The 208,715-nt window shown below is 41.8% G+C and overlaps 3 protein-coding genes and 1 long non-coding RNA gene across 10 annotated transcripts; 2 read left to right on the plus strand and 2 right to left on the minus strand.

Annotated features, from left to right (window-relative positions):
- Positions 1-697: 697 nt before the first annotated feature.
- On the plus strand, positions 698-87,580 carry TEC (tec protein tyrosine kinase). Its single transcript, XM_038400499.2, is given in 19 exon segments — positions 698-837; positions 11,343-11,525; positions 50,708-50,812; positions 51,958-52,039; positions 56,802-56,933; positions 58,881-58,921; positions 60,431-60,615; positions 61,528-61,593; positions 63,691-63,737; positions 63,937-64,007; positions 64,009-64,031; positions 64,839-64,972; positions 70,187-70,261; positions 73,490-73,661; positions 73,819-74,035; positions 77,036-77,100; positions 81,940-82,058; positions 82,454-82,611; positions 85,822-87,580. Coding segments are annotated over 18 exon segments (1,908 nt in total). The 5' UTR covers positions 698-837; positions 11,343-11,387; the 3' UTR covers positions 85,900-87,580.
- Positions 87,581-91,111: 3,531 nt separating this feature from the next.
- On the plus strand, positions 91,112-157,612 carry TXK (TXK tyrosine kinase). Of its 7 annotated transcripts, XR_006281095.1 has the most exons (17): positions 91,140-91,271; positions 104,753-104,810; positions 105,042-105,147; positions 106,630-106,841; positions 110,426-110,491; positions 111,810-111,864; positions 114,682-114,761; positions 120,759-120,886; positions 121,589-121,663; positions 122,600-122,771; positions 123,408-123,624; positions 127,659-127,723; positions 129,699-129,817; positions 131,005-131,162; positions 132,862-132,988; positions 151,196-151,799; positions 153,343-157,612. XR_006281095.1 is itself a non-coding variant. In XM_043513892.1 (15 exons), exons 1-15 carry the CDS (start codon positions 91,256-91,258, stop codon positions 132,925-132,927), a joined length of 1,593 nt encoding a protein of 530 aa, XP_043369827.1. In that variant the 5' UTR covers positions 91,140-91,255; the 3' UTR covers positions 132,928-136,029. The 7 variants fall into 7 exon arrangements, 4 of the variants coding, with proteins under 4 accessions (XP_043369827.1, XP_043369828.1, XP_043369829.1 ...); XR_006281096.1 differs by lacking the exon at positions 131,005-131,162; XR_006281097.1 differs by lacking the exons at positions 129,699-129,817; positions 131,005-131,162 and having other exon boundaries at positions 91,112-91,271.
- On the minus strand, positions 138,834-149,735 carry LOC122460047. Its single transcript, XR_006281098.1, has 4 exons — positions 149,679-149,735; positions 144,883-144,954; positions 141,188-141,304; positions 138,834-140,138 (listed from the first exon to the last, which is right to left on the minus strand). It is a non-coding gene; the product is annotated as an uncharacterized LOC122460047 (long non-coding RNA).
- A 4,102-nt stretch (positions 157,613-161,714) lies between the features above and the next one.
- NIPAL1 (NIPA like domain containing 1) lies at positions 161,715-202,914 on the minus strand. The gene is made up of 6 exons (XM_038399489.2): positions 202,703-202,914; positions 184,698-184,964; positions 183,209-183,265; positions 181,740-181,830; positions 178,028-178,188; positions 161,715-165,012 (listed from the first exon to the last, which is right to left on the minus strand). Exons 1-6 carry the CDS (start codon positions 202,731-202,733, stop codon positions 164,381-164,383), a joined length of 1,239 nt encoding a protein of 412 aa, XP_038255417.1. The 5' UTR covers positions 202,734-202,914; the 3' UTR covers positions 161,715-164,380.
- Between the last annotated feature and the right edge of the window lie 5,801 nt (positions 202,915-208,715).

Here is a 208,715-nt window from a genome sequence, read left to right on the forward strand (position 1 = left end):
TAAGCTTTCGTGAGCTACAGCTCACTTAGTGAGCTGCAGCTCACGAAAGCTTATGCTCTAATAAATTTGTTAGTAAAAGGAGGACTTGTGGCACCTTAGAGACTAACACATTTATTAGAGCATAAGCTTTCGTGAGCTGTAGCTGTAGCTCACGAAAGCTTATGCTCTAATAAATGTGTTAGTCTCTAAGGTGCCACAAGTCCTCCTTTTCTTTTTGCGAATACAGACTAACACGGCGGCTACTCTGAACCCTAGTATCAAAAAGATTCACACGAGTCCATAGAGGATAAATCCGTCCAAGGCTTTAGCTAAAATCGTCAGGGACACAATCCCATGCTCTGGGTGTCTTGAAACCTCCGACTGCCAGAAGCTGGGACTGGATGCCGAGGCATGGATCACTTGATAATTGCCCTGTTCATTCCCTCTGAAGCATGGTGGCACCAGCCACTGTCAGAAGACAGGATACTGGGCTAGATGGATCATTGGTCTGTCCCACCATAGCCACTCACCGGTGGTTCGTGAGTCAATCCAAAGGGCAGAGCGGAAAACTTGGCCGAGGCGGCCGCACTGCGCGCAGGATATAGGAAAAACTTGCAGCTTCCTTTTCCTCAGCGTAGCCGCCTTGTAAAATGAAAGTACATAAGCCCCACTAGGGGGCTGGGCTGCCGGGTTCCGCTCTCCGGCGGGGCAGTGGGAGGAGGAAGAGAGGGGGGGCGGCCATCTAAGTGGGGCCCTTCCCCCGGGAGGGCTCGGCTTCAAGACAATCTCGCTCCGCAACGGCGGTTCCAGGGCTCCGCTTCTTCCAGCAGCAGCGCTCGGCTCAAGCCGCGATCGCAGGTACGGTCGCGATCGCTGCTGGGTTGGGCGGCTCCTCTTTTCCCACCTGCTGGTACAGGGGGTGGCAGCGAGGTGGGGGGCTTAGGTGGGGGAAGCGTCCCCTGGGGGAGCTGCTCTAACAAGGAAGAAATAGTTCTGCCGAGGCAACTCCCAGCGTGCGTGCTTCTCTTACCTAGTGGTTTCAGAGTAGCAGCCGTGTTAGTCTGTATCCGCAAAAAGAAAAGGAGGACTTGTGGCACCTTAGAGACTAACACATTTATTTGAGCATAAGCTTTCGTGAGCTACAGCTCAAATGCATCCGATGAAGTGAGCTGTAGCTCACGAAAGCTTATGCTCAAATAAATGTGTTAGTCTCTAAGGTGCCGCAAGTGCTCCTTTTCTTACCTAGAGGTTTCTCTCTTTCCGGCTTGGGGCACCTGTGACACCAAGGCTGATTGATGGCTGAGCCATATCCAGGAGGGCTAAGGTAGGGGTAATTGGTCCCAATTCATACCGTGTAGAATGCGCCTAGATACTGCGGTGATAGATTCATCTGAAATAACAGTTCATTTTAGCTGTTAATGTGCTCTCTCCCTCCTCCCCCAGGGGGACAAGGGAATAAACAAATAAGTAAAATAAGTTATATATTCCACCAGTCAGTGGAAAAAGGCAGACAGGTAAATTATCTGCCTGGCCTGATAGACTTTCATGATCATTTCATAAGCGAGCAATATCAACAGAGTTTGCTGTTTCTGATAAGGGTAACACTCCTTTCACAAATTGGGATAATGTAGATGAAAGGTTTTATCTATGCATTTTAAATTTGTCTCACTGCAACACCCTCCGCAATCACAGTGTTGTGCATTGTCTGTTATATTACCTAATATACACCCAACAAATACAGTGTATTTTTAATTTTTTAAGAAATCAGACTTGGATGGTTGTTTGCAATGGCTAAAAATGGAAATAAGATAGAACTGATTAACAGTCTTGCCCTGCAACAACATTGTAGTCAGTGGGTGAGATGTCATGATATTATTTTATCTTGTGATTTTTATCAAGTAACTAAGAACGAACCAACATCATTGTAGAATCTTTTGGAAACACGATTTTTTTAAAAATCTACATAAAAAGTGATTAAAATGACTAAAGTGTGTAGTTTTAGGATTCGTCAATGTAAATTGTTTATAAAATTAACCATGTAAACACAATAAGCTGTAAAATGCTTTACTTTTTATGCAGATATTTGTATCTTCAAATCTAAAGAAAATGTCTTGTGTAAGACAATGCAACTTTGTACTTCATACTGTCCAGACAGTGATTGTGAAAAGATGCCTAACTTCTATTAGCCAGTGAGGTCTTACTTGTTTTGCTGTTTTCATTTTCCTTTATTTTCTCTGGTCACCCCTCTTTTCTCACTGCTGAAATTTAAGCCTTAGTTTAAAAATGCTATAGCATGCATTTGTTTGTACAAAAGTTTCAACGTTAGCATGTAAACACACAAAAAAATTAGCTGTGCTGCAGAAATGAGAACCAGATAACATGGAAGAAATATCAAGACAATAATATATTAAGGGCTGTTGTGATGAAAAAGGCCTGATTTTCCTGTCTGGACGTTTTGAGGAATGCACATGACTTTACTAAGAGCTGCTGTATGGTTTGCATCTGTGGCATATATATTTTCATTACTATGTAGAAGGGCACAAACAATAACTGTTGATTCAAGTAGTCCCAAAATATGGGGTGTTTATATCCTAGGGTTTAGTTCTAGTATATACTTTTCTTAAAAACCTATGGACAAAGTGGTCCAATAGAGTCACATTGTATAAGCTGTCAACAACCATGGCATGCTGCTACATGTAGTATTTTATGTAATACAAGAGACCAGATCCTTATCCCACTGAATTAAGTGACAGAGCTGCCACTGACAACAAAGGGACCAAAATTTGGCCCTCTTCTCTTCATCCCAATGGGCCCTGTATACATTTGGGGCCAAATTAATTGGTTGTGTAATTGGACAACCCTCTGGAAGTCAATAGAATTGCACCTGCTTTATCAATGCTGAATTTGGCCTCAAAACTTCATATAAAACCTATTGTTCAATAAATACACATTTCCACCTCAGGGTATCCTTCTCATAGCCTGTTCTCCCCCCCCCCCACTCGGTTTTTATACACATTTTAGACTAGAAATATAAAAAAGTGAAAAATTATATTTGGCAGAGTGGGAAAGCAGAGAGTCAGCTGGAATGTGTATGTCATTTCTGTCTTTTTTGATAAAACAGGAACCAAATAGCAGTGATTGGTATTTATTTGATTATCGCCCTTTCATGCTGGGAATTAAAAGTCACCCTCTGCCTCAGACTAAGCCCGTCAGACAATTATTTACAGTAAGGATAATAAAAGCAGAAAAAAATACCATGCCATATAAAGCTTTACCCAAAACTAAAACCATGACAAATAATAAGGGTTGGTTTTACAACAGGACTAGACGAAAAGAGGAGGTTCTACACACAAGGGCTGACAGTAGTGAGAATAAAACATGCATTTGGAAAAGAAAACAATTTCAGGGGTTTCTTGAAAGTAGGGTGGGATGGACTGAGATGGGTATCAAGGAAGATTATAGTTCCTCACTGTAGAGACCAATACAGCGAAGAGCATGATGGCAGAATCCCTAAAAAGTGAGAGGTCTATTGAAATGAGGCCTAGAGAGGAATTCCTGAATGTAGATAGGGTCTACATCCTTATTGAGGTTGCTCATGGTAATCATATTGTACCACCCAACTATCTAGGTACTTGAGGAGAAAAGACGGCTCTTTGATGGGGGTCATCTATGCCAGCCAGAGTGCCCTTTTTCCCCCTCCAGAGATCCTTTTAGGGCCAATGTCAATAAACTATCTAGTTCTTGAACACCAGATTGAGGCAATGCCAGTTTTATCTAATAAAATATTTTCTGGTTAAGGGGGAGAGAAATAATTATCTTAAAAATGACAGAGAGAAATTTAATGTCCTTTTGCATTTCTTGCTTCTTACGCATTTATACTAAGTTGTGTGAATAGAGGAAGTTCCTGGCATTATCTTGTTTTTCATCCATGCATCTGGATGATATTTCATTAGTAAATCGTTGAAACAACTAAAAATTGGATAGATTGTTTAGACTCTGAATAACTGTAGATTATAATTTTGTGTGGGAGATCCAGCTATTTTAAATCATTTATTCATTTTAAGGCTAGAAGGAACCATTTTGATTATCTGACATGACTTCCTGCATAACACAGGCCATAGGACTGGCTTGAATCAATTCCTTTTTGAACTAGAGAATTATCTTCTGGAAGAAAATCCAATCTAGATTTTAAAAAAATTGCCAGTGATGGGGGGGGGGAAATCTACTACAACCTTTGGTAGTTTATTCCAATTGTTATTTATCCTTGTTAAAAATTTGCACCTTATTTTTTGTCTGAATTAATTTAGCTTCAACTTCCAGCTGTTGGATCTAATCAGTCCTTTGTCTGCTAGACTGAGGAACCCTTTATTATGGAATTTTTGTCCCCCATTCAGGTACTTATAAACTATGACCAAGTTACCCCATAATATTCTTTATTAAGTTAAATAGATGGGGACTTCTCAATAAAGAGTCCCCTATCACATAGAACTGCCTTTTCCTGGTGAAGGTGCTATTCTCCAGTCTCTCCCCTGTTCCCTCTGGCTGCAAGTTCTTGCCATTCCTATTTTCCCTTATAATCCTCTTCAACCCATCCTGTATCCTCCTGGGGCTCATATTTGGTGTAGTCTCCCTTGACTCTTCCGCTTTTCCTATAGTACTAGTCTCTCTTCTCTTCTTCCTTACCCTTCCACCTTCAACAAGTACCTGCTGAGCCCCTTCTTCATTTTCCAACTCTGCAAACCTATTCCTAAACTCTATTTCTCCTTCACTAGCCCGTCTTTTCCTCTGCCTGGGTCTTTTAGTCACATGCTTCCACTGACCACTTTCCTCACCCAGTCTCCCCTCAAAATTCCCCAGCCCTGCTTCTATCTGTGAGTCTGAGCTTTTCCCTTCAGATACCTCATATCTTTGCTCCATCATCTGCTCAAACCCCTTCCTAAACTCAACCAGACTTTCCACCTGCATCTCCAAACCTCGGATCTTTTCCTCCAACAGCTCTATCAGACGACATTTCATGCAGAAAAAACTCTTACCGGTTCCCCCCTCCAGGATCATGTACATACCACAGCTTCCACATCCAGTCATCCTCAATGTGTCTTCCACTACAGGACTCACTCCCACAGCTGCCTCTGTATCTGTCATCGCCTTCCCACCTAAATCCTGTTAATCTGGGAAACACAAGACACACCAAAAAGACCACCCCCCCAGCAAAAGCAAACCCCAAACAAGCACCACAATACAAACTCCCACTCAAACTCCCCTGTTTACAGCTCTGTTTGCTAGCTCCTGTGCCGCTGCAGCTGTCTGTGAAATTGAAGAAGGGAAGTTTACATAATAGGCTAAATACGTGTATAATGTTAACAGCAGTCCCAGACTGATGGTACTTTCAAGCAATTCATTTATCTGACTGGCAAAACAAAGCTTGGAGAAGAACAGTTTTGCAGGATAGGAGGAGAAGAGATTTAAAAAACAGTTTCTGGATGGGAGCTCATCAGTTAAGCATAGTGGCTTTGCTCCACAGAACATGAATTACCAGATTAAATAATGAGCAGTACTTGTGGCACCTTAGAGACTAACAAATTTAGTCTCTAAATCCCCACCATCAACTGCAGCCAGTTGGCTGGACGCAGGACCAGTCCATACAAGAGATCCACTTCCTGGACACTACAGTGCAAATAAGTGATGGTCACATAAGCACCATCCTATACCAGAAACCTATTGACTGCTATACTTACCTACTTGTCTCCAGCTTTCATCCAGACCACATCACACGATCCATTGTCTACAGCCAGGCTCCAAGATACAAACACATTTGCTCCAACCCCTCAGACAGGGACAAACACCTACAGGATCTCTATCAAGCGTTCTTAAAAACTACAATACCCACCTGGTGAAGTGAAGAAACAGATTGGCAGCCAGAAGGGTACCCAGAAGTCACCTACTAAAGGACAGGTCCAACAAAGAAAGTAACAGAACACCACTAGTCATCACCTACAGCCCCCAACTAAAACCTCTCCAGCACATCATTACGGATCTACAACCTATTCTAAAGGACGATCCATCACTCTCACAGACCTTGGGAGACAGACCAGTCCTCACTTACAGTCAGCCCCCCAACCTGAAGCAAATACTCACCAGCAACTACACACCACACAACAACAAAAAAACCAAAACACTAATCCAGGAACCTATCCCTGCAACAAACCGCGTTGCCAGCTCTGTCCGCATATCTAGTCAAGGGACATCAAAGGACCTAGCCTCATCAGTCACACCATCAGGGGTTTGTTCACCTGCACATCTACTAATGTGATATATGCCATCATGTGCCAGCAATGCCCCTCTGCCATGTACATTGGCCAAACTGGATAGTCTCTACGTAAAAGTGTAAATGGACACAAATCAGACATCAAGTATTCAAACATTCAAAAACCAGTCGGAGAACACTTCAATCTCCCTGGAGACTCAGATTTAAAAGTGACAATTTCTCAACCAAAAAAACCCCCAAAAACCTTCAAAACCAGACTTCAGTGAGAAACTGCAGAACTGGAATTAATTTGAAAATTTGCAATTTGATGGACACCATCAAATTAGGCCTGAATAAAGACTGGGAGTGGATGGGTCACTACAAAAACTAATTTCCCCATGCTAATTTCCTCCTACTGTTATTCACACCTTCTTGTCAACTGTTTGAAATGGGCCACCCTGATTACATTGGCCTCATTACCTCTACAAAAGTGATTTTTTCCTCCTGTTGAGAGTAGCCCACTTCCACTTTAATTGAATTGTCTCATTAGCACTGACCACACCCCCACTTGGTAAGGCAACTCCCATCTTTTCATGTACTGTGTGTATCTATCTGCTTACTGTATTTTCTACTCCATGCATCTGAGGAAGTGGGTTTTAGCCCATAAAAGCTTATGCCCAAATACATGTTAGTCTCTAAGGTGCCACAAGTACTCCTCATTGTTTTTGCTGATACAGACTAACATGAAACCTATCTGATAGATGTTATCATACCTAAGGTGGAGTCAAAACTTGGAAAAAATAGAGAGTTTAGTTGGGTTTTATTTTTTGTTTTGCTATTCTGGCTAATGACATTCAGATTTGTGTCAAACATATTTCCGGTAACATTTGAGATTGTTGGTGGAAGGTTTATTTCCACTGTTTTTCTGAACCATTCTGTCAGATTTCATCTTGCACAAACATCTGTATGGTTCATCAAGAAGTGAAAATCCAGTAGGACATTATTTAGATGTAAAAAGGTGCAGGCCAGACTTGGCTGCCTTATCCCCTTGCTATTTATTGGAACATCCACTCTGAAATGCTTATCATCCCTATGAAGCTTAACATTAAAGCTGGAAAATATTTCTTCAAATATTTTGAAGGTATAAAGGCTTGAAATTTCATCACCAAACTTACAGTGAGTAATTGTTTCAATGAGAGACTACAATTCAGTGGTTGGGAATGGGAGTAGGAGATCTGGGTTCCAGGACCAGCTCTACTTCTGACTCATAACATGGCACTAGTCAGATTACTCACTCTCTCCATGTCTTTTCCCCATCTGGAAAAGGGGAATGCTGATATGCATCTTTGTAAAGAGCTTTGATCTCTACAGATGACAAGTGCTGTATAATAGTATTTAACATGTATATAGACAGATTTAGGAGCAAGGTTCTCACCTATTGGTATTTGTTATGAGGAACCAAATAAGCATGTTGTGATGCCATGCCAGTACACTTGCATGTCTGCCTCATGTAAAATTGACTCATTGCATATTGACACAAAGTTTTGACACCTAAAATAAAGCTGGCAGGTATAAATGGCTTGATTTTTCAGAGGTGCTGAGCACTGCAACTCCCACTGACTTCTATGGTAGTTATGGGTACTCACCAATTCTGCAAATTAGATTATAATTGCTACCATGTGAGATAGGCCTGCAAGAACTGGGATAGATCCTTGACAACAGGTATTGTGAAAATCTGGAAGGGTAGCAACCTGAAACTCACAACTGGCTGGAACAAGATGAGTGATGTGTCAATGGAGGGCAGTTTCAGTTTCTAAATAATGATTTAATAAGTAGTAGAATGTTTGGACGAAGTTGCAGAAGGAAGAATCAAAACCTGCAGTGATGAAGCACAGATATTGATATTTTGGTTCCTTACAGGTAAGTTAGATTGTATTGGATTCTTCTAAGAGCTATTACTATTCTGAAAAGGAAAGTTTTAAAAACAATGTGTGAGGGTTTAGTTATGTTGACTCATTTTTAGGAGTGGAAGTTGTGGATAAAAAGCCCCCGCTGCCTGAAAAATGTACAGTTATGTAATCAGCTATAGATTCTACAATAGATCCTGCTAAGCTCCTCAAATAGTAATATGTTGTTAGAATTATGTGAAATGGGGAGTTGGTTCCTAATTATAGGGGTGTGCATTAAACAATGTTTCAGTGTAAATAATCACCAGTAGCAAACGGGTATTGTGTTTTCACAGTGTTTATAGTGACTGATTTTTTTTTAAAATGCATTGTCTTTTTGTTTAAAGTATTTTTTGTGGTTTAGGACAGTTTTGATTTAGTGATGGCTGGCAATGAAATGAGATTTTTCTAGAAATCACCAGTTTTGAAATCCCAGTTAATTTTGCTTTTGTTTTACATGCCTCTGTAGGTTTTAAATGCTTAAAGCAGAATAGAAATATGGGATTACAAATTGAGGCAAATATTGATTGATATCACTTTCACCTGCCATCTGGAACAGCAATTAGTTTAACAGAACACAATGGGGGTGAGAGAGAGACACACACACTGAAATTGGGAAAAGGAGGAAGAAATTGTAGACAGGAATATTTTAAGATGGACTGCAGTCAGCACTGAATATTTTTTAAGTCATTGAAGAATTTGTATTTTCTTACCTATCCTTCTCCTATCAACTCCGTATGATCTTTTTTTTTAAAAAAGGAGTGTCAAACTGATCCCCAAATTTGTTGCCTGAGTAAGTGATGTGAGCAGATAAGATGAGTACTAGCTATAACAAATCTTTCTTCACCACAGGAAAGCAGTTTTATCAAATGATCAGCAAAATGAAGTGTGGGTGTATATGTATGTATACACACACACACACACACACACACACACACTTATTTTTCATATATATGCCTGTGCATGCATGAGTGAGAGAAGGAGAAAGTTCTTGTTACTCTTTAGTCAGCTATATATTTATAAGAAGTACCACTTCAACTTTTATCACCTTTTAGATGTAAATTCTAATCTTTTCATAGTTTAAATTTACATGTAAACGCTGGACTAATTTTATAGTAGATGTACAAATATACAGTACTTGAGAGGATGGAATAGCTGCTGTGAATGAATCTATATTTGTGCAGGTAAATGTATGGGGAAGGAGGTAAGAGAGCTGGTAACACAAACAAGAAGGGGCACTCAGTGACAGGACCAGACTAGTAGAAGAGGTGAAGGTTATAATTTCACATGCTGTCACCATAAATGTAACATTAATAAATTTTAAAAATTGTTTAACTATTTGGGTCTAGATGGAGACTAAAGCAAAAGGTGGACTGGGCAGTGACACAGAAGGCACCCAAATTTGTTTAAAATTCATTATTATAATGTAATGAGAGGGTTTGTAGCTTTTTGAATATTTTTAGCACAGTATTGAGAGATTGGTCATTTTATCCATTCTATATCTGTATAGTCCACCAAGAATTTATAAGGACAAACATACATACATTTCCTGAATGAATTTTGAAACATTCAATTGTACAATGATGTGCTAATGGACTTGGACACTGAACTCCCTTTCTCATTAATGGGAAGGCCTTTGCCTCCAGGCACATGATAAACAACAGCATAAATTAGAACCTTTAGAAAGCTGAAGACACCCGTTTATAGGTGGAAGGGAAAAATTCTCACTTGTTGATTTGGGGAACTTTCAGTATTTGCCTAGAGCTTGTTTTTTTTCCCAAACTTTGACATTTCCAGTCACTAGTGCCTCATTTTCAATCTTAGTCTTCACAAGACATTTTGGCCCAAATTTTCAAACATGTCCACTAATATTGGGTGCTTTAATTTTGGGGTGCTCAACTTGAGACATTGAAGACCCAACTTCCAGAGATATTGAACACCCACAACTCCATCTGATTGGTACCAATTTACAGTGGGAAGACTATTAAACAGGTCTGATATCTACATAAAGGCTGTGCGAGTTCACTGACAAGGATTTTCAAAAGCTGACTAGCACTTCTGAGTGCCCCAATTGTTAGGTGCCCAATTTGACACACTTTTTAAAGGGGCCCGATTATGAGAACCAGGTACTTGGCACTTTCTGAAATTGGACACCCAAAAATTGATGTACCCCAAATCACTTATCATTTCTGAAAATCTTGTCCAATATCATTTGAGGTGAATTTTCAAAACATGATCTCAATTGATGCATATTCACTTTTTGTATATTACCATTTATGCATACAAGTGATGTGCAAAATTACATGTGCACAAATGGAGGCCATTTTGAAAATGTGGCCCAGTGTATCTAAAATAAATGTTGGAACGAATTGGTACCGATTGTGCCACTTTTCTTTTGCTTTGTATCCCCATCATGAATTCCTGCCTCTGAACAATAGTTTCCTGTTGAATTCATGATGTCTATTAAAAAATATGAACCATGAGAGAGTTATAAAAATAAAGTTATGAGCATGAAAGATTTTTTTTCCAACTGCTGAAACTGTCATGACCAGCCTTACAGTAGGAAGGAACTGTTATTCATATAGACTTCTTATTGTGCAACAGTTTTAAATGGTTATTTATCTGAAGTATTTCTCAAGGTTTATGGGGAGTTTAGAGATAACATATCAGTAAGGTCTCTAGCACACACCAATCCTCTGCATATGATCTCTTACACCAGCCTGGGCTGATTAACAGTCTCTGATGTACAGTCCAAATTTTAAATAAAACTCAGGGCTAGCCTCAGAGTGAATATAGAATTGTGGCTCATGGAGACTGTAGATCTAAGCATGTGATACTCTATTTTGATCCATATGGTATCCATACACAAGATATGGGGTGCTGCAATGAACTTAATTTTTTAATCAGTCAGGTACAGCCCTCAGGCTCCTGGCAATGTGCCAATGTAGCCCTCAGTTGAACAGCGTTTGAACATTCCTGTCTAATAGTTAACTTTTGTTAATTTCCAGGATGTTGGATCCGAGTTATATTTTCCAAAAAGTTTTCAGGTAGCTTCACTTGAGAGCACCATCCCTTTTCAATGCAACAATACAAACACCTATATTAATCTATAGGCCTCTTTTTCCCCCAAAAATCTAATATAGTATAGTAAAGCTCTCTTCCCCCCCCTACAGGATTTGATATTCAATGGCTGGAAACCGAGATATCAAGTGGCCGAAATGAATGTGAACCCTATCTTAGAGGAGGTTCTGATTAAAAGATCACAACAGAAGAAGAGGACTTCTCCCTTAAATTACAAAGAAAGGCTTTTCGTGCTTACAGAATCAATGTTGACATACTATGAAGGTCGAGCAGAGGTAGGAGATAAGGTTTTATATTCCATTGTCTTTGTTCTTCTTTGAGAAAAGACTTGCTTTTTTGTATTAATGGTTTTCTTCCTGTAATATATTGCACCTTTTCTGTTCTGGGAGATGTGATGGCTGTGGGTGCTACTGCATGGGCATAATACATCACTTCCCTAATGGATAGCACAGATTTATGGAGACTTAAATGATCAATCCATTCAAAAACAAGTGTAAACAAGGATCTAATCAAAGTCTCTGTCAACTATTAATCCATAAAATGATTTTAATATCACTTTCTGAGAAATACTTAAACCAGGATGATAATCTCAGGCTCCTGAGTACTGTGTTAGAAAGGCTTAAGTTACAGCAGGAAGTTTAAAGGTACCCCATTTCCTACAGGACACTACAACCTCTGTTGAGTGCTACAACCCCTGTTGAGCCTCAAACTCCCACATGTCTTCTTTGCAGAGTTAGTATAGGCACTCATGCAAATACTCCCTCCAACCCCCCATGCACACATAAAAACCTCTCACCTGAATTAGGTGGTGTTTTCAACCTGGGCTAGCAGACGCTGTTCAGGATAAGGGTTAGAGCCTGGCTTCTGCCTTTGATCAGGCTGGTAACCTGCCCACTTTTCACTGAGCATGCTAGCTAAATCACTCAAGGGCTGATATTCCTCCAGTGCCTTCCCACAATTCCCACTTTGTGCCCAGAAGGACTGACAAGTTCTCGGAGTTCTCTGTGAAAGAACTATAGAATTCAGCACAAAGAACCATGGGTTATACCCCCAGAATCTTAGCGACATACATTGTCGAGCACAGAACTTGTGAGGACACAGTAACTTGGGTATGACTTTACAGTATGACTGCTCACACCCAGGCTAACACTGCAGCAAAGACACACCCAAAAAGACAGGAACCAGTAGCATACACTGAGACAGAGAATACAGTCAGACTACATTACAGCAGTAACATTGTGTTTGCTTCATACATTATTATATACACAAAAGACTACATTAAAATAACATTGCAAAAACCAAGCATTTTGCAAAAAAGTTAGGAAAGGCCTGGATTAAAATTACTTGTGGCCTTATCTACTGTACAACCCCATGTAGACTTTTCCCCCTTGTCTGCAGACTTTACTTCCTTTGAATTTAGCTCATGTAAATGTAAGGAATGTGGTAAAACGGCCAATATTGGGTTCCAAGCTTTTCTTGATGTGTGTGGGGAAAGGGGGGGTTAAGGACACTGCCCCTTGCTGCAGCTCTTGGGGTACTAAGGGCTCTGTTAGTGGTAGAGGAGGAAAGGGGTCTGGTTTGCCCCTCATTCTGAGCCTCAATCCCTGCAGGTTTCTTATCCTCTTCGGTAGAGTTACTCTTAGTCTCCCTTCCTCTGGTTCTCTAGTCTCTCACATCTCAGCAACACAGCTCTAAACTCCACTCCTCTCTCCTTCCTCACAATCCCTGACTGCTTTAATTGGTTACAGGTGCTCCAATTAACCTGTAAAAAGAAAAGGAGTACTTGTGGCACCTTAGAGACTAACAAATTTATTAGAGTATAAGCTTTCGTGAGCTACAGCTCACTTCATCGGATGCATTTTGAGCTGTAGCTCACGAAAGCTTATGCTCTAATAAATTTGTTAGTCTCTAAGGTGCCACAAGTACTCCTTTTCTTTTTGTGAATACAGACTAACACGGCTGCTACTCTGAAACCTGTAATTAACCTGTAGTAACCTTTCCTAGTGTACAGGGAACCACACCTTAATTATCCTAGGGTTTATATGTCTCCTCTCTCCCAGGCCCTGCTGTATCACAGGAAAAGCGGTATTTGATGTGAATAACTCAAGATGAGCCAAATTTTTCTCTCCTTTACATTGGTCTACTCATTTAATCATGGTTACTGAAATGAAGCAGAACACAAGCTTGTTCTTCGCTACACTGGTAGCTGAATCATTGTGAACACCAATTTAGCTACAGTCAGTAATAAGTAATTTTTGCAGAATAGACAAATTCTCTCAGCCTCAAGTGAGCTCTAGAATAATTTTTATCAGACAACCTACATCTGATATGGACAAAAATGTCCTCAAAATCAAAGGCTGGATTCTCTGCTCCACTAAGACCACTTCGTGCAGTTTAAGCAGCAGAAACTAGCCTTAAATGGCTGGCGATAGCCAGTGGAACATTCCTTCTGTGCTTCCACCTGCAGAAAGTTGGTGGAGGTGGCTCTCTTGCCTCCTATGTCAGATGCCCCATCCAGGGTGTAAGGGGAAGGAGAGGCACAACAGGGCATGGTGGAGCAGAGTGCCACTGTGCCTGATTCTCTACTGGATAATAGTGTATTACAAAGTTTATACCAGTTGCAGAATTTAGAGTAGGCCCTTTGCTGCTCTAACTTCCGCTGGGGCATGCAGCCAAAGATCAGAGAGATGCAAGCAGATCCCAGCAGCCACCACTCTCCACTAGAGAGCAGAGCTTAGACATAGTGGAGGATCAAGGCCCAGATGTATATTTGTATTACTATATTGACTACAGAGTTCATAGGTGTACTTGTCTTGGGATGTGGATTAATCTCTCAATTTTCTGTGCACATGGCTTTGGTTTCAAAAGGAACAGTTACCTAACCATGCATGTCTTGTCTCAGTTAACTTCTGGCTCAAAATAAAGGTGAAATTAGCTAACACCTTTTCACTGCCACCCTGAGGAATCTCTCTTTTTTGACTGAAATTCTTTTGGATACTAATTGGGCTTCCATTGATTTGACTCAGAGTATTATCTGAAGCAATTTTGCATTCTCTCTCTCTAGGTACTAAGTGTGGTGAGACAGGGTACATATTTTTCAATAACTTCATTTTAACAGTATTTCTGCTGTATAGTAAATAGAAAGGATTGACACATGAAGGCCTCTCTGAAACACTGATGTTAATGATCCTTTGTGTCACTGAATAAGGGAAGTGGAAGAGAGTCTGTTTTTTAGATTTCTGGCAGAGGTTGTAGATCTTTATCTGCAGTAAGTTAGTTGATGGTATATCTATGAACTAGATCATGTAGACAAACCTGATGATTCAATACTAAAGTAGTCCCAGTGCCTCTGGTTCTTATATCTTTACTGTATTATAGTAGAATAGTTGAAGAGTTTCTGCTCAATCAGTTATGTGGCTGAAGTACAGTGGTTGAGTTTTTGGGCATTGTTAATAAAGGATAGATATGGATATGGCATAGAGCTAAACTGCAGGTTAGGGCTGATGTTTACAGTTAGGTTGATGAATAAGACTGGAAAATTATCAAGAGGATACCAGAGTATCTCCTTATCTGCTCAGTTGCAGTGGTACCAGTCTCCGTCAAATGTGACATATTTAAGAACTTTGGGCCATCTTCTGCAGTTGGATGCACATGCACAACTCCCGATGTAGCCAATGAAGCTGAGGCCTGAAATCCTGACGCAGTCTTTTCCTGAGGAATAACTGAGTAAAAAATGAATGAGGAGCCTGGGACTTGACCTTAGTTTAATAACTGGGCCAATCCATTAAAGTGGACTCAATTAGTTAATATGCACAAGAGAAATGGTGGGTGGTTCATGACTGTATGTAAAGAAACAAAATTAGATACAGAGTATGTCTGGTAACAGAAATGGATTATTATATATATTTATAACAACAAAAAGGAGCCAACCATAGAGAAATGTTATTCTTGTAATGCTAGTGGGTATTCTAATGAACTGTACTGTATGCAATCATCATTGGAGTAGGATCGATCCTTTTCACCATAAGCTGTGCAGAACCACAGATTCTGTTCTTGGTTTGACATGTCCTACCTATGATAATGTGTCACAATGCTATTTAAATAATAAAAGCTGTCTAATAGCTGTGATTGAACAATACATTAAAACACTTTTTTTATTTAATCATTTGTTCTTAACCTGCTAATTGTCTCTTTATATCCATCCTTAAGCAACTTAGTCACAACAGACATATCAGGAAGTGGTACAACATATTCATGGTGAATCTGGATTCTGCTGTCCTCTAACAATGTAAAAGTAGTAATGAAGTAGCTTACATTGTGAAATACTGTTGAAACAGATGATATGCAGTGCTTAAAATGTGTGTGGGGGGGGTGGTCCACAGACCTGCCACAAATAAATAAATAAATAAATAAAATATTGAGATGGTCGCTGAAGAGCATACTCAAAGCACTGTCTTACCAAAGTTGCTCCTGCTCCCAGAGAGCCCTCCCCCACTTAACTCATACACATAAAATGAGTGCTTTATCAGTAAAACAAATCTGCATCACCAGAAAAGAGGGAGTGTTTTGCAGATTAGTTTCAGCAGCCAGTTTTTTAAAAAGGGAAACCACATACAGTATACTGTGCAAAACTTTGGGGAGGGAAAATTTGGGCCAAGTACACTGGGGCAAAGCCCTAGACTTAGGAATAGTACCCAGGGAATTTTAGTGTTCCTGGTAAACAGATAGGATCTTTAAAGATTTAATTTCTTCAAGATATCCTGCTTTTACAGAAACCAAGGAGAACAAAGAGCTTTATAAAAGATAACAAGGGAGAAAGGAAAGCAAAATCTCAACAGTGGAGGTAGACACCAAGGATATATTTAGCTCAATATGTTGTAGTGAGAAATTTAAGAACTAGTTAGAAAGGAAGGAGGTTATGGTTAACGATGACTTCCATTTTTGGCTGTATTGCTCAGATACTGTGAAATTGTTGTGTGGGTGCTGGAAAGATCACATGACTGCTTTACAGGATTGTACTAACAGGAAGATGCACAAATAAATCAGTGATAGATTAAAATCCCCAAAACCTCATTAAGTAGTTGTGGAAAGAATCCTTGCAGTCAATTTTTACATTGCAAAAGTGGCCAATCAGAGCTGAAGATGATTGATCTAATCTGTAAAGATAAAAAAACTTTCCAGAGATCTGCTCATCAAACAGGCGCAGGAGATGGAGGTAGGGAAATGGCTGTTGCCCTCATTTTAAAAACCTGAGTATGTTCAAAGCCACGGATGCCAGTTAGGTAGTGCAGAAGGGGTGGCAGCTGCTCCCCTGAGGAGCAGCCCTGGGTTGCAAATGAACTGTCTACTGGCTCACCTGAGCATAAAGGCAGCCTGCTGGTGCTCTAAGTGGACCCCAGGGTTGCTTCAGAGCCCTGTTCTCACAGAAGAGCTGTGATTGACCCACAGCGCTGTCAGGCACTGCCGCTCTGGGTGGGACAAGGCATAAGTAAATCAGTGCACCCTGTGCACTTGCAGCTGGTGAGTCGGAGTGCTTGGAAGAGGGGGTGGAATGAGGACCCCCCTTCATCCCTTGCTCTTTCTATGGATGTGTGATTGAGGGGTGAGGGAGCTACCTGATGGGGGCACTGCCTGGTGATTGAGGTAAAGTATAGCGGTGGGAGGTATTGCTAGGTGATCTGGGGGTGAGTACAGGGACGTTGGTTGGTGGGGGGCACTGCCAGGTGATTTGAGGTGAGTATGGGGTGAGGGCACTTTGGGGTGGGGGGCACTTGCAGGTGATTTGTATGGCGGTGGGAGGCACAGCTGAGTGATGCAGGAAATAATCACAACAAATGCTCCTGAAACAGACACATTTTTACATCTTAACCTTCAAAAAATCTTTTTTCAGCAGGGGCCCCTGCTGAAAGTTGCCCTCTCCTATTCAAATGTGAAATGGCAGACCTTTTCATGGCTGGGAGGGAGAGCAACACAGCCCAGCTGGCACTCAGGGCCTGCTCTGCAGTATGCCAGCCAGGACCTGCATTGTGCCACATACTGGGCCCTCACCTGCCAGCTGAGGAAACCATGGTGGTGGTTCCTCTTGGCACAGGAGACCAGCCTGATCTAGGAAGCAGACCTGTCACCCAATGGTGAGGGGCTCTCCAGCAGGAAAGGAATGGTTGTGGGAGCGGGGGAGAACCGGAGCTCTGTGAGGGGTTGGACTGATGGTGGGGACTTCCTTGAGAGCTGTGGAAAGGTCTGGGGTGTGTTGGGGGCGTGAATTTTTGAGATATTTTGGTTGCTTCCTCCTCTTCCGTGCTTCCCCCCCCCCCCCCCACACACACACTTTTGCTGTCCTTCTGGAACCCATGGCTGATCATGACTTTGCAGATACAAGAATGAAGGAAAAAGTGCTGCCTTTGCCTCCACCATAGGCATTGCATAAAATCTGAAAAGCTGTTTGGCCAGGATTCACAATGGGATTTAAACATTGCAGTGCTGACTTTTGCAATGCTTAACTTCCAGACACCTCAGAAATTATAGTAACAATGCTAGGATCCACAAATCTAGGATCCCAATACAATGCTTGGGGAGAGTTATCAGAGTAGCAGCCGTGTTAGTCTGTATCTACAAAAAGAAAAAGGATTATTTGTGGCACCTTAGAGACTAACAAATTTATTTGAGCATAAGCTTTCGTGAGAGTGAGCAGTAGCTCACGAAAGCTTATGCTCAAATAAATTTGTTAGTCTCTAAGGTGCCACAAGTACTCCTGTTCTTTTTGGGGAGAGTTGGACACATAAAAATGCAATCCACAAAAGCCAGCATGCAGGTAGGGAGCCACCAAAGCTAGCTAATGAGAGATGCACAGGAAAGGGGTGTGTCCTAAGCTGTGCTCCTCTTACAGAAACAGGCACCTAATTCTAGGATTTGCTATTTCTGCTTGTCCTCCACAACTCCCCACTCTGAGCCAGGTAGCTTAGGGGCCTAAATTGTTTGCTGTGAGAATAAGGGAGACACCCCTTTCTCTGTGCAAAACTAGTAGGTGATAGTAGTGCAGAGACAGCACTGCCTACTTTATAACTTTTTAGCCCAGTTCAATTTCCAGTTTCAATTCCCCCCCTCTGCCTGGGAGGAGAGAGGATATTAATAGGCATCTCCCACCACAGGAGAGTGCTTGAATCTGTGGGCTATGAGGAATATAGTCTGGTGTGGGGCTCTCTGTCTCTTCCATTGAAGCTATTCATTCTGTATAAATAATTAGTCATTGGAGCAGGGGGACTGGACATTGGGTCTCCCACCTCCCAGGTGGGTTCCACCAGGCTATAGTCATTTAGGGTGTGGGGTTGTCAAGGGTAGTAGATGAGAGCCATAAAGTGACATGGAGCAGGAGAGCTAATGAGTCAAGTAGGTAGCATTGAAGAGCAGAAGTAGTTTGTGAGAACCTGTATGGTTTCATAACTTGTCTTTGTGGAGTTAAATTAAGTTATGGTGAATGTGTTTAAGTGCAACATTTGAAAAGTGGTGTAGGTCTTTGATGTGATGAGAATGAGCGTGGGTGTGTGTGGTGACTGTGGTTATTTAGCTATATGGAGCCAAAACACACGAGGCAAGGAATATGTTTCAAATAGGGGTCATTTAAAAATGTTTCCTTTTCATAAGTTATTAACTATTTTACCAAACAAATTACATGGGGAATACAATTGTCTGTTAAAGTGTTCTTCTGTTAAATTTGGAGAATAAATTTAGTCATTAAGATGTGAAACAGAGGAATTTTAATTCTGGTGTAAGTGCAAATCTCAATCAGTCCTAAGATTGGCATTACTAAAGAAGACTCCATAATGTTTGACTATGCTGGGAGACCATAAGGGTGGAAAACCTGAAATAAATTTGGAAAACGTTGAAAGGAAATGCTGGTAGGATAGTTAGCCAATACTGAATCAGCAATCCTGTGAACAACAGAAAGAAATGTTTCCATGTACATAAATAAAATAGCATTCACTGTTTGGGAGTTGTGATGCTACCTGATCAGTTTTCTGCAATGATAAGGAGGTGGGCACTGGTGAGCCTTTAACTACTTGGTGCTCATCTACACAGAAGCAACTCCCTTCCCCCTACCCTTATAACAGAGAGGAGGAATAGATCTCCTAGGCGTATCAATGTGATACAGTAAAATACAGTGAAGAATTCAGGAAAAATTTCTGTAGGGAGAGGTCCTTTCTACTTAAATGTTTGCTGTTACTTTATTTAAATAATACGTTAGTAATAGCAAATCAGGAAATTCTCAAACAAGTTTTTATTTAAGTGCAAAATAATTTGCTTGTGGTAGCTGGACACTCCCTTCCTTTGAATCAGGGCTCCTGACTGTAATAGAACAACAGGGTAAAAGCAAGTCTTGTTCTTGAGCATCTTATTAATGTGGAGGCTCAGCTGACATTGAATTAAATACTCTTGGGTAAATTTCAGCCCTGGCATAAATGAAGGAACTTTGCTTCAATGGAGCTGGACTTACTGATGTCAAGGCCAAATTCGGCATTTTTCAGTTTTAATACCTCATTTCACTGGAAGGTACACTTTTCTGCATGAGCTGAAGTTTTAATCTAGGTCAGGGGTTCTCAAAGCAAATTTTTTGGTGGCCTCAGGGTGCAGCCACCAACTGTTGATGCTCACCGCTTTTACAATTTTTCCTAAAATACTCAATTATCTTTAGGAAAAACAAACAAATATGCACCTGTACATGACCAGATCATTGTAATTTATTTATGTAGAGGTTTTTTTGAAGACTCAATAATAAAAATAATGTACAGTTGTCTACTCTTTACTGGACCTACACAGACTAGAAACACAAATAAGGTGCTTTGCACATTCTTGAGTTTTTATTTGTTCTTGTTTCTTTTGCTTTTTGGTTGCTTTTTAAAAAAAAAAAGACTTGCTAGCTAGTAAGTCTGCTGCTGCAAAAAGTAATATTTGTATGTTTGTTAATATCACTTTTCACAAGACTTACTAGTTAGCTGCGAGGCTGTGAAAAGTGCTATTAACAAACATACAAATATCAGTTTTCACAGCAGACTTAGTCAACCATTGCATGCCAGGGGAGAAACTAAGCCCTGAACGGGAAGGTGGGTAGGAAGACAATGGGGGCCAAGGGCGATGGGGGGCCACTGAGGCGGGGGTGGGGTGAGGAGGGTTAGCTGAGGGCTGCCACCCGCTGTGGCACAGCTGGGATCCAGAGCCGGAAGTCCCATGAGCAGAGCCTGTGACCCCTCGGCTAAAGCCCGAGCCTTACCACCTCTGCGGAGGTGTGGAACTCACTGGTGGCCTGCTCCTCCAGAGTTTGTGGCTCCAGAGGGGAGCAGGGCCCAACCACTCTGGGGGAAGGTCCACTGATTTACCACCCCCCACTTCCTAGTAATTGCCCAGGAGGATGTGGCCACAAGAAAAGCTCCTGGTAGCTGCATGTGGTCATGGTGGCAGCATTTGAGAAACACTGGTCTAGATAGTTACTATATTATGTTTTATAGACTGCAGCTGGATTCACTGATTGCTATATATCGTCTTCAGATGACCTGAAAATACAGTATAGCATTTGTACTATAACATGGTTCAAAAAAGAACTAGATAAGTTCATGGAGGATAGGTCCACCAATGGTTATTAGCCAGGATGGACAGGGATGGTGTCCCTAGTCTCTGTTTGCCAGAAGATGGGAATGGGCAACAGGGGATGGATCACTGGATGATTACCGGTTCTATTCATTTCCTGGGGGCACCTGGCGTTGGCCACTGTCAGAAGACAGGATACTGAGCTAGATGGATCTTTGGTCTGACTCAGTATGGCCGTTCTTATGCGTTTTGGTGAGAAAACAAACGAGCAACTAAGATGCTTCTATGATGAAAATAGTTAAATAGTCCCATATATATTCAGAATCCACAGAGGACTGAAACTCAAAATACTTAATAAAATATTTCATGTATGGTCTTGTTTATTAAGGTAAGCCAATTTTTTTAAATCAATCAAAGATTAATATTATGAGTTAATTAGCTGAGTTAGGCTCTTCTGAAATAATCCTGCTGCTCCCAGATAATCAAAGGTGGCAACAATTAAAATATTTAATAAAACACAAACATTACTAATGGTTTTTATTGCTGACAACTATTTAATTAAATGTTGTTTTAATAAGTTCTTTCCCAAACAATATAGTTAATTCTGAGGAGAGTGGATGGTTGATGTCCCAAGACAAAGCTATGGAAATAGCTTCACATGGGTGTAGCCCCAGAATTTTTAAAGAGTGGCCATTGATTGTGGGGGTCTCCAATTTTGCACATGCATCTTGAGATATTCTGGATGTGATTTTTAGAGGTGCTATGTCATTTGAAGTCAGTAATTCTACAAATCAGGCCCTAAGATGTCTCGGGTTCAACTCCCAGAAACGAACATCCCCAACTCAGAAGCCACTTTTGAAAATTTTGATCCAACAGTTTAATTTTAGAGGAATAATTACTGTAAAGGATCAAATTCACCAGTACAGTGCAGCTGCTTTGCATCACTCTGGTGACGCAAAGCAGCTATTAACCCTTCTTTGTAGGATATGGCTGCACTTGCATAACTCCTCTCAAGATAGTTAAAGCAACTACACTGGAATAACACTCATGCTGCTGTGTCCACACTGTTTCTGCATTGCCCCATGTGTGACAGAGTCCTGGGGGCCCATCCTATGACTCTCTTGTGCTGCAGTAAGATCAGCGGCACTATGAATTCTTTCCCAGTGAATTGTAGCCAATCCTATAATAAACTAACTAAGGATTTAAGTCATGTCTACACTACAAAACTATGTTGACCTAACTTATGTCAGCCTACAGCCACCACAGAAATTACAGGTCTCTTGCATGTCTACACGTAGTTCCTTTGGTCAGCGGTGCCCGTCCTCATCAGCAGCACTTGTATTGATTGTACTGTCAGTGTGGCACTGTGGGATGGCTCCCAAAAGCCAGTAACAGTCAACATATGCAACGCAGTGTCTGCACTGACACTGTGTTGACCTAACTACATCAACCTTGACTCTACGCTGCTCATGGAGGTGGAGTTATTAAGTTGGCATAGGAGGGCAGTTACATTGCTGGAAGCGAAATTTTAATTGTAGACACTTCCATAGTTAGGTTAAGCTGCCTTGTGTCAACCTAACTCTGTAGTATAGACCAGACCTTATTAATTAAGAAAAAGATATAGTTATTTACAAGGTCAAAACAGGTAAGCATAACACACACAAAATCAGTTATAGTCAGGTTTCAAAAGGTAACAAATTTCTATAGTAAGCAAAGTCTGTATATGCTTTAGGGGCTAACTCAGGCAAAACAGTTGGGGACTCCTGACATATGCTTAGAAATCCTTGCCCCTCAGAGTTCAAACAACAAAAGGATAATAAATTCTCGTTAACAGGCACTTTTATTCCCTTACCCCAGCATTCAAGCTGTGATGGGAGGAGGGCTTGGACACTTACCCTCTTCTGAGCTATAAGGGAAGTAATAGTTCCACAAAGCCTTCATTCCACAATGATCCATTTGTATTCAATAGTCCTGCCTGATGGGCAGGAGATAACACTTTCTGTAGGAATCCAGCATTTTGCAGTTGGTGAAGAGTTTTTCATTCGATTAATTACATAGTTTCAGAACAGACATTTTACAGTTAGAGAGCAAACACTTAAGCACTACTTTATAGCATGGGATACAGAATTTATAAGTGAGATTATTTCCTGTAGCAATTTACAAGCTTTCTATAAAGTCTAAACAAATTCTTATAACACTAATTTCTATTTTAACTATACTAACCCACAGGTAAGTCAGACTGGTTTCCAGCTATGCATCTGTCAGTAAAGCCTGAGGCCTTGACGTGAGCTGGCATCTGGTCTGCCAGTGTCACACTATCTACCCAAAACATAGGATATATCCAAGGCTGCTTTCTGAGCTGTGTGGACAGAGGGGTTTGACTGGGGGCTAAAAGTAAAAGCAGGAGGCGCGGTATTATTTGATGGAGCTGTGTGGATGTGAGAGAAAAGTAGCACAAACACAACAGAAGCAGAGAAAGAAGGCAATAAGAAAGCCCCAGAGACAGCCACAGAAGCATTTGTAGCAAGATGCGTTGGAAAAGCTAAGACAAAGAGAGAGAGCTTTTGGGCTGAGTGCTGGTGAGAAAGAGGCTTGGAATTGTGAGCAAAGCAATTCTCCTATTGTTTGATTCCTACTATTTCAGGGAAACAAAACATTGTGTATATTTGTGTAAATAAACAGCACTGCATCAAAGAAATGCCTGACTCCATTGTCAGTTTCTCCTTTTAACAGGAATAACCTGCAAAACCCTAAATATTGGCTATCCACTCAGGTCAAAAGGGCATCAAGCAGTAGGCATTAAGGAAGAGGAGAGTTTTATGGAGAGATTTGAAGGAGGGAAACAAGGCTTGACATTTGTTTATAGGGAGCTCCTTCCATGAATGAGAGACAGCATAGGAGAAAGCACAAAGGTGCTTATTTAAATACTTAACAAATGGGTGATGAAGGTTGGCAGTGGCAAGGCTGTGAGGGTAGGAATTTACATCTAAACAGCATATAAGAAATGATAGGCAGGATAGGAATTATTTGAAGAGCCTTAAAAGCAAAGACAATTAGTTTCTGTCATTTCGTTGATTTCCCCTGTGCTCCCCATTCAGCACCCTGTCAAATCTCTCTATTCACACAGCTCAGAGACCAGTCCAGGATATATACTGTAACACATTCAAAACTGCCTTTACCAAAGGAGGACTCTCCACCAGAGAAGTAGATCGCATCATAGACTTTAAGGTCAGACGGGACCACCATGATCATCTAGTCCAGCAGTTCTCAAACTGTGGGTTGGGACCACAAAGTGTGTCATGACCCCGTTTTAATGGGGTCACTGGGTCTGGCTTAGACTTGCTGGGGCAGTGGGGCTTCAGCCCGTGGCAATGGGGCTCAGGTTACAGGCCCCCTGCCTGGGGCTTCAGCCCTTGGTTTTTGGCTTTGCCCTCCCATGCCTGCCTTGAGTGGTGGGTCTTGGGCTTTGCCCGCCCACCCACCCACCCGGGTAAGCAGGGCTTGGGTGAGCTCAGTCCCCATCCTGAGGTCATGTAGTAATTTTTGTTGTCAGAAGGGGGTCGCGGTGCAATGAAGTTTGAGAAACCCTGATCTAGTTTGATGTCCTGCACATTGCAGGCCATAGAACCTTACCTGCCCACTCCTGTCATAACCTAACCTCTGGGTAAATTATTGAAGTTCTCAAATCATGATATAAAGACTTCAAGTTACAGGGAATCAACCATTTACAGTAGTTTAAACCTGCAAGTGATGTGTGCCCTGTGCTGCAGAGGAAGGCAACCCCCCCATCCCACCCCGCCAGGGTCTCTGCCAGTCTGACCCAGGGGAAAATTCCTTCCCAATCACAAATATGGTGATCAGTTAGACTCTGAGCAGGTGGGCAAGACCCATCACCTAAATACCCCAAGAGAAACTGCTTCAGTACAGAAATAAACCCCCCTCTGACTGCACTTCCCTCATTGTCACCTACCATCATCCCATGCTGGAACCCATATGGTGTATCAAACAATTACAACCCATACGCAATGAAGACTCTATTCTGGAATAAATCTTTCCTGAAACCCCCCCCCCCCACTTTCTGGCCTTCAAACAACCCCCCACCTCTCCAAGTTTATCATCAGAAGCGAGCTCCCCACACCTCAGGACACATCAACTCAAAGCAGCAGCAGACCCTGGAGAACAACAGATGCAAAATCTGTAGAAATATTTCCACTGCTACAATGTTCAACACCCCTTTCAGTATCCCTGGATCTTACACATCCATGTCACAACATGTGGTGTACTGATCCAGTGTGCTAAATGCCCCAATAACAACTATGTGGGTGAAACCAGACAGACAATCACTGTGACCATGAATGAATTCACACAAGAAAATGATAAAAGACAAAAACACCTATCACTTGTGGGTAAACACTGTTTACAAAGTGATCATTCTATGTCTGACCTCAGTCCTCATCCTCAAAGAAAACCTGCTTAACACTCGCAAAAGATGAGCCTGGGAGCTTAAATTTATAACTGGTAGACACTAAAAATCATGGACTGAAGAGAGACACTGGATTTATGGCTTATTATAACAATCTATAACCCACTAACAACCCCCCATCCCATCTGCCTTTTTCCCCCCTATCACTGGAGGGGTATTAACAGGCCACTTCACCTTGAATAGTTCCTTGAAATACGAGTTAACTACCTTGCTAAACAATCTGTTCCATTTTGTATTTAGCTGTGAGATTCTGAGTACATTTCCCAGATCTGAAGAAGGGCTCCGTGTAGCTCAAATGCTTGTTTCTCTCACCAACAGAAGTTTGTCCAATTAAAGAGATTACCTCACCCACCTTGTCTCTCTAATATGCCTTTTGTCTTGTAAGGGGCCTCCAGCCATTTGTACTATCACGCCATGTTCACAGGAGATCTCAGACAGCTTTGTTCTCTACTGTGCCCCTCTGGGAGAAATCATCTGCCCACCCCACCAGGGTTGCCCCATCTGAGCTGGGCTTCTCCCTCTTAAAGCTCTTCCATCAAGTGTGGATGCCTTATGGGTGGGGTCAGGATGACTGAACTCATAGCCCCTTCCTGTCAAGTTTGGGGTTTGTATGTCCTATCTCAGTAACCATCAATTAAAGAATGTGCTGAAGCTAATCCTTCTAAAAAGTTTTCTTAACTAAGGCCATGTGTACACTACCACTTTTGTCGATATAACGTATGTCACTCGGGGTATGAAAAAGACACCCGAGAAACATAAGTTACACCGTCAGAAGCGCTGGTGTGGACTGCGCTATGTTGGTGGGAGAGCTTCTCCCGCCAACATAGCTACCGCTGCTCACAGAGGTGGTTTTATTATGTCGATGGGAGAGATCTCTGCTGTCAGCATAGAGCGGCTACAGAACAATCTTACAGTGGTGCAGCTGCATCAGTACAGCTGTGCTGCTGTAAGCTTGCTAGTGTAGACATCGCCTAAAAATCTTTATACACATTGTGACAAAATTCCTCTGCCTTGGTGGGTCCTGCACTTATTGGTGGATTTGCTCGCCTCAGAGATTCATGGCAGCCCTCAGTTTGGCCACTTTTGCTAGTGGCTCAAACCTGTCATTCACTCAGCTAACCTTATCACTGGCCAGCATGGGGAAAAAGAAGGAGAACAAACCCCGCAGTCTCTGTTGGTCCACTCAGTGGGTCGGGGAACAGGCCAGGGACCTTCCCCTCTGGTGGGACCCACAGTCCAGGTCAACTCCTCCTGGATAGGGATTGGGATTGGGGGGATGGGGGAACCCGGGCCTGCCCTCTACTCCAGGTTCCAGCCCAGGGCCCTGTGGATCACAGCTGTCCACAGTGTTTCGTGTAACACGTGTGATAGCTACAACTCCCTGGGCTACTTCTCCATGGCCTCCTCCCAACAACTTCTGGATCCTCCCCACAGGTTTTTCCTCCTGATGCCAGATAGCGTTTGTACTCCTCAGTCCTCCAGAAGCACACCCTCTCACTCTCAGCTCCTTGTGTGCCCCTCACTGACTGAAGTGAGGTCCTTTTTAAACCAGGTGCCCTGATTAGCCTGCCTATCTTAATTGATTCTAGCAAGTTCTTGATTATTCTGGAACCGCCCCTGTTACCTTATCCAGGGAAAAGGGACCTGCTTAATCTGGGGCTAATATATCTGTCTTCTATCACTCTCCTGTAGCCATCTGGCCCAACCCTGTCACAACATTTATAACACCTTGGCATAGTTGCTTTAATAAAAAATAGTGAACCTAAAAAGCTAACTCAACTTGCAAGAGCCAGTGCCCAAATGGGGAGAAGAAATATAAAGAATAACTGAACTAGAATCTATCTGCTACCCAAGATCCATAAACTTGGAAATCCTGGACGCCCCATCATCTCAGGCATTGACACCCTGACAACAGGATTGTCTGGCTATGTAGACTCCCTCCTCAGGCCCTATGCTACCAGTATTCCCAGCTATCTTCGAGACACCACTGACTTCCTGAGGAAACTACAATCCATCGGTGATCTTCCTAAAAACACCATCCTAGCCACTATGGATGTAGAAGCCCTCTACACCAACATTCTACACAAAGATGGACTACAAGCCATCAGGAACAGTATCCCCAACAATGTCATGGCTAACCTGGTGGCTGAACTTTGTGACTTTGTCCTCACCCATAATTATTTCACATTTGGGGACAATGTATACCTTCAAATCAGCGGCACTGCGATGGGTACCCGCATGGCCCCACAGTATGCCAACATTTTTATGGCTGACTTAGAACAACACTTCTTCAGCTCTCGTCCCCTAATGCCCCTACTCTACTTGCGCCACATTGATGACATCTTCATCATCTGGACCCATGGAAAAGAAGCCCTTGAGGAATTCCACTAGGATTTCAACAATTTCCATCCCACCATCAACCTCAGTCTGGACCAGTCCACACAAGAGATCCACTTCCTGGACACTACGGTGCTAATAAGCGATGGTCACATAAACGCCACCCTATATCGGAAACCTACTGACCGCTATTCCTACCTACATGCCTCTAGCTTTCATCCAGATCACACCACACGATCCATTGTCTACAGCCAAGCTCTACAATATAACCGCATTTGCTCCAACCCCTCAGACAGAGAAAAACACCTACAAGATCTCTAGCATGCATTCTTACAACTACAATACCCACCTGCTGAAGTGAAGAAACAGATTGACAGAGCCAGAAGAGTACCCAGAAGTCACCTACTACAGGACAGGCCGAACAAAGAAAATAACAAAACACCACTAGCCATCACCTTCAGCCCCCAACTAAAACCTCTCCAATGCATCATCAAGGATCTACAACCTATCCTGAAGGACGACCCATCACTCTCACAGATCTTGGGAGACAGGCCATTCCTTGCTTACAGACAGCCCCCCAACCTGAAGCAAATACTCACCAGCAACCACACACCACACAACAGCACCACTAACCCAGGAACCTATCCTTGCAACAAAGCCCGTTGCCAACTCTGCCCACATATCTATTCAGGGGACACCATCATAGGGCCTAATCACATCAGCCACACTATCAGAGGCTCGTTCACCTGCGCATCTACAATGTGATATATGGCATCATGTGCCAGCAATGCCCCTCTGCCATGTACATTGGTCAGACTGGACGGTCTCTACGTAAAAGAGTAAATGGACACAAATCAGACGTCAAGAATTATAACATTCAAAAACCAGTCAGAGAACACTTCAATCTCTCCGGTCACACGATTACAGACCTGAGAGTGGCTATCCTTCAACAAAAAAACTGCAGAAACAGACTCCAACGAGAGACTGCTGAATTGGAATTAATTTGCAAACTGGATACAATTAACTTAGGCTTGAATAGAGACTGGGAGTGGATGGGTCATTACATAAAGTAAAACTATTTCTCTATGCTATTTCTCCCCCCATCCCACCCCCTACTGTTCCTCAGACATTCTTGTTAACTGCTGGAAATGGCCCACCTTGATTATCACCACAAAAGGTTATCCTCCTTTCCCCCCCTCCTTCCTGCTGGTAATAGCTCATCTTAAGTGATCACTCTCCTTACAGTGTGTATGATAAAACCCATTGTTTCATGTTCTCTGTGTGTGTGTATATAAATCTCCCCACTGTATTTTCCACCGAATGCATCCGATGAAGTGAGCTGTAGCTCACGAAAGCTTATGCTCAAATAAATTTGTTAGTCTCTAAGGTGCCACAAGTACTCCTTTTCTTTTTTGCAAATACAGACTAACATGGCTGCTACTCTGAAACCTGAACTAGAATGTTAGCCAAAATGGAGTTTATGTAATTATTCCTTCTTTTTTCTCTTTTCTTCTTTTATACAATAGTGCCTAGACACACCCATTGTGCTATGTGCAGAACAAACACATAGCAAGAGAGTCTATGCCTCAAAATGCTGTATTCTTAAAAGGTCAAAGGATGTGAGGGAGGAAGTAAGTATTTTACAGATGGGGAATGAGGCACATTTTATCCCTGTGCAAATGGCCTGCACAAGGGACTACTTAAGAACTCAAAATGGCTTAAGTGGAACATAGAGTGGTACATTTTGCCTTGACATGCACGTCTTCACAGGAATGAGTTTCACCCTAAGTGAGGAAAAATATATTCTGCAGAAAAACCTCCCACTGTTGGCTGTGCATGGTTTGGAAAAAGAGTCAAAAAGAAAACTAGGGAAATCCTCCTAAAAATTCATATTGTAATTTTATATATTTAAAACATTCTTGGGGTTTTCCTTGTTGCTGTTTATTTCATGCAGCTGCATCCATTTCAAATTGTTGCAGAATTTAGCACAAATGTGCTGGAGAAATCAAGAGGTAAAGGTGCACCTAAAAGTTAGGTCATGCATGACACAGAATAAACAGAGCCCTACTTAAATGCCTTATATGATTGCAACAATGTATGCAGAGTATGACTGTTTACATTTGACTGACTGCCTCGCAGTAACAGGAAGAATAAATTACAGATATGCTGTAGCAATGGTTAGGAAATTGCGTCAGCATTGCTGCTGAGAAAATAGGGTGGATATGCTGAAGATATTCCTTTTTTTCCTTTCTCTTACCTTGGCAGTTGGCCTCCTTCATTTTCATTCAACTGTGCTCTGTCTGTGGCAATGAATGCTCACTTTTATGTTGGACAGGATGAAACCTAAACACTTCCTTTCACTCAATTTTTTTCTTCCTATTTACCCCATAGAGTTCTACTAGCAAATCTTATCACTTTTTGTTAGTCATCTTTTATCTTAAACTCTCATTTTTATCAGCCATTTCAGACTGAAGGGGAAAATTGAGATTAGTTGGCCTTTGCCAATAATAATACATAATACAATCTATAATAATACATAAAAAATTTTACTTGGAAGCATTTAGGGTTTCTAGACATTCAGCATAACTAACACAAACTGACAAGCAAAGAAATGAAAATGAGGCCACATAACAGGCTGGCTACACCTGGATGATTGTTATAGAGATTGCACAGTTTAAGCATTCATATGGTTAGGGATTTAGTACCAAAACCTCAAAGATATTTAAAATGGGTAGTTAGGAGCCTAAATGCCTTTGAGTATCTGGGCTTCACAGCCTTTTGCAATGCCTAGTCTGAAATCCAATGAAAAGACTCTTGCTGATTTTAATGGGTTTGGATCACACCCTAATAAAGAAGCTGGCTCCAGGGGATACTGGGATTAGCCAAACTTGTCTGAGGTTCCTGAATGTTGCAGACCAGCTGTATAAAAGGAAGGTTAGTTTGATCTAGGTTCATGATTAGTTTTCGGAACACAAAAGTGTAAAGTACAGGGCACAGGCAGGAGAGAACAGACAGTACTAAAAGCAAAGGGATAGAGACCAAGGATGAAGGAGAATGGAGCTACTTCCTGGCAACAGGGACTCACGTAGGTTTAACTGAGGTTTTTGCAACTGGAATGGCTTGTGTGCAGTTTTTTTGATACTTTTGAAGATAAGCAGAACTTTTGTACATTTTGTAAGTTAATAAATAACACAAGAAAATTTGCTGAATCACGAGTTTCTGTTCCAACAGGGAAATGACCCAGTGAAAAGTTCCAAATCTGCTACTATTCACCCACGAGACAATTTCATGTTTATAAAACTGCATTTGTTTGATTGTATCCCTCTTCCTCAACCCTGTGTACATTTCTTGTCATCTTAGATTTTCAGGGTAGGAATTGTGTCTTTATATGAATTTGTATAGCCCCAATCCTGATTGTAGCCTCTAAATGTTACTCACATTCAGTGTATGGAAATTGAATTAGTCACCTAAATTGGATATCTTCTCTATTCCCCAGTAGTGCAGGGAGCAAGATAGTAAACCAAACTCATGGTGTATGGGGAAATATGAACTATGTCGGACATTTTGCATTCTGGGGTGCTTTTTATAGTAGTTCTACATGGCAAGTTCACTCCTGTGTTAACTGGACATAATCTGCTTTTAAAATTTAGTTCTATCATTCTTGAGGAAGACCTCATCATGATGTTCCTATTACGCCTCTGGCGTTTAGGGCAGTGACAAAGCTCCTCCACTCCTGTCTGTTTCTGGCAAGTCTTTCAGTGGTTCCCCAGCTGTGCCCCAGGTTTTTCAGCTTGGCTTCCAGAGTTCTTCACCATGTTGTTTTTGGGCGGCCTCATTTTTTGCTTGCCTTCAGGTGTCTATCTTATTGCTACTCTGGTGATGGAATCAGTTTCTATCCTAAGCACAAAGAAAAGGAGTACTTGTGGCACCTTAGAGACTAACAAATTTATTAGAGCATAAGCTTTCGTGAGCTACAGCTCACTTCAATGCATCCGATGAAGTGAGCTGTAGCTCACGAAAGCTTATGCTCTAATAAATGTGTTAGTCTCTAAGGTGCCACAAGTACTCCTTTTCTTTTTGCGAATACAGACTAACACGGCTGCTACTCTGAAACCTATCCTAAGCACATGACCGATACATCTCCAACGCCTCCTGGCAATGTTGGTGCTCAGATCCTCTTGGCTGCACTGTGTCAATAGATCTAGGTTTGAGATTGTTCTAGGGCAAAAGATACAGAGGATTTTTCTGCGGCAGGTTGTATTGAATGAAGACAGTTTGGACATGTCATACTGTTTCAGTCCGCACCATTCCACACTATAAATAGTATTGAAAGTACACAGCTCTAATAAATCTTGAGTTTGGTTTTGATGTTGTATTTTGATGACTTCCAGACTGTATTTAAGCTCCTGAAGGTGTTCCTGGCTTTATTGATTTTGTTCCGGATGTCCTGCTTGTTCCACTGTCCTGACTGATGGTGCTGCCCATGTATGTGAATGTTTTTACATTGGTGAGAACATACTCTTCTATCCATACTGGTGATGGTGAGACAATATTAAATGTCATGATATCTGTCTTATTGTGGTTGATTTTCAGTCCAATTTGCTGGCTGAATGCATTGAGTTGAGTTATTTTTTTCTTATATATGGTGTTGGGTATGTGATAGGAGAGTGACATCATCTGCGAAGTCCAGGTCTTCAAGAGAAGAGAAGAGTGTCCATTTAATGTCTCTTGGCATGTCTTCTGTTGTATGCCGCATATCCAGTCGATGGCAATATTGATGAGGATTGCAGACGTGACACACCCTTGATGTACTCCTGTTTTGACTTCAAAACTGAGCTCGCTGAGATCAACACTATATGAAAAGTTGAAATAGAAGCTTTTGATGACTTTGATTATATGGAAAGGAATTCCATATGCCCGCAGAATGCACCATAGGCTGTCCTGTGAATGCTATCAAAAGCCTTCTCAAAGTCTATGAAATTTATGTAGAGTTGCCGTTGCCATTCTAAACACTGTTCTATTATGTTTCATAGAGTGACGATTTGGTCTGTGCATCCATACCCTTTCCGAAAACCAGCTTACTCTTTTCTGAGAACGCTATCAACTGTCTCTGATATATGCTGGACTATGATTTTACAGAATACTTTTTTGGCACAGATAAAAAGTGTGACACCATGCCAGTTATTACAATCATTGAGAGGTCCTTTCTTTGGTATCTTCACTATAACCTCATTGGTCCACTCATCTGGCACATTTTCCCTTTCCCAGACTGATGTAAATAGAGGGGCCAGGATAGATGCTGCTAATTTAGGATTTACCTTGAACAATTCTGCATTTAAGTTATTCTTGCCAGGAGCTTTCACATTTTTTAAAGAATTTGATGGCTTGAATGATCTCTTCCTTTGTTGGGGTGTCTGTGTTGATATCAAGATCTTCTTCTGCCTCCTGGATGTTTGCTTCCTCTTTAGGTGGCTCCCTGTTCAGCAATTTTTTGAAATGCTCTGTCCAGTGCATTTGTTGTTCTTTTTGGGTTGTCAGTAGGTGGTCCTTGTTTGTTCCTGATGAGAGTGTTTGCTGGTGTCTGCTGTTTACCACTGATAAGCCGCATCATTTTGTAGACAGTTCCTTGTTCACCACGAGCAGCTGATTCCTCTGCTTGTGTTGCCAGACTATCAATATAATGCCATTTGTCCGCTCTCACAAGCCGTTTGACCTCCTGGTGTGCCTTGCTATACTGCTAATGGTATTTGTCCTTTAGCTTCTGGGATTTTGTTTCTAAAACTTTTTTCTTCAGGGCTCGTCTGGTTTCTATGGCATTCCATGTGCTGGGTGTAATCCACTCTTTCCTTCTCTTCTGCCTGTAGCCTAGACAGGCTTCACTGCTCTGTTTATAAATTGCTGTTACTTTGTCCCACTTCTTGTTGATCTCCTCATCTGCATTCCCCTCCTCTTCATCATGGTCTGCAAGTGCTTGAAACCTGTTCTTTAACTGCAGAACAAAGGCTTTCTGTATTTCAAGCGACTTTAGCTTGTCAATATCATAGCGTCTATGTCCCTTGTTTGGTGGACTCACACTTCTCAGTTTTAGCTTGATGGAGACTGTCTTGCTGCCAACATCTGCACTCCTTCTCACTTTCACATCTGTCAGTGAGCGTTGCCATTTGCCATTGATTACGATATGGTCAATCTGGTTCTTATCTCTGCCATTTGGAGAACATCATGTCAGCTTGTGAATTTCATGATGTTCAAATAGGGTTCTGCCGATGACTAGGTCATTCATATTACAGAAATCAAGAAACCTTTCTCTGTTTTCATTCATAGTGCCACACCCATGTCTTCCCATTGCTCTGTCATTGTTTGTTTTCTCCTTACCGACCTTGAGATTCAGGTCTCCCATGACGAGAGTTAGGTTGTGGCGTGGTACTCTCTCTAACTCCACCTGTAGTGCAAGGTAGAGTTTGTCCTTTACTTCTTCATCACTGTCATTTGTTGGAGCATAACACTGAATCAGGGTGATATTATTATGTTTCCCTTTCAGTCTGGCTCTCATAAGTCTGCCGCTGATGGATTTTCATTCAAGCAGGGAATGCTCCACTCCCTTCTTCAAAAGGATGGCAACACTCTCATGGTGTTGTCCATCATTCTGTCCAGATAACAGCAAAGTTTCTCCTGAGGCTGAATTTGCCTGATCCTGTCCATCTGTTCTCGCTGACACCCAGGATGTGTAAGCTGTAGCATCTCATCTCTGCTGTGACCTGAGCTAGCTTCCCTGCTTCATACATTGTCCGTACGTTCCAAGAACCAAGTCTGTTTTTTGTCTTGGTGTTGAGCACTTCAGTCTTCATGCCAGTGGCTTCCTTTTGGCTTTCACCACTGGCAGTCATACAGGTCATTAACTCCTAAAGGCCATCACACACAGTAATGGTCGATTTCTCCGTTGCTGTTTCCGTAACATATTTTGTTTTTTACGGGACAGGGTTGTTAGCCCTGTGCCTAACCCCCAACCTGGAGGACCAGAGTGTCTGTTTTGTCAGTCCCCTCCCCGACAGACTAATCCGGCATGGTTGAACCTACCAGGAGTAGAAAGCCCCCGCCGACACAGACTCTGGAGATTGTTAGAGTATGCAAGCTGTCCTGCCACGACAAGGCACCAGAGGACAGAGGAAGACATTGGGATATTGTAAAAAATGGTTACTCACTTTCTTGTAACTTGTTCTTCGAGATATGTTGTTCACATCCATTCCAATCAGTGTGCACGTGTCGTGTGCATGGTCATCGGAAACTTTTCCCCTTAGCGGCTCATGTAGGGTCGACTAGGGAGCTCCCTGGAGTGATGCCTTCATGGCACTCAATATATGACCCTGCTGACCCAATCCCGCTTCAGTTCCTTCTTGTTGGCTACTCCAACGAAGGGGAAGTAGGGTGGGTATTGGAATGGATGTGAACAACACATCTCGAAGAACAGCAGTTACAAAAAGGTGAGTAACCGTTTTTTCTTCTTCAAGTGCTTGTTCACCCTGATGTCAATCAGGTGACTCCCAAGCTCTCCCCTGGAGGTGGGGTCGGAGTTAAGGAATCATGTATTGAAACTGCTAAATCTTGACCCGTGGAACTATTGTGGATAGTTGACAATCTAACAAATCGTGAGTGTTCTTAGCCAGCTGCAGACCTTTGGACCTCCTCATACTAGGAGGAACTCTCATCCTACTTCATAAAGGAAGTTAGGTGAAACTGTAGTAGTATCTTTGGCCCTAAAGGAACCAAGTCAAATAGTAATCATTCCACCATATGTGATGGAAGTTGGCCCAGTGATGGAGGTAGAGGTCTTGAAAACAGTGAGAGATATTTGTTTCACTACTGTCACCTATGTTGGCAGATAATATTTTACTCCATAATTATCTTAGCTCATTATATCTTATTGGAGAGAGATACTGTATATGTACAGTAGTACAACAGTCTTATAATGACGTAATATATAGAGCAAATGTTAGACCAGGAAGAGCATCATTAGACTGGCACCAAACTTGGTTAGATAACCTTGGAATAATGTCCAGCCTAAAGCTTGGCAATAAAAAGCCCCCTCTCTCACATAATCAGTTCAGTGTGTCCTGATCACATGTCCCAGAAAGCATCTGTCCCTTATGCCTGTTTGACTTTTTAAGTCCAAGTTACAAAACACATTAGCTATTCGAAACTATTATTTGAAAATCTATGTTTTTAATGTGTATGAGTAATATTTATTTGTATTTTCTTTTTATTTAGAACCATAAAAAGTGTCCATACCCAATCTGAGTGCTCTGCTAATTATTACAAATCTAATATAAATTCCAGTCAGCTCATTACTTGTATCAAACTCTAAAATGAATATAAAGTGGTCCCTGCGATTATCTATTTACAAATGGGTCCTCAAAAATACAAAGTTCACACTATCACACTAATGGTAGTTACTTTGAGTCCACCTTATGTCTTTAATTAATATTCCTAATGATTCTCTCATACCTCTGAGACAAACTTTGTGACTAGCTTAATGCATGGTTTGTCCCAGCTGAGTTCCTCAGACTAACAGTAACCAGCAGTGCTCACTTCCCTCACCCCAACATAATACAGATAAAATATAAAATGGAAATTATTGCGTATAGAAGATGAGAGAATTAAAACTAGATGAATTGGACCTACTTGTGTCCATGATTAGGTTGCCAGTATTGAGAAAAATAAACTCATTCTTAGGTCTATGAACAAGCATTTGGCGGCAGTGACTTTTCACTCACTTCCATGATAGTCTGGATTTGACTTGACAATCTAAAATTATTACTTTGAATTTCTGATTTTATTAGAAAGTAGATGTTTTGGTTATTTTAAAATTAAGTTTTTAATTAAATTAAATTAAATGTTTTTTTCAAGAATTGAAAGTAAGCAGGAAAACAACGAAATCATGAATGCTTTGAGTTCTCTCTACTAGCGAGCGGCAGGTCAGAAGATCTGATTGAATTCTGGTGGAGGATATTTTTGTGGTGAAGGTTGCCAAGTTTTGTGGTGAGAGAAAATTAGCAATGTGACCTAGAATTCTTGTTCTCTTGTTTTATGCCGTGGTCAAAGCAGTTAGTTTCTTTAGCCTCATAAAAGCTTTCAAAGTTTAGTCAAGATTTAAACATTTTGGCTGGAAGCATGATAGTATACTGCAGAAGAAAATGGGAGATCAAAGGTGCTGTGAGGTAATGCTCCCAGTTTAACTTATTGGGGGGCTAAATTTTGGCCTCATTGAAGTCAACAGGAGTTTTGCCATTTCAGGGGGATCAAGATTTCATCCAACGTGGTTATAGCAGGCTATAGTGTGAGAGTCTCAGGAAATGGATAAGAACATGTCCTGAGGCCTTATCAAGGTATTAATTTTTAATCAAAACTCCCACCTGAAGCTAATGGGAACTTCTGCATAAAAACTAATGGAACAATAGGTCTCTTTTTCAGAAATTCCATCATCTTATCAGGAGGGAAGAAAAAGATGTCTAATATTGTCTTTAACTCTGCAGTGTTTTAAGAGTAAGTTTCCCATTTAGATCTAGATGGGCAATGATTTATAAGGGACTTATTCTGTGGGGCTACTTCATGCTGTCTCTGACTTCAATGAGAGTTTTGCCATTGGCTATAACTGGAGACAGATTGCACTCTCTACATTTAGCAACCACCATATGCAGCTTTAATTTTTTAAGTAAAGCTACTGTTTTAATATTGAAGTTCAATGGACACAGGATTAATTGTGCCAGTCTCTAAAGGAATTTTATTCAAATAGTGCAACTCTCTAATTAGAAAACTAATTAAAAGACCAATTTCATTTCTTTTGTAATAGAGGGTCACGTATGAAAAAGAATGTTCATGAGTGAGTTATCATGGCTAGGAGCCAAGGAGACTTTGTCTGAAGTATAGCATTATAAAGGAGAGCTTCATAAGTGGGGACAGGTATAAAATGTAGTAGCCAATTGCTGCATTTGTATTAAGTCACTCTCTTCTACTTCACCGCAAAGAGGTTTAGTGGTCTGCGAAGCTGAGGGGAAATAGAGTATCAAACTTGCACTTTGGAAGTTGGTGGCCATTAATTAATAAGTTTTGTTGTTGAAGGAATATTTTGAGACAGAGAGGAGGGAATTCAGATTTAATTCCCCACATTTAATTTTTTTCCAGTGTTTTTATCATTTCCAAAACATTAAATTATGGTCAAGTGATAAAGCAGTGCAAATTACTTGGATTGGTTTGGCACACAGTGCATGTGCAAACTGAGTAACCTAGATGCTGAAATGGTAAAATGTGGTAAATCAGGAAATGCAATCATTTATTATAGGTGGCACAGGTAGTGGACGTAAGGTGTTTATCTGCAGAGGCAGTTTTCTCTTACCCCATGAGGTTAAATACTTATCCTGCTGCAGTTGCACTGACATATCATTTAGGGTATGTCTACACTACGAAATTAGGTCGAATTTATAGAAGTCGGTTTTGTAGAAAGCGTTTTTATACAGTCGAGTGTGTCCCCCCCACACACAAATGCTCTAAGTGCATGTAGTCGGCAGACTGTGTCCACAGTACCGAGGCAACAGTCGACTTCCGGAGCTTTGCACTGTGGGTAGCTATCCCACAGTTCCCGCAGTCTCCACTGCCCATTTGAATTCTGGGTAGAAATCCCAGTGCCTGATGGGGCTAAAACATTGTCGCGGGTGGTTCTGGGTACATATCGTCAGGCCCCCGTTCCCTCCCTCCCTCCGTAAAAGCAATGGCAAGCAATCGTTTTGCACCTTTTTTCTTGAGTTACCTGTGCAGACGCCATACCACGGCAAGCATGGAGCCCGCTCAGCTAACCGTCACCATATGTCTCCTGGGTGCTGGCGGACATGGTACTGCATTGCTACACAGCAGCAGTTTATTGCCTTTTGGCAGCAGACAGTGCAGTATGACTGGTAGCCGTCGTCGACATAGTCCTGGGTGCTCTTTTAACCGGGCGCCTGGGCAAACGTGGGAGTGACTCAGCCAAGTAATTTCCCTTGTTTCATCTCATGGCGATTGAGTCCTACCGGCAGTGCACTGTCTTTTAATTTGCAGCCAGCAGAAGACGATGACCAGTAGTCATACTGCACCGTCTTCTGCCAAGCATCCAGGAGGTGACGATGGCTAGCAGTCGTACTGCACAGTCTGCTGCCAGCATGATGTATAAAGATAGATGAAGTGGCTCAAAACAAGAAATAGACCAGATTTGTTTTGTATTCATTTTCTCCTCCCTCCCTCTGTGAAATCAACGGCCTGCTAAACCCAGTTTTGAGTTCTATCCTTGAGGTTTTGAGTTCTATCCTTGAGGCGGCCATTCAGTTTCTCGCAAAGCCACCCCCTTTGTTGATTTTAATTCCCTGTAAGCCAACCCTATAAGCCATGTTGTCAGTCACCTCTCCCTCTGTCAGGGCAACAGCAGACAATCGTTCTGCACCTTTTTTCTTTGCAGACCCCATACCACGGCAAGCATGGAGCCCGCTCAGAATCACTTTGGCAATTAGGAGCACATTAAACACCAAACGCATTATCCAGCAGTATATGCAGAACCAGAACCTGGCAAAGCGAAACCGGGCGAGTAGGCGACATCAGCACGGTGACGAGAGTGATGAGGACATGGACATAGACTTCTCTCAAAGCAAGGGCCCTGCCAATGTGGGCATCATGATGCTAATGAGGCAGGTTCATGCGGTGGAACGCCGATTCTGGGCTCGGGAAACAAGCACAGACTGGTGGGACCGCATAGTGTTGCAGGTCTGGGACATTCCCAGTGGCTACAAAACTTTCGCATGCATAAGGGCACTTTCATGGAACTTTGTGACTTGCTTTCCCCTGCCCTGAAGTGCAAGAATACCAAGATGAGAGCAGACCTCACAGTTCACAAGTGAGTGGCAATAGCCCTGTGGAAGCTTGCAACGCCAGACAGCTACCGGTCATTCGGGAATCAATTTGGAGTGGGCAAATCTACTGTGGGGGCTGCTGTGATGCAAGTAGCCAACACAATCAAAGATCTGCTGATATCAAGGGTAGTGACCCTGGGAAATGTGCAGGTCATAGTGGATGGCTTTGCTGCAATGGGATTCCCTAACTGTGGTGGGGCCATAGACGGAACCCATATCCCTATCTTGGCACCAGAGCACCAAGCCAGCGAGTACATAAACCGCAAGGGGTACTTTTCAATGGTGCTGCAAGCACTGGTGGATCACAAGGGACGTTTTACCAACATCAACGTGGGATGGGCAGGAAAGGTACATGACGCTCGCATCTTCAGGAATTTTGGTCTGTTTCCAAAGCTGCAGGAAGGGACTTTCTTCCCAGACCAGAAAATAACTGTTGGGGATGTTGAAATGCCTATAGTTATCCTTGGGGACCCAGCCTACCCCTTAATGCCATGGCTCATGAAGCCATACATAGGCAGCCTGGAGAGTAGTCAGGAGCTGTTCAACTTCAGGCTGAGCAAGTGGAGAATGGTGGTAGAATGTGCATTTGAACATTTAAAAGCGCGCTGGCGCAGTTTACTGACTCAGTTAGACCTCAGCAAAACCAATATTCCCACTGTTATTACTGCTTGCTGTGCGCTCCACAATATCTGTGAGACTAAGGGGGAGACATTTATGGCGGGGTGGGAGGTTGAGGCAAATCGCCTGGCTGCTGGTTTCACACAGCCAGATACCAGGGCAGTTAGAAGAGCACAGGAGGGTGCGGTGCGCACCAGAGAAGCTTTGAAAACCAGTTTCATGACTGGCCAGGCTACGGTGTGAAAGTTCTGTTTGTTTCTCCTTGATAAAATCCCCCACCCCTTGGTTCACTCTACTTCCCTGTAAGCTAACCACCCTCCCCACCTCCCTTCGATCACCACTTGCAGGGGCAATAAAGTCATTGTTGCTTCACATTCATGCATTCTTTAGTAATTCATCACACAAACAGGGGGATAATTACCAAGGTAGCCCAGGAGGGGTGGTGGAGGAGGGAAGGACAAGGCCACACAGCACTTTAAAAGTTTAAAAGTTATTGAATGCCAGCCTTCTGTTACTTGGACAATCCTCTGGGGTGGAGTGGCTGGAGGCCCCACAACGTGTTCTTGAGCATCTGGGTGAGGAGGCTATGGAACTTGGGGAGGAGGGAGGTTGGTTACACCGGGGCTGTAGCGGCGGTCTGTGCTCCTGCTGCCTTTCCTGCAGCTCAACCATACACTGGAGCATATTAGTTTGATCCTCCAGCAGCCTCAGCATTGAATCCTGCCTCCTCTCATCACGCTGCCACCACCTTTCAGCTTCAGCCCTCTCTTCAGGCCCCCACTTACTCTCTTCAGCCCGCCACCTCTCCTCCCGGTCATTTTGTGCTTTCCTGCACTCTGACATTGTCTGCCTCCATGCATTCGTCTGTGCTCTGTCAGTGTGGGAGGACAGCATGAGCTCAGAGAACATTTCATCGCGAGTGCGTTTTTTTCGCCTTCTAATCTTCGATAGCCTCTGGGAAGGAGAAGATCCTGTGATCCTTGAAACACATGCAGCTGGTGGAGAAAAAAAAAGGGACAGTGGTATTTGAAAAGACACATTTTATCGAACAATGGGTACACTCTTTCACGGTAAACCTTGCTGTTAACATTACATACATAGCACATGTGCTTTCGTTACAAGATCGCATTTTGCCTCCCCCCACCGTGTGGCTAACAGCGGGGAACATTTCTGTTCAGCCATAGGCAAACAGCCAAGCAGGAACGGGCACCTCTGAATGTCGCCTTAAGAAAAGCACCCTATTTCAACCAGGTGACCATGAATGATATCACACTCCTGAGGATAACACAGAGAGATAAAGAACGGATGTTGTTTGAACGCCAGCAAACACACACTGCAATGCTTTGTTCTACAATGATTCCGAGTACGTGCTACTGGCCTGGAGTGGTAAAGTGTCCTACCATGGTGGATGGAATAAGGCTGCCCTCCCCAGAAACCTTTTGCAAAGGCTTTGGGAGTATATCCAGGAGAGCCACGAATGCCAGGGCAAATTAATCATTAAACATGCTGGCTTTTAAACCTTTTATAGTTTAAGAGAGGTCCCTTCTCCGCCTGGTGGGTCCGGGAGACAGCCTTGGGTGGGTTCGGAGGGTACTGGCTCCAGGTCCAGGGTGAGAAACAGTTCCTGGCTGTTGAGAAAACCGGTTTCTCCACTTGTTTGCTGTGAGCTATCTACAACCTCCTCCTCCTCCTCGTCTTCCTCGTCCCCAAAACCTGCTTCCATGTTGCCTCCATCTCCCTTGAAGGAGTCAAACAACACGGCTGGTGTAGTGGTGGCTGAACCCCCTAAAATGGCATGCAGCTCATCATAGAAGCGGCATTTTAGGGGCTCTGACCTGGAGCAGCCATTCGCCTCTGTGGTTTTCTGGTAGGCTTGCCTCAGCTTCTTAAGTTTCACGTGGCACTGCTTTGGGTCCCTGTTATGGCCTCTGTCCTTCATGCCCTGGGAGATTTTCACAAATGTTTTGGCATTTTGAAAACTGGAATGTAGTACTGATAGCACGGATTCCTCTCCCCATACAGCGATCAGATCCCGTACCTCCCGTTCGGTCCATGCTGGAGCTCTTTTGCGATTTTAGGACTCCATCATGGTCACCTCTGCTGATGAGCTCTGCATGGTCACCTCTGCTGATGAGCTCTGCGTGGTCATGCAGCTTGCCACACTGGCCAAACAAGAAATTGAAATTCAAAAGTTCACGGGCCTTTTCCTGTCTGCCTGGTCAGTGCATCTGAGTTGAGAGTGCTGTCCAGAGCGGTCACAATGGAGCACTCTGGGATAGCTCCCGGAGGCCAATACTATCTAATTGCATCCACAGTACCCCAAATTCGACCCAGCAAAACCAATTTCAGCACTAATCCCCTTGTCGGGGGTGGAGTAAGGAAATCGATTTTAAGAGCCCTTTAAGTCAAAAAAAAGGGCTTCGTCATGTGGACGGGTGCAGGGTTACATTGATTTAACGCTGCTAAATTCGACCTCAACGCCTAGTGTAGACCAGGGCTCACACTCCTTTTGCACATCCATTGAGCGCCAGATTGGTGTGAAGGAGTTCACAGAAGGGAGGGAGAGTTCTCTCGGAAAAGATAATATAGTCTCAGGCTGTATCATCTTCTTCAAGGAATTTCCATGAGGCCAAAGAAGAAAAACAGTATATGTCCTTCTAGCCCAGGGGTGGGCAAACTTTTTGGCCTGCCACATCGGGATTGCAAAACTATATGGAGGGCCAGGTAGGGAAGGCTGTGCCTCCCCAAACAGCCTGGCCCCCATCCCATCTGTTCCCTCCCATTTCCTGCCCCCTGACTGCGCCCCTCAGAATCCCTGACCCATCTAACCCCCCAACTCCTTGTCCCCTGACCACCCCCTCCTGGGACCCCCACCCCTAACTGCCCCCCAGGACCCCATCCTCTATCCAACCAGACTGCCCCAACCCCTATCCACACCCCCGACCCCTAACAGGCCCCTTGGGACTCTCACACCTATCCAACCCCCCCGTACCCTGTCCCCTGACCACCACCCCCAAACCTCCACTCCTTCCAACTGCCCCCTGCTCCCTGTCCCTTGACTGCCTCTGCCCCAGAACCCCCGCCCCATCCAACCCCCCGTTTTCTGTCCCCTGACTGCCCCCCCCCCCGGGACTCCCTCCTCCCTGCCCTCTTACCATGCCGGAGCCAGCCATGCTGCCCAGCAAGAGCGGTGATCCAGATCACTGGCAGCGCGGTGCACTGAGGCTGCGGGGGAGAGGAAACAGCGGGGGAGGGGCCGGGAGCTAGCCTCCCCGGCCGGAAGCTCAGGGGCCAGGAAGGACAGTACTATGGGCCGGATGTGGCCCGCGGGCCGTAGTTTGCCCACCTCTGTTCTAGCCTCTCACCCAGATCACCCAAACACCCCTAGCAAGAACCCAAACAGGGCAGAGAGGCCTCTGCAGGGTACAGAAGAATAGGTGTATAGTACCGGGGCCATGGGTAAGCTTCTCTTTCAAAGCGAAGAGATGTGTATGCAAAGAGTCCTTGTTATGTACACACAGATCTAGAGGGGCAACCTAGCCCATTTATTTCACCAGAATTGCATAATATTTTGATCACTATGAGTTATAGTGTTTGCAGTTTCAGGCCCTAACATTCTAATTTGACTGGTCTGTCAGTTGTCAAGCTAAAATACTGGTAGTACAGTTAAAACCTGTAAAAAGGACCATTACAAAGTATCTATCAGAGATTGTTTCTGTACCAGATGTTACATGATTCAACAAATTATTTTTTGTCATTCACACTAATAAACGTGTTCATATGGAGAGTACAGTTCAGTGAGAGAGGGCAGATATAAATAATAAATAATTGTTAAAAACACCTTCCTGGTTAAAAAAAACAAAAAAAAAACAGGTTTTGCTAAGTGCAAAGTATTTCTCGATACTGTAAAGGACACTGGAGTCCAGCAGCTTTGTAGTAAAAAATGTAATAGTGTCACTATCTGCCTTTCTGTACTGAAAGTTGAGATTACTAATGTGCCTAATTCTGTTTTTTTAATGTTGAGAAAAAAACTTGTTTGTCTTTGTTGTAGAATATTTATAGATTTATCTGGACTTAAACATCCTGTCATTCTTCCTGATGCCTGACCACTGAAGCATAAGCTTTTGAGACACAATTTCTCTGCCTGCTTTCTTTGTAACTGCTAGCTGACTAAAAGTAACAGGGTATTAAAAGGGTGTCTTAGGCCTTCAGGTTTTCCATGAGTACATAACTGTTACAGTTATCATTTATTGTATGTGGTACAGGTAGTGACGCCTCTAGTTAAGGTTTCCTTACACTTCCCATTAAGAGACTGTTTTCAGTTGCTTATAATTTTGCCAAACTTTAACCATTCAGGATCAAATTTTCCATGCCAGGTGTCTGCCTCAGGCTGCATTTGTTGTGAAAGTTTTAGCAAAAGTGTTCCAGCAATTTCGGATAATGAAATTAGGGACAATATGTTGTTTTGCCCATGTTAACAAATGAACTGAATTATTTTTTTAGATACTGTAGCCCCTCCATGCTATGGAACAGGGACTTGAAATTTAGCTGTAGGTGTGGACTCTCTGCTAGGGATGTGCTTTTTTCTGTTCCCATGAAAAAACATCCAAATTTGGCCAAGATATGGACCCCTGAAAAAATTCAGTTCGCACATACTCAGCAGAGACTTAGGGTTTTGCTGCTAAATTCTGAGAAGATTCTGTGTGCACTGAGCATGCTCCAGCCCCTCACAGCTCGTATTTGCAGACCATCCCCATAGAGCAACTTAGCATGCTTCAATGATCAGCCTAAGGCTGCAGGGGCTAAGCAGGACTTTTCCTGCAATGGTTCTCTGGATCAGTGTGGTGCTAGGCACCAGAACTGAGAGCAGGGAAATTGTCTCTCCTGTCCTTTCAGTGCCCCCATTGTTGTCATCCAAGCATTGAGGAAGAATCAGCCTGATTTAAAATGCAGAGGGGTGAAGAATGGGTGGATGTGGACATGAGGAAAGGGGCTTCCAGAAGTTAGAGAATGGGAAGAAGCAGAGGGGAGGGGTGGCAGAAACCGTTAGCAAGGAGGAGCAGTAGGAGACAAGAGAAAGTTGGGGACAGGAGCTGGTGGGGTTGGACAGGAGCAAAAGGGGAGGGTGGGGAGGAGTCTGGGGTGTATACAGACAATGAGTGTGGGGAAGACGTCAGGAACAGAAGGGAAAGGAACAAGAATCGGGGGCATTAGGGGTGGATAGAAAGACAGAGGTGTCTGTAACTACCAGATCACATCCCTCTCCAGAACCTGGAATTGAACCCAGGAATCCCTACCTTCCTTTGCTGTTAACAAATAGCTGTGAAACCCTCTAGCAACAAATAGCTGTGATACCCTCTAGTATCTCATCCCTACTATTGCCTGATCCACCTAGAGCAGTGGTCCCCAAACTGTGGATGGGGGTGAAGAGGAACATTTGGGGAGGCATGGGCCAGCCCCAACGGGGGGGCAGGGAGGGAGCGCCACCCAGCCCCGCTCTTCCCCTAGCTCTGCTCTGGCCCCAGCCTTGACCCCAATCAAGGCCTCAGCTTTGGCTCCCAACTGTGGCTTGGACCCAGCCTCGGCCCTCAGCCATGGCCCCTGCTCCAGGCCCTGGCTCCATTCTCAGCCACGGCTCCCACCCTGCTCCTGACTCCTGCCCCTGGCCACAAGCCCTGCTCCCGCCCCTGACTCCTCTCCTTGCTGCAGCCTCAGCCCTGGCCACGGCTCCATGGCCCTGGCTGCAGCTCTGGCCGCGGCCCCAGCCCCCGCGATGGCTCCATGACCCCGGCTGCAGCTCTGGCCCCGGTCCCAGCCCCGGCCTTGACCCTGCTCCTGGCTGCGGCCTCAGCCCTGCTCCCGGGGTGTGTGTGCAGACAGATTACATTACAGGTCAGAGATGCACCACATCAAAAGTTTGGGGACCACAGACCCATAGGATAACTGCCTACTACTACTACCAGTTGCTCTGTTAGCTCAAGTGGTAGAGATCTGTGCAGTGAACTTAAAGATCCAAACCTTTGATACTAATTACAAAGATTAAACCTGCTGATGACCCAGGAGGGGGATCAGAATTGTTCCATATGACAGAATTTCAGTTTTAAATTAGGAAATTACATGCAATAAACTACATTAAGATTGGTAGTCAACCACACAAAGGTTAGGAAATTCATACCTAAGGTTGCATGGGCAACCTTAATTTGGTCCCCTTGTGCATACGCATAACATAATATTTAATTATATGATAAAATATTATTTTTTTCCTGGACACCTGACTGTCAGTGCACAGGATGAATCATACTCTGGGAATGAATCAGGGTTGTACAGCAAATGAGACTTGGTATGAGCCCTGCATCATTTCTTGTAGAAGTTGGAAGGTGTGTAGTGAATGAGGCAGGGAACAGCAGGAAGAGATGGATAGTTTGATGGTTAAGGAAATTTATTTAGACCATGGAGAATTCTGTCCCTGCCTCTGCCACAAAGTTTCTATGCTGGACAAGCCACTTAAATCAGAACGTTTACAGTTGGCCACTAATTGTGTGTTCCTCATTTTCTGGGTGCCAAATGTGAGACATTTGGGGCCAGATTTGCAGATGTGCTGAGCACTCATAACTGCACCTGGAGTCTGTAGGCACTGTCCTTTGAATATATGTGTTATAAAAATGTTAAGCACTATGGAAAATTAATGTCTAGTTGTTTCATGTTGGACAACCAAAATTAGTGGACACTTGAGAATCCAGAAATGCCAGCCTTGCTCTGAGACTTTTAGGGATGTTTATGAAAAAAATTAGGGAAGTTTCTTGGACCAGTGCAAGTGCCAAAGGTGCGAAGCCAAATACAGATAGGAGTCTGGGGTAGGTGCTTGAAAGGTTGCAGTGCATTTCTGTGCATATTGCAGTAATAACAAAAGTGATACAAGCTGAAGTAACTTTTTACTTAGTAACATCAATAGCCATGACCAGTTCCAACCATGATATTGGCAACTCCTTTGCAAGCACCATACAGGTTGCTTGCTTGGCCTTTCACAGGATTATCTTGTCTGGATTTCTCAAGTGGCAGGGTTGACCGAGTATGTCCGCTTTGGTGATCATCAGTGATTCCAAACCTTTATCACCAAGATTTGGTCTGAACTCAGTTTGTTCTTGCACACAAGGAAAAATACTCTTTTCGAGTCAGAGTTCTTGTTTGGTATTGGAAGGGTTACTTTCATTATCCAGGCCAGAACATCATAGTGGCCATTATCTGCAATATGATATGCTGCTGTTTATCACAACTGATGCATGTCAGAACAGATGATGGCATGTTATCAACCTGGTACCGAGCTCCTGCTTTGCGTCTTGCTGAAATTGATCCCTCAGCAGAGATGGAAGGTGCTGCACGAAGAATGCAGTATCATTGTATGTAGCCGTTATTCTGAATGCAATGTTAGCTACTTCTGCATGTTGTACTATAGGATCAAGCAGAAGCAGTTTCTACGCTATGTATGTGTCCACCTCTCGGTGGTACCAATTAACTGAATAGAAGAATGGCTCCAAGTCTATGTCTATCAGCCTCATGATGTTCTCTGAAAGAGAAGTAGGACTTGATGACTGCTGAGAGTCTGAGTTGTCTCTGATAAAATAATGTGTCATAATATCCTTGCCATCCTTCTGATTAGAAGTGAGGTTGTACTCTACTTCACTTTGCTTCTACAATCACTAATGGCTTGGTAACCTGACAAGAAGTTCGTTTAGAAGACTGAACAGCTGTTGTCTTGGTATCTGAATCAGAGATTCCTCTTTTTGCATTTGATGTGTTTAATTTGTCAAAGATCGGGATCATGTAGTCAAAAATAGGCAATACTGATTTTTTCACAAACAAACTTTAAGTGTCTTATATTACCGCAAAAACTTTCAATGCCAGTTTGTTTCGCAGTTTGTTTCGGCACAGTGATGGCGTCTGAAGTCAGTTTAGTTAATTTGTCATGTTTGGCATCAGCAACTTGCTCTGTAGGCTTGCTGTCGTGATGATCTTTTTGGATGATCCTTGTTTTGCAGTGATGATTTTGACATTGATGACTGGCGGTTGATGGTGGCTACACCTGATTGGTTTTTGCTGGTGTTGCTGATCTCTGCTCTGTATGATTTTCAATAGGTTGTCACTTATAGACTGGTTTTGTTGGCTTGTCACCTTAGCACACGACTTATTGGCACCTGTGTCAGTTTTATGTTGCTGCAAAGGAGTACGGTGCAGATTGACAGGCATAGATTTGCACTTGGTGCTGCATGAATGCATTCCTTTGGACTTAGCTGCTTCAGCCAGAGAACGTGGTCAATAGTTCCCACTGCTGGATGAGCCGAGTCAGACATAGGCCAGGTGACAGCCAGTGTGTGCTTATGTGCTTCAGTATCTTATGGACCTCTACTTAGGACAGCTTCTGACAAAATGAGCTCCCAGTGATGCTTGGTGTTCTTGTCAATATAACAGTAGATATCAATCAGGAGTTCATCTGTGGTGGCAGGTGAGGACTTCACACTTCTCTCAGCCATGATGTGCACCATGTGACATGGGCAACCCACAAGAAAAGCAGATAATGTTGCTCTCAAATAAATGCTGCAATACCCTTGTGCAAGACCATCATGACAAAAGCATTGTCACTTCCAAAAGTCAAACTGTTTAACAAAGGGATTTTCCTGGCCTCCATATTTTAATTCAAAAGCTTTAATTCCCAACCTGTACAGCAACAAGATGATCACTTTATCTTTGCTGTCATCAAAATGTTGAATAATGGAGTGGGAGCAGTTTGCTGATGCCTGCATCATTGCTGCCATCAGTAGCTAGAATAAATGAGGAATGATGCATGCTTTCTGCTAGGCAGTTCATACTGTCATTTGCCATCTCTTTGATAATTGCTGTCATCTTTGTGCACACCTAGGCATATTTCCTGGTGAGTTCTGAGTCAGGAAAAGAAGTTTTCTGCATCTTTTTATAATATTCTATTTGGTTCAGGGTTTGAATGGTGTGTGGTAAATAATGTCTGGAGCCACACACTGAATGAGGAGGATAAAAATATTTTGAATAACTACTTAGTCATTGAACGAGGCAAGGGTTTTGTAGAGAAAATACTATGTGGGGTGAATTAAGACTGCACAGGCACCCTTAATTTTGGCATTTCATAACTTTTGAATGTTTGACTTTGCAACCTTAAAATTCTTTTAACAAAGTTACATCACAAAAACTATGTATTATTTTGATGACTATAACACCCAGAGACTCCAAATAGATCAGGTACCTCCACTTTGGTGGGTACTGCACAGATACATAATAAAATAGTTCCTGGTTTAAAGCATTTTAATTAGTGAGCTGGATAACCAAGCCTGCTCAGATACACGGTAATGAATGACACATGCACACCATGATGTAGTGGGAAGTGCTGAAAGCTCTTCAGCTGCTAGATCCTATAGGCTATAGTACTCTATGAGCTAAATACAGAACTAAGTTTCTGCCTCTCCCAGAATGACATGTGGTCCAATCCTTTCCCTTCAGTTCATACTAGGGTTGAAGATACAGCAGGTTTATATGTGTATACTCTAAGGTCTATAAGAGATATTTCTTAAACTACTTGTGCTGAGGCTAGATGCTACTCTTACACAAGTGTAAAACTGATGTAAAAGTAACTCTTAACTACCCACAATTTACTATAGTAGCAGAATTAAACCCGGAGACTCTTTTCGTCTAGAATGACCCTCCTGGTATATAGTTCTTCTGTAACAAGACAACTTCAAAAAAGCATAAATATTTATTCTTGCTTTGGAGAGTTGAAATCTTGGAAAGTAGTGTCTTTGAGTTTATTGAACAAATGTCTTATAGAATGCTATAAAGTAAAACTTTGAAGTATTTTTTCACTATGGGCTTGTCTACACCAACACTTAGTTCATGGCAAAATGGGATGTAAATCTATTCTGCACTAACCTGCCACACACAAAGTATCCCTGTGACCCCTGCTGCCACACACTAAAAGTTCCCTAGTGTACTTCATCTGTTCACGTTTCAAAGCAGGGTAGATTTATATTTCAATTTGCTGTGAACAATATGTACATGTAGACAAGCCCTTAGATTACAGTATCATAAAACTACAGGTGTTTAACCTACAGAATTTTGCATCAGTTCTGTTAATTGATTGTAAAAATATTCAGAGGGACACTGCCTGGACTGTAATTGCTCTGTGAATTTTTGCTTTCTTTGTAGTAGTTTGAATCAAATTATTTAAAGTGAAGAACCTTAAATTTTATATTCTTCAACACAGCTGGCTATGGAAAAGGTCATGTGACCCAAAGATTACATGATTACAGACTCATAGACTTTAAGGCCACCAGGGATCACCATGGTCATCTAGTCTGACCTCCTGTGCATCACAAGCCACAGAACCTGTCACTCCTGCAACAGGTGCATAATCTCTGGTGGTGCAACCCTACAGCACATTTCTTTTTTGCTCCACAATGGATCACATATGGCTTGTTTTTTTTTTAAACAGAAAAAATACAGAAAGGGATCTGTTGATATTGCTAAAATCAAGTGTGTTGAAATTGTGAAGAATGATGGTGCCATTATTCCCTGTCAAAATAAATATCCATTTCAGGTAAGTTCATTTGGTTTATTTAAAATGTTATACTCTGTTTTTCAACATATCTCAGTTATTTTATATTTGTTATTTACCTTGTAGTTTGCTTCTGATGATTTTAATGAACTGTCTTCAGATACTGGGCTTGATTTCTCTCTCACTTACACCTGTTTTAAATAATTTCAGTGTAGCTAACCCAATTGACATTAGTGTCAGGGAGAATCAAGTCCATTTAGGTTTTTAAATTCAATATATGTTTTGGAATAATTCAAAAAAATTGTTTACTTCATTTAATTTCACAATGGAAGGAAAGGGCTCAGAAGGGAAAAGTTTAAACAAATTATTTTGGGTCAGATTCTCTCTCATTTGCAACAGTGTAAATCCTAGTGAAGTATCAGAGGGGTAGCCGCGTTAGTCTGTATCCACAAAAACAAGGAGTCCAGTGGCACTTTAAAAACTAACAGATTTATTTGGGCATAAGTTTTTGTGGGTAAAAAACCCACTTCTTCAGATCAGATCTGAAGAAGTGGGTTTTTTGACCACAAATCTTATGCCCAAATAAAACTTAGTCTTTAAGGTGCCACCAGACTCCTCGTTGTTTTAATCCTAGCCAGATTACTCTGGATTTTAACTAGTATAACTGAGAATCTGGCCTCTTCTGCCTAACAATAATGCCTACTTTTTACCAATGAAAGAAAGAAAAATTAAAATGCCAATGCAAATGAAGAAGACAGTGCAAGAAGTTATCTAGGGCAATATGGAATCATAAGAAGTTGTAAAATGACATGTACAGAGGGACGTCTAATTACAAAATGACACTAGTTAATTTTTTTTTTAAAGAAACCCAGGGTGAAGAATAAACAAAAGAAATTGCCAAGCAAATGGTTAAAGGAACACTGTGATTATAACATATAATTTAAAATTCCTTATTTGTCCTATCAACAGCAATTTAGATTATTAAAAGTGAAAGAATTTTTAAGTCTAATTTTTCACCATTTATGCTTTTTGCATTTCACTCATTTTGGCTGATGAATACAGATTTGTTAGTTTTTCTGAGCCTGTTAGCCAAGAAATATGTTTACACTAGATGGTATTTACTAAGAATCAAGTTCAAAATTATTGCCATATAAACATTATTTATATTTCATTTGATTTATTTTCAGATTGTATATGATGCTAATACACTTTACATTTTTGCGCCCAACGCACACAGCAGGGATCAGTGGGTGAGGAATCTTAAGGAAGGTAAAGACAACTTCTTAAGGTTAATATGTGAAGCCTTAAGAGGCAAGGCAATTGCTTGAACTAGAAAATATGAAGTACAAACTTGTATGCTGTTCGTTTAATGGCTTATATATGTATTGGGACAGATTTTGCATTGGTTTATATCATACACTACAACATTCTGCTTCAATCATGCCTCTGTAAATATGAAGTAACCTCAATGATGTCACTGAAATTATTCTTGATTCGCATTGTCATAATTGTAAGCAGAATTTGACCCCTATGGTGTTGCACAATCTATAAGTCATCTTATCCATGTAGTTAATGTCACTGATCATGTACAGAAAATATAAATATTTATAAATGTAAATATTATGAGCCTTATTCTCCTCTCACTTATGCTGATTTTACACCAGTGTAACTCCATTGACTTTAATAGTTACTCCTGATTTAAGTAAGAATCATAAGAATGTCCATACTGGGTCAGATCAGTGGTTCATCTGGACCAGTATCCTGTCTTTCAACAGTGGCTGGTGCAAGGTGCTTCAGAGGGAATGAACAAACAGGGCACTAACTTACACTTGTGTGAGGAGAAAATGATCAGTTCCTGTATATTCAACAGATTTGTCAACCTTCTTCTGAGAGCTGATTTCCATAGGAATTTCTTTCACCTTCAGATGTAACCAGTTATTGTCATTTTTCTAAGAAAACTTCTGTTTCATGCCTTTGGTGAAAGCTATAATCTTGTGCTGTTCAGGAAAGTTGGACTCAATAGCCACATTTCAGACATTTGCCTTTTTAAAAATTCTTTAAATTATCCTTATGTTATTAATAATATTAAGGTCAACTGACTAAAACAGTGGTTCTCAACGTTTTTGGGCTCAGGATCCATTTATAAATCTTGATGGCCTGTCGCAACCCAGTAATGGCTTTAGTGTAAAAAAAATCTGATTTATTAAATATTTCTTTAACATAATACTAGTACTAACATAATTTAATACCAAACAAGCATACCATGGTAAAACCTGTGACTCATGTTCTGTGGGGCTGGCTGGGCTTGGCTCCCTGCTCTGGGTGTTGTGGCAGGTTTGGCCCAGCCCCAAACGGGGGTCCGTCCAGGTCAAATGTGAGTGGCAGTGCAACTTGGTGCATGGGGTCACAACACCACTCACTGAAATTTGGCCCAGATGATCTCCCGTCATCATGATAAGGGGCGGTTAGGATAAACCTGAGAGGACCTGCAACCCTATGCACCAGGTCCCAAAGCCTGGAGTGGGGAGCTGAACCCAGCCAGCCTTGCAGGATTGGATCCACAGGAACTGCCACTAAACGGTGAGTGTTGTGCGGGTTTCTGCAATCACCTTCCCAACATGCCTCCAGGACCTTCCAACCTCCTTGGCAGGATCCCTCTCACCCCTGGCTTCCCATATGACCCTTTGACACATTCTGGCAACCTAAATTTGGATCATGAGAAACCCTGGACTAAGATTTTCAGATGTACCCCTTAGTAATATTACAGTCTATTATCTGTAGGACCTTACCAAATTCACGGTCCATTTTGGTCAATTTAATGGTCATAAGATTGTAAAATAATCAGTTTCATTATTTTAGATGTTTACATCTGAAATTTCTCAGTGTTATAAGTGTGTGGGTCCCAACCCAAAAGGGGATCGTGGGTGTATGTAGTGCAAGGCTATTGTAGGGGGGGTCGTGGGAATGCCACCCTTACTTCTGTACTGCTGCTGCTGGCAGGAGCGCTGCCATCAGAGCTGGGCAACTGGACAGCAGCAGCTGCTGGCCAGGTGCCAAGCTCTAATGTCAGTGCCACTGCCAGCAGCAGTGCAAAAGTAAGGGTAACTCACGGGTATGGGGGGAAGGGTTACCATATGCCCAGGTTTTCTCAGCAGCATCTCCACCTGGGTCAGGGGCTGACAGATGGAGTCACAGCCTCCCACCCAGGTTGGGGGCTGGACAACCGCCCTCACTTCTGTGCTGCCTTCAAAGCTGGACTCCCATCTAGCAGCCATGGCTTCCTGCAGCCGGGGGAGGTTCCCAGAGATGGGTCTGACCTGGCTCCAGGAGCGGCCCCTGTAGGAGAACAGGAAGTCCAGTCCCTCCCCAGCCCGGCTGGCACTAGCAGCTGTAGCTCATCCCATGGTAGAAGCCTCCGATTGGGGCACACTCAGACTTGCTCCTCCCTACAGTAGCCAGATTGCACGAAGGAGATCAGGTTTCCTGATCGTTACACATTTTTCATGGCCGTGAATTTGGTAGGGCCATAATTATTTGTATTGAGGTAGCACCGGGAGCCCAGGACAGATCAGGACCTTGTGTGCTACATTCTGTACAAACACAGAACAAAAAGATAGCTTGTAAAGTCCCTGGGGGCAGAAATTAAGAATACCTTATGCTACAATACTGTCATTATCACAAGATAAGAAGGGTCAGACATGGAAATCTTCTAATAACCGCCACTGTAGGAAGTGCTATTTGTGATTCAATGTATAGCATGCTTATCTCTGAATCACCCTGAACCAATTCTTCAATAAGATATCAGGAAGCACTGTGCTGCGGTAGGTGCTATTTTTTGGATGATGTGTAAACTGAAGTTTTGACCACTTGTGATCATTAAGATCTCAAAGCTACTTTTTGCAAGAAAAGGATTTGGTAATGTTGGTAGGTTGGTCCACATTCTATCTTTGGCAGTTAAGTCTTGCCTATCTAAATTTCTCCTTGCAGTGTCATTGATATTATGCGTAATTTCCTGTTCTAAATTTTGTTTAGCTTTTCTGTGCACAGTATAACAGTTGCTGCTTTCATCCAGTAGCAGACAATTTTGGTGATAGGTGATATGATCCATACGAGTAGTTTGGATATCAATTTAAACCGCTAATGCATTTTGAGACCGTTTATGAGCAAATCACTTTGTAAATTAATTACTGCAGTGCTACTGCTTTCTTGACTTTGCTACTTCAAGTTCAAACCGTTTTTCTCTACAAATCTACTGCTGGAAATATTTTAGTAGAGCAGTAAAGTACTAAAAAGCAGATATATCCCTGTAAGCTGACACGCTGGGCCTGATTTAGTGTGCAGCTTAAACTATGCACTGCAGCAGTACGTGCATGTGTTGGAGGAACGGTGGGGGCTGTAAACAAGATGATTCTTTGCCCCAGCTTCCAAGCATTTAAGCTATACCAGCTGTGTCTCATGCTTGTGAATTCTCTCACTCTCTGGCCCAAATGACATGAGAGAGAGAGAGAGAGAGGAAAAACAAACCAACCCATGAGCACAGAGATGAGAATGACTCCACAGTCTGGTGGTTAGCGCACTCAACAGGAGGTGTGAAACCTGGGATCCAGTCTTCCTGCTCTAGACATTCTAATTATTATCCAGAGTGCAACAGCTTCAACTGGAGAGATTAATGAAGCCTCTCATCAGAATATCCTGTAGCCAAATGGTTAAAGTACTCCCCTGAGAGTTGGCAAATCTTTTCTTCCCACCCACCCCTCTCAGGTGGAGCATGGACCTGAACCAGTGGTCTCCCTAACCACTGGGTTAGAACCCTAACCACTGGGCTAAAAGATATCAAGGAGGCCTTCCCCTCCCACAGCTGTTTTGTGTGAACTCACCTGAGGGGCCCAATCCAGCAGGTGGCTTCTCAAAACATATACCGGATTGGACCCCATATGTGACTTGGTGGCCAACGAAAGCCTATCTTCCCCTTTTTTGTAAATCACTCTTGGACACAGGCAGGGAGATAGGTGCCTGAATACCTAGTGGGAGGCAGCAATGTGTATGCCCAGAGGCAGAAACATAGGTGCCTAGGGAACTTTTACTGCATAAACTTAGGCAGAAGTGAGTTCGGGTGCCTACAGGGTTTGGCAGGTGGTTTTGTGCATCACACTGGTGCCAAAACCAGGTCTAAGGCACTTAAAATAGTGAATTAGGTACCTAACTCCTTTTGTACTTTCAGGTCTATGTCATTCCATGTACTATAATCACAATTACTGCAGGTGCAGTAAAACATATGGCTATCTAAGGGTTTGTGTAAAAGGCCCTGATGAAAAAATCAGCGTCTGCAGAATGTTGTCAGAGAGGCCACCACTTGCCCTGTATCCCTGTCAATGCAGGACAATGAGTTGGAATATTACATTTGTAATATTATGTATTGCTATTTCTTTTAAGGTAAACAGAGCTATTGATGGTACAGGTTAACTAGGTTCAGACTTAGGTCAATAAAAGTAGGTTCCTGTGAGAGCAGCTCACATTACATCATGTTTGGCCTTTCTTCTGGGCTATTTACTAGCTGTACATTTCTGAAACTGAACCCCTCAGATTCAGAGCTTCAGAAAAACTGTAGGCAGCAATACTTTGCTGATTAGATAATGCACTCAGCGGCATTATCACTGTGTCACATATCAGGAAATCTTGAGATAGGCAATGCTGTTACCTGATGCTCTTCATAATAAAGCTACCCTAAAATGCTGGACTGTTTCATCTAGCTCCATTAAAGTGAATTCTTAAACAATAGTCTGGGCTCCCAAAAGTATTCTTGTGGAGAAGTCATCCTGTAGCTTGATGAAATTATCACCTACATTATGACTGTATGACATCCACATTAATTTGTAATGAATCTTTCAAGAGTAGTAACATTGCAATAAGTACCAGAAGTAGTATTGATTATGCCCTTATGTTAAGTGTTATAGTATTTATGAATTAACATGAAATTATTCTTATTAGAGTTTTTTTGTGCCTTAATCTATTTACCATTTACCTTTTATAGAAATAAAGAAAAATAGTAATATAATGGTAAAGTATCATCCTAAATTCTGGACAGAAGGAATTTATCAATGTTGCAGACAAACAGAAAAGTTAGCACCTGGCTGTGAAAAATACAATCTTTTGAAAACAGTAAGTACATACGTTTTTCCTATATTATCATTTTAGCTTGATTTTCATCTATCATACTTATATGATCCTTATTATGATCCTATATGATCCTTATTATCATAGTATCTGAATTACACTGTTCACTCATGATTTATTAGATTTGTTTAACACTTGCAAAAAAAGCAATCGTTCTGGGTGTATTAGCAGAAGTGTTGTAAGAAAGACACGAGACTTCTGACTGATTAGGCCTCAACTGGAGTATTGTGCCCAGTTCTGATGGCCACATTTCAGGAAAGATGTGACAAAGTCCACTTTAATTGGAGAAAGTCCAGAGAAGAGCAACAAAAATTAAGTCTAGAAACGTGACCCGTGACGGAAGATTGAAAAAATTGGGTTTAATCTGGAGGAAGAGAAGACTGAAGGTAAAACATAACAGTTTTCAAGTACATAAAAGGTTGTAACAAGGAAGAGGGAGAAAAATTGTTCTCCTTATCTTCTGAGGATACGACAAGAAGCAATGGGCTTTAAATTGCAGCAATGGTGGTTTAGGTTGGACATTAGGAAAAAACTTCCTAGCTGTCAGGGTGGTTAAGCACTGGAATCTCCATCAGAGATATTTAAGAGCAGTTTAGACAACACCTGCCAGGGATGGTCTAGATAATACTTAGTCCTGCTATGAATGCAGGGAACTGGACTAGATGATCTCTTGAGGTCCCTTTGAGTCCTATGATTCTATGAACCTGATATTTTTATCACTTATACCAGTGGAAATTAAGAATAACTGTTGGAGTCAGTATAATTACACCAGTGTAAAAATGATAGAAGAAGAGAATCAGGATCAATACATGTAGGGAAATAGGACAAAATTTTCATAAATGTGTACACCAGACTTTGTGTGCCCAAACCTAGCTGAACTCTGATTTCCATATACATGTTGCTGTTTGCACATGTAGTTTATGGGTTGTGAATGCACAACAGTATAGATGCAATCTGGCGTGCAAACTGGCCCCAACTATAGTAAATACTACATCTGTATGTATAGAATTAATTTAGACCCCGATTCAGGAAAGCATCCATATTAAGGAAAGCACTTAAGCACATGCTTAAGTCCAACTGAAGTCAGTGGACTTATTAGGGCCTTAAATGGCAACAGTGTAGTCTAGCATATTTAGAAATGTGTAAGGCCTGATTAATAAATTATTATTATTATTTATTATTTGTACTGTAGCACCAAAAGGCCTCAGTCAGGATCATGGTCGGCCTGATTCTGCTAGGCCCTATACAAACGGAAGATAATCCCTGCCCTGACATGTGTACAGTGGAGTCCTCCAGGCTAAATAGGACTGAGTTTTAATGTAAAAAACAAAAGAAAGAAAAAAATGCCTCTTTTTGAGTGAAGGAGCAGCGCGGCGGCGAACAGACATAAATCTTTTCAAGCCTTCTCTATATATCATAAAGACACAAAAAAGGGCTCAAGCAACGAGTTTTTCCCAGGCCTCTGAGTATCTCCTGAGGTCATCAGGAGGGAGATCATCTCCTATTCACCACCTAAACTGTGCAGGCAGGAAGTTTCTTTTAAATTTAATTTTGAATAGTCTTTGGTGGGTTTGAGGCTTTTAAAAAGAATTCCTTTTAGTTTTTAATCTTCAAATTACTGCTATATACTCACAATTTTAATGTCAACTTAATGATTTTTTTCCTGAGATGGACTTTACATTTTTTCTGTGGATAGATGAAGACTTCAGTCTTTAGGTCTGCCAGGCATGCACTTTTCCACTAAATTCAATTTACATTTTGTCGTACTAAGTGTGGGTTTACAGAGCTGTTTTTGTTTTCTAGGAGTTAAAGTTTGTACTATTTGGAGGGCTGGTTAAGATGTTAAAATCTTGTCGGAATTTTAAAATCTTTTATATTATTGTTTATCAATATATTTATAAATGTAACATAGTTACTTCTATTGCATTGCTTTTAGGCATAAGGAAATCACCCTCTCTAATACCAGATACAAATAAGGTAGGTGGAATCTTCAGAACACTGAGTAGTTCACTGCAATTGACTGAGAAGGGTTTTGTATGTAGTACTTAGGCTCACTATAATATGTTTCTTCAAGGATTAGGGTCCCAATCTTGCAAGCACTGCCAGGCATAGAGCCTGATCCAGCTCAAACTGACATCAATGGACTTTCTATTAATTACAGTGGGATTTGGATTGACCATAGTGATTATTACTTTGAATAGCCCTGTTGATTCGAATTAGAGTACTCACCATAGTAGCCATTATGGTTGGGGACAAATGTTTATAAGATTGGGCCCTTTTATAGTTAATTATTTAAAAAAATAAGCCAGTATGTAAAATGCTTAACAAATTTGCCTAAACTGTTCAATACCATACATGTAAAGAGAACCCTCTTTATAACAGGACACCTAAATATTCAGCTGTCTGTTAATAAATAGGGAGTTGTGCACTTTGTTGTTTCTTTAGGCCGAATTTATTGCACATACCAGGGCTCCTTGCATCACTCTATTCTCCCCAGAAGCTCCCAGTGCGCCAACCCACTCATCCCCCTCTATTTCAGGGGCTTGCTGCAAGCTCCACCCCTTCTTTCATGCCAGGGACTCTGCATTACACCTGCATTCCCTCCTTTCTCCCATGCCACAGCTTCTAGTGTGCCATCCATTCCCTTTTCCCCCATGCCAGGAGTTGTGTGTGTGTATTCCCCCTATAACCAAGGTCCTCCATTCTCCTCCCCACCCCATGCCAGGGGCTTGATGTGCATCCTTTCTCTGCCTGCCAGAGTCCTTCAATCTTCCCCTGCCAAGGGCTCAGTATCCCCCCATTCCTCCTCTCCCTTATACCGGGTCCCCTATTTCCCCCTTCTACCCTTGCCCCATCTTTCTTTCCTCTCATGCCAGGAGCTATGTATGCTCCCTCTTTCCTCATGCCCCTGCATTCCCATCATGGTAGTGGTTGGGTGCCCCCCTTTCCCCCTCACCCAATGCCAGGATCTCCCCTAATTCTTCTTTCCCCACCATTATTTTTTCTCTTTCTTTCTGTGTGGAAGATAATCCTAGGGGACCTGGGGCGGCAACAGGTTAAACTCTAATGGGAGGATAAGCAGAACTGAGATTGAGGTATTGTTATGCTTAGAGATGTTTAATGGGTGATATCAACCGTTTTTTGCTCTCTAGAGAGTTGCAGAGGTGCTTGAAGCTTTGGCTGTACTGAACAGATGGCAGGGGCTACGTTTCCCATTTTCCCCCTTCAAATTTTCCAATTTTCCCCAAATCAGCAGGGCTCTGCTTATTGACGCCTACACATTCCCTCACATTTTGGAATTGATCACCGCTGGCATTCAAAAGTTATGATGTTACGCCCAAATGCCTCAAGTTGAGTATAGGGCCTTGGAGCTCAACTAACTAGTTTTTTGAAAAGCTCAGAATTGACCTGGCCTTTGTCTTCAATGTCTTAATGAGTGTTTTGCTTTGCTTGAATGGAATACTAGTAATTTTATCTCATTTTCAGCGAAGGCCTCCACCACCTGTTCCCCCAGCTGAGGAAGATGATGAAGATGAAGATGAGGAAATAGTAGTAGCAATGTATGATTTTCAACCCGCAGAGTCTCATGATTTGAGACTAGAGAGAGGTGAAGAATATACAATAATTGAAAAAAATGACATTCATTGGTGGAAAGCAAGAGATAAATATGGGTGAGATGCATTTCCATCCTTTCTGCACCCCACTGCACTATTGAGTAAGACTATTCCCTTGTTGCAGTAATTTATACTGATTATTCCTATTAAACAACAAGAATAATGTACCTAAAAACTAGATGTGTTTAGCTGCCCGTATCTGATTTTGAGTCACAATCCTACAGTCTGATCCATGTCATCCGACCTTTATGCCCACACGGAATCCCTTGAAACCCAGTGGGTTCTGCACAAACCAGTTTGAAGAGCTGGGGCTTTTATAAGTAAATTCCTGTGATATATCAGAATTTTTAACTAAAATGTACTCAATTTTAATGTTATAGAAAAACAAACACTCCCCCATACCTTTTCCCATTTATTTTTAAAGGTGTTTTAGGACACCTCACATTGTCTTAATGATACTTTTCATGGTCCAACATTCACTGCTTCAATATTGAAATTGTTCAGGGTAATTTTGAGTTAGTGAAAGACAGCAGGGTTGTTGTGGTGTATATTTTGGGGAATAGCAGGCATCTCAATTCTCCCGACAATCTCAGTTGGGGTATATCCCCAGGGATGGAGCTAGGACCACCAAAGCACAAAGCTGGCATGGAAGCATAGGGCTTCTCATTTTGTCCCCTACTGATTCTTCCTGTAGAAAAAGTGTGGCTTGGCTCAGTATTTTAACTTTGACCCTTCTGCATTCAGTGTAGCCGCAGTAGATGCAGGGAAGATGAGTCAGAATAAAAAAAAAACCCACAACCCTCTATATAATGAGAATCGGAACTGATCAATGATAAGGGTAAAGAGTGCTGGTGACCTTTGCTAATTAGCAGTGTGAAGAACTGTGTTTTAAGCATGCATTCTGTATTTTGTTACCCAGATTGTATCATGATTAAAGTTTATGAGTAATGTTTCTCTTATTCTTTCTAGAAGTACAGGATACATTCCAAGCAACTATGTAACAGGAAAGAAGTCCAACAACCTTGATCAGTATGAGTAAGTGAATATAGCATGAAAGGGGGAATAGGATAAAATAAACTTAAGCTTTAGCAATTGCAAGAATATATTTAAAAATAATCTGTATAAATGTATAGATTATGTAACTAAGATCAGAGATTGAACTTTTTAAAAGATTCAAATACATTTTTTTTCTGATTTCTTCTTTCTCTGCACTGTTTCACGGTGGTGAATATCCTGATTTACAATGATAGAAGTGAGAGGAGATTCAGGCATGTACTTTTGAGTCCAAATTTGAGCAACAGCAAAGAAGTATTGCTAGATCAAGGGAAACATTTAAGGAACTTCATCTGTTATAAGTCTCTGTTGAAATTTTAATGTGAAGTGGTATGGTCATCTGAAAGGAATCTGACTGTAAAAGAATAAAGTAGAGTCCTTTATTCTCCACTGTACCCAAGCAATGAACATAAGCAGCACAGTGATTGTAGATGACCAGATAGAATCTGGACCAATAAGTCCAATTTGAACAAGAGATATCCATGGCAGTTAAACATAAGTGCATTAAATTCAGCTCATCAGCTATAAACAACTGGAAATACAACAAGCATTTTACTAACAATATGGGTAATCATGAACTACTTATGAGAGACTTGAGAGGATGGAAGTTATGAAGCTCTTCTGTAAGTCTGTTTCTTCAAATTAAAGTTTTGTTTTAAAATATCAGGTTATGAACAAGAGCAGGCATTAAACTACTGTGCTGATCTATTAAAAACTTACTAAAGTTTCATATGAAATCATACTAAATAAAATCAAACTGCAAGAAAAGATATGTAAACAGTTTATAAAACCACATTATTAATTCCAAAATTTTGGTCCAAATTATTTATGACTCACATTTCTATTTTTAGCTAAAGATAGATATTCTTTAGGGATTCTTTTTCTCATCTTTATTAGATGTTACTCATTCTTTTCTAATGTTACTCCCTGATCTTTGAGGCTTTTACTGAGAGTCTTGACTTGCTCTGTGCTATGAAATTAATAAGGAGAGATAGGAAGAAATCATGCTGAATTCTCTGGTGCAATGACTTGGCACCTTGTCACCTGCATGCTGTAGTCTGGTTCTAACCAGTTAAGGGAGCATTACTCTGGTGCAAAAGATGAGCACTATTAGAGATTTGGCCTTGTAGTGTTACTTTCTAGTTTTGCAGAGCTGATGTAGGGGCCAGGCTTATTTGCTACTTCTTCCCCAACCTATTCCCAGTGTAGCAGGAGGAAAGGGGGCATAGTCAGGACATTCCATACCATGCCAATCCCCACGCTGTGTTTTGACTGCTGTGGCTATCAGTTACTGGCATAAAATTTGAAGCAGCCCCTTGGCTGTTCTAACTTAGCACATAGAGATGGCTGTGCACTGAGCTACACCAAGATCGGAGTGTGCAAAGGTAAACTTTGATTCACTCCTGACTTGCGCTCTGAATAGATCCAGTCATCCTCCCAATCTAACTGACCGACTCATATAGTGTTGCTGAATTAAAAAACAACTTACTAATAAGCCCAATAGTAACTAGATGATTGGTGTGTAAACCGCCTGTTCAAGATTTATTTAAGATTTTTAGTGCTTACGGTCTTTTATGAAATGACAGCTGTTAATACACATAATTGACAGGTATTCTGGTTGCAAAGTGAGTTATATTACTAGAATGTTATTCGCAAAAAGAAAAGGAGTACTTGTGGCACCTTAGAGACTAACAAATTTATTAGAGCATAAGCTTTCGTGAGCTACAGCTCACTTCATCGGATGCCAATGGCATTAGTCTCTAAGGTGCCACAAGTACTCCTTTTCTTTTTGCAAATACAGACTAACACGGCTGCTATTCTGAAACCTGTTAGAATGTTATTGCGTTCCATGCTTTTGTGAGAACCTATTGGGTTTATTTCAGAAGTGTTCTGTCTATAAACTACACAATGTAATGATGACTGAACCTTCTTGTAAATTCACTATAGTTCAATAGATTCAGTTCTTGTTCTCAAGAACAAGAGCTGTTTGACTTCCTGTCTTAGTAACTGCACAACACTTTGGTTTTATGTAAGTTTTTTAATTGCTAATATCTTTAAGAGTTTAGAATTTTTTTTCAGATGGTATTGCAGAAATCTGAACAGAAGTAAGGCAGAACAACCTTCTCAGAGATGACGGTAGTATTTTGTATTATGTATCAATCCAGGCACAAAGTTGTTAAGATGTGAATTTCTCTTAAGGTAGCTCCTCCTTATTAAAAATCGAAATGATCAGTTAATTACTGACTCATGAAATAATATCAGGGAGCACAAGTAAAAGAAAGGTGCAGCCATAACATTGCTGGAGCCTAAATTGTCATTGTGCTTGATTTCAGGATAAAGGAGGTGGTTTTGTGGTGAGGAGGATTCTAGTCAGCTAGGGTCTGTATACAGTATCCACTTTATACAAAATATGGAGGTAAGTTACTGTTCCCACTAATTACAGTTTCTGTTTGAATTTGATTTGCATAGATACACAAGCTCATAGGTTACAAAAAGGAGATTTATTTGTTCAACAAAGAATAAGACCAATATTTTAAAAGGTGGAATGCCTAAAATTAGCCCCCTGAATCCAGTTAGGCATCTAAATGCGGTAACCTGATTTTCAGAGGTTCTGAGCACCACACAACTGTTTCCAGTGCAAGATGAAGGTGCTCAGCACCTCTTAAAATTGGACCATTTACTGAGGTAATTAACTTTAGGTATCCAACTTGGAAGTTTTGGCCTAAATTTTACAGCCTTGATAGTGCCTTTAAGACAAAGCCCCACTTTGGGAGTGGTGCAAATTCCTACTGCGCCAAAAGGGTCTGAGACACATTGTGCTTAAAAGCACTGCAGTGCCTCCAGGAGCTTCAGGAAGGGCAAGGAGAGCACAGCTAGTGTACCTTTGAAGTGGGGTACACGCGCTTTAATCCCAAGGGACCAGTGATACTGAGCAATACGTAGAGTGAGGCCCACTCATCACCGTTTCTTTCTGGACACAGTACTGCCACAGTGAGTGCAAACCTTACACAGTCTTTGAGCTCCATGACCACAGTGATTGTTTCCAGCTGCTGTATGGGGGGACAAAGCAGGTGGCCATTTGTTCTCTCTTATCCATCTGGCAGGGATAGATACAGTTTTTTTATATATATATATATATATAGGTGATTTCATTTCCTATTTACCATGTACCTCTCTTCAGGATTCATTCCTAAAAATGCCATCATATTTTCATTCTTGTTTTTTAGAGAAGGTTCATCAGGAATAAGACACTACCATATAAAAGAAACAATGACATCACCAAAGCAGTACTATCTAGCAGAAAAACATCTTTTTAACACCATTCCAGAGATAATTGAGTATCATAAACATAATGCAGCAGGTAAATGCATCTGATTTTTCTGTCAATTAAATAGAAGCACAATTGAATAGGAAGATGATGCCATCTTAACAGTCTCTCTTCAGACCATAAATGCCCTTTAAAGGGACTATGAGACACTGCCTTTACAAAATTTTCTGTTTATAATGTCACTCTAAAATGTTTGTTAAAAAAAATTATTCTTTCCGGTTCATGAATAACCTCTACATTTTACACATTGAACAAACACCTCATAATTAGGGAGTGTTCAGAACTATATAGTTTTTTCTTTTTACTGTACTCTTTTCATAAAATTTTGAATCCATCCAATATCCTTTCATTAACTTACTACACAGTGGACTAGATCCCTGGGCTAAGGTTTAGGAACAGATCGATAAGGACAATGGGAGGGGCTCCAAATGTGTTGTAAAGCTCACCTTTGCATTCCCCTGATCCTGATGCGTTCTGTGCAATATTAGTACCCCAGAGTAACCTGAGGGCTTTAGCCAACACCAGGTACTAACAGATTCAAGGGTCTGAATCGGCAGCTTAGGAATGGTATATACATATCCTAGCAACACTGTCTGTGCCAGCACTCAGGAAGGGGTGGTTTAGGAACCTGTACACCAGCCATATGGCACCAGACAATCCTGGCTTGGCACTGGGGATGATCCTGTAGCTGGTTATGCTAGCAGGCAGAATCCACTGGCCATTTTAGCACACACTCCAGGATCTTGACCAGTGCACAGAAATTAAAACAACAATACAGTGATTTTCCCTCAAGCCAGACAGTGGGTTGATCCCATCTCAAAGGATATATTTGCAAGATGCCTTACATCAAATTGAAGTGACCTGGGATCCACTGAGAATTATCTCAGGAAAGTTTAGTTACATTATTTGAATATAAATAATTATAAAATAATAAATCTGGAAGCAAGGTAAGTGCAAATTCCTCTCCTCCAAAACATAAAAATGATTTTATCATCATAATTTAGTTCATTTTAAAAAATTATTGACTTGGTTATTGTTCCCTCTATTTTATCCTTTATGCATTTAATGTTCATTATCTTTTCCTAACCAGGTATTAGTAGAATATTTAGTCAAAACGGAGTTTGAATAAAAGGGATTTTAAGTGAGTGACTCCTGTTATTATAAATGGGAGCTGCATGGCACTACTCACCAAACATACTGATGAGGACTATACCTTTCCAACTGAGCTACAGTAGGTGCAGTCCCTCCTCAAACAGCCAGTGGTGTTATGCTGGATGCTAAATGTAATTATTTTAGCAATAGCAGAGAACTTGTAGGCCACATTTAAGAGTTCTTAGTTTCAGAGGGGCCTGAATGCTGACAGATTCAATTTTTAAGAACGGCCATAATAGGTCAGACCAAAGGTCCTAGCCCATTATCCTGTCTTCTGACAGTGGCCAACGCCAGGTGCCCTCAGAGGGAATGAAACCAGAACAGGTAATCATCAAGTGATCAAGACAAGCAAAGATGTATACAATACATCACGAATAAGTTCAGTTCTTTTTTTTCCTAGAAGTAAGAACTGTCACTATATTCTGACCTTTTATTTATTTATATATTCTGTCCCCCCACTTGCATTGACCTGTGACACAAAGTACCTTTCCTAGACTTGAAGAGCTCTGTGTATAATCAAAAGCTTGTTTCTTTCACCAACACAAGTTGGATTAATAAAATATTATTTCACCCACCTTGTCTCACTAATCCTGGGACCAACATGACTACAACTACTATATTCTCATGAAGAAAAGGAGTACTTGTGGCACCTTAGAGACTAACAAATTTATTAGAGCATAAGCTTTCGTGAGCTACAGTTCACTTCATCGGATGCATTTGGTGGAAAAAAACAGAGGAGAGATTTATACCACACACACCCACACACACACACACACACAACACACACAGAGAGAACATGAAACAATGGGTTATCATACACACTGTAAGGAGAGTGATCACTTAAGATAGCCATCACCAGCAGCGGGGGGGGGGGGGGGGGGGGGAGGAGGAAAATCTTTCATGGTGACAAGCAAGGGTAGGCTAATTCCAGCAGCTAACAAGAATATCAGGGAACAGTGGGGGGTGGGGTGCGAGGGAGAAATACCATGGGGAAATAGTTTTACTTTGTGTCATGACTCATCCATTCCAGTCTCTATTCAAGCCTAAGTTAATGTATCCAGTTTTGCAAATTAATTCCAATTCAGCAGTCTCTCGTTGGAGTCTGTTTTTGAAGCTTTTTTGTTGAAGTATAGCCACTCTTAGGTCTGTGATCCAGTGACCAGAGGAGATTGAAGTGTTCTCCAACTGGTTTTTGAATGCGGAACCACCTGATCAACATCCTCTCCAGCAAACAGGGAAAGATTAAGAATGAGCTCTCAAAACTGGATACTCTCATAAAGAACCAACCTTCCACACAAACTTCCTCGTGGCTGGACTTTACAAAAACTAGACAAGCCATTTACAAAAACACACTTTGCTTCTCTACAAAAGAAAAAGGACTCTAAGCTATCTAAAACTACTATATGCCACAAGGGGCCACAACAATGGTTCCCGTAACCCACCCAGCAATATTGTTAACTATCCAACTATACTCTTAGCCCAGCAGAAGACTCTGTCCTATCTCGGGGCCTCTCCTTTTTGCCCCTCCACCCCCCACGATACAGTTCTGTGGTGACCTAGAATCCTATTTCGACGTCTCAGACTCAAGGAATATTTCCAACACACCTCTGACCAACATATTACCCACAGAGACCTTCCTGCCAAACACTACAAAAGAAGGATTCTGGGTGGACTCCTCCTGAAGGTCGAAACAGCAGCCTGGATTTCTACATAGACTGCTTCCGCCGACGTGCACGAGCTGAAATTGTGGAAAAGCAGCATCGCTTACCCCATAACCTCAGCCATGCAGAACACAGTGCCATCCACAGCCTCAGAAACAACTCTGACATCATAATCAAAAAGGCTGACAAAGGAGGTGCCTTCGTCATCATGAATAGGTCGGAGTATGAACAAGAGGCTACTAGGCAGCTCTCCAACACCACTTTCTACAAGCCATTACCCTCTGATCCCACTGAGAGTTACCAAAGAAACTACAGCATTTGCTCAAGAAAACTCCCTGAAAAAGCACAAGAACAAATCCGCACAGACACACCCCTGGAGCCCCGACCTGGGGTATTCTATCTGCTACCCAAGATCCATAAACCTGGAAATCCTGGACGCCCCATCATCTCAGGCATTGGCACCCTGACAGCAGGATGTCTGGCTATGTAGACTCCCTCCTCAGGCCCTTCGTTACCAGCACTCCCAGCTATCTTCGAGACACCACTGACTTCCTGAGGAAACTACAGTCCATTGGTGATCTTCCTAAAAACACCATCCTAGCCACTATGGATGTAGAAGCCCTCTACACCAACATTCCACACAAAGATGGACTACAAGCCGTCAGGAACAGTATCCCCGATACTGTCACGGCTAACCTGGTGGCTGAACTTTGTGACTTTGTCCTCACCCATAACTATTTCACATTTGGGGACAATGTATACCTTCAAATCAGCGACACTGCGGATGGGTACCCACATGGCCCCACAGTATGCCAACATTTTATGGCTGACTTAGAACAACGCTTCCTCAGCTCTCGTCCCCTAATGCCCCTACTCTACTTGCGCTACATTGATGACATCTTCATCATCTGGACCCATGGAAAAGAAGGTCTTGAGGAATTCCACCATGATTTCAACAATTTCCATCCCACCATCAACCTCAGCCTGGACCAGTCCACACAAGAGATCCACTTCCTGGACACTACGGTGCTAATAAGCGATGGTCACATAAACACCACCCTATATCGGAAACCTACTGACCGCTATTCCTACCTACATGCCTCTAGCTTTCATCCAGATCATACCACTCGATCCATTGTCTACAGCCAAGCGCTACGATATAACCGCATTTGCTCCAACCCCTCAGACAGAGACAAACACCTACAAGATCTCTATCATGCATTCCTACAACTACAATACCCACCTGCTGAAGTGAAGAAACAGATTGACAGAGCCAGAAGAGTACCCAGAAGTCACCTACTACAGGACAGGCCCAACAAAGAAATAACAGAACGCCACTAGCCATCACCTTCAGCCCCCAACTAAAACCTCTCCAACGCATCATCAAGGATCTACAACCTATCCTGAAGGACGACCCATCACTCTCACAGATCTTGGGAGACAGGCCAGTCCTTGCTTACAGACAGCCCCCCAATCTGAAGCAAATACTCACCAGCAACCACACACCACACAACAGAACCACTAACCCAGGAACCTATCCTTGCAACCAAGCCTGTTGCCAACTCTGTCCACATATCTATTCAGGGGATACCATCATAGGGCCTAATCACATCAACCACACTATCAGAGGCTCGTTCACCTGCGCATCTACCAATGTGATATATGCCATCATGTGCCAGCAATGCCCCTCTGCCATGTACATTGGCCAACTGGACAGTCTCTACGTACAAAGAATGAATGGACACAAATCAGACGTCAAGAATTATAACATTCAAAAACAAGTTGGAGAACACTTCAATCTCTCTGGTCACTCGATCACAGACCTGAGGGTGGCTATCCTTCAGCAAAAAAGCTTCAAAAACAGACTCCAACGAGAGACTGCTGAATTGGAATTAATTAACTTAGGCTTGAATAGAGACTGGGAATGGATGAGTCATTACACAAAGTAAACTATTTCCCCATGGTATTTCTGCCTCGCACCCCACCCCCCACTGTTCCTCTGATATTCTTGTTAACTGCTGGAATTAGCCTACCTTGCTTGTCACCATGAAAGGTTTTCCTCCTTTCCCCCCCCGCTGCTGGTGATGGCTTATCTTAAGTGATCACTCTCCTTACAGTGTGTCTGATAAACCCATTGTTCATGTCTCTGTGGTGTGTGTATATAAAATCTCTCCTCTGATTTTTCCACCAAATGCATCCGATGAAGTGAGTTGTAGCTCACGAAAGCTTATGCTCTAATAAATTTGTTAGTCTCTAAGGTGCCACAAGTACTCCTTTCTTTTTGCGAATACAGACTAACACGGCTGCTACTCTGAAACCTATATTCTCATGGTTATCCAGTATTATAATGCACAATAAAATATGAGTGACTTGCTGCCTAACACTATTTTGGGGTAGGACTATGTTCCATTATATATATTTTCTCCAAATTTAGGTCTTGTTACACGGTTGCGATACCCAGTGACTCCAAAGAAGCAGCCTGCACCAACTACTGCAGGGTTCAGCTATGGTAATGACACACCTTCATAAATATACACTAATTTCCTAGAAAGTGACATTGTGTAAATCTAAATTAACAAAATATATACTAAAAATGATGGAAATCTCTAATTTGTATTGTGACTGTCTGCATTAATTCTTTAAAGCCTCACAGGAAGAGTAGATTTGGAATCCAGGTGTGTCAGTAAATGCAAGGACTACATTGCTCCTGAAGAAAGTTGTAGGAGGGTCTGTTCCTCCCCAAGAATTCATTGCCCTGCTCTATTGCCCCTAGGAATGCCTGGAGACCTGCATGGTTAGAGGGTCATGCCCTTTCCTCCTTTGCAGGCATCCAACTCTTTCTACTACTTAAATTTGGCCATCCCATATTTTGTTTTGGCTTTCCATGGGGTGGGATGGAATGGAATGATCTGGCTCACACCTAGCACATCAGACATTGTGCATCTCTAGTTTATGATGCTTAGATGAATAGAGAAAATTGTAGTTTAGGGCAGTTTGCTGATTCAAGTCTAATACAAATGATAATACAATGTCAATCTATATAATAGGATTGGCACTCTGTATCACTCTGAATTTTATGTCTTAGAGTCAGTCTGAAACAATGGAAGCAGCTACAAGCATGGTTGAGGGTTCTTTTTGTTCAGAATACAATCAGGTTCAATCATCACTGGATTGTGTAGTCTGCTACCATCCAATTTTTAAGTTCTCAATCACTTTGACTTTATGGATTACACCAGTACATATATGCAGAGCTATCCCGTCCATAGGATGGACTGGGACAACTGGCTTGAATCCCATGCTTTGGGATGCAGGGTTCAGGGTGGCCAAGGTGGTTAGTGAGGGGGCATGGCGCCAGCAGCAGTGAGCAACCTAGCCCCAGCCTCCTCCACCCTGCCTGCTCTTGGCATCGCTTGTGGGAGGGGGTGGAAGCCAGAAAGAGGCGGGCCGGAGGCTTGGGGAAAGGGGTGCAGTGGGGGTGGGGTTTGGGCCAGAGAGTGGCGGGGTTGTCCCAGGCCCTGCACCCCCCTAGGGATAGCCCTGCATCTATCCCCTGGCAACCGTCTTTGTCCATTGTGATATCAGAGGTAACTCAACAGACCACCATCCTTACTCTACAACTAATTTGCATGCCTCAGTTTCATTGGTTGTATGAGGGAGATTGCACAAATGGTGGATTAAGGCAATAGAATTTAAGGCCAGAAGGGTCCACCAGATCACCTACTCTGACCTCATATACATCACAGGTCACCACACCACCCAGTACCCACACAATAATCCTAACAACAACAAGATATTACATCCCTCAAGAGACTAAACTATGTGGATTACTTGGTCCAACTGCCACCTGCACAAATCAACACATCACCCAGCACCACCCAAGAAATCAAAACAAGCATCCACAATAAACCCAAACACATACAGCCCCCCCCTTCAGCACATACCCCTCATTTGCCACAAATCCACACAACTCTCCCAGTGTAACACAACCCACACACAAATCAATGCAGCCACCCACACAGTAACACAACCACTACACACAATAACCTCAAACACCACTCTGAAGCCTAGAATGTCTGAGTCAGTGTGAAGTGATGGAAACAGCTACAAGCTTGGTTGAGAGCTCTTTTTGTTTAGAACAGATTTATGGAAAATCAATCCTGTCAAGCTAATGTGATGTTTTTTGGTGAGATTACAAGTTTGGTTGTACAAGGTAATAGTGTTGACATTATATACTTAGACTTCTGTAAGGTGTTTGACTTGGTACCACATGACATTTTGATTAATAAACTAGAACACTACACAATTAACATGGCACACATTAAATGGATTAAAAACTGTCTGATAGGTCTGAAAATGTAACTCTAAATAGGGAATCATCATCAAGCTGCTTGGTTCTCAGTGGGGTCCAACTTGGATCAATTCTTGGCTAATTAACATCTTTATAACCTGGAAGAAAACACAAAATCATCACTGAAAGTTTTCAGATGACACAAAAATTGAGCAAGTGGTAAATAATGAAGAGGACACTGATTCAAAGTGAGCTACATTGCTTGCTAAACTGGATGCAAGCAAACAATATGCATTTTAAAAAGGGCTAAACGTAAATGTATACCTCTAGGAACAAAGAATGTAGGCCAGGTTTACAGGATAAAGGACTCTATCCTGGGAAGCAGTGACTGAAAAAAATGTGCAAGTTGTGGTAGATAATCAGGTGAATATACGCTCCCAGTATGATGATATGGCCAAAAGAGCTAGTGCAATCATTGGATGCATAAAAAGGGGAATCTTGAATAGAAGTAGAGAGGTTATTTTACCTCTGTGTTTGGCACTGATGCTGGAACACTGTGTCCAGGTCTGGTGCCCACAATTCAAGAAGGATGTTGATAAACTGTAGAGGGTTCAGAGAAGTGCCATAGGAATGGTTAGAGGATTAGAAAAATGTACCTTATAGTGACAAGGAGTTCAATCTATTTAGTCCTACAAAGTTAAGATTAAGGAGTGACTTGCTTATAGTCTATATGTATCTCCATAGGGATATGTATCTATATAGAGATAAGTATCTACAATATTTAATAATGGGCTCTTTGATCTAGTAGAAAAAGACATAACATGATCCAATGGCTGGAAGTTGAAGCTAGACAAATTGAGACTGGAAATAAGGTGTACATTTTTAATGGTGAGAGTAATTAACCACTGGAACACTTTATCAAGGGTCCCAATGGATTCTCTATCACTGACCATTTTAAAGTCAAGATTGGATGTTTTTTCTAAAAGATACTCTTCAGGGATTATTTTGAGGATGTTCTATGGCTTGTGCTATACAGGAGGTCAGGCTAAATGATCTCCGTGGTCCATTCTGGCCTTAAAAATCTATGAAAGAATATGACCAGGTTTAATCATCACTGGGATTCACAGTCTGTTACCATCCATTTTATAAGTTTTCGGCTTTTTTAAGCACACAACTTTATGAATGACACCTATGCAAGAGCATGGGCTTTCAGTGACTAGTATTTAATTAATGGTTTAAAAAACGGAGTCTGATTTTGACCTCTGTCTTGGTTAAAAGTTTGCTGTAGGCTGTGCCCGTTTCACAATTTATGATACACAAAGATTTTTAAAGTGGTTCTAAAGTACACCTAACTCTCAAAATTTAATAGTATTTTCACACACTCCGTCACGTTAGATCTAATATGTTCCCTATTATATTTTAACAGTCATTGTTTTTTCTTTCTTATAGAGAAATGGGAAATTAATCCATCAGAATTGACTTTCATGAGAGAATTGGGGAGTGGTCTCTTTGGAGTGGTGCGTCTTGGCAAATGGAGGGCGCAATATAAAGTGGCCATCAAAGCAATCCGAGAAGGTGCAATGTATGAGGAGGACTTCATAGAAGAAGCTAAAGTAATGATGTGAGTTGCTATATAGTACCTAGCACTTATACCACAGGACCCAGGTTTCTGGTACATATGCATTTCTTTATAAATAAAAAATTCTAGCCAGGTGAGATTTGTATAACTTCTTGGAGGGATGAAAGCTACAATAACGATATATTTTAAATCTTTTCAGGAAGCTAACCCATCCTAAATTAGTTCAGCTCTATGGAGTCTGTACACAACAGAAGCCTATTTACATAGTGACAGAGTTCATGGAACATGGGTGCCTACTGAATTACCTTCGACAAAAACGTGGACACTTTAATAAAGATACCCTGCTGACAATGTGCCAGGATGTATGTGAAGGGATGGAGTACTTGGAGAGAAACAGCTTTATCCACAGAGATCTGGTAATATCATATCAGCCTCTTTACTACATTTCTCATTTATGCATTAATAGTTAAGGATAAGAACTGTTTCTATTCTAAACATCTCTCTTTTTCAGTTACTCATAACTTTCTCAAAAATATATGCTATCGTTTAACTGGTTGTGTTAATATTAAGCAAAATCCACAAAATTGACCCATCTGGGGCAGGGATGAATGATTGAATCTGCATGGGCAGTGGATTAAAAAACCTCCTAAAAACTCCTAAATATTTTAATAAAATTATTATTGTCAGTTCTGCACAGAAAATTATGCTTTGTAGTATATTAATTTCATTATTCAGAATTCCTACTAACCACAAAGTAATTTCTCCTGCTCATTTATAATATGTCTGTCTCAGTAAGCAAATATATTTGCACTTAAAGAATTTATTTACATCATCTGTTTCATCATTGACCTCGTGACTGATCTTAAACATTTACCTTGGTGAGCAATGGGATGAGGTCTGGAAAGCTCTCTATCTTAGTGTATCTTACACAATGGTTCTAATATGACACAGATTTAGATAACATGTAGGAATCTAAGATAAGTAATATACTACTGTTCCTCTAAAACAGTGGCTCTCAATCTTTCCAGACTACTGTACCCCTTTCAGGAGTCTGATTTGTCTTGCATATCCCCAAGTTACACCTCACTTAAAACTACTTGCTTACAAAATCAGACTTAAAAATACAAAAAAAAAAAGTGTCACCACATTATTACTGAAAAATTGCTTACTTTCTCATTTTTACCATATCATCATAAATTAATCAATTGGAATATAAATATTGTACTTGCATTGCAGTGTATAGTATACAGAACTGTATATACAAGTTGTCTGTATGAAACTTTAGTTTGTACTGACTTTCCTAGTGCTTTTTATGTAGCCTGTTGTAAAACTAGGCAAATATCTAGATGAGTTGATGTGCCCACTGGAAAACCCCTGCATATCCCCAGGGTTACATGTGTAACCCTTCTGCCCATCAGAGTTGGCAGCAACAAGGGCCGGGTTCAGTATCTAGGGATCCGTTCCAATAACACAATGCAAAACCGGCTCAAGCCCCCACCCAGTGACCTGGGACAAATATATACCATCCAACCGGGCACCTCTAAGAGGCAATACTTCCCCTATCACAAGCACAGAGTCTGAGTGTAGCAAAAGCCTTTTACTAACAGAGAGAAACAATGTGGCATTATGTGGGGGAACCACCACCAACAGGACTCATAACACAAACCATGAGCAAAAACCCACACCAAGCAAATTATGCCATGTCCTTTCCCTTTGGTTCTTGAGTCCAGCAACCCAAAAGTCTATGCCCCTGGTCAATGCAGCCCCAGAGTTCGAAAGTTTATCTGCAGAGTTTTACCTCCCAGCCTGGGGGGAAATGGGGCGGGGGTTTAAAGAGCACCTTACGTGGTCCAAAGCCGACTGCCCCGCCTCTCCCTGGGGCTCCACTCTGCCAGCCATCCCACAAGTCGCTCTGCTCCATCAGCCATCCCGTGAGCCACTCCAGCTATCCTGCAATACATCTTCAGGTCCCTCCCACTGCTTAACACAGCACTCATTGACTTCAGCTCTTAGTAATTTTAGCTCTTTAGTGATTTCAGCTTGTAGTAGGGGAGCCTCAGTGCTGGTGCACTATTCGCCCAAAGTGAATTCAGCTCAGCATCCTGTAACAAGACTCCTAATAGAAATCAAAATTAGCTCGGATATTCCACAATGGAGAGAGGAGAAGGTACAATTGGTGTTTCAGGGATCCATACCACCAGGTACTAATGCCTATCCCTAGCCTCTCTCTATTCACTGGGTTTTTGAACCCATGACCCTTGCCTAGCAAGTGCTGCTTAGTTGATGGTGAGTCCCTCCATCATAACAAAAGACCAAAGTATAGTTCCACTGTCCTTGATTCACATAATCAGGATAATAACAGTTTATTCTTTCTGCCTCTATAACAGAGAAACTGGGACTCCTACAGCAGCCAAAGTGACCATCTAGGCAGGGTGGATGTGCCTATGCAAATGAGATCAGCCCCTGAAGTCCTTTTGCATAACTTGCCACCAGATGTCAGGGTAGAGCTCACCCTGACTCTGCTTACACATGTACCCCGGTTGAGAACCACTGCTCTAAAAAAACCTGTTGCATTTGAAACACTGCTTGCTTTGATAAAATGGAGAATCAGATCATTAGAGTTGGTCTTCCTTTGTTGTACACTGTCTGAATATAAGTGACAGCTATACTAATGGTAATTTTCACAGGAGGCAACAAAATTGTTTCTCAGAATGATGAACTTTGCTATATCATTAAGATATTAGGGTCTGATTCTCTTCTCATTTATACCCATAAATCATGTGCACCACCACTGAAATGAGTTAGAACATGTGGGAAAAGAGACTAGGGCCTGAGAAGGTTCTGATGCACTAGAAAAGAACAAAATGCTAAACAGCAGGGGTCCTGACTGTGATCATCATATTGAGTTTATACCTATGTAATTCCATTGCTTCAGAGGAACTATTCCTGCTTTACACTGGTGTAAGGGAGAATAGACTCAGCCCCCATAGTTTTAGTTAAATGACATAATAAAATAATAAAGAATATAAGCAGATAAATCATGTCACCCAGTAGGTGTCTAATTTCTGAGCCAAATTCTGATTTTTTATACTGGTGTAACTCCACTGACTTCAACTTATTTTGATTTATGCTAGCATAAGTGAAAAAAGGATCAGATACTACATATAGAAAATGAACATGCAAATAATGCAAGCATTGTGTTTATTCTCTCACTATAAATTATGATTGGGCTTCACAAGAACAGACGCCATTGTACAGTTATTATTCATGCAGAATTCCTATCAAATTCAATGCGAGTTTTCTCTAAATAGTGATTGCAGAATTTATCCCAATATATAATAAATAGAATTTCATCTAATCATGTTCTTATTTTGATCTTTTCTCATCATTAATATACATAATTATTCCCTTTCCAGGCTGCCAGAAACTGTTTAGTGAATGAGTCAGGAGTGGTGAAAGTGTCTGATTTTGGAATGACAAGGTATAGCCAAGTTGACATACTTATTTGCAATGGTTTTTGAATAGATTTGGCATAACATGTGTTCTTGCACTTGAGACATTACATCACTTTAAAATTCCAGACAAAAGTGACATTTCTTTCTCCAGGTAACTAACTTCTCTTATTTCCAGTGGTTTGTAAATTTCTCCCTCTCAAACTTACTTATTTTGTGGCCGCAGTGTGATATTTTCTTCCTATTTTTAAAAAAGTAACAGCAATATGATGCAACTTGTTTTATGGTGCATTATTGTGACATGCACTTTAGCACATCTTACATATAGATGGAGTAAGGAGGTGTAGCTTCGACCCTGCTCTGAACAGAATATACAGACTAGGCTCAACCCTTTGCTGTGCATCACTTATGGAGACTGGGCCTCTTAATGATGGGTATAATGGGCCATAATTGGTTGTAAAGTGTTTTGAAATTCTTGAAGTATTGTTATTATGAGTAAGGAGTACTTGTGGCACCTTAGAGACTAACAAATTTATTAGAGCATAAGCTTTCGTGAGCTACAGCTCACTTCATCGGATGCATTTTGAGCTGTAGCTCACGAAAGCTTATGCTCTAATAAATTTGTTAGTCTCTAAGGTGCCACAAGTACTCCTTACTCCTTTTCTTTTTGCGAATACAGACTAACACGGCTGCTACTCTGAAACCTGTTATTATGAGAACTCAGACACATTTGGACAATTGGGCTCTCTCTTCTTGTACTATCTCAAGGAATAAAGTTGGACAAAATTTGTTCATGAAAAAAAAAAAAAAAAAAAGAAAACTTCACATTTCCAGCTCCTGCCATTTTCCAATCTTCTTATGATAGATGATTCTCTAAACAGAATCTGAAAATTATGTTGATGATGCACAAAGCACAATAGAATCTAGTCTTCAGTAGATGTAGTCAGACTGCAGGGTTAGCAGTTGTAACACCTTATTTTTGTAAATAAAGAAAACAGGACACACTGGCCCCAAATAGCCTGGATCTGAGTAAACGGTGATGCAGGAACACTAGGAGGCACAGTGCCACAGGGTGGTACAATTTCTCTTGGAGTTTCTCTACACTTCTTGCCAGCTCCATTGATGGGTCCCTGTGGGGACACTATGAGGAAGCAATCTGAGAACAGGGACTTTGACAGCACCAGTTGTTGTCAAAGTGCACGGTGTCTGGCTCCTTTCACCCTTCCCATCTACTCAACCTGTGCACCCACATGATATCTGAACACAAAACTGTCCCATGAGCACCAGATCTCTGTTGAGTAAGAAACTGGCACTTTTGTAGTGGTGACCCCTTTCACACAGCAAGCCTCTGAGTCCAAGCCCCCTTACAAATTAAAAAACACTTAAAATATTTAAACACTATTATAAATGCTGGAGGTGAAGTGGGATTTAGGGTGGAGGCTGACAGCTTGCGACCCCCAGGTCATAACCTCACAACCCCCTCAGGGGTCCCAACCCCCAGTTTGAGAACCCCGACCTACAATATGAAACTAATAACTACAAGGGAAGACTGTGCAACAATGAGAAAAGTTAACAGAGGCATAAATAAAACCTTAACGCTATTACTGAAGTTATTTTCAAATACACTTTGTGATAATAACAAACATGAACCACTAGGTGGCAATGTGAGCTCCTTGAAATAAATAGTTTCAGAGTGGTAGCCATGTTAGTCTGTATGAGAAAAAAAAACCAAACCCAAAACCAAGGAGTACTCGTGGCACCTTAGAGACTAAAATTTATTTGGGCATAAGCTTTCGTGGGCTAAAACCCACTTCATCAGATGCATGCAGTGGGAAATACAGTAGGAAGATATATACACACACACACACAAAATGGGTGTTGCCATACCAACTGTAACGAGACCAACTGTTAGGATATAGATATTCAGGACTGTCTGTAAAGGCCAAACTAAGAATTTAGGTGTATTCTTATCACTTGGCTAGTTAGCGGTATAAAAGAAAGAATCAAAAAGGTCCTTCTCTTACTGTGACAGTCTGAGGCCCTGTTCTTAGGCTAAGGCCTTTGGCTAAGCAACAGAGGCAGCCATAAGCTGGGAAGCGACCGGTCACCTCCTCACATTCCAAACTAGTCACATTGAAATATGGTGCTATTGGGCTGTTAGTAATACAGTCCTGTCCTGATAGTGCCTATCACCTCCAGAGAAAGGGAAATGGCTAGAAGATGTAAAAGGAAACTTAGTTTGTTTGATAGCATCCTATCTGGCAAGAACTCACTTATCAATAGCTGGGATGTGAAATCCTCACTTCTGTATTTTGTCATTATAGTTCCCACTTTGCTATTGTTTGTCTGTATAATCTCTGTCTGGTTCTGTGATTGTTCCTGTCTGCTGTATAATTAAATTTTGCTGGGTGTAAGCTAATTAAGGTGTTGGAATATAATTGGTTACATAATCATGTTACAATATTTTAGGATTGGTTAGTTAAATTTCAGGAAAATGATCGGTTATGGTATAGCAAAGCAGAACTCAAGTTTTACTATATAGTCTGCTGTCAATCAGGAAGGGTGGGGAAATTGGAATCATGTTTGGCTAAGGGCAGGAAGGGGAACAGGTACACAGGTATAAGGCTCTGTGGTGTCAGAACTGGGAAAGGGTACACTAAGGAAGGAAACTGGAATCATGCTTACTGGAAGTTCACCCCAATAAAAATATTGAATTGTTTGCATATTTGGACTTCAGGTATTGTTGCTTTCTGTTCATGCAAGAAGGATCAGGGAAGTAGGTAGGTGAAGGAACAAGCCCCCTAACACCAATTAAGGTGGGCTATTATCAGCAGGAGAAAAAAAAAATTTGTAGTGATAATCAGGATGGCCCATTTCAAACAGTTGACAAGAAGGTGTGAGTAAACAGTAGGGGGGAAAATTAGCAGGGGAAATGGTTTATTTTGTGTAAGGACCTATCCACTCCCAACCTTTATTCAAGCCTAATTTAAATGGTGTCCAGTTTGCAAATTAATTCCAATTCTGCAGTTTCTCATTGGAGTCTGTTTTTGAAGTTTTTTTTGTTGGAGAATTGTGACTTAGGTCTGAAATTGAGTGACCAGGGAGGTTGAAGTGTTCTCCGACTGGTTTTTGAATATTATAATTCACGTCCATTTATTCTTTTGTGTAGAGATTGTCCGGTTTGGCCAATGTACATGGCAGAGGGCATTGTTATGTGGACAGAGTTGGCAATGGGCTTTGTTGCAAGGATAGGTTCCTGGGTTAGTGGTTCTTGTGTGTGGTTGTTGGAGAGTATTTGCTTCAGGTTGGGGGGCTGTCTGTAAGTGAGGACTGGCCTTTCTCCCAAGATCTGTGAGAGTTAGGGATCGTCCTTCAGGATAGGTTGTAGATCCTTGATGATGCGCTGGAGAGGTTTAAGTTGGGGACTGAAGGTGATGACTAGTTGTGTTCTGTTACTTTCTTTGTTGGGCCTGTCCGGGAGTAGGTAACTTCTGGGTACTCTTCTGGCTCTGCCAATGTGTTTCTTTTCTTCAGCAGGTGAGTATTGTAGTTGTAAGAATGCTCGATAGAGATCTTGTAGGTGTTTGTCTCTGTCTGAGGGATTGGAGCAAATGCGGTTGTATCTTAGAGCTTGGCTGTAGACAACGGATCATGTGAGGTGGTCTGGATGAAAGCTGGAGGCATGTAGGTAAGTATAGCGGTCAGTAGGTTTCCGGTATAGGATGGTGTTTATGTGGCCATCACTTATTAGCACTGTAGAGTCCAGGAGCTAGATCTCTTGTGTGGACTGGTCCAGGCTGAGGTTGATGGTGGGATGAAAATAGTTGAAATCCTGGTGGAATTCCTCAAGGGCTTCTTTTCCATGGGTCCAGATGATGAAGATGTCATCAATGTAGTGCAAGTAGAGTAGGGGCATTAGGGGACGAGAGCTGAGGAAGCATTGTTCTAAGTCAACCAAAAAATGTTGGCATACTGTGGGGCCATGTGGGTACCCATAGCAGTGCTGCTGACTTGAAGGTATATATAGCGGCACTGCTATGGGTACATCAGACACACCTAAGAGGCTCGTTCACCTGCACGTCTACCAATGTGATATGCCATCATGTGCCAGCAATGCCCCTCTGCCATGTACATTGGCAAAACCGGACAATCTCTACGCAAAAGAATAAATGGACGTAAATCAGACATCAAGAATTATAAGATTCAAAAATCAGTCGGAGAACACTTCAACCTCCCTGGTCATGCCATTTCAGACCTAAAAGTCGCAATTCTCCAAAAAAGACTAAAGAGAAACTGCAGAATTGGAATTAATTTGCAAACTGGACACCATTAAATTGGGCTTGAATAAAGGTTGGGAGTGGATGGGTCATTACACAAAATAAAAACCATTTCCCCATGCTAATTTTCCCCCCTACTGTTACTCACACCTTCTTGTCAACTGTTTGAAATGGGCCATCCTGATCACTAAAAAAGGGTTTTTTTTCTCCTGCTGATATAGCCCACCTTAATTAATTGGTCTCGTTACAGTTGGTATGGCAACACCAATTTTTTCATGTTCTTGGTGTATATAAATTATCTTCCTACTGTAGGTTTCAGAGTAGCAGCTGTGTTAGTCTGTATTCGCAAAAAGAAAAGGAGAACTTGTGGCACCTTAGAGACTAACACATTTATTAGAGCATAAGCTTTCGTGAGCTACTGTATTTTCCACTTCATGCATCCAGTGAAGTGGGTGTTAGCCCACGAAAGCTTATACCCAAATAAATTTGTTAATCTCTTAGGTGCCACAAGTACTGCTCATTTTTTATTACATAAATGGTGATTTCATATACAGAATCAGACTGGAAATATCACATGCTTTTGTTTTTTAGGTATGTCCTCGATGACCAGTACACAAGCTCTTCAGGTGCTAAATTTCCTGTAAAGTGGTGTCCCCCAGAGGTTTTTAATTATAGCCGATTCAGCAGCAAATCAGATGTCTGGTCATTTGGTAAGACACTCTTTAGCAATTAAATAAGAATTTTTTTTTCCCCCAATTCACCAATAAGCAATTAGTGTCCAATTGTTCAAGGAGAATCTAAACCTCCCAGGAGATGCTCAGTGAAGTCATTGGTTCTGATCCTTCTCTCATTTGCCCCAGTTTTCCACTGATATAATTCCATTGAAGTCAGTGGATTACTTCTCATTTACACAGATGTTAGGTGAATTAGGCCCCTTGGGTAGTTAGGGGACTGAGCTTTTTCAGGATAGGGCCCTTACTGACCACACTTACCATTCAAAAACAAACAAACAAAAAAAACAAATCCACAGTTAGTGGCATACATGTATTTCAGAGAAGGATTTGTTAATTTACTTGACAATCTATTCATGCCTTCCATTTTCCAGGTGTTCTAATGTGGGAAGTATTTACTGAAGGTAAAATGCCCTTTGAGAAAAATACAAATTATGAAGTGGTAACTATGGTTAGCCAAGGAGAGCGTCTTTATCGGCCAAAATTAGCAACCAAGAATGGGTATGAAGTGATGGTGATGTGCTGGCATGAGGTACGTTTCTTTTTCTGTCTTTTCTTTACCACCCAAAAGCTGAGTTTTGTTACCACACCTAATTACCAGTGTAAAATTCTGATTGCATTTTATTCAAAAGCACCCTGCTTAACCATGAATTAACCTTGAGGATCCATTCTTGTATTCTTTCCTCCAGAGGAACTCAAAGTGGAGAGAGTATGTCTTGGTGAATCAGAATAGGCAGGGTATTCCGTACATACAGGCACTATGGAAAGAAACGCGGAGAAAGGCGTGCGTGTGGGTGGGGGGGAAATGAATAAGGCAGTTAAGCTGCTATTGTTGATGGATCAGCAGGGGCAGAACATAATAAGAGATGAGATCAGAAATCTAGGCCAGGTTAGAACTTTGTATATTCTTGAAGGTGAGTCTTAAAATTTGAAGAGAGTTAAAGGAGGAGCCAATGGAAGAAGACAAAGAGACAGAGAGAGATCAAATAGGGAATAAGAATAAGATGGTTTTAGTGGCCTTGATTTACATGGAGGATGGAGAGATGGGTATTGGAGTGACCACATAGGAGCACTTTGAAATAAACAAAGTGGTTAGATGCCCAGAGGTTATTACACAGATAGGGAAAGAAAAAGAAAAAAAAAAGTGATGGGAAAAACATTAACATACAGTTATTAACAGACAGCAGGATAACTAAAAGTGAAAACAGGTTAATAATGGTACCAATGAGAATAGAGAGAAAAGTAGGAAGAAATGACAAACAGCAGCAAAATTAAATGTTGTAGTTCAAAAGATATGGTGTTCCACAAAGAGCGGTTGAAGGCACTAAAGGCATATGTTGGGATTTTCTGCATCAACTGATCACACACATTCCTGAAATCGCCCCGCGCATGCAAACTGAAAACTTTCTTTCATTGACTATGGGCCCCATTCTGCTCCCACTGAAATCCAAATGAATTTTGCCATTGACTTCACTGAAACCAGGACTGGGCCCTGTGACTTGGTAACTTTTAGTATTATTCCAATGACTTTCTGACACCATTTGTCTCACTCAACTTTTCATGTTTATTTCTTAGGGGAAAAGATTTCTTTTGCTTTATAATTGATCGAGAGCAGGGACAGGAAAAGACCAAAGGGGAATCATCTCTGAAATCAGCAGAGTGTCAGTGTCAGGAATTAAATAAAAACAGGCAGCTGGTAAAAATTACGAAATCCATACACAACTGCAAAAAGCATAAAAGCAAAAATAGTTGAACTAGAATGCCTCAGAGAAGAAGAGGACCTTGATGTATCAGGCATTACAGAAACATGGTCAAATGACAAAAATCAATGGGATACTGTAATACCTGGCTATAAATAAGGCTGCAAGTCTGTCAAGGAGGTCACGGAAGTCATGGATTCTGTGACTTTTCAGGCAGCCCCTGTGCCAGCAGCAGCAGTTTGGGTGTGTGGGAGGGGGCTCAGGGCTAGGGCAGGGGGTTGGAGAGTGCACGGGGGGGCGCTTAACTGAGGTGGGGGAATCCCCGGCTCCCACTGGCATAGCCCCCTGCAGCTCCTAGGCAGCGGAAGGGTGGAGGGGTCTCCGCACCGTGCACTGCCCACACCTGCAGGCCCTGCCCCCACCTGCAGGCCCTGCCCCCCTGCTCCCATTGGCTGCAGTTCTCGGCCAATGGGATCTGCGGCAGCTGGCGCTTGTGGCAGGAGCAGTGGAGCCCCTGTCCTGGCCCCTGCCTCCACCAGCTAGGAGCTGCAGGGATGCGGAACTGGGAAGGAAGCCCCAGCCAGCCCCCCACAATCTCCAACAGCAGCAGGAGGGGTCCTGGACTGTGTGCCACGACCCGGCTTCCCCCTCCCCCAGTACTAGCAGGCATCCCAGGCCACCTCCCCCAGAACCCGTGGTGCCCCTGGACTGTCCCTGCCAGAGCACCCGCTGCCCCCTGCCCAAGTTTTAGTCAGGGCAGGTATTTTTAGTAAAAGTCATGGACAGGTCACAGGCCCATGAATTTTTGTTTATGGCCCATGGCCTGTCCATGACTTTTACTAAAAATGCCCATGACTAAAACATAGCCTTAGCTATAAACTATATAGAAAGACAAACAAGGTTGAAGTGCTGAGGATGTAGTGCTGAATCCAAAATATTCTATAGAATCCAATGAGAGGACCATGCAGTTGAATCTATGGATACAAATCCCAAGCTGTAAGAATATATTAGTATGCCTATACTAACAATCTCCAGATCAAGAAAAGGATATTGAGTGCATAACATTGAAAGAGATCAGAGGCAGCAACATCGAACAAAATGCTTTTGAATAACAATTAGCCAAAAGGTATTTTAAAAAATGACAAGACATTCTTCAAGCATATCAGAGTCAGGAAGCCTGATAGAGAATCAATCGATTTGCTGGGTATAAAATAATTCATGGTATTAAAAAAAAAAAAAAAAAGTAGGTCAAGATCTTCTGTTTTTGCTGTCTAACACTAGAATTTACCACCTTTATTTTCATTGAGGGTCCCCTTGTTCAAAACCGATATAAGGAAATACTTTTTCACACAATATATAAATTAGAGTGTGGAACTCATTGACACATGACATTGTTGAGGCCAAGAATTTTTCCATTCAAGAATGGATTGGATATTTATAGTAATAACAAGAATTACAATAGCTAAGGCTAACAAATTTTAGAAAGGATGTTAAATTTCACGCTGCAGAGTTTAGACCAATCTCTAAAGGATTTACAAGGAGGGGGCAAATCTCACTTTTGCCTAATGAGAGCCTTCTGGCACCTTCCTCTGAAGCATCTAGTGCTGGCCACTGTCAGATACAGGCCACTGGCCTAGATGGCTCTTGGGTCTGATTCAGTATGGCAATTCTTATGTTCCTTTATCAACACAATAACCTTCTTCCACCTAGAAATCTATAAAGAAAAATAATGCTGTATAAGATTTTCAGCATTGTGTGAGGTTCTAAATTAATTTTAGATTAATAAGAAATAGAATAGTATACATCATTTTATGGCTTCACTGGGTCTGAGATGTCCTAGCAATACTTTAGGTTAATAGAAATTTACCTGTCACGTTTCTCTTTACTGCCTCTCATCTGCTTAAATTTAATGGCATTTTTATCTTTTGCACATAAATTTTTCCTGCTCTTTTATTTTGTAAACATTATAGCTTCAGCAAAATAAAATCTTTCTGATGTGATTTTAGTAACTGATAGTACAACAAAGCATTTTAAATTCCTAGAAACCTGAGGGACGCCCTACATTTGAAGATTTGCTGCGTATAATTGATGAGATAGCGGAAAGTGAAGATGCTTTCTGAAGAAAAGGAACAGAGGCACAAGAATACTATAGTACAGCAAAGAATCAACATTCAAGAGACATGGCATTATTCTTTAAGAGCATGATCCTGCAAACTTCTGAGTGTTGCTGAATGAAGTGTGGAGAGCCTAAGCATTAACACTTACCATTTTCTCAGCAGTGTGGGGAAAGTTCCACGTAATATAAAGAAACATGCACAATATATTCACCAACATGAGTGGTGAGTGCACCCCCCATTCAGAGAGGCTAGCCCCCCTTCCCCCATCTGCGCTTTCTGCTCAAGGTGCTGCCCCCACCCAATGCCTTGCTCTCACCAACCAGTCTTCCGGCGCAGCCCTGAAACCTGGCTGGTGCCTGGAACAACCCCGTGCCTGGGCTGGCCCACTGGCACCTGGAGCAGTCTGGAGGAGCCCTGAACCCTGACTGGCTGGTCGGGGCTGAGCCCTGAGCCCGGGCCTCCCAGAGGAGCTCTGAGCCCCACCACAGCCCAGGGCTGTGGCAGGGACTATTAGCAGAGAATTGGGGCAGCTTAGCCTCCATGTCACACTGCCCATGCCTGTGCCCTCTCTGAAGGGTTACCATGGGGTTAGTAAAAAATTGGGATTAATGCATGGAGCAAATTATAGAACACAGCAAAAGTGCAGACACTTAAGTGAAATCCAGTAAATGCAAATGATGTATGTAGTGTTCATGTTTATGAGTTTCATTTATTCTTGCTTCCAGACAGTAGTAGGAGCTGCTTGTGTACGTAAGAGTTTTGCTTAAAAACTAAAAGCAAAGTCATTTGGTGGGGGCCACCTACTCCCATAGGAATGCTTCCAAAGATTCTCCTGAAATATTATTTGTCACAGCCTGTTGATTGATGCTTTATGCCAGTGATGAGCAACCCGCAGGCATGTGCTGGCCACCGCTTCCCGCAGCTCCCATTGGCTGGGAATGGCGAACTGCGGCCACTGGGAGCTGCAGGCAGCTGTGCAACTGTAAAACTGTCTGGCAGTCCGCCAGTGGATTATCCTGATGGGCCGCGTGCAGCCCATAGGCTGCAGGTTGCCCACCACTGCTTTAGGCCATATACTGGGGCCAGTATTCTTGCTATGCCATTAATCTGTTTTACCCACTCCCCTCAGCTTACTTCTCTCATCTGTGTGTAACAAAGCACCATGGTCAACAGCCTAAACCAGTGGCTCAAGTGCAGCACTCCAAGCCCTCACTGTAGGATTGACCCCAAATTTATTTTATGCCAGGAAGTGTTTCTTGGGAATTTTTTCCCACCCACAGAGTATCTGGGGCCAGTCCTGAGGCCAATCATCGCAATAAACAGCATGTGCAATACATCACGGCTGATTTTCAGTAGACTATAGCGCATTGAATTTAATTAACTGTTAAGTAATTTATATACTATATGTACTATAATTGTATACTGTACACATTTGTATGAAATGTAAGTGTTTTGTTCCTGAAAATGTTAAAGAACAAGTTGTTCTATAGTATGTGTTACATATACAATGTGACATATGGCATCTGTGGATGAAAGAAAACATACTATGAATTTTGTTAAAATGGCAGATTTTCTATCATTCTGTCCTTGGTCATTTGTGAAATAAGCTTTATAGACTTAATAGCAAATGTCATACTACAGTATGTGTATAATAAACCAAATGTTAATTGTTTGGAAACTTGAACAACAGTTTGTCATTGATTTGTTGTCAGATAATGATTTTTGGCCAAACATATTGCTGGTATAACTGTTGACATCCATGAAGTTACATCAGGGATGTATAGGACTGAACATATTTAGATATGTATGTTAATTTACTTACAGCAGGATTCAGTATCAGAGGATATATATAGATAGTACATACAGCCCAGAGCCACATTATGAAATATTACATATTTAGACATTTTATTTGAATAAAAGAAGGATTACAGCAGATGTACAGCTGACATGGTTGTGGGATGTGGTTTACAAAAGCGTGATGGGTCTGATCATGCAAAATGCTGAGAGTTGCTATATAGGGTTGAGCTCCTTTAACCCTCACCAAAGGTCCCCATATGCAAATTGGGTGTAATATGCATACAAAGGTGATAAATTGGTGGGGATTATTAATTAGGACATAATGCAGCAGTCCTTTCTATTGAAGACACAGAGTTTTCATGTAGAACAACAGTATGGTCAATTACATTTCAAACCAAGTAGTTACAGGGGGAAGTTGGTAGTGAACCCTGTACTTAGGTTGCCTCACACTTACCTTATAAAAAGATTCTTGCAACAGGTTTTTTTTTTTTTTTTTTTTTTTTTTTTTTTAAAGTCTAGCCCCCCTATTGTTCACTGAGAGCCTTTAAATTTGGTAGGGAGAAAGTCTTTGGACTAAAGAGGAGGCTTTTCTTTATCCCATGAAATTCCATTTAGGTTTAACAGAATTGTGGACTGTTGAAAAACACCACTTTGCTTCTCTTGCTAGCATTGCTCAGAAAAATTATGGCCACATGAAAAAATAAGCAGCAAAACACAAATATGCTAAAGACCCAGCCCCAAACAGCCACCAAATAGGAGCAACAGCACATGCTATACTGTGAAAGCCTGGGAGCTGCCAGAGCATCTGTAGCAGCTGGGCTTACCCTGCCCTGCAACCACCCCCAGCACATGGCCCCCATATCCCACCCCTTCCATCCCATGTGATGGAGACATCACATGGGAAAGGAGTGCCCCCAACTCTGAGGGCAGAAGAGAGAGACAGCGCTTTCAGTAGGCCCTTGTAAATGTCCCAGACCCAGTACATAATGTCAGTTGCCATCTCCTCCCTGGGATAACATCCTTTGGGTACTGCTTGCTAACAGTCAAGTGATAGTAGTCTGTGTTGAAGGTTTGGAGCTTGTAACTTGGCTAACTGTATCTCATGCGCTCCCTTGTGGCTAACAGTCATGCTACAGGCAACCTGTCTCAGTTTCCCCCCTTGGACTGTTCAAATAAACTTAAATACAAGCTTTTTCTTGGTCAAAAATAGCCCTCCTTGGGGACTGGGTTTATTAATATAAAACAAACTAAGTAAAACTTGTAACTCCCATAAAAAAAGTCAATTTATAAATCCACACAATCCAATGTTTCTCTTCCTTCTCCCAAGCAGAGCATTCCTGCTTTTGTAGTTCCCTCCCGCTTGATCTGGGGTTCTCCCAGGCCTCCCTGTTTGGGAAGCTCTGCAGTCCCCTTCCCTACACAGACAGCTTTTAGACTCTGTCACAGCTTTCTAAACTGCCCACCCCCCATTCTTCATTGCAATCACCTGATTCCTCTCAGGCAGCTCATCCTGTAAACCTCCAGCCCATGAAGGCAAATCACTCTGTTACAGGGCTCAGACCCTTCTGATGATGCATGATAGGGCAGTTTTCCTTTTTTAAAAAAGTTAAAAACCCAGGAAATTACATACAAAATACCAAGTTTTTTGGGTGCAAAGTCAAACATATGAAAGTTAGGAAATGCTATATTTAGTTAGTGCAGAATTAGAGTTGTTGGGGAATTTCCAGCAAAATAGGGATTTGTCAGACAATGTCAAATTATTGAACCTGAAATGTTTTGTGAAAACATATTGGGTTCAATTCACTTTCGATGAACCTCAGGGCCTCTAGGAGCCACAGCTCTGAGGTAGTCCTGCCATATGGACAGTCTCAAGGCAAGGGAGCTCCAGGAATTCCAGGGTCTGCAACTTCTGGGCTATCCCACCAGAATCATGACAATTTCATTTAGCACCTGCCATGATCCTGGGAGAATATTTCATATCATTCTGGGGTATATTAACAGGAGTGTCATATGTAAGAAATGAGAGGTAGTTGTCCTGCTCTACTTGGCACTGGTGAGGCCTCAACTGGAGTAATGTGTCCGGTTCTGGATGCCACAATTAAAGAAACAATTGGTCAAATTGAAGAGAATTCAGAGGAGAGCCAAATTGTGGACAAACTGACGAGGGGCCACGGGAGAGCAACAAAAATGATAAAAGTTTTAGAAAATCTGACCTATAAGAAAAGGTTACAAAAACTAGGCATGTTTAGTTTAGAGAAAAGAAGGATGAGGGGAAAACCTGATAACAGTCTTCAAATATGTTAAAGGAACAGTGATCAACTGCTCTCCACTGAAGATAAGTCAAGAAGTATTTGACTTAATTTGCAGCAAGGCAGATTTAGGTTGGCTATTAGGAAAAACTTTAACTGTAAGGATAGTTAAGGACTGGACTAGGTTACCAAGGGAGGTTGTGGAATCTCCATCTTTGGGGATGTTTAAGAAAAGGGTGGATAAACACCTGCCAGGGATGCTCTATGTATATTTGGTCCCACCTCATTGCAAGGGGCTGGACAAGATGACCTCTTGAAGTCCCTTCCAGCCCTATATTTCTGTGATTCAATTCAGAAACACCATGTGTCAGTTTTCTAAATGAAAGTTGTATGGAATTTCCATTTTGCAGGAAATTTTTAAATGTTGAAATTTCCCACAAACCAGAAATTCTGTATTTTGATTAGCTTTTGTTTTGATAGTCTTTAATTACATGATCCCATACTATTTTCCCCACAGGATCCCTGCCAAATTCAGGGCAAAGGATGGACACAGAGGAATAGAATTAAGGTTTCATAGGAAACTGTAAATCTGGCATTTCCTAACTTTTGATTTGTAACTTTGCAATCAAAGTTATGTTATTTTAACATACTTCTAAATATGTATTTTTACTGAAGTTTATCTAAAAAGTAAAGATTGAATTCCCAGTGCTGTCCTCCATCAAAACACTTGATTTAAATATAGTCTAGGCTCCAAATTGTTATTTTGGAGTGGGTCAGCTTGTCATTATAGTCTGTTGCTTTGTTCAACTTTTTAATACTCTGAAGGGAAATCTGTAAATGCTGTCTTGTAATTTTCCCTGGACAAGTTCAATCATCCTTCAGAAACTCCTCTCTTTCTTATTCTTTTTATTGTTATAACTTAGTTTCATATAACAATAGGCACAGAAAATCTTCCGGAATTGCACCAAATGCTCAGGTACATGTCTGCTCTTCTTCCTAATTTCAGACTTTTTTTTTTTTTAAGTAGACTAGATATCTAGATTTAAGTTGAGTTTTCTGCTGTAGAGCAAATGTGATACAAGAACAAGGCGTCAGTGGAAATACTTCTGGTGTGAGGTTAGTATCAAGCCTCTGATTTTTTTTTTTTTTTTTTTTTTTTAAAAAACAGGAAAGTAGGTGGGGTTAAATTTTGCCTGTGCTAAACCATACCTCTTCTCTGAGGTAGGATTTCAGTTAGAGAGATTTTACTGTTACCGACACAACTGAAGAAGAAAGGATCAAATTTTTATTTGAATACAAGCAGACAATCAACTATGATTCTTTCTACCTGTAAGTAATGTGGGCCATGTATTTTACGCTTTATGTTCTGTTTTGTAAACTAGCTAGCAATAAGCTGCATAAATATCACCATATTTTCCAATTATCCTGCTCTTAAATTGTCATATTAATACACGTTAAAATTGTTGGTGTTAACTTTCCAAATTACTTCACAAAATTGCTGTGATGGCTTTAGCAAAGCTACTGTTGTTACCAACAGACAGACAGACTAGTGAACACAACAAACGGGGAACACAAGAGAATCAGGAACCAAAGGACTGTCCTTAGAGTGTGTCGTGCATAGACATGACAGGGAAATTTAACAAAACTATGAAGAGTTCAGCTCAATGAAGAGCTAAGTGATAAAACTTCAGGAATTTCAATTTTTTTATTAGTGGAAAAACTCAACATTTAGTTTGGAAAAAAGTAGGTAGTTTTAGAAGCAAACTATACTGTTGATTTCCAACAGGACATGGATTTTATAATTTTTTTCAGTCTGGATGAAAGGCAAGCAATATCTAATCAATTGTCAGGCATTCTATATGTCACAAATGAGATGTTTTTGATGAGCAAAGATAGGTTAGGTGGGTGGACTACCCCTCAATGTGCCAATGTACACAAGTAACTCAATCTGCTTGTAAAACAAAAGTGTTGTTCAGAATTTGGTACAAGAACACAATTGCTTAGAATCAGACTAATTATCAACATATAGCATCAATCTATAGAAATGGCAAAACAAAATAAAAAAATCCAAGTATTAGATTATAAAAGACAAGTGACAAGAAAAACAAATTTCTGACTGGGCTGTTTTTGTCTAGCTAACAGATTCCATTCTAATTAGAGCAATTTATATTAGGAGATGGGAAGGAAATGGCACACATTCTTATGTGTATATCAGCCACATATGTGGGCAGCTATATCAATTTAAAAATCACCCATGGGTCCTAAAATTTTGTGCAGCACCTATAATTTTAATCTTGTAGTTCCAGTGTAGAATTTAGCGGCAATGGGAACATCTCAAAGAGTTCCTGCACTTTCATTATGCCATCTTTAATTTTCACAGAACTGTCTCTGTAGCATCTCCTCAAACAACCTGCCTCTACTTCTCCCCACAGAGACATCTTTTTCTTCCCCCTCCCTTCCTCTGGCACCCAACACACCACTCTTCTGCTGTGCATAGCTAGAACCAGTTGCAGGTCCTTTCTTAGATTAGCAGCCGTGTTAGTCTGTATTCGCAAAAAGAAAAGGAGTACTTGTGGCACCTTAGAGACCAACAAATTTGAGCATAAACTTTTGTGAGCTACATCCGATGAAGTGAGCTTTAGCTCACGAAAGCTTATGCTCAAATAAATTTGTTAGTCTCTAAGGTGCCACAAGTACTCCTTTTCTTTCTTAGATTGTTTACTATGATGGCAGCTGCTCAGCATGTCAACTAACTATGCCTCAGGGTATGCTTGGTTACTCATTTCCCATTAGTAGGTCTCCTGCACCTCTCTCTCTTCAGGTATTTTCATATAATATATAGAACATATAACTAGTCAATGTTTTAAGGACAGGTGTTTTCCTTTCAGGCACTTTTGGGGAGGAGAGGGCAAGCTATAAAACTGGTTGACTTTCCCCTTGTGATTATTTTTAATCTGGGAGCAACATGGAGCTTTGTTTCAGACTACCAAACTACATCATGGCTGGAGAAATGAGATTCTTAATATTAACCACCAAAGACAAAATGCATGACAAGCTCTAAAGCCAAAGGGCCTGATCCTCAGCTGGCATAAATTTTAAATCATTGACTATGTTTTGGTAGCTTAAGTGAAAGCCCAGCATTCAGAGAAGTAAGGATTGAAAAGTGTGCCGTCACCATAGCTGCTTTATGCAGACATATTCCCAAACAACTACTTACTGAAAACAAGTCACACACAAAATGCATCTTCGTATTAACAGCAAAAGGAGTAAAGGGCATTTTCTTTCCAATGCCCTGTCCCATTTTGTGTGTGGGTTACAATATTTCAAATCTCAACAGCTACTACACACGTTCCCTTTGGAAAATGCATTTAGGACCAACTCTTAGATTCCTTACTGAGGCAAGACTCCCATTGAAATCAACAAAAATTAGCGATAAAAAACTGAAATCTTGGAACCACATAACTAGGGTAGAGGCAGGCAGCCAGCATGTATGTGTGTGTGAGATGAGTATTGCTCAGCAACCTCCTCTGGTGTATGCAAAGGGTTTTTCCAAAGGGCAAGCTACTCCATTACTCCTGATCCAAAATCTTTGCATTGACTTCAGTGGGTTTGGCTCATGCCCTAGCACAACATGAATTCAGGGAGAAAGTGTGTAAAAGCAATGTTTAAACTATGAAAGAGTCAATGGGCAAAAGTCAATTTCAGAGATCCACAGATTCCCAAGCCAGAAGGAACTGTTCTGATCATCTAGTCTTACCTCCTGTATAACACAGGCCATAGAACTCCCCCAAAATAATTCCTAAAGAATCTCTTTTAGAAAAACATCCAATCCTGATTTTAAAAGTGTCACTGATGGAGAAGAAATCTGCCATGACACTTGGTAAGTTGTTCCAGTGGTTAATTACTCTGTTAAAAATGTACACCTTATTTCCAAATTTGTCTAGCTTCAACTTCCAGCCTTTGGATCATGTTATACCTTTCTCTGCTAGACTGAAGAGAGCATTATTAAATATTTGTTCCCCCTATAGGTACTTATTGACTGTAATCAAGTCACCACTTAACCTTCTCTTTGGTAAGCTAAATAGAGTGAGCTCCTTCAATCTATCATGATAAGGGATGTTTTCTAATCCTTTAATCATTCTTATGCATCTTCTCGGAACCCTACAATTTTATCAACATCCTTGACTTGTTGACACCAGAATTGGACACGGTATTCCAGCAGTAGTCACACCAGGGCCAAATACAGAGGTAAAATAACCCCTTTACTCCTATTTGAGATTGTATCCAAAGATTGTATTAGGCCTTTTGGCCACAATGTCATACTGGGAGCTCATGTTCAGTTGATTATCCACCATGGCCCTCAAATCTTTTTTAAGAGTCACTGCTTCCCAGGATAGTGTCCCCCCCCCCAATCATGTAATTATGGCTAAGACTATGATTATGTCACAGAAGTCACAGAAACTGTGACTTCCATTGACCTCCATTACTTTTTCTGCCCCAGAGCTTCAGCTCCAAGCCAGCCCTGCCCCTGCCTCTCCCATCCTCTGGGTTGGTGGGGGAGGGACTTCGCAGTTGCTCAGCTGCCACAGGCAGATGGTGGACCCTCACAGCAGCCCAGCCCTGTTGGTAGGGGGGCCCCCAGAGTTCCCAGGCACCACAGCAGTGGGGGACCTGGGAGCCCCTGCAGCAGTGAGTGTTGAACCAGCCTACCCCTTTTGTCAGGGATATTTTTAGTAAAAGTCATGGACAGGTCACAGGCTTCCGTGAATTTGTTTCTGCCTGTGATCTGTCCATGACTTTTACTAAAAATATCCATGACAAAAACTTATCCTTAATTATGGCCTACAATCTTTGCTACCAGATACATACATTTATCTTTAACCATACTAAAATGCATGTTTGTTTGTACACAGTATACAAGCGATCCAGTTTGCTCTGTATCAGTGACAATCGTCTTCATTATTTACCACGGCCCAAATTTGTGTGTCAGATGCAAACTTTATCAGTAATGAATGTTTTCTTCCAGATCATTAATAAAAATGTTAAATAGTGTAGGGCCAAGAACCAATCCCTGCAGGACCCCACTAGAAATACACCAGTTCGATGAGGATTCCTCCTTTAGAACTGCATTCTAAGACCTGTTAGTTAGCCAGTTTTTAATCCATTTAATGTGTGCCATGTTAATTTTATTTCATTCTAGTTTTTTAATGAAAATGTCATGTGGTACCAAGTCAAATGCCTTACAGAAGTCTAAGTATATTACATCAGCACTATTACCTTGTACAACCAAACCTGTAATCTCATCAAAAAAATATATGAAGTTAGTTTGACAGGATCTATTTTTCATAAAACTATGTTGAGATTGACATTAATTATATTACCCTCCTTTCATGCTTATTAATCAAGTCCTGTATTATCTTGCCTGGGATCCATGGCAGAAGGACAGGCCTATAATTACCTGGGTCACCCTGTTTACCCTTTTAAAAATATTGGCACAGCTTTCTCCCAGTCTTTTGAATCTTCTCCAGTGTTCCAAAACTTATTGAAAATCAACTTTAATATTCCAATGATCTCCTCATTAGCTCGTTTAAAAAAAAAAAAAACACTCTTGGATGCAAGTTATCTGGACCCACTAATTTAAAAATGTCTAACTTCGGTAGCTGCTGTGTAACATCCTCCTGAGATACTAATGGAATGGAAAGAGTGTTATCATATGATATGACTACATCATCTGTTTTTCCCCCCCAAATACAGAACAGAAATATTTATTGAACACTTCCTTTTCTGCATTATTATTATTAATAATTCTACCAAATCTATCTAGTAATGGACCAAGACCATTGTTAGGATTCTTTTTGTTCCACATATACTTGAAAAAATTCCTTCATATTATCCTTAACTCTGTTGACCATAGATTTCTCCCTATGTCTCCTTGCTTCCCTTGTCAATTTTCTACAATTCTTACATTCTGATTTATATTCATTACTATGAACTTTCCCTTTCTTCCATTTGTAATATATTACCTTTACTTCCCTTCTAAACCATGTCTGTTTATAATCAATAGGGCTTTCTTCTTCAATTGCAGGATTATGGCTTTTTGGACATCTAGGAAAATGTTCCTAAACAATTCCCAATTATCATTCATATTTTTATGATTAAATTCTTCCTCCCAGATGATTTGGCTTATAATTGTTTTCAGCCTTGTGAAAGTGGCCAAGGATATATATCACAGGTGTGGACTTGATTCTGTTTGCACATTATAAATATGATCAAGTCATGATCACCTGTACCTAAGTTACTGTCAAGATGTCTGTAGTTGCTCAGGAGAGTGAGTACCATCCCCAGTGCACACTATTGAGAAACAGGGCACACACAGCAAATTGGTTTCAGAGTAGCAGCCGTGTTAGTCTGTATTCGCAAAAAGAAAAGGAGTACCGGTGGCACCTTAGAGACTAACAAATTTATTAGAGCATAAGCTTCCGTGAGCTACAGCTCACTTCATCGGATGCATTTGGTGGAAAAAACAGAGGAGAGATTTATATACACACACACACAGAGAACATGAAACAATGGGTTTATCATACACACTGTAAGGAGAGTGATCACTTAAGATAAGCCATCACCAGCAGCGGGGGGGGGGGGGTCGTCCTTCAGGATAGGTTGTAGATCCTTGATGATGCGTTGGAGAGGTTTTAGTTGGGGGCTGAAGGTGATGGCTAGTGGCGTTCTGTTGTTTTCTTTGTTGGGCCTGTCCTGTAGTAGGTGACTTCTGGGTACTCTTCTGGCTCTGTCAATCTGTTTCTTCACTTCAGCAGGTGGGTATTGTAGTTGTAGGAATGCATGATAGAGATCTTGTAGGTGCTTGTCTCTGTCTGAGGGGTTGGAGCAAATGCGGTTATATCGTAGCGCTTGGCTGTAGACAATGGATCGAGTGGTATGATCTGGATGAAAGCTAGAGGCATGTAGGTAGGAATAGCGGTCAGTAGGTTTCCGATATAGGGTCATCAAGGATCTACAACCTATCCTGAAGGACGAGCCATCACTCTCACAGATCTTGGGAGACAGACCAGTCCTTGCTTACAGACAGCCCCCCAATCTGAAGCAAATACTCACCAGCAACCACACACCACACAACAGAACCACTAACCCAGGAACCTATCCTTGCAACAAAGCCCGTTGCCAACTCTGTCCACATATCTATTCAGGGGATACCATCATAGGGCCTAATCACATCAGCCACACTATCAGAGGCTCGTTCACCTGCACATCTACCAATGTGATATATGCCATCATGTGCCAGCAATGCCCCTCTGCTATGTACATTGGCCAAACTGGACAGTCTCTACGTAAAAGAATGAATGGACACAAATCAGACGTCAAGAATTATAACATTCAAAAACCAGTTGGAGAACACTTCAATCTCTCTGGTCACTCGATCACAGACCTAAGAGTGGCTATACTTCAACAAAAAAGCTTCAAAAACAGACTCCAACGAGAGACTGCTGAATTGGAATTAATTTGCAAACTGGATACAATTAACTTAGGCTTGAATAGAGACTGGGAATGGATGAGTCATTACACAAAGTAAAACTATTTCCCCATGGTATTTCTCCCTCCCACCCCACCCCCCACTGTTCCTCTGATATTCTTGTTAACTGCTGGAATTAGCCTACCTTGCTTGTCACCATGAAAGGTTTTCCTCCTTCCTCCCCCCCCCCCCCCGCTGCTGGTGATGGCTTATCTTAAGTGATCACTCTCCTTACAGTGTGTATGATAAACCCATTGTTTCATGTTCTCTGTGTGTGTGTATATAAATCTCTCCTCTGTTTTTTCCACCAAATGCATCCGATGAAGTGAGCTGTAGCTCACGAAAGCTTATGCTCTAATAAATTTGTTAGTCTCTAAGGTGCCACAAGTACTCCTTTTCTTTTAGCAAATTGGTTGCGAGTTCTATACTTAAATTTCACCAACCAAGTTTCAAGTGTGAACTCCTCAGGCACTGTAGCTGCCTTAACATGGTGTCACAGACAGTCCTCTTGGGTACTCCAACCTATCTTGCCACCCAGGTAAAGCTTGCCTTTCTGATAGATGGTCCCTTACATCAAAAATCACAACAATGTTCAGGATATTCCCAGTTCCAAAGGGCCAGTCACTTACACTTTAGATCCCACACCAAAAACAACGCTTCTAGCCAATTCTGTAATAAATTAACCAATTATTTATTATCCAAGAAAAAGAAATATGAGTTATTTACAAGGTTAAAGCAGATAAACATACACACACAAATGAGTTACAGTCTTTGGTTCCAAAAGGGAATAGAAGCTGCTATAATATGCAAGCTCCATAAGTACTCCTAAGGTTCACCCAGGGCAGACATTGGAGATCCCTTGTTTATGCTTAGAAATCTTGCTCTCTCCAAGTACAAGCAACATAGACATACAGTCTTCCCCCAGAGTTCAAACTGATGGGATGAGTCCACCTGCATATCTCCTCTTCATGAGTATGTGCGGCGGGGGGGGGAGCAAACAAAGTCTTTGTTCTTTGATGTTTCACAACGGTTCATTTGGTTCCAATGACCCTTCTTAGTGGGGAAGATGTAACACCCTCTGTGGAAAACTAGTATTTCACACTTGGACATGCTTCTCTCCTGACTGGTGGTTTCAGAACAAAAACAAACACACACTTTTGCAGTCACAGAGCAAACACTTAAATATTACCTTATAAATGGGATACAGATATTATAAGTAAGCCTATGATTTAGTCATGGGCATTTTTAGAAAAAGAGTCAGGGACAAGTCATGGGCAATAAACAAAAATTCACAGCCCGACTGTCCATGACTTCTACTATAAATCACTTTTGTCACCTTTGTCTGGCTTGTCCTTGTCCATCCCTTCACAAATGCAAGTCGATGCCACACCATTCTATTTTATTCCAAGCATGTTCTTTCCATTTCTGGCCGAACAGTTTTGTCATGGGATCGGCCCAGCGCATTTTTGGTCTGCCCAGTGGTTGCTTGTGGTCTCTGGAGATCCAGTCACTGGTGCAAGTTGTCCACTTATTGTCTTGCCTGCACACTAAAATGACCTGCCCATCTTTGCTTTGCGTCGTACATTGCCTGCACTACATCGGTAACCTCTGTACACCTTCTGATCTCCTCATTCAGTATGTGAACATGGAGCGATATCTTGCACATTCGCCTTTCCATTGCTCTCTGGATGACAGCAAATTTTTCTTCCTCTGTGTCCATCATTGACCAGCTTTCTGCTCCATATATCATTGCTAGCAGAACAGTGGAGTTAAACAGTTCTTTCCTTTCCTTCCCTTCACGGGCAGTTCATCATCCATTTGAGACGTCTTTATCTTGTTGAAATTTGCCCACCCCACCTTTCTGCAGCTGAGCAGAGACAACCCTACTATAAATACCCCTGATTAAATCTTTGCTGTTCTGACAGCCTTGGGGTCAGCTACACTGGCCACTGCAGAAGTCACGAAGGTCATGGAAAGTAGTGGAATCCATGACTTCCATAACCTCCGTGACAGACTAACAGCCTTAATAAGTGAGATTAATGTATGTAACAACCTACTAGCATTTCATAAATTCAAAACACATTTTTATGAATCTAATATATTTTAGCACTACTAACACTCATGCGAGCCAGACTGAATTCCAGCTATGCATGTGTCAGTTGAGGCCAAGAGGCATGGGCAGCAGGTATAATAGGCCAGGGAAGGCTTTGCCTTCCCTGATGCTACCACCAGACACCTGGCCCCAGCCCTTCCCTGAGACCCCTACTGCCTCCTCCACTCCACACGCCCCCCCTCAGGTCTCTGCTGCTCGCCGTGTCCCCCCTCCTCCTCAGAACAGGAGAGTGAGGAGGGATACAGAGAGCTAGCAGACTGGTGAGGCTCCGCTGAGCACTGGGGCCAGTGGCTCGACAGGGGGGCAGGGCCTTCAGGGGCAGGAGGAACTGGTTCTAGGGGGATGGTGGCTAAGCCTGGCCTGACTCTGGCAAGGGTATGACGGCTTGGCTTGCCAGGCACTTGGGGGCTGGAGCGGGGGGTAGGCCAGTAGCTCTGCCCAGCGCTGCAGCTGGCCTGGCACTCAGGGAGACTGGTGGCTCAGCCCGTGCCTGGGGCCGGCAGTGGGGGCGGGGGGAAGGAAGGTGGCTCAGTCTGGCACTTGGGGGGGGGGGAAGTGCGGTGGGTCAGGGGGGCCGGTGGCAGCGGCTCAGCCCAACGTGTGGCTTGGGCAGGTGGGCCAGGGCTCCTCTGGTTGCAGGAGCCCCTCAGAGAGTCAGGGCTTCTCCTTTTACACAGTAGAAGGGGGATTTCAGGGGTCTGGCGTGAGAGGGCAGGGGCCTTGGGTGGAAGGGGTGGGGCCATCAGGCTAGCCTCCCCAAAGCAGGGGTTCACCCACCACCCATGCCAAGAGGCCTTTGCATCGGCTGGCACCTGGTCTGCGAGCATCACAGTTACCATTAAATGTTTAGAATTTGGCTCTCTCTCTCTTTTGAATGGAGGGATTTAAAAAAAAAAATAAGTAATAAAGAGTGTGGCGATGTCTATGTGAGGCAATATGCTGCATGTGCTTCTGTCAGGAAGTGCAGGCTTCCTGTACCACTTTATTAATCGTTGCTACAATACTTGGAGTCGGCTCTGTGTGTATATAACTTCCTGTCTTGCTAGTACAAGATTATGATGTGAGCAAGTCTAATCGAGTTATTCACATGGAGAGCCAACCAATTTGACATTTGTGGTGGGTACTTTAGATATACAGGTATGGGTCATCTTCTCTTCCTGATAGAGGCTGCAGAGTCACTATGAGTTATTCTGTCACTTTAGTGGTCTGTGAACGGCAAATTCTCTAATCAAGGACGTCAGAATGAGAAAGTGTCACATGTACTGTGTAAATAGCAGGCTCACCAGTAACTTCGCAAGATGTGTCATCCTACAGACCACCTGAATAGGCCTTCAGCTGGGATATCCCAACAGCATTCCAATGTTTTAAATCAAAGTTTCCAAATTTAACTAGTCCCATGGAATCAAGTCCTAAAACCTGCAATTCTCAGTAGTCTCTGAAGAGCTCTCACAGTACTTCTTATTTCATGATGCTGTCCCCAGCTGATTTGTTAGATTTCCACACAGAAATATGGTGTTTCAATAATACATTTCACAGCTTTGACTCCCATTCAGTCTCTCTACAGCTGCTACTGAGCAGCCAAAGTGGGAATCAATGTAAGGACAAAACAACTCCTTCAGAGGCTGCGCTGCAAGGGAGAGAGAGACAGCCAAATCAGGAACTATGCATGCAAACAAATTTGCCTCTACAAAGCTGGGGATGTCCCTTTCCTAGGACCTCACACCCTGTGAACTCCACAGAACCAGAGGAGAACATGGTAGGGTAGGAAGAAGAAAGAAGGGCAGCAAACCACACAGAGCCACCCTGCCTCTCAGGGTCTCTCACACTCTTTTCTGCAAGAGATGGTAATCTTCTAGGTCACAGTTACTGGATTATGGGTCATGTTCTGCACTCTTTTTCAGTCAAAACACTGAACTCAGTGAAAGTTTTGCTCAAGTAAAGAGTGCAGAACAGGGACCTACACTGCATACCATGAAACACCCTAATTACTGATTCAGCTCAAAGTTTGTTATGATTCCTTAGGCACTATAAGAAACTAGCTGGTAAATATGGTTAGGATATATGTAAAATGTATTACAGACTTTTCATTTACTGCTGGTTTCTTTTAACCTAGCAAAGTAGATTCAAGTGTGGAAAGTGCCTATACTTTACAGAAAGAGTTTGAAATTCAGTGAAGGCAGAAAATTCCTGGGTTGACATTCCACCTTTATTCAAACCAGCCTGAACTCTGAATTCCTTTGCATTGGTGGTTATAGTCAGATTTTCAGTGTACTTAAGAATGTTGTTTTAATAATACTTGAAGTTCTACAGCACCTGATCTAAATATCTCCAGCAAGTACATAAATATTCATTGAGCCTCACAGCACTAAGGCAAGATATACAGGGATTACGTGACCATCACTTTTTTTTTTCCACCAAATGCATCCGATGAAGTGAGCTGTAGCTCACGAAAGCTTATGCTCTAATAAATTTGTTAGTCTCTAAGGTGCCACAAGTACTCCTTTTCTTTTTGCAAATACAGACTAACACGGCTGCTACTCTGAAACGTGACCATCACTGAAATGTAGACACCTTTGTGGTGGAATGCAGAAGCTCTTTAACAGTGCATGGTTGCAATACATTATCTAAGTCGGGGCAAACACTGCCCCCAGCTGAAACACCTTGGATAGCTTTGGTAAGTAGTATGTAGTTACCTGAGTTGGAATTTAGACCTCCTTCCTCTAATGAAAAATACCATGAGATTGCTAATGGCCAAATGTCAGATCACCTCATTCAAAAGTCAGCACCTGCAATTCCACACTGCCATCTAATGCCATTCCAGTAATTAATTCAGTACTATTTCAGACTTTACCTCTGAATTTCTCCTTTTGCAGGTAAACATAGACCAGTGATATTAAGATACTGAAAGTTGCAAACACTTTTCTTTTTTCTTGTTTATAGCTCTGTGTCTGGAAAATACAGTAAGTGAACTAGAAATTACAGCAAACACCAGTAGGAGAAAGCACCTTCTGGAAAAGCTAAACAGTAACAGTTTTATATGGCAAGGTGATAGCTTCATGTACAATGGAAAGTAATGCAGCAAACTGATCACACTGCACATACCTTTTTTAGTCTGGTATCTTTAAAAAAAGATTGTTAACGTCAGCTGGCTTGGGCATTTCCAATCCTCATATTTTCCATAGCCGTCACTGGAAACATTTATCAAGCGGTTCATGATATCTTGTGATTAAAATGGGCTTGTCAAAGTTTCACACTGTAGGCTCTTCACAGGATGTCATGGTCAATGGCAAAGTGCCCCCACAAGCTTCACTAGTAACTTTTCAAAGCAAGCATAAGCCACAGGTTTCTTCCTCTTCTGACTAAGAACTAATTTTGATCTTATCTCCCTGAACTTTGCCATTCTCTTTCCCTTTTTATAGGGTGAGATTTGTTAAATACTGTATCTTTCTTTATTGGTCAAATAATTCAAGTTTCACCAGGTATAATAAGGCCACTTAACCTTTTGAATGCTACGCTACACAGATTTTTAATAAATGACTCCAACTCAAGCAGCTCCTCCAGTTCTAAAACAGCTGCCTAACCCACCCACAACCTAGTGGTTATGGGAACATCTCAGCTGCCTAACTTTCCCCTCTCTTTCAGCTGCTTAAAGGTCATGCAACCTCCAACCAAGAAACCTGGCTAAAGCCCCTTTCCCACCCCAGGTGTCATCCATCCAGAAATTAGGTCAGAGTAAAGGTCAATTGTCTTGCTGCACCTGACCCCATTAGGTGTCTTCTCTCCACTTGTTCATTTGCAAGCAGCATAAGAGGAATTACATAAAGACAGTAGCTGTGATACAAGATAGATAGGAATGCATGACTAACTCTCTTGAGATCAGATTTGAGCTCTTGTTTTGTAAGGCTTCTACACCTGAAAGACTAATAATAATGATTTGCACTGAGATTATATAGCAAAAGATGCCAAAGCTCTTTCACAAACATTACTTAATTCTTAAATGTCCTATTTCCATTTTACAGATGGAAAAAAGGAAGCAGAGAGAGGTTAACTTATAAGTAACTTGCTATGCTCACACAGTGAGAACGTGGTAGAGCTAGGACTAACACTCAAGAGCTCTAACTCAGAGGCCTATGTGCTAACCATTATACTATACTTCCTCTCTTACCTAGACTTAGACTACATAGAGAATGGATTTTCTTATTACTTAAACTGAAATATTTCATCCAAATCCCTCACATGTAAATTAAATGAAATTGGGTCATCATCCCAGATAGGGGATATAAACAAACCAAAAATGGTGAAGAGGGAATAAAAAAACTGAACACATTAGTGTGACTTTGAAAAGAACATGCATGAAAGATAAACTTGGAAAAATACTCAGTCCTGAGGGAAGGACACTACCTAATATGTATCTTTAGAGCATCTTCTAATGACAAGAATGTGGTGTCCACTGTGGAAGAGAAGAGACAGGACTCAATTGTGAAGGATATAAAGGTTATTGCATACAGAAGGAACCTGTAGCACTCCTTGGATATCTAGCTTCCACACTGATTAAAACAATCTAGTATCACCACACAGGGTTTCTCTTAAATCCTAGCCAAGAACAGTGACTACACTACAAGCAAGAGTGTATTACAGGCAAAACATGAATAGAGAGCTCAACATAAAAAATGTGTCGGGATGCCAGGTTGGTTCTTCAGATTTTTCACACCTCACAAGAGGACATTTGTAACATCAGAGGCTCTTCTGGTATTCATTAAGAAAAAATATCCTAATCAGTATTTTATTATTGTACTGCTCACTGTGGTTAATAATTTATCCATCTGTAAATAGGAATAATACTTAGCACCCGTATAGTGTTTTTCATCTGTGGATCTCAAAGTGCTTTACAGAAATGGGAAAGCATTGATAACTTCAACTTTAACAGATGAGGAAACTGAGGCAGAGACAGGTTAGGGGTTCGACTGTGGAGTCCTTCCTTACGCTGGCGAGCATTCACTTAAGTAGTTCCACTGGTTTCAGTTGGACTATTCCCATGAGTACCAACAATCTGGTCCAAAGTGACTAGCCCAGAGTCTCACAGCAAGTCCATGGCAGAGAACCTATTACACACTTCAGTGCAGTAAACCAAAAACAGTACTAAAAATACAGAAATGTTCTTCTTTTCAGATCACACCATCCAGTCTGCTTTTTGCTGCTGCTGCTGCTGCTGTTCAGTGCAGAAAAGGTAACTCAAATTTTAGCTTCAATATGCCAGTAATTAAGCTAATCAAATAAGTCATTTGCTTTCAAACTAGTCACATATAAAAGCTTCTAAAACCCCTCAGTTTTCAGTAAATCTGCTGAAATTTGTAAACATTTACAGACCTTTTCCCTCTCCCACAGCTAATCTGTTTGGTGTGTATATGTATATATTGTATATATTCTCACAAGCACTGTTTTTATTCTCCAAAATTAGAGCAGTGGGAACAAAATTGAGCCTGGACAATGATGGAGACTTGATGATGGAGGCTGGATACTCAATGTCACAACAGCTCTCCTATGTGTCTACCCAAAAGCACAGAGTAAGTAAAATCATACAGATTCAGGAAACTGAAGTACAAAGAGGTTAAGTGACATATCCAAGCCCAGACACTGAATATATGCCAGAGCAGGCACTAGTGCAGAGGTTCTCAAACTGTGATCCGTGGACCACCAATGGTCCATGAACTGCATTCAGGTGGTCCGTGGATTGTTCCTTCTAAGGTGCATGCCTGGGTGGCCGCACACAAGAAAATGAAGGGCCACCCACCAAATTAGTAGGTGCCTGGACCCTGGAGAAGACACACATGTAAGGTGAGGTGGTGGCCTTGGAGGAAATAGGGAGTAGGGGAGAGGGGACAGTGGGGTGAATAGAAGGGGTGGGGGGAATTTGGGACGTGCAGGGCTGCATCGGCCAGAGAAAGAGGCGACTTTCCTCAGCTCCAGGGTTCCAGCTGCTGGGAAGAGACGGCCCTCCTTCCCAGCCTCAGCTGTGTGGCTGATGTGGTGGGGGAGAGACCCCCCCTCCTTCCCAGCCCCAGCTCAGGGGCTGCCATGGCGGGGGAGAGAGGGCACATCCATTGCAATAGAAAGGTAAGACTACTGATATTAAAATATGAGTTGTGTGCTTTTATTTGTAGAACAAAAAAAGTTTATTATTATTTTGGTTTTTTTTATATAGCGCTTTTATCCAAAGTGCTTTACAATAGTTAGCTAACGGTACAAATAACATTTGGAAAGATCATTAAGTGGTCCACTGAGACCCTCCACTGAGATCACCTTCAAGAGGTCCGTGAAAAAAAAGTTTGAGAACCACTGCACTAGTGTAACTAACTCCCTGCCAAATCTTTAAAGTTGCAGCAATACATACTTCATATAAATATTGTAAAGAGTATTTTAATAAGAGTGCAAAGATTTAGAAGATTCACATCGTTATGTATTTTTACGAAAGACCTGAGTATGGTCTTACTTTCATTTGGCCTAACTCTACTGACTTCGATGAGTTCCTCCCAACTTTACAACAACTAACTGAGCGCAACACCAGGCCCTATGTTCATGCAAAACAAAATGTTTATATTCCTGCTGATATGTTAAGCACGTATGCAGTGTTCTCCAAACCTAGCTGATGTAACTCAATTGACTTCAATGGAGCTATTCTGATTTACATCAGCTGAGGAGCTGTCCCAGAATTCATCCTGCATTAATGTAACTGCAAGCACTTTGGTGGGGGAAATGCTCTACTTTGGCTACAATCATATTACATGCATGTTATTTATTTATTTGTCAGCGTAACTTTGGCTTGAGTAACAGTTAACCAAGCGCAATCAACAGTACTCTGTTGCATTCCTGCAAGTGCAACTGACCGGATGATAAGGCCAAGGGAGGGAAGGAATTGTGATCAGTTTCTTTCAGGAACAGAGACAACATAAAAATAAAATAAAATAAAATACTACTACTAATAATAATACTAATAATAAGCAGGGAACGAAATGTAAACCAATTATGATACTTTTTTCTCTCAACAGCATGACAGGCAATTTGTTCAGCAATCAAAAAGGAAGCCACCACCAGCGTTACCCCCACAGATCCCTAGAGAGTGTGAAGAGAAAATCAGAGTCATTGCACTCTATGATTTTTTTGCCAAAGGACCCTGTGACTTAACACTCAGGAAATCAGAAGAATACATTATCCTTGATAAATATGACCCCCACTGGTGGAAGGCAAGAGACCAGTACGGGTAAGAGAGAAGGCATGTTTGGACCCATTTGTTTCTATTTATCTTCCTAAAAAAAAAACCCCAAAAAACAAAAAAACAAAAATTAGAGGCATAAATATATTTTAGGGCCAGATTTTAAAGTGTTCAGCTCCCAGTTAGGCATCTATATGAAGCAGCCAGATTTGAAAAACATTCAGCACCCAGCATCTCCCATTGAGAATAATGGGAATCTAGAATCTAGATAGACACACACCAGGCTAAACAAGAGCAGTATTTGGGAATTTGAGAAGAGAGTGAGTTGCTGGGAGCTGAGTAGTTCTGGAAACCTGGCCACTTCATTTAGGACCTGTTGGGTGCTGAGCTGTTTTGAAAATCTGGTGCTTCATACTTAATTTGTAAAGTATTTTACAATACAGTGAATCAGAAGAAAGGTTATGTGAGTGTCATGAAATGGCATTCAGATAAAATAGCAACTACAATCATATAAGTAGCTAGATCGGGGCGGGCAAACTTTTTGGCCTGAGGGCCGCATCAGGTTTCTGAAATTGTATGGAGGGTTGGTTAGGGGAAGCTGTGCCTCCCCAAACAGCCAGGCATGACCGGCCCCTGCTCCCTATCCGACCCCCCTGCTTCTTGCCACCTGACAGCCCCCCAGGACTCCTGCCCCATCCAACCCCCTGTTCCCTGACCGCCCCCAGGGACCCCTGCCCCATCCACCCCCCCTGCTCTCGGTCTCCTGATAGCCCCAGGACCCCCTGCCACCCATCCAACCCCCCCCTTCCTGACTGCCCCCCTGGGACTCCTGCTCCATCCAACCATCCCTTCTTCCTGACCGCTCCTGAACCCCTCGCCCCTAACTGCCCCCTGCCTCTAACTGCCCCCCACCATCCCATTCAACCTCCCTCTCCTTCCTGACTGCCACCCCCCTGGAACGCCTGTCCCATCCACCCCCCCTGCTCCCTGTCCCCTGACTGCCCCCCGCTGCTCCATCCAATCCCTCCTCTCCTTCCTGACTGTGCCCCCAGAACCCCTGCCCCCCATTTAACCCCCATTCCCCACCCTCTGACCACACTGACCCCTATCCATGCCTCTGACACCCCCCGAACTCTCCTGCCCTCTGTCCAACCCCACCCCTACTCCCTGCCCCCTTACTGCACTGCCTGGAGCACCGGTGGCTGGCAGCGTGGCTGCATGAGGATAGGCAGCCGCGCCACGCAGCACAGACCATTGCACCGCACAACGGCGTAGCTATGGTGGAGGGGGGACAGCCTCCCGGGCCAGGCGTTCAGGGGCCAGGCAGGACAGTCCCGTGGGCCATAGTTTACCCACCTCTGAGCTAGATAGATGTACTGCAATTAAGCCAATTTCTGCTCTCAGTCACACTTTTGCCTATCTTCCCATCTAGTTTCATACAGTGATATCTTATATTGAAGTTACTAGGGTTGCATCATTGTGGCTGAGAGCAGAATTGTAGAAAAGGTATGTAATTCAGTAAAATATTGTTTTTGGAGTTAGGTCTGCCTGAACCAAAATCCTAGATCTAAATACCCCTGAACTTTAAAAAAAGTTTGGATCTGAACTTCACTTATGGTCCTCTTCCCACAGTAATGCTTTCATTGTGTCCCCCTTCTCTCAGCTTAATGTCTTCATCCACACCTCCTTCCCTTATGTTTGGAATAGCTGCTTTTTTTTAATGTGTCAAATAACCATCCCCTCCTAATTCAAATCCCACCTTTAAACACATTTGTTAGGATATAATTATTCAGGCCTGTCTGTAAAGGCCTATACTCAAAGAATTTAGGTGTATTCTAATCACTAGGCTAGTTATAGAGGTATAAAAGAAAGAATCAAAATCACTGTCTGCCAGTGTAAGGTCCTTCTCTTACTGTGACAGTCTGAAGCCCTGTTCTTAGGCTAAGGCCTTTGGCTAAGCAATAGAGGCAGCCATAAGCTGGGAAGCGACCGGTCACCTCCTCACATTCCAAACTAGCCACATTGAAATAAGGTGCTATTGGGCTGTTAGGAATACAATCCTGTCCTATAATGCCTATCACCTCCAGAGAAAGGGAAGGTTTCAGAGTAGCAGCCGTGTTAGTCTGTATTCGCAAAAAGAAAAGGAGTACTTGTGGCACCTTAGAGACTAACAAACTTGTTAGACTCTAAGGTGCCACAAGTACTCCTTTTTTTTTTTAGAGAAAGGGAAGTGGCTAGAGGATGTAAAAGGAAGCTTAGTTTGATAGCATCCTGATTGGCAAGAACTCACTTATCAACAGCTGGGATGTGAAATCCTCACTTCTGTATTGTTTTGTCATTATAGTTCCCACTTTGCTATTGTATGTCTGTATAATCTCTGTCTGGTTCTGTGATTGTTCCTGTCTGCTGTATAATTAATTTTGCTGGGTGTAAACTAATTAAGGTGGTGGGATATAATTGGTTACATAATCATGTTACAATATGTTAGGATTGGTTAGTTAAATTTCAGTAAAATGATTAGTTAAGGTATAGCAAAGTAGAACTCAAGTTTTACTATATAGTCTGCAGTCAATCAGGAAATGTGGGTGGGGGAAATGGGAACAGGGAGTGGGGAAATTGAAATCATGTTTTGCTAAAGGGGGAAATGGGAACAGGGAATGGGGGTGGGGAAATTGGAATCATGTTTGGCTAAGGGCAGGAATGGGAACAGGGACACAGGTGTAAGGCTATGTGGTGTCAGAATTGGGAAGGGGGACACTAAGGAAGGAAAGTGGAATCATGCTTGCTGGAGGTTCACCCCAATAAACATTGAATTGTTTGTACCTTTGGACTTCGGGTATTGTTGCTCTCTGTTCATACGAGAAGGACCAGGGAAGTAAGTGGGTGAAGGAATAAGCCCCCTAACAACACTTCTTCCACCCAGTGATACTCCACCAGATACATATAAAAGAATTTGCCTTGTTCAGAGATTAGACAGTTATCTGGTGTACTGTGCATCTGAACCATAATGTATGTCCAAATTAGTTTGTAAACCCACTGGAGCAGGGACCATGTCTTCCTCCATGAACTGTACAGTGACAAGCTCGCTGACATACATAATAACCTTGAACGCACTGGTTCTTTTTGAAGGTGGGATTTAAAATAATTGGCAATTATGTAAAATGTAGGTTTTATATATATAGATATAGATATAGATATAGATATATAGATATATAGATATATACACATTCAACTCAATCTAGGATTTGAGCCAGATTCTACTTTCTAATGTGTGCACTGGCCATGCATATGCGTTCAAAGGTAGAATCTAGGCTTCAGTGCCACCTGGTGGGTCTTATGCAGAGCTGGCAACACAAATTCACCCATTTCCTGGTTTTCCAGAGAATAGTCCCATACTGAACAATTCAGACAGACAGTATTTGCCCATCATCTGCCCTTTGAAAAATCACCAGATTGATAAGAAGAATCTTGGGGTCTTCCTTCAATGACTGTCTGAATTCACAGAAACATAACTCATACTCGATACTTGGCCAAAGCGTTAGTTGTTCTCTTCTTAAATTAAAGGAATATTCACATTTTAATCCCAGTAATACTTTACATTGTGTTATATCTTCCATTTGTATTTATTTTAGCAATGAAGGCCTAATTCCCAGCAATTATGTAACTGAGAACGAGCGAAATACTTTAGAAGCATATGAGTAAGTACACTTGAAAATGATTATTGTGCCTCCTCCCTGAGAATTGGTTAGGATTGTACATTTTTAGGTCCTGATCTTTCAGTCCTTACTAGAAGTCAACAGGAGTTTGCCTGAATAACGACTGCAGGACTAAGACCCTTATTTTTTCTTATAAATCATCATCCTAAAAATGAATTCACCATTTGTCTTCCAGTTTTCATGATTCTTCTCCATTCAAATCAATGGCTGTTTGCTATGAGACTAGAATGTCATAAACACTGGTAGCTCATAAACAATAAATAGTATAACTGCATCTGTTTGCATAAGTCAAGATGTCACAATCTGGATGTTTCCTATTTGCGAGCATTCACAGCCAGATACTATTATACTCTGATCTTTTCTTGTTTTGTACATTTCAATGAATATCCAGTACTCACTTCAATATATTTAAGGTTCATTGACTGATGAGGAAGAGTAAAATTCTCAAATATTCTAGCCAGAGATGGGCCTGAGACACCAAGTGTAAATGCAAAATTTCCCAAACTTGTGGGTGTTTATATCCAGGATTTTACTTAGTCTCAACTTTAAATACAACAAATGGGAAAAAATATTGAAAATCATCAGGCTAGACTTGACATCAGTAAAGTTGCCCTCTTTCCCCAACCACAATCCCATCACATATTCAATTATGAGACACTATATGAGCAAAAATTCTACACATTGGAATGTAAACCCACCAATTTATCAAAGGTAGAAGACTAGACCCTCTAACAACTCTTATGGCATGGGCAAGAAACCATCACACTTCACATTGTTACTGTGTAGGAATTTTTAAAATAATTAGAGAGTGAAACCCAGAATGCTGGATGGGCACATTTTAAAAATATAACTATGAAACAGGAAACACTTATTTTATGAGGAAGCTAATGGGGTTCTTTCACTAGTTAGGGTGAGCTAAGTGATAGTAAGGGGCAGAGTTAAAACTGGTAGTGGAACTTTAAGTATTTCCAGACTTTCTGACATTTTGATTTTTTAAACTATGACTTTAACATTTTCACTTTTCAACATTGTTTTTTAACCTTAGCTCTGAATTTTCTCATTCACAAATATCTTGTTTTTGTTTGTGTTATTATTATAACTGAAATGGTCTTATAAAGTGGTTTAAAATTAATAGCTGTTTGTTTACAACCATAGCTTTATATTAACTACTTTTTTGGTTTGGGAATATTATAATGGTTAAGAAGTGTTGCTCTTTACAATAGAGTCAATAAGTATTTTTATTAAAACAGCTTGAAATCAGAACATAATTTAGCTGTCTTTTCTTGGTCATTTATTGTAGGTGGTACTGTAAAAACATAACCAGAAATCAGGCAGAACTTCTACTAAGGCAGGAGGTAATTCAGTTGGTTTATAAATAAACTTTCATTGTTTGTAAAGTTACCCACAATCTAAATTATTCTGTCAGTATTACAAGACGCATCATGAAGAGTTCAGCAATCAAATCCAGAGCTAACTGTACAATAAGATAAGAGTACTTTAAAATGAAGGGATGTCTTGATGGTCTAAACATCAGGTGTGGAATACTTAGACTCCGTAGAACTTGTTGTTTAGGTTTCTAACTTCCATATTAGATAAACTGAGTTCTATGCAGTTTACTGTGCGTGTCTTTTGAGTGAGACTTTAAAAACTGAAATCTGTCTGCTCTGTATGAACATTAAAAATCTCACACGGTCTTAGTTAACATAGAGGTTTGCCCCAGTGTCCTTAACAAAAATTTCTACTCCTCTTATTGTCATGCAGCATGTTATGTCCCACTAAGTCCTGCCCATAGGCAATTGTGTTTTATTGGTGCTATTTTATATATTTTGTGTGAAGCAATGTGGAACCCTTGGGAAGAAAAGTGCATGTCAATATAAAATACAACTGTATCTATGACTTCAAATTATTACTATTTTAGAGACAATAACAGAGTTTTGCTCCGGGGCCAACACAGGGATTGGATAAAATACAGCTCAGCCAGAGGGAGTGCACAGAAATATATAGAATTATAGGTGTTAAAGAGGAAAAAAGAACAGCTCTTATATAATCCAGTCTACCACCCTGCTTTACAGTATATTTTCTAGTGATTTGTATGGTCTAGTTTTCAGTGCTCCAAACATGGAGCTTCCAGCACTTCCCATGGGAGAGTATTCAAATATATTTAACTCTGAGAACTTTTCTGATATTCAGTCTAATTTTTCCATTTCCATTTCTCAATTTCATTCCATTACTATTAGTTATAATCCCAAGAATCACTCTAAATGATTCCTAGTCACCATGGCATTATCACCCTTCAAATATTTATAGATTTGTATGTCCTATCTTTAGTTTTGTGTTAACCAAGTCAAATATTTAACTCTGCTCCTCCAGCCAATGGCATGGCTATGACTACAGCACTTAAGCTACACTGTACAGCTAAAGCTTACTGCAACCTGCTATACAGGGTTGTGACTACAGGATTTACATAGGTCACAATTCAGCTAGCCAGAGTTCTACCATGGAGATGTCCCACTCACAATTCCGCTTCCATGTTAATATGAAGAGAGCTGCCAGAGTTTATGGCCTTTCTCCTCCTGGTCCCCTGAACAGAAGCACGAAGCACCACAGCGGTTCCACTATATTTTGAGCCTTCCACAGATGCCAAATAGCCATAAAGTTTTAGCTCTTTATTCTTTAATTGTTTCAAGGGTCTGTATCGCATTACAGCATAGTGAAGTATAAACATTCACAGAAACAGTGGACTGGGTTAAATGTAAATGTTTGATATATTTAAGATGTTAAATATGAGTTATCTTCAACTTACCACTGATAGTCACCTGTATTTTAATGAATAACAGTGAATTATATCCATGGCGTTGTGCCATTCATCTGGTGTACTGAGTGTATAAGAAAATGTACAGTACAGCACAAGTAGTCTCCAGACACTGTTACAAACATAACATACAATATCACTAGGCTTGTATACTTAGTTCAAAGATATAAAACAATGAAATAGTTCCATATAGGAAGAAGACCCCAATAACTAGAAATAGGAAATAGCTCTATGGCTGTAGAAATTAGGTTAGGTAGAGATCATTAGAGTATTATGTTACTATATAAGTCTTGTGTTCTAATATCATAAACGATGCTAGTAAAGTTTGAACAGTTTGAACATCAGTATCCAACAGTCAAGAGGCACCAATGCTTCTCTTGGGTTAAGTAATATCCTTGGAATCACCTAACAGTGATAGGTTTCAGAGTAGCAGCCGTGTTAGTCTGTATTCGCAAAAAGAAAAGGAGTACGTGTGGCACCTTAGAGACTAACAAATTTATTTGAGCATAAGCTTTCGTGAGCTACAGCTCACTTCATCGGATGCATTTGGTGGAAAAAACAGAGGAGAGATTTATATACACACACAGAGAACATGAAACAATGGGTTTATCATACACACTGTAAGGAGAGTGATCACTTAAGATAAGCCATCACCAGCAGCAGGGGGGGGAAAGGAGGAAAACCTTACATGGTGACAAGCAAGGTAGGCTAATTCCAGCAGTTAACAAGAATATCAGAGGAACAGTGGGGGGTGGGGGGGTGGGAGGGAGAAATACCATGGGGAAATAGGTTTCAGAGTAGCAGCCGTGTTAGTCTGTATTCGCAAAAAGAAAAGGAGGACTTGTGGCACCTTAGAGACTAACAAATTTATTTGAACATATGCTTTCGTGAGCTACAGCTCACTTCATCGGATGGATTCAGTGGAAAATACAGTGGGGAGATTTATATACATACAGAACATGAAACAATGGGTGTTACCATACACACTGTAACCAGAGTTAAGATGAGCTATTACCAGCAGGAGAGCGGGGAGGGGGGCATTTATATATTCATATTTACTCTAATGTGTTCTTAGAAAAGTACTTAGCTTCCTGCTGATACAGAGATATCACCTGCATTGTACAATACACTACAACTGTTAAGTACATTACCTTATTTTAGAAGTTACTGTTCTTTTAGTCATACAGTTACAGGTCACAAAGAACCACCACATCATCTACTCTGACCTCCTGACCTTTAGCTTTCTTTGGTTCCTTTATAAAACATTGAACAGTATTTTGTAATCAGCTGAATGTCTTATCACGTGAATTTTCTGTCAAACACAAAAGAAAGGATAAACTAAATCTGAATTGCTTTTCAGTCCAAAGAAGGGGCATTTATGGTCAGAGATTCAAGTCAAAAGGGAGCCCTCACAATGTCTGTGTATTCACAATACAGCGGGTAAGTGATTGCTGCTCTGAATGGTTAAGAATTTAAATAAACAGATGAAAACATATCTTAATGACAATTCTCTGTGAAAAGTGGCTTGCTTGCTGCACAATATACATGTACAGTACAATATTGTACAGCATTGTCCATACTGTGTATATGGAATACTGAAAACCTTGTTGCAAATTACTATCCTTACAGTTAATTAAAAGGTACATACCAGTACTAATGCTCAATGGAGTAATTTTGCCCCAAAAGTTGGGGGGTGGGGACAGCAGACTCAAACGTTCCCATGCAGCACGACAAGATCACCTGCATTTTCCTGAAACCCAAAAGGTTCTAGCATAAGTCCCTTTCATCCATCCAATTAAAACAATAAGCAAACAAGACTTACTGTAGCATCCTCTTGCCTCTCTTCCTACCATGCAGTCCTTGACTGGGTGGCTCCCATGCAATGCTGTAGCAGTCTTCAGCCAGCGTACTGACCTCCTGCTAAATCTCCAAACACTCCTCCTTCCCCTTCATGGGAACCCCCCCAGCCTCTCCTGCTACCCACAAACACCTCCATAGCCTCCTCCCTCTCCCACAAGCCTCTCCTCTCCAAGAACCTCCCAATCGCTCCTTTCCCCAGACTTGCCTCATTCCCTCCCTCACCCCAAATCTCTCCTTCACCCCCTACCCATGCTGCCTCTCTTACCCATCCCCTCAACCATGCCATCTTGTCTCTTTAGACAGATTCCCCTCATAGCTGCTCCCTAGTGCCTGTTTCCTCCATAATCCTGCCCCTCCCTTTGTGTCTGTCCCATCTATAGCTGTGCCTGTTCCCCACAGAGGTGTCCCCTCACTTGTCCCTGCCACCCTGTGGGGAGGAAGGGAAGACAGAAGCTGCTGCTCCAGTCCTGCTGCTCCCTCAAGTCGCCGCCAGCTGGGCAAACCCTCAGAGCCAGCAAGCGCAGGGCCCAGGCAAGGAAGGAGAGAAAGTGGCTATGCACAGTAGCCATAGCAATAGCAGTAGGGAGGACATAGGGGTCCCCTGCTGCCAGGAGGATGTAATTGCCATTCTCTGAGGTTCAAAACAACGGGACATTCAGCTGCCCCCCATACCTCATCACATATAATCCTGGGCACTGTCTTCCTATCCCACCATGGGAGAGGGCACCAGCCCCTGTGGAGCTCCTGTTCCTGGGGGCAACAATCTCGCGAAAGAGGCTGTATCTACCCTGCTCTTGCCCTATGGCAAACCCCACAGCAGTTACTTGCATGGTGGTGACATAGCACTGCCATCCCCAAACTCCCCCGTCCCACTTGATGATTCCGAGCCACTGATTCCTGGAGCTCCCAGACACTCTGGAGTGATAGCTCCTTCTACACAGGCATCGCTGTCCCCCAGCTCTCCCCCCTACAGCCCCTAGGGACTGGGGAACCAGAGGGTGTGTGACTGATAAAAACCAGGACTTTTAATGTCCTGGGAAGGCTTACAGATTTCCTGGGACAGCTACCTAAAAAAGGGATGATTCCAGGAAAACCGAGACAGGTGGCAACCCTATAGACCAGGGGTTCTCAAACAGTGGATAGGGACCTCAAAGTGGGTCACAACCTCATTTTAATGGGGTCAACACTCTTTTTAATGGGGTTGCCAGGGCTGGCGCTAGACTTGCTGGGACCTGGGGCCAAAACCCAAGCCCCACCACCCAGGGGCAAAGCCAAAGCCTGAGGGCTTCAGCCCTGGGCAGTGGGGCTCAGGCTTCGGCTTCAGCCCTGGGTGGCGGGGCTCAGGTAACAAGCCCCCTTCTTCGGGCTGAAGCCTTTGGGCTTCAGCTTTGGCCCTTCCCCACCCCGCCCCCCCCAGGTGGTGGGGCTCGAGTTTTGGCTCCACCCCTTCTCCTGGAATAGCAGGGCTCAGGCTTAGGTGCCCCCTCCTGGGGTCATGTAGTAATTTTTGTTGTCAGAAGGGGGTCGCGATGGAATGAAGTTTGAGAACTGCTGCTTTAGACAGCCCGGGAGGAGTGAGGAGGGCTGCTGACAAAGCAGCCTCAAACTTTCTTCTCTACTTCCTCAGCTGCCACCCCGCTTTCCTCTTCACAGCCAACCAGAATTTGTTGTTGTTATTGGTAGGGTTGCCAACTTTCTATTTGCACAAAACGGAACACCCTTACCCTACCCCACCCCACTCCTTCTCCAAGACCCCACCTCCCGCTCACTCCATCCCCCCCCCCCATCGCTTGCTCTCCCCACCCTCACTCTCTCACTCATTTTCACTGGGCTAGCTCAGGGGGTTGGGATGCAGGAGGGGGTGAGGGCTCCAGCTGGGGGTGCGGGCTCTGGTGTGGGGATGGGGATGAGGGATTTGGGGTGCAGGAGGGGGCTCAGGGCTTGGGCTGAGGGGTTTGGAATGCAGGGGGGAGGTCTGGAGTGGGGCAGGGGGTTGGGGCATAGGGGCGGGTGAGGGCTCCGGCTGGGAGTGCGAGCTCTGGGGTAGGGCTAGGGATGAGGGGTTTGGGGTGCTGGAGGGTGCTCCTGGCTGGGACCAAGGGGCTTGGGGGCCAGAAGAGGGATCAGGACTGGGGCAGGGGTTGGGGCCCCTGCGGGGAAGGTGAGGGATCCATGCGGGCTCTGGGGTGGGGCTGGGGATGAGAGGTTTGGGGGGCAGGAGGAGATCCTCCAGGCTCAGACCGAGGGGTTCAGAGGGTAGGAGGGGATCAGGGCTAGGGCGTGGGAGGGTGAGGGCTCTGGCTGGGGGTGTGGGCTGGGAAAGAGAGGTTTGGGGTACAGGAGAGTACTCAGGACTGAGGGGTTCAGAGGGTGGGAGGGGAATCAGGGCTGGGACAGGGGGTTGAGGCATGGGAGGGGATCAGGGGTGCAGGTTCTGGGCAGCGCTTATCTCAAGCAGCTCCCGGAAGCAGTGGCATGTCCCTGCTTCGGCTCCTATGTGGAGGCGCAGCCAGGGATCTCTACTCTCTGCCCCATTCGTAGGCGCCACCCCCACAGATCCCATTGGCTGTGGTTCCCAGCCAATGGGAGCTGCAGAGCTGGCGCTTGGGTTGGGGGCAGCATGTGGAGTCCCCTGGTTGCCCCATGCGTAGGAGCTGGAGGGGGGACATGCCGCTGCTTCTGGGAGTCTCACAGAGTCATGGCAGGCAGGGAGCTTTTAATGGCCCAGTCAGCAGTGCTGACCGGAGTCACCAGGCTCCCTTTTCAACCAGGTGTTGCAGTTAAAAACTGGACACCTGGCAACCCTAGTTATTAGCCACCCCATTCTATCTGAAAGTTGGGGTTGGGGAGATGCCTCCTCTCCCTCCCTATAACTAGACCTATCCTAACACTTGGAGTGTATTGCTAAAGTTCAGAATCCTTATTAGCTTCACCATTTCTAAAACAATGTATAAACCTCATTTGTCCAACTTGGTTCTCTCAGAACCACAACTAAAATCAGTAGAGATGAGTCCTACTGGAGCAATACTATCCTGGTGGCAAATACTAATTAGTGGCAAATCAGTGTGGACAGATTGGATGGACAGTGGAATTATGACTGTATTGAATCTAATTGATGATAAATTTAAACACTTTGTAGCTCTCAGCAACAATTTGGCTCACCCTGGTACATAGCATGGAAATATCTCCAGCTAAAGCATTGACTTGTAAATTTATTTGGACTGGATGCATTGGGAGTTACAGAACCTCCAGAACTTTTATTATTTTGGAGGAAACATTCTGGATATATTTGGCCAGCGGTATCCTGTTACAATTTTCTGGCCCCCAAAACTGTGCTAAAGAATGATAATTTGAGAGCTGTTTGGAATAGATATATGACGATATACAATGATCTCTGACCCAATGGAATACAATTGTATCTAATATTTAAAAAGCAACTATAGACATGATACTACAGCTTATTCACCAAAAGACACTTTTTCAAATATACTGGTCCCCACATAGGCTAATGGTAATAGACCTCATAAATGTTGACTGCTGTTGGCAGTCCTTTGGTGCTACATTAGCTCATATGTTTTGGGAGTGCCCCTGTATTAAGAATTTCTGGTATGAGGTGGTCAAAGGACCAATTTGATTTTGGATGCTAAAATGGATTTCAGTCTCGGATATATTCCTGATACCAGGAGATTACCTGGTAACAAGGCAGCATGGTTCCAATGTGCAGCTTTGGTCCCTAAAAAATTAATTCTTGAAAAATGCAAAAGTTGATCCCCACCAAATATTGATGTCTGTCTCTGTAATATGGATGATACAGCTAATAAATGACCGGCATTCCACAGAAATGGAATGCCCAAAAAATTCAAAGCTATTTGGACTGCCTTTTTAGGGGTCTATGATTAAAGTAAACCCTGAAGCTAGATATGATACTTCCCATCCCCCACTTTTGTCCTAAACCCCTTTAATTCCTTTGTGTATTATGATGGATCTGAAATTTTGGTATAGTGGTTGTATTTGGAAAATTTAATAATTTAAAAAACAAAAACAGTACAGACGAGAGGAGGTGGAACAGGAGCAAAAAGCAGTGAAGAAAAAAGAGGGATGGGTAGAAGAAATAAAAGAAAGAATAAAAACTGAAATGAAAAAAGTCTCTTGACTGCCTTTGGGGAAATAGAGAGGAAATTTGGGACTTGGACCATTTTTTATGGATTAGTTTTTTAACTCTTTGGGAGGTGCTCATATACCTGGTGATAGGTATAATTAGAAAAGCCTAGATAGATGCAAGGAAACTAGAGCATTACATAGTTAACCTAGTGTATCATTCAGGTAATTTCTATAGATAGTGATAAGAAGTGGTATACTAGATACAGGTTTTATGGGAAGTGCTTAGGCCACAGAGAAACTGGAAGGATTATGCAAGGACACCAGTGACAGTGAATGGGGCTGATACCATCACATGTTCTCCTGGAGTGACAGAGTAGTATGAGTGGCCATGGCATTTGGACCCCCTGAAATTTGGGGTTTAGGAAAAACACAGAAGAAGAAATTATAGGAGTTGAGGTACAAGGGCGGGAGCAGGAGTTGTTCAGAAAGGAATTTATTAAAGAATGAATAAAGATTTCAGCAAACATAGGGCATTTGTATCTATTTCCACTCTCGCCTAGGTATGGGCAGTGGCACTTGAATTTATGGAAGTGTTCCCTATATCTATTACTCCTATAATGCAAGAAGAGGTACAATCTCAGAGGTATATATTGATTGAGAAACTAAAATAAGATAGAATAGTAGCTGATTTTTCATATAGATTCCAAATTCTAATCCTGTTGGATTCAATAGTAAAAATCACTCTGGTCTACAAGTTACCACGATTTGGCCATAGGAAACATCTAGGATGTCAAAATGTTTTAGTCAGTGGTGGGCAACCTGTGGCCCATTGGGGTAATCTGCTGGCTGGCTGCCAGATAGCTTGTTTACATTTGCATGGCCGCTCACAGCTCCCAATGACCATGGTTCGCCATTCCTGGCCAATGGGAACTGCGGGACGTGGCAGCCAGCAGGTCCTCGCAGCTCCCATTGGCCAGGAACAGCGAACCGCAGCCACTGGGAGCTACAAGCGGCTGTGCAAATGTAAACAAACTGTCTGGTGGCCCACGAGTGGATTACCCTGATGGGCCGTGTGTGGCCCATGGGCCGCAGGTTGCCCACCACTGGTTTTAGTAAATGACTGCAGAATGGTTACAAAAGGGACATCTGCTGTAGGGAGGAAAGGGAGCAGAGGAGTTTTTGGCTAGCATCCCTAGCTATTTCTATTTCTTTATTTTATAGATTTTTTTAATTCTGAGCCCATAGATCTCATTGCCAGAGGTCAGAGAAGTATTCAGATAAGCTCTGTTTTTCCCCCCTGAAACATTATCCCAATCATAATTCTACCAAGCAATTTTAAACAAGAATATTGTATTTCCTCCCCATAGATCTTATTGTGTAATAGTAATTCTTGTCCAAAATATTATTTAAATCAGACAGCTTTATATTATCAACATATGGTTTATTTTCAAGTAACTGATGTTTTGTTGATTTCAGAAGCCACAGTGGAAATATTCGACATTATCAAATTAAGCAAAACCATTCAGAACAATATTATGTAGCAGAAAAGCACCTCTTTCCATCCATTCCTGAACTCATCCAGTATCACCAGCATAATGCAGCAGGTAACAGCAGCTAAACAAATATGGATTTAATCCTGATGATGATTGGAAGCTCACTGCAGATATGACTTTGAGAGCTCAGGAATAACCCTTCCTGGAATCAAGTTCTGTCTTTTTCAAAAGAGACAGGTTTGCAAAATGTTGAAGAGAAAAGTTCAATTTCTTAGCCATCCCTTGTGCCAAATCAGTAGTTTTGTACTGTGCAAAAACTGGGGTTGAGTCTATATCCATGTATTGCCTCTTGTCTTTTATTTAGAGTGCAAGTTCCTGGGAACAGGGATGATCTTTTTGTTCTGCGTTTGAAGAACTCTTAGCACAATGTGGTCCTGATTCATCACTAGAGCTCTAAAGTGCTACAGTAATACAAATAATAAATAATTACTAATAATAATAATAAACAAGCTAAATCCTATGGGCCTTTGGAAACTGTGTAATGTATTTGTCCTCCTACCTATTAACTTATCTGGTAGGCTGCAAAATGCCAGTGTTCTCACCCTATCCATCCAAGGACTGAGTATGCTTTTCCCTCAGTTACTCCTTTTCACCAGGGCTACATCTGAACAAGTCGTAAATAACATAGAAAAAAGTAACTTCAGTGAGTAAGAATGAGGAAAACAAAATAGGTTTTGTTTTAGGAAGCTAAGATGGATGCATAGGATAACAGGATAATTGTTCTAAAGAATATTATCACTTTGTCACCCATAGGTCTCATCACCCGCCTCCGACATCCAATTGGATCAATGGGAAGTTGTTTACCAGCAACGGCAGGATTTAGTTATGGTACAGTTTGAGGTATTGTTTTGGTAGAGTTTTAGACATCTTCTTAGGTTTTTATACCATGCTCATCATCTTGGTATCTGAGGTATGTTAAGAAGTTATCCCTATAATAATTAATATATAAAAACACATGTCCATCAATAGGAATTATTCATTTCTTATTCAGGATCCAAAACTCAGTGAAATACATGACTGGGCATGTATCATTTTAGAAGAATGGTCTCATTCACATTACTAGCATTGCTTCTAAATTTTCTCACATTTTGTAAACAAAGATCTAAGACTCCATAGCCTTTTAAGGGCCATTGGAGCCTATTTGAATGTATAGACAATTGATGTTAACATTAATTGTGATTAAGACTGTTCTTGCCAACCATGCAACTATTAGAAACAAGAGTGGCATTTCACAGTGCATAAAAGAGCAATACAAATAATTCTGGTTTATGTATGATAGTAAATGAAGCTCACTTGGCTGGTGAATACACATCCAGAATGAGTCCCTCCAAAAGTGTATGCTGGGAATTAATACATTTAATATATTTCCTAGAACTACTACTTGTGAAAGGCAAAAATCATTGTGGATGTCACAATAGAGCCAGCTAATCAATAATATCACATCACTGTCTGGAGGTGGATGAGAGTGATGGACAACGCATATTGAAGTGCTCCCATGATGTTCTCAGATGTAGTGGATAATTAAATATCTGTCCTACCTTCAAGCCCCAAACATTCCTGTGTTAGATGATTAACCCATATCTCAAATAATAGGGGTGGTGAAAATTTTCATAGCAAATAACAGGTGATGGATGAAATTAACAAACGATTATCTGTTCTTTGTATATACTACAGAGGACGGGGCATTTTTCCTGCACCATAAATAGGGGTTAGAGCAGTTGGCATGTACCATGCTAGTATAACATGTTGAACTCACTTTCACAGAGAAGTGGAAGATAAACCCATCTGAGCTGACTTTCATGAAAGAAGTTGGGCGTGGCCAGTTTGGAATAGTTCATCTGGGTAAATGGAGAGCACTTGTCAAAGTTGCCATTAAGGCAATCAATGAAGGTGCAATGTCTGAAGATGATTTCATTGAGGAAGCCAAAGTCATGATGTAAGTACAATGGCTGTTTCGTGCCTGGTGGAAAGGGTTAAACTGAGATGTAATAAGAAACAAATATAGTCAAAGATGTTTTCGTAAGGTTTATTTGATGGGTATTATGATTGTGCTTGACACTGTACAATGCACAGAAGACAACACAGACCATGCTCCATGAGTTTACAATTAAAATTGTACTAACTTCATAGTACACACACATTGTACACTGGGCACAACACTGTATCTTTAGGTCACTTCCATTTTGAATTGAAGGCTGAGTAGGGAAAGTACACTGTTAGCTGCTCCTTTCTATCTATTCAACTGCACAAAGCCAGGCATAATCTAGTTTTGGAAGACAAGGAATTGAAAGGTCCAATCTTGATACAGTGCCTATTATATTTAATTTCTCAGTGGACTATCACTAAAAGAATTCATACAGACAAGTGATTTAAGGAAGGATTTGAATTAAGAAATGGTAGTAGATGACATAACAGGTCCTATGTCCATTGCAGTTGAATACAGCGTATCATACACTTAAATATCATATTAACATTTCACAAAATACTTTCTAAAATCATCCTAATAATCAAAACTGCTTTAACTGTTTGTCAGTGGCAAATGTCTAGTTACTGACATGCACCTTGTTAACAGGAAATTATCCCACCCAAAGCTGGTACAGCTTTATGGAGTCTGCATACAGAACAAGCCTCTCTACATAGTGACTGAGTTCATGGAAAATGGCTGCCTGCTAAATTACCTTCGGCAAAGACAAGGGAAGCTTAACAAAGAAATGCTACTAAGCATGTGCCAGGATGTCTGCGAAGGGATGGAGTATCTAGAAAGAAATAGATTTATTCACCGTGATTTAGTAAGTACAGCAGATCCTCTGTAATTTGTAGTGACAGTAACAAAATACATGTCATTATACCTTATGGGCACTAATGTATTTTGTAAGTGTGGTTTAACTACTGCAGGATCCAATGGACCAACAGTGCGTTATTTTGATAAAGGTTGTATTCTAACAGGGAAACATTTCTGATGCTCGCTCATTTTTATTGTGGTTTGTGGATTTTGTAACATTCTATTTAAGGTATTAACCCTTAAAATGTGCATATGTGTGTGGTGTGCTGCGTAAATTAATGTATTTAAATTGACAGGTTTCAGAGTAGCAGCCGTGTTAGTCTGTATTCGCAAAAAGAAAAGGAGTACCCGTGGCACCTTAGAGACTAACAAATTTATTAGAGCATAAGCTTTCGTGAGCTACAGCTCACTTCATCGGATGCATTTGGTGGAAAAAGCAGAGGAGAGATTTATATACACACACACAGAGAACATGAAACAATGGGTTTATCATACACACTGTAAGGAGAGTGATCACTTAAGATAAGCCATCACCAGCAGCAGGGGAGGGAAAGGAGGAAAACCTTTCATGGTGACAAGCAAGGTAGGCTAATTCCAGCAGTTAACAAGAATATCAGAGGAACAGTGGGGGGTGGGGGGTGGGAGGGAGAAATACCATGGGGAAATAGTTTTACTTTGTGTAATGACTCATCCATTCCCAGTCTCTATTCAAGCCTAAGTTAATTGTATCCAGTTTGCAAATTAATTCCAATTCAGCAGTCTCTCGTTGGAGTCTGTTTTTGAAGCTTTTTTGTTGAAGTATAGCCACTCTTAGATCTGTGATCGAGTGACCAGAGAGATTGAAGTGTTCTCCAACTGGTTTTTGAATGTTATAATTCTTGACGTCTGATTTGTCTCCATTCATTCTTTTACGTAGAGACTGTCCAGTTTGGCCAATGTACATGGCAGAGGGGCATTGCTGGCACATGATGGCATATATCACATTGGTAGATGTGCAGGTGAACGAGCCTCTGATAGTGTGGCTGATGTGATTAGGCCCTATGATGGTATCCCCTGAATAGATATGTGGACAGAGTTGGCAACAGGCTTTGTTGCAAGGATAGGTTCCTGGGTTAGTGGTTCTGTTGTGTAGTGTGTGGTTGCTGGTGAGTATTTGCTTCAGATTGGGGGGCTGTCTGTAAGCAAGGACTGGTCTGTCTCCCAAGATCTGTGAGAGTGATGGGTCGTCCTTCAGGATAGGTTGTAGATCCTTGAGGATGCGTTGGAGAGGTTTTAGTTGGGGGCTGAAGGTGATGGCTAGTGGCGTTCTGTTGTTTTCTTTGTTGGGCCTGTCCTGTAGTAGGTGACTTCGGGGTACTCTTCTGGCTCTGTCAATCTGTTTCTTCACTTCAGCAGGTGGGTATTGTAGTTGTAGGAATGCATGATAGAGATCTTGTAGGTGTTTGTCTCTGTCTGAGGGGTTGGAGCAAATGCGGTTATATCGTAGCGCTTGGCTGTAGACAATGGATCGAGTGGTATGATCTGGATGAAAGCTAGAGGCATGTAGGTAGGAATAGCGGTCAGTAGGTTTCTGATATAGGGTGGTGTTTATGTGACCATCGCTTATTAGCACAGTAGTGTCCAGGAAGTGGATCTCTTGTGTGGACTGGTCCAGGCTGAGGTTGATGGTGGGATGGAAATTGTTGAAATCATGGTGGAATTCCTCAAGAGCTTCTTTTCCATGGGTCCAGATGATGAAGATGTCATCAATGTAGCGCAAATAGAGTAGGGGCATTAGGGGACGAGAGCTGAGGAAGCGTTGTTCTAAGTCAGCCATAAAAATGTTGGCATACTGTGGGGCCATGCGGGTACCCATCGCAGTGCCGCTGATTTGAAGGTATACATTGTCACCAAATGTGAAATAGTTATGTGTCAGGACAAATCTACATATCTATTCAGGGGATACCATCATAGGGCCTAATCACATCAGCCACACTATCAGAGGCTCGTTCACCTGCGCATCTACCAATGTGATATATGCCATCATGTGCCAGCAATGCCCCTCTGCCATGTACATTGGCCAAACTGGACAGTCTCTACGTAAAAGAATGAATGGAGACAAATCAGACGTCAAGAATTATAACATTCAAAAACCAGTTGGAGAACACTTCAATCTCTCTGGTCACTCGATCACAGACCTAAGAGTGGCTATACTTCAACAAAAAAGCTTCAAAAACAGACTCCAACGAGAGACTGCTGAATTGGAATTAATTTGCAAACTGGATACAATTAACTTAGGCTTGAATAGAGACTGGGAATGGATGAGTCATTACACAAAGTAAAACTATTTCCCCATGAAAAGAAAAGGAGTATTTCTCCCTCCCACCCCCCACCCCCCCACTGTTCCTCTGATATTCTTAGGTTTCAGAGTAGCAGCCGTGTTAGTCTGGATTCGCAAAAAGAAAAGGAGTACTTGAAAAATGCATCCGATGAAGTGAGCTGTAGCTCACGAAAGCTTATGCTCTAATAAATTTGTTAGTCTCTAAGGTGCCACAAGTACTCCTTTTCTTTTTTCTGATATTCTTGTTAACTGCTGGAATTAGCCTACCTTGCTTGTCACCATGAAAGGTTTTCCTCCTTTCCCCCCCCCCCGCTGCTGGTGATGGCTTATCTTGCTGTAGCTCACGAAAGCTTATGCTCTACTAAATTTGTTAGTCTCTAAGGTGCCACCGGTACTCCTTTTCTTTCTCCTTACAGTGTGTATGATAAACCCATTGTTTCATGTTCTCTGTGTGTGTGTATATAAATCTCTCCTCTGCTTTTTCCACCAAATGCATCCGATGAAGTGAGCTGTAGCTCACGAAAGCTTATGCTCTAATAAATTTGTTAGTCTCTAAGGTGCCACGGGTACTCCTTTTCTTTTTGTATTTAAATTGTTTACTATAAACGTTCTTAAATTCTGTAGGCAATTGCTGCTGTTGAAAATTCACACACTATTTACTGTATTACAACTCCCTTTAAACAAAAGATATTCACGCATGAAGAGTTAGAGAACACTTAGTGACTGAATGGAGTCAGAGAAAGTAACCGTGTTATCTGACAGTGATGTCCAAATATTGTGTTGTCTTAACACCTCCTTATCATCAACTGATCTTGTGCTACAACACAGACATCTTAGTGCAACATCAGAACATCCTGCCAAAACTATTTTGGCTCAGTTTTAGCTTTGCTTTAGTTTGGCTATGTTTGATGTGAGACATCTAGAAGAACATTTAAGCAGATAAACACTGTATGAATAAGAACGATAAGGAGGCGATGTAATATTTTTAATTGGACCAACTTCTGTTGGTGAAAAGAGACAAGATTTTGAGTATACAGAGCTCTTCTTCAGGTCTTGGAAAGGTACTCAAAGTATCACAGCTAAATACAAGATAGAAGATTATTTAGCAAAAATGGTTAACATGTATTGTAAGAGACCATTCATAGTGAAGTGGTCCCTTAACACCTTAACAATCATAGGACAAAAATGTGGGATTAGTGGGTTACAGGTTGTTGTAATAAGCCATAAATCCAGTGTCTGTATTAAGACCATGATTTTTAGTATCTAGCAAAGTTATGAATTTATGCTCCTGGACTCATCTTTTGAAGGTGTTGTGCAGGTTTCCTTTGAGGACATGGACTAAAGAGGTCAAATACAGAGTGATCATTTTGTGAAAAGTGTTCACCCACAGGTGATATGAAGTTTTTGTCTGTGATCATTTTTCTGTGTGAGTTTGTTTGAGAACGTAGTGATTGTCTGGTTTCACCCACATAGTTGTTATTGGGGCATTTAGTGCACTGAATAAGAGATACCACATGTTGTGATAGGCATGGTGGGACCCATGGATATTGAAAGGCATGTTGTGGGGGTATTCAACACAAAATTTAGTCTCTCTGATATCCTGGGACCAACATGGCTACAATAATAAGGCAAACTGTATGAGTAAAGTACTAGAGAACTGTTGCATTTTTATCAGGATGCTTTAGTTAGATTTCAGATATGTTTTTCTCATTTTCCTGCAGGCTGCAAGGAACTGTTTAGTCAATGCCAAGAATATAGTTAAAATATCTGACTTTGGAATGACAAGGTATGCAGCAATTGTGTATAACAACAGTGTTGAATCTTAACTACATTGGAAATATTTTCAATTAGCAACAATGAGGCCTTGAATTAACCTCCTAGCTTACAAAACTGCCAATACCAGTTATTTTGCATGTAGATACTGCCAGTGGAATTACCTCTCATCTCTTTGATTCTCTTGTACTTTGGTGCACACACTAAGGAGCACATTTTCTAAAAGTTACCTCTATTTGTGCATACACAGATCTGTGCATGTGCATTCTTCAAGCGTTAATATTTTGCTCACAGGTATTATAATCTTTCAGCTGTTCATGCAGTTTAGTGTTGGAAATTGCATGCAATGGTGTTTGCACACAAATTTGTGCACACACAAAGGCTGGGTTGAGGGTCCTTTTAAAATTTGGTTTTATCATAAGTGTCAGGTACTAAAAGCTTCTAGCTAAGACAATCTTAGCACAGCTCCTATGGGCTTGTCTAGAGGAAATCACCCTTCCAGCACACCTGGCAGGGCTGTTGCATGCACACCATAAAGTTTCCCATTCAAGCCTCATCTGCAGGGCTGTCTGTGCGGGTAGAGAGGAGCAAAAGGGGCAATTTGCTCTGGTCCCCATATTTGAGGGGGTCCCAAAACCAGTGACATTGCAACCTGGCCACACCTTTGTCGTGATGGAGGGGTGGCCAGTCCAAAGCTAAGCAGAGCTGTGATGTCCTGTGCCAGGTTCCAATGACCAGAGTGGGGATCTGGGCCCAGCCCCATGGGACAGAAGCCATTACTGCAGGGTGAATGTGGGGCAGGCTCGCTTTCCAACCCCACCGCCCTGGGGCCTCCCCTCAATGTTTTTGCATACTTGGTTTAATGATTTTTGAGTATTCTTCTTAAACTCTTTCATCTCCAAGGTCATTTTCTGGAAGGGTGGCAGGCCTGAGTTTCAGATTTTGCTCTGGGCCCCTCCAAACCCCATCTGCAATAATATACAGGACTCACATACCCTACAGCTAGCCATGAAACTAGGTAGAGGATTTCACTAACAAGTTGTTTATGTCATGGGTGGCAGGAGACCATTGTTAGGTACAACAAAGTCTATTTAAAAAGAGACAGAATAATTAATTTATTATTGACTTGCTTGCCAAGAGTACAGGGACTACTTCTAGTATTGCATAATTAGGGGGATTGAATTACACTTCTCCTGATGAATCTCATAGGCTGTATTGGCACTTATTGGGACATGTGTCCATGTGCAATTCAATTCACACATTTAATATAAAGCTTTTTACTCACATGATTTTTGTGTATATCATGTATGATATGATTTGGTATACATTATTTTCTAAGGGATTTTCACCATTTTATTTCTAGTCAATGACCAAAGAAGTGCTACTGTAGTTCTAACTACTCTATCTGGGAATTTACATTGTACTTATCTCTGTGGTATCTGTAAGCTTAATTAGCTGTGGCGGTAAACATGCACAATTCTGCTGACAGAAAAATTAAGCACAGATGGCTAACAGTGAATCTTGTTTGAATTAATCCAAAATTCTGACACCAGGAAATCACAGATTACAGATTATGAACCTGATTCTTCATTAATTTACACAAGTATAAATCACATGTAACTCCATTAAAGACAATGGAGTTATTATTATAAAACAATTATAATATTTTTTATATATTGTAATAACAATTACAATATATAAAGTGTAAGGAGAATCATACTATGTGTCTCACTGGTATGGCAGCTGGTATCAATGAGATCCGGGAAGTGCAACATATAAAAAAAATTTCCAGAACATCTTTGTGATTACTGGTCGTGCATAATCTGTGTCTTTAATCCACTCTGGAATTCTTGGAAGTAACAGGTATTTCCATATGGACACAATATTTCTGGAAGTGTTTTTTACATAATCATAAATCTAAGGATATGTCACCTAAAATATTTACCCAATTCTTTATATTAAATATATTTGTTACCTGGTTTCTTTAGATATGTTCTAGATGATGAATATATCAGCTCTTCAGGTGCCAAATTTCCAGTCAAATGGTCATCTCCTGAAGTTTTTCATTTCAACAAGTACAGCAGCAAGTCTGATGTCTGGTCATTTGGTGAGTGGGTCAGTTTAAACTAAATTTGCCACACATCACTTTGTTCATAAAAACTGCAACACATAACTTTTATAGTAAAATATTTGTTGCACAGTTACAACTATCATGAGTTTTAATGAGTCTGTTTCATACTATCAATCTTGTCTAAATTGCAAGAGTCTGTCCATTTTGAATAAAGCAGTGCTTCTTGGTTGGGATAGGGCGGCAGGAGGCCCTGATCCAAAAATTGAGAGGATGGAATAACTAGTCTTTTCCACGAGTTGGAAACTGAAGACTCCCAATGGAAGGATTCCCAAGAAATTCCATGAGCTGAAATTTGCTATTTCCACTCCTTTATACAGGATCCATGGTTCTACAGTTCCGTTGTTAAGAGAAAACATTGTCTACCAGACCACAATGCTTTACCTTAACCTCTTGTTACTTGAATTTAGATTATGACTGCAATGTGCATTCTTTACAGTCAGAAGTCTCCACTTATCAAAATCCACATTCATCTCATAAATTCATAGATTCCCAGGCCAGAAGGGCCATTATGATCATCTAGTCTGAACTCCTGTGTAACACAGGCCATAGATCTTTCCCAAAATAATTCATAGAGCATATTTTTTAGAAAAACATCCAATCTTGATTTAAAAATTGTCATAGATAATCCAACATAACCCTTGGTAAATTGTTCCAATGATTAATTACTTTCACTTTTTAAAATGTATGCTTTATTTCCCGTCTTTGTCTAGCTTCAATGTCCAGCCATTAGATCATGTTATACCTTTCTCTGCTAGATTAAGAGCCCATTATTAAATATTTGTTACCCAGGTAGATCTTATAGACTGTAATCAAGTCTCCTCTTAACCTTCTCTTTGTTTAAAGTAAATAGATTGAGCTTTTTGCATCTATCACTATAAGTCATGCTTTCTAATCCTTTAGTCATTCTTATGCTGAACCCTCTCCAATTTATCAACATGTCATTGGGACAGTGCCACAGCTGCTATAAATTGGTGCAGCTACATTGAAATCAATGTACCTATTCTTATTTACGTCATCTGAGGATTGACCTGGTCCTCTCTCTCAATACAGTTCAGATATACAGTTGTCTCCTGTATTATCCAGGACACAAAATCTCTAGTGTTCATGCTTCTTAATATTATGGAATAATTTTGTGAACATTTAATTTTCTGGATTATTCCTAGGAGTTTTAATGTGGGAAGTTTTTACAGAGGGCAAAATGCCTTTTGAAAATAAGTCAAATTCTGAAGTTGTCCATGAGATTTCCGAAGGTTACAGACTGTATCAACCATATCTGGCATCGCTCACTGTGTACAAAGTCATGTACAGCTGCTGGCATGAGGTGTGTTTCTCTTATTTTCCTGTTCTGTATATTGATATTCCATCGCCAGGATCCTCATTCTAAATGTGGAGTTAAAGACAATCATTGAAAGCAGGGAAATTAAATACCTACTTTACATTTGTGATAGCCTCAGAGTCTTTAATGTGTTTTTCATATATCCTGGCTAAGATTAGAAGCTTCTGTTTCTTTTAACCATTAAAACCAATAAATATAAATAATGACTTACATCATATCATTCACCAGTCAATCTGATCACCTGACCCTCTGTCTGAATCCCTCCCTGATCTTTCCCTTCTCTATCCCCTTCTCCCTATTCCATAGCATCAAGGCTTTATATAACTATTTCCCTGCTTATATGTTGAACCTGGGGCATGGTTCTCTGTTGTCCAGTGCCTTGTGCAGCCATTTATGTGAGTACAAAACACGTGCAAAGCGTGCACAGACAACTACCATTCTGATTTAGTTGTGTCTTACATCCACTTTGCACAGTTGTTAATGACCATACAAGGTATAGGGAAGCAAAGAACCTGGCTCTACTCTCTTATTCCATCCGTTCCACACCTCTCTATTCTGCTAATGTTTCCTGATTTGATGCCATGTTTATCTGCTTCTCCCATAATTGTCTGTGCCTTTTTCTAGACTTGCTTCTTTATGTGGAATTCACTCCTAATATGGTCCACTAAGCCACTAACCTCTCGTAATTTGAATCCCTCTGTAAGACCCACTTCCCCCATGGTGCCCACAGAAGTCTATCATTTTAAATATATAAAATCTTTTTCAGATGTACTTTTAACTATTCCATCTAATAGGCACATGCCTAAAATGAGTAACAGTGTGATCTTATTGCTATAACTCTGTCTTTCCTTCCCACATCTCCTCTCTAATGTGTATCTAACAGCTTATAAAATATCTGCTCTAGATGTTTGATAGCTACAGTACTTCTAAGTTAAAGCTACTATATTTTAAGGGATTTAAACAGAAAATGCATAGTTTGCTCTCTTCTAGGATGCCTCCTGGGATGCTAGCCACATGCCATCCTTACCTTCCCTATATCAGCCAATGGAGCTTGCTGGCTGACTGTGTTGGGAAACATATGCTGCATCCCTTGCAATGTTGTAGCTCTGATTGTGGGAGCACAGTATTCCAGAGAGCCCTGGTAGACACTGTGATTCCGAGGCACACTGCTTCTCAGAGCCCTATTGGAATGGTGTGGCTATAGAAAACCCCCAATGCAGGGCTGAAATGAATATAACCTAAACAGACATTAGGGCTGGTCTACTCTAGTGCTTAAGTCAAGTCGCTCAGGAGTGTGAAAAATACACACCCCCCCCGAGTGACGTAAGTTACATTGACCTAAGCACTGTCCACACTGATGCTATGTCGGTGGGAGACATTCTCCCGCAAACATAGCTTCCACCTCTCACGGTGTAGTAGCGCTGATGTAGCACTTGAGTGTAGACTTGCCCTTAGATCTACATTTAAAGGTGTTTATGCTCATGATGCTGTTGTTCAGAAAGCACCCCCATCAGCTAACATACTTACATGACAAAGCCAGGATTTTCCTTAAAATGACAAACATGCAACTTTTCTTTCCGCAAATATACATGTGTAACAGTGTTCTGGGTAGTCTGCTTCTAAAAGTCTATTCTTATGTCAGATCAGCCTGTACTACAGAGTTACCCTCTGCTTTGTTTTTCAGAAACCTGCAGGTCGCCCTGCTTTTGCTGAGTTACTCCAGACCCTCACAGATATAGCCGAGACTTGATAATCAGACTTTCCATATATAGGTATTCTCATTGCAGAGATAGCACAAAGTCCCTCATGTGGTAATTCTCAGTCTTTTACAGTCTTAGCTAGTTACATCAATCAACAGTACAGTAAATATTGAGGAATCTGTGCGGTTTAGTCTGTTTTCATTTTCAAGGTTCATCACATTTTTAGTGTTTTGGGGGAAATGGATAGTTCAGGGGATCGGTGATGGGCTCTTAAGCTTTTTGCCTCAAGGTTGCTAGTTCAAATTAAGACCAGGTTCATGATGATCAAGTCTATCCTGGAGAGGAATAAGCAAAGTTCCTTCTAGTACATGGCACATAGGTCTAAACTGCACAACAAACCCTTCTGCTTTAGTTGGGGATTAGTCCTGCTTTGAGCAGGGGGTTGGACTAGATGACCACCTGAGGTCCCTTCCAACCCCGATATTCTATGATTCTATGTGGCAGATTTAAATTCTGCAACAATGCCCTCGATTAAGAAATCATTTGATAATTGGTCTGGTTCATAGATTGGGGAATGGGGAACAGGTGGAAGCAAAAGAGACTTAAGCACCCATAATGGACTTCTATATGAGTATTAGAAAGACAAGGTGAGTGAGGTAATATCTTTTATTGGACCAACTTCTGCTGGTGAAAGAGACAAGGTTTTGAGCTCTTCCTCAGGTCACTGTATAGGTCGTCAGACACGTCTGAACAGAGGACCTTAGGCACTGCAACAGAGACTTCTGTCATTTGAGCTAAAAGAGCAACTTAAGACCGTAAAAATAGTAAGCTTTTGTCATCTAGCAGACCAGCCATTAAAGGGAGACACAACTTACTTTGCCTGTGTGCTATACATTCTCTTAGAGGAGGGGTGGAAGGCATGCAGGAAGAGGCAGGTATCCTAGAGACTCTTAAATCCCATCTGAATGGAGTGACACTCTATAATAATTTAGGAGCTGCATAGCTGGTGAAGGTGCCTGCCTGTGTTCCTTAGAAGCACGAGAAAACAACCACCATCTCCTGCAAGCCTGTGCCTGCTTTCTCCAAGGCAGTGTTTCCCATGCTGCCCTTCTGCCTCTTGCTGACGCATACTTAACTAATGCCCTCCTTCAGTCAGCTCTACTGAACCCCCTCCTGTGGTGTGCCAGTAGACAAGCTGAAGAGATAGAAAATGGCAGGAAAATGGCTCCTTTTTGTATATGTGTGACATAAGTAGTTTTTTGCAAAATCATGGCAAAAATAAGTTATATATCCAATTTGTGTAACTAATACCTGTTATAATTGGAACCCTGCTGTGAACAACAATTGCATAGGTAATTTTTCTTTTCCTTGTTCATCGTATATTTGTGGTGACCAATGTTAGTGTGAGAAAAGGTTACTGTTTGTAGCTGTACCATCTGTTAAATTTATAATATGGAAGAGAAATAGCAGAGCACTAAAGAAAAGAAAAACTAAATAACTCACATACTGCACACATAATCATATGTATTATTTATACATAGATGCATGTATATATTTGTATTTTACAGCAACTTGTAGGGAGACAAAATATTTAAAACCTATTGATTGAGGAAGATTCTGCATGACTCCTACAGTTTTACCTTTTTATTCTAAATAAAAATAAACATTGTCACAATTTTTGGAATTATGCCCAATGATAGAATCCTGGACTAAATTCAGTCCTGACGTAAGCCTGGTTAACTCCCACTGATGATAATTGTGTGTGATATTTTTAAGCAACGTAATTACCTGCAGTTATTTGAAGAATGTAAACATCAATGAGGAAGAGGAAATGTTTAATTACTTCGTGTATGCCTGTGGAAAGTTGCCAGTTCTTTTGGCTGCATTGTGAAAGCATCTCAGTTTCAAGAGAAACTAGATTTCCTTGTTCCTTTACATAACCTTTTAAAAGAATTTTAGTTTATAATTCAAGTTATACCACCGTTTGCTCTTAGAATTGACTCATAGTACACATTTCATTCCATATCAAATGTATGTCTAAATACAGATTGGTACAATACACTACAGTCAGGAGAAAAGAGTAGTGTGCCTATAAGAGCACACTGGGTGCGAGTTTTCCATTTAATTATTGCAATTCTTCTGCCCACTCCAGTGATGTGCTACTCTTTTCAGCAGGCGTCGATGTATAAACACAACAAATAAATTATATCCATAGTGCAAAGTATACAAGTATGTTGAAAATTGCTTGAGAAGTTCTATAAGAGATCGTATTGAAGTGGTTTTGCTACGTGTTTGTTTGTTACTGCATGCCAATATGTAGCTAGGAGACATCACTCAACTATGAAAGCAAAGAAGATAAGCAGTGGGAGGGCTGTGAGCTGAAAGCTAAGCCTGCTCCACAGTAAATACATACAAATTGCTCAAATGTTTCCAAGCATTTTTTCTCTGTTATGCTGAGCTATAGTTTGCTTAGTGGTCCTTAGACCCTTTTAGTATTGGAAAGTAATGTAAAAGGTGACTACTGTTGTAGAAAGAGAGAGCCTGAGCCATGGGGCCTGGTATAAAAGGCCTAAGGCCGAAACAGAGCCAAGCCCTGCTAATACAAAGCACAGTTAGAAAGAGTCAGGCCAACTCAGGCCCTGCCCAGTTACAAAGCAGATGCTTGCTAGCAGATTCACTATCCAATACATGAACTTGGCAAGAACAGGGCTGGTTTTGCAAAAACACAAGAACTCCTACGCACTAAGTATTCGTGTAAATACATTCCAGAAGGGTAGTGCCAGAACACCCCGATACAGGTTTATGGGGTAAACACACTCTCCAAAGATGAGACAAGGACACACTGACCCCTCTTAAAGAAAAGGTCAGGATGACAGGGTAATGGATAGAGATGTTTTGATTGAACCAACTGGTACAAGGTAAAGGGTGGTAATTAACCATGGTGGAGGGGCAATATGTAACATGTTTGTATCAGTGTATAAAAGAGGGGTCTTTGTCTGGCCGAGGGGGGAATGGAAAGTCCTGCCATTCACTGAGCTGAGTCCATTGTCATGGGCATACATGTGCAAGTGTAATAATGTTAGACATTGATCCAAGGAGCTAGTACTGTGCTTCGTCGGCAATAAACCTGGCTGAGTGCTTTCACTACAGAACTGAGACTGATCTTTTGGGGTAGTTCAATTGAGGTCAGCTAAGTTTGCTATCTGGACAGAGCCAGCACAGCAAACAGGAAGAACACACATACGCAGCTGACAACTGACTACAACTATCAGTCCCTCTATTTATTTTGTTTTACTTAATTTTACATTTATGTTTAGCTCATGAAAATGGGTGAAGTGAGTTTTGAAAATGCTAGCAATATAACTTTAAGGATGTATTGGAAAGCCATGTGAAGTTTGGAAATCCCCTTTGGAAATCTTAGACATGGTCTGCGGACCCCCAGGAGTCCGTGGACCACAGGTTGAAAACTACTGATCTACATCTTCTAAATGACCACAAAGGAAGAGTCAAAGGCCCCACTTATTGTCATTTGCAGCACAGCTGGTCACTATCTGAAGCAACTGAGCTTTGCCCATAGATGGTGTGGAAGGTCAAAACCAGGTGACTGGACTGCAAGGGGCTAGAAGCAGTTAAATTGGAGAACAAATCCAATCTAACTTTAATATGAGAGGCTCCCATATTCACAACTCAATGAACTTACAATCATTTTCTGAGTGAGAGCTGATCAAGGCACACTCATCCTGAAACTTTGGAGGGGAGAAAGTAGTTGTTTAGATAAATAACACCAAATTACAGTGTGTGTGATTTTAGCAACTACTCATCTTCACTTGTCAGCCCCTTCCCCCATCATCTATCATATGCTATTAGGTTTCAGAGTAGCAGCCGTGTTAGTCTGTATTCGCAAAAAAGAAAAGGAGTACTTGTGGCACCTTAGAGACTAACAAATTTATTTGAGCATAAGCTTTCGTGAGCTACAGCTCACTTCATCCGATGAAGTGAGCTGTAGCTCACGAAAGCTTATGCTCAAATAAATTTGTTAGTCTCTAAGGTGCCACAAGTACTCCTTTTCTCATATGCTATTAATATGTCAGTTCCTGCCTCCCTTTGGCAAATACCAACGGATACCAGCTTTCATTGTCCTCTTGTTAAAATTTTCAAATAGGCACTTTCCTGGTTTCTCCCATGTTTCCCCTCTTGCATGGGAAGAGTTCCCTGTAAATATCCACAGAACTTATTGTCCTACTTAAAACTCCCCTTTGCTGTGATGCCTACCAACCTCCTGCCCCCAAAAAAACTCAATGGGTAGACAGCTGATATAGCAAGACCATTGCCGATCATGCTGACCAGTATTGTCTTGTGCTACCCAGTTTGCCTGTACCGATCTGTTGTCTCATATCTTCTTAGATTTTAAGATCGTTGGGACAGGGACAGTCCGTGTTATGAGTTTGTACAGCGCCTACCACAATGGGGCCTTGGTCCATGACAGGGTCTCCTAAAAGCTACTGAAATACACATAAATCTCTTACCCTAGTTTATCACAGTTAAGTGATAGTACAAGTACTAGAGTTTTTGCTGTCAGTATCTTCTTCTGACCATTAACTTGTCTCTCAGATATCTCAATATACAAACAACTTTAATTTGGAAGCACCTAAGGTTGCCACACTCATTCTACTTGACAGAAACCCACAAAAACAAGTAAATGCAAAGTAAAACCACCTAACTGTACACACTTTCATCTCATTTCCTCCACACTATCAATTCTGCAACTGCTGTTCACCATGCTCCAAGTACCACATCCTCCAAGCTCCCACCTTAACCTGCTCTTCTGTACACACTCCTTTACCAGATTTCCTGCCCTTGCAAAAAAAACTAGTAGTTGGAGATGTTTGGTGCAGCAGCTGGTTGTGGAATGAGAGGCAGTTAAAGGTGGTGATGGAAGAATGGCATTCCTTTGAGGGACCAGAGTTAAGGATGCAATGAGTGCCTGTGGTGCATGGTAGTTGTAGTAAATGTGTGCTTGTAATTGAAGGGGTAGGAATTATTACTGTCAAGGTAGCATAACTTTTCATGTCCTTGCTTTTGTTTCAGATACATTATGTGTATAGGAACTCTAACTTCACAACCAACCAATTTTTGTGTGTGTATTATTTGCTTGTTTAAAAAAAATTGAGGGCGGGAGAGAAGCTGAGCAAGAGATAGATTATCAGGGCCAGGGCATGGGTAGCCTGGCCTAAGGGTTAGCATCAGGTGTGGGTTGAAGGGTAAGGGGCCAAGAGTTAATTACCAGGAATCAGACCAGGCTGGAATGCTAGAAGGTGAGAATCAAACCTGAAGGGCAGGGATCAAGGGTCAGTTACCATGAATCAGGCCAATTGAGGATATTAGGAGGTCAGGTTAGGGTGACAGAACCAGAGGGCAGGAACCTGGAGGCAGTTACTAAGAGTCAGAATACCAGGAGGTCAGGATCTGAGGGCACGAACCAGTAAACACCAGCCCAGCGGTCCACAGCAGGATGAAGTCCAGTTGTATGCACAACTTAGTGTTTTGGCATAAATAGGACTGTGACCCAATCAGGAGCCTTGGAGCTCCCCCAGTCAGAGACCAGAGGTGAGGTTTGTACCTCAGTTGGGCTTCATGGACCTGGCTCCCAGCTGCTGTCTCTGAGCTGCTGGGTGGAAGATTGGAGTATGGCAACTCTCAGGAACCCACAAACCCAGGGTTTGAGATCAGCAGGGCCTGATATGGATGGATCTATGAGGAGGGAGAAATACAGCTACTAACAGGGAAGATTTTATCCATCAGCAGTTCCACATGAATGCTTAGGTAATTCTGCTGTAGGAAAAAGTCTAGCTCCTGACGGAGAAGGAGCTATGTGCACATGGCCCAAAACAATCAGGTTTAGGTGCACAGCATATATTATATACACACACACACACACACACACACACAGAGCTATAAATAATAATTGCTGAAAGTCACTTTAAATCCCAGTGAAAGAAACTTCACCAGTTGTCCCAGATGTGCTCAGGATTCACTTCTCTACCAGGTTTTGTGTAGATAATGTTTTTTTTTTTTTAAAACAAGTCAGTCAACAATGAGAAGTAGAAATGCCACAGACAACTTTCATCCAGAGCCCAATTTTCAAGAGTTATTACTATAAAGTTCTAAATACTATAAAGAAAAACCAAACAAAAGCTACTCAGAAAATTCAAAGGGCATAAAAACTGACCCTGGGCGAAATTCCACATAATGTTTTTCTCTAAAAGTAGATAACCTAATTTATATCCCATTTTAGAATGAAATTCTAACTATGGAGTCATATCCATCACCTCCATAAAATACTTGGGTATGTATAAGTGCCAATCTGCATGTCTATTTATGGGATTTTGAGGGGAGAATGGGTGCATCCATATTTTTGCAGCTATACCCATTGTGTCCTCCTTTGAAAAATATGCCTTTACAGGCTGGTCTATTGTTGAGGGGTATTTTCAGGTCCCTGAAAATACTAAAAGGATATTGGCTAAAGTAAAGTTTCAAAATCATGGAGTATAAATGTTTATAGTTATCCAGAATCATTTAGGGGCAGGACTTCTAATTTATGAGCATCCTGTCTGTGGGAGAGCAGAGCCATTGTTCCACCCAGTGGTGGAATTCTCTCTGGTTTAATCTCTGGAAACATATCAGTTACAATTAATGTAGGAAATTCATTGATTTGGGTTGTTTCAATGTCAACTCCATTCCAGGAATGGGCATATTCTGCATGACCACTAATATGTTCTGAAGTCCCAGGACCATTTGAGGTGTTCTTACACTTCTTGCACCACATTCTAAGGCATCCATAGAGCAGTACCATGGCTAGTATGATAAAAAGGACACTGCTGATGAGCCAAATAACCATAGCCAGGTCAATCATCTTGCTGGCTGGAAACACAGCATCTCTGGCCATTGTATGAAAATTGGTACACTGACCTCTAGAAGGCTCTATCCCCTGGCAACGGAACACACAGGATATAGTTTGTAGATGGTGTTCGCCTCTGCAAGGTTAAGAAGTCATGGCTCAAAAGGTATAAGTTCCTCCTGGTGAAAATTCTGTTGCAAAACACCAGACAAGATGCTGTTCCAACTGGGCCAATATATGACCCTGTAAAAAACTTGTTAGGACAGGTATAATGTTCATGTGACCATATTACCAAAGCTGAAGTACGGGTGACATTCTTAATGTTAATTTTATCATCATAATTCTTTTACATATATATTAGACCTGGAAAGAAGAAACACACATTTGGTATTTTAAAATGTTATACAATACACATTTATTTCTGTACAGATGCAGCTAAAGTAATTTATCTAATATACATTTTAAATACAGACCTAAATGTATTTCAACACTGGGAACAGAAATACCATAAACTATTTGTAACACTTAGCTGGCTAATGAAAAGTTCTGCCCAGTTATACAAAAGACACAAATTAATGCCCATGTTGGGTTTAGATTTAGTATTACTTTGATACCAATGTCATCTTATGGCTACCTATTATATAAGAAAACATATGTTTTGTGGAAGAAGCAGCTAGCTAATCCATCTATGGCTGTCTCTTTTGTGTAAGCAGTTCTATGTCATAGCATCTTTTCACATTAAAATATACATTTAACACCTTTAAAGGTGATCTATTTTTGCCAGTTACTTCTTTTATACATTAGTGGTTTCACTTATGAAACAGAAAAAAACAGCTGTGGCATTAATGCAGGAAAGTCCCCAACGGTCACATTCATACTTTAAAGCAAGCACTACTACAGTGTTTTATTGTGAGCTACAGTAAGACTGTTTAAGGTTTGTTTTTATTAGGAACTAACAGGTGCTATTGTTCTTGCTTTCCTGTTGTCTTAGAAACTCCCCTCTGCCCTAACATAGTCTGTATCAGTAAAAAGCTAAACTCTGGAATGGATTGTGCCAGAAGCTGGGAATGGGCAGCAGGGGATGGATCACTTGTTGATTACCTGTTCTGTTCATTCCCTCTGGAGCACCTGGCATTGGCCACTGTTGGAAGACAGGATGCTGGGCAAGATGGACCTTTGGTCTGACCCAGTATGGTCATTCTTATGTTTTTATAAAAAAGAAAAGGAGTACTTGTGGCACCTTAAAGACTAACAAATTTATTTGACCATAAGTTTTCGTGTTAGTCTCTAAGGTGCCAAAAGTACGCCTTTTCTTTTTTGCGAATACAGACTAACACAGCTGCTACTCTGAAACCTGTTCTTATGTTCTTATGTGCAGTGAGCTGGACTGGAGGCATTTGCATCACACTTACCTTGACACACATGCACCACACAAAAAGGTTATTTATCTCCATACAGCAGAAAGAAAGTGAGTGTCAGAGAATAATTCAGAAGAGCAGGTTCCTTTTTTCTGGGTAGAATTCATGTCCCTGAAAGGAAAAAACAAAAAACAAACTAGGTTATTGAACATTTGTGGCTCAGTTCTGCCTCCCAAAAGGATGACATCCCTCACTCTACAGATTGTAAAACCAGCTGCCATATGCAGATGTTGGCACTATAGCTGACTTCACAAGCTGCAGGACAATGGACACTTACATGCTAGAGAAAACTGCTGTGTTAGGACCCCCTGTTTAAGTACTCCCTTTTTTCTTTTTTAAGTCTTGGTCTAAGTCCATATTTAGAGACCTAAATAAGTGACTTTATTTTCAAAAATACTGAGCATCCAGCAGCACCCTCTCAGAGGTCATATGTGACCACTGTGATACAGCATGGCCAGAAGGCAGCAGGAGAGTGATACAGGAGAGATATGCAAGTCTCAGGATGAGGAGAAGCCTTATTCCCTGTAGAGGGAAGAAAGGTTTCTATAGATTAATTAAAAGCACCTGAAGTCTGTCACCTGATAAAAACCCCCTGCTTCAATCAGCTAGGGGAAGGAGTTGGAGCAGGGGAGAGTTTGGAGAAGTGCTGTGGCTGGCTAGAAAACCAAGACCCTAGGTAAAGAGACACCCAGCTTGGGCAGAAAGAGAGAGAGAGAGAGAGAGAGAGAGAGAGAGAGAGAGAGAGAGCAGGAAGCCCCACAAGCTGAAGAGCAGGAGAGGGAAGTAGCCCAGGGAAAGGAAGCACTAGTTCAAGTGGTTTACCACTATCCCTAGGGCCCCTGGGCAGGGACCCAGAGTAGAGGGCGGGCCTGGGTCCCTTCGTCTCCACTACCCTTCTCTGGGTTAGTGGTGGGACAGTAGATACCCTAGTTCAGGGGCAGGCAACTGCACCCTGAACCCCCTGCCCCCAAAGAAGAGGAAGCGCGGGACCCATTATAATCATACTGGCAATTTGCCACATCTCTGAACTCAATGAGAGTTGGATCAGGGACCAAACAACAACTGAGAGAGTGAGAACCCAACCACATGACTGAAACTTACTTCCAGGGAAAAGTTAAACCTGTGCATGAATGACAGAATGCAAAAGGTTACAAAAGGCAATATCACACCAAGAGATATGATCTTGAATACATATGCCTTACATAGATTAGAGTCATTATTCAATGGGAGCTGGTGACATATGAAAGTGCATAGGCAAAATAGAAATAATAGGTACACTCAAAGCCAGATCACAGCATTTGATAAAGATCTATTTGTCTCAGAGTCCAAACTATGTAAGGAATGGCTATTGATTGCTATAACTTTTATTATTTTTATTTATATTCAGACTAATGGTTCCTGGATATGTCATCACTTCTTTTGACTCTTTACTATTGTATCTGTTTCTGCAGTATCTGTTTTATGAAGCTTTAAGTATAGTATATTTAATTTAAAAAAAGAAAAGGAGTACTTGTGGCACCTTAGAGACAAACAAATTTATTTGAGCATAAGCTTTCGTGAGCTACGGCTCATTTCATCGGATGCATGAAGTGAGCCATAGCTCACGAAAGCTTATGCTCAAATAAATTTGTTCGTCTCTAAGGTGCCACAAGTACTCCTTTTCTAACAAATTTATTTGAGCATAAGCTTTTGTGAGCTACGGCTCACTTCATGCATCCAATGAAATGAGCCGTAGTTCACGAAAGCTTATGCTCAAATAAATGTGTTCGTCTCTAAGGTGCCACAAGTACTCCTTTTCTTTTTGCGAATACAGACTAACACAGCTTCTACTCTGAAACCTATATTTAATTTGTCCCTTTTAATTTAAATTGCCCCTTTTCTCAGGGAGGGGGATTCATTATAAAAGAAATGTTCTCGAAAAACATCTTGTTACAGGAGGGTTGGAATTGCCAAATAATGTGAGTCCAGAGTACATAATATAAAGCTACAAATGCAATTGGTTAATGGCAGTGAAATAGATATGGATGAGTGGACAATCAGGGTCCAGACCCCCAGGAGAAAAAACAGGCAGTTGAATCAACTGATTACAATACAATAATATTGTACTACAAATGTGTATTGAGTAAGGTCTTTTATGAAAACTGATGAAATGCTGGTCATGAATATCATTGCCTGGGGTATGTACAGGTAGTGTATATATGGTTATGTATGGTTGCTGCAAATATGTTTCTAAAATATATTGTGGAGTTGATAAACAAGTCTGCCTTAGACAAAGGAATATGGATGTACTTGTTGGGGTCAAACTTTGTAAGCCAGAGGACAATGAAAATACATTCACATATAAGGTAACAAAGCACTAGTGGCAGCTTGATGATCATATCAGGGGACAAACTGAAGTCTGAATCTCCAGGAGAAGGTTTTCCTGGCTCTTGAGGTAAAGGCAATGGACTTTGGGAAATATAAGGGGAACAAAAAGACATTCTGATTATCCATCGCTTAGGGAACAAAGAGGACAGCACCCTCTGAGTTTGTGAAACTTTGGATCTTTTGGCCTGGAGGTCTAGAGATGCTGATATCCTGATGTAAGTGAAAAAACTGCATAGGCAAAGATTGTAACTTGCTAAGATTAAATTTTAGTCACTAGAAAGCATATTATGTGTTTTGTTTATAACCATACTCCTCTTTTTCTAGTGGTTAGTATCACTTTAATCTCTTTTGTTCATTAATAAGCTTGTTCTTAATTTTACTATGTACCATGTCAATGCTGCTATAATGAAGAATAGAGTGAATCTCAGCTAAATTGGCAGACTGGTGCATTCTCTCTTACTCTGGAGGTAGTAAACAATTTCTGAGAGTGTTTAGTGAGAGGAACTGGACGCTGCAGTCAGACATCTCTGGGGAACTCTCTGACTAGAACTTGGGTTCACTGACTGTTACCTGCAAGGCAAGGTTTAGACTGGGAGAGTCTCGAGCAGTTTGTTGGCAATGAAGACAGACTGGTGTGTCAGGGAAATGACACAGTCAAGCCCCAGCAAAGCTCTCCCTTGCTGAGGCAGAGGGATAATACAGTGGCTTACAGTTCTTGGTGTCCTGAGAAGAGTGTCACAATGAGTTAAAGATTATAAGCAGGAATACCACTTTAATACAAAGAAGGGCCATCAGAAATTTCTCATAGGCTGTTCGCAACAGTGGAAGTCAGTGATTCACTTTTGCATTTTATGGCTTTTATTGCCCTAAGAAAATTATTCATATTTCACCACTTAAGGTGAAATCAGACAAGCATAGATGGTAGAAATTAACATGGGAAAATATATTCTGACAGGTTTCAGAGTAGCAGCCGTATTCTCAAAAAGAAAAGGAGTACTTGTGGCACCTTAGAGACTAACAAATTTATTTGAGCATAAGCATATATTTGATGCATCCAATGAAGTGAGCTGTAGCTCATGAAAGCTTATGCTCATATAAATTTGTTAGTCTCTAAGGTGCCATAAGTACTCCTTTTCTTTATACTCTGACAGAATATCTTCTCTATATGCTTCATTAAGGTAAATTATTTAGCCGTTTAATTTCTCTTATGGTTAATGGTTTCAGAGCAACCTGGGAAGCGAAATCACTGATCAGCCAGTAAGGTTCAAGAAAAAGCAGGATGGAAAAAAGTTAAAATGAAAAACGTATATATTCTCTCATACCTTTGAAATTTCCTTGTTGTAAATGTCCGCCTTTTCCTCCTGGGCTGACGATTTCCAGTTATACTGAGATGTCTTAAAGGAAAGAAAATTCAGTCTGTTCTACATTTATCAGAAAGGTTTTTTCCCCTTTTTCTTTGAAAATAAGATCTCCTACCATGGCTGAAAGGCTGAATGGAACTCTAGTTACTGTGAGAGATGCAGATGTTTAAACATCCAAGACCTGCCTTGGTGATATCACACAACAGCAAATTAATTCGATAGTAAAAGCTCTATTGCGGGAGGTGGAAAATGACTTATTCATCCAGGTTGTCATTTACACAGAACATGAAGTAAATACAGACTTGAAATAAATACATGGATGATTATTGCTTCAGAGGGGAATGAATCATTTTGATTTGCATAGAAATGGCACAATTTCTTGAACATTCTTTTAGATTCCAATATGAAACCAAGTTTTCAGTGAATTCTTCTGAATTCTGATTCTAAATAAAACAATATACAGAAAAAACATAAAAAGAAAAGCAGTACTTGTGGCACCTTAGAGACTAACAAATTTATTAGAGCATAAGCTTTCGTGAGCTACAGCTCACTTCATCGGATGCATTTGGTGGAAAAAACAGAGGAGAGATTTATATACACACACACAGAGAACATGAAACAATGGGTTTATCATACACACTGTAAGGAGAGTGATCACTTAAGATAAGCCATCACCAGCAGCGGGGGGGGGGGGGGGGGGGGGGGGAAGGAGGAAAACCTTTCAAGCAAGGTAGGCTAATTCCAGCAGTTAACAAGAATATCAGAGGAACAGTGGGGGGTGGGGTGAGGGGGAGAAATAACATGGGGAAATAGTTTTACTTTGTGTAATGACTCATCCATTCCCAGTCTCTATTCAAGCCTAAGTTAATTGTATCCAGTTTGCAAATTAATTCCAATTCAGCAGTCTCTCGTTGAAGTCTGTTTTTGAAGCTTTTTTGTTGAAGGATAGCCACTCTTTGGTCTGTAATCGAGTGACCAGAGAGATTGAAGTGTTCTCCAACTGGTTTTTGAATGTTATAATTCTTGACGTCTGATTTGTGTCCATTCATTCTTTTACGTAGAGACTGTCCAGTTTGGCCAATGTACATGGCAGAGGGGCATTACTGGCACATGATGGCATATATCACATTGGTAGATGCGCAGGTGAACGAGCCTCTGATAGTGTGGCTGATGTGATTAGGCCCTATGATGTTATCCCCTGAATAGATATGTGGACAGAGTTGGCAATGGGCTTTGTTGCAAGGATAGGTTCCTGGGTTAGTGGTTCTGTTGTGTGGTGTGTGGTTGCTGGTGAGTATTTGCTTCAGATTGGGGGGCTGTCTGTAAGCAAGGACTGGCCTGTCTCCCAAGATCTGTGAGAGTGATGGGTCGTCCTTCAGGATAGGTTGTAGATCCTTGAGGATGCGTTGGAGAGGTTTTAGTTGGGGGCTGAAGGTGATGGCTAGTGGCGTTCTGTTATTTTCTTTGTTGGGCCTGTCCTGTAGTAGGTGACTTCTGGGTACTCTTCTGGCTCTGTCAATCTGTTTCTTCACTTCAGCAGGTGGATATTGTAGTTGTAGGAATGCATGATAGAGATCTTGTAGGTGTTTGTCTCTGTCTGAGGGGTTGGAGCAAATGCGGTTATATCGTAGAGCTTGGCTGTAGACAATGGATCGAGTGGTATGATCTGGATGAAAGCTAGAGGCATGTAGGTAGGAATAGCGGTCAGTAGGTTTCCGATATAGGGTGGTGTTTATGTGACCATCGCTTATTAGCACCGTAGTGTCCAGGAAGTGGATCTCTTGTGTGGACTGGTCCAGGCTGAGGTTGATGGTGGGATGGAAATTGTTGAAATCTTCAAATTGTTGAAGACTGCTGAATTGGAATTAATTTGCAACTGGATACAATTAACTTAGGCTTGAATAGAGACTGGGAATGGATGAGTCATTACACAAAGTAAAACTATTTCCCCATGTTATTTCTGCCCCCCACCCCACCCCTCACTGTTCCTCTGATATTCTTGTTAACTGCTGGAATTAGCCTACCTTGCTTGTCACCATGAAAGGTTTTCCTCCTTTCCCCCCCCTGCTGCTGGTGATGGCTTATCTTAAGTGATCACTCTCCTTACAGTGTGTATGATAAACCCATTGTTTCACGTTCTCTTTGTGTGTATATAAATCTCTCCTCTGTTTTTTCCACCAAATGCATCCGATGAAGTGAGCTGTAGCTCACGAAAGCTTATGCTCTAATAAATTTGTTAGTCTCTAAGGTGCCACAAGTATTGCTTTTCTTTTTGCGAATACAGACTAACACGGCTGCTACTCTGAAACCTGTCATTATGCAAGAAAAAACATAGTATGCCTATGCATCCTCCCCACTCTCTACTCACTGTAGATTTGGAAGAGAGGTTGATTTTAAATTGGGATTAGCCAACCCTGACCTAACCACAACCTGATCAACACATACCCTTAAAATACGTAGTGTGTCCTTACTTCTGCTGTCAATGCCTTCACTTAACAATGATTTCAGATTTTAATAGGGCAGCAGTTGAAGAAAAGACAAGACATGGAGGGTGGGGGAGAATAGAAATGTCTAGACAGGAGCAGCAGAAGCTCTCTAAAAGTGAGGGGGCCATGGGCACCCAAACCATGGCCTCGTCCCCTGCACCACCCCTTTCTCCCAAGGCCCCGCCCTCTCACCACCCCTTTCCCCTGAGGCTCTGCCCTCATGCTGCCCCTTCCCCCAGGCCTCTGCTCCCACGCTGCCTCTTCCCCCAAAGCCCTGCTCCCATGCTAGCTCTTCTCCCCAAGACCCCATCCCCTGCTTACTCCTCTCCACCCTTTTCCCCGTCACTCACTCTTACGTCAAATAAAAAGGGGGGGGGGACATGGCCCCCTAGCCCTCCTTGTTCTGACACCCTGTGTCCAGACACAAAAATTACTCAAGGAATGGAGACATACAGGAAGACTCATGGGACAAGCTGATAACCCATGGCTTATTCATGGGTGCACTACAAGCTAATAAATCATAATTCTACGTTTGCCCTTATGCTGAACTTTACCAATCTATTAGTTACAGCTAATCTCTCCCAATGATATACTACTGTTATCTTGGGTTTCTTGTGGTAAGGTCCTCTTGGCCATAAGGAGTATGTACATTAAGGTGAGATGATAATAAAGAAGATTATAATGGAGCTCAAGGGAGTTTTGCCTCCCCTATCTACAAAACAACAATTTTCTTAAACTCAGTTACAGTTCAACATAAGTTATATAAAAAAATGTGCTTTGGACCAAGTATTATTATTATTATTTGTATTACCATACCGCCTAGGAGCCTTAGTCATGGATCAGGAACCAACTGTGCTAGGCGCTGTACAAACACAGAACAAAACAACCTTCCCTGTCCCAAGGGATTTACAATCTAAGAATAAGACGAGAGACAAGTTGGATATAGACAGACGGGGGAGTACAAGGAAACAATGAGACAATACTAGTCAGAATGATAAGCCGTGGTCTTAGCATATCAGCAATCTAACTGTTGTCAAGTTTTATTTTTATGTGTCACACCAAAGGAGAGTTTTGAGGAGGGATTTGAAGGTTGATAATGAGGTAGTTTTTTGGATGTTTACAAGAGTGTGGGGCAGCCAGGGATAAAGCACTGAGGTGCTTGTTTGAAAATTTAACAAGGGGGCAGTAGAGACTGGCATTATGGCCCAATCAGAAGCAACATTGGCAGCCTGATAGCAAATGAGAGAGGATAGGTAGCGTGGGAATTGACTGTGAAGGAACTTGAAACTAAATACAAGCAGCTTACATATGATGCACTAGAGAAGGGGGAGCCAGTGGAGGGATTCAAAGAGAGGAGTGATAGGGTCATAGTAACAGGCTAGGAAAAAACCTGTTAGTAACCTGTTCCATAACTGTTGTTCTTAAAGAAGTGTTGTGCATAGACTCATAGACTTTAAGGCCACAAGGGACTACCATGATCATTTAGTCTGATATCCTGCACATTGCAGGCCACAGAATCTACTCAACCACTCCTGCAGTAGGCCCATAACCTCTAGCTAAGTTACTCAAGCCCTCAAATCTTAATTTAAAGACTTCAAGTTACAGTGCAAACCAGCAAGTGACCTGGGTTCCATTTTGCAGAAGAAGGTGAAAAAGTTCCAGTGTCTCTGCCAATCTGAAATCCTTCCCACCTCTAAGCATGGTGATCAGTTAGACTCTGAGCACGTGGGCGAGACCGCCCAGCCAGACACCTAGAAGATAATTCTCTGTACTAACTCGGAGCCTTATCCATCTAGTGTCCCATCTCTGGCCACTGGAGATATTTGCTAATAACTGTCATGGATGGGCTACATGCCATTGTAGGCAGTCTCATCACACCATCCCCTCTATAAAATTATCAAGCTCAGTCTTAAAACATATTAGGGTTTTTGCCCCCACAACTCCCCTTCAACAGCTGTTCTAGAGCTTCATTCCTCTGATTGTTAAAAATGACCATTTAATTTCAAGCCTAAATTTACTGGTGTCCAGTTTATATCCATTTGTTCTTGTCCATTCCACTCTTGGTGTCTGTGTTCTGTGACAAGATAGCCGATGTTAGTATGGTGGGTCCTGTGCTTTTCTTGGCAGGGGCTAAGATGCCACCCCTTGCCCCTGCTCTTTGGGGCACCAAGGGCCCCCCACTAGTGGCCCAGGAAGGTGGTAGAGGAGGGAAGCAGGGGAGGAATCTGGGTTTGCTCCTCACTCTGAGCCCCAGCCCCTGTGAGTTCTTACCCTCTTCCCCCTTGGGTGGGGTACCTTCAGTCCTTAGACACTGGGGCAGGGTCTCTCTGGTTTTTCTGGTTCTCTGATTTTTTCAAAACATACCTCCAAGTTCCAGTCCTTTTTTTTTTTTTTCCTCTCTCCTTTCTTCTTCTTCTTCTTCTTCTTCTCCTCCTCCTCCTCCTCCTCCCTGACTGCCTGAAGCAGTGGGTTTTATTAGGTTCCTGACAGGTCCTTAACTGACTACAGGTGCTTCAATTAACCCGTAGCCACCCTCCCTAGTCTACAGGGAACCACGTCTTAATTAGCCTAGGGCTTATATATTTCCCTTCTACCACAGCTCCCGGGCCCTCCTGTATCACAGTTCCCAGCACACAGTTGTTGGAAACCTTTTCCCCTAAGTGGTACCCATTGGATGCCTCGAGTGCCCTCTGCGGCCACATGCCACTGTGTGCAGGTAAAAAGGATAAAGCTGCCCCCAGCCCCCTTCAGTTCCTTCTTGCCAGAACTCCATTGCAGAGGACAGCAGGGTGAGTCATGAAATAGACATGCGCAACACATCTCAAAAAATAGCAATTATGGAACAGTTCAGTAACTGTCTATCTTCTTTGAGTGGTTCACATGTGCAGTCCACTCCTCGTGACCCACAAGCCATGAATCAGGAGGTGGGATCAGAGTCTATCCAAATAAAGACAGGAGCTCAATTCATTCAACTCCAGCATTGTCTCTTGAGTCCTGAGTGACAGCTTAATGAGAAGCAAACATGTGGACAGAGGACCAAGCTACCATTCTACAAATGGCCAGAATTGGAACATTTGCCAGAAAAGGCACAGAGGCTGACTGAGATCTCATCAAATGAATTGCGACTCTGCTCGACGGTGTGACATTAGCCAGGTCATAGGACATGCATATACATGAAACTATCCAAGAAGAAATTATCTGAGTAGAGACTGATTGTCCTTTCATTCTATCTGCAACTGCACAAAGAGTTGAGAGGACTTATGGAATTGCTTCTGTCAAGGTAGAACACCAGTGCTCTTATGACATCCAGAGTGTGCAAATGTTCCTCTTCCCAGATCGAGTGTGGTTTTGGGAAGAATACAGGTGAGTAAATTGGCTGGTTGATACGGAAAGAGGACACTGCCTTTGGGATAAGCCTCAGCTGAGGGTGCAGGTAAACTTTTTCCTTAAAGAAGATAGTATAGGGAGGTCTAGACATTAACATGTGCAGCTTTGCCATTACCTCTATCAGAAAGCTGGGAACCAAAAATGCCACCTTCATTGATAGATGTAGCAGACAGCAAGTAGTCAAAGGCTCAAACAGGGGGACCCATAAGTTTCACAACACTAAGTTTAGGTCTCATGGGAGAACAGGGTCATGTACCTAATGATACAATTTGACTAAGCCTTTCAAAAAACCGTACTGGCATGTTGTTAGAAAAAACAGAGTGATTATCCTTCTGAAGGATAACTGAAATAGCTGATAGCTGTATCTTGATAGAATTAACAGTCAATCCTTGATGTTTTGGATACTATAAGTAATTTAGTATGGGCTGAATTGAAGAACAGGACAGTGAGATTCCAGAATGGCCATGACCAGATGGAAAAACATCTCAACTTAAAGAGATAAGTAACCCTACTAGCTTTCTACTATTTAACAGAACTTCTTGAATCTCTTTTGAGCAAGACTGCTCCCTAATGTCTAGCCATGGAGCATCCATACATTAAATGAAGATGTGCAGGCTTGGGTGGAATAGACAACCATGATTTTGGGACATGAGGTCCGAGCCCAGTAAAAGTGAAATTGGAGGTTTCACAGACCATGCCAGGAGAGTGACAAACCAGTGTTGACTATGAGTATGACTTTGGCCTGGTCTCCTCTTATCTTCAGTAATACCTTGTGAATGAGTGGAATTGGTGGGAAAGCATAGAGGAGCCTGCCTGACCATGGTAATAAGAATGCATCTGTCAGGGAACCCGGGCTGTGACCACATAGGGAATAGAACTGCTGACACTTTCTGTTGATCCTGGTTGCAAGTAGTCTACCTGGGGAGACTCCCACCATTCGAAGGTGAATCTAGCCACATCCAAGCAAAAAAACCACTTGTGGTGACTCATAAATGATCTGCTCAGGTAGTCTGCAAGATTGTTTTGGAACACCAATATGTAAGAAGCTTCTAGATCTATTGAGCTGGCAATGCAGAACTCCCAAAGCAGAGATGCCTCTTGACAGAGCAAAGCAGGGTGCGCTCCTCCCTGCTTGTTGAAGTACAACATTGCCACTCTGTTGTCTGTGAGGACTAACAGGCTGCTTCCCTTGATCTGCGGCAGAAATACCTGGCATGCCAACCTCACAGCATTCAGCTCCCTGATGTAGATTTGTTAAACTAAGTCCTCTGCAGACCATAGTCCTGAGTCTGTAGAGAACTCAGATGGGCCCCCAGCCCACGGCAGAAGTGTCAGTCACTAAAGTAAGCATTGGTTGTGGGCGGGCAAAGGAAACATCGATGCATACTTTGATGGTCACTTGCTCAGCAATCTAGGGAGGCAGAACATGAGAGAGCACCCTCACCACTGAACTAGATGGTGATGGTTTGGTGAGTAAACTGAGGCTAGCCAATCCTGTAGCATTCTGAGGTGCAGACTGGCATATTGAAGCATATGTGTGCACAAGACCATATGCCTCAGGACCCTCAAACAGTTTCATGGTGTCATGACTGGATGAGTTTTGAGAGCTATAGCAATTGACTGAATTGCCTGAAACCTTGAGTCTGGAAGAAAAGTTCTGACTTTAATCAAGTTCGTTACAGCCCCCTATAAACTCTATTCTTTGCTCATGGGGGAGGAGAGGTTTCTCTGCATTGATTAGCAGTCCCAGAACAATGAATATTGATTGGATCAGAGATATAGTGAACAACACTTGCACCCTGAATTGGTCCCTAACAAGTCATCCAAGTAGAGCTAAGCTTGCTCTCCTGATCTTCTGAGGAAGGCAGCTACCACTAATTTTCATAAAACTTCTGAGAGCTGCTGACAAGCCAAATAGTAGCATGGTGAACTGATAATGATTTTAATTTACCAGAAATCTGAGGTACTTCCTGTGAGCATCTTTGAAGTCAATGGCAGTTACTAGTCTCCAGAAAAGGGATAATAGAAGCTAGGGTGACCACGCAAACCTCTCTCTTTCAAGAATTTGTTGAGTTGACTCAGGTCTAAAATTGGTCTCAGACCCCCTTTTGCTTTCAAGATTAGGAAATAGCAGGAATAAAACCCTGTCCCTCTATGATACTGTGGAACCTCCTCTATGGCACCTGCCTGAAGGAAAGATTGTACCTCCTGGAGAAGGAGCTCCTCATGAGACTGGTCTCTGGAGGGGCAGGGAGGAAGGGTAGGAGTGAGGAGTAGAAACAAACTGGAGGATATATCCCACCTCCACCATGCTCAAAACCCATGGGTCTGAAGTAATTTGGGAACATACACTGTGGAAGTGGGAAAACTGTTTGCAAATATGGGGGAAATAGGGTTTGGAAACATGGAGACTGGCATGGTGTCCTTGACCAACCCATCAAAATGATTGCTTAGCACTTCCTGTGTGTCTAGAAGGCCCAGGAGCTGGAGCCAATACAGAAGGATGGGTGAGCCTGCACCTAAAACCCCTGCTCTTCTTTTTTGACAGGCCTTGATGAGCAGGGCAAAGTGGGATCACAATGTATCTGCTGAGGCTGATAGTACTTTCTGACCCCAGGATTTCAAGGTCACTCATGAGTCCTTAAGGCCAAGGAAAATGCTGTCTGTCCGCTCTGAGAACAGAGAAGGATCCTCAAAAGGCAAGTCCTGCATAGTAATCTGGTCTGCATAGGGTAGACCAGAAGACTGCAACTAGGAGGATCTGTGGATGGAGACTGCAGAAGCCAGGGTCCTGGCAGCCGAGTTGGCAGCATCCAGCCCAGCCTTCAACGAAGTCCCCATCACTAATCTGCCCTGGTTCAACTGTGAACAGACCTGCTGTCTTACATTCGCAGGGAGCAGATCTTTTAATTTCTCCAGGGATCCCCACAAATTAAAATCATAATGCCCCAGTAGAGCCTGGTGGTTGGCAATTCTAAGCTGCAATCCCCCAGTCAAATAAACTTTTCTACCAAATAAATCCAGTTCTTTTGCCTCTTTTGATTTGGGGGTCACAGCATTATGCCTCCGGCGTGCCCTCTCGTTTGCTACTGTGACCACTAGTGACCCTGGAGGACCTCAGGTGATGAGAGGACTCCCTGACCTCCTTGACCCGAATGCAAAAGTCCAAAAAGTCACTCTCTTTAACAATTCCTGATAAATCTTTTAGTTGTCAGGAGGGGGTAATGTTGTCTCCGAGGAAACTACCTCATCCAGAGAGGACAAAGATGAAGATAAAACTGGTTGTGGTTGAACCTCTTCTGCAGAAGATTTCTTCCTGATGCTCGGCTCTGGGACCAGTACCGGACATTGGAGTCAGGGCAGCTTGGTGCAAGGACTCACCCCATCTGGACTAGGGCACTTTGTAGGAATGATAAGGGGAGGATCCAGAAGCTGGGGGAAACTCTTTGTGGTTCCAAAAGAGCCACTGAAAGGGACCAGACCCCAGTGACCTCCTGGCCACATTCCCCTAGGAGCTCCAATTGTGCAGTTGCGAGGGTACCTGGAGAGGAAGGATCTAGGTGTGGAGTGGCAGGTTCTATTCAGAGATTGAGACACATATGATCCCATCTCAGAATCCGATGAAGACAACTCCCTTTCTGTCAACCACAGGGACTAGTTCTGAAAGCCTGATGATGGCTGGAGACACACCATCATTGTTGTTTTTCTCTTAGATGGTACCAATGGACAGACTGTCCAGGAAGTAGGCAGCTGGTGTGGTATAAGTGCTGCACTGCAAATGTTGGTGTTGGGTGGTCTAATAATACCAAGGGAGCCGATTCCTGTACAATTAGCGATACTGGCACTGACAGAATAAATTCCTTGCCACTGTAAATACCTCTGGCATAGTTGGCACCAAAATTGTATCTGATCGATGCAGAGCCACTGATGCTGACAGTTCCGTTTCTGGAACCAGACTCAATGATGCCTGTTTTGGCACTGGATTCAATGGTGCCATCTTAGGCACTAATTTGGAGGAGTGCCTCGATCTCGGTTGCACTCTACTTGACTCCCCTTTACTGCCCTTTCCTGACTTGTGGGGTGGAGATCTTCCTCTTGATGGTGCCTTTGTGGAAGGCTTATGCTACTTCCTCAGCACAGGCGAGAGTAACCAGTGCCAGGACTCCCAACAGTCTTGAAGGCACTCTTCTGACTGAAACTGCAGCACTCGGCCCCAACTCAGACCAGGACAACTTCCACGGTGCTCTCAGCACTGCCTCAATTAGCAGGAACTTCAGCCTAGCCTCCCTATCTTTTATCATCCTGGCCTTGAAGTCCCAACAAATCTGGCACTAGTCCTTCATGTGTGCTGTGCCTAGGCACTTAAAATAACTGCCATGTGGGTGGCTCACAGGCATAGGGTTCGAGTAGGAAGCACATGGTTTGAAGTCCAGTGATTGAGCCATACCTCAGAATGACAGCAGAACCCCAAAATAGGAAAAAAACAAACATTTTGCTTTTACCTACTAAAACTAACCTACAACTAGACTGTGTACACAAAGGCTGAGCGAAAACTGCTCTAGCAATTGACAGAGGTTCCAGTGACTGTCCTAGGCAGTAAGAAGGAACAGAGAGGGAGGGGCCAGCTATGCGCTTTATACCTTCATGCAGTGGTGCAGGGGGCTCTTAAACCACCCAACGAGTACTGCTGAAGGAAAAACTTTCCATCAGTTTTGTGCTGGGAGCACAGACACCAAGAATGGAATGCACATGTGCAGTCACTCAAAGATGAGAATGATCTTCGCAGCAGCATTAAGTGGGCACAACTGCATTTATGAAGGTCACAGAGAAGGATGTTGCAGTAATTCAGACTATTATTATTTTTACTCTCCTACCCCAATGACTATCACATTCTGGCAGAGTCCAATTCTTTCAGCACTTCTTGTTGCTCTGGCCTTTAATCCTTCACCTTTACTGTCCCATCCAGAAAAAGCTTTTGAAATATTTAGTACCTCCTGGGGAAACTCGTATATAGAATCTGATCGTGCAACCCATATTAATGTTTAGTAGCACTTTAGTGACTCATCCCATTTTCTTCAATGAGACGTCTCACAGCATAAGATATTACTCAACATGCATACAATTTGAAGAATCTGACCCTTCAGAGGGATTTTTTCAGTTTCATATAGAGCCCAAACTAACCAATACAATTATTCTTTTTGTTGTTATTAGAGAGATTAATTTCACAACCATTAGCAAATCACAGAATTGAAATTCTGATCTGGATATAATGAATGATGCACAGACTCAATCTGCATAGATAATGCATCTTTGACTGCCTCACTTGGACTCTACCTACTAATCAGGTTCTCACATCACATGTTCTAAGATTTCAAATTATTGAGCATCTTCAAATATCCACCAGCAACCACTCAGAGAAAGTAGTGTTATTTTTGTCATGAAAGAGAACAGATACACACCCAAAGCATTTTCCCAGATGGAATCTCTTTTTGTCATTGCCTGCCTATGTTTCTAAACTTTTCCCAGGATATTAGGTATTATTCTGGTCTTCACTGGACATCTGTTTCTCTCTCTCTCTCTGTTCAGACCATGCCATTCCTTTCTAGGAGTCCCTTTCCTGACTTCTTCTGTATTAAATTCAAGCTCCTTATTGTCAAGGCTTCACACAGCTCCACTTCGGCCTACACATCAAATCTTGGATCCTTCTATCCTCATTCGTGTTGTATGCTTCATCTGCTCTTACCAGTCTGCTTCATTAATATCCTCCCTATGCTCATGACTTCTTGCCTTTTTCATATTGCACTCTATGCTTGGAATAGACTAAACTCCTCCTTTACATCAAGTGCCGTCCTCCCTCTCCCTTCCAACTAATTTCTTTCAGCTTCTGATCATTACTTATGTTACAACATTCCACTTCTTCTCTTACCCATGAGTATATCAAAGAGGGGGGAAAATTGCAAAGCAACCATGGTATCCCTAGCCTCTCTTTGCTAGAAGCTGGGAGTGGGCAACAGGGGATGGATCACTTGATGATTATCTGTTCTGTTCATTCCCTCTGGGGCACCTGGCATTGGCCACTGTCAGAAGACAGGATACTGGGCTAGATGGACTTCTGGTGACCCAGTATGGCCATTCTTATGTTACGTTCATCCACAATTTATCTGTAAGAAGAAAAGCTTGAAAACTCAGCTCTGCATTAAACAATGTTACCAACAAAAGCAGGTTTTCCTTCTCTCTTGGTTTTCTGTTGTCCCTCTCCTCCTTATTGTCTGTCAATTATCCATTTGATTTAGATTGTAAGATCTTTGGGTCAGCGACCTCACCTTGTTACTTGTCTGTAATCATCCCACATACATTGCTTACCACATAGTTTTCAGGACAAATTTTTTTTTAAAAAAGCGGGTGGGGGGGGGCAGGGAGGATGACGACGAATGGACGTGGTCTGTGTACATAATGTTTGCAGTAACTTCCATTTAATATAATTTGCAAGTTTGATTAGCATGTGTCTCTCCTTTCCCTCTAACTGAATACTGATCACTGCAGCCCCCCACTAGATGCATCCCACAAACATAATACAATGCCATTTACCTTTTGTTTGTGATTATTTAACCAGTGTTCTTTCTGTGTGTCAGTGGAACCATACTTATCCTGTCCTTACATGGTCCACATCACCATGCCATCTGTGTGTCCTTGTGCTGGTGAATGTTATTGTAACAATATAAAAGACAGTAGCCAGCCTGGCACAATGGAATGAAAACTTAGTGAAGCAAGTTTTACAGTATGTACTAATAAAAAGTAATTTGTTGACTCATTCTGAATCATAATACTTCATTGAATATTTAGTGAAGCAGGCTAATGAATCTGATTCATCGTTCTCAATATTCTGTACTGAGTAAACTTAAGCAGAAGAAATGCTCTTTCCTAGTCCTTGTACTACAAAGTGTAATTAAAGTGCCCGTGGATAATATACAAAAGAAATAGCCAACTGTTTTATCAGCAAGCTTTATGGTAAGATTTATAAAAAACTGTAGAACATATACTTAGTGAACTTTAAATTTAAAAATAATAGGCAGGTGAAGGAGAGATCAAGTTTTTTATCCTCTCTTTTTAGAGTGAATATATATTGCCCTGATCCTGGAAGGTGTTGAGTGACCTCAACTCCTATTGACCATCTTTGAAGGCGTTGCATGTCTGAGTTAATGACTCGAGATTGTCAAAATAACAGGCTCAAATGAAATTTAATCTAAGATTATTAATCAGAGATTAGTACAGCACTATACAGAACACAGAAATAGATACATTACCACCCTTTGTTGTCAGACTAAGAACTGGATGTGTGTCTGACCTGCATCTGAAAGGGACGTGCAGTTTTCATTCCCCCAAACCTAAGTTTTGATATCACTATCTTTATATAGGGTTTCAGATAAAGGAAACCTAGTTGCCAAGAATATTCTGCCCGAAACATGTGTTGTGATGTCATTTCTATACAGTCTCAGTTTACCTGACTCATACAAGAAGGCATGATTATTTACAGTTCAGAGGATTAACAATTCTTCAGGTTAATATCTCTGAATCTTTCTTACCCCACAATCATTCTTCCATGTTGACTTCCCCAATAGAAAACATCTGCTATAACAATAATCTCTTATTAGTTTCCCTAGTCTATATGCTATTGTTAGCATTTTATATATATGTTAAGGAGATGGGTTCCAAGAATATCTAGAGTTTTACAGACATGAAGATGCCCTAGAGTTATTAAATACAGCATAATGAATAAATTCCTGAAAAGCTTATGCTCAAATAAATTTGTTAGTCTCTAAGGTGCCACAAGTACTCCTTTTCTTTTTCCTGAAAAGGGTTACACATTGATCAAGATCCGTGTTTTGGGCCTTAGACTTCAGACATATTCTTTGTGAAAGATAAAGATTCTAAAGAATAATTAATACATATAAACGAATCAAATATACAGAAAGAAAGAATTAAAGATATTATTATTTACTAACAGGTACTAAAAGAAAGATCAGCTCTACGGTGCTCTTGGAAAACAGAAGACTAAAGTCTGTATTGCTAGCCCTGTTGTGTGGGTGAATAAAGATCTCATTTTTTCTATGTACAGAATGCCTAATTACAAAATAAGAACACTCAACCATTTCGCATTACTCACAGTATGAGTAAAGGGCTGGTAGGAGGATATAGGAGGCATACTAATATTTTGGATGCAAGTTTTATATTGGCTTTGCTGGGAAAAAAAGCACATTTAAAGTTACTATTGAAAAATATCTCAGCTGTAAATATCTAATATTTATATGTACAGGATTTTCATAGTTGCCTGGTAACAAGTGAAAAGTATTTTAGAGAGTAAATTGAAACTACGTGACAAAAATCAGAATCATTAGACATTTTCTGACAAGGCAGATGCAGCTTACTATTAGACTGAATGCCTCAGATGATTAAATTACTTATTGTTAACTTTAGAATATGGGACATAGGGAGTGCCTAATATTACCAAGAATTTATGTTGAAATTTGATTTTCCCTATTTTGTTATATTTTATCATTTTGATTTACATGGATCTAATCAATTTCTACTTACTCACGGCTGTCTGACATATCTGAGATCCCTCAAAAAGTCTATAATCAACTAGACGGATATATTTTCCTTGTAGCTTTAGATCCTTTAAACATCAATTACTGCCAATCCCAATACAATGCACTAAACCATAATGTATAAAATTTTCAAAAGTGCCTAAATGACCTAGAAGCCAAACTTAGGACCCTATGCCAGTTAGGTGTTTTTGAAAATTTTACCGGATATGTTTATCATGAAATATGTTGTACTTAGCTAACAAGTTTTATGTCAATAATAACAAAGTCTGCACTATCATTCACTAGCTGGATATATAATTTACTAGTTAATTGGCATTTGGCACCTTGACACTGTATTACACTATGAATACCTTGTATATAGATTAGCTAACAGCCAGGTGATATCTGGCTTCTTTCAAATTCTGACAAAGATATCACCTTTTGAACTCTTTAACCATCCCCCACTCCTCAAAAACACTTCATGTTACTTTCTAAAAAGCATTCTTGTGTTTATTGTATTAGGTATTTGAGGAAAAACAACTTAAAACTCAGGAAAGAAGAATCTCAGAATCCAGAGGTGGGAACAACTTATTAGATCCTCTCACTAGTCCATATCCTGCTAATGTTGGGTTGTTCCCATGGTGCATTTCCAGTGTTTTGCTCAGCTAAGTTTTCAGAAGTTTTCCATGCAAATGATAAAATAACTTCAACAAAGTTACCCTGACCTAACAGGGATCATTTGAGATTTGCTGTTTAGTTAAAGGCATTGTACCTCCTCAGGTCATTAGCCAACATGCTTTTTAGACATGGTTTGTTTTTCTCTTTCCCACTCATGCCACCCCCATCCCCCCGTAATTATCCCTACAGCATTATAGAATTTTATAGCATTATCTTGCTAAATATAAGTATCAGTTAGTCTAACAGCTGGCTTGCTTTCCTTTCAGAGCATATTTGGCCTTCTTTACCATCACAACAATATAGTCAAGTTACTAAAAAGAAATATTTGAGGCCATCTTCTGTGAATACAGTCCTTTTTGTATTATTATTTGCCTATCTTGTAGTACCAAGAGCAGAGATTCCATTCCCTTGCTGTCATTGCAGCAAGAAAGTTGCAGAGTTAGGAAATGGATGGTAATTGCTATCACCTCATGAATTTCCATTTTATTTCTACTGCAGACCAAGAGAGGACTCCACAGAATGGAGTGTATGTACAGACTGAATACGGTGCCAAGGAAGCAACTGACACCCCACCTTCACACAGAGGAGGAGGTAACCCTCTATGTGTGGATGTCTGGGGGTGTGATCTGGCCCTGTTTCTATCCTGTTTTGGTCCATCATCTTCTGTATCATTCACTCTCTTTCAACTGTTGATCTTCTGCTGTGCAAAGTCCACAGTAAATCCCTACCTTATCCACAGCATTTCTCAGACCTGATCTCATTTTCTAACTCTCAGTCTGCTCTGGTGCTGAAAGCAGCTTCAATACCTTCTTTGGCATTTTCTCTCCACCCCTTATACCATGCTGCTCTCTTAAAACTTGGAACTGTTCTCATCCCTACACCTATATACCAACCTCCCTTACCACATACAAATGGTTCCCCCCCAAAAATCTTACTTTTGCCCTCTTGTCTATGAGAAACAAGAAGAAAGTTCCCTTTTAAAAAAACAAAAAAAACAAAGCCTACCAAACTATACACGTGCCTTGCTGCAAAAAACTATATGAACTTGTTACTGTCACCCTCTTTTTCCTCTCCTTGTGCCATTTTTGTCTGGAGGGGCCTGTATTTAATCTGTCTTGGAAAGTCCTTGCACATCTTTGGGTATTCAAAAATAGAATTATAGTAATGAATGAGTTATAATAGGGTAATTGTACTGATTAAAGCTTATGGGCTAGATTCTGATTTCAGCTGTACTGGTGCAAACTGACTCCCTTCAAGTCAATGCAGTTAACACTGCGCAAAATTGATACAGGTGAGAGTTCATGATCAGGCCATTATCTACACTGAACTCAGCCTAACAATCTCCTTCATTTAGATGGGCATGTATATAAATGATATACATGATGGATATCATAGAGATAATACAGTTCTGTTCAGATTAAACAGATGTTTGTAATTTTACTATAGCATTTAACCTAGTTACTGCATTTCTCTTAAAGAAAACATGATCTAGCACATAATTAATATATACTTTTTATTACAAAACAGTGGAATATCTTTATACTCAAATTAAAACTTTAAAACCCTTCAAGGGAAGCAATCACTAAATATAAACCTTTCCAACAAAATATAAAATCTCTTTAAGTAATTCATTCAAAAATATTTTAAGAATCAAATCTCATAATAAAAACAATTATTTCCTTTATTGACATTCAAGAGTGTTCTTGGACATAATGAAAATAAGCATTAGCTATGGGGTTTTGATATTTTAGGAAAAACAAATTTTACATCCATTTTTCTTTATGGAAGTTAACTTTGTATGAATATAAACTAAGCAGGTTCATCAGGAAAGACTTATTTCATTTATTATAACCAAGCAGATTGTCAGAGCCAGGTTTAAAAATAGGTAGCCCATGTGCATATGCAAAAAAAGTACAAGTATGAGTTGATTTAAAAAATAGTAATACATATACAGACATGTCTAACTGGGCATTTGTTCATGCAAATAACCATTTGTGCAAACAACTATAATAGTTATACATGAAAACATAGGCAAGCCATATGCCAATAGACTTCCTTTTAAAAAAAATACAACTTTGTCCAAATTTTACACTGTAACCAGCATAATTAATTTCCACTAAGAAGCAATGCAAGTTTTTATTAAAAGGCCAAACTCTCTAAAGTTAATGGTGTAAATTTACAGTAACATATTACCCACTTTTTGTGCTGAACAGTTTGATCTTACACACCTAACTAATAAAACCCCAAATAGTCTCTGTACATCTGTACAATCCCTGTATGGCTCATTATTTGGAATGTCTGAAGAACATCTAAAGCTATATGAACGCTCGTATTTAAAAAGTGAGAAGAATTTTTGTAAGTCTCTTCCCATTGCATGCAACATTGCTGCAACTATTCCAGCCTTATTCCATATGCTTCTCAAAAGAAGTCATAACTGGCTATGCTCCTGAACTCTTAGTCAAGAAAGGATCTTATGATAGCAATATTTCCTGTAATACTGTATTTACCTTACTGAGGAGTACAGCTAGACAAGCCACTTCAGTCAAACTAGTATTTCACAGGAAGATGGTTTAAAGGCAATCTGCAAATGATTGCTATAACTGATAGAGTCTGTGTCAATGTGTTCCAACTACCCTCATAACCAAGCTAAAAAGGTATATTTAGTTTAAAACTTGGGATTAAAATGGTTTAAAACTAGTGTTCTGAACCCTATTAGTCTGGGTTTTGGTGGTTTCCAAATAATAAGGGGAAACAATCATCATTAGCAAATAAGACACATTAAGAATACCTCCCAAAAATAAATAAAATACACAACCTTATAAGTTATGCAGATATACAAATACTTGTGAAACATTGCAGTCCATTTTCCTCTTGTCAGGAACTCTTCAAAAGTTAAAGAAACTTTCTTATGCATCTAAACTAAAGTGAATTTCAAAGCACAGGCTTACTTTATAAAAGTAGGAAGAACAACATTTCATTCTCTAAATTGCAAAAGATGTTTGTGTTTCTTTGTTACACACAGTCAATCCCATATCATGTTTTACACATCTCTTTTGAGCAAGGAATGTGAATTGATTAAATCCTAAAATCACCTCTTGCTGAAGAGGCTCGGAATTCAGTAAGGGAGCCACGCTGTGTGGTGATGCTGTGCTGAGGAGACGCTATAGAACTTGACCATCCTAGTCTATTGGACCTACACATTTGACAGCTGAAGTCACTTTCCGGCTCACAATATGGCAGGGAAAGAGGTGTCAAATAAATTAAATAGAAATTATGCAATAAAATATCATCGTGCATAGATCAGCTGTCTTATAGGTTTCATGGCCAACACTGTGACCTAGAGGTTCTCGCAACACAGGTGATAGGCCATCATGACATCTAGTTTTAAAGAAGTTAACACATTTGTGAGGCAAATACTAAGTAGTTGTGGAAAATAAGGGCTAGACAAATCACTTAATGCAATGATGTTCCTTGATCACTCAATACAGTAAAGGTAAATGATGGTATTCTCTTTGCTTAATATACAGTCAACACTATAGTTTATTAGAAATAGTTAAAAGCTCCATGTATAGCTTTTATATAGAAAAAAATCCAGACTCAGAAGAACTGGACTTTATCAAGAAACAGGAACTAACAAAGGAAAAAAGAAAAAACTTGGAGACCAGATACCAGAAAACTGCTACGAAAGTAGGCTTTTTATGTTTCAAAATATCTGAACTGGGCTCAATGCTCACAAATGAAGTTCTCATTTAAACAAATTAAGTTTTAGTATAGAACTGTTATGGGGGAAGGCTGTGTTTTCTTCAGGACATCTGCGAATTGATAGGCTTCGAAGTTGAATGTTATATATGCAGTAACCGTGATAATATATTAAGCATTTCAATCTTTGAAATGGTCATCATATTCTTCTAGGAATGCCTTTATTAAGATACCTATAAAGTGCCTGTTACCTTAATCAAAAGTGTTTACTACCCCATATCATGAAGGAAAATTGCACTTTATCAATATATATTGCACATATTGCAATTCTTCAGCTGAAAAAGAAAGTCTTCCAATTGACAAAACCGCAATAAGGAGACTGAGGAAATCATATACTGTCAGAGATCTGGGCAATGAAAAAGTCTCAATGGCAGGTTTCTATTTGCGTCATTGAATGGAAAACTGTTGTATCTAAACAATAACTAACATCATAGTGACTTATCTATTTCTCACACACTGTCGTTGCCAACATTTATCTCACTTCATAAAAGTTTTTTTTTCCCCAGGAAAAAAGCAGAGACAGTTCTTATTGATATAGGTGGATCTGGTTTGCATGTCAAAATTTTAATGGCGAATAGCTCCCTGTGCATTTCCTCGACTGAACAAAGGATTGTCCTCCTCATATGCCAAGGTTGGGCTCTCCATGTTCTCCAATAAAGTATGATGAGCATCATATCCATGCAGAAGCAATGAGGGTTCTTTTACAGCTGTAGATGTCAATTGCTTGAGGGTGATATTAGTATTTTTAAAAGCATGCAAAAGGAAAATGCCTATGATTATGGTGAAGAATCCACTGAGGCTGCCAATGATATCACCCAGGTCCATGCTATTCCATTCTTTAAACAGGATGATGGAACATGTCACAACTGTAGTAGTGAAACACACATAATAAATAGGTGTCACTAGAGATGTATTAAACATGTCCAATGCTTTGTTAAGATAGTTGATCTGAGTGCTGACCGAGAGCACTAAAGTCCCCACCAAAATATAAACCAGCGGATGTTGGTAAACTGGCTTCTGCTCCAGTATTTCTTTAATAGCAATGCCAAGGCCCTTGACAGATGAGACAGAGAAGGCACCAATCACTGAACAAATTGATATGTAGACCAGTATATTCGTCTGACCTTTCCTTGGAGCCACAACAAAAATCAGCACCAGGGAGACCACAGTTATAACCACAGCAAATGCAATAAACACTGTTTGGGAAGGAGAAAAAGAAGTTACACACAATGAATGAGGTACAGTTTCAAATCAGTTTGTCAGGTACAAAAAGTTATATAGCTCTTCTAACTGCAATATAAATACTGGCACAAATTCACGAGGCACAATTCCACTGCAATCGATAGAGTTACACCCACTTACTCAAACAGGGAAATTAGCGCAGTAATTAGGTACAAGAATCTAACCTGCTTTCTGCTTACAATATTCTGATACATTAAGACATTATTATATTCGTAAATGAAGTTATGCATTTTACTTGGCCATTTAAAAGACAACTAATGAACTATATCACACACACACACACACACACACACACACACACACACCCCTATAAAATACTGGTGCTCTTTCTCAGCCCCATGAGTGGTTCCATTGCATTAGCCTAACCAAGGGATGCTCACTTCACCAAAGCAAATTCATAGTCTTTGGTTGGCCTTGATAGACCCAGTTTTTCAAACTCTCACTCTGGGCAATCCTCCTTTCCACACTATAATCTGTCAAGCCCTCCTACCCTCTTTTTCACAGTGGTGCTTGAATATAACACAATTCTAATAGCTACTTCTGTGCTTATTATATAGTATTTATTATTCCAAAACACCTCCACTCAGTCTAGATGTTAGTCCTAAAACTAGTCCTGAACCCAAAAATCCTTTGTGGCTTCAGACTGTATGACAAATTTTGGAGAGTTCACAACACACATGCTGATTAATTATTATTAACATAAAGAATGAACATATTATTCATTGAAGGTTCCAGATTAACAACCAAGAAGAATGAAGAGCTCTAATTTGACGCAAGAACAGGTACAATGCTGATAGCAGCAGTGCAAGTTTCCCCCATGCATACAACAATTTTTGGGTTGTCTGCTAAGTCAGACAGCGATGGGTCAGTTTGAGACGTGGCCACGTTTGCTTGAAATTAGAATGAAACCAATTCATTTCACATAGGCCAAGAATCAGTCACAAGAGGGCAACAATTTTTGGTCATTGCCATCCAGATGGCTTGGAAGTGAAAGCTTTATTAGTCAGATTTCTTCCTCCCAGGGAAAAACCTACACGAGTTGGCCGAAAGAGCAGAAGAAAAAAATAATAGATTTACATAGTTTCTTAAAGATCAGTCTGGACCTCTGCCCAAGACAGGGCAGAGGATTCTATCTTCAAAATTGGCATCTCCTGGAGAATATGCCAGAGGCACAGTGCCATGTATGTGAAAGCTTTGGGTTCCTACATTAACTGCCGGGGATTCCTGGACCATTCAGCCAGGGCTTCCCCCATGACTCAGATCTTCCTACTATATTAAGCTTAGACTTGCATGTTTTGTTTTATTTTGCTTGGTAACTTACTTTGTTTTGTCTGTTATTACTTGGAACCACTTAAATCCTACTTTTTATACTTAATAAAATCACTTTTGCTTATTAATTAACCCTGAGTAAGTGATTAATACTGGGGGAAGAAAACAGCTGTGCATATCACTCTATCAGTGTTCTAGAGGGTGGACAATTTATGAGTTTACCCTGCATAAGCTTTATACAGAGTAAAACAGATTTATTCAGGGTTTAGGGTCCCAGAAAGATTGAATACCGGGTGCTGGGAAAGTCCCTGATAACTGAGAAGCCCCTGGGCTAAGTGAATCTTTGTTTCTGTGTACTGCGGGGTAAGGGGGCGGTGGCCCAACCTCTTGGTCTGTGCTGGAGCTGACTGGTGTGTCTAGCTCAGCAAGACAGGAATGGAGGGAAGTCTTTTCTGTCGGGGGGTTTGTTCTCAGTGGTATCTCAGCACATCTAGTGACAGTCTTGATGGAGTTTCTGTGACCCATCCCATCACTACTATAAAGATAGGGCTTGGGTCCTGTCTAGAAAGGATGAGAATTATATATAGGAGGCTGTGAGAAAGAACAGAAGACAGAATAGATAGACAGATAGAAGGAAGAACAAAAGGGAGGGAACCTGACATTCACACCAACATCAGGAAGAGGCAAGTCTATGAGACTGGGGACTCCTTACAAAGTGGAATCAACATACTTGTCACCAGAGCTGTCTGCCAGGATATATGGACCCTGAGGCTGAAAAGTATCCTGATGGCAGTTGGAGGGGTGAGGGGGAAAGATTCCTAATGGACTATGCCAGGCTGGGGAAGATGTTCAAAGAAGTGAAGGCTCAGTTAATCTTCAGTGTAAATCTTCTAGTAGCTAGAGAAGAAAGGTGGGGGAATAACAAGACAAAGAAGATCAACAGATGGTTCAAGGATTGGCATTATGAGGAAGGTTTGGGGAAGTTTATTCATTGGGAGTCATTCATGGACAGAGGATTCTTCTCAATGGATGGATTCTACCAGAGTACTTGAAGTACTAACTTTCTGGGATCAAGGCTGGCACAACTGATGAGAAGAGCTTAAAATTAGGAAATGGGAGGAGAAGGTTGGGAGAGACTTGTGTAATCATCATGCCTGGTTTTAATACATAGGAAAAGGAAAATCAGGCAAATGAGGATATAGTAAAGGAACATCAGAAATAGGCAGAAGTAGGGGTAGCTAATGGACTATACCTAATCCAGCTAGGAAATTGTGTGAGGTCAGACAGAAACAACTGAGTATTTGTACACTAATGTGAGGAGCATGGGCAACAAAATGGAGGAACTAGAACTACTGATACAGGATGTGAAACTAGGTATTATAGGGATAACAAACATGGAGGAACAGTAATCATGACTGGAATACAGGTATTGAAGGGTATGCACTATTCAGGAGTGATAGACATAAAAGGCAAAGATGGTGGGGTAGCATCATATATCAATCCAGCTTTTTCCTCTCTGATTTTGTTCACTATTCAGAGAATTCAGGCATCAGGGGAAACACAAACAGATTCTTCAGGGATCCCACAAGGAATGGCAACCTGACCCTCCCCCACCTCAGACAGATGCAATGGCATTTTGTGTGTGTAGCTGTGGCAAAGAGGACCATTTCTGGAAATCCCCAAGTCTGAAATATGCCAGCAAGAATCTGGGAGTCCAATTTCCATTTGTAATCTGGGAAAAAAAATACAGCTGACACACTGTCATTTTACCTGCCCAGAAGACACATTGCCAAAATTCTTATGCAATGTTTTATACACCAGTTCCATAACCTTATTGCACTGGTACAGAGGAAGGGGATTTTGCTCCTCCCTGCCAATATATATATAAAACCGGCAGGCCACATTGTCTGATAGACCAGTGTCTGATGAGAGGCAGAAAATGAAGGCAGGCACTTCTGACAGCTCTGAGCTCCAACAGGTTGATGTGGAGTGTGGTTTCTTGGGATAACCATCTGCCCTTTACCATTAGAGTGTCAAGATGTGGTCCCCATCCGAACAGAGATGTATCTGTAGTTAGTTACAGTTATAGCTGGCATCAGTTGGAAGAAGAGAACTCCCATCCCTACCTTGTGATGAAGCTTCCACCAGTCTAGAGAGTGTTTCACTTGTTGAGATACTGACACTCTTTGTCGAGGCTGTGACAGTTTGGCAAATAAACTGATCTGAGCCATCCCTGGAAACAGTGAAGATGTCACCTAGCATGTTCTAAGTCATATGGCAACTTGCACATTTGTAACAGAAGTTGAAGACAGTTTCTGATTCAACTCTGGGGGCCATCTTGAATAGTTCTGATAAGGTTGATAGTGTCATGAATCTGTCCATAGGAAGAAAGGCTCTGGATGCCAAGAAATCCAGGGATGCCCCTATAAATTGTACGTTCTGTATAGGAATTAGTGTGGATTTTCCCAGTCAACTGAAGACCCAAGTCTCAGAACAGAGAAAGTGCTTTCTGTCTGGTGGTCAACACCTCCTGCTATGACCAACTCTTAACCAGCCAATCATTGAGGTACAGAAATATTACAATTGCCTGATGACTAGGGCCCTACATTTTGATCAATTTTACGGTCATAGGATTTAAAAAAAAAAAATCACACATTTCATTATTTCAGATATTTAAATCTGAAAGTTACCAGTATTGTTTTAATTGTAGGGGTCCTGACCCAAAAGGGGGTAGTGGAGGTTCCCAAGGTTATTGATGGGGGGGTTATGGTATTGCCACCCTTACTTCTGCACTGCTGCTGGTGATTGGGCTGCCTTCAGAGCTGGGCAGCTGGAGAGCGGCAGCTGCTGGCCGAGACCCCAGCTTGGAGGGCAGCACCACTGCCAGCAGCCACGCAGACGTAAGGATTGCATGGTATGGTATTGCTATCCTTATGTCTGTGCTGCTGCCTGCAGAGCTGGACCCTTGGCCAGCAACCACCCTCTCTGGCCACCCAGTTCTGAAGGCAGTGCAGAAGTAAGGGTGGCAATACCATGACCCCCCCCACAATAACCCTGCAACTCCCCCATAGCCCCTTTTGGGTTAGGACCCCCAGTTTGAGAAATGCAGGTCTCCTCTGTGAAATCTGTATAGTATAGGGTAAAAGTACACAAGAGATCAAATTTCATAGGGGAGATAAAATTTCACAGTCCGTGACATGTTTTTCATGGCTGCGAATTTCATAGGGCCCTACTGATGACACAGGTAGGCAGCAACTACCGATAGAACCTTTGAAAACTCTTGGAGCTGAGGAGAGACCAAATAGGAGTATCCGGTACCAAAAATGATTCTGGGCTATGGTAATGCAGGAACCTTCTGTGGGATGTGTGTATCGCTATGTGGAAGTATGTGTCTTGAAGGTCAAGAGCTGAAAACTAATCCCCTGAATTTAGAGAAGGAATTATAGCTTAGAATCACCATCCTGAACTTTTGAGACCTCACAAATTTGTTCAGGAGTCTTAAATCTAAGATTAGTCTCCACCATCATTTTTTTTTTTTGGCAAAAGGAAGTACCTCAAGTAGAAGCCCCTTCCCTGGTGCTGAGTGGGGACCAGCTCTATTGCTTCTATATGAAAAAAGTGTATTTCCTATCTTAGTAAGAACTCATGAGAGGGGTCCCTGAAGACTGATTGAGAGAGAGAGATTAGAAGGAGGGAGGGAAGTAAAATGAATGGTGTAGCATAATATTATTTTCAGCATCCATCTGTCTGAGGTGGCATGTTCCTATGCTTGTCAGAAATGGGAAACTTTGTCTCCAGCTGTGGAGAAGCGTGCAAATCATTGCAGCCGATAGGCTAAAGAGAGCAGAGGGTCTGAATCCTCAACTATCCGGTCAAAACTGGTGCTTCAAAGATGAAGTCTGCTGCGAACTTGTGTCTGATGGGTTTGGAGAATCTCTTTCTCTGGAACCTATGTCTCTTTCTTGAAGGTTCAATTGGTGTCTGAAAACCAGAGAATTACATTGACTCAAAGATCCCACCCATTTGCGATCCACTGAATTTTCTTTTGTTTCCAGGGGTATAGAGGGCTAATGAATGTAACATGGACCTAGAGTCTTTAAGGTTATGCAATGACTCATCAGTATTCTCTGTGAACATCATCAGTCCATCAAACCGGGAGATCCTCTACCATATTCTGGACTTCTCTGGAGAAACTAGGCAACTGGAGGCTGGCTGCCCTTTGCAGAACAGGCTGTGGTGCCCGAACCTCCTAAAGCGATGTTCTGGCTGTAACTGCCCCTCAGCAATATAAGCCTGATATTGCTCCCTTTGGTCTGGAGGAAGGTGTTGAATAAGAGAACCACATCTTGCATAATTTGTAAAGTTATATTTGGCCATCAGCACCTGATAATTCACAATGTGAAACTGTAGGTTTGCTGATGAGTAAGATTCCAGGTGCTTCTGGTCACTGTTGTACAGGGTGGATTTATATCTATGTTGTTTGCCCCATTCAGACACATTTGGGTGGAGGATGAGAAAATAGGAACTCCGAGTCCTTGGACTTTTTATTAATGATTACATATAGGTGTTATTGTGCCTGAGGTTTGCCAAATGGTTTTTGCAGGTTCCATAAGAGCCTCGTTGTCAGGAAGGGCTACTCTAGATGATATCTCAGAGTGAAGAATATCCAAGTTTGTGTTGAGATTCTTTGACTTTGTCAAGAGGTATCTGTAAGAAGTTGGCCACCTGTCTAATGAAGACTTGAACCTGCTGAAAATCAGCTATAGATGGAAAAGGCATTACTGCCTCATTTGGTGATAAGGAGGAGATAGTAGTCCGAGGAGTAGCTTCTCTGTCTGCCCTAACCTCCTTATCATCAAATGTTTCCTCCTGTAGCTGGAAAGGAGAAGCTTGAGTCTCCTTATCCCAATGGGAGGGGGTTGGGAACCTGGAGAACTGTTGGCGATAAGCTGCCCAGGGATCCCAGTATGGCCATTGAGGGCCATAGGGGGAGAAGGTGGCATCCCACCAAGAGTGATAAGTTCCCTGGACATCCTCCCTGTCTTTGAGAAGTGGAGTTCCTATATGTGTATGTGGGAGAACCCTGGACAGAGACTGAAGATACTGAAGGTAGGTTTCCATCATCATCATCATCATCATCGTCCTCTTCTTTCTCTAAGAGGGGAGCTCCAACCAAAAAGGGAAGTAAATTAGATGATACCAGGGATGCATAAGAGTTTGGAGACTGAGTGGTTCTCAGTATTGAGACACACTCGGTATTTGCAAGCAATGGTCCATCTGGTTCAGCAGTCACCAATAAGTTTTTCAGGTACCTAAGGTCTTGTGATACCAAGCAGAGTTGCGGCACCGAGTGAGGTTGAGATATTGACAGACCAGTATGCGTGTCCCTGCAAGATGGTTTTGAGTGCTTCACAGATGCTGCTGATATAGCTGGAAGCTTAGTCCTACATGACCAAACAGCCCAACAGGGATACAAGAGGGGTTAAACCTGACAGTACCAGCCTTCTGTGTTTGCTCTGACCATCTGAATGTACTGGAGCCTTCTCACAGCCATGATTTCTCTTAGAAGATCTGTGGGATTTTCCCACTTTGCCAGTACCAGAGGAGCCCTTCACCTTTATGGTATCAAGCCTCGAGGTCAAAGTCTCTGAGGCTGTTGACAAGCTTGGAGAGCGAGGTCTTTTTGAAATGGATTCCTTAAGAGGCAAATTAGAGCTCCTCTTCTTGGGATCTTGAGAAAAGGTCTGAGGCTTTTCTCTTTTAAGGAGAGTGCTGTGCTGAAGTTGAAGGGGCACTAGAGACTCCCAGAGATTGGTGTACAGATGGGTTCTCCTGACCCAGCTTCAAACCAGGGTGAAGGGCGTGCTCCATCATTAACTGCCGCAGCTTGATTTCCCAGGTTCTTTTGTGCCCTGGATTTGAGGGCTAAACAGAACGTGCACTTCTGTGCGACATGTGACTCCCCCAGGCAGTGAATGCATAGAACGTCCCATCACTGACCAGGATGAACTCTCTGCAAGTGAGGCACAGTTTAAAACCCTGCCGAACTGGGCATGTGCCTCAAAGGGAGGATTTCCCCAAAGGAAATAAAACAAACAAGCTATCTAAACTAAAATAAGTTAGGCCAAAGTCAGCAAGCAGCCAGGGCATGCATAATGCGGACACACGAAGATCTGTTTCAAGCCAAGGCAGTTGAGAAGAAACGGAGGGTGATTCACCTGTTCAGCCTGATATAGCCTTGGTGTGGGCACAAAGATAGCAGCAGCATATGCACAGGCCAGACAGACACTGCTAATGAAATCCTCCCAATTAAAGATAGTGGGGTACATGTGCACCTGAAGTGGAACATATATAGGGATGCTACTTAAAACAAAGGTTCTGCGATAAGCTAACATGACCCAAAGAAACTCCTCAATGCCAACTAGCAAAAGGTTTACTGTTGTGTAACCGAAATTCCTAACATGCCTGACAAACTCACAACACCTAGCACACAGCTTTAATGGTATTATCCATGAATAAGGTCATGGGAGGTCTCTTAAAAAACCCAAATAACTTATATCATGCTGAGTCTTATGATTGTCATATGATGTATGTATGGGTGATATTTAGGGAGCCGTGCATACTTACTGCAAATATGTTTTAAAGTTTGTCACCAATCAAAGAAAAAAACAGGTTTCTTGCAGATGGGGCAAGATGTGTATCTCTGTTGAAATGTAAATTAAGTATTGTAAGCCAACACAACACAACCCATACATGCAAGTCAACAGGGAAACAAGACACCAGAGCTTGAACCAAAGGGGGTTGACTGTCCTGTGGGGCAGACAATTAACTCTGGGGAACATAAGGGGAAGGCAAAAAGACACCTTTTAGCCTGCACCTAAGGAAATTAAACAGACATTGTGTACATTCATGAAAATGGGATCCCAACCCAGGCTTGGCTGAAATACTGCAAAAGACATTGGGGTGAGAACATTCCTTAAATAGAATGGAAGTTTAATCTAGAAAGTGAGTCACGATTTTGTTTTTACATGTAGCCTTTCACTTTTCATTATCTATACTCTCTTAAAGCTCTATCTTCTTGATGATAAACTTATGATTGTTTTCACTATAATATAACTCAGTGCTGTGGTGTTATGCGAGAAAGCTTGATCCTAAACTAAATCATCCAAGCTGTTGATGAATACTCTCCTTTTGGGGACAGCCAACCTGGAAATTCTGTGAGTGTTCAGTGGATTGAGGGGCTAAATACTACAAGGAATGCTTCAAAAGGGCTTGGGTACTGGGCTTTCTGCAAGGTAAAGCAAGGGCTGACATTGCCTGAGAAGACTGTTTGTGTGGCTAATAAGCTGGCAGGATCAAGGAGATGACACCCAGTTAAGCACTAGTAAGTCTCTCGCTCACTGGAGGCGGGGGGTGGGGGTGGGCTAACAAGGTGACCTAGTCCTGGGCATCCCCAGAACTGTAACAATTAAAGGCTAATCAACTGGAAATGACAGAAGAGGACAGAGACATGGGTGTACCTACTCAATCACAGGATGCCTATTAGCTATCAAGGTGATATGGTCTGTGAAAAAGGCAAATGGGATCTAAGATGGTGTCAGTCAAGGTATTTCCAATAGAGACAGGGAATTTTAATGACGTACAAAGCACTGATAAGATTTCATCTCAAATACTGTGTACAATTATGATCATCCATGTTTGGAAAGATGAATTCAAAACTAGAATAGGTGCCAAGAAGGGTTACTACAATGATCAAGAGAATTGGAAAGCAGTCTTATGGGAAGAGGAAGAAGACTAAGTGATCTTAGCTTCCAGCAAAATTAAGGCTAAAGGATGATATAATTGATGTATTTAGAGAGATCATAGGGGTAAATACTAGGGAGGAAATTAGAAGACGGTTTCTAGCCATCAGAAGAGCGACACTCTGGAGCAGCCTTTCATTAGGACTAGTGGTGTGCAAAACCACTTAACCAGTTTTAAAAATGGGCCTTAGTGTTACAGAAGGTGGGATACTGATGCAGGAGGTGGTGGGGACCTCTCGCCAGCTTTCCTGGCAGACAGTTCCCTTTCACAGGGGGGTACCAGCTACCTCTGGCTGCTCTGTGCATAAAGAAGCTGCTTATGAGAACTTTAAGGTTTTTTTTTGTAATAATAAATAGATAAATTAAAAGTTTGCTCCTGAAATATTACTAATGTGGAGTTACAAACAGACAGAGAAACACAGACCACTTAATGTGCATGTCGTTCTGTAAAGTGACTCTGGAATATTGGAGTTTGTGGGGTTCCAGGATTATTGCCTCTCAATAGGTTTTCATACCATTTTTATTTTCAATTTACTAGTAAAAAAAAAAATTTCCTTATCTCAGCCTCATTTTCAGATGTGCTTAGCACCCAACTACTCCACTAAATCAATGGAAACTGCTGGGCAGTTCGTTCTTTTGAAAATCAAGCCAGGTGCCTAGCTTTTGGCATCCCTTTTTTAAAATCTGGGCCTAAATATTTGTTTCTATTACTCAAGTGAGCAGATAGGAGTGAATTTTACTTAATTCATTTTCAGAGTAGATCTGCATACGTCAATCATGGCCAAAGTTGTGTTTATGTTAAAAAAATAATAATAATTTGAGGAGGTATAGGATGAGTGGGATATGGGGCTACCAGGAGCATCCAGCCCTCTGCATAGGAATAAGACCCACCCTTGCTCTAACATCTGTGAGGCAGTCCCCCTAGGGACTTCTCAGTGGAACAACACAGTAGGGAATGCAAAGGAGGCACTTAGCTGTTAAATAAAGAAGCTGCTCAGCAGTTATGGGGCATGCTGGTAATGGTAGGAGTGGGGACACAGGAACAAACAGCACCACTCTAAAATCCTGCAGCTCAGTCAATAGCAGCAGCCGTTTGGGACTAATTTAAGCACATTGTCAATAAATATTGTTTCTCCTTCACAAAAGCTAATGTACTCAATGCTTTTTTTTGCCTCTGTCTTCACAAACAAGGTCAGCTCACAGACTACTGCACTGGGCAGCAGAGCATGGGGAGGAGGTGACCAGCCCTCTGTGGAGAAAGAAGTGGTTCGGGACTATTTAGAAAAGCTGGATGAGCACAAGTCCATGGGATCGGATGCAGTGCATCCGAGAGTGCTAAAGGACGTTGGCGGATGTCATTGCCGAGCCATTGGCCATTATCTTGAAAACTCATGGCGATCGGGGGAGGTCCCGGATGACTGGAAAAAGGCTAATGTAGTGCCCATCTTTAAAAAAAGGGAAGAAGGAGGAGCCGGGTAACTACAGGCCCAGTCAGCCTCACCTCAGTCCCTGGAAAAATCATGGAGCAGATCCTCAAGGATTCAATTCTGAAGCACTTAGAGGAAAGGAAAGTGATCAGGAACAGTTAGCATGGATTCACCAAGGGCAAGTCCATGCCTGACTAATCTAATTGCCTTCTATGATGAGATAACTGGCTCTGTGGATGGGGGGAAAGCAGTGGACATGTTATTCCTTGACTTTAGCAAAGCTTTTTGATATGGGTCTCCCATAGTATTCTTGCCAGCAAGTTAAAGAAGTATGGGCTGGATGAATGAACTATAAGGTGGATAGAAAGCTAGCTAGATCGTTGGGCTCAACAGGTAGTGATTAATGGCTCCATGTCTAGTTAGCAGCTGGTATCAAGTAGAGTGCCCAAGGGTCAGTCCTGGGGCCTGTTTTGTTCAATATCTTCATTAATGATCTGGAGGATGGAGTGGGCTGCACCCTCAGCAAGTTCGCAGATGACACTAAACTGGGAGGAGCGGTAGAAATGCTGGAGGGTAGGCATAGGATACAGAGGGACCTAGACAAATTAGAGGATTGGGCCAAAAGAAATCTGATGAGGTTCAACAAGGACAAGTGCAGAGTCCTGCACTTAGGATGGAAGAATCCCATGCACCACTACAGACTGGGGACCGAATGGCTAGGCAGCAGTTCTGCAGAAAAGGACCTTGGGGTTACAGTGGACGAGAAGCTGGATATGAGTCAACAGTGTGCCCTTGTTGCCAAGAAGGCCAATGGCATTTTGCGATGTATAAGTAGCGGCATTGCCAGCAGATCAAGGGGTCGTGATCGTTCCCCTCTATTGGACATTGGTGAGGCCTCATCTGGAGTACTGTGTCCAGTTTTGGGCCCCACACCTACAAGAAGGATGTAGAAAAATTGAAAGCAGCTATCAAATCCCCGCTCATTCTCTCTTCTGCAGACTAAACAATCCCAGTTCCCTCAGCCTCTCCTCATAAGTCATGTGTTCCAGTCTCCTGATCATGGTTGTTGCCCTCCACTGGACGCTTTGCAACTACCTGAAGGGGGTTCCAAAGAGGATGGATCTAGACTGTTCTCAGTGGTAGCAGATGACAGAACAAGGAGTAATCGTCTCAAGTTGCAGCGGGGGAGGTTTAGGTTGGATATTAGGAAAACTTTTTCACTAGGAGGGTGGTGAAGTGCTAGAATGCGTTACCTAGGGAGGGTGGTGGAATCTCCTTCCTTTGAGGTTTTTAAGGTCAGGCTTGACAAAGCCCTGGCTGGGATGATTTAGTTGGGGATTGGTCCTACTTTGAGCAGGGGGTTGGACTAGATGACCTCCTGAGGTCCCTTCCAACCCTGATATTCTATGATTTTTATGATTACTGGTTGACAGGACAGATGCCAATACAACACTCCCTTCCCTAGAGTCTCTCTCTCTCTCTCTCATGGTCTCTCCCCAGAGAAGGGTAGACAGAAAAAGGAAAGACAGTATTCCTCCCCATCCCCACCTCCCAAAAATGACTCCACTGCCTGGGACTAGGTGCAAGCGGGCTAGTGAAGGGGACAGAGAGAGTGAAGAGCCTCTGGAGGACTGACCACTAGACCCTTAAAAAGTCTTTCCCACTCTCCCAATCTTTTTAAGAAAGCATGTATAAATATTAGCTATTCTGTTTAAATAGGTAATGCATAGATAGTAATAACTCCCCTGCTGCCAGCATAGCACTAACAGAAGAGAACTCTGGCTGCTGTCATAACTGGCTCACACAAAGTCTCATCACAAATGGCCCTGTGCCTTCATCATATTCTCCAAGATCTGCAGATTGGAAACCAGGAGCACCAAGCAAGAATAAGAAATTAACTACAGCATACAAACTACAGGCAGTCCTCGGACTTGCAACACAATCAGTTCCTGAAAATTATGTCACAAGTTGAATTGTCATCACTCGGAACCGCAATCCACTCTATTCCGGGACCGAGCATCATAAAGTCAAATTAGGGTGTCAATTCAGAAATGTTGTAAGTGCTGTTCGTAAGTCGAACCTCGTAAAGTCGAGGACTGCCTGTATTATCGTGGTCTTCATGTGATGAGACACAGCATTTAGACTTAGCCATGCTTTCTTGTAAATGCTGATTTTTCTTTGTTTATTTTTTAAATACTAGTGTAAAGATGCTTCAAGTAAGTCTTGCTTGCTTACATTCACAGCCTGATTTTTGCTTTCAAGGTATGCTACAGTAAAGCACAAAAGTGATATCAAATTCCATTTCATCTTCAGGTGAAAGTGAATGGGGTGATGGTGGTGATAACATATAACCCAGGAAAACCCTCCAATTATTCACTTATGGACAGGTCTAGTACTAGCTGACAGATCTATAAAAATAAGAGACATTGAGAGGCATTTTTTCATTAATACGGATGATTTAAGTTACAGACCTGGATCTTTCAGTTTTATTTCCATTTCATCTAAAGAAGTGACCTCCTCTTCTTCAGGGGCATGAATAACCATCACCGTTGACCCCAAAATGCTCAATATGCAGCCTAATTTCCCATGAACATTGAGCTTTTCGTTTAAAAAATAGGAAGACAATATTGCACTGTGGATTTAAAAAAAGGTAATTGATTTGTGCAGCTGAACCTCTTTATAATGTATTCATACTGCTTTTATGTATAGTGATACTAATTCAAAAAAGTTTGGATTTGGGGATAAGGAAACCAGCTGAGAGTAAATAAAAACCAGCCAAATCAACCTTTTTCCAAAGCTTTTTTAAATTCTATAAAGGTCAGATAGATCTTGCCCCATTTTCTATGGGGCTTTCCAACAGGCCTTGACTCTTCTTCCCCCCCCCCAATCCTTCCCCATAACTTTACAAGGTCAGACAGAGCTCCAGTTTTTCCAGTCATTTTTCCTTTTGGATACCTATGAATGAATACAGAGACAAACCCTACTGACACACAAGCCACAGAACAAAAGACTTAAAGAATCAATGGCCCCCAGGTTTAGAAAGCTGGAGACGGGCTTTTCTGGAGCTAGTGTGGAAAGGAAAACATAGGACTGTAGAGTAGAAGTCAGGATGTAGTCCTGTTGGTCTGCAACCATTTGGGATTAGAACTAGGTCATTTTCACATGGGATCCGAGCAAGACTGGTGCCCCAGTCATTTGCCAGCTTTTTAAAATTTGCCTTTGTTTCAGCATAATATCATTATACTACTTTAGCATCTAACACATCACACATACAAAATACCAGGGCTTACAAACAGATAAGCATCTCAACTCTCTCATGAGATCAGGGATTTATATGCACTCAGATAACACTGTGATGGAGTGCAATATTCAAACATAGATACATCTAGAAATCATTTTATCTACTTCTGAAACTGTGCATGCACAGTAACATTTACAATAAATTTGGACAGAAAAGTGGTATGATCCAGTTGAAATGGCAACGGGATATTTTAGGTAAATGGAATGTAATTAACTGAATTGGAATCTGGCCAGGTCAAAAAGGCAAGCATCTCTACTCTTACATAAAGTGCCATGAGATCATTTAACATTCATGTGATTACAAGTGACCAGGATCCATACCACAGTGTCTTCCGACACAATGCTGAGGAACTAGTACAGTACTGATTTGGAAGGAAAATCATCACCTACTTAATCACTTAAATATTCCCTGGAGTCTCCCATCCAAGTACTGACAGCCTGATGCTTCTAAGCTTGTCAGATCCAACAGGATCATGGGCCAAAATGGTATGGTTAGTATTAATGTATTAATTAGTTATACTGTACAACTTTGAAACATCATGACTAGATGAAGTGATACAATATTAGACAATTGCAAAACATATATTAGGTGAACACAACAGCTTGTTTTAAGTACACACTAATGCAAACAAGCAAATTGAGAAGCGTATGGCTATATAGAAACTGGAAGCTAAGAAAATGGATATAATAATTGCTAGATTTTAAGGCCACAGGGAACAATTTGATCATCTAGTCTGATCTCTGATAATATCACAGGCCATTAAATTTCACCCATTTATTCTTACCCTGATTAAAGTAACTTGGCTTTGAATAAAGCATACCTTCCAGAAAAGCATCCAGTCAGGATATGAAATCATCAAGACATGCTCCACTACAAGACATCATCTCCACTACTACCCTTGGTAGCTACTGTCTTCCAATGATTAATCACCCTCACTGATAATAATTTTTGATTTATATTTAATCTGAATTTGTTTGGCTTTAACTTTGAGCCACTGGTTTTTGTTATGCCTTTCTTTGCTTGATTAAAAAGCCTTTAGTACCCAATATTTTCTCCCTGTAACAAAATCTCAGACTTTGAGACCAAAAGGGACTATCATAATAATCTAGTCTGACGTCTTGCACATTGCAGGCCACAGAAGTTCACCTATCCACTCCTGTAATAAGCCCATAACCTCTGGCTGAGTTATTGAAGTCCTCAAATCTTGATTTAGGACTTAAATTACAGAGAATCCACCATTTATTCTAGTTCAAACAAGCAAATGACCTGTGCCCCACAGTGCAGAGGAAGGCAAAAAAGCCCTATGATCTCTGTCAATCTGACTTGTGGGAAAAATTCCTTCCTAAACACAAATATGGTGATCCTGAGCATATGGTGAGACCCATTAGCCAGACACACGGGAAAGAATTCTCTGTAGTAACTCAGAGCCCTCCTCATCTAGTATCCCATCTCTGGCTATTGGAGATGGGCCTCATGACATTGTAGGCAACCTCATCATACCACCTCCTTCATAAACGTATCAAGCTCAGTCTGGAAACATGTCAGTTTTTTTTCCCCCACTACTGCTGTTTCAGAATTTCATTCCTCTCATGGTAACCTTTGTCTAATATCAAGCTTAAACTTGATGATGGCCAGCTTATATCCATTTCTTCTTGTGCCAACATTGGCCATTAACTGAAATAGCTCCTCTCCCTCCCTGGTGTTTATCCCTCTGATATATTTATAAAGAGCAACCATATCTCCCCTCAGCTTTTATTTTGTTAGGCTAAACAAGCCACGCTCATTAAGTCTCCTTTTGTAAGGGAGATGCTCGTAAGAATGGCCATACTGGGTTAGACCAAAGATTCATCTAGCCCAGGATCCTGTCTTCCAACAGTGGCCAATGCCAATCCAGTGGGAATGAACAGAACAGGTAATCAAGTGAGCCATCCCCTCTCGCCCATTCTCAGCTTCTTTTTCTAAAATATATGCTCTAGGAATTATATGGGAGAAGTTCTATGGCCCTTGTTATTGAGGAAGTCGGACTAGATCAGAGGTTCTCAAACTGTGGTCCATGAGCTCTATTCAGGTGGTCCGTGGATAGTTCCCTCTAAGGTGCGCACCTGGGCAGCCGCACACAAGAGAATGAAGGGTCACCCACCTAATTAGTGGAGCCACGCCTGCGCAGCCCCACTAATTAGGTGCCTGGACCCTGGAAAAGATGCACACATAAGGTGATATGGTCTTGGCAGGAAGAGGGGGGTAGGTGGGAAGGGGCAGTGGGGTGAGAAGAGGGGGTGGGGGGGAATTTCAGACACGTGGTGGCCAAAGAAAGAGGCAACTTTCCCCAGCTCCAGGGCTGCAACTGCCGGGGAGAGACAGCCTTCCTTCCCAGCCTCAGCTCTGTGGCTGCTGTGGCAGGGGAGAGAGGGAGAGATCTCCCTCCTTCCCAGCCGCAGCTCTGGAGCTTCCATGGCAGGGAAGAGAGAGCACATCCATCGCATTAGAAAGGTAAGACTACCGATATTAAAATAGGAGTTGTGTGCTTTTATTTGTAGCATAAAAAACGATTATTAAGGTTTTTTTTTTAATATATCACTTTTATCCAAAGCACTTTACAATAGTTAGCTAACGGTAAAACAACATTTGGAAAGATTATTAAGTGGTCTGCCAAGACCCTCAGCAATTTTCAAGTGGTCTACAAAAAAAAAAAAAAGTTTGAGAACCACTGGACTAGATGATCCCAATGGTCCCTTCTGGCCTTGTAATTTATGAGCCAAATTTTTATCTGGATTTGCCATACAGAGTTTTCTATTAAAATCCTCCCTGTGCAATAAAAATACAGTATTTTCTTATATAGTAAAAGGCTCAATTCTCAGTGGCTGCTTTTGACTCATACTAACCTTATAAGAACACTCAGTGCACCCAATGGGGTAACCAAGGTTGCAGGTGCAAAGGCATAGGCAGCAAAGTTGGCAGCCTCCCCTACTCCCACTAGAAGAGAAACAATATTAGTACAGAAAAAAAACTGCTAGAAGTGTTAAGATGATGGGCACTAGAAAGATGATAAGATGTTTGACAAGAAAGGTAGGTAGTAAAATAATATTTCTTATTATCTACACTAATGTCCAACAATATTCAAAATTATACATATCTACCAATAACTGTTGGATGTAACCAAAATAAAGATATTACAGAGTTAATGCACACACAGGAACAGTTTTCAAAGTACTGTATTGGTATATTAAAATGTAACAGAAATGGTAGTGGTGAGGACAGCTTTTCATGTACTACTATTTTCCTCTTTCCACTCAACTCCAGTTTGTATTCCTAGGTTTGTTGAACAGGATTGGGGCAGGAGGGAAGAGAACAAAAAAACAAACAAGTCTTTTTTCCCTTGAAGTCTTTTTATTAAAAATTTTAACACCCTGTAACGGGGTCAGCACCCGCCTCTCATGGGCACCCCTTTTCTCTGGCCAATATACTTGTAATCACTGCCCTTTTTATGGAGGGCATCCACCTCTTGTGGATGGCCCCCTTTCTCTCTGTTAGATATGAGCCTGCTTTTTCTTTTGGTCTTACATAAGGGTGGGGCCTGCCTCTCTTAAGAACCCCTGCAGCTGCTGATTCTCTCAGCTGGTCTTAAACAGCTCAGCCCCCTAGCCAAGCCGCACACACTGTCCCCCTTCTGGAGTACACAGTCCCAAGTTCTTATCACAGTCCTGGTATGGGACTGCAGGTCTTAAACTTCTTCCCAAAGGCACTGCCTTCTTCAACCACCCAGTTGGGGCCCATCTCAGTACCTGCAGCTGGTGGTGTTTCAGCAGCCCTCCCTAGGCTCAGTCTTCAGCCAGACCAGCAGAGCCCATCTCGGTACCCTTGCTGGCCTAACTGGGTTCTGTGCTCAGTCCCCCTGCATTTCACTGCCTGCACTGACCTTCCACTGATCCTGCTGCTCTTCCCACAAGCCAGGCATACAGTCTTCAAAAACCTTCCCTGGGCCTCAGTCCTGTCTGCTGTGAGCTCTCCACAGTACTGCTGCTCTTTCAGCCAACTAGTCACCCATTGTTCACTCCTCAAGCTCAACCCAGCAACTGAACTTCTCTGCTCTGCTGCTTGTCTTATATATAGCCCTTCTGGCCCCTTATTAGTTGCTCCAGCAGCCCCTCTGATTGGCCACTCTTCTGCAGCCACTCTAGGCTGCCTGGAGGACTTCTCACTGCTCTATTCTGGACCAAGGTGATATAGGGCCATGAGGCCTTCAGCAGGTGCCTCCAGACCTAGTCCTCCCTGCCACACACCCCTTTTAAAGTTACACACATTGCCCTGTTTTAGATGTACTTTAACAGAGAAAGTTTTTATTGTGACTCACTTGAAAGTAATCCTGCCCACCAGAGCCATTCCTTCAAGTAAGAATATCCACCCTGTCCTGAAAAGATAATATTTATTATTAGAAAAAATAGTTAAAATGATGCTTCAAAATTCTGATTTGTAATTAATATTTCAAATTCTACAGATTAACTACTTCAATTTGAATAAGTTTTATAAACTTGAATGTGCAATGCTTAATTTCTATGGGACATGGAGAGAGTCAGCTACACCTAATTTTGAGTTATTATTAAAAATGTAATTGTTTAATATTAAATTCTATTATTTCAAGTCCTGTATCTTGAACATGAACTTTCAGTAGACACAAGAAGGGATAATAAGTCTTCATTACACATGTGCTTAAAGTAAAGCATATGTTTAAGTTATTTGCTACATCATAGCCTACATAGCTATCTATACCAAGACACATCTGGAACACGCTTACAGGTCCGTAAAACTTGTTTTTCTACATAAAAAATAAATCTGTTAGTTATCCAAAGCTTTCTCATCCAAAATACAAACAAGTTATATATTGAGAAATCCATTTTTCCTCAAATACTGAGAGCATCCAGAATGGTAGGGTATGATATTTTGTAGGAAACATTGCAAACAAAATTAAAAATAGCAAATCAAAACAAACTCAAAACCTTCAAAAAAGAATTTAAGTGATAATTCTAATACCAGCATCCTATTGGGATTTTCAAAAGCACTCCAAAACTAGTCTAAGTCTATTCCTATTGACTTTGATGGGCCAACTCACTCTTACTGCAGAGATAATTCCTGTACTACACAGTTGTTAAAAATACTGCCAGCAAGTTAGCTAGTAAGTTTTTATTAATACTCTGGTTTCAGAGCAGCAGCGTTAGTCTGTATTCGCAAAAAGAAAAGGAGTACTTGTGGCACCTTAGAGACTAACAAATTTATTTGAGCATAAGCTTTTGTGAGCTACATCCGATAAAGTGAGCTGTAGCTCACGAAAGCTTATGCTCAAATAAATTTCTTAGTCTCTAAGGTGCCACAAGTACTCTTTTTCTTTTTATTAATACTCTGTTTTGCAGTGACTTATTCTGATAGCTTTTAATTTACAAAAACAGAGCTAAGTTCTCTTCAGACTGCCCTAATTCCACATCCTGCAAATCCACAAGCTTGGCATGTATTCAAATACCTATTTTTTAAATTGTATTATCATAACTCAAGTGTTTCCCACACTCATACTGAAATGGAAGAAACAGCAAAAAATCTTTGGGGAGTGGGGCAGAGGAAGAACTTTTTATCTGGCTCCTAGGTATTATTGTGGTGGGTGCATTAGAAATACTTTGGATACATATAAAACCCACTCCCATCTGCATCCCCCTAAAGGTTCTTAAATCCAATATTACCTGTAGTCAACTACAGAAAACATCAGTTGGCTTGAACCTTGAACTTGCTGATTTATGATTAAAAAATAGACAGACATTCTTTCTGTCAAAGATAAGCAAGTAAATATTTCTTACCTGCTCTGGTGACTCCCTTGTCAGCCAGTTGCAGAAGGCCCTTCTTTTTCAGTATAAAACTGGAGCCAACAAAAATACTGGAACCTATTGCCAGGGCCACACCCACATAGAGCCTATATTTGCTTCCCGCAGATGTGGAAACACTCAGGTTTGTTTCATTGGAATGATTGTCTGGATAGGTAAAGAAAGGGGCCTGTGTTTCTGACACATTGATGATCTGGCACCATGCTTCATAAGAGTCACGACAAACCAAAGAAAGAACCGCACCTGGGGAACAGAGTGGGGGGGGGGAGATACTTTTCCTCCGTAAGATGCACAACAAAAACAAATGTAGAAAGCATTATACACAGCATTTAGAAATTAGCATCTAGTCCTCATACTGGTATTTATATATAAAAGTAATTTTAATAAATTGTGACCTGGTGAATGCGCACTAACAGGCCACTAATAAAAAAAAGTTTAATTGCAGCTTGACTTGCCCCACCCTTAGGAAAAGAATTAGTGGGGGCTGGAGGCTGCTGGCCAATCACATTCTCCAGCAGGTGGTGTAAGGAGGACTCCACAGGTAGCTACTACAGGTATGTCTATACTGCAATTAAAAACATGCACCTGGCCTGTGCCAGCTGATTCGGGCTAAAGGGCTGTGAAACTGTGCTGTAGACATTCAGGCTTCGGCTGCAGCCAGGTGGGAGGATACCAGAGCGAGGGCTGCAGTCCGAGCCTGACCATCTACGCTTCAATTAAACAGCCTCTTAGCCCTAGTGCTGTGAGCAGAAGTCAGCTGAGCAGGGGCCAGCCGTGGGTGTCTAACAGCCGTGTAAACATACCCTACAGGACAGGTGGTAGCCCTGTTTTTCTATTTTGTTTCCTGGTAATTTAACTCCAGTTTATTTTGGGATTTTTTTTTTTAAAAAGTAAATGTACTGAACAAGAACCATAAGAAAAACTACACATGGGCAGGATTTTGGGCATGGTGGGGGCGGGAGGAGACAGAGCGATGGAAGGAGAGGTACTAATCACATATGGTTCATCACTTTGTCTTTTTACAATGATGCTAAGTCCATTTTATTTGCTAAAGATTTAAACATTTTTGGAATGCCAAATACGGTACATTTACAGCAAGCTGAATTTGTTAGAAGCAATATTGACATCCACTAGGTACTCTGGATAATGCGAAATAATGAGACAAAACTCTGAGCATGTTAAGGATGCACAGTGTTTGTGATCCATTAAAGAAAAGTCCTTATTTTAGCTGCCACTGAGTGGATGTTCAGATGATCTCTTCTGACATCTAATCAAGTTTAATTGCTAATTTTAATAAGTGTTGGCCTTACTGAAGGGTGTCTCAGGTTACTCCCCATTCTGAAGCAATATCTATACCACTGTTTAGGTACAAAGGCACATAATATAAGCACCTATAAATGGACAGTAAACTCTCTTTTTAGCAGAGGTTCAAAAGAAATATACCATTGTCAAAAGAATCCTACCCAAACAGAATGACATCTGTTTCTATCAGTTTTCAGTTGATTCCTTAGTTTCCCACCCATGAACAGCTTTCATACCATCTAACAATGAACTTTTAATCACTCCAAATATATTAAGTCAGTCACTTAGGTCAGTGTAGGAGGATCCCATGTGAACAAAACTATTTCTTCTCAATGACTACCATGAAAAATGTCTTTCATTTATTAAATCAAACCTTTGTTGAGTTTGTAAGATCATAAAGTATATGAAGGGAAGTTGGAATCACAGTATCTGCCAGAGACCAATTATGAAGATAGATATTAATATCAAGGCAGTTATGATTTCTGATCTAAGTTTAAAAATGTGTGCAAAAAGAAGTGCCACTATATAAATCAAAAGGTCCTTTGAGGGCTGGGGAAAGAAATATCATATAGTCATGATTTCTTAGTGGACTCAATATGCATCACTGTTCTTTTACCCACCGCTAGTGATCTAATGCTGGCAGTAGGAAGGAGGAAGATTAGACTGAAGGGGGGAAAGTCAGACAAATGGAGTAATCTTACCAGATCCAACTGATAGACTTCTTTTAAAGAGTATTTTACATTCATGAAAATGGGTCTCTGAGTAGCATCTAGTTCCTTTAACAGCTGTTACATTTCCCCACTTCTGGACATTTAAAAAGTAGCCATATGCATTTGCCACCAATATGCCTCCTCACACATAAATACAGGCATTAAGCTTTGACTTAAAGCTCATGACAACAGTAAAGAATTTCTGAGTTAAGGCTGCCACTTCATCCTTAAGTCATCTTATGCTCTCAGATTTCAGCTAATCGTGTTATATTAATGAATGTTTAAGCACTTACTACCTGATCTAGTAGCCTCAAGTTAGTTCAGACTGTTAATCCTACTTTTCAAACTGGCATCAGCCACAGTTGCTGCAGGTTTAAGAATCAGCATTACTACACAAGCTCAAGGGTATCACATGCTCTATTTCAGTGCCCTTGGTCACCATAGAAGCTGCTTGCTTTATATATTGTTTTAGAAAGGTGCTTTTTTCAAGATCGTCTTTGTCGAGGTCATAAATTAGCGTGCACCTAACGTAAGCACTATATTAGAATTCAAATTTGATCTGTTATTGATCATTCAGAAATCAAATACAAGACTGAAATATTACTTTTGCTTTGCTGGTGTCAAACAGTGAGTCATTTCTAGGACCAAGAACAAAAACATCCACTACAGTTCAATACAGGCAAGGAACTAATCATTTTCCAGGTTTCAGAGTAGCAGCCGTGTTAGTCTGTATTTGCAAAAAGAAAAGGAGTACTTGTGGCACCTTAGAGACTAACAAATTTATTAGAGCATAAGCTTTCGTGAGCTACAGCTCACTTCATCGGATGCATTTGGTGGAAAAAACAGAGGAGAGATTTATATACACACACACACACACACACACAGAGAACATGAAACAATGGGTTTATCATACACACTGTAAGGAGAGTGATCACTTAAGATAAGCCATCACCAACAGCAGGGGGGGGAAGGAGGAAAACCTTTCATGGTGACAAGCAGGTAGGCTAATTCCAGCAGTTAACAAGAATATCAGAGGAACAGTGGGGGGTGGGGTGGGAGGGAGAAAGACCATGGGGAAATAGTTTTACTTTGTGTAATGACTCATCCATTCCCAGTCTCTATTCAAGCCTAAGTTAATTGTATCCAGTTTGCAAATTAATTCCAATTCAGCAGTCTCTCGTTGGAGTCTGTTTTTGAAGCTTTTTTGTTGAAGTATAGCCACTCTTAGGTCTGTGATCGAGTGACCAGAGAGATTGAAGTGTTCTCCAACTGGTTTTTGAATGTTATAATTCTTGACGTCTGATTTGTGTCCATTCATTCTTTTACGTAGAGACTGTCCAGTTTGGCCAATGTACATGGCAGAGGGGCATTGCTGGCACATGATGGCATATATCACATTGGTAGATGCGCAGGTGAACGAGCCTCTGATAGTGTGGCTGATGTGATTAGGCCCTATGATGGTATCCCCTGAATAGATATGTGGACAGAGTTGGCAACGGGCTTTGTTGCAAGGATAGGTTCCTGGGTTAGTGGTTCTGTTGTGTGGTGTGTGGTTGCTGGTGAGTATTTGCTTCAGATTGGGGGGCTGTCTGTAAGCAAGGACTGGTCTGTCTCCCAAGATCTGAGAGAGCGATGGCTCGTCCTTCAGGATAGGTTGTAGATCCTTGATGATGCGTTGGAGGGGTTTTAGTTGGGGGCTGAAGGTGATGGCTAGTGGCGTTCTGTTGTTTTCTTTGTTGGGCCTGTCGTGTAGTAGGTGACTTCTGGGTACTCTTCTGGCTCTGTCAATCTGTTTCTTCACTTCAGCAGGTGGGTACTGTAGTTGTAGGAATGCATGATAGAGATCTTGTAGGTGTTTGTCTCTGTCTGAGGGGTTGGAGCAAATGCGGTTATATCGTAGCGCTTGGCTGTAGACAATGGATCGAGTGGTATGATCTGGATGAAAGCTAGAGGCATGTAGGTAGGAATAGCGGTCAGTAGGTTTCCGATATAGGGTGGTGTTTATGTGACCATCGCTTATTAGCACCGTAGTGTCCAGGAAGTGGATCTCTTGTGTGGACATTTTCCAGTCCAGTCTGCTGAAAACTTCCAGCAGATGTTAAACTAGGAGAGTTTATTGTTAGCAGATCCCTTTTTGAAAGAACAGAGACATTTTTATGCTGATGGATCCTTATTTTTCATACAAAATTATGGAAAATTACTTTTGTTGATCCTATTATAAAATTCTAATGTGTAGTAGCTCTCATCTAGCTAATTCATTTCTCGTTAAATTAATGCTAGACCGGGGTGGCCGACCTGTGGCTCCAGAGCCACATGCGGCTCTTCAGAAGTTAATATGCAGCTCGTTGTATAGGCACCGACTCCAGGGCTGGAGCTACAAGCGCCAACTTTCCAGTGTACCGGGGGGGGGGGGTTCACTGTTCAACCTCTGGCTCTGCCACAGGCCCTGCCCCTTCTCCTCCCCTGAGCCTGCTGTGCCCGGGCTCCTCTCCCTCCCCTGAGCCTCCTGCATGCTACAAAACAGCTGATTTGAGGGGTGGGAGGCGCTGATTGGCAGGTCTGCCAGTTGGGGGAGGCCCTGGGAGCGGGGGCGGGGGGGCGGTGGAGCTGATGAGGGGCTGCTGACGTATTATTGTGGCTCTTTGGCAATGTACATTGGTAAATTCTGGCTCCTTCTCAGGCACAGGTTGGCCACCCATGTGCTAGACTGTTTATAATGAAATACTTTTTGCTTAATTTGTAAGAGACCTAGAATTTACTATGATTTGATGAAATTAAGCAATTTATTCCTCACTTCTCAACTTTTAAATTAGATAAAGAAAGCTCAATTGTTATTGTATTCATTTATGTCATTTTATCAGTTGGCTACTTTCCCAAAGCTGAAGAAAATTATGAGCAAAACTAATTGTGAGAAAAAAATTAGACAGAAAAATGTGAATAAAAATTGGGGGTTCTTTAAGAAGAGTTTATTAGATGGCCAAAAAGCCACGATTCCATAATGAAGAGAGAAAACAACTTTGGCTAAAAGCCCATCCAGATTCAGTGGCAAAGTGAAGGCAGCAATTAGAAATAAAGAAGCAAGATATAACAAGTGGCGAAAAAGAGAAATAGGTAGCAATCAATATAAATTAGAATTTATGAAGTGCAGAAAATTGATAAGGAAAGCTAAAAACATCAAGGAAAAAAATCCATGACCAGCAGGCCTATGAACAATAATGAGCTTTTTATGTATATTAAAAACAAAAGAAATCCTAAACATTGTATAGGCCCATTAGTAGATGGTGATGATAAAATTGTTAATAGTTCTGTAGAAAAGGCAGAAATGTTCAATAAATATTTCTATTCTGTATTTGGAAAGAAGTATCACATAAGAATGAGGAAGTACTTTTTAGTCCACTAATAACTAGGGAGCATGTAAATCATCGTTGACTAAGGATAAATATTTTAAAGTAAGCAGGCTTGGATAACTTGCACCTAAGGCTCCTAAAAGAATTGGCTGAAGAGATCTCTGACACACTGTTGTTAAATTTTGAATAAATCTTGGAATACCAAGAAAATTCCAAAATACTGGTAAAATGCTAATTTGCCAATATTATGCCAAGCAGGATGACACGGGTCACTAATGACTGGTTAGCATAACATCAATCCCAGGCAAAATAATGGAAAAGTTGATACAGGATTCAGTTGATAAAGAACAACAAATATAATTAATGCCAGTCTACATGCTTTTGTGGAAAATAGATCTTCTCAAACAAACCTGATTTCATTCTTTGATAAAATTACAAGTTTGGCTGATAAAAGTAAGTGTGTAGATGTAATACACTTAGACTTGTGTACAGTGTTTGATTTAGGACTGCATGAAATTCTGATTAAAATATTAGCACTATAGAATATCAATAAGGCACACATTAAATAGATTAAAAACTAACAAATCTCAAAACATAAATTGTCACTGGGAATCATCACAGAAGAGGTTTCTAGTGGGGTTCCAGAGATATTGATACTAGGTCCAACACTATTCAGCATTTTCATCAGTGATCTGGAAGTAAACATAAGATCAGAGTTTACAAAAATTTGCAGACAACACAGACTGGTGCAGTGGTAAATAATGATGAGAGGGCAGTCATAGAGAGCTCCATAGATCATTTGGTAGACAAGGCCTATTCAAACAAAATGTGTTTAAATACATCCAAATGCAAAGTTATACATCCAGGAATAAGGAATGCAGGCCATACCCACAGAAGGGGGGATTGCATGCAGGAAAGCAGTGACTCAGAAAAGGATTTAGGGGTCAGAGCTTCCAGAGAGTAAAGCTATTGCAAAAAAGGCTAATGGGATCCTTGGATATATACACAGGGAAATAGTGAGCAGGAGCAGGAAGGTTTTATCCGAGAGTCATGTACTGGAATACTGCACACAGTTCGAGGGTATGATCCATGAAGGTACTTAGGTGCCTACATTCCATTTTTAAGCGCCACTTAAGATCCACAAAGCTCCCGATAAGCTGCCGCCTAAACCTGTAGGTGCCTAAATTCACTCGGCGCCTAAGATTTTGCATCTGGGCATGCACACTGCAACCTCGTTGTAGGCACCAATTTCCCACCTAAGCATTCCCACTGATGCCTCTCTAGGTGCTCAGGCACTCATCTCCTGCCTAAGAAGACCGAGAGTGATCCACAAACTGGAGAAGACAGGCGTTTGGCCACCTAAGTTGCATGTGGAACCCAATCTAGCATGTACATTCAGAGGCCGTCTAGCCCCACAAAACAGCCAGGGAGTTAGGAGGGAGTTGGAGGCTTCCCCTTATAACCTTTAGCTTAGAGTACCCACCCAGGATGTGGAAAGCTCCTGATTCAAGATCCTCTTCTCTCTGAGGGGGAAAAAGAATCTAAACAGGGATTTGCTACCTCTCCGGCTATTGCCCTAAACAGTAGGCTGTAGTGTCATTCTAACTTTTTCACTGGCCCAATTAATATTTAACAATTTAGTTATTTAATAGTAGAACAACTTCAATAGGAGAGACAGAGGGAGACCCACATCAGAATATTCCATAGTCTAATGGTTAGAGTGCTCACCTGAAAGATGGCAGAGCTCTGTTCAAATCCCTTCTAGGGAGAAGAGTAGGCTTCAGATCCTGAATTGCAATATTTACACAGCTATTTTCAGTGTGGTAGCCCAAGCCTGACTTGGCTCAGATTTCCTGCCATTCATTGAGTAGATGCAGTGTAACGTGCCTGCCTCTCCCCGTTCACTGTATAGGGAGATTGGCTGCCTAATTCAGGCTTTGTGAATTGCAGTGTTGTTCCTGTGATTTTCTAAGTGTCTAAAAGTTAAGTGCTGCAACACTCAGTGTAGTAATGCTTAAGTCCTTCTATGGATCTGGGCCCTGGTGTCCACATTTTAAAAAGGAGGTTGAAAAATTAGAGATGGTGTAGAAAAGAACCACACAAATGATTCAAGGGCTAGAGAAAATGCCTTACTGGGAGAGGCTTAAAGAGCTCTTTCTGTTCCATTTATCATAAAGAAGATTGAGAAATTAGTTGATTACCATGTATAAGTACCTACATAGGGAGAAAATACTGGGTACTAAAGGTCACTTTAATCTAGAAGAGAAAGACACAACAAAAATCAATGGCTGTAAGATGAAGCCAGACAAATTCAAATAAGAAATCTGGCACAAATTTTTAGCAGTGAGGATGATTAACTATTGGAAAAAACTACCAAGGGAAGTGGTGGATTATGCATCTCTTGATGTCTTCTAATCAAGACTGAATGCCTTTCTGGAAGATATGCTTTAGCCTAATATATGCTATACTTCAGCCAAACAAGCCTTCAGCCTCAATACCGGGTGACTAAGTGAAATTTAATGCCCTGTGATGTATAGTCCAGAATTGATGGTTTAATGGTCTATTCTGACCTTAAACTATGAATCATTAACAGCATGTCCCTCCTTTTGAACCATAAAATCAAATTGGACTAGATCAGGACTTTTTTTCTTTTAAGCCAATCCACCTGAAAGTCTATGGATTTAACTATTTAAATTTTAAAATCAATTCAACAGAAGTTTGTACATCAGATTTGCTTGTTGTTTAGAAGCTGGTAGAGTTTAAACATATTAAAATAGCATTATTAATGTTATTTAACAATCCTATGTTCAAAGAACAGGATTTAGATTTACATGATCAGTTTGATGCCTAACTTGCCTAAATGGGAAAAGGAAATCAAATTAGAATAACATCACAAGTAAGAGAAAAAATTTGGAAAGCAACTGTTAGGGCGAAATCAACCTAGTTAGCATATGTGACTCCATTTTGGGTTTCTTCTCGACCATTAACTAGAAGCGAGCACATCACATACCAAGCAAGGATCCTTCAAGGTGGACAGCTGGACAGTTTCAAGATAAGGGAAACAAAGGAGACAGGAACCAGCCGCCATGCCTGAAATAGTTGCCACTTCAGCTTTTTTGCATGGGGAAGGTGGCTGCAGGGGATTGGTAATAGATAAGGAGAAGGCCTGTTTATTGGTTTAGGCCACCTGAGGCACACAGGCAGGATGTTTTGCCAACAGTATATAATCTTTGTGTAACCTGTAATCGGGGTCCCATTCTGCTTAACAGAATGGTACCATGCTCGAGCGAAATAAACCTACAAACTTTGAGATACTCTGCAGTTTGTCTTTATTTGGTTGCCTCAGCCTAGAAATAAACTGTACGTGTCCTAACTGGAATAATTTGTAACAATAACAAAAAATATTCCATCATTTTACAGGGAACAAATCAAAATTCAGCCATTGGAAAAGAATGTTACAGCTTGTAAGATTGCTTGTTAGAGCTAATTGTAACATGACTTACTTGTGCTGATATTAACATGATTATTTTTTTAAAACAAGTTTAAAAAACAACAAATGTAGAAATAGACTAAGTGAAAATAACAGGATAGATACAGGGATTTTAAAAGTTTTATTTAAGAAAGTAAGGTGAGAAAGAGGTAGATAATTCAGGAAGGGGTCTCATTTGTCCACATACAAAAGTTTCTTTTCCTGTTCCTCTGTCCTTTAATCCGTCTTTGATCCTTTTCATATACATACAGGAAATGAATTGCTAACTGTCACGTACAATTGTTTATTGTACTTTGTACAGGTCAGGTATACTGCCAGTATCTGTTTATACAAATACAGACAATGTTTATATTAGTTTAGTTGAAAGTTATGACTGAATCATAAAACAATGCAAGACTAAAGGTTTAGTGCCATTGTGAGAAGTGAATACAAATTTAGATCCCAATCCTATAAACGCTTACACATGTGGGCACTCACATGTAAAGTTGAGAATTACCGTTTACAGCAATGTTTTTTCAACCTGTGGTTCACAGACCCCTGGGAATCCACAGACTATGTCTAAGATTTCCAAATGGGTCCACACTTCCATTCAAAAATTTTTAGGGGTCCACAAATGAAAAAAGGTTGAAAACCTCAGCTGTTCGCGCGGGAAGCTGGGAGGGCTGAGAAGCAGGCAGTGGCTTCGCGCTCAGGCCCAGGGAGGCGGAGCGGAGGTGAGCTGGGGTGGGGGGGCACGAGGAGGGCCACCCGCATCACAGCAGGTAACTCGGGGGGCGCGCAGGGGAACCGCTCCCAGCCCCTGCTCACCTCCGCCTCCCAGGGCCTGAGTGCAAAGCCGCTGCTTGCTTCTCAGCCCTCCCCAGCTTCCTGCGCGAACAGCTGATTTGTGGGAAACCTGGGGGATGGGGCGGAGAAGCAGAGTGGGGCGGCGCATTCAGGGGTGGAGGTGGACCGGAGGTGAGCTGGGGCCGGGGGCGGGGTGGGGAGCTGCCGGTGGGTGCTCTGCACCCACCAAATTTTCCCCGTGGTGCTCCAGCCCTGGAGCACCCACGGAGTTGGTGCACTTTTGATGTGATCAGTGGGGGGAGCGGCTGCTCCCCCTGCTCCCCACCAGCTATGCTACCCCGCCTCTAGGAGTCAGAGAGATCTGCCGGATGCTTCCTGGGACCGGCCCCAGGTAAGCACTGCTTGGACATTCCCCACTTTGCCCCCCCCAGCAGGTCCCTCTGGCTCATAGGGGTGGGGCACAGTAGGCACCCACTATGGTGGCCCATGAGACCCTCCTGCCTGGTTCTGGGGGCAGTCAGGGGAAAGGGGAGAGGGGTGGATGGGTCAGGAGTCCCGGGGGATGGGCCACAACCCTTCTGTGGGGTGAGGAGGGAACCAGTTAAGATTTTGGCAGCTCATCACTGGGCAGAGCCACTTTTCCCATCCTTCAGTACCTTCCTACCAGACTCTTAGATGAAAGACTCTGATGCACTGGGGAAGGAGGGTGGTTCATGTAATGGACATTTGCAACACATCTCAAAGAACAACAATTATAGAGAGGTGAGTAACCATTTTTAATTCTTCAAGTGATTGCATATGTCCATCACAGTAGATAACTCCCAAGCAGTTTCCAATAGAAGTGGGGCTAAGAGTCTCATCAGAAGAGGGACTATAGTACTGCTTTCTCTACAGTTGCTTCTTCTCTTGATGCGGTGGTAATCGCATAATGTTTAGCACAAGCATACACTCAGGGCTGGATTACCCAATAGGCAGACTGAGCACGTGCTTAGGGCACCAGCAAAGCAGGGGGCACCAAAAAAAAAATTTTTTTTTTTAAATTTGATATTTGATATTTCAAAAAAAGCATCGAAGTAGTCATCATGAGAAAAATCAGAACTTTGTTAAACTTCCTGACACTCCACTACACACTCTTCCCCCATTTTTCTCTTCTCTTTTTATTACTTATCCCCACCTAAACCAGGCATCCTACTAACGTAGATCGAAATAATGTGAGGAAATCAGATCCTGTCATGTATTGTGGCTCGGTTTGACCCATTTTTAGCAGGCCATATCTCAAAATATGGGAATGCTGGCAAAGGTAACGCATCATACTTATCCAAGACAATATGCAATGAACTCATTGGTCTAATGAGTGACAAAGTTCATTCACAGGTTTCAGAGTAGCAGCCGTGTTAGTCTGTATTCGCAAAAAGAAAAGGAGTACTTGTGGCACCTTAGAGACTAACAAATTTATTAGAGCATAAGCTTTCGTGAGCTACAGCTCACTTCATCGGATGCATTTGGTGGAAAAAACAGAGGAGAGATTTATATACACACACACAGAGAACATGAAACAATGGGTTTATCATACACACTGTAAGGAGAGTGATCACTTAAGATAAGCCATCACCAGCAGCAGGGGAGGGAAAGGAGGAAAACCTTTCATGGTGACAAGCAAGGTAGGCTAATTCCAGCAGTTAACAAGAATATCAGAGGAACAGTGGGGGGTGGGGTGGGAGGGAGAAATACCATGGGGAAATAGTTTTACTTTGTGTAATGACTCATCCATTCCCAGTCTCTATTCAAGCCTAAGTTAATTGTATCCAGTTTGCAAATTAATTCCAATTCAGCAGTCTCTCGTTGGAGTCTGTTTTTGAAGCTTTTTTGTTGAAGTATAGCCACTCTTAGGTCTGTGATCGAGTGACCAGAGAGATTGAAGTGTTCTCCAACTGGTTTTTGAATGTTATAATTCTTGACGTCTGATTTGTGTCCATTCATTCTTTTACGTAGAGACTGTCCAGTTTGGCCAATGTACATGGCAGAGGGGCATTGCTGGCACATGATGGCATATATCACATTGGTAGATGCGCAGGTGAATGAGCCTCTGATAGTGTGGCTGATGTGATTAGGTCCTATGATGGTATCCCCTGAATAGATATGTGGACAGAGTTGGCAACGGGCTTTGTTGCAAGGATAGGTTCCTGGGTTAGTGGTTCTGTTGTGTGGTGTGTGGTTGCTGGTGAGTATTTGCTTCAGATTGGGGGCTGTCTGTAAGCAAGGACTGGTCTGTCTCCCAAGATCTGAGAGAGCGATGGCTCGTCCTTCAGGATAGGTTGTAGATCCTTGATGATGCGTTGGAGAGGTTTCAAAGTTCATTCAGCTATTGTGGATGAAATAAGTACTGCTGGGTACTTCAGTTTATCTGTCGACTCTATACCTGATCTTTCACATACTGATCAATTGAGTATTGTACTAAGATGTGTGTCTCCCACAGATGGAAAACCAGTTGAACGATTTATAACATTCCTCAATTTGAAAAGCCATACTGGTGAAGAAATGGCAAACCAAGTACTGCATTATCTGTGCCAAGTTTGCAAAATAGATTTCTCAAAGTCCAGAGGTCAATCTTATGACAACGCTGCCAACATGTCAGGGCTAAATCAAGGAATGCAGAAGAAGCTTTTAGAACAGAACAAATATGCCATATTCATGCCATGTGCTGCACACTCTCTCAGTCTTGTTGGCCACAGTGCTGTTGATTGTTGACCAGTGGCAGTAAGTTTTTTCTCAACAGTCCAGTTACTTTATACATTTTTCTCTGCCTCAACACACCCATGGGCAGTTCTTAAAACATATTTGGGCAACGATTGTGTGTTGAAATCTCTTTCTAATACTCGCTGACAGGCACATGCAGTGGCAACAAGTGCAATTCTGGAGTCCTACTCAAAGATTGTGGATGCATTAGAAAGTATAGCTGAAGACCAATCACAAAAGGGAGAATCTATACGAGAGGCAGAAAACATTGCAAACAGCAGTTCCACTATTATTTGCGCACAGTTTAATGAAACAGGAAAAATGAAATTCAATCACATTGATTTTCATGACACAATATTGAAAGATGGAATACAATGTGTATTTCCAAATGTAGAGATCACACTACGTATTTTTCTAACATTGATGATTACTAACTGCTCCGCAGAACGCTCTTTTTCTCAGCTGAAAAGAATAAAAAACCGTCAGAGAACAACAATGTGTCAGGACAGACTTGATTCACTTTCTCTATTTTGTATGGAAGAGGACATGCTTTGTCGAGTCAGCTTCGATGAACTTATCCAGAATTTTGCAATCAGAAAAATCTAGAAAGAAGCTATTTTAATTTCAGCATACAGTATGTTTTGTGTCATTTCGAAAAATAAAATTTTATTTTATGGTATAGTATTGTTTTTATTTTGAATTACATATGGGGAGGGCCACCATAATCTTTTCAGTGCTTAGGGCCTCTAAAGGTCTTAATCCAGCCCCGAATACTCTGAAGACCATTGTGCCACTCTGCAGATGTTCACAACAGGGACATTTCTCACAAACACCATGGAGGCTGAGTGTGATATGGCTGAATGTACAGAGTGCTTTTCAGGAGGTGCGATGCCCTTCATCTTGTAGCACGTGACATTACTGCTGGTGATCCACATGGACAGTCATTGTGCTGTTCCAAGATTCCCTATCATTCTTTCTACTTAGGAGACAAGCAGCTGTGAAATGACCCAAAAGGGCTAATCTATCTAGATTAGAAGCCAGTGGCTCAGCAAACACCCAAAGTGTGGAGCTTTTGTTCATCTTTATAACCATGTGGCTTTGGAAAGAAGACGGGTAATATACTGACTGGTTGAGCTGGAAATCTGATGCTACTTTGGAGAGAAATTTAGGGTGTGGCCTAATGCTCTACCTTGTCCTTATTTAAAAACAAAAACAAAAACTGTGTATGGAGAATCTGTTAGCAGGTGTGATGGGGTGTCCACCCCCCACACTTGCCTTGAAGGGGTTAATGTAGACGAAGAAGGAGGGGGCCAGTAAGACAGGCCACAGCTGAGGGGATCAGGTGGCTTAAGTAATCCCCTGACTGAATGAGGAAGCACAGCTGAGGAGGAATGAGCTGGGCTGGGTTTATAAATGCAGGAAGCTGATGACACAGAGGGCTGTGTCACTCCCTGGGAGAAAGGAGGAATGTTTGGGGTACACAGAGAGGTAGCCCACAGTTACACACTGGGAGGAGAGAGTTGAGAGAGGGTGGGAGAACCAGAAGTTAAAGAAAGGGCTTAGGAAAAAGGCAGAAAGGTCTAGGAGGGAACAAAACTTGACTGCTGACTAGAGGGTGGGCCTAGATTCCCCTGTCAATTACTGGAGAAGGACTTTGAAAAGCCACACTGGTGAAGAAATGGCAAATCAAGTACTGCATTATTTGTGCCAAGTTTGCAAAATAGATTTCTCAAAGTGCAGAGTTCAATCTTATGACAATCAGGGGCAGTGACAGGGAAGACTACCAGAGACTGCTAGTGAGGAAAGACTTTGATATCTTGGAAGGAGGAAACACATATAGTGACTTGGCTGGAGGGCCAAGCTGTGACAAAGAGGGAATACCCAGAGGCACAGAGAGAGAGAGAGAGAGACTGGCAGCAGTATGTGCAGTGAGCAGCAGGAGGGCGGCCTCAGACCTGGAAGGAGCTATCACCCACAGGGGCCAGGAGGAAGCACCCCTGGCAGTGGGTAGATCCTGTGACATCAGGGCACAGAGGTCTCCTATTGTCCTGGAAGAGGTGATGGCTATTAAAAAAGCCACCTTTGCTCTGAGAGGTGTAACAATGAACAGGAGGCTAGTGGCTTGAAAGGGGGACTTATAACGGCTGAGAACACTAGCTTCAAATCTCACTGTGGAGTAGGGTCTCTGATTGGCCTAGAAAGACTGTTTCCATCTTTTAGGAACTTGGTAGTCATAGGAATAGAGAATACAGTCCTGCCATAATATAGGGGAGAAATGCTGAAATTGTAGCCCAAAGCCCTTTGATGGAGCTGACTGTCAAACTTGACTCTTTGAAGTGAAACAAATAGTCTAAGATATTTTGTATCACAGAATGAGTAAGAGACATCACATAGCTAGCCTCTCAGATAGAGAAATGCTTCCACTTATTAAAGTAAGTAGCTCTTGTTTCCCACTATTAAGCAAGACACTCTGCACGGCTTCTGAACAGTGAGCCTCTTCTGGTTTTACCCATTGAGGAACCAGGCTGAGAGGTACAATCACTGAGCATTCAGGTGCAACACCAGCCATATATTATTGCCCTTATATAAATCCATGTACGCACACATCTTGAATACTGCATACAGATATGGTCCCCTCATCTCAAAATAAGATATACAAACTATTTTACCTTTTGCCCTTGGACTTTCGCTGCCACCACCAAACATCTAACCGGGTTTTTATTAGGAAAGAGCCGTTTGGAAACGTCTTTCCCCTTAAAATCCTCACCAAAACCTTGCACCTCCCTTTCTGGGGAAGGTTTGGTAAAAAACCTCACCAATTTGCATAGGTGACCACAGACCCAAACCCCTGGATCTTAAGAACAATGAAAAAGCATTCAGTTTTCTTAAAAGAAGAATTTTAATAGAAGTAAAAAGAATTACCTCTATAAAATCAGGATGGTAAATACCTTACAGGGTACTTAGATTCAAAACATAGAGAATCCCTCTAGGCAAAACCTTAAGTTACAAAAAGACACAAAAACAGGAATATCCATTCTATTCAGCACAGCTTATTTTCTCAGCCATTTAAAGAAATCATAACCTAACACATATCTAGCTAGATTACTTAGTAAGTTCTAAGACTCCATTCCTGCTCTGTCCCCGGCAAAAGCCTCACCCAGACAGACCCAGACTCTTTGTTTCCTCCCCCCTCCAGCTTTGAAAGTATCTTGTCTCCTCATTGGTCATTGTGATCAGGTGCCAGCGAGGTTATCCTAGCTTCTTAACCATTTACAGGTGAAAGGGTTTTTCCTCTGGCCAGGAGGGATTTTAAAGGTGTTTACCCTTCCCTTTATAATTATGACAGGTCCCATATGAGGAGAGATTAAAGAGGCTAGGACTTTTCATCTTGGAAAAGAGGAGACTAAGGGGGGATATGATAGAGGTATATAAAATCATGAGTGGTGTGGAGAAAGTGAATAAGGAAAAGTTATTTACTTGTTCCCATAATATAAGAACTAGGGGCCACCAAATGAAGTTAATGGGTAGCAGGTTTAAAACAAATAAAAGGAAGTTCTTCTTCACTCAGCATACAGTCAACCTGTGGAACTCCTTGCCTGAGGAGGTTGTGAAGGCTAGGACTATAACAGGGTTTAAAAGAGAACTGGATAAATTCATGGAGGTTAAGTCCATTAATGGCTATTAGCCAGGATGGGCAAGGAATGGTGTCCCTAGCCTCGGATTGTCAGAGAGTGGAGATGGATGGCAGGAAAGAGATCACTTGATCATTATCTGTTAGGTTCCCTCCCTCTGGGGCACTTGGCATTGGCCACTGTCAGTAGACAGGATATTGGGGTGAGCCAGTATGGCCATTCTTATGTTCTAACCTCTTCCTTTACCATCTTGTTTTATGTTAAAAAAATGAGTTATAATATTTGGACATTGCAGGGCAAATAGGACTACCCTTTTTTTTTTTTTTTTAAACAGGAAGAAAAGTTTAAGCTAAAAAAGCCAGTTTAAAGAAACATTTGTTCAGGGAATAAGGCTGAAATACTGTAGCATTTATGAAGAGTACAAAGCCAAACCTGGAAACTTTAAAGAGCTTCCAAAAATAGTTCCAACTTTCCTTCAGAGTTGGTGTGACCTAACATTCGATGGCAGTATCAGTACAGGATCCTTCTCTTCATACTAGTTACTAAACACATAACTGCAGCTCTGATATAATGAAACACAGATGTTGCCATCTTGTAACAGGGGCTAACTTTTATACACTTTTTTTTAAATGGCAACCCCAAGGGTGAGATAAGAAAGGAGCAGAATACCCTTGACTTGGTCTGCTTTATCCAGATACTAAGTTACTGCTCAACACAGCAGAGCCTACTGAGTATATTTTAGTTCAGTAAAATAATTCTCTTCTCCAGCAGTTTTGAGAGTTTTGTCCAAGGATAGTAAGATCAGGCCCTAAGATATTAAATAAAGTTACATGTTCAGTTTTTGTAGAAATTGTACTGTAGCTACTTGCATCCAAACTCATGTCAATGGAACTAATAGACATCACCCTCTTGCTGCTTTTTGGTACTTTAATACACTGAGAGCAGATTTGTGAAAGTGACATTCTTAGTCATCTTTCAGGGCAGAACTTCACTTTAATATATTTATGATTGTATTGCAGCAGCAGCAACCAAAAATCCCACTCAGGATCAGAGACCCAGGATGCTAACTTCTGCTCTGTGTGTACCTGTGCTGAAGGGAGGCTGTTTAAATTATAGATTTCAGAGTAGCAGTCGTGTTAGTCTGTATTCACAAAAAGAAAAGGAGGACTTGTGGCACCTTAGAGACTAACCAATTTATTAGCGCATAAGCTTTTGTGAGCTACAGCTCACTTCATCAGATGCATTTGGTGGAAAAAAAAACACCAAATGCATCCGATGAAGTGAGCTGTAGCTCACGAAAGCTTACGCTCTAATAAATTGGTTAGTCTCTAAGGTGCCACAAGTCCTCCTTTTCTTGTTGTTTAAATTATGGGACAATTGCAAAAACAGCGGAGAGAGAGGCAAGCATCACATTAGCTACTCTTGATTTCTCCGCACACAGTTTTTGCACCAGTGCAACTCCTGTGGGCACAGGCTGTATCACTGAGAGTGTTTACAGCGGTATTATGCCTGGCTTGTTGAATGTAACAGCTACAGTGAAATCAGTGCTACAACCACCGTAGTAGAACAGAGTTCAGTCTGGGTATCTCAGCTCGCTAGGTGCTGCCCCAGAGACAGGATCTTTCTCAATCCGCCCCACTACATCGGCAGGCGGCTCTGTTCCCGGGAAGGTCGCACCAGCCTCAGGACGCTGCGGCTGTGGAGACACAGCCCACGCCAGCCCCACTGCGCCCAGCAGCGCCTCCTCCCGGCTGTCCGCGCTCTTCTCCCCATCGCCTCCCCACAGGCTGCTCTCTCCCGAGTCAGCCCGTCCGCCGCCGCCGCCTCCCCAGCCATCTGCCCGCTCCGGGCTCCCCTCCGCCCTCCCTCAGGCCGGGGCCCCCCGGGTGCGCCCTCCTGCCCGCGCCACCCAGCCAGAGGACGCCCCAGCCCCTCTCGGCTCTTCCCTGCTCCCCGCTCCCGGGCGGGGGTGACTGACCTGCGCGGCAGGGCTCCCGGGCTGGTACCATCACGGGCTCCCCCAGGCCTCCGGGCTCTCACGGAGCGCAGGCCGCGGCGTCTCCTCACAGCCTCATCCCGGCCCCGCCCGGCGCTGCACCGGCCCCCACCTCCCTCAGCCACTCCCCGCCCAGGTGCGGAGGCTGCGGCCGGCGCCCTGCCCCGGCTCGCCGCATTGTGGTGTCACGGTGACGGGGCCGTGGGGAAGCCAGGGCAAAGGGGAGCTCAGAGGGGATAAAGCACTGTCTGCGCCGGCGCTTTTCGGCGCCGAAGCTTTTCCCGCGGGGGGGGGGGGTGTTTTTTCACACCCCTGGATGACTAAAGTTTTAGCGCGGAAAGCGGCAGTGTAGACACAGCCTATGGCGGCTGCCCGCCCGCCCCGTGCCACTCCGGGAGGCAGCCAACATGTCCCTGCGGCCCTGGGGCAAGGGGAATGTCTCCGCAGGCTGCCCCCGCCCCCAGTGCCGAGCTGCTGCAAGAGGGGTGTGGGGGTCGCTTTCAGGAGCCGGCACCACACAAGCTAAGCGTGGACCCCCCGACCCCCTCCTGCACCAGCCCAGAGCCTTCACCCAGCACCCAAACTCCCTCCCAGAGCCTTGAGGGGGAGACCTTCGACCTGTTCTGGGCACCACCAAAAATTATCCAAACCTGCCACCTCTGCCAGCATCTCTGGAATGTCGGGGAAGTTCACAGTCTGTTCATCACATGTCCCAGGCCTCCTTCTCAGGCCCTGGCTGTGCTGCAGGGGTGCTGCGGGTCAGACACTTGCTCTGGCAGTAGCCACGTGCATTCAGGCTCTACGTGGCAGGACCCTTCTTCTAAGCGTCAGCCCCCACTGTCGGGGTTACGATCCCCCTCCAAGTCTGGCCTGCCAGGCCTCTTGGCTGGGGGCATCTCCCTGCACTGGGCCTGTTGCCCAGGGTCCCCTGTCGCTCTACCCAGCTGCTCACCGCACCTGGCTCCGGACTGCTCCAGCCCCAGGTCCACTCTGCCTCAGCACTGATGCTGCTCTGGCTCCTGCCCCCTAGGTTGCTTTTTCTGGCCCCTCTGGCTCTGGTTGCTGCAGTTCTCCTCCCAGCACAGGGCTGCTCTCTGGGTTGTTTCTGTGGCTCTGCTACCAGCACGGATCTAGTTCCTGGGCTGCTTCTCTGGCTGGCATAGCCCTGCTCTCTCCTTAGGACTGACCCCACTCTGTCCCGGGCAGTTCAGCTCACTTGTTTTAGTGATTTGGCTGAACAAGAAGTAGGACTAAATGGACTTGTAGGCTCTAAAGTTTTACATTTTTTTTATTTTAATGCAGGGTTTTTTGTATGTAATTCTACACTTAAGTTCAGCTTTCAAAATAAAGATATTGCACTACAATACTTGTATGAGGTAAATTGAAAAATACTGTTTCTTTTGTTTGCCATTTTTACTGTACAAATATTTATAATCAAATATAATTTTTTTAATTGCTTGACAGCCCTAATTTATATATAAACTTTCTTCCATTCTTTCTGTTTCAATTCCAGGCATGACAGGAAAAATTTTTGCTACTATGGCATGTATTTTTTTTAAACAGCAATACTAAGAAGCAATAAAACCTGAACACACAGCTAGCAGACTTACTTATGTTTCAACTGTATCGTTTATCCACTGGTTCCTGTGTTCTGGAGACGAAAGATTGAAGAGCAAAAATGCTAAGCATAGTAGAAATGAAGACCGAGTATAACAGACCAGTAGCACTGGCAGTATGCCGGCTAGCAGCAGAACAAACTGCACAATTTAAACATTTGGGATCCAATATTGCATTCACTTTTTATAAGGTTCAATTTATTTTGTAGCAAACTTGATGTAGTTATTTCATCAAGGTCACTGTGACTAAGGGGCTCTGGCAAAAGGGAGAATTGGACTCAACAAAAGTGAGGTAACATGACAATTGCAGTGAGTCATGCTCCCTTTTATTAAAAATGAATATTGTAAAAGCTACAGTATATCAAGAGACCATTACAAAAGTGTGCCCCCTTACCGCTGTGGAAGTCATGTGGATATTAGGTTTGGGTGAGTTATCCCAGTTACTTAATCTGGCCCTGGACCTGCAATGATTTATACATCTGCTTAACTTTTTGCATATAAATAGTCAATGGGACAACTCATGCCAAATAGGCAATTGGATTGGGACCTTAGTCTCAATGTAATAGTTAAAATTGAGGTAATTGGATATATTTATACAATTTTAAACTTTCCAAGGTTTGAAAATGCCTTTTGTCTGAAAACACAACATTCCTTCTAATATTATATGAATGTAGAGCTTTTTCTTCAGTGTAACTGCTTTTTTAATCATAGGGGCAAATTCTCCACTAAAGTCAGTGGAGTTATATCAGTAAAGAATTTGGCTCTTCATGTGCAATCAGTTGCTCATCTTGATGGTTTTAGTTCTATAACTTCAAAAGAAGTCCTCCTAAAAGATATAATTAATAATCCACTTTGGAGTGAAAGAACAAAAATAAATTTACTTCCCCAAAACAGTAAAGAAAGCTGTTGTAGCTAAGACAGAAAACATCTCTCTCTAACTTTGAAACCAGAAACAAACATTCTTGACAGTGTATTAACATGTACATCAAATTTTTTTTAGGTCCTGATCCATCAGTAGGTTCTGCATAGGGAGACCTCCTCATTGCAAGAGCAGGATCAGAGTCAAGACACCCTCTTCAGACTCTTACCATATAAACCACCTAATGTGCTGCTCCTTTAGCAGCCCAGGGAGAATAGGTTATTTTAGTTACAGAATGGAATGTTTTCATCTGTGTTATATAATATCTTTAACTTTGGATCAGTTGTCCCTTGTGTTTATTAAGCCACACAGAAGCAGCTGTAACAATAATTTCAAACTTTTCTGTCTCTAAAAAAAAAAATCCAATGAATAAAAATCCATAACTAAAAATCCAGAACTACAGAAAGACATAATTAATGTTAACAAATTATTTTAGAACACATAGTATATGGGATTATCATGTAAAGGTGTATGTGAGTAAGTGTATTTGTGATTCTATGGGTACTGTCCTTGTGATGGACTTTGGAACTATTTAAGAAGAAAGGTGCCATATAATAGTGATTTATTAACAGTGTTATATATATTGAGATAAGAGAAGAACGAAATAATGAGTTTGATTCTTATTTACACCAGTCTGAATCAGGATTAACTGAAGTCAGTAAAATTAGTATCAGTGAAATGAGAGAATCTGGCTCAGGCCTGGTCTACACTACAAAGTTAGGTCAACATATGCCACGTTAGGTCAAGTTAATAATGTATTTGTCTACACTACCGAGTCGCTTCCGCTGACCTAAAGGGCTTGTAAAGTCAACTTGTGTACTCCACCTCCACGAGAGGCACAGTGCTTCAGTCGCCATCCACGCGTTGACATAGGGACAATGTAGACACTGCACTGTAATTTGAATGAATTGTCCTCCAGGAGCTGTCCCACAGTGCTCCACTGTGACCGCTCTGGAGATCACTTTCAACTCCACTGCACTTCAGCCAGGTACACAGGAAGCAGCTGCCCTCCTGTTAAAGCCCCAGGAACTTTTGAATTTTCAATTCCTGTATGATCGGCATGGAGAGTTCGTCAACACAGCTGACAATGGATGCTCAAGGCCGCAAACGCACTCTGGCATGGAGCACACAGGAGGTAGTGGATCTCATTGCTGTGTTGGGGGAAGAGTCTGCGCAGGCAGAGCTCCGAACCAGCAGAAGGAGGTCTCATGAGGTATTGCAAGCCCAACTCACCGTTCCACACAACTCCAGGCACTGTGGGCTAGCTACCCACAGTGCAGCGCTCCGTGAGTTGATGCAAGCCCTGCTAGTGAGGATGTACGCTGCCAACACAATGTGCATAGTGGGGACATGGAGAATTGACTTACTTAAATCGGAGGCTCAATGTCAACTTAAATAAAATCAACCTTATTTTGTAGTGTAAATATACCCTCTGTGTCTTCATTTGTATTACTTTTATTTCAATAACTGTCGTGTATCTAAAAATCATCTGTCTTTCTTTTGAAATCTGATGATTTCCTTTGCACAATGGCTTTTGTTGCCTTTTAAATCTTAGCTTTTCCTTTTATTTATAAATATATCACCACAACCCTAATGTATTTTTCTACACTAAAAACAGTTTGCCATTGAACAAAATCTGGGTTTTGGTTTCTATCAGTTGTGAACACTTTAACAAAACAAGCCTTCCAGGACTTCTTTGCTTCATCATATAAAAGGCCATTAACATTTTTATTCTATTAACTGAGAATTTCTCTCTCTCCCTCTCATACACAGAACGTCTTTTGGGTATATATTATTATGCAGTCTTTCAGATTATCACACACTATTTCTCAAATAATGCAATATAATATCATACAATTTTTCTACAATCTTCTACTACTATTTTAACACAGAGAATTGAGGATGGATTCCTGGCAAGTCAAAGACAGAGTCCCAAGACTATTTTACCTAGAGTATATATTCTTTTGCATGTTGTAACTGATATCAACATCATATCTGGTGATTATCTTTCAAATAAAAAAGATTAATCTTACTGGAATCTATCCTGATTGTCTAAAGCAGGGGTGGCCAACTTGAGCCTGAGAAGGAGCCAGAATTTGCCAATGTACATTGCCAAAGAGCCACAGTAATATGTCAGCAGCCCCTCATCAGCTCCCCCCGCCCCGCTCTCAGCGCCTCCCACCCACCGGCAGAACCGCCGATCAGCACCTCCCTCCCCACACTTCCTGATCAGCTGTTTAGTGGCATGCAGGAGGCTTTGTGGGGTAGGGGGAGGAGCGAGGGCAAAGCAGGCTCAGAGAAGGGGACAGAAAGGGGTGGAGTGGGGGCAGAGCCTATGGCAGAGCCAGGGGTTGAGCAGTGAGCACCCACCCGGCACATTGGAAAGTTGGCACCTGTAGCTCCAGCCCTCAAGGAATGCCTGTACAAGGAGCCGCATATTAACTTCTGAAGAGCCGCATGTGCCTCCAGAGCCACAGGTTGGCCACCCCTGGTCTAAAGGCTTTGGCATGATTATTCAATGCAATCAACCTAGAAAGTTAAGTAAAGTAGTAATGAGATTAAGTTCCACAATCCTTTATTAAATTAAAGCTTCTTTAAGGTAAAGTCATATAAATTAAAAATATTCTGAAATATTTTTGTCAGTTATTACTGCAGACCCAAGTTTTAATTACAGTCACATTGTTGAAAGACAGAAATTTAGAATTATGGTACTGTTGCCCCTTTTGACCTAAGTGGCTTCTCAAAGTTCAGGACCCTGGGGATATTCCACTTGGAAGTAGAAATTGATAGAGTCTGGTATTTTCTTTGATGCAGTTTTGTTTATTTACAAATAATATTCAGAGTCCTGTGTCTCTGAACACAGAAGGAATCAAATAGCAGGAAACAATTTTTTGTGCGCACAAGACTGTGGGCACTCTCTTCAGCCTGCACTCCTAATACAAAAACAACCATCCAGGTTTCTTCCAGGGTCAGCCACTGTGCTTTCAACTACTCCTTTTCGCTCTTTCTCTCACAGCTATGTCTACACTTAAAACACTGCTTTGGCACAGTTGCAGCTGCATCTCTATAGTGCTTCACTGTAGACAGTGCAGTGATAGAAGGGGTTCTCCCATCACTGTATTTAATCCAGTTTTTCAAGAGTTGGTAGCTAGATTGGCAGAAGAATTCTTCCATTGATCTATACTGGGGGTTAGGTCGGCTTAATTATGTTGCTCAGGGATGTGAATTTTTCACATAGCAGAGCAATATAGTTGGGTCAACCTAACTTATCAGTGTAGACCACCCCTCACTCTTTCTCAGTTTCTTTATGTTCTGCCACCACCCGCCCCACATCTACCCAAAACAAATGTTCAAAGTTGTAGGAAATAAGGAAGTCAGACAATTATTTAATGACAGGAGACACTAAGATTCAAAATGTTAAAGTGTCTTAAACCATTAATAGAAATTATCAACATCTCAT

Source organism: Dermochelys coriacea, chromosome 4 (assembly GCF_009764565.3).
Source record: "Dermochelys coriacea isolate rDerCor1 chromosome 4, rDerCor1.pri.v4, whole genome shotgun sequence".
NCBI classification, from domain to species: domain Eukaryota; kingdom Metazoa; phylum Chordata; order Testudines; family Dermochelyidae; genus Dermochelys; species Dermochelys coriacea.

Excerpts from the sequence above, each read along its gene's own strand:
- TXK (XM_043513892.1), top strand. Across the intron at positions 105,148-106,629 it reads TGTCTACCCAAAAGCACAGA|CATGACAGGCAATTTGTTCA; the intron begins GTAAGTAAAATC and ends TTCTCTCAACAG. Across the intron at positions 122,772-123,407 it reads GAGGAAGCCAAAGTCATGAT|GAAATTATCCCACCCAAAGC; the intron begins GTAAGTACAATG and ends CCTTGTTAACAG.
- NIPAL1 (XM_038399489.2), bottom strand. The coding sequence starts at position 202,733 with ATGGTACCAGCCCGGGAGCCCTGCCGCGCAG. Across the intron at positions 184,965-202,702 it reads CCGGGAGCCCTGCCGCGCAG|GTGCGGTTCTTTCTTTGGTT; the intron begins GTCAGTCACCCC and ends TCTGTTCCCCAG. Across the intron at positions 183,266-184,697 it reads CAAGGGAGTCACCAGAGCAG|GACAGGGTGGATATTCTTAC; the intron begins GTAAGAAATATT and ends TTATCTTTTCAG.